This window comes from Schistocerca serialis, chromosome 1, assembly GCF_023864345.2.
Source record: "Schistocerca serialis cubense isolate TAMUIC-IGC-003099 chromosome 1, iqSchSeri2.2, whole genome shotgun sequence".
Lineage (NCBI taxonomy): Eukaryota > Metazoa > Arthropoda > Insecta > Orthoptera > Acrididae > Schistocerca > Schistocerca serialis.
Genome location: NC_064638.1, coordinates 838,048,963 through 838,337,320, shown reverse-complemented (window position 1 = coordinate 838,337,320; position 288,358 = coordinate 838,048,963). Strand labels below are relative to the sequence as shown.

At 42.7% G+C, this 288,358-nt stretch overlaps 1 protein-coding gene across 1 annotated transcript; it reads right to left on the bottom strand.

The window, feature by feature from the left end:
- Nucleotides 1-100,619: 100,619 nt before the first annotated feature.
- LOC126458358 (fibrillin-3-like) lies at nt 100,620-246,223 on the bottom strand. The gene is made up of 6 exons (XM_050095331.1): nt 246,091-246,223; nt 200,203-200,254; nt 181,044-181,201; nt 166,251-166,387; nt 109,570-111,613; nt 100,620-101,084 (listed from the first exon to the last, which is right to left on the bottom strand). The coding sequence occupies exons 1-5, from the start codon at nt 246,206-246,208 to the stop codon at nt 109,667-109,669; spliced, it is 2,412 nt and encodes an 803-aa protein (XP_049951288.1). The 5' UTR covers nt 246,209-246,223; the 3' UTR covers nt 100,620-101,084; nt 109,570-109,666.
- Nucleotides 246,224-288,358: the final 42,135 nt, after the last annotated feature.

Genomic DNA, 288,358 nt, shown 5'->3' with positions numbered 1-288,358 from the left:
TGTGCACCAAGCACATCACATTCCCTATCCATCTGCACCTCCTACTCGAGAACTAATAATGGACTTCATGCTACATTCTGTGTTTCATCCTACATCATTGATAATAGACTAGCAGCCGAACTAAGGAATTACCATCCCATGCATAGGCTGCCGTTAACACTATAGTACAAACATATGTAATACTTATAGTCCCCCTTAGCCGCACTGCTGCAGCGGTCGGAATCCTGCCTCGGGCATGTATGTGTGTGATGTCCTTAGGTTAGTTAGGTTTCAGTAGTTCTAAGTCTAGGGGACTGATGCCCGCAGAAGTTAAGTGCCATAGTGCTTAGAGCCACTTATAGTCCTGATCTCCTCTTCAGTACTGCCCTATGTATACTTAGTATTAGTGTGTTTGGTTGTAAAAGTCCTGTGTCGTATGTTGATATTGATGACATGCTCTACTCATAAGTAGTGACAAATGTTATGTGATGGCTTAAACGGTCATAGCCCTTATCCGTGAAGATGGTCCATGATTAAAAACGGTTGACATTTGGGTTTGAAATAAAAGCAGCCGATGGTCAAAGATGCATTTTATACAAACAGATGCGTTTGGAGTGGCGCTGTGAGGGAAGCACGGACTTTTCATGAGTCGCGTCGTCTTGTGTTCAGCGGTGAATCATGGCTCTGCACTACCCCGGATGAGCATCGGCAGCGGGTATAGTGGCGACTCTGGGACACTGGGGGAGTTTCCATTCTTGCAATGTTTCGGGGGGGGGGGGGGGGGAGAGGCACAATACCTTTACTACTGGCATCGTGGTGCGGAATGCCATCGGGAATGGCCGCAAAAAACAGCTGGTAGTGATTGAGGGAGCTCTAACAGCACAACGGTACATCACATTGCGACAGTATTGTGGTCCCACTTTTCAACAAGACACTGCTGCTCCACATGCGGCACTTTTCTCCATTACCTCTATGTCTGATGCAGAAGCACTCCTTGGGCCAACAAGATCCCAATACCTGTCCCCACTACAAGACGTGTTGAACCATTTCAGATGACAACTCCATCTTAGTGTCAATACCCGGAGTAAGAAGGACTAGTCACAACTATTGTGGGCCAGCTTGCCACAGGAAAGAATACTATGGCGTTATGGCACTCTTCTCAGCTGAATATGAGCAAGCATCCAGGCCAGAGAGGGTGTAACGTCAAACTTATAAGTGGGCTCATATTGCGAAGTTCTTTGTAAATATGCCTCTTTATGTAATCACTAAAATCATGTGCCCTGGCAAATCGTGAGGTTTCATTTCGTTTCTTCCTCTCCTTATGAGTGTTTAATTGTTTTCATCAGGCGTTGCATGTAATGTTTACTTCCCTTGCCACTTTCAAAATGGAATAAATATATCAGACATGGATGTGTGTGTGTCGTGCTTAGCGTGAATTAGTTTAAGTTAGATTAAGTAGCGTGTAAGCTTAGGGACCGGTAACCGTAGCAGTCTGGTCCCATAAGACCTTACCACAAATTTCCAATTTCCACTCTTCAACTGTCAATAACGTAATAATTTATATTAAGTTTTATAATTTAAATTATTCAGACTCTAGGGTATCTATATTTCTGTTTTGCGAAGAATTCATTCAATATATGTGTCGTATGGATACGTAAGCTAGAACGTCTAACTATTCCACTAAATAACAAAAATATTTTTTCTTGCATTAAAATACGACCTTTAGTATCATGATACTTAAGACTTTTAACACTTATATGGTATACCAAGATTGCATACACATCCCTGTAGCTCTAATGTATTCTGACATCCAATTCCAGAGGTGTAAACTGTAACTAGGACAACGTAAACAAACTTCTTTGGGCACCACCTCTGGTTTTTGTTCTACTACAAAAATGATTAAATGATTAATATAATCATTAGATACGTATCAGTTCATTTCTTTCGTAAACGTTATAGAAATATTCTCGCTAAATCTAGTATGAAGTTAATCGTATTATGTCAATGCCAACGTCTTATGAAATTATTTGAATGGTTTTGTGGCAGTGATGTTTTTCATGTCTGGTGCAAAGTGATATCAAAAGTGGGCGAGAGTTTTTCTCTGGTCATGTGTAGTTTTTTTATCTTTGCCGTAAGACTATAGAGTCTCCTAGTTTTTGTTACTTCTCTGTTGCTTTCTTAGTTTCTTCTCATTGTGAGTTTTTGCGAATAAATATTTTTTCGTTAACACATTATACCGGACGACTATGCAATTACTTGTTGTAGGCAAGTCGCCTACCTAATTGGTGACCTCCGATTAAGGAACTTTAAACCTTTCGTTAGCTACGTCGAACATTAACTGCAAAAGCAATGAACGACGACGGCAAAACGATACCGTTCGATAATGGAAGAAATTTATAGGCTCCAGAATGAGATAGAAACTTTACAGTTGCATATTTCGAAAGATATGAACTTCATGCATATACCGGACCAGAGGAATGATGTTGGTTCAAAAACCATGGCACACACCATCAAGGCAACATCATCGGAAACTGGGACTACTGCAGCACAACGACAGCAAGTAACAGCAATGGAACTACCCGCTGGTTTCAGCGCTTCACCAACTCAACGGTTGCAATTACGAGCGCCCCCATTCATGCCTTCTCAGCCACACACATGGTTCGCGGTAATGGAAAATATATTTCTACAACAAAGAATAGTCAGTGATCACGAGAAGTTCACCTTGCTGATAAGTAATTTGGACCATCAGACCTCGGCTTCGATATCTGACATTATAGTGAACCCGCCTACAGAAGGAGCATACTGTAGACTGAAAGAAGAATTAATTTCTCGGTGTGTGAAGTCAGTCGATATCAGAGTCAAACAAGTGCTGTACTAAGAGAAACGGGGAGATAGGACCCCGTCAGAATACTGGCGTCATTTACGCAGCCTGGTAGATAGTTCGACAGTCTCTGATAGACTGTTACTCCACGTGTGGCAACAACAGCTACCAACGCATGTAAGAACTACACTAGCTATGAACGACGAAAGATCAGTTGACAAACTGCTGCTCGCTGCAGACACAATCTACGAGACGCACGAGCCTACTGCAACAGTCGCAATGACGTCGACAGATGCCACGTACGATAACCACCATTACCAGCAAGACCGAACTGACTATATAACAGTAAACTGTGCCGCGGTCGCAACGCGACGAACAACAAATGGTTCAAATGGCTCTTAGCACTATGGGACTTAACATCTGTGATCATCAGTCCCCTAGAACGTAAAACTACTTAAACCTAACTAACCTAAGGACATCACACACATCCATGCCCGAGGCAGGATTCGAACCTGCTACCGTAGTGGTCAAGCGGTTCCAGACTGAAGCGCCTAGAACCGCACGGCCACAACGGCCGGCGACAAACAACAAAAAGTTCAAATGAAATTAGAGATTTAAAAACTGCAATAGAGGATTTTCAAACGCAGCTACACACCCTACAGCGACCACAAGTTATCTTTAAGCGCAAGAGAGACCGGGGTGGGCGTGAAACACGAAGTCAACAAGAGGACGAGCGTAAGGTGTGTTGGTACCATAAACGTTTTGGGAGAGATGCTACAAGATGTACATCACCGTGCGCCTACTCAGACAACCAAGGTATGTACAGAAACAGTGCAGTGTTTTCATGTCAGCGACAGCAATCGTCAATACATATGCCTCCTGTTTCGAAAAGATTGTATGTATCAGACGTACTTACGAGTACAAGGTTTTTGGTGGATACCGGGTCAGACATTAGTTCGCTTCCTGTCAGCCATGCGCCACACAACGAAAAAGACATACAGCCACGTTTGAAAGCAGTGAATAACTCCATGATTAACACGTACGGATGTAAAGTGTGCAAGATTGATGTGGGTTATTCCAAACAGTTTACCTGATCTTTTGTGGTAGCTGGTATAACAGAACCTATTTTGGGCGCTGATTTTCTGACACATTTCGAGTTGGCGAAAACGTTTGTTAAATCTGACAGACAACAGTGTAATATCAAGCACTAAAGGGCATACAACTTGTGAGAAGCTACAGGCGATTGGCAACTCTGTAGCCGAAGAGTTACATGACGAAGAGAAGAATCGGAGATGTTCTGACAGACAGACAAAAGAAGTTTAATATAGTACGGTTCACTATATTCGTACCACGCCAGGACAACCAGTTTCACGAAGAGCACGTAGAATCGCAAAAGAGAGATTGACAGAAACAAAGGCGATATTCGAGGAAGTGTTACAGTCGGGAATAATTCGCCGTTCAGAGAGTCCGTGGTCTTCACCCCTACACTTAGTACGTAAGAAAGATGGATCATGGAGACCATTTGGTGATTACCGAGCATTGAACTCAAGAACCATTACAGATAGATACCCAGTACCTAATATACAGGACTTCACATGTGCTTTGGCCGGCGCGAAAATTTTTAGCGTCCTCGATTGCAAGAAAGCGTACAACCAGATACCGCTGGCTCCAAGAGATGTTCAGAAGGCAGCAGCGATTTCACAATTTGGATTATTAGAGTTTTTATTTATGCCTTTCGGCCTTAAGAACGTAGCACAGACTTGGCAGCGTTTTATCGACGAAGTGATAAAGGGATTAACATTTTGCTTTGCTTATCTTAATGACTTGGTTTTCTCTCCGGATAGTCAAACACATGAACAGCATCTGTGTCAACTTCGCAAGCGTCTATCTGACTACAGAGTCGTTTTAAACGAAAATAAATGCATCATGCACAAGAACCAAGTCACTTTCCTCGGCCATACTGTGTCATCAGAAGGTATATTGCCTCAGTCAGAGAAGATAGCAGCGATACAGACCCTTCCGAAAGCGACTAACTACCAAGAGCTACGACGATACATGGGAGTAATAAATTTTTATAGACGTCATCTGCCAGCAACTACTACGGTGCAAGCACCACTCACTGATGCACTCAAGGGACGCGACGCCAAAGGTCGGCGAAAAATTAAGTGGACACAAGAAATGGACAAAGCATTTAATGATCTTCAAGCAAGCCTCAGCAAAGCAGTGTTGCTCGCTCACCCAGTTCACTAAGCACGTGTAGAAGGGCAATAGCAACCACTACGGGTTTTCTCTAAAAAGTTATAGACTGCACAACAGAAGTGGAGCGCGTATGGCAGCGATCTACGAAGCAATTCGATACTTCCGCCCACAAATAGAGGCTAGACAGTGGCTGTGTTTACAGACCACAAACCCATAACATCGCCTTTTAAAAACACCAGTGATTGTAAGGCGTACCCAGGAGCAGGTATAGACTCAGATTACAATATAGTAGTGATGAAGAGTAGGCTGAAGTTCAAGACATTAGCCAGGAAGAATCAATATGCATAGAAGTGGGATACGGAAGTACTAAGGAACGACGAGATACGTTTGAAGTTCTCTAACGCTATAGATACAGCAATAAAGAATAGTGCAGTAGGCAGTACAGTTGAAGAGGAATGGACATCTCTAAAAAGGGCCATCACAGAAGTTGGTAATGAAAACATAGGTACAAAGAAGGTAGCTGCGAAGAAACCAAGGGTAACAGAAGAAATACTTCAGTTGATTGATGAAAGGAGGAAGTACAAAGATGTTCCGGGAAAATCAGTAATACAGAAATACAAGTCGCTGAGGAATGAAATAAATAGGAAGTGCAGGGAAGCTAAGACGAAATGGCTGCAGGAAAAATGTGAAGACATCGAAAAAGATATGATTGTCGGAAGGACAGACTCAGCATACACGAAAGTCAAAACAACCTTTGGTGACATTAAAAGCAACGGTGGTAACATTAAGAGTGCATCGGGAATTCCACTGTTAAATGCTCAGGAGAGAGCAGATAGGTGGAAAGAATACATTGAAAGCCTATATGAGGGTGAAGATTTGTCTGATGTGATAGAAGAAGAAACAGGACTCGATTTAGAAGAGATAGGTGATCCAGTATTAGAATCGGAATTTAAAAGAGCTTTGCAGGACTTACGGTCAAATAAGGCAGAAGGGATAGATAACATTCCATCAGAATTTCTAAAATCATTGAGGGAAGTGGCAAGAAAACGACTATTCACGTTGGTGTGTAGAATATATGAGTCTGGCGATATACCATCTGCCTTTCGGAAATCATCATCCACACACTTCCGAAGACGGCAAGAGCTGACAAGTGCGAGAATTATCGCACAATCAGCTTAACAGCTCATGCATCGAAGCTGCTTACAAGAATAATATACAGAGGAATGAATAAGAAAATTGAGAATGCGCTAGGTGACGATTAGTTTGGCTTTAGGAAAAGTAAAGGGACGAGAGAGGCAATTCTGACGTTACGGCTAATAATGGAAGCAAGGCTAAAGAAAAATCAAGACACTTTCATAAGATCTGTCGACCTGGAAAAGGCGTTCGACAATACAAAATGGTGCAAGCTGTTCGAGATTCTGAAAAAAGTAGCGGTAAGCTATAGGGAGAGACGGGTCATATACGATATGTACAACAACCAAGAGGGAATAATAAGAGTGGACGATCAAGAACGAAGTACTAGTATTAAGAAGTGTGTAAGACAAGGCTGTAGCCTTTCGCCCCTACTCTTGAATCTGTACATCGAGTAAGCAATAATGGAAATAAAAGAAAGGTTCAGCAGTGGAATTAAAATAGAAGGTGAAAGGATATCAATGATACAATTCGCTGATGACATTGCTATCCTGAGTGAAACTGAAGAAGAATTAAATGATCTGCTGAACGGAATGAACAGTCTAATGAGTACACAGTAAGGTTTGAGAGTAAATCGGAGAAAGACGAAGGTAATGAGAAGAATTAGAAATGAGAACAGCGAGAAACTTAATATCAGGATTGATGGTCACGAGGTCAATGAAGTTAAGGCATTCTGCTACCTAGGCAGTAAAATAACCAATGACGGACGGAGCAAGGAGGACATGAAAAGCAGACTCACTATGGCAAAAAAGGCATTTCTGACCAAGTGAAGTCTACTAATATCAAATACCGGCCTTAATTTGAGGAAGAAATTTCTGAGGATGTACGTCTGGAGTACAGTATTGTATGGTAGTGAAACATGGACTGTGGGAAAACCGGAACAGATGAGAATCTAAGCATTTGAGATGTGCTGCTATAGACGAATGTTGAAAATTAGGTGGACTGATAAGGTGAGGAATGAGGAGGTTCTACGCAGAATCGGAGAGGAAAGGAATATGTGGAAAACACTGATAAGGAGAAGGGACAGGATGATAGGACATCTGCTAAGACGTGAGGGAATGACTTCCATGGTACTAGAGGGAGCTGTAGAGGACAAAAACTGTAGAGGAAGACAGAGATTGGAATACGTCAAGCAAATAATTGAGGACGTAGTTTGCAAGTGCTATTCTGAGATGAAGAGGTTAGCACAGGAAAGGAACTCGTGGCGGGCCACATCAAACCAGTCAGTAGACTGATGACAAAAAAAAAAGATAAGTGCTCACCAAGACAGTTCCGTTATATTGAGTTTATAAGTCAGTTCACGACAGATATACGCCATTTAAGAGGCGCAGAAAATTTAGTGGCTGACTATTTTTCCCGTATTTGCAGGATTTCAGAAATTATAGACTATGATAAACTTGCAGTGGAACAGACCAAGGATGCAGAGCTACGACAGCTGTTACACGACCCGTCTACAGGTCTGAAGTTCGAGCAAATTCTGGTGCCTAACTCCAAGCTGAAGCTGTGGTGCGACTTTTCTCAAAGCAGACCAAGACCATTCATTTCAGAAATATTGCGTAAGACAGCATTCGGCAATGTCCACACACTATCGCACCCAGGGGCCTACGCTACAATCAAACTGCTGACAGACCGCTATGTGTGGCCTTCTATGAAAAGAGACGCGCGCCTTTGGGTACGTTCCTGCATTACTTGTCAACAAAGTAAAGTAGGACGACATGTGCGTGCTGATATTGAAGATTTTCAAGGTACCTCTGCTAGATTCGCACACGTTCACGTGGACCTGGTTGGACCTCTCCCACAGTCAGAGGGTTACAGACATTTGTTTACGGCCATAGATTGGTGCACAATATGGGCAGAAGCAACTCCAATAGTCGATATTTCAGCCGAAACTACTGCGAAGACACTTCCTGGCAGATTAAAACTGTGTGCCGGACCGAGACTCGAACTCGGGACCTTTGCCTTTCGCGGTCAAGTGCTCTACCGACTGGGCTACCCAAGCACGACTCACGCCCCGTCCCCACAGCTTCAATTCCGCCAGTATCGCGTCTCCTACCTTCCAAACTTTACAGAAGTTCTCCTGCGAAACTTGCAGAACTAGCATTCCTGAAAGAAGGGATATTGCGGAGACATGGATTAGCCACAGCCTGGGGGTTGTTTCTAGAATGAAATTTTCACTCTACAGCGGAGTGTGCGCTGATATGAAACAACCTGGCAGATTAAAACTGTGTGCCGGACCAAGACTCGAACTCGGGATCTTTGCCTTTCTCGGGCAAGTGCTCTACCAAATGAGCTACCCAAGCACGACTCACGCCCCGTCCCCACAGCTTTAATTCCGCCACTACCGCGTCTCCTACTTTCCAAACTTTACAGATGTTCTCCTGCGAAACTTGCAGAACTAGCACTAATGAAAGAAAGGATATTGCGGAGACATGGCTTAGTCACAGGTAGAGCACTTGTCCGCGAAAGGCAAAGGTCACGAGTTCGAGTCTCGATCCGGCACACAGTTTTAATCTGCCAGGAAGTTTCATATCAGCGCACACTCCGCTGTAGAGTGAAAATTTCATTCTACTGCTAAGACGTTTCTGTGTAAGTGGGTTGCCCGTTTTGGATGGCCCCTTCATGTCACAACTGACCAAGGACGTCAGTTCTAATCTACGTCGTTCCTCGAGCAATCCAAAATGTGCGGTTTCCAATGCCACCACACGACTGCCTATCACCCTGCAGTAATGATATGGTCGAACGATAGCACAGAACACTCAAAGCAGCATTGATGTGTAATCAAGAGAGATGGACGGAAGCATTAGCATTAGTGTTGTTAGGTCTGCGGACAGCTCACAAACCCGATATTGATGCATCAGATGCCGAGATGGTTTACGGCGAGCCGCTAGGGATTCCTGCAGATTATTGAGTACCAATCTCACTACCTGGATGAGAGGGCCTCACACACTGGGTGCAGCAGCTAAAACGTCACTGTACAAATATACCATGCCCGCTACCTTCTCGCAATGGCAACCGTAAGGTGTTTGTACACAAAGACTTATACGGTTGCTCTCACGTAATGTTGCGAACAGACTCAGTCAAGTCGCCTTTACAACCACCATATACGGACCCATTTCAGATGCTGAGTAGAAATAAACGTACCGTGTACATAATGTACAATGGTGTTCCGACAAAGGTATCGATTGAACGTGTCAAGCCAGCATGGGTTTTACCCTCTCCGACCTCTGACACCACGCCTGTGCATCAACACATGATGGACGCAGAGCATACCGAAACACCGCTCAGTACATCGTCCGAGACAGGTGAACCACCACCACAAACAACAACGTCACCCTCCCCGAGACACCCGACGCACACCAGAGCTGGACGTCGAATAAAATTCAAGTATCAAGATATCCCTGGGGCTCCGCACTTTAAGGGGGGGGGGGGGGGGGCTGTGTGGCAGTGATATTTTTCATGTCTGGTGCAAAGTGGTATCAAAAGCGCGAGAGAGTTTTTTCTGGTCATGTTATTTTTTTGTCTTTGCCGTAATACTATAGAGTCTCCTAATTTTTGTGACTTCTCTGTTGTTTTTTTTACTTTCATCTCATTGTGAGTTTTTGCGAATAAATATTTTTTCGTTAACACATTATACCAGACGGCTATGCAATTATTTGTTGTAAGCAAGTCGCCTAAAGTTTAACCCATAAGGCGCTAGTCTTTGACAATGACTCTCTTTGCTTTAAATATTCTCAGTTGAACTGCCTAGATCTAATTGATGACACGAGCGTGATTGCGCTACTTGTCAGAACTATAACTTTTGCTTTGCCTAAATTCTTTTCTTTTCAAAATAAATTATTGGGAAATCATCACATAAATGACAACTCGGGGACTGAAATTTATTTTGAACTAATGAAAGTTTATTATCCTTTCCTTTTAAATGTAAGTGGTTAACAATTATCAAACGTCTGTTATGAATGAGTCTGCCAAAGAGCTAATATCCCTCATTAACAAGATGAAAAGTACAACAAAAAAAATTATAAACCTTAGGTGCCACCACCACTTTATATCTCAAATTGAAGTTCAGATTTTCAAAGTATGAACCTCTTTAGGTGTTATCATGTCGCGTACGTACTAGCAAATCCTACATATGAAGTCACTCATCACTTTTGCTACTGAAATAATGATAACAGTTTGAATTTGGTCTTTAAAATGTTTCAGTTAGGGCAGTATGGTATCAGTGGTCACGTCACTAACAATATGTACGGGCAAACTACTCCATCTATAATAAACCCCGTCCGATCTATGTTTCCCTGTGCTGGATTCGCCGACCAAGAAAACCTTCGAGAATTTGGTTAGATAAGCAATTAGTCCACAAACACAACAACGTTACTACCCAGTAGTAGGATTCTGTACTTCAAAAACTATACTCACGGCTGACACTCAACTACCTTAGAGTACGCCCTCATATATATCTCCTAATCAGTTGCAATTCCCAAATTCACTGGCGTGTGCGTTAATTGGTATCACAGGCAACATCTCACGGACCACTTCAGACAAAAATTAGTGAAGTCAAAACTTTAATATCGTATTTTAACGACTCACGAATTCTGCTATTAAATACTGACAAAGGGTACAAGCCACTCTTCACTCTGTCCGTACCTACTTAAAATCCCTAGCCCTTTCGTCAAATGTCACGCAAAATACGAGGAGCCCGACTCTGACATAACTCAGAAAATAATTACACCCATTATGCCCCAGAGCAGTTACTGATCTCTTCAAACCCTTTATTTTAAACAGAACAGTCCAAGAGCAGCTTCCTGGAGTCTTTGAATAAAATCGCGGAAAATTCCACATTTACTAAATAAGCGATACAGTTTTGGGCCAGTCAGGTATCGATCATGACACATGTAAACGTGTCATACCTCATACACGTCAAACACGTATGCCGTCTTACCGACCCAAGCTCGCAATCTCCTCAGTAGTGACTGACTCACACTCCCTTCAGTGCCATACTTGAACCATTAATTCGGGCAAATATAGTGTGCAACCGTTATTTTATAACAATTAAACTCTAGGATTTCGTGACAGTCGGTTGATCTCCTAGCAGCCAGCTTGAGCAGGATGATCTATGGCGAGCGCAAGCTGTGCTGTTGACCAACGGCGCACGGATGAACTTTCCTGTCTCAGTCGGAATACTTGCATGGCTGGATGCAGTACTGATTTTTCTAGGAAATATGCATCAACACAGACTTTACTTACAGTAAAGTGGTAAGTATCACATCCTTTTCCTTGACTTATTTTACTTCTTGGCTGCTATAACAATACAGTGAAATGATGAAATTAAATCGTGACAGCACCAAAACCGATAAAAATATTTTTCATTCGTCACAGTCTCCTTTATCACCCAGGAACACCATGTCGTAGTATTGAAGCACATACAAAACAAATTTGCACTTAAAACCCGATCTGATGTGAAAAGTTAGTGTTGCGTTATTTCAATTTCACATAAGTAAACTATCTAAATATTACTGACCAACATATTTCTTTTCAGATGTGTGGCATGTCCTGCTGCAGCAAGGAAAAGAAGGGAACCAGCGGAGAAATCTCCTATCGGAGCACAAATTATGCGAATATGTTCCTGAGTTTGTGACAGTGAGAAGACACGCCAGTAATTGGAAGGAAGGGATGAGATATTAGCAGTATGAGGGAGCAAGGTGGAGACAACAACAGTGAAAGGAGACAGTAGTAGTAGGGTAAAACAAAGGGGACTGAATAGTGGGGTACCAGTTGCCTCATTATACCTTAATAAGCAGCTTTAAAATATTTTCCACAAATTTTGGCATGCGAACATATTAGCACTCTTTTATGCTGAGAGAAAAGAAGAAAGTAGCTGTGCCAAAGATACGTAATAGTACTACATACTGGAAGATAGCAGACAATGGCCGTGTTATAGAAAAAGCGAAGGAGACAATGACAGTGTGTGTAATATTATTCGATTTCAGATACTTTGCTTATGAGATATTTGTCATAAAAGTAAAGGACAGCGAACGAGCTCTAGTTCGTAAAAATGCTAAGCATCACAGCGCGAAAGTAAAGAGACCAAATACTCATTTTTAAAGTGCGTCTATACCAAGACGCGCGTCCAGCGTCTAAAAACTCTAAATAAACACTATGACTCACTGGGAGCAGATATTTAAAATCATTGCCGCAGCACTTGATAGCAAGAAGCTGCGAAACGGAAGAAAGTACAATCTATCATTTGTTAGGAAATATTCTAGAGACTTCATCACCCTTGTACTTTTGGTCGCCGACATGTTAATACGTACTACATAGCATTGCTACAAGTTGTATTTTTAATTTGTGTAAAACTATGTGAAACGACGAACAAACATTTCGGAAACTCGAGTGAGGAAATAATGTACTTACGCACACACAAAGACATTTTATTTCAAGAAGGAACGGACTGACAAAGCAGCGATTATTGGATTGCGCCATGTGCAAAAGAAATATTAGATGTAAGTCACGTAAATATTGTGTATTGGTCAATGTCTAGAAGTTTAAAGCCAGTTTGTTCACAATATATTAATATCTTACGATACAGTAATTTTATTCTTATTCTTTTCTTTCACTAACCAAAAATTATGCTCAAATTGTATATGAGCTTTGTTACAGGTTCGCTCTTTATCGCGGCGTTTCGATTGTATCTGGGAGACCACTAATGTGTCTTCAACTTCCAATCTGTTAATCTTTCTCTTACGAAATTCAACTAATTTGCTTTCATTTCCATTTTTATATTGAAATAGGTCCCTTAGGTATTTGCATTGATGATTCTGATTGCTTGAAGGCAATCCCGGTCAAAAGATCAATTAATAAAACCCCTTCCCGTAATCAATCCCTACGTCTCCTGAACGCAATCGAGAATCGACGCATCAGTGATGAATTAATAATCTCTCACTCTTTTTAAGGCGTACTATAAAACGGCCACACAGGATAGCCGTAAGTACGCAATCAAGCGTTAGGTTGCATTTTGTCAGTAAATATTACCAGCAAACAGTGACAGCATCACTATTATTATTTGCTAATATTTCTTATACAGAATAAGCAAGTTCCTAACTGCAAATGTGAGAGAAAGATAGGGGGGGGGGGGGGGGGGCAGTGGCAGCGGAACGTAGTTGACATTGACAGAAAAGTGCAAGGAAGGAGTGAAGGAGACAGTGGCAGGGGCGGAGGAATAAAGAGAAAGAGGAAGTGAAAGTAGGTGAGTGAGTATATAACAATAACAATAAGGAAGAGAGAGATAGCAGCAGTGAGAACAGACACCAGTAATGGGAAGGAAGGGATGAGATATTAGCAGTATGAGGGAGCAAGTGGAGACAACGACAGTGAAAGAAGACAGTAGTAGTGGGACAAAACAAAAGGGGATTGTGGCCGTGATGCAGGACAAACGATAGAGAGACCCAAAGAGATAATGACAGTGAGTTGCGCTGAATGAGTTAGTGAGAAAGGGCAACTGGGAGTGGATGGTATGAGAGACAGCGATGAACTACAATTGGGGGAGTTTGTGGGAGTTGGAGGTGAGCTGTATGTTAAAAAAGTGCCAAAAATTTTTAGAAACTTTTAAATTTGCTGAGGAAGACACAATGAGGCAGCTGGTATTCTACCATTCAGAGTCTTTTAAATTAACAGAAACACATTCGAATATTTTGTGCTCCGATAGTAGCATTTTTCGATGGTAAGTGCGAGGGATCCCCAGAAAGTAACGCACCGGTTTTTTTCCTTCACCAATTCTTTATTGATCACAATGAGAATTACACACACTGCCGCGCGGGGCAGCCGCGCGGTCTTGGGCGTTTTGTCACGGTTTGCGTGGTTCCTCCTATCGGAGGCTCGAGTCCTTCCTCAGGCGTGTGTGTGTGTGTGTGTGTGTGTGTGTGTGTGTGTGTGTGTGTGTGTGTGTGTTGTCCTTAGCGTCAGTTAGTTTAAGTTAGATTAAGGAGTGCGTAGGCCTAGAGACCGATTACCTCAGCAGTTTGGTCCCATAGTCATTACCACAAATTTCTAAAATTACGCACAGGAAAGAATTCTGTTTTATCTACGCACGCTATTTTTTCACGTAATGTCCATCCCGTTCTATGGCCTTCATCGAGCGCGAAACAAGGGCGTGTATGCCCTGTCGGTACCAATCCTTGTTCTGGTGACGAAGCCACTAATTCACTGCGTGAATCACCCCCTCATCGTCCTCAAAATTTCTGCCACGAATGGCATCCTTTAATGGTCGACACAAGTGGAAGTCCGAGGGGGACTCGGTGAGGTGTGTAAGGTGTGTCAGCCGTTTATGGTCTCCCCGACCGTTGCAAATCGTGGAGCTCCGACGAACCGCCTTCTAATGACGTCACTCTCCGTGCCCAGCGACTAACTGTATTTCCCTCGCCAGCGGGTTCTCCATAGACTCTGCACAAGCGTTTGTGAATATCCCCCGCAGTGATAAATTCAATGTCAGCAAGTTGCTTTCACCGTACATCAGCTACAGACACCATTTTGAAACTGTCCTGCAGCTATCTGTCGGAAGTGACGGAAACTTGGCGCGCTCACTCAGGAACTTCAAATAATTCATACGTAACGTTTCGCATTCGTAGCAGTGTTTCCGGCTCAGAAAAAAATACTTTTTGGGCAACCTTCGTAGAATGGTGCTACAGACCCCTACTTGATGCTCTCGCTCTGCATGTAAGACTTTAACTGTTCCGAGATATTATCGAGAGTCAGTCGAAAGTGCACAAATTGCCTTCTCTTATATCGAAATTGTTTGATCTGATAGTTCACATCAGATTTATAGTACTGGCAAAGGTGGAGGGACTTTTGGAACTTTACGGTTTAGGTGAAATATTTTATGATTTTCGTTGAGTATTTCATCTAAGGACGAATTTCATGATTATTTCATATTTTTAGGAGCTATGTTTTTCGTGTTCTACTTCTTGGTTTATCATACAAAGTTCTCGCACTCCTACAGTGGTGATCCAACTTCATATGCTACCACTATAGGTGCAGGCGTAAGGTTATTGCCGTATTTAGTATCTTACTGCATACAAATATTGTTGTAAACGTACTGGTTTAGCTCTTACTGTCATTTAGGATATGTATCGACGTAGTACTGAACGTATATTAACATATATTAACATATATTAACCATTTGAGGAAGAGTGACAGCAAATCGCTGAAAACTCTGCACCACAAAAGATAGTAATTTTACGATAGGTTTACTGATGAAGAGAGTTGAGAACAATGCAATACAACCGGCTTTTGTAACGACCCAGATAAATGAATCTGACTTCCTCTGTCTGCTGTTTATGAGTTGCGACACAATCGATAAAGCACACTGCACAATAGAGTTGGATGATAATTCGTTTACTGCGTGCCCGAAACACATCCACAGCTGAAATATAGTGTTAAATTAGCGATGTTTCCAATGATAAAGCGTTGAGTGAATCACTGGCTCACAGAGGGATGTGAACGTCCGATTCAGTACGTCAGATTTATCATGATAAAGAGCAAAACGGATGATCGCCAAATGTTTGTAATTAAATGGCGATATGAAATGACGTGATGATTACACAAAATATACGTACGTTCCATCTCCGACAATTTCACGAACAGTTCTTGATGTAATCGTTATCGTCAAAGACGACATATCGTTTCCACAATGATGATATACAAAACTGGACGCTTGCTATAACAGTCACATCAACAAAGGTGAATATTACTCGCATGTCCCTCCAGATACTGCGGATATTGGGCTACATTCCTTTATTCCTTTGTAGGGGCGGAGTCTTAAGCTGGTCCTCTCACACCCACTTCTTAATTTACGAACAAAAATGATAAGCAACAGCAGCCAAATACTTCCATTATTCGGAATCAACCTGCCTTCGGCTTTGTCAAAAAGAGAGCAAACGAGCAAACAGAGTTTCGGAGAAGCCTGTTCCCCCTGATGTGGGAAGCTGCCCCTAAAAGATGGAAGAATCAACAATTATCAACAGCATGAGGATGCAGAAGAGCATGGAAACCACTATTTTAAAGCTACACATTGTGAAGTCAGAGGAAACATGATCTGTAAATGAAAAAGTGTCATGATGATATTTCCATTTGGAAAAGATTCCAAATTAGTGCCCCATTAGCATTTTCAGGAGGGGATTGCAATGGCAGAGATGACAATGATAAAAATATTGGATAACCAACGAAATGGTAACATCTGAAAATCGAAATGCAAATACTTGTTGTAGTTACAGTGGAGGTCAGTACAGTGAAATGAAAGTGAAAGGAACAGGTGGAAAAATGGGATTCGTAGTGGGAACGAGAGAGGTGAAAACCTCATTGAGTCGTGCAATAAAGTTCGGAAGGAATGATTCAGCATATATGAAAGTCAAAATAAATTTCGATGAAATTAAAATCAAGGGTTCCAACACTGAAGGACTAAGGGGAATTTCACTGTAATACTGAATACTTTGTCCAAACATCACTAGAGAAGGAGGTATTCTTGGAAATGTTCTGGAAAAAGAGAAGATGCTAGCTGCGTTGCATCAAGGTCTGACAGAGATTCAGAAATCAGATATTGGACTGCAAGGCATACAAAGGAGCAGATATAGACATAAATCATAATTTGATATGATGAACAACAGACTGAAGAATAATAGAACTCTCCGGACGGACCACTGTAGAACGTTGTGGGATAGTGAAATTCTGAGGAGTGATGAATAGCGTTTGAAATTCTCAAAGGCTGCACATACTGCGAAACTGAATATCACAGTAATCGCGCCAGCTGAAGAGGAATGATGCCCATATAAAGCAAACACAGAAGTTGAAGAAATACAGGTACAAGGAAAGTAAATGCGAAGGAATCTTAGCTAACAGAAGGAATACTTTAACTGATTGACGAAAGAAGTAAGTACACAAATAATCTGAGAATGACAAATAAGCCAATATTACTCATTTAAGATTGAAATAAATGGGATGTGTAAGGAAACCAAGGTGAAATGTGTGAAGAAAAAAACCTAAAGAAATAGAATAAACTTCGCTGAAATTACAAGCAAGGGTGCCAACACTGAAGCTTCAATGGGAATTTCACTGTTAAACGAAGAAGAACAAGCCGATAGATGGACGGAGTACATTGAAAGCCTTTACAGGAGATAGGACTTGTCTAATGACATGATAGAGGAAGAACTGGGAGTTTATATGCAACAAATATACATATGGAACCTATTATTGGAGTTTAACAATGATTGGAAGACTCATTACAGTCGGATAATGCAAACGGCATAAATAACATTCTTTGGTAATTTCTGAATAATTTAGGGGAAATGACAAGAAACGACTATTCAGGTTCGGGAGTAGAATCTGTGAAACTGGATGTCCGGTTTCACCTGGGACGTGTGAATGCTCCGTTCGGCTAACCATAGCTGGAAGGCGGCGACCTAGTCTGTGCAACGTTGTTGCCGCCATCACGCTTGCTGGAGTATATTCGTCAGATACTCGACTACTGGAGAAAGCGAGTCTGCATGAGAAACCGTTGTGTACCTCTATTGTGGACATTATGGTAAGCCCTTTTCTATAAAAGGCAGCAATTTTGTTCTTAACCGACACTGACCCACTGCATCCTGGGTCCTTTCAGATGTAGCTGGTAATTGTCGTCGTTCCGCCTAAATGCTGTTGCCAGCGAAGGTGATCGTTTGTATTTTTCTGCCAGGCTATGTTCAGCCGATTTTCTAGACATGTATTAGCGATTTGTAACATATATGGAATATAATTAGGATTTTATTTCTACTTACCATGTTACTAGGTAGCGTTGCTGGGTTTATTGTGTGTACAGGCCCACCCTTACTGCTAAGAAAATTTTTGTAAGCCACTTGTCTGGCACATTATGTATTCAGTGCTTGCCTAGCTTGTTTCATTTGTTGATGTTCTATATTTTATTAGAGTAGTGCTTAATTCTATTTATGCGTGTGTTTTACAGGAGAGATTAGCCGTTATTTACTAACCTGTTTGTCATATTCAAGAGCGAACCCTGAAAGCGACCTGACTGCATGCTTTAGTTGGTCTTGTGGCCTACATCAGATCACTTTTGGTAAAGAAAATTCCTCTTATATCGATGGAAAACGTATCTATGTTGGTGAGATAGGTGGTCAGCTGATTATAGTAAATCGGCATTACTTGCTAGTAGCTGTTTGCCGAAACAGCCAACTGTGTAGTTATTATATTCTGATTTGGCTAGTTTGCCAATCCCGTCCACCGGTCTTATCTAACATTTTCTATTTGTTTGACCTGGAGCGGTCATTATTCGCTTGCCTCGAACGCCCTGAGAACAAGTTTCTTCCTTCCTTTGGCGTCATGTATTTCTATTATATGTGACATCGACCAAACGGCATTCATCTTTAATTTCCCGTGTGTTTCGCTACAGCTGCTTCCTTCTAAAATTCGCTTAAGGAACTATCTTTACAAGCTTTATAGCCTGCCTGCCCGCAGAGGCTTATTTGGACATAGGCATAAGGTCTGTTAAAGTAATTACTAGGGGGCATCTTGTAGTCTTAACCAAATTGATGTAAATCCTAAGGCAGCTGCACGTATTGTAAAACTTGTTTGCTTTGAAGTTAGCTGTTAATTGTATTATTGTATAATTTATTTTTAGTTGTGACTTTATTTCACTTAAAATGGTCATGTTGCCGTAAGATGGTCTGTAGGTGCGAGGAATCTTGGTCCGTGAAGAACTTTGTCTGTAAAATTTAATGACATGAAAGGATTTCGCAGTGGTAGACATACATCATTTGCCTTAAGCCGTTTGTACGCAAGCTAAATGTAGTTATTTGTTTGAAGAAGTAAAGTTCTTGACCTGTAATTATCTATTAACAAGTAATTCCATATAGTATTTAATAATTGCGGCTGCTACAGGTTGCTACTTTAAACTATTCTGATAAGAAAAGAAAGATCATTTTATGTTAACTTTTTAAATCATCACCTTGTAGCCACGCTATTTTAGGATTCTATTTATTGATATTGTGAGCCTTGGGTTTAACTGCCTTATTTACTAGTCATCAGTGCTCCGACTGTTAAGTTGTTTATTTTAGTAACCGCAAAGTGTTCACCTGCTTTCTGATATTAAACTACTGTTCAAGTATATACAGTTTTGTTAACTCAGTACCTTATCAATCCCCAGTTAGCCCCCTACCGCTTAGAACTTGATGTTAGTAATTGTTTATTACATGTTTCTCATTGTGTTGCCTATATTGTGTAGAGATAACACGCCGTTAGCACATACGTTGCAAGCATGCAACCAGCTACCTTTTGTAGCAACGATTATTCTGTGGTAGTGGATTTCATTCCTTCTCCTTTGTATGTTGAGTGCTTGACTTGCTTTAGTGGATACAGCATAGGGAAATCCCAAGTGAACGTTTTAGCTCATTGATGTTTTGTATTTTCCGTAAAGACCTATCTTATAAAACAATCCCTCAAACAACTTTGTTGAACGTCAGGTGATCAGTAACGTTTAGAAAACAATAATGTTGCAGAGCTTCACCGTAGTCGTGCTGCTATCAGTGTTGAATTTTGTGAACGTTGATCTAAAGCGCTTGTTGTTCCAAGAAACATTAATGCTGCCCCGCCATCGGTTAAGTGGATCGGCAAGCGACTTGCCACGAGACACTGAGACAGTGGCACATCGAAAATTGCAGCACATGCGATATGCGTGAACGTTTTGCCGTTTCAAACACTTATTCTCGTTGGATTCCGCATACTTTGACAGAATCTCAAAGAGAGCGGACTCTCAGTCAGTTTCGTCTACATCTACATCTACATGATTACTCTGCAATTCACATTTAAGGGCTTGGCAGAGGGTTCATCGAACCACAATCATACCATCTCCCTAACATTCCACTCCCGAACAGCGCGCGGGAAATACGAACACTTAAACCTTTCTGTTAGAGCTCTGATTTCTCTTATTTTATTTTGATGATCATTCCTACCTGTGTAGGTTGGGCTCAACAAAATATTTTCGCATTCGGAAGAGAAAGTTGGTGTCTGAAATTTCGTAAATAGATCTCGCCGCGACGAAAAACGTCTTTGCTTTAATGACTTCCATCCCAACTCGCGTATCATATCTGCCACACTCTCTCCCCTATTACCTGATAATACAAAACGAGCTGCCCGTTTTTGCACCCTTTCGATGTCCTCCGTCAATCCCACCTGCTAAGGATCCCACACCGTGCAGCAGTATTCTAACAGAGGACGAACGAGTGTAGTGTAAGCTGTCTCTTTAGTGGACTTATTGCATCTTCTAAGTGTCCTGCCAATGAAGCGCAACCTTTGGCTCGCCTTCCCCACAATATTATCTTTTTGGTCTTTCCAACTGAAGTTGTTCGTAATTTTAACACCCAGGTACTTAATTGAATTGACAGCCTTGAGAATTGTACTATTTATCGAGTAATCGAATTCCAACGGATTTCTTATGGAACTCATGTGGATCACATCACACTTTTCGTTATTTAGCGTCAACTGCCACCTGCCACACCATACAGCAATCTTTTCTAAATCTCTTTGCAACTGATACTGGTCTTCGGATGACCTTACTAGACGGTAAATTACAGCATCATCTGCGAACAACCTAAGAGCTCAGATTGTCACCCAGGTCAAATAAATAGATCAGGAACAGCAGAGGTCCCAGGACGCTTCCCATGGGAACACCTGATATCACTTTAGTTTTACTCGATTATTTACCATCTATTACTACGAACTGCGACCTTCCTGACAGGAAATCACGAATCTAGTCGCACAACTGAGACGATACCCCATAGGCCCACAGCCTGATTAGAAGTCGCTTGTGAGGAACGGTGTCGAAAGCTTTCAGGAAATCTAGAAATACGGAATCAACTTGAGATTCCCTGTCGATAGCGGCCATTACTTCGTGCGAATAAAGAGCTAGCTGCGTTGCACAAGAACGATGTTTTCTGAAACCATGCTGATTTCGTATCAATAGATCGTTCCCTTCGAGGTGATTCATAATGTTTGAATACAGTATACGCTCCAAAACCCTACTGCAAACCGACGTCAATGATATAGGTCTGTAGTTCGATGGATTGCTCCTACTACCTTTCTTAAACACTGGTGCGACCTGCGAAATTTTCCAATCTGCAGGTACAGATCTATCGGTGAGCGAGCGGTTGTAAATGATTGCTAAGCAGGGAGCTATTGTATCAGCGTAATCTGAAAGGAACCTAATTGGTATACAATCTGAACCTGAAGACTTGCCCGTATCAAGCGATTTGAGTTGCTTCGCAACCCCTAAGGTATCTACTTCTAAGAAACTCATGCTAGCAGCTGTTCGTGTTTCAAATTCTGGAATATTCCATTCGTCTTCCCTGGTGAAGGAATTTCGGAAAACTGCGTTCAATAACTCCGCTTTAGTGGCACAGTCGTCGTTAACAGTACCATCGGCACTGCGCAGCGAAGGTATTGACTGCGTCTTGCCGCTTGTGTACTTTACATACGACCAGAATTTCTTCAGATTTTCTACCAAATTTCGAGACAATGTTTCGTTGTGGAACCTATTAAAGGCATCTCGCATTGAAGTCCGTGCCAAATTTCACGCGTCTGTAAATTTTAGGCAATCTTCGGGAATTATCGTTCTTCTCTTTAGGGACAAGCTCTAAATATTTAAACAAGGAACTGAAAAATCCATATACAACATCGGTTCAGGAGACAAAACTTGGATATACTGATTCGAGCCAGAAGCTAGAGACCCCAATACCAAGTTTATGGGAAACCAACAAAACCGTTTCTCTCAAAAACCACTTTGGAATAATGACCACTCGTTTGTTTAGTTGCACTGGAGATGTGGTGTCACGTATTGACACCACCCCACAGGTTTCATGACAACGGAATTGCAAGTTTGCGTCTGACACCGATAGCAGTCTCTTGGGATCTACTGGACTCAATGGCACGCAGCCGCTGGAGGCGTGACTCGACAGGCGTGTACCATTGGGTCCTCCAGATCCCGCACGATCGCTGCCGGCATCAGACGGGAACTGCCAATTCAGCTGCTATGACGCCTGCGGGGTTAAACTGATACGTGATATGACAGGAAATGTAAATTATTCCTCTAGAAGACCAAAGAACAATTGATATTGCAAGATGGAGAAGTAATGGTTTGCCATAGTCCATCGATGCATTCAGGACAAACAACCGAAGATGTTGCTTCTTTCTTCAGTATGGCAACATGAGATGTCATACAGCAAGGCAGGCAGTTTAATTGATGGAGAAGAAGGTCTTACAACTGACTCATTGCCGTATTCACCAGACTCATGGCCAATATCTCTTTGTTCCCTTATGTCAAATAAAATCTGTGTGAACAGTTATTATCAGAAAGTTGATGAATCACGATAAAAGTATTTTTCAAGTACCAATATGAGAGTGTAAAAAAATGTTTCCAATATGATCCAAACGCATGTAAAACTGCATCAACACATAAAAGTGAATGTCTCGAGAAAATATTAGATCAATTTGTATCAAAACAGTGTTTTCGTTCATCTGTTTTTGCAAAAGTGACGTGCCTCTTAATTAGAAACACTCCTGCCGTTGTTGCACTAGTTCCAAAAGCCGAGCATTAATTTTTCCAGGTGTATGTGGTACTACTAACCTCAATTTACGTTTGGTAAATTCTTCTTTATTGAAATTCGTGGGAGGTTAAAACTGCCTCTTACCCACAGCCTCGCCTTCCGTGGGCAGTGTTCTTGGCCCTCATCGCTTCAGTAATGTCAGGCCCTCTACCGTACTTCCTGAATGTCACATGCGCTCTCCTGTCTGCCTTGCTGGACTAGCACTACTGGAAGAAAGGACATTGCGGAAAAAAGGCTCGGTCTTACCCCAGGGGCGTTTAAATACGGTATTAAATTTACCAGTTCTGACAAAGGTCAAAACGAGACAGTCATGAGATCTCCCTCTATCCGTTTTCGACATTACCTGGCAGAATGCTGTGGTTTCGGATTCGAATCCCGGCCCAGGACACGGGTTTAACCACATAGGCAGTTAACTGTGAACACCCCGTAACTCAAACTAACTTACGCTCAGGACGACACACATACATATGCCCGAGGGAGGACTCGAACATCCGACGGGGGTAGCCGCGAGGACCGTGACAACACGCCCAAGACCGCGCGGCTACACCGAGCGGCTTCCGGTACGCCTCCCTGAATCCCGGAAGTGCAGTACAACGCTCGTAGCTATCCGGGCTGCTCAGCGCCTTGAGACATTAATGTGAGACCATGCTGGTCACAGCGTTTTAAAAACTGATTAACCGTATGTCCAAAGATTTGGTATTGTTATTTAATCTTAGATACTATTTTCCACTGCTGATCATTCCATTCCTCAAAAAATAAGTATAATAAAGAAAAAAAATTATTCCTTTTGTTCCTTGGATATTTTCCTCACGCCCTACATACAGAAGGGAACGAACCCAACAGTAGCGAAAATTTCCACACTCTCAGAAGTAGTTGAATCTCATAGATAGATGAGAATAAAGTATGAACTGTTTACCTACGGGAACATGAGACGAATACGTAATGAAATGTTGCGAAATACACGGAACGTAACAGATGCCGGAAAAAGAAGCGATACGACGGAAGTATGAAAACGTTGACGTAAACAACGTATAAAATACTTTAATGTTGTCGAGTGATGCTCCAACAAAAGTGTCCAGGATTTGCATTTAACTCTCGACAGCGACGGGGGCATGCGATCGTTTTTAAAATGATGAATTTTCTATTGAACTAACGTGACACGAAACTATTTTTGTAGTTTCGGGCCCGATTAAAATACTTAACTATGTTGTTTAATTTTACTATTAATGCTTAATATAACGCCACATTTCCTTTTAGAGGCGATTTTTCATGCATTTATTTTGTCAGGAATTCGTGTGTTCCCGTCAAGCCGCAGTAAGTAACAGTGGTGCAATGCGTTTCACTGCCGTCGTTTGATTACGTACGGTAAAGGAATGCAATTAACACTGTGAATGTTTTGTAGCGCATGATCTACAGCAAGGGGGCACACTGCACATTTCAAGTCCACATACTGATTCATGGAGAGCTTAACACTAACAGAAATAGGTCACCCAGAAAGAAAAGTACTATGAAATGCTGATAAGCTAAAGAAGAATTAATGGAGGAATGACGTTGCTAGACAGATACGACATTGAAAAATAGTTCCATCGTACAAGCTAATAAGATTGATGTTATTGATCACTGAGAATTACGAACAACGCTTCACGATAATTAAGGTAATTGGGTAGTGGAAGTAGAATGTAAGGCGAGAAGATGGAAACAATACTAACAAACATCAAGCTATACTATGAAAACTTGAGTATTCACCCCAAATCTATGAACTTTAAATAAGATTTGTTAGAATACTGAATGACCAAATATTGACAGAATACCAGTGAATGTCCCACGGGGAATGGGCCAATGGGTGAAGCAAGAACTGTAACAGCTTCTGAATAATGATTCTAAAACTAGAAACCTGGAAATATGTTACTGCAGAATTAAATTTGTTTAAGAAAAAGTAGGACGCTCCCGCAATTTCATCATTGTGACTAGTAAAGGATGGCAAATTAGGGGAACAATAAAAATTATGTTGCCTTATACCCAGGCGCTATAGAGCATTCTATAAAACGAAATAGCTAATGACATTTTAGGAAGAGATTCGTTAAAACTAATTTTGCAGCCTACCCCTGTGTTAGTGGCATGTGCGTAATAAGGAAAACAGAAGAACGGTTATAAGTCTTTGAAATACAATGTTACTCAAAACTAATGGAGACTGGTGGTGTTAATAAATGTATTGAATAAATCAGTGACAAAAAAAGTCTGTTAAAGTAAAAAATTATTTCACGAAAAAGAATGGGTAGACACATATTACGCCATGAGTCATTGCTGAAGATCATAGACGAAGGAATGGTGGAAGGAAAAATAATTTCAGGGGTAGTCGTAGACATAAGACAGATTACTGATGATGTGACAATGAAGAGAGATGGCACACCAGTACTGCATCGAACCAACGTGATGTTGATGACCGTAAAACAAAAAATAAACAAAAAAACAAAAAAAAAGCACACACTTGGGCTCAAATAAAGAGGACATGACGTTATATACGACGAACGCATAGTCTGTTGAACCTTAGGGACTGGCTGTTTCTCTGTCATAGCCCTGTCTTAAACCTGCCCTCTGTACATGGTGGCAGCCAGTCAAGGAATATTTTACGGAATTGGTTTATTGTTTTTTTTTTAATCGTCCAGTCAAATCTCTACAGGTTTACTACTAGAGCGACTTACGCTGCGCCTGCGTGACACAAGTTGCCTGTCTTTCAAACGGAGACAGCTCTGTCCAGTGAAAGCTGCTGACAAGAGACGCCCTGAGACCTCTCATGACACTGCTAGCGAATTCACGCCATTGGTTTTAGCCAATAGCGTGCGTGGGATACAGGTCACGTGTGTAGACGCTGGAGTGATCTGCAGTGCGGAACACAGTTGCCTCTCTCTCTAGTCATCCAGAGGTCGAGCAGGACAGACGGCTTTTCGGAGGGCAGAGCCTCTGGCTCTGTTTTTCACGACCGGCTACCAACATAAGTTAACATGAACCGCTTCCCCTTCCATTGCTTAATTCAATTAATTTTTCGACCTCCTAGACTAGCCTAAACCTGGTAACTTCCGACCCTAGAAGCGCCCCTTGTATGCCATACGCGCGACTGCTACGGTCGCAGGTTCGAATCCTGTCTCGGGCATGGATGTGTGTGATGTCCTTAGGTTAGTTAGGTTTAAGTAGTTCTAAGTTCTAGGGGACTGATGACCACAGCTGTTAAGTCCCGTAGTGCTCAGAGCCATTTGATTTTGTATGCCATACACTGAAATACATTCTCTTTATTGTACCTAATTTTCACTTCTTGCATTTAACGGCAGCCCTGGATGCCCACTCTTCGAATCCTGACCGCTCGACCTGCGAGCTGCTAAATTACCCCCATCCCCGTTTTTTCTTTTTACAAATCGTTTGTGGGATTTTATTTAAGCAAATCTGTAGGAAATGTCAGCAATCAATTGCAATTTTTGTTTTTACTTTTCGCATGTACCTAGGATTCGGCCACTGAGTGGCTAGTCTCAAAGCTTTTAATATGTGCTTACATCTAGTGGGCGAGTAGCATGGTCGAACAAAAGTGGCGGTCAGACTTTAATTGTCCAGGCGGAGACAGGTGTTTCATGGCTCAAAAACCAAAATGTCCGACTATCACTCAGAAAAGGATAGCAAAAATTTTGAATATTGGTTAAAAACAGTCTTGGTTACAATTTTAGTTTTTTATTTTTCAACGACGCGTGTCGCCTTATTTACGCATATTCAGTTATCTTTTCTAGATGGACGCGAGAGGCAGTAAGATCTGTATAACGCGTTTCCGTTCACAGGAGTTGTAACTCGCTCCTGTGAACGGGAACGCGTTATACAGCTCTTGGTGCCTCTCGCGTCCATCTAGAATAGATAACTGAAGATGTCTAAATAAAGCGACACGCGTCGTTGAAAAATGAAAAAAGACTAAAATTGCAACCATGACTGTTTTTAACCAATACTGTTAACCACTGGTTTGCTGTATGCCACATATGGATATGGATTGGAAGAATTTCTAAAAAATTTCAAAAATACGTCGAAATCCAACTTAGCAATGTCTTTATCCCTTGTAATTACTCGCAGCGCATTTACCCATTCGGAATACTTATAGCCATTGTAGGTGTTGGACATGTTTGACTGTAGTAATGTTCAACCATTTTCTTCCATAATGTGGGAAGAATAAAACACTCGGAAACTGCCATTGAAGGGGTTAGCAAAATTGCTTTAGGCTTAACATGTAAGCGCAGTATCGAACATTGTATTCGAAACCAAATTAGATTTCGTCTTCTGCAAAATTAGTTAAGAGTAAACGCACGGCGCCTAACATGTTGGCACCGCTCCACTCTTCAAAATACTGGCGTGTACGCCAGACTGCTTTGCCCTCTCTGTTCCTCCGGCGTAAATACGACTGTGCTGCCACAGTGGCGAGGAAGAAATTAGTCCTCCTCCCTCCCCTTGTTCAACAGGGGGGAGGGGGCGGCAGGTAGTCGAGGCGCCATGCCACAGTTCCCTCCGAGGTTTGGGTTCGAATCCCCTCTTGGGAATGAATGTTGAGTTTTTCCTGAAAAATGGGGGGGGGGGGGGGCGGAAAGTGCCGACCTGTGCGGCCGCACGTTTTTGCACGTGCCTTGTGCCGTTCCTGGTCACGAGGCATATGTAACAACCTTCTCCGCCCTTCGCTGACTATATAGGCTACAGTACATTGGTGGCAGAATCGCGATTCATTCCCACCATTCGATCCATAGGGTGGCTGTTTACTTTTGGTTTATGTTTGACGTTTGTAATGGTTCTTTATTTACGTGACCATTACGGCACTCGAACCCCAGTTCTCGATACCAGTAGTATCGTACTACTTTTCTGCGAAATAACAGACATATTTTTGTGACAATATTCACATTTGGTTTTATTAATGTATAGGTACTCCTATGTATCGATATATTACAGTGATGTGGTTCTTGTGTGTATACATTTCTGTGAGACTGTCATAATCTTTGACTTACTTGTAACCGTTTTGGTGCGAATACGTACAGAGCAGTCTTTGTTTCACTTTGCAGAAGTTAAGTTGTTATTTCGCTTTGTAAAAGAACAGTCAAGTCTTGTGTTTCATTAAAGTGTAAATTAAATATATGAAGATTGATACAAAACTTTTTTCTTGATGATGTGACAATTAAGAAGAAATATACGTGAATTTACAAGAAGTTTAATAAAAATGTGGATCGTGAACACCAAGTCAAAAATTATTTCTACCATACCATTGTTCTGATCTGGGATTGTTTGATCATTAAGAATTTCCTGAAAAACGCATTTGTTAGGTCTTCAAATATTGCTAAAATACAGATCTGGACCTTCTAGCAGTCAAAGTGGAATCACCCTAGAATCACCAAGATTAGCCATAACAACTTCGACGCAATGTACGTGGGAATCCATACAAGATAAGTGCCAAAATTAATGACTTTTACAGTGACATCATTATCTGCATTCTGACGATACCATCCACAGTCAATAACTTTGTTGTTGCCCGATAAATCGAACACATGCTGCGTGAGCAACATTATTAATCTGATTTCTAACCTACTTCGCAACTGGTGGCATTGTTAGACGTTGTATGGCCGGTCAGTATTCGCCACTGTCATTCCGCTGCGAGCCGAGCCTGGATGCTGCAGCGCATCGGCTACGGTGCCGCTCCGAATGCTGCGTCCGCACATACCAGCGCCCAGGGCTATAAGTTTATTGCCTGCCTGCCTCTCGCAGCGCGCCACACCAACACGTGCGCGTCAAGTACAGCGAGCAGCGCCTCACAGCCCACGTGCTTAGTTTGTGCGCTCCGGTCTCAGTTGACGGTACAACCGGCCCAGATTCTCTGTCACTGCCAGCTAACTCTGAGCTGGGTGCAGGAGCACGAAAGGAAAACGTGCGGTGCGTCCTTGCTAGTGCCGTGGCTCACTGAGCGCACGAGCGCACTGCTCACGGTCGATGCGGCTTCTCTGCCGCTGCCGCTGCCGCCGCCCATCTGCTGCCCCACGTAGGCCGCCGGTCAGCTCCCCGCCGCCATCTGCGTTTGGGTCCTGGCCTCAGCGCCCGGGGTGCGTACTTTCAGCGCCACGCAGCCAGCTAACACGCTGCCTACGCCGCTGCTACCTGGGTACCGCGTGCGTACGGCCATTAGCCGCCGCCCCATCGTCGCCGCCGCTTGTGCACGTCACGACGCAACTACTGTACTGTGAGTGTTGACATGTAGTGAGGCGCTTGCAACCATTTGTTCAGAGAAGAGATCGGTAAATTATAGTAAACAGCGAAATTTTGAATCTTATACAGCTATTGCCTGTTGTTAGGAGGCGTCTTTACCTAGGACGATTTCAACTTTGAATTTTTGTGAGTTTGATTATCATTAGGTATGTTGAATGTGTATTTATTCGTAGACAAGCACGTCACCTTGTTGGCGGTTGGATAGCTAAATTTTTTAAGATAGTTTTTTGAGAGCTTTCGATTAATCTCCAGGGATGTGCAGCCTGCAGAATGTGTTTGGCAACCAAAGAGTCTCCATGCCGTTCATGGCATTTTCTTTGGTGTCGTTTTCGTGTCATGATCAACTTTTTTCTTCCAGCTTTTCTATAAGCATCATTTCTCCGCCCTATGATGAAAGTAGGTTCCTCCTACTTGCTTCACAGAAGTGAGCGCTTTAACCCTAGGATGCATATACAGGGCCTCCGAGGCCCTTGTATGTCTTCATTTTTAAAAAAATTCTGTAATTTTTTGTTTGATTTCAAACTGCTTTCCAGTACTCTTTCAGTAACACTGTGACATTCCGCGTATCAAGTTTGAACGAGATACCTTTTTAAGTTTTTGTATAATTCAATACGTTTACCCATACACCGTGAATGCATAAGCAGGGCTTCAGAAGCCCTCACACGTTTATAAATGTTCTTTAGCCTATATTGTCTTCAACATTTGTTTGGGAGCGGTTATTAATTCAACAATAACTGTAGTGGTATTTACAGCAACAGGAGTGCCAACAGCAGCAGTAGCTGTAGTAGTAATAGTATAACGAAAAAATAATACACACTACTTCCACATATTGACGATGTCGGTGTATTATGGATCTTTTTCCTATTAAATGTTTTATTATTGCATAGTACTGTTATCCTGTGCTCCTCTTGTCAGCCTCATTGTTGCTGTAGTTTGTTTGTTGCTGCAAGGCCCATATTGTTACGAGTATGACTCGTTTAGGGCTGCACAAGCTTCTGTTTGAGAGACACGCCTTTTGATATGGCTTCGACACGCAAAGCAAGAGAGTCAGTACGTGCAAATGCAGCTAATTTTGAAAGTGTTGTGGCTCAGTTGTTTGATGAAGATGATTCTTGCGAGGAAGGAAACATTTTTGAAGATGCAAGTAGTGAAGAATCAGCCAATGAACCTGCAGATGTGAATATTGAGGCAGATGACAGTCCTTCCGATAATATTACTTCATCAGAGTCTGAAAATGAAGAATCACCACAAAAAGGTATAGAAGGTCACACATACATTAGTCAGAATGGAACGATTTGGAAATTAGATCCTCCTGAAACTTTTCGTACGCCTGTCCATAATATCGTAAAGAAGGCACCTGGTCCAACCCGTGGTTAGAAAACCTGTAAACCTAAGGATGCCTGGTACTATCTCATCTCCAAGGAAATACTAGAGGAAATCATCAACTACACAAATACTGAAGGCAGAAGTGTGGCAGCTTTATGTGGTAAAACGTGGAAAAACGTTTCGCTTGCTGAAATGAAGGGTTTTCTTGGTCTTTTACTACTTTCCGGTGTTGAGAAGGGTTGGGATGTCCCTTTTACAGGATTATTCTTGGATGAAAAGGCAATTCCTACATATAAGGCCACCATGTCAGTAAATAGATTCGAGGATATAAGGAGAATCATTAGATTTGATGACAGGCATACCCGTGAAGCTCGATCTGCAGATGACAAACTTGCAGCTGTTCCCTATGTATGGGAACTATTTCTTGACAAGTGTAGAAATAAAATGATTCCCAATGATTCACTCACAGTTGACGAACAGGTAGTCCCATTCCGTGGAAGATGCAGCTTCACCCAGTATATGCCCTCTAAAACAGCCAAGTATGGCATAATGGTTATGTGATGCTACATCTGCACATGCTTTAGACGGAATTTTTTACACAGGAGGGAAGGCACATGAACCTATTCAGATAAATCTTGTATTTGGATTGAATGTGGCGAAAGATCTTGCTAAAAGCATTGAAGGATCATCAAAAAATATTACTGTTGACAACTTCTTTACTAGTGTGCAACTGGCAGAAAAGATGCTTCAGAAGCAAATTACAGTGGTGGGAACAATCAAACAAAATAAACCAGATATTTCTAATGAGGTGAAACCATCTGCCTCAAGAGCGATTCATTCCTCTTTGTTTTCATTTAGAGGTGACATTACAATGGTGAGTTATTTTCCCAAAAAGAAAAAGTCTGTAGTTCTCATTAGCACAATGCATCACAGCAGATACATTGATGAATCTCATGCTAAAAAGAAACAAGATATAATGAAGTTCTATAACTCTACGAAGGGTGGAGTAGATCAAATTGACCAGAAAATTCGTTATTACACTTGCAAGAGACAAACAAGAAGATGGCCATTTGCATTATGGATGAATATGATGGACGTCGCAGCAATGAACAGTGAAATTTTATTTTCCGCCCAACATTTGATATACCATAGTGGAAGAAGTGATAAAAGGCGTTTGTTCCTAAGAGATTTAGCAGAGGAAATGGTAAGACCACTAATGGAACTTTTTATTCATATCCCTAATATTCCAAAGAAAATCGTTGATGCCATGCAAAGATGTGGTGCTCAAAAAGATGTCATATTGCCGAACCAATTACCTGTTTGAGGAAAAAGAAGAAGATGCAATTACTGCGCATGTAATAAACACAGGAAAAGTGCTATGACATGCATTAAGTGTACAACCAACATTTGTAAGGAACATAGTGGCGTTCTTTGTGCTTCTTTTTTGTCACATGTTGAAAACTAAGAAAAATGCAATTTTATGTGAACAATGAATAATAACTTTTTGTCAAAATATTACCTATATACATAATATTGTGAATAATGAGTGTGTTTTAATTGAAGAAATTGTAATAAATGTTATAAACTGCAATTTATAAGTGAATTAATAAAATTATTTGTATATGTTGTATGTAAATGGATGTAACTAATAAAAATTCACTCTTAGAGTTTTTTAAAAAAAATTAATAAAATGTTTATCAGGCTCACCAGATCCTGTTACTGTATCTTAGGAATCTTCCAATATGACAACAAATTTGACAGAAATAAATTTCACTCCAAAGAATGATTATATGAAAAGAGTAAAATTTTTATTAGGGCAGGACCTTGGAGGCCCTGCATATGCATTCATGTGTGTTTTCGGTACCACGCATCCTAGGGTTAAGGGCTCTGCAACGCCCTGTGCCGTCATACCGTGTCTGCTAGGTTGGCGCACTAAATCTTTTTACCTTGATGGGAGTTTGTTTTTATTGCGAGACCAGGCCAAATATCTCACGAGATAACCATCAAACGAAAAAACTACAAAGAACGAAACTCGTCTAGCTTGAAGGGGGGAATCAGATGGCGCTATGGTTGGCCCGCTAGATGGCGCTGCCATTGGTCAAATGGATATCAAAGGCGTTTTTTTAAATAGGAAGCGCCATTTTTATTGCATACTCGTGTAGTACGTAAAGAAATATGAATGTTTTAGTTGGACCACTTTTTTCACTTTGTGATAGATGGCACTGTAATAGTTACAACCGTATAACAGGGTGTATACGACCCGGGACATCCGGTAAAAACCCGGGAATTTTTTAGAATTCCGGGAATTAATCATTGTTTTAGTTACCAGTTAAATTTTTGTGATTTTGACTGGTAAGAACCAATACTCTAACTAAGGATATTACTGTATCCCGCTTTTGCAGAATAATACTGCAGCAACAAAACATGAACGAGAGAAAAATGTTCAAATGTGTGTGAAATCTTATGGGACTCAACTGCTGAGGTCATCAGTCCCTAAGCTTACACACTACTTAATCTAAATTATCCTAAGGACAAACACACACACACCCATACCCGAGGGAGGATTCGAACCTCCGCCGGGATCAGCCGCACAGTCCATGACTGCAGCGCCTTAGGCACCTCGGCTAATAACAAGAGAAAAAATAAAAACGAAAATAAGACTTAAGTCGCAAAGGAAATAAGCCATATACGACAGCAAAACACTGTGCTCATACGTCTGCCAAACAAAGTGTGTCAGAGGCTTTAGGAAGAATATGTAGTTCTTCCTAACAACAAATTGCCTCCGATGAGCGTGACGTAACAGCTGTTTACATTAGATTTATTTGTTCAGTTGCGGGCGGGCTCTTGCGCGTGCGCAGTTGAGTCGTGTGTGAGTAGTACTTACTCCCGCTTCTGGCTTCAGATGTGTGGCTTGGCGGCACTATCTAAATTGCTCCGGATCGGAAATCGTAGATCCGGGGCTGATGCACAGAGCAGTCTGAGTTGTAGTGGGGAGATGGGTAGTCTCCACGTGATCTGTGTTTACGTTTAGTGATTTTGCTGTTTGGTTCAAATGGCTCTGAGCACTATGGGAATCAACTTCTGAGGTCATTAGACCCCTAGAACTTAGAACTAGTTAAACCTAACTAACCTAAGGACATCACAAACATCCATGCCCGAGGCAGGATTCGAACCTGCGACCGTAGCAGTCTTGCGGTTCCAGACTGCAACCCCTTTAACCGCACGGCCACTTCGGCCGGCGATTTTGCTGTTTCCTCTTCGGTTATTGCTCTCACATTAAATGAAAACAAAAAGGATTTCTGTGGCGAAGAGCTACGAAATGAATTAAAATACGTTCGCATAAGTAAGGCTAAAATATGTTGTTATTTTCGGGTTATATTTCCACGTTTCTGACAGTCAAGCATTAATCACCTTGCAGAACAATGAAGTTATTTTTGTCTGTTTGCTACAGAGATTTGGCTTTTATTAATCTTTTGCGCTGAGGCAGTCAATTTATTTTATAACACTGTTGGCTAGTTTCAACTGTTCGCTGCATTTCAAGTGCACGTTTCCATCTTCTAGCTCGTATGGCATTATGCCATAATAATGAACCAAACATGGTATAATAGAGTACTTGTACTCAAGAAAATTTGCATCCGAATCTGGACATACGATTGTGCACTTCAAGCCGAATTATGCATTTTAGTATGGTTCACGAAATTCCGACGCTATTGAAGTATCCGTTGATGTCTTGTTTCTTTTATGACATAATGCAAGATCATTTAATATTTTACACGTACAAACATGCGGGCTTCCTGCGTCATCGTAGCTGCGCAGGTGCAGTGACGCCTGGTATCTGGCGCTCTCTGGCAACTGCTGAAACGAATCAATGTCTAACAGGTCACGGGAAAATATTGCGAATGATGGTTTGAAAAGTGTTACTTTCATAGTAAATTTCCTTTTACGCAAGATGAACTATGTGCGAGAATGTACCATGAATTTCTTAGATCACAGAGCGTTTGACTCTCATTCAAAAATCAACTCTTTGAGGACGACCATCTAGAAGAATTTATAGGACCAGAAGGTAATACATTTACGTCGTTATCAAATATTTTACTGGCACATTTGTGTGATGTATCTTAAAGTGTAGCACGTGATTCAAGATCAGCATTATATGTGGAAGCTTAGCTTCTCTTGCAGCTTATTAATCTTCGAGATGAATATTATTATTGAAAGCTTTGTTTTTCTTGTAGCAACACTATGTCTATAATTTCCACCATTAACTTTTCCTTTTTGTGTGTTCGCGCTACTTAAGAGTGATCTTGCTATTGGTTGACTACATCACGTGTCCTATGCTGTCATTAGCTGGCGAGATCACATGACATGAGCTACGACTGGCTTACAAAAGTGCGTCGCAATCTCGATTTCATTGCTGCGGAAAGTAACATGCAGTGTTTGGTGCAATTCGAATTTATACCTCCGTAACACGAAAGAATGGAGCGTACACGTTGCTGCACATCAAAGATCTTTCCAAAAAGTGTTTTTCCCCCCTGGGTTTCGTTTGCTAAAGTGCCCACAAATTCTACATCTGTTAGAAAACCATAAACATTCTAAGGATTGATAAGTTTTACATTGCCGAGGAAAAGTATACTGTCACCTAACACGGAAAAAGTGTGTTTTCAACCGGGAAATCCGGGAAAAATCCGATAATTTTTTTTCCTTGTCCATCTGTACACCCTGTATAAGTACATGATATCACGTAACATTCCGCCAGTGCCGACGGTATTTGCTTCGTGATACATTACCCATGTTAAATTCGACCGTTTACCAATTGCGGAAATGGTCGATATCGTGTTGATGTATGGCTATTGTGATCAAAATGCCCAACGGGCGTGTGCTATGTATGCTGCTTGGTATCCTGGACGACATCATCCTAGTGTCCCGACCGTTCGTCGGATAGTTACGTTATTTAAGGAAACAGGAAGTGTTGAGCCACACGTCAAACGTCAACCACGACCTCTAACAAATGATGATGCCCAAGTAGATGTTTTAGCTGCTGTCGCGGCTAATCCGGACATCAGTAGCAGACAAACTGCGCGAGAATCGGGAATCTCAAAAACGTCGGTGTTCAGAATGCTACATCAACATCGATTGCACCCGTACCATGTTTCTATGCACCAGGAATTGCATGGAGACGACTTTGAACGTCGTGTATAGTTCTGACACTGGGCGCAAGAGAAATTACGGGACGATGACAGATTTTTTGCACGCGCTCTATTTAGCTACGAAGCGTCATTTCCCAACAGCGGTAACGTAAACCGGCATAATATGCACTGTTGGGCAACGGAAAATCCACGATGGCTGCGACAAGTGGAACATCAGCGACCTTGGCGGGTTAATGTATGGTGCGGCATTATGGGAGGAAGGATAATTGGCCCCCATTTTATCGATGGCCATCTAAATGGTGCAATGTATGCTGATTCCCTACGTAATGCTCTACCGATGTTACTACAGGATGTTTCACTGCATGGCAGAATGGCGATGTACTTCCAACATGATGGATGTCCGGCACACAGCTCGCGGTATTGAATAGCATATTTCATGACAGGCGGATTGGTCGTCGAAGCACCATACCATGGCCCGCACGTTCACCGGATCTGACGTCCCCGGATGTCTTTCTGTGGGGAAAGTAGTAGGATATTTGCTATCGTGATCCACCGACAACGCCTGACAACATGCATCAGCGCATTGTCAATGCATGTGCGAACATTACGGAAGGCGAACTACTCGCTGTTGAGAGGAATGACGTTACACGTATTGCCAAAGGCATTGGGGTTGACGGACATTATTTTGAGCATTTTTTGCATTAATGTGGTACTTACAGGTAATCACGCTGTAACAGCATGCGTTCTCAGAAATGATAAGTTCACAAAGGTACGTGTATCACATTGGAACAACGAAAATAAAATGTTCACACATACCTACGTTCAGCATTTTAATTTAAAAAACCTACCTGTTATCAACTGTTCGACTAAAATATTGAGCCATACGTTTGTGACTATTACAGCGCCATCTATCACAAAGCGAATAAGTGGTCCAACTAAAATATTCATATTTCTTTACGTACATCTACATCTACATTTATACTCCGCAAGCCACCCAACGGTGTGTGGCGAAGGGCGTACTACACGAATATGTAATAAAAAATGGGGGTTCCTATTTAAAAAACGCAGTTGATATCCGTTTGAAACGGCAGCGCGATCCAGCGGGCCAACCATAGCGCCATCTGGCTTCCCCCTTCAAGCTAGACAAGTTTCGTTCTTTGTAGTATTTTCGTTTGATACTTATTTCGTGAGACATTTGGCCTGGTCACGATCAATGGACCAGCCTGTATGTACTCTCTTTGACATAAAACATGGCCGATAGCCAGCCGCCGCAGAGCTTAAGTCTGCGCTGGTCGATAGATGGGACATATAACGTGGTCACACTGATAAATATTCAAGTCTAACGACCTGCACGATCTGGCAACACTGTATGCTGCGGCGCTTACTGGAAGAAATCTTGTTTCCAACTCTAGGGAGTCTGATCCGGCTGTAGCCGTGGTGTAGCGGTGAAACACGTGCCATCGAGATGTCACGTCCCGTGATCGCCTACATTTTTATGTTGAAGTCATTAGTGCAGTTAATTTCAATTTTAATAATCAACAGCCTCAGTTGCACCGTTTACCTAGAATTTATCTAGGTTTCAGTCAGGATAACCCAACCTTCTTCAGAATAACAGTAATTACCGTTCGTCCATAGTGGACATCGTCAAGCTAAAACTACAAATCCATAAATAATCGGCAGACTGTAAAAACTTATCTGAAACTGCCTCGGCCCCACTTCGCGACCGCGATGCGGCAACGACGAGTGCTGTACTGGAACTCAAAAGAAGAAGGTTGGGTTATCCCGACTGAAACCTAGGTAAATTCTAGGTAAACAATGCAACTGAGGCTGTTTATTATTGAAATTAAAATTAATATTTAAACAGTTGCTGCCAGGGCCGCGAAATGTTGAAGATATTTACATTAGTGAAATGATAGCAGAGTTACAATTTATTCCACTTAATGACCAGCAATAACAGATTTACCTAGTAACAGTAACCAATTGACTGGTGGACTTCCTGCCTCTGAACGCCACAATTTCCGGGGGCCATTTACTAGGAGCGACTCAGAGTACTCCCTCGCCCCTTGTCGAAGGCGCCTGCTACCGCTAATCGCTTTATGTGAAATAATAGACTTTAATGATGTCGAATGAAGCTCCAACAAAAATGTGCTCGATTTGCATTTCCCCCTCGACAGCAACGGAGGCATGCGACCGTTTTTAAAATGATGTCTTTTCTATTATAGTAATATGGCATAAGACCATTTCTATAGTTTGTGATCCAATTAAAATAGCTAACTACGTTATTATTAATGCTTTATATATGACGTCTTTTCGCTTTAGAGGCGCTTCTTCATGCAGTTATTTCGTCAGGCATTCGGTGTCTCCGCCAAGCCACAATAAGTAATAGTGGTGCAAAGCGTTTCACTGCCTTCGTTTGATTCCATACAGTAAAGGTATGAGGTTAGCAGTGTGAATATTTTGCAGCTCATGATCTACAGCGGGAAGGCACTCTACACGTTTTGAGGATCACATACGAAGTCATAGAGAATTTAGCATTAATAGAAAGTGATTTTTGAGGTATTCAATTAACTTTAAACCAAGAAAAATGTCCATATTCGAATCTACGCTGAGGGGAAGGAAGTTGTTAATGCCGGTGTCAGCAAACGTCTACAGAGGGTGTCCAAGTGCTATTATAGAAATTTGACACAGAGGAAGTATATTAATCAATATGTTCACTTCGTAGCTATTCCCCTGACATGTGACGAGCGAATCTCAAATTCGTGTCGTTCACGGTCGATTCGAATCCCTTCAGGGACGTTCGTATAATGATGCAGCTTGATATTCGTCGGACATTTATGGTCTTTACAACAGCTTGCTGAGTGGGGAAGGCGAGGAGAATGTATAAAGGTTTCCTTCAGATTTCGTCACAGGACTTCTTCTAGCAAATTTCAGCTCCGTAAGGCGGAATGAAAAAGAATAAAAGAATTTTCAGTGCTTTGGTACCCATGGCGATTAGAACTCGCAACCCACACCGTCGTCACATCCTACCACACGTGCAAAACCACTTTTTTCCCTTAGGAATAGAAAAGGGACTCAAAAAAAGTAAGTAAAATTCCCAACGCCACTTTTGCCCTAAGTAAGGAAATCCTCCTCCGAGCACGACTGATCTAAAGCCATGAGGGAGCGAGAAAGGATAAAGGGAAGGAAACTACAGGGGAACCATGAAAATGAAAATATATATATATATCCTCGAGTAGTAGCTCCTGCGTCGGCCAACACGCCCAAGTTATATGCGTTTCGGGTAAGTTCAGATCAGTTTTCAGCTTCTCATGGCTTGAACGTTCCACCTGCGAGGCAGATCATTAAAGGTGCTCCCTAAGAAACTGGAGAAGTATTACTGATAGCATGGATTGCATGTCAGGCCCAGTGTCGTTCGTTGAGAAAATTCCAACGCCCTAGCAGTGACTTAAAAAGATGAAGGATCGTGAGGCCACAGATCCAATTCACAGAGGGCGTTTGGTGATGGGGTAAAAAGTGCCCTCCTGGGATAAAAGTGTGTGTATATCGATCTGAGCGGGTGTTTTGCATATAGGAAAAGCCAAAATACGGCGCTCAAGTGTCCAGACATCCGACGCTGGACGGCAGTGAAACTGATGGCCGTCTGTGTCGTCCACTCCACAGGGGATAGAGAGGGGCGACTCGGCTAGATGAATGCGAGTCAGTCGATGTCGGTTAACTTGCTTGCCATGCACCGTGATATATCATTCTGATTGGATATCGAATTCGAGAAATCCAACGTGGACCACTTTCCATATGTGCCATCACACATACTGGAGATACTCAGTTTCGATGGGGTTGGGCAGGCGAAACTGTTGTACCACTTTGTAAACTATTTTCGTCTGAAAGAAACGTGTTAGTGATAACTAAAGTCGAAGGAAAATCGTCGGATATGATAAAAGGAGGATGGATGGTCGATACCAAAGGCAAGGAGACCAGCTCAAAGTCTTGGGAGTCCAGTGAGGCTCTGTGACCAACAATTCCAGAACTTGATTCGCGACCTGATGTACAGCAAGGTGACTCTGGTCGGCACACGTATTATTCCCATCCAACCACGATCCCATGGGGCTGCAAGGGAGTCACATTACACTTCGAATAACATTCCTGAGCTGACGGAAAAAGCCCAATGCCATCAACAGACGTCGGGCCAAGAGAGTTCGGACCGGTAGCACGTGAGCCAAGTGTTGTATACAAGATGTATGATAGATGTTCACATATTAGACGCATCGGACAATGCGCCCATGACATGTTTACAACACCTCTGTGCTGCTCACTCTGCCCTATACTCGCCGTGTCGACTGCTGCTAATGACCGCGTCGCAGTGTTACTACAGTACCATGGCAAGTTTCACAAACAAGGAATACACCGACCACCTTACCTATGGGCTTGCAGATGGAAGAGCTCATACCCAGTGATCTGCAAGGCTTGCCCTGATGGTATGTAGCAAACGCCTACCGTTAATAATCACTGTGCGACAGAGATCGGCTGTGAATTCAGTGCCAAGACACTGAACGATGACGACGACGCTAAGGGGGGCAACGCTTCTCTCCAGTAGGCCCTCACCAGTGGGAAGGACGTTGGATTTCGACATGTTGATGGAGCTGCCGTAAATCATTTACGTCAGGGCTACTTGAACGTCATCCTCGCTGCCCAGATAAAGGACTATCTCGTCTACATCGGCCATGCAACAGAAACAGGGCCGTGCAGTGTCATACCTTCCACATGTGGGCGCAGTCTCTGGAGCAAAGATTCCAAAGCGAATGCATATAAAATCGTGGAATAGGGGCAGCCTTGCTGGAAAGAGCATGCTATGACCAGAGATGGTGTGAGGTGGCTGTTGTACATAATTTTGGAGGTCACGCTGCTCGAAAGGCGCAGAGCTACCATGACAAAACCACTGGGTTAAACCTGTATGTTGCAGAATTATCTACACGGTTGAAAGCCTCGCTAAAGTCCAGCTATGCCAAGGCACCAGGGAGACGGCAAATGCTAGCATGTCTCAGTAAATGCAAATGGCCATACGATAATTGTTATCACCTCTACGGAATTCTGGGAGGTCGCACGAGGAGATGTAACATGCGACCTTCTTGAGTCACGATGCCAATAGCCATGTAAATACTTTGATATCGCTGTTGAGCAACGTGATTGTTCGATAATCATGGACCCTCCACGACCTGTCCGACTTTTCAACACGTATAATGATGCGACTAAGAAAGGTATTAGGGACAACAGTCATTGGAATATCAGCTCTTCTGTGATGGTCATCAGTGAGGAAGCCAAAAAGAGTTAAATTCGATTGGTATACCAATGTATGTGATTAGGGGCACAATGTATATGATTAGGGGTCAGAGATCAGACTACTACTGTTCCTTCCAGGTCATGGCAGTTCATCAAGGAGATCTGTGCCTTCGTTAAGTGTACCACCATCTGTCCGACTGAAGAGAAAGGCATCGTCTCACAGTCATAAATGTAGTAACAGAAGTGCAAGGTATTAGTTTGGCAAGCCTTGACTTCCTTACCTTAGCTCATCAATGTTTTTTGGAGAGTTGGGTTTGCACAGGAGAGTCACCAAGATAAGGTGGAGTCATAATCGTCTCAAAGACACCAGCCTCGTGCCCACGCGACCTCGGCCATATTTTGACAGTCTGTGGAGTTCAGGAGAGCGACAGTGAATTTCCATAGACCACGACTATGACACAGGCGCGGTCGGGCGAGAGTGAAGTCGTAGATGTATGCTTCACGGTCTCGAAAGGCTATTGGCCAGACTTCTGCATGGCAGGTGCCTTCAGCAAGGAGGCGGGTGAGACAGATGTAGTTTATGAGGTTTCATGAACGAGTGGTGTAAAATGTGTTACCTCATTCGACTCTGTGAAGCTTCTTCCAGGTGGCAGAGAGTCGCACGTGAATGATGATCACTGATACAGCCACACAATATGAATTCCGTGCGAGTTGGTCAGTGGGTCCTTGTGTCGATCTGAAATTCCCACTGAGCACCAAATCGTCTTGGGGCCTGTGAAGAGCAATGTGACCTTTCGGTGAAGAATGTATATCGGTCATGATGGCGGCTAGAGCCAGATAGCGTAGACATTAGTTATACGCATGACAAATAGTTTGAGGGCCATACCCCATTTGGTGGGGAGGTACGTGATATGCTTTGCAGGAAGCCTGTCGTGTAGGAGGATGCCGATGCCACTACCAGTGTCAGATGCATGAGAAACAGTCAGTGACACTCTTATACCAGTGAAACATCAACATCCACAGAGTACATGGTGTCTCGGAAGATGGCCAGTTTGTGAGGGCTTGGATGGTGTCAAGATTCATTGTGTCGATACGATATTGCTGTGTACAATCCCTATCAGTCGATGTACAATGCGTGATGGAAGCATCCAGCGCTTGTAGACCCACCAAGTCTGCCACAGTGGCCACATTCACTGGCAGGGCTCCAGTTCACGCGGCTCTGTGGGTTGCTTCTGCTCAGACACATTGGTGATATGATCAACTCGTTCTTCTACATCATCGGCACAGGATGTTGACATACAAGACATGTGACAGTCCGGAGAATGGATGGCCCCACTGCGAGCACTGTGTGTCGTGGGTGGCGTTGATAAGCCTTCCGACGTATCCTGGAGTGTCGCGTATGCTACCGCCGCGTAGGTGACTGGTAGGGGCGTGAGCGTCGATGCTGGGGTCACTTCACCCAATCGTGTCTGTATCAAATGTCGGTATAAACATTCGGATCAGACAGGTACTTCTTGGTCACATCATGCGCACATTCATGGCTGGCCATCATACATGACGATGTCATACACACCGCCAATCATCAAGAATGATGACGTGTTTCGTCATCTCAGTTTGGATCTGCCAGACGCGGTTTAACACTGCGTAGTTTGTAAATGTTTGCCTCTTCTCCGCGAGGTGACCCAAGATGTTGCCATATGGTTGGAAAGCAGCAATGACCACTTTTTGAGGTACTTCGAAAGGTAGCTCAAACACCTACAACGTTCAGAGATCAAATCCTCATGGCCCACTGTCACTGCACCTACATGTCCATCAAAGTGTTTAAATTTTAGTCCGGTGGCATATCGTTGGACAATTTTAGCGCATGGCACTTCCGTCGACATCTTGATGCATACAACACTTCCTGTGGTTGAAAAATGTATTCCGACCACGCACACGGGGCTCAAACGCAGATCCTCTCGTACGAACCATTCATTTTCAAAGTCTCTTGGACGTGGATCTTCGGCCTGAAACGTTACTAAGATCGCCACGCGGGAGTAAGAGTGCGCCTTGAGGTACGTTATTAGTGTACTCTATAAACACAAATACCGCGACGCGGAAGTAAACAACGCCGGTAGTGGAGTGCTGGCCGGTGTTCGGAGCAGTGTCGCACGCTACCACGGCTTGCAGCTGACAAATCACAGAGCTATCTAAACATTGCTGGCAGCAGAATTCTTACGTTGTGGGGTTACTCGTTGAGCTTGATAACACAATGATAAACATAAGAACGGTTGTTACTTACGGAAAGTACGAAATACCTGGAGTCCGAAAATGAAATTATCCCTCTCAGTATCTCATCTTTCATGAAGATTTTACAGCAAAAGTTACTGAAGTGGAAGGTGAATGTGAAGCGAATAGAGGGTCTATTCAGCGTCATACGCATAAGTATATGAATTCTCACCCGTCCAAATAATTGCGGCGATGTTGCCGATTCTTAGCTGTGCTGGAAGCAGCTGTGTAGAAAAATGCTTGTTGTGCCCGTCTTATACGGGATATCAGATGAGAAGAGCGCTCGTGTTTGGATTTATGCTGCGCTATCTCCTTATACTTTTCAAACGTGAACTTTTGGGCTGTATGTATTTAAGTCAATAAATTACATTTAACCAGAATTCGTCATTTTATAACCTTTCAGGCCTGTTAATCGCGGAGTTATATAGTAACATAGTAGTGTTATGAAAGCTAGTGAGGCCGCGAAGTGTAGCCGCTTGGTCCTGGGCGTCTTGTCACGGTTCGCGTGGCTCCCGCCGTCGGAGGTTCGAGTCCTCCCTAGGGCATGGGTGTGCGTGTTGTCCTTAGCGTAAGTTCGTTTAAGTTAGATTACGTCCTGTGTAAGCATAGTAAGCGTAGGCACCGATGATCTCAGCAGTTTGGCCCCGTAAGACCATCCCACAAAAATTCAAAGCTAGTGATATTAACATCGCTCATGCAGGAAGCGGCATGCGAAATACTGAGATATGCAATTTTCCATCATGGATACAATTTTCCCAAATTACAAAGGATTAAAACACTTACACTGATAATTTACATCGAAAGCTTATTTCAATGGAATAAACGATATTAGAAATCCACATCGTCTCACACGTCACAGAAACAGGAACAAACCAAGCTCTTTACACTTATAAATCGGCTGCGTGTGCAGTCTTGTCTATGTTTGTATGGTGGAGGGATGGAAGCAAGAAGAAACGCAGTTAACTAATTACTCGATGCCATGCAGTAATCAATTCAGCCGGCCGCGGTGACCAAGCGGTTCTAGGCGCTTCAGTCCGGAATCGCGAGACTGCTACGGTCGCAGGTTCGAATCCTGTCTCGGGCATGGATGTGTGTGATGTCCTTAGGTTACTTAGGTTTCAGTAGTTCTAAATTCTAGGGGACTGATGAACTCAGATTTTAAGTCCCATAGTGCTCAGAGACATTTGAACTATTTAATCAATTCATTTGAGATTTAGAAGGGAAGAAACTGGCTAGTATGTTCATTAACACGGAAACTAATCTGTAAATATGGACATTGTGAAATTCTATGCCTTCATACTTATTTCCTCTTGGGAGTGAGCGTGTTCATTGCTTTTGGGAGCTATATATACAGGGTGAGCCATAAATAAGGAAAAATGTGTCAAGGACCGCATGCTGCTATGCGTAACATATGACGCATCGTTGTTAATTTCGTTCTTCTCAGTGTACTGTGTACGTAAAACAAAAACACCTGTTAACCATTGAACGAGATTCCGATGAGCCTCACGATCAGGACATATCATTCACCCATAGATACAACACATGACACATCAATGAACTGACGTGTATCTGCCACTGTTTGAAAGATACGATAAAGAACAAATCCCATCGTAGTGTATGTGAAATTGTATCAGAACTTGTGAATCACACGTTGCCGGCGGTATCGGAGTGTACAGTCCCATGTTTGGGAATGTGTGTCCTGTAAGCGAAAAGAGTGGTCAACGGCGAAAGTAAAACCGTGGCGCCCATGACATGTTTACAACACCTCTGTGCTGCTCACTCTGCCCTATACTCGCCGTGTCGACTGCTGCTAATGACCGCGTCGCAGTGTTACTACAGTACCATGGCAAGTTTCACAAACAAGGAATACACCGACCACCTTACCTATGGGCTTGCAGATGGAAGAGCTGACGTTGCAAGGCGACTGTATCACGGGAGATTTCCTATCCGCCGCCTTCCATCCGCAAAAACGTTTTACTTGAAGGAGTATGGTGCATGTGTAGCACCTCCAGGATACAGTGGTCGTGGCCGACCGTCGAGGTACAGTGCGGATGACGAAGAAAAAGTATTAAAAACTGTTGTGGAGGCCCGAACAATAAGCACCAGGTCTCTCACCACTGCGATGAGAATGTCACAATCTACTGTTATGCGAGCACTCCATAGAAACCATTACCGTCCCTTTCGCACGCAGAAGGTACAGGCATTATTGCCGGAAGACTACCAGAGGAGGCTGGACTTCCGCAACTGTAACCTACGGTGTCAGACACACGACTAGCATTTTTCACGAACAGTACTGTTCACCGACGAAGCCTATTTCACGAAGGAGGGTATAGTGAATTCGCATAATTGGCACGAGTGGGCGGAAGAAAACCCCCACAGCACAGTGACACGAGGGTACTAACAACGATGTGGTGTCAGTATCTGGTGTGGTATTACTGATCACCATCTCATAGGGCCACATGTGCTACCACAAAGGCTTACAGGAGAGCGGTATGTGCGTTTCCTGGATGCTACATTACCGGAATTGTTGGATGGTTCTAATAGCTCTGAGCACTATGCGACTTAACTTCTGAGGTCATCAGTCACCTAGAACTTAGGACTAATTAAACCTAACTAATCTAAGGACATCACACACATCCATGCCCGAGGCAGGATTCGAACCTGCGACCGTAGCGGTCACCCGAATCCAGACTGTAGCTCCTAGAACCGCACGGCCACTCCGGCCGGCGTAATTGTTGGAAGCCGTTAGTTTGGCCTCACGTATCAACCTGTGGTACATGCATGATGGGGCCCCCGCTCACTTCAGCGGCACAGTGCGACGCCACCTGGACAATGCCTTCCCTTCGAAATGGATCGGTAGTGGAGGCCATGTAGCATGGCCAGCAAGATCGCCAGACCTGAATCCACTGGATTTCTTTTTGTGGGGCCACCTGAAATCTCTGATTTATGAAGGAGAGGTTCTTGATGTCAATACTCTTCAAAGCAGAATACAACATACCTGTGATATTACGCAAAGAGATACAGACGTGTTAGATCGTGTCCAGCAATCCTTCCTGCGAAGAGTTTAACTTTGCCACACACATCGTGACCATCATTTCGAATAGTACTTATAAACCGCCACTGGAGCTACTGGTCATGTGTTTCTATGTTTGTTTCGATTCGTACAGCTGTTCAAAAAATGGTTCAAATGGCTCTGAGTACTATGGGACTCAACTGCTGAGGTCATTAGTCCCCTAGAACTTAGAACTAGTTAAACCTAACTAACCTAAGGACATCACAAACATCCATGCCCGAGGCAGGATTCGAACCTGCGACCGTAGCGGTCTTGCGGTTCCAGACTGCAGCGCCTTTAACCGCACGGCCACTTCGGCCGGCTCATACAGCTGTATTGTATTCGTTTGTATTAACTGCCACATACCTGTGTAGTTGTATTTTGTATTCTGCAGTCCACAGCTCGTGGTCGTGCGGTAGCGTTGTCGCTTCCCACGCCCGGTTTCCCGGGTTCGATTCCCGGCGGGGTCAGGGATTTTCTCTGCCTCGTGATGACTGGCTGTTGTGTGCTGTCCTTAGTTAGGTTTAAGTAGTTCTAAGTGCTAGGGGACTGATGACCATAGATGTTAAGTCCCATAGTGCTCAGAGCCATTTGAACCATTTTTGTATTCTGCATCTATGTACTCGTTTCTTAAAACCAAGTCAGGGACACAAAAACCAAATTATAAAACATGCATGTACAGTACTGCAGCCCCTCCTCACGTTCCTTTTCCTATGCGAACTAGCCAAGATACATAAAACCGGCAAGCGTAACCGGTACGGGATAGATGTGGACGCTGTCATTGCTCGCAGTGTCACGCAGCCCGTCGCTTGACGCCGCATGCATCGCCTTCTCGTGACCGGCTAGACTACCTACAACACTCGCATGTTGTGCCCTGTTGCCGATCTGTCCCCTTGGCCAATGTCGGCGCACAATAACACCCAAAAGTCAACTTCACATTTCCAGATTTTTACCATTCCATTGCTTGCCATTTATTGACATATGAACATGCGGAACAAGAATTTATGTTTGTAGCTCATTGTGTAACAATTTGCATGACTTATTTTTCCCCATTTATGACTCACTCTGTATATATCGTCTGCTCACCGCTTTTTTTATTTTAAATGTTACCTCTCTCTGCCCATCCTTGGTTGGTCTGAAAATGATGAGTCGAAATCCATACTACAGATGGTTTCTTCGAATCGTTCTAGGACGTTTTCTTCTGTGTTGCTGCTTGGTATTTGCATATCAGAACACTAAGCTTCTCCCACGGCATTGAATCAATATGAAGAGGAGACTTACAAAATGCATTCAGAATTTAATCTCTCAAGTGAAACAGTCACTTAATTACCCGAAATTTAAATAATACTTCACATAACAACATTAAGAAGAACGGGAAAAAGCTCTAATTTATACGCTGCCATAACTCATTCGAATAACAGCACAAGAAATTATCGCACACGACTTTCCATCAACACAAGAAGCGAAGCTAAGTGTGAGTGATGTGGTTGGCGACACTTCCAACATTCCATTCTTCCAGATTCACTGATCGAGTGAATTGGTGCAAAATAGCGATGCGAAATTTCTTGCGACTGAAGAACTGAAAATAATAATAGTAACAATAACTAACCAATAATGAACGAATTTTACTGTGTTAGAGAAGAAGATGTCGATTAAAACAAAAATAGGTTGATCGTTCAGTTGGCGCAATGCAAAGATTTCCTTCTCATTTTGTTACTGAATTCCATTCCTGATATTTCCACATAAAAAAGAAAATCTGAAGTGATATGCATAGGAAGTCCGGGATCTGAACTAGTTAGTACCCTCGCATTAGATTGTGAGAATGGTGGCACGGGGCTAACATGGTGCAAACAAATTTAATCTGCGTTTCTCGAATTCATATAGGCCCTATTCCGGAAAAAAAGTAAACTTTCCAGAAGTCACCAGACTTGAAACTCCTCACAGGTAAACGACTTTTAATAAAGCATATAAATCTTTTCTGCCCGATATGACATAAAACTTGCGTTTCTATGAAGCGAGCACATATTAATTTTAGGATTCAGCTGCATCTTGTAGATCCCAATGCCAGGACGTATTTTAAATATCAAAGAAAGCAATTGCATGCGTCTCCACCAAATAGTGTGTTTCCAGGACTGCATTGTTACCACGCAGAGTTTTATTCTAAGATTTCTTGTCATCAGGTCCTTCATCAGAAATGGTCCTTTATTTTTGAATCGCTATACAGAGCAACCAACAGCTAAAAATATTTCTTGCTCTACATCAATGAACAGCTTTCAGCATGCCTGCGTTTAGTTCTGACCGTCACATTCTAAAATGGTAGCTCCTTTCGAAATCAGTTCCCAATTTGCTGCCACTGCTGTATATTATTAATATCCATTTCGCTATAATGACAAAGAAAGGAGCCTGTGATAACTAGAGAGAGTGCCACAAGTTACTCGAAAGTGTGACACAACACACACATGTCATATTAAAACATGAAAATCCACCTGATGACGCTGGTTTAATCCTCTTTGCTGGTTATTTAAAAGAGCCACTAACTGCCACATTCAGAGACGAATATCAAGAAATCCTCCGTCTCATCTGAGTCCTAGACCTCGTAGGAGATGCCAGAGTCATCCGCTTTGCCAGTACAAAGTTACATCACTAACAAAACGTGTGAGAGTCTATGAAGAGAAGTTGTTGTCAGTGTCACAAATCTGTATTTTGTTCAGCATCTCGGTACTAAACAAGACAGGAAAGTTACGGAAGCACTGAGCAAGCTTGTTAGGATCCATTATCTATGAAGTACCAAGCGGTGAAAAACGTATGAGTGCACAACTGCACATTTCCGTATGTCTTCTCGTTTTTTTTTATGCTTCAAGAGTCATACATTCAAATTCATCTTGCGAATCTACAATCTGATTGATTGCTCCGTTGTATTGAAATATTAGACACATAGAGATGGAATCATCCTTTGCCAATTTACACGTACCACGTGACATTACACACAATGATTTATCTGTAAGTAAATTACCAGACGTATCAGTGCGGGTAGCAGCTTCTGACTGGATAATCATGAGTGTCCTATATGCAATTACATCACTAGGTGGAAAAGTTTTCAAACCACCATCACTGGAACGTGATGCAGAATCCACACACGAAATTCCGACAGTAAACCACGATTGTCCTGGACGAACATCAACACATTCAAGGCAAAGTCGAATCTCCCACCCCAAAAAAGGTCTGTCCCTGTAAAACATTAATGAGAGTGCCATTCCCTGTTACCATATTATAATATATCCACATTTTTGTGAAGTTTCTGACCTAGTTATACATTACACATTACCAGACGTAATACAGTCCATTTGAAATCAACACTCCAAAGTATCTTACTGTTTCTTGACATCTTGGACATAGTCATTTGACACTCAATTTTAGTTCTGTTAAAATAAGCTTTCGCAGCAAACCTAGCAGGATAAGTAGCCAATTCATTTATATTTTGTAACGGTGTAGTCTGTGATCAATCTGCGGCCTTTCCTTAGATCCGCTTCTGGTAGCGCAGCTCCACTGAGATCAGGATGGAGCAGGCTGTGGGTAGCACTCAGGATATTCTGAACTGTTCATGAAGTTCTTCACAGTGCTAATGCAGACATGACTTGGAAATAAATTTGACGATGTTTGGCACCTCTGTGGTCGTTCACTCACTTTCCTTATTGGCGCTATGTGTACTAAATTTTCTTAAGTTTCTTTTCAAACTGATGAAGTAATCTAATTAGTCACTACTGCAGCTAAATTTATAGTGAGGGAACAGCAGCAGTATTGATATCCAAAACAAGTCTCATATATACATTCTTTAGTCTCACTTGCGCAATCTTCCAAAATATGTAACTGAGACGAGAGAATAAATCCGATTTGTTTTAAAGCTCGTGTAGTCATATCGTTATATGGCGTTCAGATCGTAAATTTAATTCTTCGACTCCTGGAAGGTCAATCCAAGCTTAAGTTGCTACTGGTTCTTTATTTCATGTTGTGGATTGTCTACATTAACTATCACGAGAGCAATGACAGAGAGTGTAGTGAAGCAGTTCGTGTTTCCACCATGGCGCCAGCCTCGTTTCATAATCCCAGCAAGAGGATTTGCTGGTTCAAATCTCGTTGGATTACCGATGTGTAACTCTTCACTTCTTTCTTTTATGTCTGGAGATAGCCAGATCAGGATTGTGTAACGAAATGCGAGGAAAACATTTGTCTTGTTCTGGCTAACAATTAGCCAACTTTTATCTTTTATTTTTAATCTTCTGTAATGCAATATACTTCATTCACTATTAGTTCATTATTGCTACTGTCATTCCTTCGCCCGCAAAGACTTTCGTATCCCTATTTTGTACCTATGCTTATAATCAACAAATCTGGAAGAGTGGAATGTTGGATATTTCACCATCCAGAATACACACATTTACTCGTTATCTTGTGTTCATGTTAACAGGATTAGTCCAATAAGCAACGACGACAACGAATGACCGGTGATCCAAGCAGAACTCCGCAATATTCGCAGTATATTACTCAACAATGGAATATGCAGTATGATCTCTGTGTCTGCTAAAGATATCTGTGAATTTGTGACCACGACCATAGTTTGTCGTGCTATTCGAATGGGTTATGGCAGTGGATAAATTAAAGGTTCTTATTACTTTCTTTTACACATCTACTTAAAGTATTATTTCAATTCCAGGTAATCGTGTGCGTGTTTCATTTGTGACATTAGATTTCGAATGCAGTTCGAAAGTGTTCTGGTAATCTTGATCCAATACCTCGTTGAGTGCGGGCATGGTGTTCTGCTTTCCGAATATCAAGCAACAACATAGATAAATTTGAAAAACAACATTGGTCCGCTAGGCTGTGCTCCCTATTTTTTTTTTTTTTTATTTACACTACCAGCATCGTGTTCTGCCCGTTCTCAAGTGGATCTGCATTGACAAACATGGATTCATCGTTGATTCAAAAAGCGCGCGCAGTGCATATTTCTGCACAAATATGCATGGTACACGATTTTTCAAATAACGACAACGATGTCACCACGTTAGTGTCTATACATGCATTTGAGAATGGGCAATGTCCGAAACCAGTAGAGATAAAGAGAAATATTTACAACACAAAAACAAATGCCGCTAGAACGATTCTAAGGAACCATGAATGAGCTGAATTTTGCTTCTTTCCGTCATTTAGAGTCCAAACAGGGAGGGAATATTAAGAAAGCAATTACCAGACTATTTCTCAAGGTAAAAAATGTATGAAGATGCTGAAATGCATGTTGCACACATCTGCAGTCTTAATTCGTTATTAGTGAACATATTTCTCAGTTTCAACTTTTCTGAATCCTGAAATGAATTGATTACTGAGTGGCTTCGAATAATTAAGTAGCTGCCGTTCTTCTTGCTTCCATCCCCACCAACATACACAATCGATTTCGCGGTGCATGCAAAGCGTTTGATACCTTAGTGTTCCGTGACGTGAGGTTATTTCGATTTCCAGTTATTTTCTATTTCATTCAAATAGGCTTTCGTTGTAAGCTATCCATGTGTTTTACTCTTTTTTGTTTTGTGAAAATTGTAATTGTGATGGAAAAATATATACCTCAAAATTTCACACGCCATATCCTCTATGAGTGAAACTGCCACTAGCTTACATATACCCACTTTTATATTATATAACACCGGGATTAACAGTCTGCTTCCACGCTGGAATGCCTGAAATGTGAGAAATTCTGGATTAAATGTAATTGAGTGACATTAATACAGATAGCCTAAAAGGCGACATTAGATCGTATCATGAGATAACAATATAAGAGGGGCACTTCGAGCTTTTCGCCACGTAGCTTCTCTTAGAACAGCTAAGACATGGTAACAACGTCATAAATATTTGGTCATAATGTTAGAATGAATATACGTCGGCGTATGTCACTTAATAGACCCCAACTTCAGTTCTCATTCACGTTCCACCTCGATGGTTTATGCTATGTAATGTTCATGTAAGGTGAGACACTGAGAAATAAGATTTCGATTCTGGAATACAAGTATTCTCTGCTTTACGTAAGCCACAACTGTTCATATGTTTGACGATGTGTTATCAGCGCCAACGACCGTTCTTGCGATATGAGAGCGCTACTTCTAGCAGCCTCGTTAGCAACAGTCTGCTTTCAGCGGCCGTCGCGTGAGGACCCATACTATGAGCTGCGGTCCGTCTCGCTCGCCCACGATAAGTCTGAGCCCTTATTGCAGCTTTCTGCAGTAGTGTTCGTGTTTTCGAGAATTTAGAAGATGCAAGTATGAGTCAGTTTAATAGAATACTTCGTGTTCTGCCCTATGGCAGGTCTTGTCATGGGGGAGCCGCGTGAGAGAGGTCCACCGCATGAGCGTCTAGGGAAGTGATTCCAGTGGTGGTTTCCCGTTGCCTTCCACTGTTGATTATGAAATGATAATGAGGTCAACACAACACTCAGTCCCTAAGCGGAGAAAATCTCCGACCCAGCCGGGAATCGAACCCGGGCCTCTTGGCGTAACAGACCGCCGCGCTGACCACTCGGCTATCGGTGCGGACAGCTTAATAGAACAGACACCTTGAAGTTCACCATGGATCGGAACTTTGTTAGACGAAACCCTTATGAATTTGGATCTTTTCTAGAAGAATCTGTGAAGATAGGCTGTGATGATTAAGTTGGTACCTATTTCTCGATCGTGGGTACTGTCGGGTATGTAAAAATGACTAATGCCGATCTACGTGATGAAATTGTCGACTCTAGTGGAGGAACCTTTATATTCAAGCATTCTGTTGGCCATGTTAGTGAAGTTAGTGTATTGTATTGTATTGTATGTTAACCGGGGACCTAGAAACGACGGAGAGGTTCCGTCCCCGCCGCAGCCGCAGTGGTCCACAACCCCACGACGACAACCGCAGTCCACTTCACCCCTCCGCCGCCCCACACCGAATCCAGGGTTATTGTGCGGTTCGGCCCCCGCTGGACTCCCCAGGGAACGTCTCACACCAGACGAGTGTAACCCCTATGTTTGCGTGGTAGAGTAATGGTGGTGTAGGCGTACGTGGAGAACTTGTTTGCGCAGCAATCGCCGACAGTGTAACTGAGGCGGAATAAGGGGAACCAGCCCGCATTCGCCGAGGCAGATGGAAAACCGCCTAAAAACCATCCACAGACTGGCCGGTCCGACCACGACACAAATCCGCCGGGCGGATTCGTGCCGGGGACCAGGCGCTCCTTCCTGCCCGGAAAGCCGTGCATTAGACCGCACCGCCAACCGGGCGGGCGAAGTTAGTGTTACCCACGTAGATTTCGGTATAAGAACAGTAAGGATCTTTGAATTATCATTCGAAGTTCCGGGCGGGCAAATGAACTCAGTAGTCTCGGCTTATGGGAAGGTGCTCAGTAATACTCCAGAAAATTGGTCGAACTCACAAAAGTTTCTGCTGCTGGATGGAATCATACAACATAAAGTGGAACTACAGAAACATACCCCATTTCATATTAATGTTTGTGGCTACCGAACTACTGTCATGTATGAAGGGCAGACTAGAACGTGCGCAGGGTTCGACGGTTCACGTGAGAGCCCAGTGTGTACAACGACGGCTCGTGGTACAGCTGACGACCGTCAAAGCTGTTAGACCTACAGCCATGTCGTGCATGCCGATAACGTACGTGGCGCTTGTCACTGGATACCCACCTGATGCTCCCCTTCTGGTCACTCCTCAAAGTAGTAATGCTACTGCTACTGGTGCTCCAATGAATGTCACTGAATTAGCGGAGGGCATTCCGACTACACCACAACGACCGAATATTCCAATAAAACCTAAACGAGACAGTTTCGAACAGTGTTCCGAACTCGGACGCATCATCTGCTGACGGAAGGATCAAGGAACCTGACCAGGATGTTGCAGTTGTAAATTCTGCAAGCTCACCGAAAAGCCGTTCCCCCCCAGAAAGAAGTAAGAAACGAAGGATTGCACATCAAGCTGCTGAGAAAAATAGTGCTGAAAAGGTCCAACGAATAGTACGGAAATTAAATGAAAGTTCGGAGGAAGACTCTAATCGTACTCAGCCTGAACCTGTTCACATACCAGACGCCTGTAGTGCACCCCCCCCCTCCCCCTCCCCCGCCCCATCCCGGGAAGCAAAACAAGACACAAATGCAGCTTCCCACAAAGGTACCATAGAAATCCGCTGTGCAAACGCGAATGACTTGATCAGATTTCCTTTCGCGAAGAACTGGGCGGACGAGACCGCGGAAAATGGGGAAATGGGAAACTCCTTTAACTTCCAGAGAAGCACAGTTAGCCTCCGCTCACGAACGATTACCTCATCCAGACCAAGTAACGTTACGTGGATACGTATCCGATACTTATTGACAGCTTTTATACTGACTGTGTGTGATGAAAAAGTTGGATTTATAAAAATTACTACATTACGAACCCGTCTCAAGCCTACAAGATTGCAACATCAACAGCATAGCACGTGCCTAAAATCAAGTAGCTTAATACTTTCTGTACGCGGCAGAAATTGATATTATTTTACACCAAGAAGTAACGGACATTGCCCTAAACGGTATCTTTGGGTATAGCGCTATAATTAATGCTGGAAATGGAAATGAACTGGGGACCGCGATACTCTCAAAACACGATTGAAAAACTCATAGATAAAGGGATCGTTTGTATATTCACAAAACCCGGTTGATTAATACACTACTGCCCATTAAAATTCCTACACCGAGAAGAAATGCAGATGATAAACGGGTATTCATTGGACAAATATATTATACTAGAATTGAAATGTGATTACATTTTCACGAAATTTAGGTGAACAGATCCTGAGAAATCAGTACCCAGAACAACCACCTCTGGCCGTAATTACGGCCTTGATACGCCTGGGCATTGAGACAACAGTGCTTGGGTGGCGTGTACAGGTGCAGCTGCCTATGCAGCTTCAACAAGATACCACAGTTCATCAAGATTAGTGACTGGCGTATTGTGACGAGCCAGTCGCTCGACGACCATTGACCAGACGTTTTCAATTGGTGAGAGATCTAGAGAATGTGCTGGCCAGGGCAGCAGTCGAACATTTTCTGTATCCAGAAATGCCCGTACAGGACCTGCAACATGCGGTCGTGCATTATCCTGCTGAAATGTAGGGTTTCGCAGGGATCGAATGAAAGGTAGAGCCACGGGTCGTAACACATCTGAAATGTAACGTCCACTGTTCAAAGTGCCGTCATTGCGAACGAGAGATGACCAATACGTGTAACCATTCTCACCCCATACCATCACGCCGGGTGATACGCCAGTTGCGTTCACCGTAATGTCGCCAGACCCGGACGCGATCATCATGATGCTGTAAACAGAACCTGAATTCATCCGAAAAAAATGGCTTTTTGCCATTCGTTCACGCAGATTCGTCGTCGAGTACACCATCGCAGGCGCACCTGTCTGTGATGCAGCGTCAAGGGTAACCGCAGCCATGGTCTTCGAGCTGATAGTCCATGCTGCTGCAAACGTCGTCGAACTGTTCGTGCAGATGGTTGTTGTCTTGCAAACGTCCCCATGTGTTGACTCAGGGATCGAGACGTGGTTGTACGATCCGTTGCAGCCATGCGGATAAGATGCCTGTCATCTCGACTGCTAGTCGAGGCCATTGGAACCCAGCACGGCGTTCCGTATTACCCTCCTGAACCCACCGATTCCATATTCTGCTGACAGTCATTGGATCTCGACCAATGCGAGCAGCAATGACGTGATACGATTAACCGCAATTGCGATAGGCTACAATCCGACCTGTATCAAAGTCGGAAACGTGATGGTACTCATTTCTCCTTCTCACACGAGGCATCACAAGAACGTTTCACCAGGCAACGCCGGTCAACTGCTGTTTGTGTATGAGAAATCGGTTGGAAACTTTCCTCATGTCAGCACGTTGTAGGTGTCGCCACCGGCGCCAACCTTGTGTGAATGCTCTGAAAAGCTAATCATTTGCATATCAGAGCATCTTCTTCTTGTCGGCTAAATTTCGCGTCTATAGCACGTCGTCTTCCTGGTGTAGCAATTTTAATGGCCAGTAGTGTATATATGATCCTCCTGGTTGTAGCAAACGACGCACCCGAGCAGAGCTTTTTAATTCCAAAATGTCCCTCTCTTCGAAGTTCATTATGATGATATTTTACGGGAGATTTTTACATCTACATCTACATGTATACTCCGCAAGCCACCCAACGGTGTGTGGCGGAGGGCACTTTACGTGCCACTGTCATTACCTCCCTTTCCTGTTGCAGTCGCGTATGGTTCGCGGGAAGAACGACAGTCTGAAAGTCTCCGTGCGCGCTCTAATCTCTCTAATTTTACATTCGTGATCTCCTCGGGAGGTATAAGTAGGGGGAAGCAATATATTCGATACATCATCCAGAAACGCACTCTCTCGAAACCTGGCGAGCAAGCTACACCGCGATGCAGAGCACCTCTTTTGCAGAGTCTGCCATTTGAGTTTATTAAACATCTCCGTAACGCTATCACGGTTACCAAAGAACCCTGTGACGAAACGCGCCGCTCTTCTTTGGATTTTCTCTATCTCCTCCGTCAATCCGATCTGGTACGGATACCACACTGATGAGCAATACTCAAGTATAGGTCGAACGAGTGTTTTGTAAGCCACCTCCTTTGTTGATGGACTACATTTTCTAAGGACTCTCCCAATGAATCTCAACCTGGTACCCGCCTTACCAACAATTAATTTTATATGATCATTCCACTTCAAATCGTTCCGCAGGCATACTCCCAGATATTTTACAGAAGTAACTGCTACCAGTGTTTGTTCCGCTATCATATAATCATACAATAAGGGATCCTTCTTTCTATGCATTCGCAATACGTTACATTCGTCCATGTTAAGGGTCAGTTGCCACTCCCTGCACCAAGTGCCTATCCGCTGCAGATCTTCCTGCATTTCGCTACAATTTTCTAATGCTGCAACTTCTCTGTGTACTACAGCATCATCCGCGAAAAGTCGCATGTAACTTCCGACACTATCTACTAGGTCATTTATATATATTGTGAAAAGCAATGGTCCCATAACACTCCCTTGTGGCACGCCAGAGGTTACCTTAACGTCTGTAGACGTCTATCCATTGATAACAACATGCTGTGTTCTGCTTGCTAAAAACTCTTCAATCCAGCCACACAGCTGGTCTGATATTCCGTAGGCTCTTACTTTGTTTATCAGGCGACAGTGCGGAACTGTATCGTACGCCTTCCGGAAGTCAAAAAAAATAGCATCTACCTGGAAGCCTGTATCTAATATTTTCTGGGTCTCATGAACAAATAAAGCGAGTTGGGTCTCACAAGATCGCTGTTTCCGGAATCCATGTTGATTCCTACATAGTAGATTCTGGGTTTCCAAATACGAAATGATACTCGAGCAAAATCATGTTCTAAAATTCTACAACAGATCGACGTCAGAGATAGTCTATTGTTTTGCGCATCTGCTCGACGACCCTTCTTGAAGACTGGGACTATCTGTGCTCTTTTCCAATGATTTGAAACCCTCCGTTCCTCTAGAGATTTGCGGTACACGGCTGTTAGAAGGGGGTAAGTTCTTTCGCATACTCTGTGTAGAATCGAATTGGTATCCCGTCAGGTCCAGTGGACTTTCCTCTGTTGACTGATTCCAGTTGCTTTTCTATTCCTTGGACACTTATTTCGATGTCAGCCATTTTTTCGTTTGTTCGAGGATTTAGAGAAGGAACTGCAGTGCGGTCTTCCTCTGTGAAACAGCTTTGGAAAAAGGTGTTTAGTATTTCAGCTTTACGCGTATCATCCTCTGTTTCAATGCCAGCATCATCCCGGAGTGTCTGGATATGCTGTTTCGAGCCACTTACTGATTTATCGTAAGACCAGAACTTCCTAGGATTTCCTGTCAAGTCGGTATATAGAATTTTACTTTCGAATTCACTGAACGCTTCACGCATAGCCCTCATTACGCTAACTTTGACATCGTTTAGCTTCTGTTTGCCTGAGGGGTTTTGGCTGCGTTTAAACTTGGAGTGAAGGTCTCTTTGCTTTCGGAGTAGTTTCCTAACTTTGTTGTTGTACCACGGTGCGTTTTTTCCGTCCCTCACTGTTTTACTCGGCACGTACCTGTCTAAAACGCATTTTACTATTGCCTTGAACTTTTACCATAAACGCTCAACATTGTCAGTGTCGTAACAGAAAATTTCGTTTTGATCTGTTAGGTAGTCTGAAATCTGCCCTCTATTACTCTTGCTAAACAGATAAACCTTGCTCCCTTTTTTATATTCCTATTAACTTCCATATTCAGGGATGCTGCAACGGCCTTATGATCACTGATTCCCTGTTCTGCACATACAGAGTCGAAAAGTTCGGGTCTGTTTGTTATCAGTAGGTCCAAGATGTTATCTCCACGAGTCTGTTCTCTGTTTAATTGCTCGAGGTAATTTTCGGATAGTGCACTCAGTATAATGTCACTCGATGCTCTGTCCCTACTACCCGTCCTAAACATCTGAGTGTCCCATTCTATATCTGGTGAACTGACATCTCCACCTAAGACTATAACATGCTGAGAAAATTTTTACTGTCTCCTACGTCCCAAAAATTAAGTCCCTAATTTTAACTTGTCATCTGAATTATAATTCATATAGAGTTGAATTAAACTGACACGTCGGAGCACGAAAACGCTGACGTGCCTCGTTTTACGTTCATTACTAATAGCCTTACGAGACGCTTGGAAAGGATATACGTATCTACCAATTTACAGACTAATATCCTGCACACAGAAGTACTGCCCACCAGGTTTACTGACCACGCTGTATTTATAAGCACAATTAACATGGAAAAACTGAGCACCTACCGCGCTAGAAGTTATTGGAAGCTAAACGTTGCACAGTTGTTTGTTGCCGAATGTCGGGGGCGTTTCCACGAAACCTGACTGGATTGCGAAAGTTAGCTCACATTCTACAATTCTTCCCTGCTCTGTGGCTAAAATGCGCTAACCACGATCACGGATAGACTACTCGAGGGAAAAATGTTTTTGGTACAGGAAAACAACTGAGTTTTATTTCCAGTGCCTGTGGGATCTGTACAAACTGAGCACCTGTCATCGGAAGTTGCTGCGATCAACGAATCAAATCCAAAATTTTGGGCTCTGAGACGAAAACAGGATTCCAAATACGTGCGGGGACGCATGTTGCTGTCATCGGTGAAGAAACGTTCATATTTCATGTCACACGTGAACGGAAGTTGGGACATTAAAAAGTTACCACAGAACTTAAAAGAACCGACGGGACTGTTCTCAAAAACCAGAACGGCATTAAAAAGAAAATCTACGGCCATCTTGCTGACCTATTGTCGGGCACTGCTGTTAACTGCGTAGCACAAGAAGACTTGTTACAAAATCTTCAAGGCAGACTTAGCACTGCGGCGTCTCGGAGTCTTCTACAAGAGTTTGATGATGATCTGCTAACCGCAATCAGACAGAGTCCCGAAAACAAAGCGCTGGGGCCTCAAGCCCCTCCATCAGAGTTTTATCAGGTTTTCCAGGAGCAATTGAAATCTAAATATCCCTTAGTATCTAATGAATTCTGATACGGAATCTCAAAGGCATTAAAAAAGAACAATTACTCTCCTGAATAATAATTACAAAATTATGGCGCGCATTCTTGCCCGCAGACTAAAAATGACAGTGCATGAGGTAACCGACCCCTATCAAACTGGTGTGGGTAAAGACAGATAAATTATCCAAAATGCTTGCGAATATAGGGGCGTCACAACTACGGCAGATGTTCTCAGTCTTCCGTCCGCTATAATGCCCTTGATTTCGAGAAGGCTTTTCATAGGGTGAGGCACCCAGAACCTTCTCAAAACAATGGTCACTCTGGATTTTCCCCAATGTTTTGTCAACACCATTGGTAGAATGTTGAAGAACAGCACATCGAACATCATGAGTAATGCTCAGCTAATCAGGCAACTTGTGTCCAATAGTTTAGTGCGACAAGATTTTCCAGATCTAAAAGGGCTGCAGATACACGGCCAAAACAGCGTGTGTAAGGCATACGCAGATGGCGCGGATCTCGTGATCATCCATGAAAGTAACTTGGGAAAGGCACTGCAGGTCATCAGCAAATACGAATTTGCATCAGATGCGAAGTTAAGCAAAACTGAATCACACATCATGAATGCAGGGCATGGAATATCTTTGCAAATCACGAGAGTCCTCAAAGGCCAAATCTGGGTATCGACCACAGGTTTTATTTCTGGCGAGCTATCACACGAATGTTAGCCACGATAACACAAAAATTAGCCCTCTCCCCGCCCTCACTACCTTGCCTGCCAATTTTTGAATCCTAGTCATGTGTCATATCAATTTACAAAAAGAAATGCTGTAAACTGGCTAAAAAGCACAACAGTACATTACCTCCTGACTAAAGAAAATAAAACGAAAAATGATTTCTGCAATTGTCATTTACTTTAACATTATCACCTAATGAATAAGAAAAGCATCGCAAAATTTTTAGTAAAATTTGAAAATTTGTGATAAGGTATTATGGGGCCAAACTGCTGAGCTCATCGTTCCCTAAGCTTACCCACTACTTAATCGAACTTACACTAACTTACGGTAAGGGCTACATGCACACCCATGCCCGAGGGAGGACTCGACCTCCAACGGGGAGAGCCGCGCGGACCGCGATAAGACACCCCAGACCGCGCGGCTACCCCGCGCGGCAAAAATTTTTAGTAAATACACTTATGTGGAAGACAGTATGCAAGTAAATAGAACAAGACTTAAATTCAAGGACAAAATAACGAATTCCCATTGTCTTTTTTTCTCTTACGATATTTTTTCAACTTTTTTATTTACATGACTTTTTAAAAAAGGAAACTGAAATCTACTCTGAACTACATAGCTCAGAAGAATCTTATTTTGCGTTGAAGCAATGTCGGAGAAAAACTTCATTCTCACGGTAGTAAACGTCGTATTTTTTCGTTACGTTATTTTATTTCATCCCGTTTGTCAAAAATTCTTTAAGCCAGAAGTGACTGCGAAAAAAGAAAAATAAGAAAAACAAAAATAAAAAGAAAGAGGAAAAAAGTTAGCTCTGTGGCTGTGCACATATGTCACGAGGCAACGGTGTTGCGTGTTGTAAATTCAAACCATGTTGGGGACAAGGGTTCTGGAAGTTTTTTTAATTATTATTTTACTTCATGGAACTGAAAATTGCTAGAAGAAATTCCTTAACGAAATCAGATGAAAACCTTTGCACATTCAGTCTTCTCACACTCTCGACTCCGTTAGCTGTTTCAATGGCCATAGATACCCGTTTTGCGAATATCAAACTTAATCAGTATACAGACGTCTCTGAAGAGCTGGAAATCAACTGTCTACGATACTAATTTGACTTCTGTTGGTCAGCGTAGAACCCACATGTCAAGGGGTATAGTTATAAAGTGAATATAATGATTAACATAGTTCGTCTTTTTCGAATGGTTCAAATGGCTCTGAGCACTACGGGACTTAACATCTTAGGTCATCAGTCCCCTAGAACTTAGAACTACTTAAACCTAACCAACCTAAGGACATCACATACATCCATGCCCGAGGCAGGATTCGAACCTGCGACCGTAGCGGTCACGCGGTTCCAGACTGAAGCTCCTAGAACCGCTCGGCCACCACAGCCGGCAGTCCGTCTGTGATAAGTTTCTGTAGTAGCAGTTAGGCATCCCCTGAAAACGTTTGTTGACGCTGGCGTTTACAATTTCCTTCCATTCTCGATGGCTTTGAACGTTGGCAGACTTTTTGGTTTAAATCTAATTGAACACACTGAATATCACTTTCAATTGGCGTTAAGTTCTCCGTAACTCCATATGTGTTCCTCAAAACGCGTAGTGTGCCTGCATTGCTATAGTTCATGCACTGCACAGTTCTTGCATAGTTAATCACATACATTTAATGTAAGGAATCGAACGACAATAAATCGCCGTGCACCACCATTACTCACTGTCGTTCGACAGAAATAGACGAATTACAGACGAAATAATTGCATGTAGAATCGCATCTAAGGCGAAAAAGTGACATATAAAGCATTAATAACATCAGCGAGGTATTTCAACTGAATCACAAAGTACAAAAATAATTTTGTGCCATACTCATATCCTGCATATTAGTGCAACAGGAAAGTGGTCATATTATAAAGGGTCGTCTGCCTACGTTGGTATCTAGCACGAAATGTTAATCGTAGACTTTTCTGTGGAGCATCGCTCAGCTACAGTAAAGAATTTTCGAATTCCAAAGCGATGAGCGATAGCACGCGCTGCAGCGCCACCGCAGTGACTGCTCGCGGTGATTCTGCCTCGGCCAGGCACTTTATTGTGAATAGCAGAGTCATCACGTAGATGTATCCCGCACAGGGCGGGCGCATGTAGCATTCAAATGCAGTCAGTCCGCAAAGTTGTCAGATGCGAAACTGTTATTGGTCGAAACGGTTATTACCTGTGTGTCACAAAGTGAAATGCATAATACCTGCATTACGATTCCACTCAGACATCAGTATTCAGACGAAAAGCGCCATAAAATACTAAGCAACAAGTGGTCTCGATCTCGAGACCTCATAGTCAGGTACTACAGATTTTACCGCTTTTTTCCCTCATTTTGTTCGTTGTTGATAGTTGTGTTTGGTCGTTGCGGACGTCACATGACATCCGTTCAAGTTCGTTTGTTCATCCCTCCACTCACTTATTTTTTATTACAGAGGCCAGCCACCTCTCTGACCGAGCACGCTGAGCTACCGTGCCTGCTCCGTTAGACCACAGCCGCCACAGACTCGGTCGAATTGGTGGCTGTACCTCCTCCAGGATATGCGTAGCATACAGTGTTGCCAGGTCACACAGGTGACCGTACTAATTTACCAGTGTGGCCAGGTTATTTTTCCCAGCTCGCGATCGGCGCGGACTTACGCTCTGCGGTGGCCGGCCGCCATCCAGGTTTTATGTCAAAGAGTGTACGTAGCATACGCATTTGCAGCTTCACTGGCACAGTGATGCAGCGTAAAGGTTGCCATGTGGCTGAATTAAGTAATACACCTAACCAGATGCTTGATTTAACCCGAAGACTCACATGCGGTTTAGTGTGTAATTCTTTAGTATCTCATTCCTTAGCCGCTTAATTTGACCACCGAACGAGACACCAAGGATAACCTCTTATATAATTTTAAGTTGTAGCAACGCCCAGTGACGCGCGCGTTTCGTTACTTGTTTCGTCGCTTTAACTAACGTTGTCTAATTTGAAATGAATGGCTGTAGCTCCATCGTATGTTGCATTGAGATGTATGTTTCTTTATTTCTTGATTATGACTAGTTTCGGTCACCTGTGTCCGTTTTCAAATCATACTACAAAGAAAGTTACAGTTGATATGGCCATTTTATACAAACTAGGCACACATTTGCAATAAAATTGTAGTACACCAATATACTGTAAGGTACACATATTTGTAATGGCTATTTAGTTTTACGAGTACCCTTTCTGGTTACTTGCCGTATCGTAAGTATGACATATATAGGCAATAGTCTGTGTAGGGAAACTGCCCCTGCAGTAATGATCAAAGCGGCACTATGGCGGACTCAACGACAGTAAATACATCACACAGGATGGACATCACAGAACTGATCTCAAGAGTCTCCAGCGATTACCAGGTAAAACTCTAGAGGCCACTGACAGTGGAGCGCGACCGAGATGAGATGTTTCAAGTTTAAACAATACATTATTTTATCATTAAGTTCATATAGACATAAAAAACCTATAATACCAAAAATGCTTTTGCTAAGACCACTCATTGGTCTGTAGTGGGCCAATTACACCGAAGTTCTATGCTTTATATCATGACATGACGTCACCTGCGAAAGACGCTACAGTTGCATGAGCTATTCTCAGTGGTTATAATATGATGCACTACATATATTTATGTCCAGTTCACAAACAGTTAACGAGTCTGTACTACAACCCAAAACCAAGAAGTGCGGCAGCCCCCTCTTCAGAAATGAATTAACCTGCCAATCTTCTTGTATGCTGTGTGGCCTTTAAAATGCTTCACAGAGATGTGTATAAAAGTGCTAATTTTTATACGACCAACTATAAACACATTACAAAGTAACTGTAAAATATGTTTTTCATTTTTCATGTTTAACAATGTGCAAGGTAGAATTTAAATTTTCTTTCAATTGCTATTGACATGCGCTTTCTATGACGCTATCCGTATGCTCTATTGTAACTTTTCCTATAAAACATATATCTATTTTATTTACATCATTTTTTTGAAACATATTAAGTTTGATAATGCAACAAATAATCAGTGAATCAAATAATCAACAACCAATCACTTCATTGTACAGTTAGAAGCGTTTACGAAGCAGAAGTGCATCTTATTGACGTGAACTCAGTAAATATTCTGTGAACATTGACATAACAGGAGCTTGAAGAGAACAAATTGTCATTAGCGTAGATAAGCCTCATGAATGAAATGGAAGAGAATGAAATGAACTACACACAGAGCGCAATACGAAACTCCATCTGTTTTCCTGATTACGTCGTTAAAATTTTAGCTGTTTGCTTTCGAATGGACCGGTAAAGCACTGCAGTTATTAATTGTGACTGCTGTTGATACAGACCAATTCGGAAGAACACCACACAATGTACGGTGATTTACTAACTTGAGCCATCTAATGGACGAACTGAAATATATGAGGGCTCACATCACGGAGAAAATACAGTGAAGTATTCCTGTTAATATAAATTGCGTCTTAAATTAAATGAGCTATATGAAGGTCCCTAAAATTAGCGTTCTGAAGTACATAAGATAAAACTTAAAGTCCTTTCCTTCTTTATGCATAATTCTAAACTTATTTTTAATGCTACTGTACGTCTACTAGGATTCATTAATCTCTGCAGCCACAGTCGCTTCTTACGACTCAGAATCGCATCGTTGCACGCAATTACGCGTTTCATTTTTTCAAGACAAGAGAATATGGATTAGCTCCCTTCTCTTCTGTCTGTATACTACGAGCTTCCTCAGACTTAAGACGAAAGAGCAGTTAATCTGATAATTATTCCTCATAAATCACATTTTCAGCAGTACATAAATACACTGTGATCTCTATCACACTTAAAAATATCCGAACGACCTGACTGTCTTTTTGTCTGATTTGCCTTCAGGCCACATAACGTAACTTTCTAGCAGGTCCTCTGATTGCAGTAAAGTTGTTCGACCAAACGAAATGGATAGCACAAGAGATCACTAGAGGACGTTGTTCTGTAACGTAATCTTTTATGATGTAGATCAAAACCACGATGTTGCTACTACTAGGAAATACGTCATGAGAGATGAGAAGTCCTTGACGCTTGTAAACTCAATTTTATTTCAATAAGTAACGTCTGAAAATTACTATCACACTCAGAATTTGAGTTAACTATCGCCGTCACATAAGTAATTCCAGCAATCTTTAGGAAAAAATTCAGTACTTTTATGAGGAAGATATTTTGAGGCAGTATCTGGCTCCTGAAATTATCTGACAATTCGAAGAATTTTTACTCTTTAGAAGGTTTCAGCCTGGCAATGGCAAGAAAAGCGCTTCTGAAGAAGAGAAATTTGTTAACGTCGAGTTTAGATTTAAGTGTCAGGAAGTCGTTTCTGAAAGTGTTTGTGTGGAGTGTAGCCATGCATGGAAGTGAAACATGGACCACAAATAGTTTAGACAATAAGAGAATAGAAGCACTAGAAATGTGGGGCTATGGAAGGATACTCAAGATTAGATACGTAACTAATGAGGAAGTACTGAATAGAATTGGGGAGAAAAGATATTTGTGGTACAACGCAGCAACAGGGAAGCAACCGGTTTTGTGACATTTACGAGTTCCTAACAAGGAACAAATTTTATTAAATCATCTATGTGCATTAATTTCTTAGTTATGATTCTGCACGTAAATTTAATATGTAATAAACACAGTTCTCGCATTTGTGTTTGCGTCAGAAAGTAAACCGATTTTGTGACATATTAAAAGTTGCTAATCAGGGTCAAATTATTTAGTTTCACCTGAGTGCTTCGGTAGTTAGATATTATTAGACACAGTTCGTGCGTTTTCGTCGGGGTCTACAGTAGATTTGCGCATCACGTGCCGATAGTCCGTTTATCTTCATAGTTTAGTTTTCCCTGGCCTTTAGTATGGACAGGAACTGCGATTATTGTGTGCGGATGCGAGCCAAGTTGGTGACACTTTGCTCTCAGCTCCAAACTGTGATGGCTTCTGTTACACAGCTTGAGGATGCAGTGGATGGGCACCACTGTTGTGGACCGGTCGTAGGCATCCAACGAACGTCCAGCACATCAGAGTCCACTGATCGGTCCTCACCGGTGGCCAACCCAGTTACTGCTCATACTGAGGCTGACCTCTCACCTGTGGTCGAGTGGGAGGTCGCCCCAGAGCGAAGCAGGTGGCGAAAGACTTCCCAGGCGGCTGCACGTAAGACCTCCCTGGTTTGTTTGACAAACAAGTTCCATATGCTGTCTGTGGCTCACACTGTCGCTGAGCCAGATGCTGTCGCCTGACCTGTTTCAGAGGACACTTAGCCCACAATACCCGGGCAATCGCAGAGGGTGGGATTATTGGTAGTTGGGAGCTCTAACGTTAGGCACGTTATGGGGCCCCTTAGGGACTTGGCTGACAAGCAGGGTAGGAAAACCAGTGTGCACTCCATGTGTGTAGAGGGTGAAATCCTTCCAGATGTGGAAAGGGTCCTCCCGGATGCCATGAAGAGCACAGGGTGCAGCCAACTGCAGGTGGTTGAGCACGCCGGTAATAATGATGTGTGTCACTTTGGATCAGCAGAGATTTTCTCTGGTTTCAAGCGGCTAACAGAAGTGGTAAAGGCTGCCAGTCTTGCCTGCAAGATGAAAGCAGAGCTGACCATTTGCAGCATATTCGACAGGACCGATTGCGGACCTCTAGTACAGAGCCGAGTGGAGGATCCGAATCAGAAGCTCAGACGGTTCTACGACCGTGCAGGCTGCAGATTCCTCGACTTGCGCTAAAGGGTGGTTGGGTTTCAGTTTCTGCTGAATAGGTCAGGTGTCCACTATACGTAGGAGGCGGCTACATGGGTAGCAGGGGCTATGTGGCATGGACTGGGTGGTTTTTTAGGTTAGAGGGTTTCGGGAAACGCCAAGAAGGGCTTCAGTCATAAAAAGTGCAAGTTGAACACAGAATGAACGTAGATACAGGAACCATTGTTATAACAGTTGTAAAATCTTTATAGGCACTGAAGCTGGCTACAGCCCACTCGAATAGTAAACGGTTGTGAAAACACACTTGACCTCTTAGCAACAAATAATCCTGAGTTAATAACGAGCATCAAAACCGATTCATGGATTAGTGAACACAGGGTTGTCGTAGCGAGATTGAATATTGTAATCCCCAAATCTTCACAAATAAGCGAAAAATATACCTATTTAAAAAAGCAGATAAAAATTCACTTGACGCCTTCCCGAGAGACAATCTCCACTCATTCCAAATTAATAATATAAGTGTAGTCCAGATGTGGCTTAAATTCAAATAAATAGTATCGGCAGCAATTGAGAGATTTATACCAATCAAATTAGCAAACGACGGAACTGACCCTCCATGGTACACAAAACGGGTTACAACACTGTTGCAGAAACGACTAAACGAACATGCCAAATTTAAACAGACGCAAAATCCCCAAGATTGGCGATCTCTTACAGGCGCTCGAGATTTAGCTCGGACTTCAATGCGAGACGCCTATAACAGTTTCCACAACGAAACTTTGTCTCGAAACCTGGCAGAAAATCCAAACAGATTCGTACGTCTGCGCGATAGCAATGGAGACAGTATCAAAGACAGTGCTGCCAAAGCAGAGTTATTAAACACAGCCTTCCGAAATGCCTTCACTGAAGAAGACGAAGTAAATATTCCAGAATTCGAATCGAGAACAGCTGCCAAAATGAATAACGTTGAAGTAAATATCCCCGGAGTAGTGAAGCAACTCAAATCACTTAATAATAAAAAAAAAATTGTCTTCTGGTCGAAACTGTATACGAATTAGGTTCCTCTCGGAGAATGCTGATGCATCAGCTCCATATCTAACAATCATATACAACCGTTCGTTCGACGAAAGATCCGTACCCACAGACTGGAAAGTTGCACAGGTCACACCAATATTCAAGAAAGGTAGTAGGAGTAATCCATTAAATTACAGGCCCATATCGTTAACCTCGATATACAGCAGCATTTTGGAGCATATATTGTGTTCGAACATTGTGAATCACGTCGAAGGAAACGGTCTATTGACACACAGTCAACATGGGTTTAGAAAACATCGTTCTTGTGAAACACAACTAGCTCTTTATTCACATGAGGTGCAGAGTGCTATTGTCGAGGGATTTCAGATCGATTAAGTATTCTTGGATTTCCGGAAGGCTTTTGACACTGTACCACACAAGCGGCTCGTAGTGAATTACGTGCTTATGGAATATCGTCTCAGTTATGTGACTGGATTAGCGATTTCCTATCAGAGCAGTCACAGTTCGTAATAATAGTGAAGTGATTTCTGGCGTTCCCCAAGGTAGTGTTATAGGCCTTTTGCTGGTCCTTATCTATATAAATGATTTTGGGGACAATCTGAGGAGCTGTCTTCCGTTGTTTGCAGATGACGCTGTCGTTTATCGACTAATAAAGTCATCAGAAGATCAAAACAAACTGCAAAACGATTTAGATGAAATATCGGAATGTTACGAGAAGTGGCAGTTGATCCTAAATAATGAAAAGTGTGAGGTCATCCCCATGAGTGCTAAAAGGAACTCGTTAAACGACGGTTACACGATAAATCAGTCTAATCTAAAAGCCGTAAATTCAACTAAATAATTAGGTATTACAATTATGAACAACTTAAATTGGGAGCAACACACAGAAAATGTTGTGGGGAAGGCTACGCAAAGACTGCGTTTTATTAGCAGGACACACAGAAAATGCAACAGACCTACTAACGAGACTGCCTACACTACGCTTGTCTGTCCTCTTTTAGAATACTGCTGCGCGGTGTGGGATCTTTACCAGATACGACTGACGAAGTACATCGAAAAAGTTCAAAGAAAGGCAGCACGTTTTGTATTATCACGAAATATGGGAGAGAGTGTCACAGGAATGATAGGGGATTTGGGCTGGAAATCATTAAAAGAATGGCGTTTATCGTTTCGACGGAATCTTATCACGAAATTCCAATCACCAACTTTCTCCTCAGAATGCGAAAATATTTTGTTGACACCGACCTACATAGGGAGGAACTATCACCACGATAAAATAAGGGAAATCAGAGCTCGTACGGAAAGATATAGGTGTTCATTATTTCCCCGCGTTATACGAGATTGGGGATCACCAATTTAGTATTGGAGGGCAGCGTGGAGGGTAAAACTCGTAGGGGGAGACCAAGAGATGAATACACTAAGCAGATTCAGAAGGATGTAGGTTGCAGTAGGTACTGGGAGATGAAAAAGCTTGCACAGGATAGAGTAGCATGGAGAGCTGCATCAAACCAGTCTCAGGACTGAAGACCACAACAACAACAATACGAGATTGGAATAATAGAGAATTGTGAGGGTGGTTCTATGAACCCTGTGTCAGACACTTAAATGTGATTTGCAGAGTATCCATGTAGTTGTACACCAAAGCGAATAAACTGCGTACGAGTACATCTGACGATTTAAGTTGTATCCATTACATGGATGTAAACAAACTCTGAAGGCAAGTCATGCAACAAAGTCTGTCGTTTGGAGAGTTATGATTAATGTCCAATGGGGAAGTTGCCATATAGAAGTAAAATGTCCCTGTTGTGGCTACGGATGCTGGTGAGGGTTCTTTTTCTGGAGGTACGACTGACATATCTCACCCATTTTCATGAGACGCACTGTGATATGCTGTCATGCCTAGAGCGTCTAGTCCCAAAAAATGGTTCTGTCCCAAAGCTGGGGTTCAAGCAGCGATATACTGTACACTACAGAAACCTCCAACAGTGTCTCAGGATGAGGATGGAATTTATTAGGATCGCCCACACCATCTTCTTCAAGCAGCGTTATTTGTTGAAGCATGAACACTGAATAGAGGTTTCTCGCATCATGTGTCTTTGAGAATAATTTTTACAAACTAATAAACAATTCAGTTTTCGAAAAAACAGTGGAATTTGTTTGAAAATACGGAAAAATTTATTTAGTTTACCGGTGGCTGTGAGGTGTGGGACGGGAGAGAGTGCGTAGGTGTGTCGTTATGGAACAAGAGTTTATATATCTTCAAACCATATTTGAAGTGGGCCACCATCTTCAATGAAGGCATAATCACTGTTCATGAAGCCTGTATATGTCTATATATGTATTCTCAACCTCTCCAGACTCCATATGTATCGATCCCCCTATTAGTTTTCGAAGCCAAACTTCGCAAATACCAAGTTACTTTATATGAAGTTTCATTAGTAATTAGGTACAGTCACGAATAATGTGTGACATGTAGAAATGCAACCAATAACCCTTTGGAATAACACCACAGAATAAAAAGTTTAACAGTCTGATGAAAGATGAGGCGAATGGTTCGCACATTGTGGAGCTCATACGGTCCAGGAGATGTGGGTGCGACCCAGAGGCTTCATACAGCCTCAATGAAGGATTACAAGAGACACCTGCTCAAGAGTGATGACGCTGCTCTGCATGTGGTGCGCAAAGTGGTCCATGTATCAACAGGCCATTAGATTAATATTGAACTGTAACTCTGTAACTGAAACTATAGGTGTCATGTCATGACGAAAAATGGTTCATCTCTGAGGACAGCATTGAATTCCTCATATACTAAACCTATTCATTGGCTAGTCAATTTATTTGTAAATAGTGAATGTACCTGTGGAATAGTTGGGTTCACCGCTTGTGTGTGTGTGTGTGTGTGTGTGTGTGTGTGTGTGTGTGTCTGTGTTTGTATGTATGTGTTAGAGAGCAGAGACAGAGAGAGAGAGTACGAATGCCTGACTGCATGATATGTGTGTATATATATATTCTGCAACTATGTGTGCATGTCCATATAATATAGATTCGTGTGTATGTGTGCCTGTGTGTGTGTGTGCGTGTGTGTGTGTGTGTGTGTGTGTGTGTGTAGTTTTTGTTCACCTGCTGCTGCTGGTCCCCATTCCTACATATATTGCACATAGAAAAACATAATCAGAACATAGTAAATACTGTATGTTGAACTATCAGAAAGAAAGTATAAAATTGTACAAATGAGTAACACCTGTATACAGAAAGAAAAACGTAATTTTTAAGCTGTTCTTCCCTCTACTAGCTTTAGTGTAAATATGAGAATGAGACATCACCAGAAAAAATATATCTTTGCAATTTATTCAAAATAAACTGATTAATACACGGTCATAAAAATAATAATTTTTATTCACGGTATTTATAAATAAAACCACAAAAATTATTAATGAGCAACAAAAAAATGTTTTAAAATTTACTGCAAAAAATGAATTGCTAGTAATAAACTATAAGCTTTTATATTTTGTAGACCCTTTCACTATAGAATTATTGTTAATAATAATTTGTTTATAACATTCCTTAACCAGTCCCCATGATGCAAAGACATCAGAGGCCTACACAATTTAACTAGAGAGATGGGGGCCCGCACCGACGTGGTAACCAAACCAAAAATTCTACTGTCACCTCCGTCAACGTGTTAGTTGTCTAATCAGTGGATCACAGGATGCTGCGCTATGATGTTATCCGTGCGTCTGGGTAAGATTACGCATTAACACGGTCCATCAGGTGATACATTGTGAACGAAACGCGAATGGCGGTAGCAATTTGAAGAGCAGAGGGAAAAAAGTACCAAGGGGGAAGGGGAGTTTGATACTTACTGGTCCAAGGTGAAGGAGGAAAGTTTTCCTGGCATTTTAATGTGTTCCAATTGCTCAAGTGGTTTTCTGCCAATTTTACATCATATGTGACCTGTATCGAGTTATGCCACGGCTTAGTCCACTTTCCTAAGGTTTCTAGGTACGAAAGGCATTCCCCTTGGTGATCTTGATCAGTTTCTGGTGATTCCCTGGTGTGAGGGGTGGTTTTGACCTTGACTATAACTAGGACAAGAGTGTATCCTGACACAGGAAGTCCTGATCAGTGAACTCGAGATCAGATCCTCATCTTGGCTGGAACTCTTCTTTCTTGTCGACTACTTTTCACTTGCAGCATTAGCTTATCACGAGAAGTGCGGGTTGCCTATTCCACTTGCCCCTGGTTTGAAATGGTAGTGCTATCCCATTAAGGATCGCATGCTGTGCAGCCGTACTCTAGCAGAGGACAGACAAGAGTAGTGTCGGCAGTTTCTTTGGTAGACTTGTTGGATCTTCTAACGGTTCTGCCAGTGACATGCAGTCTTGGGTTCTGTGATCAGTTGAAGTTTTTTTTCTGTTAGTCAAGTTTCTCCCGCAGTTACCTTTCTTGTATATACATTTGTTTGTCCAACATCCGTAATTTCACTTTTTATTGAGTCCAGTTTCCTTCAGTTATTTCTTTTAAGGTGTTCATATCGCAGTATCTACAGGCGTACTTAACGTTGCGTGCATTACATAACTGTACACTACTTTAACATGCCACATCTTACCACGTTTATTCATCCGGCTGAATTTCTTTGACTACGATACTCATCACCATTACTAAATTTTGATATGAATGTATGAAATGAAATGATGGTATGGCATTCTCAGAAGATCCCGTCTGGGGTTGTTCCGTTTTCTGCTTCGAGTTTCTCTGTTTGATATGACTTCAACGATTTACACGTCGATGAAGATGATGCAATGAAATGATTAGGACACCACAGCTTCTCAATTCTAAACCTAAGAAAGTCTCTAACCCAGTCAGCAATCGATCCCAGAACCATTCGATCTAGAGGCAGCGACACTAAACACTAGGCTACGAGCTATGGACATGAGTCTGTATCTGCTCCTTACAGTTCAATATCGTCTGAGCATGACGCAACACGCAACACATCTGGAATTTTTACGTGTCCCCAGCCTTTTTTTTTTCTTTTTTTGAGTACATGCTTTCACAAAGTTTCAATCTGCCAGAAAGTTTAATGTCAATGTATACATTCTCTGTTTCTTGTGACGTCGGTGTGTATACCTGAAGCGTTGATGTTCGATTTGGTTTGCTGTTGGTTCTAATAGAAATAAGCCTGCAACAACTCAAATGCTGTCCTACCTTCTTAATCCTAAGGAAACTTATTAGTATCTTCCCGAATTATTGATTGCGCAATCGTTATTTGCTCATACGGAAATAAATCTGTAATGTTTACTTATTTGCAACATCAGTATATTCAGACTATCTCTGCTCGATGTGTCTTTGTTAAATTCATCAAATGTCAGGCACCAGGTACCATACCGGGATGCTTGGAGAATTTAAATGATTAAAAGAACATCATAAGAGTTTCTCGCAACGCTTGCTAGTGAGGATGTCCAAAACAGTAAGAAAATTCATACTATTCCTTCTCGTGGCTTTGTAAAGAACAATGAGACGAAACCTTCTTTCAAGTTTTTTGATAGAGTGAGACTAATTCTAGTATTTTTTTCGCAGTTAAATCCACAGATCTTTCAGTGTTTTGATATAACGGTTGAAAATGCGGTGGAGGCTGTACCACCACATTCTGTATACATTTATCAGGTGAAAACTGTGACAAAAATGTATGCTGCACTTCCCTCAATGAGGTGCGGCTAGGTGATGTGTATGCCGCACTATAAACAGTACGAATATCTTTATTCGTTTGATTTCTTAGCGATCACAATACAGACAAAAGTTTATTGGTACTTATGGAATTTGGCCTCTACACGGGATGTATATAACCTGTGTAGCTTCATCGTTTGTATCTGTACTCCAACAGACGCTGCAAACAGTTATCGAGGATGGAAGGATACATAGACGAACTCTTACGCGTTTTAAGAGTTCCATAATACAGCACCCCTTTCCTTCATTTCCTCTTTAGCCACATGAAGCCGTTCATTATGTATCACGCGTATACACGTGGCTAGATACCTTATCACACTTATGGCGATTGAAATGTTGTTGTTGTGGTCTTCAGTCCTGAGACTGGTTTGATGCAGCTCTCCATGCTACTCTATCATGTGCAAGCCTCTTCATCTCCCAGTACCTACCGCAACCTACATACTTCTGAACCTGCTTAGTGTATTCATCTCTTGGTCTCCCTCTACCATTTTTACCTTCCACGCTGCCCTCCAATACTAAATTGGTGATCCCTTGATGCCTCAGAACATGTCCTACCAACCGATCCCTTCTTCTAGTCACGTTGTGCCACAAACTTCTCTTCTCCCCAATCCTATTCAATACTTCCTCATTAGTTATGTGATCTACCCATCTAATCTTCAGCACTCTTCTGTAGCACCACATTTCAAAAGCTTCTATTCTCTTCTTGTCCAAACTATAAATCGTCAATGTTTCACTTCCATATATGGCTACATTCCATACAAATACTTTCATAAACAACTTCCTGACACTTAAATCTATACTCAATGTTAACAAATTTCTCTTCTTCAGAAACGCTTTCCTTGCCATTGCCAGTCTACATTTTGTATTCCAGCAATACTACTGTAATGAGCAGATACAGACTCTTGTCCATAGCTCGTAGCCTAGTGTTTAGTGTCGTTGCCTCTAGATCGAATGGTTCTGGGATTAATTGACCCAGCATCACACGACTTAATTCGACTACATTCCATTATCCTCGTTTTGCTTTTGTTGATGGTCATCTTATATCCTCCTTTCAAGACACTATCAATTCCGTTTAACTGCTCTTTCAAGTCCTGTCTCTGACAGAATTACAATGTCATCGGCGAACCTCAATGTTTTTATATCTTCTCCATGGATTGTAATACCTACTCCAAAATTTTCTATTGTTTCCTTCACTGCTTGCTCAATATACAGATTGAATAACATCGGGGATAGGCTACAGCCCTGTCTCACTCCCTTCCCAACCACTGCTTCCCTTTCAAGACCCTCGATTCTTATAACTGCCATCTGGTTTCTGTACAAATTGTAAATAGCCTTTCCCTCCCTGTATTTTACCCCTGCACCTTTAGAATTTGAAAGAGAGAATTCCAGTCAACATTGTCAAAAGCTTTCAAATGCTAGAAACGTAGGTTTGCCCTTCCTTAATGTAGCTTCTAAGATGAGCCGTAGGGTCAGTATTGCCTCACGTGTTCCAACATTCCTACGGAATCCAAACTGATCTTCCCTGAGGTCGGCTTCTACTAGTTTTTCCATTCTTCTGTAAAGAATTCGCGTTAGTATTTTGCAGTTGTGACTTATTAAACTGATAGTTCGGTAATTTTCACATCTGTCAACACCTGCCTTCTTTGGGATTGGAATTATTATATTCTTCTTGACGTCTGAGGGTATTTCGCCTGTCTCATACATCTTGCTCACCAGATGGTAGAGTTTTGTCAGGACTGGCTCTCCCAAGGCCGTCAGTAGTTCCAATGTAATGTTGTCTACTTCGGGGGCCTTATTTCGACTCAGGTCTTTCAGTGCTCAGTCAAACTCTTCACGCAGTACCGTATCTCCCATTTCATATTCATCTACATCCTCTTCCATTTCCATAATATTGTCCTCAAGTACATCGCCCTTGTATAGACCTTCTATATACTCCTTCCACCTTTCTGCTTTCCCTTCTTTGCTTAGAACTGGGTTTCCATCTGAGCTCTTGATGTTCATGCAAGTGGTTCTCTTATCTCCAAAGGTCTCTTTAATTTTCCTGTAGGCAGTATCTATCTTACCCCTAGTGAGATAAGCCTCTACATCCTTACATATGTCCTCTAGCCATCCCTGCTTAGCCATTTTGCACTTCCTGTCGATCTCATTTTTGAGACGTTTGTATTCCTTTTTGCCTGCTTCATTTATTGCATTTTTATATTTTCTCCTTTCATCAATTAAATTCAATATATCTTATGTTACCCAAGGATTTCTACTAGCCCTCGTCTTTTTACCTACTTGATAGTCTGCTGCCTTCACTACTTCATCCCTCAAAGCTACCCATTCTTCTTCTACTGTATTTCTTTCCCCCCTTCTAGTCAATTTTTACCTTATGCTCTCCCTGAAACTCTGTACAACCTCTGATTCTTTCAGTTTACCCAGTTCCCATCTCCTTAAATTCCCACCTTTTTGCAGTTTCTTCAGTTTTAATCTACAGGTCATAACCAATAGATTGTGGTCAGAGTCCACATCTGCCCCTGGAAATGTCTTACAGTTTAAAACCTGGTTCCTAAATCTCTGGCTTACCATTAGATAATCTATCTGAAACCTATCAGTATCTCCAGGCTTCTTCCATGTATACAGTCTTCTTTTATGATTCTTGAACCAAGTGTTAGCTATGATTAAGTTGTGCTCTGTGCAAAATTCTACCAGGCGGCTTCCTCTTTCATTTCTTAGCCCCAATCCATATCCACCTACGACGTTTCCTTCCCTCCCTTTTCCTACTACCGAATTACAGTCACCCATGACTATTAAATTTTCGTCACTCTTCACTATCTGAATAATTTCTTTTATTTCATCATACGATTGAAATAAATGCACTATTTATCGATCAGCAAATACCTCATTCGTTTCATCTATTGAAAACACGTGAGACTAGGCAAAGGATTTCAGTGTTCTACGTGATCCAGGCAAATGGTTGAAGTAATATTTGAGAAATGAGAGGTAAAACATCATTTCAGTTATATTTCGCCAGTAATATGTTAGATTGTTCTCCTCTTCTCATGTTTTGGACCGTCCAATTCTTCGCATATCGTTTTACGAGTTCACGCTTATGTAATGTGTGGAGACGGCATGGTGGGCTTCGGATAATTCACTTTGGAGATTCGTTCTTATGGTTATCATGAATCATTAATGAATGATAAATTAATACTTTTTCACCTTTCTTTAAGTACTCTACCTCGGTGTCACTTCTTTTGAAGCTGTTTTTAACTGTAGGGAATAGCAGCTTGGGACCGTGTGTACCATGACACTTCTCTTATATAAGAGACAGACTGATTTGTAATCTTGAAGAAGTTTAGATAGTTGCACACATCATAGTCGAGATGAGGACATTGGAGATGATGGCCGATTTGCTGCCAGTAATTGGATGGAAGATGACTGTTTAGTCCGGTCCATCACTCGTAATACGAGTGGTGTCCAGAAAGTAAGATCCGATCGTTTGCGAAATGGAAACCACAGTGAAGCTTTGTACAGATGTGTTGGATGGTGTCTCTAGTGCGACTGTCACTTCGTTCTCTTCGATTCTAATTCACATTTCAGGGTATTTCATTGTATCAGGGAGTTTTAATTCACCAACTCACCGTGAAGACCGTCTCACGGATTTCAGCTGAAATACTTGAAGAAGAAGTTGCTATCCCATATGCATTCGCGGAAGATGATTGAAAGTTAAATGTACAATGATTAGCCAAAACATTATATCTACCTGCTTAATAGCTTGGTGGACCATCTTTAACGTATAAACGATTCTACAGGTTGTTTATACATTTGTGAAATAAATGGCCACTGATTCGTGTACGGGATGATAGTGCCTGATTGCGACCCAGTTTGGTTCCACTGTATTAACATCAGACTAACTGGTGGCCACGATATGAAAGTAAGTTTACTATAATGTTTCTCAAACCACTGCTGCTCTGTTTTGACTCCAAGACATGGAAAACTTCGGGGAAGACATCAAGCATGAAGGGGTACAGGTGGTTCACAACTGTCAGCTGTAAACTACCACAGGTCATGAGAACGTGCCCTCTAGAGGCTGGAGAGCGTACAAACACGAAGAAGCAGTCTAAAGGCAACTAGATCAAATTTGTAGACAGTTATTGTCTTACCCTCGTAAACGACTGTAGTATTTTGCAGTAATTCGGTGATTTTTTCAACTATAAACAACTACATATACCACGTGATGTGACAGCAATGATGAAAGCTGAGATACAAATTAAATGTACAGTTTTTACACGTCTAATACACCGTGTATATTTTCCATCCACAGCGAGGTGAACATGCCTCCTCATCAGGGCTTCCTCTCCCTCCCCTCTATACATATCCTTATCCCCTTTATCCCCATCTGCCTTTCTTTCCGCTCCGTATTTCCCCCCGTATTCCGCCCCTTATTCTGCCCCACCATCCATATACCATCACATCCCTACCCTCCTCACCGGCAAACCAGCAACAGACTCCCTATCGCAGGGCAGGTCCTTCCGGTTTTTAGTAACAGGAAAGTGCTTCTTTTAAATATTAGTGTTTTGGCATCAGGTTGTAAATGTTTTTAAATGTGTGCTTATTGTGTTTAGTTTTACCTGTTATTATTACTGTTTCCTACTGCCAGTGCAAGTACCCATATTTCTCATAAATCTAAAACCATCTATTATATTTTTCACCTCTAAAAAGTTACTTCTTTTTCATCTCATCTGATTTTACTGCCAATTTTCTAAAGAGTCTCAATGACAACCTACCCCTCACCCATATTGTGCATGGAGAGTTAATATACTAATACAGAAGGCAGAAAAGCAAAGAGGGGTACACAGGGGTGGCTTCAGTACCAACAGACTTACTGTCTAGCACTAGTTCGTTTTTAGTTACTCACGTTATCGCATTCAATGGTAGAGGCCACTCCCCTATGCTTTTGGTCTGTATTTGTTCGTCTGTTTAGTCTGCTTGTGTGTGTGCGAGTATGTTCATCACCCTTCCATACCAGAATTTTATTGCCACTGCCTGTCTTTCTGCACAACCGCCGTCGCTGTCGTCGTCGCCGCTGCCTACCTTCGCCTGACCGACGCCACAGCCACCGCCACTGTGGTCTTTCCCCGTCTCCTCTCCGTCGCCGCCGCTGCCCGCCATCATCACAACCGTCACCACCGAAGTCTACTCGCCACCTCCATCTTCGTCGCCGCCGCTGTCCTCGTCTGCTGTCATCACCTTACCACACCGGACTTCACTGCCATCATCTCCAACCATCCGATCGACGATCCGCCACTGGTAATTATTGATTTTTTCGGTCCCCTCTTTCCTTGACCCACATTGGCCATTCCACACACCTCCACCATTTACACTGCCCCTTCTTCTGCCCCTGCTATCATTATGTGGATCACTTGCTCTAGTCCATTACCCTATGTCCACATTCCATGTCCCACAGCATCCCCATCTGCATTTACATCCTTTCCCTACACTATTCTCCCCATGACCTCTGCCCCACCTTCTACTTTTTCTTTTGCCTATCTCCCACTTCCAAATCATCCCACTCTGACAACTTTTCCTGAAATGTCTGCAAAAACAATCCCCAATCAGCGGTACCATCTCCATCCAATAAGAGTATGTGCTCAGCAACATTTCCCACCTTCCGCAATTCCCAAACCACCATCCCACCCCAAAATTCGTCATACGAGCGCTATAATGTAGGCCCACTACCAGTGCTATAATCAAAACACCACAAACAACCTCTGATCCTACCGAACACATGGACGCTGCTTCCTCCCCTGCATATTCTCCCCCAGCTGCTTACATGTTCACCCTCTCCCACGCTGACCAAAAATTCCTAAATGCCAAATCCCTGACTCTAAACATCAGAAAATACATCCCTGACATTACCATCACTCAAGTCATCCTCCAGAAAGATTCCATCCTCATCAAACCCACAAATCGCCAGTTTCAGACAGATTTCCTCCTCAAGATCCCACACATTACCCCTCACTCTCTTCGCCACTACCTCATTATTCAAACAACCCCAGCTTCCTCACCCATACCCCTCCCACATTCTGTCGTGATAACAAAAAGATTGGCCCTGAAGTCACGGCAAAGAAGGAGATCTGCTCTAGAAATCCGCACAGCCCGCCATGTCTATGAAAACTTGGATCCCACCTTTCTCTTGTTAGCCTCCAGAGAGTCTTTCCCCATAATCAGTAACCACCACACTCCTGGTTATTAAAATCTTTTTCTTCAAAGCCCCAACTGTCACCTTTGCTATTATCTACCTCCAACCTAATCATCCGCTCCCCTACGATTTCCTCACCCACATCTATCATACGTTTCCTACCTATATTATTGCCACTGACCTCAAAATCTACAATGGTGGTGTCAGCTTAGAGACTGTCTCCAAGGTAACACTGTACTGGTCCCATAGCACATCTTCCCTGAAAGCAGTACCACAGTAGACGGCATTCTAGCATCTGCCAAAGGCCTTGGACCCCTCGCTCCAAAGTCCTGAATGCAATTGGAAGCGACAACCTTCCTGTCCTACTCACAATCTCGTACACATTACCTCATTCTCATGCACCCCATAGAAATATCCTCCCACGTTCTTCCTCCAGCAGGCTATGTTGCACATTATATCTGTACTCACCCCTGCCATGGGCATGTTTCCTTCTCCGAGAATCCCATCGCTTGCCTCATGCCTTTCTAAGAACTCGTGACCAGGATACACTCCCATGCCACTGGGAAATACAGAGGCACATCATAAATTTACTCAATCATTACCTGGCAATCAGGGCAAAGCGGACCACTTTACGTCCTGTCTCTCTGCCATTCCTCCAATCCCTGATGACCCTCACTTTGGATACTCTCTCTTCCCCAACTTCCACAAACATCACTGTTTTTCCCCTGACTTCCAGCTTCCAGTACTTGGGCACCATAACACAAAAAGTAAACAATAAAATCATAGCACATGGCATAAAAATATATTTCAAAGAAAACACAAGACATCCTCTGCTGACGACTGCATCACCTATCGACACCTTAAAGGATGCCCCTTCTCCTTTCTAGACATATTTACTACCCTTTTTACCGCTATCCTCTCCGCATATTGATATCCAGAGCTGTGTAAAACCACCAAAATCCTACTTTTCTTCAAATAGCACAAAACCCCTAGTGATATCGGTCTGGTAGGAGGGTACCATCCTATGTGCCCCACCTCTGTAATCAGCAAGATATTTCAATCCAACCTCTCCCAACGTATCGATCAACACCTGAAACATCTTCTTCTCATCAACCAGCGTGGCTTCTGCCCACGTTCTCCTTTGATGACCAGCTCCTACACCTCAGTCATCTCTCATTCCATCAGCTGAATATCTATAAATACCTCCTGAAGATCAATCTTTCCAAAACACAGGCAGTAATTATAGAATGTACCACTCACATTTTCCACCTCCATGACTTCTACGTTAGTAATTATGACCATCTTATCCAGTTAACAAAGACACTAAAATATCATGAACTAACACTTAACTAATACACTAAAACATCTTGAACTAACCATCGCTGTGCAGCTAACGTGGAAACCTCATATACTAACCATCCAACAGAAAGCCCAAAACATGCTTAAACTACTAAAACTGATCTTGGGGTTTTGCACCTGTCCAATGTCGTCAACACCTACAGAATCTTGAACAGACCCATTCTCTACTATGCAAAGAATAGTATAGATACCCACCTCTCACCCCCCCCCCCCCCAACACCATAAGTTCGTAAGTTCGTTAAATCCCTCCAGATGCTTGAATGCCATCCACTCCACCTCGCCTTTGCATCCGACTACTTCTTCCACATCGATTTTTTAACATCAAGTTCCTGCCTCCGCTCCCAACTTTGAACAAGCTACATTATCTGTAAACAAGACTCTACTCCCCAATCCTAATATACTGCTGCACCTCTACTAGCACATCCCACCAACCCTGCAAGTACATACATTCCACAAACTCTCCCAAAGCAGCTTCACCCCCCCCCCCCCGATGATGAACTCCATTCCTGCATATACCCTTCCCATCAAATTTAACCCCACCCCACTCGCTATACCTCGTTGGGCTCCCTTTCCCTCCCTTCTCCATATTTTCCCCACCTCCCTTTTCCCATTCCACCCTTCTTCCAATAGCTCATTATTTTACATCAAATTTTAACCTCACCAATAGCCCCTCTACTCCAACCCCCACTGTACCATAGTGGACACTCCTACCCCATCGATAAATCTGCACCAGTCTCCTCCGTCCATATATCATATCTGTTCTATTCTCCACAGCGACTCAAATTTTCCTCTACAACTTCTTAACATAACTGTTGTCATCAAAGTTTTTCAAATATTTTTAAATATTTTAAATTAATCTTATTGCATTTATGTGTTTTATCTTTTATTATCACTTTTTAAAATAAAGTGAAAAAATGACGCCTCTTACCTCATGGTTTATTATTCTTTCCTCTCATTTGGATTTTCTTGTCAATTGGCTGAAGAACTGGATGAGTGTATCGGTGAAAGACCCAGTCCATATAGGGCGAGAATGGATGAAATAGCAACAAAGGAAAAAGTATGTGAATGAATGGGCTTCATTCAAGATGAGCTGAGTTGAAAGTACCTGGTAGCTATCGAGATTTAGATTCCATTGGTTTCCCTAATGGCTTAAGATAAATATTGAGACAGTATGCATACAAATAAAGCATTTAATTTTCCGCTCTGTCCATGCCTTTCGGAACTATTGCACCGTCTCTAATGACCTGACATACTGTAGAAGTTCTGTTAAACACTATTCTTCTTTCCTTCTTCCACTAAGCGTCATATTGTGTTCCATTACTAAAAGAGATTTTTTACTTACTAGACGAGATAGATAGAGCATCTCATCAAATAAGAATATGATCCCGCCATACGATCAATAAATAAATAACAATATGATCCAATAACAAGGCTTCATCTACAGGTGTGTCCGTAAGAGAGTGCAAAGATTTAACAGGGCATAGAGGACGCTCCACTGAACAATTGAACAATTTGAGGAAGGGAACATGAGGTCGAAGAAGCTAGCTGAAGGAGCTAATAGGAATAAAATCACATTATCGTGTATTTTTTATTTACATTAGTTAAGTGCAAATACCACCATTGACATAATTAACGTACCATTTGTACAGTATCTTACAAAATGAGCTGAAACTGACTGCCATCAACCTCAATTCAAGCATGACATCGGCGGAGGAGATTCTGAATCATCGTCACAATTATCCCTGTTGTGTTTCGAATCACATCACAGGTAGCTACAACTCTGGCAACTAATTCCATCTTATACACAAATAAATTTAAATATTCCCATAGGAAATAATCAAGGGAATTCAGGTTAGATGACCTCACAGGCCATGGAGTAGGACCTTCCCTTCCAATCCAGCGACCAGGAAATACTGTACTGGTACTGCTCCATCGTATTGTACTGTACGTCTCTGAATAGCACTGAGCAATGAACTGGTCTATCGTTGATTTGTAGCAAATTTTGTCATGGAGCAATGTAAATAAAGTAGAACAGAGCCACCATATGGACAAATAAAGTAAACAAACCTGTATCAAGACTGCCTGGCAATCAGGCTCGTCCACCTTGTTTACTGCAGGAAATAAGGAATGTACATGTGAATAAACAGCACAATACTTATAAACGTGTAAGCATGTTACTTGTAAATAAGCTGGAAAACAGTGATGCTAGCCAAATAGGTAAACAAGTTCACTTCCATATCTTCTTCAACTGGCTTCTCCGATCCCAGGTTCCCTATTGCAAATTGTTCTGTTAAAGTTTTGCACGCCCATACGGAAATATCCCGTATACTTTGTAACTATACATTGTATCTGTCTGCAGATTTCAGTGTATCTTATGTACTGAAGGTGCGATACGGCGGTACCTCTTCAAGCGTTTTACAAACTCTCACGTGGAGTCAAATGACCATGCCATACTGACGTATCACGTTAAAGGCTCGGTTTGACTACAGAAGGAGAAAAATATTTAAAGACGAAGTTAGTCTCTTTTCGTCGCAATTCAGTTATTGACATTTTCTATGAATAACTTCTACAGACGGGTCAAAAGCGGCAGATATGCAGTTAGATAGCTGGGCATAAGAAGCAGTTCCAAGCGGATGGTTAAATGAAGCATGAAAGTCATTCAGTCTCCTACAGACGGCAGTCGGAAAGTGATGCTTACGACTTGCCATTCTTTTGTGCATAGAGGTCATGAAATAAGTCTTTCCACAATAGTTACTTTGGTTAGTAGTATTGTTTTGTAATGTCTACGATTTTAGAATTGGATGTGCTATTTGATGTATAGACAAGGAGGCCGTATATTTAGCCGTGAGACGAATACACCCTGAAATTATCCAACATTGCGTAGTGTTTCATGAAGCTTAATTGTTTCATGAAAGCTTAATTGTTTCTATTACAAGTTTGGTTGATAGTTTTAATCTACCAGGAAGTTACAATGCTGTTTCTTGTAAAACGGAGAAGAACATGACATGACAAAGACGTGATGCAGTGTTCAAACTGTTGATGGTATAAAAAAAACAAAATTATTTTACTTCGCAGCAAAGCAGACACCATTCCATCCAAAAGGGACGTTAGGAGTAGTGGAAAAGCAACATTTGATAACAGAGCCTAAACATAAAAGAAGTTTGATACCATAACAGAGTCGTTGACGTTCATTATTTTTATCTCTTTTGAGAGAGTTAACCTGTCTCTATGAAAGAAATAGTGAATTCTGAATGCTTTCCTTCCTTTATTTTGTACAGGGTAACAGTGGAGAAGCTAATGGAGTAGGCTTACCTTTAATCTTTACATAGAGGAGATCCATTCTTCGATTATTCTTGGCAGCAAAGCTATCATGTTATCTTCAAATTTCTGATCACTTGTAAATTGTTTAACCAGGTTATTTTCCGTAGCAATAGTGCAGTGAGAACTGAAGCTATCATTTTTCACCGAATTGTAACGACAATTTTTAATTATCTTAATACCTTGATACCTCTTTCAGGAGAAGCTGTAGAAACTGGGAACGTAAGCAATAATTTGATAAGCTTTGTTACTTCGTAACAAATATTTTGAAGATCGTTGCCCATTGCAAATTTAAGAAAGTCTGCAGGTGGTATATATTCATGTTTATTAATATAAACGTTTCCCACGACATTTTCCATTCGTTCTTTGTTGAAGAGTGTGTAATTTGTGAGAAGGCTGTTTAGTTTCATTGTTGGAAAATTTGGTTTATGGCTTTCAAACTGATTCTTATCAAGAAACTCTATAAACTGAATATTCTGAAGATCTCTAAAATGCATTCTGATTTGTACTATCATGTTATCTAAGATATCGTAAAATCTTAAGAGACTGGAAGTCACGCTCAAGTACAATTATTTCACTGTGGAATTTCTTGTTATATCTTTCACTACCTGAGACCACACTTTTTTATGATCTCAGCTCCTGTAACAAACTGATAGTCTTCTTGATTTCAGCAGTGCACGTACTTATAGCACATGCAGTTTTGTGCTAAAATAATGCATAGAGGTGGCCAACCCATACAGACATTTCTTTGTAAAGGCAAATCAGGAAAAGCAATTGAGTTTTATTAAGAATACTAAGCAGCCAGTAGCACTGTTGAACGACTCTGCGTCATCTTCATCACGTGTGGTGATATTTTGGAAAACGTCTTTCAACTCATGGCGTTTAAGGTATATTGTCTAAACAGCTCGCGAACTGAAATTCCAGCACGCAGTATATGTTTCAGGAAATCTAAATCCTTTATTCTCGAAGAGTGCTTTACTCTTTGACGACTTGCTAAAAACAGAATGTAATGCTAAAACGTAGTAAATGAAAATCTTAACTGATCTGATATTTTGAGACCAATGTAACACTTTTATTAGCATAATAATACAAATATATAGCTCGTGGGCATTTTTGCTTAACGAATTTTGGATACATCCATATTTACCTGCCATTACTGAGGCTGTATGATGTGTCTGACTCACTATTTTGTCAATAACTCTTCAAATATCAAGTGCTTTGAGTACAATTTCTGATAAACCCTGACCAAGCTCGTTACTAGAAACAGTGTGAAAACCAATAAATCTTTCTAAGGAAGTCATGTGAACAAAATAAGCCTCTCTTGTGACTTACAAGAAACTTCCAGGATTTCATCTGCTTGAACTCTAACACATTAAAATGACTGTAAATTTCCCTCAATGTGATCGTTAATGACTATGGTAGCTGATTCAGTTAATTCGTTTTGAATTATCATTTATGTTCCTTTGAACGCAGAAGTGCTCTGTAAGTGATCACGAATAAGCTCCTCCTGTGAAGACAAAGGTTCCAATACTTCGAAGTAACTCTTATATATTCCACCGAGGCCGTTAGATAAAATAAGGCAGATTTAAAGGCATGGAAGTGAGTGTTTTCCATCGTCCCATTTTTAACTTGAACGGGAAAGGGAATGAACAGCTTGTATTACAAGGTAGCATCCATCATTATTCAGTGTTATAGGAACGTGTATGTAGCTGCAGAGATCTTTGTGATTGTGCGGTCAGTTTATAGGATGGCAACGTCGGCATAATTTCGTGACTCTACAAATTATAATATGTTTCTTATATTCTGTTACACACTATAGAATATTATATTATGAAATGAGTAGGTATAATATTGAACACATTTCTAATGAATGTTCTAGAAGTAAGAAGGTACCAAGACACCGTCTAAAAGCCATACTTACATCTTTGTCTAGTAAGGGAAATAAAAATAAGTGTAATAACTACACAGATATAAGCCTCCTGGATTCAGCCAAATCCTGAGACCAAAACTAAAAAAGGATAATGGAAAACTAATATCGGAAGACCAATCAGGACTTAGAAATGGGTGATCAACAACTTGCAATGTTTTTACAGTACACAAAATTATAGAAAACAGAAGAAATAAACAGAGCTTGGGATAACAACGTATTAAAGTCTAAAATTTTTATCCAACTCACCGATATACTTCTACTTCGAGTGTAATCTTTTCTCGAGTTCACTTACCGTATCATCACAATGTGGTTACAGCCTACGCTAATTTTTCCACCAAGCGTTACCATGGTTCAAACCATCATCTTCAAGAGAGGAACTGAGTAGATATGTTGCCGGTGCTTATCTGTATTTATCAACTGTCACACTTCTCGTGATTTCGTCCATTATGGTCGAAATATTCAATGCGTTACGACGAACTGCTGAAACGATTATTTGTTGTTTGTCTGTATTGAACATTTTACTTACCTTAAAGCTGCTTACTGATAATACACACATCAAAAAAGTTTTGCATCACCTCGGTTTCGAGAGTTCCGGAACCTGTACAGGAAATTGGAATAGAGATCAACATAAACATCATTTCCGCCCCTTTTATTGCTCATGAAAACCACACATTATAGGTTGCAGATTGCTGTACACATCGGTGCATCTGATACTCAGTAGCACGTCCTTTTGCATTGATGTTGCCTGTACTCGTCGTAGCATACTATCCACAAGTTCATCACGGCACTGTTTGTCCAGATTGTCCCACTCCTCAACCGAATTTCGGTGTATATCCCTCAGAGTGGTTGGTGGGTCACGTCGTCCATAACCAGCCGTTTCCAATCTATCCCAGGCATGTTCGATAGGGTTCATGTCTGGAGAATATGCTGGCCACTCTAGTCGAGCGATGTCGTTATCCTGAAGGACGTCATTCACAAGATGTGCACGATGGGGGCGCGAATTGTCGTCCATGAAGACGAAAGCCTCTCGAATATGCTACCGATTGTTGCAGTATCGGTCGGAGGATGGCATTCACGTATCGTACAGCCATTACGGTGCTTTCCGTGACCACCAGCGGTGCACGTCGGTCCCACACAATGCCACCCCAAAACAGCAGGGAACCTCCACCTTCCTGCACTCGCTAGACACTGTGTCTAAGGCGTTCAACCTGACCGGGTTGCTTCCAAACACGTCTCCGGGCATTGTCTGGTTGAAGGCATATGCGACACTCATCGGTTAAAAGAACGTGATGCCAATCCTTAGCCGCCCATTCGGAATGGTGTTGGGACCATCTGTACAGCGCTGCATAGTGTCGTGGTTGCAAAGTTTCATCTCCCTATGGACGTCGGGAGTGGAGTTGCGCATCATGTAGCCTACTGCGCACGGTTTCAGTCGTAACATGACCTCCTGTGGGTGCACGTAAAGCCCTATTCAATATGGTGGCGTTGCTGTCTGGTTTCCTCCGAGTCGTAATCCTTAGGTAGCGGTCATCCGCTGCCGCAGTAGACCGTTGGGCGGCCTGAGCGAGGCATGTCATCGACAGCTCCTGTATCTCTGTATCTCCTCCATGTCCGAACAACATCGCTCTGGTTCACACCGAGACGCCTGGACAGTTCCTTTGTTGAGAGCCCTTCCTGGCACAAAGTAACAATGCGTACGCGATAGAACCGCGGTATTGACCGTCTACGCATGGTTCAACTACAGACAACACGAGCCGTGTACCTCCTTCCTGGTGGAATGACTGGAACTGATCGGCTGTCGGACCCACGCCGTCTAATAGGCGCTGCTAATGCATGGTTATTTACATCTTTGGTTGGGTTTAGTGACATCTCTGAAGAATCAAAGGGATTGTGTGTGTGATACAATACCCACAGTCAATGTCTATCTTCAGGAGTTCTGGGAACCGGGGTGATGCACAACTTTTTTTGATGTGTGTACATCGGGCGTTACAAAAGGAGAGACATGAATCTTAATAGGGTATGTGACCATCGCGGACACTAACACAAGCTCTGCAACGTGGTCTCATGTTACCCACGACGCTGAAGAGCAGTTCTTCTGGTAGGGCGTTCATTTCTCTGCTAGTGCGATTGACAACTGCTAGACGGCCGTTGGTGTATGTGGACGTGTTGCAGTATGTATCACCAACGTATCCCACACTAGCCGGTTCGGATTTACGTCGATGAAACGAGCATTCACTGAATATTCTCTTGTTCCAACGGCTCCTCTATCTACGCAGATCGATGCGCTCACTCACTGTCATCCATAAAAATGCAATCAGTTCTGAATGCAGTGCTGAGAAGACACACGTGGGCGAGGAGTACAACGTTGAACAGTGAGTGTACTGTGTTTATGTATTTGTACACCGGTACGTCCGTGCAACAACAATGTGCGTCCTCACACCGTAAGCCTTCGACCACTAAAATGGCAACGTTCGATATTGCTGGACGGATCCTTACATGATAATATTGTCGAACTTGATGACTTTGGTGAGCCTGTTGTTACATGGGTAAGTATAGTTTTCTTGGGCATATTGATCTCCAGATCTTTAAATACGGTACACTCACGGATCACCATTATTGTGACACTGTACTTCTTCAAAATGGACTTCCTTTCATGGATGAATCCAGCACTGACCTCATCATACTAGAGCATAGTTGAGTCAGATCAAGAACAAATGCCCACATGGTGGTCCAAAAATGTTCAAATGTGTGTGTAATCTTATGCGACTTAACTGCTAAGGTCATCAGTCCCTAAGCTTACACACTACTTAACCTAAATTATCCGAAGGACAAACACACACACCCATGCCTGAGGGAGGACTCGAACCTCCGCCGGGACCAGCCGCACGGTCCGTGACTGCAGTGCCTAAGACCGCTCGGCTAATCCCGCGCGGCTATGGTGGTCCTAAGGTGCCTGATGAACGTAGTTCTAGTTGCCCTCCCCCAAATCCGCCATAACAGGGGGAAGTTGATTCGTACGTTCCAGGTACGTGTCTTCGGTCAGAAATTTTATCACCAGTCTGTTACGGGGCTCTTTCGTTTGGCGCCGTCTTAAATGGAAGCCATGGCACAGTTGTGAGGAGAGCCTGGTGAGGGAGCTGGTGGACAGGCGGTGTTCACAATCCACCCACAAAGGCTGGTGCTGGCCACCGGCGGTACGGCTGCTTGTGTGAAGCAGCAGGGAGCCTTCGCAGAGCGCCTCGGCTGCAGTGGCGACTTTGGAGCGGCCCCTCGCTGCCGGAACGCTACGGTACACAGAAGTAGAAAATCCTGTTGTGCAACTGGATTCGTCCGAGTAATGTGTGAAGTCTCACGGAAACGCTTGGGGTGAGTTGCCCTTCTGTCTACCATCCTCATTGGTGCGCCGCTTCGAACTTTACTGGGTTGGAACTGTTTTTCGGTTTTCGCCATTAGTGGTTGCTGTTAAAGCTCGCCTGCCCGCAGTATACTATGTTTTCTACTCCACGCCAACATATCTGTTATTCCATTTGACTTGGTTGTGCCCGCGTCCTTACGCCCCTCCAGCGAATCACATTCTACGGAACTTCTCTCTTGATAATTAATAGTTGGACATTGTAATTAGAGAACATCTACCCGTGAACTGAAGACAACCTGAAAGATTGTGTGTTCACAGTTTGAGGATACCGCAGTATAACCTATTTTCAATTTTGTTTAAAGTTTGAACAGATTTTAACTTCTCTTTAGAGTTAGTTTAGGGTAATTTTACCTAGTATGAAATTCGGATCACATTTTTGAACAGATTTTAACCCATCTTTAAAGGTGGCTTAATTGAATTGTTCTCCTTTGCAAGCAATGGTATAAACTAAACTTTAATCTTTTCTTTCATGCTCTTGTTAGTCGTTGTGTTAAGATTAAACATAATTCTTGATCAACTGATTCACACTAGCTTGTTAATTACCTGAACAAAGAGTGTGATGTATTAATTTATGTTCGGTTAACTTAGATGAAATCAAACTGTAATATTGGTGAAGTTACACGACGCGTAAGCCGTTGTCTAGGCCAGTTAAGAGGATATCGGAATCTTGTTTTGCAACAGGATGAATCACATAATTTTGGTTCAAATGGCTCTAAGCACTATGGGACTTAACATCTGACGTCATCAGTCCCCTAGACGTAGAATTTCTTAAACCGAACTAACCTAAGAACATCAAACACATCCATGCCCGAGGCAGGATTCGAACCTGCGACAGTAGCAGCAGCGCGGTTCCGGACTCAATCGCCTAGAACCGCTCGGCCACAACGGTCGGCACGTAAATTTGGTACTGTTTGTACTGCACACGACCATGTATAACTGAAGGTTCAGTAAAATTATGGATCCTGTGTTCATGTATATTCTCTAGTTTTTTGTACTTTCCCAGGTTTGTTACAATGAAGAATTTTTGGTAGTAAGTCAAGTGATATTTTTCTTTAATTAAAGTCTCTCTAACCATTTCTTCTGTTTCTGTTTTACCGACTCAGACTACTGAGCTTGTACCACAAAATTTCTGGAGCACGGCCGGATGTTTACAACTTCCTGCCTCAATATTTCGGCGCAGGTTCTTCTGGTCATCTTCAGGTGATTCTGGCGAAAACGCACTTAATTCTGGTATTTAAGGCCCCGTCGCCACATGCGTGCTGGATTCACTTGGCGTTGGGCGTGCGTTACTTGAGCGCGTTCGATTCTGCTGCGCCGCGCATGCTCTATGGTGAAATCTCGCCACCCGATATCAGTTCGATTGTCTTCCCGCGTTTCCATCGCAGGACTACGCCGGCTACGGAGGACACGGAGTTCTTCAACGATTGGACTCCGTGCCGAATTCAACTGAAAACCGCCGTCTCTACAATGCAATCTTGCACAGTTCGCGTCGTTTGCCCTATACAGATTTGCCGCATTCGCACGGAATCCTGTAAACACCTGCCCTGCACAACTCTTGGTCATCTTTGACAGATCCCAACAGTGGCGAAATTTTTGCAGGAGGGCGAAAGCTTGCTTTATATGTTCCTAATATTCTGCCTATTTGCGCTGAAATATTACCAATACTCGTATATGGTAAATAGGCAGTCGTTTCGGCCACTTCCTCTTCTTTGCTCTGTCGTTTATAGGTCTGCAGCGCTCTCTCAACTTACTGGGACGAATACCCATTCTTCAGAAATACAGGCTACAGTTGCTCCTGTTCTGTTTGCAAACTATCGGTGTCAGAGATGACGTGGGCTATGTGAATCAAATTCTTCAAAACACGCATCGTTTATGTCGGATGGTGGTAGCTAGCGCCTTGCAGATAAAGGTCTGTGTGAGTGGTCTTTCTGTTTACTGAATGACCAAGTGCGCTACCGCTCTTACGTCACACCAAGACGTCTAGAAACGTCAGGCAACCCTCCAACTCCATAGTACATTTTATGTTGTCGTGTATGGAGTCCAGATGTTGTAGGAACTCTCGCAGACGGTCCAAACCATGAGGCCAAACTATAAAACTATCCAACATATCGCTAAAATACTGTAGGTTTAAAAGTGGCTGAGGCGAGTGTTCGATCCTCAAAATCTTCTATAAAAACATTGGCCACCAGGAGAGACAAAGAATCGCAACAGCTACACCATCTGATTGCTCATAAAACTACATCTCATTGGCAACAGCTTTGGAGCTGACATTACAGCGCTGTTTGAGCACACCCTCTCCTCTACATATTCTTTATTTTACAACAAGTTTTATGAGCAATCAGACGCCGTCGACATGGGGAGCCGTTTGTCTTCCCCGAGGCCAATCTTTTTATGGAAGATTGTGAGGAGAGAGCACTCGCCTCAGCCACTTTTAAACTTACAGTATTTTGGCAATATGTTGATGATACGTCTATAGATTGGCCTGATGGTTTGGATAGCCAGCGGCCTTGCCGGAATAGTGACCACGGTTCCCGTCGGATCACCGAAGTTAAGCGCTGTCGGGCTGGGTCAGCTTTTGGATTTGTGACCATCCGGTCTGTCGAGCGCTGTTGACAAGCGGGGTACACTTAGCCCTTGTGAGGCAAACGGAGGAGCTATTTCATTGAGAGCTAGCGGCTCTGGTCTCGGAAACTGGCATACGGCAGGGGGAGTGGTATGCTGACCACATGCCCCTCCATGTACACATCCAGTGACGCCTATGGTCTGAGGATAACGCGGCGTCCGGTCGGTACCGTAGGGCCGTCTTGGGCTGTCCGCGAGGATATTAGTTTTAGTTTTTCATGGTTTGGATCGTCTGCGAGAGTTTCAACAACATCTGAACTCCACACACAAAAACATAAAATTTACAGTGGAGTTGGAAAAGGAGGGTTACCTGCCGTTTCTAGACGTCTTGGTGTGACGTAAGATCGGTAGCACAATTGGTCATTCAGTTTATAAAAGCTCACTCACACAGACTTTTACTTGCAAGCCGCTAGTTGCCACCATCCGGCATAAACGATGGGTGTTTTGAAGACCTTGATTCACCGAGCTCACGTCATCTCTGACATCGATAGTTTGCAAACGGAACTGGAGCACCTGCAGACTGTTATTCTGAAGAATAACAGCAAGTTGAGAGAGCGCTGCAGACCTATAAACGACAGAGCAAAGAAGAGGGAGAGGTCAAAACGACTTCCTATTTACCATATATTGGTAATATTTCAGCGCAGATAGGCAGAATAGTAGGAAAATATAAAGTGAAAGCAATCTTTCGCCCTCTTGCAAAAATTTCGTCGCTGCTGGAATCTATCAAAGATGACCTATAACTGCGAAGGACAGGCGTTTACAGGATTCCGTGCGAATGTGGCAAATCTTGTATAGGGCAAACTACGCGAACTGTGAAAGATTGCATAGTAGAACATCAGCGGCGTACTCGCCTCTTTCAGCCTGGTAAGCCTGCCATCGCCGTACACTGTATTTCCACTGGTCATGTAATGAATTACAGTGAGACAAAAATTGTGGCCCATCAGCTAACATATGGAGTTCTATTATTAATGAATCCGTGGAAATACGATTGTCTGACAGTGAGTCTCTTATTAATCGAGACGGTGGTTTTCAATTGAATTCGGCATGGAATCCTATAGTAGAAAACCTCCGTGTCCTCCATAGCCGGCGTAGTCCTGTGACGGAACCGCGGGAAGACAATCGAACTGATATCGATGAGGCGAATTTTAACCACGGAGGGCGCGCGTCGCAGCAAAAGCGCACGCGGTCAAGTAGCGCACGCGCAATGCCAAGTGAATTCACCACGCATGCTCCGACGGGTCCTTAAATACCAGAGCTAAGTGCATTTTTGCCAGTATCACCTGAAGATGGCCAGCAGACTCTGCGCCGAAATACTGTGGCTCTAAGTTACAAACATCCGGCAATTCTCCCGAAATTTTGTGGAACAATATGTACGCCCGGAATGTTTTAAATCTCACTGTTCACTGAGCTTGGCTGTAAAATCATGTTTTGCTTAATTGTTCCGATTATACTACCAGTGTATACTTCCCGAAGTAAGCTGGAAAATTAAAAGGATATATACATTTTTCGCGCATCCTCGTCTTGGGTTCAGTCCTTCCATCAGCATCCCGGCTCCTGCTTCCTTACCATATCAGTGGTAGCAAGTAGCCTAGTATTGGGATTTAACGGGGACGAGGATGCACACTGGTAGCAGCATAGACTAAAATGAATGTATTACTGTTTTGTTTTGAACTGCAGTTGTTGTTCCTTGGTTTCGCGTTTCAGCAGATGACACCATGGGAACGAGAAATTTGACAGTTGTAACCAGCCTCAGGAAATCATATTTAGAGTATGAACTCTGCATACGCAAACAGGTCGAGGAAGGGAGCGTTGCCAATTTCTGCCAGGGCTTGCGGTCTGCCTTGACCTTGTCCGTAAATATTTCAGCTGAGCAGTGCGGGAGTGAAAACATTTCTGAGTAAGGCTCTGCTGGGATATCTCCAGGAAGATGTGTCCGTTACTGAAGTTACCTCCACATCCCGAAGGCAAATTTGCCTATTACAGAGCCTTTTGGACCCTTTAGCTACTCGAGTACGTGTATTTGTGCTTTTAGTAAAATCCGGTAGTGTTACTGGAGTTTCTGAAGCTGCACCAGAAAGTTTTGGTCCTGCAAACGGATGGTACTTTTGAATTGGGGAGGACGAAAAACCCAATAGGGATTTTAATATCAATCAGGAAAGATATTGTGGGGATTTAATAGTCCTTTCAGAAAGTTATAAAACACTTTCATTGCCATTTTTCGGGGGTTAGGTGCTTATCCGTGGATAGTACTGATCAAGTATTTCAGTTATTGTGCTTATTGGTGAAGCTGCGTGAGCAAGCTAACGTACTGCAAGTAGATGATAATGCTGAACTTCAGCTTATTTATACGTTGGCAATAAGCTGTTTGACTGGAATAGCTGCAGAAGTGTTTTGAAATTAGGAAACCCTATGATATTTTCGAAAGACCATGTTTGTGTAAGTGCATTGGTACATGGAAGAAGAAAGTATTAGTGGATAAACATGTGTATCGGGTACACGGCAGCAATGAGCCGTCGGCTGATTAATGTAATGCATCTTGCTATTTTAGCTTTTTGTGTTGAAATTTCAGAAAGTTTTGCTGTAGCTAGCGTTTTCGAAGGTAGGCGAGAGGAAGATTAATTTAGCATCTAATTTTGCGCGAAACTAGTACGTTGTACCCTCCTTGATAAATTACTTGTTTCTGTCGAGAATTCCATCATGGCGACGGAAAACGGTGAGAGTCAAACATAAGCTGTTGTGAGAGTAGTGTGAGTAGTATTACACGTTGTAAACTGGACTATTCTCGCACTGTCAAAGAGGGGACATATTTTTGCTGTGGCAAACTTTGCAGTTTTGTGAGATAATGTCGGGTGCCTAAAAGCAGTCGATTTAACAGCTAAAGCCAGAAGAGGGGGATGCGTTCGGTATAGAATAGCAAGGTATCTTCGGACCGTATGCCGATAAAGGCGAGCGACTGCCTTATGTTTGTACCCTATTTGTGTCTGAACCTGTATGCGTCCTGGTTGATTTTGGAAGTAATACGCCCTTGCTCGATTATGAATATTATAAGACGTGCAGTCGGGTAGTCAAGTTACTTAAGCATAAGTCTGTTAGTCAGTTTTGTTGTTCAGTCGATGGAAAACCTCTTAACGTAGTGGGTCAGGCACAATTTAAGTTGAATATCTAAGGATTTATTCTGCCCCTCGACTTCTTAGATGCCAAGGGATTTCTGATGAGTTTCTGTTAGGATGAGATTTCTTGCTGGTATCAAGATGTGTAGTACATTATGACAGTAATTGTTTCGACTTTAAGTTTCACTCGGACGTTGGTTTTGAATTTTGTTTTCATGATTTAGGAACGAAGCTATACAGTGTTAGCAGTCACATTTCGGGGGCTGACGTTCGACATTTGCTTGAATCGCAAGCGTATTGGTTAGCAAATGTCTTAGATAAGCTTCCCGAAGTTCTTACTGTTAGTTTTGGAGTCCTCAACGAAATTAAATGTCATATTAACCTCATGGATCACAAACCAGTGCGTCACACACCTTACCGGTTATCTCCGCTGAAAATGGAGCAACTACGTAAGATTATTGATCAGTTGCTCACCGATGAGGTATTCGCCCTTCAATGTCACTCTAAGTGGCCTCAGTATTTTTGGTTCCCAAACCTGATGATGGAGGATTCACGCGTTCTCAACTACCTTGCCCTATACCAGACTACCACTTTGGACTCCGTCCCACTTCCTCAGAAAAGTAATTGCTTTACTTGGTTCGCGGGTTCCAAGGTGTCCATGGTGTTAGATTTGGATCAGGCGTACTGTCATATTCCCCTCATGGAAGACTGCAATCATATTAGGGCGTTCTGTATGGTCTATAACATCGTCAAGTGTAACGTAGTCCTCTTTCGGCTGTCTACAGTGCAGAGGTTGCTGACGCCTTGGGTAGCACATTTCAAGAACCTGGAGCGAACCAGGACCCAAAATCAAGAGGGAAAGGGTTCAGTGCTATGGCGATTTTAATTGAGATACTGTTTACTTTTTTTAACCTTAAGGCCCAAAAACAGCATGATCTGAAGTTTGAAAGTCTCTGTGATAAGCTGGATAAGGATGAGGGAGCCCCAGGGTATTCCTTATGAAATGGGATGTTATGTTTTCAAACCTATGGGATGGAAGACCTAAGTTTTGTGTTCCTAGAAGTTTAACTCGTGGTGTGTTTCAGTACTTTCATCTGTCACTGTACAGGGGAGGGGGCGGAGTTGCATTTACACGAGAACAAGATTAGGGACCAGCTTACATGAAAAGTGATGTATCAGGATATTCGTAGGTTAGTAGCTGAATGCGACCAGTGCAAAGTCGTCAAGCCTGATACGGGGCAAAATGGAGATTACTTTAAGCCATTGTTGAGTATCAGTCTATGGATAAATTGCACGTGGATTGTGTGGCGCCGGAACCCCATACTCAAAGAAGGAATCGTTTTATATTTTTCGTTGTTGCGTTAAAAAGGTACGTGTGACTGATTACGGGTGGAGGCATGATATCGGCTGTAAGCACCTAACACATAGAACTGAGCGCCGCTAGTTTCGTCTCTCCAAAGACGTTAGTAAGCGACAACGTTCCTGCCTTACATCTCAAGAATTTAAGAGGTTTTGACCGCAGTATAACTAATATAACTACCACGCCTTATTAACATCAACTATAATTTGTCCAGAGAATTAATCGCAAACTTAAACCAGCCCTCATGGTACACCTTTCCGGCTCTCAGAGGCGTTGCGATTTGTCCTTAAATTAGTGGTCATCAACCTTTATTAGTGACAGCCATTACACTCAGATGACTACTAGTGTTCCTTCCCACTGAATTCGCTCTTGACCAAACTTCGGTCGCTTAATGGCCTTCTGCCTGAGCGATTCGATCAAGAGGAAATTAAAAAAGTGAGAGGCAGCGAAAAACAACATTAAACGTGCATATCGTCAGGAGAGGACTAGTTACAATAAGGGAAGACACTTTGTATCCGTCACAGTGAGTGATCAGGTCTTTCTAAAAAGTTGTTAGGGGCAGAGTCAAGTAAGCCATGGAATAACGCAGGTTTGGTGGGTTATATGTCGTCCTCAAGAGGCTTTCACTCGTCAGTTTCATGCTGTCGCATTAAAAGTCTGGAAAAAGAACTAGGAAGCATGTGAGCCACATCAAGAGCAAATGCTAAGGTGTCAGATAATATAGTTCCGGTTATCCTCCCCTTGTTCTGCCATAGGGTGGGGGGAGGTTGAAATATGCGTTCCACGTAAGTAGCACCCATTCCGTTTGCCAGAAATTTTACCACGCAGTCTGTCAGGGGACTCTTTGGTTAAGCAGTTGGCAGCGTCTTAAATGGGTGCCATCGCACAATCGTGCGGAGAGCTTGGAGAGGGAGCAGGTGGACAGGCTGTGTTCACGACCGACACAGAGAGTAGCGCTGGCCGTGTGTGGTATTGATGCTTGTGTGAAGTAGCAATGAGGCTCGGCAGGGCTCCGTGTACTAGAAGTGCGCCTGGGCTGCCGTGATGACTTCGGAGCGGCCACTTGCTTCCGAAACGCTACGGTGCGCAGAAGCAGCGGGTCGTATGGCGGAACTGTGTTTCGTCAGGGCAGTGTCGAGTCCGTGTGAGCTGCTCTACGGGCTATTACCCTTATAGGTGAGCCATTTTAGATGAACGTTACTGATTTGGAAGTGTTTCTTCACTTCTCACCGTTAGTGGTTGCTGTTACAGCTCACCTGGCCTACGGTATATTGTGTTTACCTAAATTGCGCCAGCATGTCTGTTATTTGATTTGGCTTGGCTGTGTCCGCGTACTTAGTTCTCACCAGTGTGTCGCATTCTACGGAATTTCTTCCTTGCTAATTAATAGTTGGAAATTATAATTCGGTTACTTCTACCCCTGAACTGAAAGCACTGTGAAAGAGTGTGTGTTCACTGTTTGAGGGTAGCTCAGTGTAACCTTATTACTGCGAACTTTGTTTAAAACTAGGAAAGCTTTTAACGTCCCTTTAGAGGCGGTACAGCGTAGTCTGCTTACTGTCAAATTGTGAACGTTTGTTTAAAGTCTGAAGCTTCAAGGAGCCACTGAAAGAAGGGTCGAGTGTAGCTTTACCATTGTGAAAATTTCCTTATCTTCCGACAAGTTTTTTTAATTTGTCTTTCAAGGTGCCTCAGGATAAATTTTTCTCTATTTCAATCCACTCATTAAACATGGCCTAGAGTAATTTTTTATCTCGTATCAACATTCGATCAAAGTTTTGAAAAAGTTTCAATTCACCATTTAAAGGTGGCTCAGTTGAACTGCTCGTCTTCATAACCGTTGGCTTAAACTAAACTTAACGGTTTTTTTTTATTTTCTCTTGTTAGTCGTTGTGTTAAGACTAAGGATAAGTTGTGATCACTTGGTTCAGACTTGCTTGTTGATTAGCATAAGTAAGAATGTGGTGCAGTAGTTAATATTTTGTGTGTATAGTTGAACTCGTGCTGTTTGTGTATTCCATGCGGTGCCTAGGCCAATTATGAAGACCGACACGTGATCATCATGCCATGCACTATTTTTCTGTGTGAAAATTTCGTTCCCTCTAATCATTGAGCAAATAGTTGATGGATATCGGAATCTTGTTCTTTGCTAACTTGAGTTGCATATATATATTCCCAGGCTTGTGTTAAATGCTTCAATTCCAGCAGCCCTTGTCTCCTGCTAACTAAGCATATCACTTCACTTTTATGGAAGACAATCGAACAGTGGAGGCGCTCATGGAATGGGAGGATATTTGAAGAATGGAGTATTCTGCCCCCTCCCGCGACATAAATGCCATCCACCACGTGTAGGATGCGTTGGTGGGACGTATCTCAGCAGGTCCACTTGCACCAATGAGAATGCAGTAGTCGTCATCCGCGCTGGCAGGGGACTGGAACGCCCCACCTCGCGAACTCCTTACCTACTTTGTGGCCGACATGAGAACTCGTGGCAGTGCTTTTATTGCTGTCCGTAGTAATCATATGATCCATTAATAACAGTGCCTCGCGTTTTATAATGGCCAGGGGACATTAACAAGTCGCTGTTGTCTCAGCACAATTATTCAGACGGTTTAAATGGCTCTAAGCACTATGGGACTTAACATCTGAGGTCATCAGTCGCCTAGTCTTAGAACTACTTAAACCCAACTAACCTAAGGACATCACACACATCCATGCCTGAGGCAGGATTCGAAACTGTGACCGTAGCAGCAGCGCGGTTCCGGAGTGAAGCGCCTAGAACCACTCGGCCACAGCGGCCGGCTGCACAATTATTGTTTTTAAATATAAATTGAAAAGTTTTCCAGTTACTGTATTCTTTTCAAAGGTAAGTCACCTCGAGAAGTAACATGAAATCGTAAGAAGGGCTATGTTATCCACTGCATAACATGTATGAGACACTTTTCAGATGAGAGTTTCAGTACTGCCGAATCATTACCTCTAGAAATTATTACCATCAACATGTTATATTTACATCGCTTCAATACAAGACTCGCCGGTGCGTTTCCGTGATAATTTTCTTACGAGACAAATTTTCCATCAGGCACTGAAATAAATAGTAGGTAGCAGCAAACATCCGCGTAATTAGTACATAGAGTAACTCCTGATTACACACACACACACACACACACACACACACACACACAAGTACTGAAACAAACCTGTGACGAATGGAGATTGCTTCTTACCAATAACGTCTTCCTCTGTAACTCGTTTCACTGCCGCTAGGAAAGATTGAATTGGTTTCTACGGAAAATTGTCATGAGATGCGTGGGGTTTAGTTGTTTCGATATATTTCAGAAACCTTTGGGTGGGTGATGTACACAGATTAAATATTTCATTAGTGGTTATTTTGACAGCCACAGTGAATTAACCACAGAATGATACATTGGTGAAAGGAGGAAAGTATAATTTTGAAACCACAAAGGTATGGAGACACACATGACCGAGCCGATCTCTGGACGTCGGCAGAAAGTGGAGCACAGAGCACCACGGCCGCTTCCCACGATCAATGTCCTGCCACCATGGCCACCGAAGTGAGACAAGCGGCCTCTAAACAAACACTCTGAGATGAGCGATGCCAGAAGTCGTCTCTGCAGTCAACGCTCGGTGTAATTAAACAAAGCCGACGTCGCTGTAGTCCTGAAGTGCGAACGTCAGATTAGCTGTGAGACTGTACAGGAGGAGAAGGTGTTCACGCATCAATTCCTCTCTTTCCTTTCGATATCTCACGAGTAGTCCACCTGGAACATATAAACAGTTACAGATTGTACAATATATTTCTTCTCTTGGAAGAGACATAGTGCCCAACTAACTATTACGCGAAATGTATTAACCCACCACTGAAAAAACGAAGCAAAGTTAGCTAATCTATAGATGTGCTAATCCCTTACCTGTCTCTTGAATTTTTTTTCTTTGACTTAAACTTATCGACTAAGATTTTACTATTTTCTGGCATAAAATACATTACTTTTGTTTTCAGTCAATCAATCCTTTCGTACGACTTCTTTTTAAGATCCCATCTGCTTTTAGAGCGTCCATCTTCGTTATACCTTGTGAATTCATCGACGACTCCTCCTAATATATCTAATTGTCAGCAACGTTTCACTAAGTCTTTTTGTAACATACGGCTGTTACTTTTGTTCTAAAATCCGTAAAGATTCGATCGATTGCTTCCTGAAAATGACTTTTTTAAATAAAATTTGCTCCATTATCTCACAAACTATTAGATATAATGCAGCGAACACATAGTGCGTTGTGGGGCGATCACTCTGTTTCAGAAATAATTCAAAAGCAAAGATCGCTTAAATACTGTTTACTGGATAACCGGTTTCAACACACTAAAGGTGCTATCATCGGATCGGAATGTAAAAAAAATGGTTCAAATGGCTCTGAGCACTATGGGACTTAACATCTATGGTCATCAGTCCCCTAGAACTTAGAACTACTTAAACCTAACTAATCTAAGGACAGCACCCAACACCCAGCCATCACGAGGCAGAGAAAATCCCTGACCCCGCCGGGAATCGAACCCGGGAACCCGGGCGTGGGAAGCGAGAACGCTACCGCACGACCACGAGATGCGGGCAATCAGAATGTAACTTAACATTTATAAACCATTTGGATATACCGATACATGAGGTAGACCAGCTGATATAAAATCATTGTCACAAAAAATAAAAAAGAACTGCTCTCGTGGCCATTCTATTCCATCAGCTATGTAAAACCGAATTCACAAGATGGAACTATTTGGTACATGACCGCTGCTCGACTGCCTACCTTACCTCACAGTATACTGATGCTGCTGAACATTCAAAACATTTCTGCCTATAATGGTTTTTTACTCACAGAAGCAAAAGTGCATTTTAAAAAATTAACATAATTTTTAAAAAATCATAATTAACTAATTAACTGTCTGTATATTGTGATTCTGGTTCAGTAATCAGAAAAGCAGTGAAATTATACTTCGCGAAAATTTCAGATCTCTGTCAAATGTTCTGAGGTAATTGGTTACCAATATTGCAAATTTAACACTGTAGGTATAGGATGTACGTACTCCCCTTAAGAACTCTGCAGTCGTCAGTATTACAGAGCAATCGCAAACATTTGCAATGTGCTTGTTTACCTAATCCCCTACGTTATAAACTCCACTCACAAAACTAGGATATCACGCTGAGTTCTAGTGACAAATGACCGAAGATGACATCAAAACTGAAGTACTAGGCGAAATTTATTTCATCTTGTCTGACAACTAGTGCACATTAGGATCCACTTGCCATTTGCCGCAAATACCGCGAGAGCAACGGTCACTCATCGCTTACACCTACAGCTATCTTCTACAATACATAGTAGGGTGCGTAGCAGGGGTACCTTTCGCACTCCTCAGTCAGAACAGATCTCGAAAGACCCAGTGGTACAGGCCGACCGCTGTGGAATTACGCTCATGAATGGCAGCACAACAGGTCGAATTACTAGACTGACGTACAAATTTGCACTCACGATGGGTGGGATAACTAGAAGAGTGCTCCTGTCGTCGTACAAAATCGCACTCCCAACCATAACTCCAAGTTTAAGTCCAGTTTGTCTAGCACGCAAACAGGTTGGTTGCAGATCCTCAACCGGCCTCTTTCTAGACACACGTCCATCACTGACACTGAGGCAGAACCAGCTTTCATCATCAAACTAATCAGCCCTTCATCCTGCCCTCGGATGGGCTTTCGCTTGACACCACTGAAATCGCTAATGGCTGTGATTTGGGGTTCAGTGGAATGCACACTACAAGGTGTGTGGCTCGGATATGTCCTTAGCGTAACCATTTGTAACCGTATGCCGTGTCACTGTGGTGTCAACCGCTGCAGAAATTGCTGCTGCAGATGCAATACAATGCGCCAGAGCCATACGCCGAATTCGACTGTCTCCCTGTCGGTAGTGTCACGTGGCCGTCCGGAACCTGGTCTTCTTGCGACTGCGCGTTCCCGTGAGCACCGCTGCCAGCAACCACGCACAGTGGCTACATTCTGCAGTATCGCAGAAGGAACATCCGGCTTCCTGTAGCCGTGTTACACGACGTCGTTCAGCCGCAGTGTGGTGCTGATGTGGCATCTTTGTCGTCTAAAGGCATTCCTGACTAACATCAGTTCACCACGTCCACTCTCTAAGTTAACTAACGCTCACGCCGTTATAGCTTGTAGTTAAAGCAAGCCAGAGTATCCTCCTCATGGTGATGCTATTAGCGTCACTCTGGCGTGAAATTTTAATAAACATCTTCTTCCAGATGTAGAAACATGCCTACTAACTTTCGTTTGTGTCGCACAATTCCTTCTTGGTGCTGCGACTTTTTTGTGTCAATGTGCAAACGTCCGCAGTCACCAATGATTAGTTAGGATGAAACGAAGCTATTTATACCTTAATATCTCTGACCTGGTTCTTCTTTTTCTTCTGCCGTACACTGTTTTGCCCTAACGACATGTTCCGACCTCAGTTTCTTCTCTTATGTGTCCGTCCTGTGTCTCACTTTCTTTTGAGTTTGTATTATAATGTTATCTTTGGAATTCTTATTGCTTCCATTCGTTCTACATGTTACATCAAGTTTGTTTACGTCCATCTGTTTCATCATTTACAGCAAAAAATTCAGCCTTTGTTAATGAATTCATTAGGAATCCTGTCTAACATAATCCAACGTTTGACTCCATTAAACATTTCATTTCAGCCACATGAACATGGCTTCATACCCGTGTTTCATTAGCATACAGTAAAACAGTTACATCCATCATCTTGTAAAATTTAAATTTTGTGTCTCTTCGTGTAGTTTTTAATGTTCTGATAATAGCGCTACATATACTCTGATATTTCTGTAATTTAATGTTTACATCTTTATCTTCTCTGAAAATAACAATGCTCCCTAGATCTAGGTAATCGAAATGTCCAACTTGTTCCAGAATCAGATCTTAAACTACAATTTTATTCCATATCCATTATTCATCATGGAACGCCATGCCTTAGCTTTTTTTCTGCCATCTTAAAAATATATTATTGTCTAATTCAGTTTAAAAGCTGCATTCCTCTCCCAAATTTTCCAATACTACAATGTCGTCAATATGTAATACACTCCTGGAAATGGAAAAAAGAACACATTGACACCGGTGTGTCAGACCCACCATACTTGCTCCGGACACTGCGAGAGGGCTGTACAAGCAATGATCACACGCACGGCACAGCGGACACACCAGGAACCGCGGTGTTGGCCGTCGAATGGCGCTAGCTGCGCAGCATTTGTGCACCGCCGCCGTCAGTGTCAGCCAGTTTGCCGTGGCATACGGAGCTCCATCGCAGTCTTTAACACTGGTAGCATGCCGCGACAGCGTGGACGTCAACCGTATGTGCAGTTGACGGACTTGGAGCGAGGGCGTATAGTGGGCATGCGGGAGGCCGGGTGGACGTACCGCCGAATTGCTCAACACGTGGGGCGTGAGGTCTCCACAGCACATCGATGTTGCCGCCAGTGGTCGGCGGAAGGTGCACGTGCCCGTCGACCTGGGACCGGACCGCAGCGACGCACGGATGCACGCCAAGACCGTAGGATCCTATGCAGTGCCGTAGGGGACCGCACCACCACTTCCCAGCAAATTAGGGACACTGTTGCTCCTGGGGTATCGGCGAGGACCATTCTCCATGAAACTGGGCTACGGTCCCGCACACCGTTAGGCCGTCTTCCGCTCACGCCCCAACATCGTGCAGCCCGCCTCCAGTGGTGTCGCGACAGGCGTGAATGGAGGGACGAATGGAGACGTGTCGTCTTCAGCGATGAGAGTCGCTTCTGCCTTGGTGCCAATGATGGTCGTATGCGTGTTTTCGCCGTGCAGGTGAGCGCCACAATCAGGACTGCATACGACCGAGGCACACAGGGCCAACACCCGGCATCATGGTGTGGGGAGCGATCTCCTACACTGGCCGTACACCACTGGTGATCGTCGAGGGGACACTGAATAGTGCACGGTACATCCAAACCGTCATCGAACCCATCGTTCTACCATTCCTAGACCGGCAAGGGAACTTGCTGTTCCAACAGCACAATGCACGTCCGCATGTATCCCGTGCCACCCAACGTGCTCTAGAAGGTGTAAGTCAACTACCCTGGCCAGCAAGATCTCCGGATCTGTCCCCCATTGAGCATGTTTGGGACTGGATGAAGCGTCGTCTCACACGGTCTGCACGTCCAGCACGAACGCTGGTCCAACTGAGGCGCCAGGTGGAAATGGCATGGCAAGCCGTTCCACAGGACTACATCCAGCATCTCTACGATCGTCTCCATGGGAGAATAGCAGCCTGCATTGCTGCGAAAGGTGGATATACACTGTACTAGTGCCGACATTGTGCATGCTCTGTTGCCTGTGTCTATGTGCCTGTGGTTCTGTCAGTGTGATCATGTGATGTATCTGACCCCAGGAATGTGTCAATAAAGTTTCCCCTTCCTGGGACAATGAATTCACGGTGTTCTTATTTCAATCTCCAGGAGTGTATTTACGTTGTAAATGCTGACGAAATAAATAAATAACATCTGTGAAGTAGACTTAGGTTGCCCACTACTACGCACACCCAAATACGTTCACCTACCCGACAAACTTCCGGTCGTTGTTGTTTTATTTTACATACGTGGTGTCGGTTCTTTCGGACATGTATTCAAATACAGAGATATGTAGCAAGCAGAATACGGCACTGCGGTTGGCAAAGCCTATATAAGACGAGTGTCTGGTAGAGTTATTGGACTTGTTACTGCTGCTACAATGGCAGGTTACCAAGATTTAAGTGAGTTTGAACGTGGTGTTACAGCAGTCGCAAGAGTGATGGGACGCAGCATCTCCGAAGTAGCGATGAAGTGGGGGCGTTTCCGTACATTTAGCCTTGGTGAATAGCAGGAATTCAGTAAAACAAAATCTCCGACATCGCTGCGACCGACAAAAAATATCCTGCAAGTACGGTACCAACGACGACTGAAGACAATCGTTCAACGTGACGGAAGTGCAACCCTTCCGCAGATTTCAGTGCTGGGCCATCAGCAAGTGTCAGCGTGCGAACCATTCAACGAAACGTCATCGGCATGCACTTTCGGAGCCCGAGGCCCACTCGTGTACCTTGATGACTGCACGACACATACCTTTACGCCTCATCTGGGTCCTTCAACAAAGGCATTGGACTCTTGATGACTGGAAACATATTGCTTGATCGGACGAGTCTCGTTTCAGATTGCACCGAGTGGTTGGACATGTACGGATGTGGAAAGAACCTCAAGAATCCATGGATCCTGCATGTCAGCAGGGGAGTGTTCAAGCTGGTGGACAGTCTGTAGTGGTGTGGGGCGTGCGCAGTTGGAGTGATACGGGGTCCCCGATAGGTCTAGATATGACTCTGACAAGTGACACGTACGTAAGCGTCCTGTCTGTTCACCTGCATCCATTCGTGTCCATTTTTCATTCCGACGGACTTTGACAATTCCAGCAAGGCAATGCGATACCCTACACGTCCAGAGTTGCTACAGAGTGGCTCCAGGAACACTCTTCCGAGTTTAAACACTTCCACTGGCCACCAAACTCCCCGCACATGAACATTATTGAGCGTATCTGGAATGCCTTGCATCGTGCTGTTCGGAAGAGATCCCCACCCCCTCGTATTCTTACGGATTTGTGGACAGCCCTGCAGGATTCATGGCGTCAGTTGTCTGCAGCAGTATTTCAGACATTAGTGAAGTCAATGCCACGTTGTGTTGCGGCACGTCTGCCTGTTGTCGGGGGTCCTAGATCATATTAGGCAGGTGTACCAGTTTCTTTGACTCTTAAGTGTATTCACATCAATGGGCAAAGCTGAAAATTTGTGCATGGTTGCGATTTGTGCCCCAGTGTGCTGCTTATTAGTTGGATGCTCTGACCGCTTTTTTCTTTTTTGCTCTCATTTTGTTTGTTGCATTTAGTCGGGGTGGACATCACATGACAGAGGGTAGGCAATCCTCTGACCTAACATGGCAACCACTAAGCTATCCGAACACAGTGGTCTTCACAACTGCACAGACTACCCTAGCACATATCCCGTCAGACCCAAATTCTAAACTTACTGACGCACTACTGATGTAGTGCACCTGCCCGTTATCGGCGTTTCGCCGATTCCCATAAGAGTTCGAGCGTGGTGAGTATCTAAACTCAAGAGATCCTTGGCCAGCCTCTCCTTAATTTTTCTCAAGAGTATTATTAAGGTACAAACGGATAGTGTCATTTAAGTGGGTGTCGCAAGGAATAAACTGAACGGCGTGGCCTGTGCTCTATCCCGGATAGTCAATGACTAATTTTAATCTTAGTACTGTTAATAACAAAACGTCCCTTGGGGTGTAGTAAGAAATGGTAGTAGTGATCCTGTCGCTGATGGGTTGGAGTCCGAAAGATCAGACACGACTTAATCAAGGCGAGGTTGGCCAGTGTGATCCCTTCAGTGCAGACGCACGCCACTCTCGAACTCTTACGGTAATCATCAAAACGCCGGGAGTAATGAAGATAATGGTGAGAGAGCTACTTCAGTGGTGTGTGAATAAGTTGAAAAGTAGGGTCTGACATGAGGCATATGGGCTGGTCCATGCAGTTGCGATAACCACTGTGTCCAAATGGCTTAGTGGTTGTAATTATGACTGGAAAGCTGTATGGCGGAACATCAACTATGCCGCGCTATCTACAGACGCTATTTCCGCATGGTACAAAACTTCACAATGTCATCAGCACCAACGAGAGACTATATGGGATCGGTTTAAACCAGACACACCTTTTTGGAAAATGCAATCTGGTGGATACACTCATTCACAGATTCACCTGTGGTGGAAATGTGCATAACTGGAATTGGATCAGGCAACAAATTGCCTTCCTCACCAGATCCTTGACCGAATATATAACGCCATCGCTCCTCCTGACACCAGACATGACATACTTTCCGAAATTAAAAACCAACGCCATTAGCTGGTTACTGGGAAAATATGTTAGTTATGTCATCCACAAACTTGGGTCGGACAACGAGATAGAATTCCGCGTTTACATGAAGTGAGAATATGCAAAAATCAGCACGTATCGCAACCACAAGAAGCAGTACGGCAACATGCTGAAGATCATTTTTGAAAGAATGGGTTTTGGTTAAATATGTGGAACCACTACAACACCTTGAACGAGAACGAACAGAAGAAAATTAAAAGTCACTTTGTTTCTTATTATTATTTACTATTACCTTGCTTCCGGAACTTCTATGTTACACGAAGTTTTTTTTTTTTTTTTTTCAAAACATTTTGTTCAGAAATACTCGTGTTCGACTTCCAAAGTATTTGTGTGATTCAAGAAGAATTGTTAAGTTTTATCATTGTTCAGTTTCTCCTCACAGAAGAGGTTTCTTTGTCTTTCTTACATCGGAGAATGGGAGTTTTGTGTTAAGATTTCTGCACACTTAGTGCTATGACTCAACAGGGGACATGAAAATAGGAGTGGGAGTGGTTCGGGCCTCGACGCACTGGCAGTGCCGTGAAGACACCCCACTGCAAGTGCGGCGTGTACTACGCCCTGACCATCCTGAAAATAAAAAAGAAATAAAAATAGAAAATAAAAAATAAAAGTGGTTAAAAAAATTGGATTGCTGGGAAAAAAAGGATGGATAGAGCGTCTGCAAAAAAAAAAGTGGTCAGCGCGACAGACTGTCAATCCTAAGGGCCCGGGTTCGATTCCCGGCTGGGTCAGAATTTTTTTTTTTTTTAAAAGGGGGTCATTCCTTCAAGTCTTCCCTCGAGTGAAAATTTTACTTTCTTTATTTTCGAAAAAAAAGTGGTCTTGCGGTAGCATTCTCACTTCCCTCGCACAGGGTCCCGGGTTCGATTCCAGGCGGGGTCAGGGATTTTCTCTGTAAAAATAAAAAAAAAGTGGTCAGAGCATCTGCCTAGTAAGCAAGAGACCCGTGATCGAATCCCAGTCCGGTATAAATTCTTAACTTTCGTCATTGAATTCAATCAATGCCCATTAGCAGCTAAACATAATTGATTCCTCTTGTTTTGTTTTGGTAAGCCATAAATGGACCCTTTCCATCCTAAGGTTATTTGGAAACTGTTTCTCGATTCCTCATCCTACTTTGACCTATCTTGAGACTACTTTTCTCCACTCTGTATTGATAAATGGAATAAAACTAATATTTCCAGCCTACGTGCTGAGAACGACTTACCTCACTCCCGCTTGATAAGCAGCACGAGGAGCCCCTATGATAACCCGTGGTCCTGCTCCTCCGCTCCCGCGTGTCCTTGGTGAGTAGCACGAAGCCATCAAGACAAGTCGGCGCCCTCTTCGCGTGCGGTCACGCTGTGTTCCTTGTCCTCCACACACAGACCGGGGACGTGAGCGTGGAGCACGAAGCCTTCTGGACATGCGCACGTGTAGCTGCCCGGCAGATTGATGCATTGGTGCGAGCACTGGGCATGCGTGTGGCCGTGCGGGTCCGCGGCACACTCGTCGCGGTCGTCGCACGACTTCCCGTCCTTCATGAGGAAGTAGCCGGGTCTGCACAGGCACCGGTAGCCGCCCACAGTGTTCTCGCACTGGTGAGCGCACCCCGATGTGTTGCGTCGGCACTCGTCGATGTCTCGGCACGTCTTCTGATCTTCCGCCAGGTAGTAACCTGGTCGGCACATGCATCTGAAACTTCCCTGTGTGTTTTCGCACTCGTGTTCGCAGCCAGATCTATTTAGTCGACATTCGTTGAAGTCTTCACACGTCTTCATATCGTTCACAATGTAGAAACCGTGGCTACATGAACACTTAAAGCTCCCTTCCGTATTATCACAGAGTTGACTACAGCCAGATGTGTTGTCCCGACACTCGTCGATGTCTTCGCACGACTTCTGGTCCTCTCCGAGGCTGTAACCAGGCCTGCATGTGCATCTGTAGCTCCCTTCGGTGTTTTGACACTTGTGCTCACATCTCGATATGTAGCGGTAGCGGCACTCGTTGTCATCTTCGCACGACTTGCCGTCTCTCATAATCGAAAATCCGTCCCGGCACCGACAGTTGAATCCACCGTAGATGTTGTTACAGATGTGGGCACATCCAGATATATTCCGCCGACATTCGTCGATATCTGTGCACGTCATGTTGTTAGCATCTAGCGTAAACCCTTTAGGGCATTTCCCATCTTTAGCAGGAATTGTTGGCTTAGAATAAAACGTTCCCTCTTGGGTGATGGTAATGTTTTCTTTCCGGTTTATGCAGTTCATGATATCTGGCCGGCTGACTTCGAACCCTTCAGGACAGGTGCACATGAATCCGTTCGGCAGGTTCGTGCACCTGTACGCGCAGGGTGCTTGGGGGCGGCCGTTCTCGCCGATGGCACATTCGTCCCGATCATCGCACCTCTTCTGGTCCTCCATGAGGAAAAATCCAGGCCGACACTTGCATCTGGAACCCCCGTTGGTGTTCTCGCATTCGTGATCACATCCACCGTTGTTTACTTGGCACTCGTCAATATCCACGCACACCATGACATCAGTGTCGAGGTCGTACCCCTGCGGACACTCCATTCCAGCCCCAGGATCCAGCGGCATACAGTGTCTCACAACTCCTGTGGCGTCGTCTTCATCTTCGCCTGCCTTCGAGCCGTCAGCGCAGCTACAGACGGTACGACCTGCCACGGTTGAGCAATTTTTCTTGCACGCAGCCGTCTTCTGGCCAATGTCACTCACCGCTCCCTCAAGCAGATCGTACCTGCATTTGATTCCTTTGACAATTTTGGGTAGATTCTTCGTAGTATTGCTCTTTGATACTTTGTCGCGAGACTCGTCAAAATCTAAACATGAGGCATCATTTTTGTTAGGAGGACAGCACTGCGGGCCATTTCTTCTTCTTCCATTGGAAACGTACATCCGAATTATATCCGTGAAAGACATAAAATTCCTACTTGTACTCCAGGAGAAACTTTTTTTGCCATCACTACTTTCATGGCTGTGGATAAAGTCTGTACTCGTCATCGTTGGAACACACTGTATTTTGACCTGGAGAATTCCAGCGAAGCCCGTACCATGTGTCTTCAATGATGCAGTAAGGATCACGATAGAGCCTGGACTACAGAACGGTTTACTGATTTCATTCAAGTCAATATTGCCTTCATAAAGCAAGCGTGAAGATTCGCCTTGATTATCAACGTATTGGATAGGGATTCTCGTCTTCTGATGTAAAGAACAGTTTCTCAGTAATTCCTTCAAACAGGCGCATTCTCCCTGCGAAAAAAGAAGGTCATAGAAACTCTGTACTCTGAATTGAACGTGCATTTTGATACAGTCACCATTATTCATTGTATATTTCTAGGACAAACAGAAAACATTACGATTTATATGAGCAAGCTAGACACATTCCACTACGCAGTGCAATGTAATAAACACTACCAATAAGAAAAGCCTTACCCACACAAGCACCCGAACGCCAACATTTATAAATTACAGGATACGAAATAAGAAATAACATTTTCAGTTGGACCACTATAATGAAGACAAGTGAAAATTTAGAGATAATCGGAAACGAAGTAGATACATTTCACATAGCAACCTGGAAAATAAGAGACCTTACTAAGAAAGAAGAACAGTCATACAACAATATCACTCGCATGTATCTTAGAATCAAAGAAGAAGCTAAGGAGGAACTTCTAAGTCCGAAGATATAATTTCATTTCACAGTGAAGCATCTCAAAATAATGATGCTTCTTTTGCGGTACCATCAGTTTTAGGCTGTAGGTAGACAGGTTGTCTTTTAGTTTTTGTTAATTCTCTTCATAGACATCATTTTCAAAAATAATATTACTTTCCATTATTTCCATCTGTTGTCCCAAAAACGGTTCCTTGTATATAGGAGAACACTTGGGAATAATTAAGGAGCCGAAAAATCGTGAATACTAAAAACGTAGTTTTAAATATGAGCAGTTTTGCATTGTGGTCAAAATGAGATCTAAACAAAACCAAAATTATACAGTGACAGCTGAAATGCTTTTAAACATAATGATGTACATTTGAAAGAAATATGACAATATATAATAACAAAAGACGGGGTAACCCCCCAAAATTACTTGTATAGACATAAGAACTGACCGCACTGTTGCCACTTCCTAACAGAATTGACATATTTGCTAGAAGACAGAAAGAATATATTCTACACTCTCGTTCACGGGGCCCCGGGTTCCATTTCCGGCCCACTCGCTGATTTTCTCCACGCAGGACTCGATGTGTGTGTTGTCCTCATCACCACATCGTCATCATCACTGGCGCGCAAATCGCTGACATGGCGTTAAACAAAAACACTTGCTCCAGGTGGTCTACTTTACCAGACAGGGAAAAGGGGAAAGGAGATCGAGAAACTAAAAGAGAATCTGCCCGCCATACACTGAAATAAATGACAGTGTTTATAGTAATGAGACAATGTGTGAGCTTGAGAAATTTTACGAGAGAGACACGATTAACTAAGCAGTTACTACCTATTTCAAAGTTATTGTGCCCTAGGAGTAAACACAACTAAGAAATATCTTAGCCCGAGGCAAATGGTGTTACATGTTCCAAAACGCTCACTACCATAACTAATTTAAGAAAAGTACAAAGAAATACTCAGTGGAAGATAAGTTTTTGCTTTTAAAGACAATTTTGTAGTTATAATGATTGTAATATGTTACAATGTGACAGAAGAAAGAGGTATTTTTCATTGTAAACAGAACCACGCATCTACTTAGGTGTTCCAAATTTCTGCTGATTTCAGTCAATTTCTAAGGACTCTAAATAGTGAAAAATACCTCTTTCTTCTGCCACATTGTGACATTACTTATTCAAGTAATGTAACAATGTGGCAGAAGAAAGAGGTATTTTTCACAGTGTGGCATTACTTATTCAAGTAATGTAAGAATGTGGCAAAAGAAAAAGGTATTTTTCATTATTTGGAGTCCTTAGAAATTGAGTGAAATCAGCAGAAATTTGGAACAACTGAGTATATGCGTGGTTCTGTTTACACAATTCTCAAATGAATACCTTCTAGTAAACATTCTAGACATGTGCCAGTTTCTTGAAACAGAAGTTTATAACGTGAAAACAGTTTTGAAAACAGACTGTGGACTCTGAAAGGCGATATTGCACAGAACGTCGTACGCAGAAATACAGCTAGGCTGCAAAATTGTTTCATTATAAGTGCTGACACAGATGGACTTCTCTGAAACGTGTAGTGTAACGAAAAGAAAATTAATGGGTACAAATGTTTGTGTAATATAGTTGACAATCGTAACAGACTTGCTGAGGGAAAATCTAAATTTTTCACGTGATATTCCAGAGATCAGTAATGGGCGAACAGTAGAAGAGATGAACTGTATGAAATCTCGAGTTCGAGGAGTGCAATATATTAAATAATTGTCAATGGTCGGATAAATAGAGCTGTACAACGTAACAGAACTTATGTAAGTACACTCCTGGAAATTGAAATAAGAACACCGTGAATTCATTGTCCCAGGAAGGGGAAACTTTATTGACACATTCCTGGGGTCAGATACATCACATGATCACACTGACAGAACCACAGTTACATAGACACAGGCAACAGAGCATGCACAATGTCGGCACTAGTACAGTGTATATCCACCTTTCGCAGCAATGCAGGCTGCTATTCTCCCATGGAGACGATCGTAGAGATGCTGGATGTAGTTCTGTGGAACGGCTTGCCATGCCATTTCCACCTGGCGCCTCAGTTGGACCAGCGTTCGTGCTGGACGTGCAGACCGCGTGAGACGACGCTTCATCCAGTCCCAAACATGCTCAATGGGGGACAGATCCGGAGATCTTGCTGGCCAGGGTAGTTGACGTACACCTTCTAGAGCACGTTGGGTGGCACGGGATACATGCGGACGTGCATTGTCCTGTTGGAACAGCAAGTTCCCTTGCCGGTCTAGGAATGGTAGAACGATGGGTTCGATGACGGTTTGGATGTACTGTGCACTATTCAGTGTCCCCTCGACGATCACCAGTGGTGTACGGCCAGTGTAGGAGATCGCTCCCCACACCATGATGCCGGGTGTTGGCCCTGTGTGCCTCGGTCGTATGCAGTCCTGATTGTGGCGCTCACCTGCACGGCGCCAAACACGCATACGACCATCATTGGCACCAAGGCAGAAGCGACTCTCATCGCTGAAGACGACACGTCTCCATTCGTCCCTCCATTCACGCCTGTCGCGACACCACTGGAGGCGGGCTGCACGATGTTGGGGCGTGAGCGGAAGACGGCCTAACGGTGTGCGGGACCGTAGCCCAGCTTCATGGAGACGGTTGCGAATGGTCCTCGCCGATACCCCAGGAGCAACAGTGTCCCTAATTAGCTGGGAAGTGGCGGTGCGGTCCCCTACGGCACTGCGTAGGATCCTACGGTCTTGGCGTGCATCCATGCGTCGCTGCGGTCCGGTCCCAGGTCGACGGGCACGTGCACCTTCCACCGACCACTGGCGACAACATCGATGTACTGTGGAGACCTCACGCCCCACGTGTTGAGCAATTCGGCGGTACGTCCACCCGGCCTCCCGCATGCCCACTATACGCCCTCGCTCAAAGTCCGTCAACTGCACATATGGTTCACGTCCACGCTGTCGCGGCATGCTACCAGTGTTAAAGACTGCGATGGAGCTCCGTATGCCACGGCAAACTGGCTGACACTGACGGCGGCGGTGCACAAATGTTGCGCAGCTAGCGCCATTCGACGGCCAACACCGCGGTTCCTGGTGTGTCCGCTGTGCCGTGCGTGTGATCATTGCTTGTACAGCCCTCTCGCAGTGTCCGGAGCAAGTATGGTGGGTCTGACACACCGGTGTCAATGTGTTCTTTTTTCCATTTCCAGGAGTGTATTTTTTACCTCAGTCTATTGTCGCTTTTGTTTTTGTAATAGTTACCGGTTTGGTTCAAATTTAGAATAGCTCCTAATCTGTTTTAGTCGCAGAACAAACTCGATAATTTCCTTGTTTCAGTGACTTACGGAGACTGAGCACGTCACATATAGCTGATGGGTAACTTTGCAACTGCAATAGATCTGATGAGGTTCTAAAAATGAACGAAACCGGTAATTATTACAAACACAATTGCAACACTTGACTGCAGCTAATAATATTAGTCGTAGCTGTTGCGGATACCCTCTCCACTTGACAACATGTGTAGCTTTCACAGACTATTTATTCACACTTTCAGTCTAGGCTGTACTGAAATTTATTGCGGATGGTCATTATCTTGCTGAAATGTAAGTTCAGAATGGCTTGCCATCAAGGGCAGCAAATCGAGGTGTAGATTATCATTGACGTGCTCTTGTGCTGTACAGGTACCACGGATCACAACCAAACGGGTCCATCTATGAAAAGAGATGTTATCCCTGACCATCACTACTGGTTGTTGGGGTGTACGACGGGCGACAGTCTGGTTGGTGAGAATTGTCTTCTGTGGTAAGTCCTGCTTCGAACTGAGCCCATCATGACCAGAGAAAACGTGTCTGGAGACATCCCAGACAGCGGTGGGGTACCAAACTCACTTATAACCTCTGAACCATGAGTAATGGTCGGGGCTACCTGGAACGAGTTCATGATCAACAGTTAACATGACATCATCATCTTAGAGAGGGTATAACCGTATTTCATGTCTGATGCTGAACATTAACGGTGAACATTGTCTGTGTAGTCCAAAGTGAAGAGTCTTATAAAATTGTCTGTATCCAGTGTTACTTTAATATTGAGATACAGTTATGAATATTCGGGATATTCTTGTGGAAACTGATTATAAACAGCAAAGTAAATTTTCCTATCTATCTCGTAATAAACTGAACTAATATTGTACGTGTTCTAGTTTCCTCTCGTTCTGATCTTGGAGCAAATAAACAACCTACAGTTGTACCGTCGATTGTACTTCCGTCACGCACAAACAATCCACTAACACTGATCTTTCACCGTATACTGTGAGACTCTGTGAGATGTTGTTCCAGCTGTGAAAGACTGTTGTACGCGTTACATTGCCACAAAATTCACAGGTAATGAAGGAGAAAAATAATAAACTGCAAAATTGAGGTGATAAAGTATCAAGAGGTGAAGGAAAGTTACTCTAGGTGAGTGTGGGCACTGACCTATTGAGCGATGTGGTGTCTGTTATATAGCCTTCGGAACACAATGACAAATTGTATACTTCACCTTATTTTGTGCTTAGGAGCATGGCACGTGTTCAAGAAGTAGATAATGATAGCATGGTTTTGTCGAATTCATGCACCTCCACCTCTGACAATGTAGATCTTCCAGATGGACTGACAGTTTGGAGACTGACTTGAGGATGATTTGCATATGTCGAGCGGAGACCTGTGTTGCAAATAGACCATCAATTCATTATGAGGAGGGATGAAGCATTTCAAAGGGAAGGGTAAGTCAGTCATGGAAACTTCGTTAATACAATTCACAGATTCTCAATCTTAGTCGACCATTACTAGCAACACCTCTAACTCAGCATAGAACTCTGATGGTAATAACCCCTCAATCTACAGAAATCTGTCCACAATACCTATTAACCTGCAACCTATAATGGAAGAATCCTTCAATCAGTGGTTGGCTGAGAACGTTATTGCGGAAAGAGATAGTCAATAGGAAACTGTTGTCGTCATTGTTCTAAAGAACTCATCAGATGGAACAAAAAAATACAGGTTTTGTATCAGGTACCAATACTTAAATCAAGAAGAATCACAGTATCCTATACTGGACATGACGCAGACTTTGGACAACGTAGGTCAATGTAAGTATTTCTGTATGATGAATTTGAAGATTGGATATCAATGTCACCGACTAGAACTGGTTCTAGAAGACTGCCCAAAGACCATGTTTTCCTTTCCATGGATCACTATCAGTATCAGTGGATGCCATTTTGTCATTATAGTGCTCCAGCCCCATTCCAAAAGTTATTGAATGACGTGTTTAAGAGATTAAAATTATAACGCTGTCTATTTATATGATATTATTTTATATTTTATAAAGATCTAAACGTGAATGTGCAACAACTGGAGGAAGTGTTTCATACGCTGCATTTGGCATGTTTAATGCTATGTACTGTAAAGCATATTAGAACAACCAGAGCTAAACTATCTAGCTAATGTGACCAGCGAAGATGGTGTAAAGGCTGACCTAAAACGAGCTGAGTACATGTTGTTGGTGATTCCTTACCACCACAACAGAACAAGTGCAATAATTTTTAGGCCTGTGTAATTATCATCGAAAATTCGTAAAGGTATGACCATTGAATCAGTTGCTGAAAAAAGATCAGAATTCTAGTGATAAATTGACTGTAAGGCCATGTTTTAGAAACTGAATGTGGCATTAACGACCATCCCGTTATTAACATTTACAAATTGTGAGAATAAATGTATCCTAACCTGTGATGCAAGCAATTAGGTGATCGAATGTATTCTCTCAGAATGGAGATGGCGAGGAACAGTCGGTACCACGTATGTTGAAACACTGAATTCAACCAGATTTTCTCAGCTATGGAGAAAGAAGTGTTGAGTGTCATTTATGGTATTACTTATTTCCTTTGTTACCTGTATCGTTCTAGGGGTAGTGTCTTCGACTGGCAAACAAAAGTCCTGTGTTCCAGATTTGAACCTTGTCACTGCTTAAATTTTGAACAAAATATCATGAGCAGCAATGGTGCCCCAAGACTCCCAGCACGCTGTGCTAACGGTCTCGTGTAAGTGAGAAAAGAAAAGGGCAGAGTTTCAGAGCATTCTCTTGCCCTCGGTGTGGGCAACTGCCACTGAAAGGTGATCGACGGTACGAGGATGCAGAGAGTAACGGAAACAGCTGCACTAAAACAAGTAAGTGCATCCCTGGAACATGTGAGTTGTAATAGATAAAGTGTTACACTGATCTCTCCATTGGTTAAAGATTCCAGATTAGCTCACAATTCAGATCTCTGGAAGGAGATTGTCAAATGGAAAGTGACAATGAGAATAAGATCAAATAATCGATGGCAGGATAACATTCTATGAGATGTAGCTTGAAATATGAGAACCTTCAGTGCTGCAGGAAAGCTGGAAAATCTGAAAAGGAAAATGTAAGTGTTTGAAAGTAAGCTTCTGTTTTAAAGAGTTGCTTCTTGTCGACTGAAGAGAGGGAAGATGCTGTCACCAATTGATTGGTCATCCAGGATCTGATATCGAGGATTTTAAAAATGACCAATCACTTTGTGAAAGCGTCTTCCCTCTCTTCAGTAGGCAAGAAGCAACTCTTTAAATCAGAAGCTTACTCCGCCAGATCCTATGGGCTACCTATATTCAGCGCAATAGGGTCTCCCACCCATGAATTAGATGGACACTTTGCCTCGCTGCTGAAACCTCATGTTGGTGGAACTGACAGTCATGTTAAAAATTCATATCACTTCATCGATACTATTAAGGAAATTAGTGTGGGTCCTAATAATATCCTGGTCATTTTTGATGTGGTGTCGTTGTTTACCATGATTTCGGTGAATGAAGCGATCACATGTGTAGCAGATATTGTTCCTAGTGATATTTTGGCATTATTCAGACACTGCCTTACTGCAACTTATTTTCAATAATGTTTTTTTATGAACATATTGACGGGGTGGCTATGGGAAGTGCTGTGGCTAACTTGTTCATGGAGAACTCTGAACGACGGGCGCTGCAAACAGCTAGAAAAAGACCAGCCAGATGGTATCGTTATGTAGACGATATATTTGTTATATGGAACCATGGGGAAGAGGAACTGGATTCCTTCCAGTTACATTTGAATAATATTAATCCAAGAATTCAATTCACTATGGAAAAGGAAATCGATGGTCACCTGAACTTCTTAGATGTGACTGTAATGAAACGAGAGGACGGATCATTGGGCCGTAAGGTTATCAGAAAAGACACACACACTGGTAGTTATTTTCAGAAAGATTCTAACCACCACCCAAGACATAAAAGAGAAGTGTTTAAAACATTAATAGATAGGGTTCACAACATCGTGAACAAGCTTACTTAAACGATGAGGTTGAACACCTTAGAGCGACCTTCAAGAAGAATGGGTATTCGAACAGAGAGATAGATCTTGCACTACGTCCAAGACTGACAACCAGGACGGGCGAGGATCGACACCAACCCAAGGGGAAAGTGTTCTTACCATTCATCAGTCCGGTCATTGATCGCATTGGAAAAATTTTAAGCAAGTACGATGTGGAAACTGTTTTCAGAGCCACCACGAAAATAAAAGAATGTTTAAGATCCGCAAAAGATAAACGACATCCTCTAGCCACACCAGATGTGTATAAAATTCCGTGCAGTTGTGGAAAGGTCTAAATAGGCACAACAAAAAGAAGCGTCAACACCCGTCTGCGTGAACATAAAAGGAACTGCCGCCTCGGACGTATTGATAAATCGGCTGTAGTGGAACGTGTGTTTCAGGAAGGTGATCATGAAATAAAGTTTAGTGAGGCGACCGTCATAGCAAAGGCGTCGCATTATTATGCGCGAATGTACAGAGAGGCCATTGAGATTGCCAAACACTGCAAGAATTTTTATAGAAAAGATGAAGGCATGAAGCTGGGTAGGATATGGATGTCAACATTGCAGCAACAGCGTGACAATCGATTAATTTCAGTTGAGAAAGTTGGCAATATCAGAGATCATAGTACAGCCGACGCCAAGTGATTGACAGTGGCGCCCTCTGTGTGGCTTATATATACGGCGCTCACTCGGGCTCTCGTTGCAGTTTGCTGATTGTCCTCGGAGGATGCCTTCCGCAGTCGAAGGCGAAACGTCAAGGGAGAGTCTTATGTTTGGACCACGGCATCTCAGCACGGAAGTGTTAAGTGATGAGGGATCAAATGATTGGGACATCATAGCCACATTTAATTATAAAGTACACAGCAGCACTGGACATTCAACATTCGAGATAGTATATGGCAGAAAGTTGCCATCGTATTTTGAAGTGAGTATGTCTAAAATTTGGAAAAATGGGGAATTAATGAGGAAGTTCGTGAAAGACGTTATGAGATGTTTGGAAACTGGTGACAAAAGCAAAAACGAAAGTTTTCAAACGTCAAGAGCAAGTTGGATGAAGTGCTGGTAAATTCCCTGAGCACAGAATTTGTCAGTGGTCATGCTGCTGAATCCCTACACATCAAAGGGTACTTACTTGTTACCAAAGACCATGCGAAGACATAGATTATCCATGAAGCTGAAGTTACCAACAAGATCTTCTATTACTCATGTAGGGTGCGTCAAGCCATTTAAGAGAAGTACTGATGCTTTATCACAAGTGCCAATGTCATTATCAGCGAAGGGTGTTGAGGGTAAGAAGAGAAAAGTGTCCCCACGGAATTACACAGATGCAGAGCCTCAGTTTTAAATATTGTCCCTGCACCAATATAAGTCTCAGGTGATGTATAAGGTGGCTTGAGTCTGTCGCTGGATATTATGATAGAAGTGTATTGCAGCCATTTGTGAACCACAAGATGCTTTCACCCTCACAATCAGATTGAAAGCGAAGGGATATTTGAGGACATCCAACTCAGGAACACGAGTAGCTTTGTGCGGGTGTAAAGATGATGGTGGACAACAAGCTGAGATTTTTCAGATCTGTTGTGAGACACAGCAAAAAATTGCTCAGATGTCAGGCTAACGAGAAAGATATCGTGGTAATAAGGAAGTGGGACTCTGGGCGGGATTTTAGTCTACTTTTAAAGCTTAGTCATGTCTTCACATGAACATTTGGAAGAGCACAGATACTCGTTTATCACTTGAGTCCTAAGATAGACGTAACATACTGAAAGGTGGCTACACTGAGCCACTGCGCCAGAGATTGCGCCAAAGAGTATTATTAAGCCGCCTCCACAGTGCTTGGGGAGAGCTCGTAGTAGTCAGTGCCTGTCGAGGACTCGGGGTAGTCTGTGCTGAGATATCGTAGTGAGGAGTGTTTGTTGAGATGTGCTAGCAGGCAGTGCTTGCTGAGATGTGATACTGAAGAGTCTTGTTGAGATGTGGTAGTAGAGAGTCGGTGTGGAGATATATTGTAAGGATTAGAGTGATTTTCATCAATATAAATGAGGTAACAAACTCCGTTTCTTTTTTTCTCATTATTTCAATGCCCTGAATCATGCGTCATTACAGGTTCAGTCAACAAAGCATCTGGCTTGTGTTCTTGTATTAGAGTGTAATTCTGGTTTTCTTACGCAATTATAGTATTTCTATTTTTTAATTACTTCAGTATAAATGATATTTAAAATTTCTTGTCTTGTTGAAGAAGAACCGTGCCAGATGTGTACGTTGAGTCACACTCCCACACACAGAACAATTACACTTGTGCTTTGGGTTCGTAGGTTTTATAGTTGCTGGGGACTTAATTAATTATTTGTGTTAACGAAAATTTTCTTTCATTCTTTGTTGTTATTCTATGCAGTCAGATTGCGTACAAATACTAGTCAGGGCCAACCGTTTACGAAACTGCGTAATCGGACAGACAGCTACTAAAAATCTAAAAATTATTTTCATTTTATATTTAATTAAGCCCCCATGCACGTGGCGACCGCTGCTTCGGATCGTCCCTTGGAATTCTTCTGATTGTAAAAATAGTAGACCGTAGTATTGTTGTAGTAATTTGAGTTTAGTAATTGTAGTCTGTATTGCATGTGTAGATTTGGTAATTGTCATTCTTCTAATGGTATTTTTAAAAATGTAATTTTTATTGCCTTGTATACACGTTTGACGATTTAGTGCAATTATTTCAATTGTTCGTTAATCGTGTTTGAGGGAAACATTTCGAGTGAATGGTATTGTTGGAGATAAGGAGTCATTGTGTGTAATTTTCGTACAGTGACGAGTTTTGTATGTTTTGTAAATGATTACGCGATCAATGAAAAAGGCAAAAATGATGAATAGTGAGAATAACGAAATTGTTGACATGGCGAACTCGCCAACACAGGACAACAGTATGATGAATAATGGGGTTGAAAACAATTTAATAAGTCGGGAAGACAGTCCGGAACCATTTCAAATTTTTCTCAATTAGAAAATTTACAGAATACGAGATTAACGATAGAAGATTCTGAAATAGTATCGAACACAGATAGCTTTACAGCTATGACGAAGGAAACTGGTTTTGCGGGATATGTTCGGGGTGAAAAGAATTTTGAACCATTTAATATGGAGCAGTTGATGGGTGCAATATTAGATTTGGGATCTGAATTAAAAACAGTGGCAACACATTTAGAAACAGAGATGGGAACTTTACGATCTGAAATTAAAACGGAAATGAAAGCTATGACAACACGGTTATGCTCAAAAATAGGATCAATTAAAACCGAGATGAAAGCAGTGGGATCACAGTTACGATCTGAATTAGAAACTGATATGGGAACAATGGAAACACAGTTAGGCTCACGAACAGGGACATGTTTCAAATACATGAAAGACGAATCAAATAAAGAAATTAGAGAAGAAGTACAACCGATTTTGAAGGCTCACAATAATAGCTTAATTTCAAAAATCAGACAAGAGGAACAGGGCAGGGAACAGGAAGAAAAAGATCGCGTGATAGTACAGAAATTTTCAGAGTTAAATTTACAATGTGCACACGATAAGGAAGAAATACTTGAGAGAATCGAGGAGTCCGTATCAGATGACAGATTAAATAACATAACACAACAATATGAACAGTTAATTACCAAATGTGTCAATACTGAAACCCGAGTCGCGACACTTACGGAAAACGTAAATAAACAGAAAGGACAATTAAGTGACTCATCGGAAAGAGTTGAGGAGATCTCAGATAAATTGACAAGTCTTAGTTTAGCAGAGGGGTTTGAAGAAAGTAATTTATTTCATTTACGGGATGCAATAAGAGAGCGCCAAATTTGCCACTAAGTCACAAACTTGAAATTATGTGCGGCTATTAAAGTCCTCAGGGGATTCACTACACTAAGTGAATATGTGCCGTAGCGTGCATAGGGCCCCGAGCTGTAGTGGTGCTATTTCTCTTTTAGTTTTCTGTACCGCTGCTTACTCTTTTACTATTCTTTGCATCTGTCAATACAACTCTTCGACTATCAATCTATCTAGAGAATAAGTAAACAATAACCAGATATGAAGATTTTACCCAAAAGAGATTTCGGAAATTACTGTTTGGACTTACTGTACCTTCAGCAGCATTCATTCATAGCTTAAACGAAATTTGACCTGTTTATCTTCGTAACAATATTACTTTATATGTTGCCGATATTCTTATTGCGAAACGTTCTTGGAGTGGGCACAACAAAATTTTGGATTCATTATTACGTATTTTTGCAAGAGTTGGCATTACAGTGAACTTAGAAAAATCTGAATTTGGTCATTCTCAGGTGAAATTTCTCGGTCACATTATTTCTACAGAAGGTATTCTTCCTGATCCAGAAAAATTAGACGCTATTCGTAATTATGCTGTTCCTGCCACAAAACGCGAGGTTCGTAGTTTCCAAAATTTTTGTGGAATGATATACTTTTAAAAAATTTTTTTGTGGAATGACATACTTTTGAGAAACTAACAGCTAGATGTAAACATGCAGAGAATACAAGGATACCGCGCTGTGTTTTGGCGGCGGCACATACTCAAAGCAACAGTCAAGTCTGCGCGCCGCACAAGGCAGTCGTTGACCGCAAACAATTGCTTCCTACGTCACGCGCCTACAGCTGATCGAGCGCTCAGTGCGAATGCACTGACAGCCGTAAACAAATACACAGTCTAATTTCTCCGACTAAATTCAGTATAAAGCTACAGTGACTTGATGAATTATGTTATTAACGTTCAGTATTTTTCAGGATACGGTTCTATAAAATATTTAAAAACTTTAGGTAAATTCTGTGTGTCTCCGACGTTAAGAGGACTTGCTATCGAGAAAATTTCAGAAAGAATGTAATTTCCAAGAAGAAACTAATAAACTAAAAAGGTAACTATTAATTGAGTTCATTTTTCAGGTAACATATTTCCACTTAGGTACGTACTTTAGACGTAATTTGCTGCTCGCAATTACGTGATTCCGACTTTGTGCTAATTTCATGTTCTATGAAATTACTTTTGAAGCGACGTGCTTGCGTACGTTAACTGATTTTGACAATGATTATTAATGAACTGGGTTGTTATTTGTATATTATGCATCGCTTGGCTGCACTGCCTTTTCACTGATGTCATATTTTTTTTTATTACGTGCCTGCTGTGCTTATTTATTTAAATTATAATTGTCACCTGATTAGTTGTGCTGATATGTATGTAAGTTATACTTTGTGATTTATCTGCTTGCGCCTTCATGTTTACTTATTAAGATGACATATGAACATTTATTTGCTTATGCTGATATGATACTAATGACCTGTTTATTACGTAAGATATATGTTTACTACTATGCGTATGGATTGCATATTTATACATTTCTGTTTGTTGTCATAACTACTCTTTAATTTGGTATATAGAAATGCTGATATACTGTGTACAAACATAGAGTTTAGGTCACACTATTGTATTAATTATAGATTGTTTGCTTGGGAGAGCCTCGTTGTAAGAACTGTGCTGCATCCACTTGTTGACATTCTGTTTTCTACTGGTATATTTACTCGCTATTGCTTGTTTTGCTTACGCTCAGTGCCTTATATTTTTAAGATAAGAAAATGAGGTGCTATAATTCGACAAACGACATTAGTACAAGAAACTTCATAGAAGTCACATGAGCTGGAGGTTTTATGGAAGCTGTATAAATGTATGCTAATAGGAAGGAAGCTAACGACATGACATACCAATACTAGGTTTAGACCATTAACAATTATTACACTGCATTTTTCGTGAGCAATTGAAATAGGAAGTGACACTTGACACAAGAAATACTCCACATGTTTGCTTCTGTTTGCCATAATTCTTGAAGTGGTGTACACACTGTGAAATATTATGATCATTCACACTCCGTAATCGTACTTAATTACTGAGAGTTATTCGAACTAAGTCTGTTAGAGGTCACGTATGCATTTCTTTTATTTAATGATGGACAGAAGATTTGGGTCAGATGGATTACACAGAGGTTGTGTGTTGACCGTGTGTCTTCGGATTGTATGGAATGATGAGGTTTGCATTAGGATGTTATCTGTACTTGTTCGAGGAGACTGACTAGAGTATAGAGTTGTTATGGAAGTGAAATGATATTGGTAATAAGGTTTATATGTATCGACGTATTGAAGAGGTATTATTGAGGTATTATTGAGATTATGTGATGTTGATGATTATTGGAGTTTTGGTGGACAAGAGGTAAGGTAAATGCTATTAATGATAAAATTTATATGTATCGACGTAAGAGGTATTATTGAAGTATTGAGATTATGTGATGCTGATGATTATTGGAGTTTTGGTGTATAAGAGGTAAAGTAAGTGAGGTGCATATTTTTTTTGTTGGCCTATATAGAAAAAGGAGGATGAAGATAGCAGACTAGAACACTAAAGTAGAAGGAAGATTGTCTACACCCACTTGTTAAATCAATAAGCAGTACATACTTTTTTTTGAAGAGAGGAAGTAGTTGCATATCTTGGCTCACTGACAGTTGTTCAGCAACCGCACATTTTGATCTGGTTTGGCAAACATTGGTCTTGACATGATGACTATGACGTTGACTTAACTATTATTGGCTGTTATACATTGCTGCCACTACTACTTGATACACAATATGAACATCAAATTTTGACAGAATTGCATTTACACAGTTAACACTATTCAATTACACAGTAGTGCTTAATGTGGATGAAAGATGAATGAGTGTGTTTTGTGTGTTTTCCTTTCCTAGTCCTACCCACCTATCTCCTAAATATTATTTTATTTGTTTGTAGTTGCTTGCACTGACACCCATAAATATTATAGGTTTACTGATATTTGAGTATTTGTAATAGTTAATATGACAATTATCTGACATCATTTGTGTGTTTGTTATGATTTGTATGTTTAGTGTAAAAGCATTTGTCTGTGGATTCAAACTATTGTTCATGCCTGAACTGTCTGATTAGTGATAGTGAATATTATGAACTGTTACCTGCACTTTTCAACATAATGGGTTCCACTTAGGAATGATTAATTCCTGCTGATGAACTGTGTGATTAGGATAGTGAATAATATGGACTGTTACTTGTACTTTTTCTACGTGATTGGTGCCACTAGGACATGTTTAATTTCTGCTAATAAATTCTGATGAACAGTGTGATCAGTGATAGTGAATATTATGGACTGCTCTCTGGACCTGCTCATCATTGCTAGGTGCAACTGATGGACTGTTTCTGCTGAAATGATGTCACTTGTTGGTGTCTGCACCTGCTCAACATTACTGGGTGCACTGATGAACTGCTTCTACTGAAATGAAGTCACTTGTTGGTGCCTGCACCTGTTCAACATTGCTGGGTGCAACTGATGGAACTACTTTTATTGAAATGAAGTCACTTGTTGGTGCCTGCACCTGATCAACATTACTGGGTGCCACTGATGAACTGCTTCTACTGAAATAGTGTCACTTGTTGCTGTGTGTACCTGCTCTACATTACTGGGTGCCACTGATGGCCTGTTTTTTTACTGAAATAATGTGACTTGTTGCTATGTGTACCTGCTCAACACTACTGGGTGCCACAGATGGAACTGCTTTTACTAAACTGATGTCACTTGTTGGTGTTTGAACCTGTTGACCATTGCTGGGCTGGAATTATCAAATATTTGTTTTTTTTTAATAATTAAAAGTATTTTATGTGAACATTTGTATAAACTGATTTTTTGTGTATTGTGTAAACTATTATGTAAAGCCACATGTATGAAAGAATTTGTATTGCCTACTGTATTTTATATATTAGGTTATTGAAAGGTCAGTGCAAAACCAAAATTTTAACTAATTATGTGATATTTAGGTATTAATATTATCTTTTATTTTTGTCTGTATTTTTGTGGACGAATTTGGTGGTATTTTCACCGCCAATGCTGGCAAAAATACCATCAAATTCTGGCCTGTGGAGGAGGGGCATATGAAAGGTGGCTACACTGAGCCACTGCGCCAGAGATTGCGCCAAAGAGTATTATTAAGCTGCCTCCACAGTGCTTGGGGAGAGCTCGTAGTAGTCAGTGCCTGTCGAGGACTTGGGGTAGTCTGTGCTGAGATATCGTAGTGAGGAGTGTTTGTTGAGATGTGCTAGCAGGCAGTGCTTGCTGAGATGTGATACTGAAGAGTCTTGTTGAGATGTGGTAGTAGAGAGTCGGTGTGGAGATATATTGTAAGGATTAGAGTGATTTTCATCAATATAAATGAGGTAACAAACTCCGTTTCTTTTTTTCTCATTATTTCAATGTCCTGAATCATGCGTCATTACAGGTTCAGTCAACAAAGCATCTGGCTTGTGTTCTTGTATTAGAGTGTAATTCTGGTTTTCTTACGCAATTATAGTATTTCTATTTTTTAATTACTTCAGTGTAAATGATATTTAAAATTTCTTGTCTTGTTGAAGAAGAACCGTGCCAGATGTGTACGTTGAGTCACACTCCCACACACAGAACAATTACACTTGTGCTTTGGGTTCGTAGGTTTTATAGTTGCTGGGGACTTAATTAATTATTTGTGTTAACGAAAATTTTCTTTCATTCTTTGTTGTTATTCTATGCAGTCAGATTGCGTACAAATACTAGTCAGGGCCAACCGTTTACGAGACACAGCGTAATCGGACATACAGCTACGAAAAATAAAAAGTATTTTCATTAATAATAATTAAGCCCCCATGCAATACATGTAAAACACAGACACGACTATGAACCTCACGCTATTATTAGCTGCTTCAGCCAGCTACTACAACAAATGGTCACACCAGCGTATCTCTCTGATAGGAGTAGGGTATAAACTAACGACTAACGATGGAATTTCAGACTATGAAGGAAAATAAGTCAGCTATTGGTGCTTTGAACGATCCCTTAGGTTCTGTTAAGCCTCACAATGGAAGTGACAGACAGATACATACACATATATGGCAAACATACAAAGGAAGTCACTATCCACAGTCCAGAGGCACATACGGGCAAGTATTATAAGTTATTTTTAGTGTTCAATCTTAACTGGGTATACCTTCCACTTACATGGTTCCTGCTGTCGATTGGTGATCATACGAGCCGCTGGTGGGGTAGACATGCAGGTCAAACTCTGCTGCTGGCAGGAATTCTGCCCTACTTGACGTTTGGTGACTTATATATATTGCGTTTGGGGCTGTTTGCTAACAGATGTCCAATTCGCAGTCAGGGACCGTGAAATACTGTTCTGCAGAAAGCGACTGACACTCTATAACTCCATCTAAGTTACCAGAAATTACTGGTAATATCTAGATGGTATTTATTTTTCTGGCAATCTTTCATGACTCCGTCACTGGGTGCCCCAGAAATTTGTAACTAACTGTGGACACTTTACCACAAGAGCCAATCTCGTTACCAGGTTAGGACATTAAGACTAAGAAGGGAAATGTGGTGCCATGAAATCAACTGTAAGTAGCACTTCGGTGTTAGCTTCTGTCTCTGGATCAGTTTGTCTCATCTGGTATGAAGGCTTGGTTGAGTCCGTCGAATGATTCTGTGAAGAGAAAGCCACTGATATCAGTCTCGAATATTTTGACCTGGAGGACCAGAATTGTATGGTGGTTGGTGCGTTTTCCGGATGTAATCGTGTCTGACGAAAACCTGTTTGTTGTACTGTAAGTCACAGAAAATCTGGGTGCTAGTAGCATGTTCTTTTGAAACGGCGGAACGAAGCCTGTGGATCTACATGCGAAGATGTTGCAGACAGTTTGAGGCTTTAATAATACTGTTTGGTATGTTTCTTCAACCCTCGTGCGGGCGCGTCTGTGTATAAAGTGCGCCAACCACAAATAACATTGCCGTGCACATTTCCATTGCTATTTTACAATAGCAAGCCCCTACCTACTCCAGCATTATTGTTTCAGCTAGCACAGTGAGAAGTTGTGTTGACATAGGTTCACGTGAGCTACAGTAATTTAAAGTAAACTGTGAGCGTGTCATCTTAATGTACAAAGTACACCATGCGCCCAGTCATGCAAGTAATTTTTCCTTCATTTTTATTTCGTCCCTTTTTAATCGAATCAAAAGATAACACGTGACAAGAGGGTATGTCACTGTGCAGGGTGGGATCAAAGCTGATAGACAACAAGCTTCGTAGGTTACTCAACGAGGATACAGCGCCATACAAGACTACGAAAACGATGACGACTCTAAAGAAGAAGAGGAATTTATCACACGAAGTGACCAGGATTCAGATTCTGATCAAGTTCACGATTCAGATTATGAGTGTGAAGAGCCACTCTCCACTGGTGGTATTTTTATTGAGAGGGTGTAAATGGAATAAACTATGTCCTAATGTGACTTCGAAAACAAAAGGAAATAATATCGACAAAATATTCCCTGGGCTTAAACGTGTTGCCAGAGGGGTCACAACTGAAACAGAGGCTTTATGGAAAATACTTAGCCTGGAAATGATGGTTGAAATTGTAAAGTACACGAACAGATCTAGTACCTTCCGCCGCGGAAGTCGAACACGCGCCAGAACAAATGGACGTGGTCAGCCCATAGAGGGCTCCGCCTCCGCGGCGGCTATTCCGCGCAGCGGCTCTCGCGCAGCGAGGGCGCCACCGCTACGCCACGTGCAGACAGCGGCCAATAGCCGCTCCCGCCGGTTTTGTATATAGGGACCCGCTCTGCCCTTGTCCAGTGGATCAGAGGGTTGGATCCCCTCATTCGAAGGCGTCAGATTGCAAAGCCTGGGCTACTCTCAGGTTGGAATCACCGTCTTCGAAGATTGTTTCCGTCGTCTGTCTGTCTGTCTGCGCGCCGCTTCCTGCTGTAGCTGTTCGTCCGTCCGTCGCTGTCCGTCACCGCTGCTGCCTGCCGTCCGTCCGTCTGTTCGCCGCCGCCTGGTCGCCGCCAGCCGGTGCTCGCCGCCGCCGCCGCCGCCGCCGCCGCCGCCGCCGTCGCCGTCCGTCCCTGGTACCGCCGCCGTCGCCGTCGGTCCCTGGTCTTTGGCCGTCTTCGTCTTCCTCCGTCCTCGTCCTCCTCCGTCTTTGTCTTCGTCTGTCCCCTGCTTGTGTCCTTTCCTTTTCGTTCTGTGCGTTATTGTTTCTCCCTGACGTCATGTCCACCCCCACCACCACCACCACCGCTACCACCACCGCCATAGTTTACACTTCCCCTTCCGCCGCCTCCACCACTATAACGTGGTGTGCCCAGTCCCACCCCCCTCCTTCCATCCCACCTCTTCTCACTCTCCCTTCGCCCTCGCTCTTTGTCGCCCCCTCTCCAGCTTCTTCCTCCCGCTCCTCTCGCTCTAATCCTTTCCCCCCACTCCCCCAGCCTGTCACTGCAGCTCCAGCTAGGGTGGTGGCCCGTCGGGCCACTGTCCATGCCCAGCTCTCGCCGTCGTCGTCACCGTCACCGTCTCTGTCTCCGTCACCGTCTCCGGCGCCGACTGCTGCGTCCACGCTGGGACCTGTCCCTTCCCACCACCTCCCTATAGCTCCCGTCCCTCTTGTCACCACCAGCCCTTCTGCCGACGTTAAGCGCCCTAGTGGCACCACCACCTCCTCCGCCCCCAAAAAGGCCCCGCCCCGTCCTCCTTCCCCCCCCCCCAGGGTGCCATGGATGTCTCCCCACCTGGCCCTGCTCCCCCCACCTGTTCCTCCTCCTCCTCCTCCCCCCCTCTTACTACAAATACCTCCTCTCCCATCCCGATCCTTCCCTTCTTGAGGCCCGGAATCTCTCCCTCCTCCTCTGCCAACACTTCCCTGGTGCACCTATCTCTCTCCTCACTCCCAGATGGGATTCCATTCTCATCTCCTCCCCCAGCCCCACCCTCCATACTGACATCCTCTCCCGCCTCCCCATCACCCGGTTTGGCCCCAACGCCTCCCTCACCCCTGCTCCTTCCCCATCTCCTACCCACCAACCCCAACCCTCGCATCGCCCGCCCACCCTCACCACCGTGATCACTTGGCTCAGTCCGTCACTCACGGAGGAGGAGGTGTTGGCGGAGCTCAAGGCGCATCCCCATGCTGGAGGTGCGGGCGGTCCGTCGCATTTTCAACTTGGCCGGCCCCACCCGCCTTATGCGGGTCTTCTCTGAGGACACCGCCTCCATTGACCGTCTCCTGAAGGAGGATGCCCTCCTCTTCAACCAGCGTTACAGGGTCGACCCCTCCCGTTCCCCTCCTCAATCCCTGCGCTGCCAGAGGTGTCTGCGCTATAACGCGCACCCCACTGCTGAGTGCCGCGAGGCCCCCACCTGCCCGCATTGTAGGCAAGCGCAATTCCTCAGGCAGTGCCCTAACCTTCTGTCCCCTCCTTCCTGTAATACCTGCCATCTTCCCCATCGCACCTACTCCGGAAAGTGTAATGCTCGACCCCCTTCGACCACTCCTGAACTCACCGTTCCTGTCCGTCCTCTGGACGCCCCCACCCCTCCTGGAAATTCCCTTCGTCCCCCCCCCCACCGCTGAGGACATCATCCGGTTCCTCACCATCGTCCTCCAGAATGTCCATCCCTTTCAGCACCCCCACACCCTCCAGCAGATCTCCCTCGCCGCCCGTTCCATCTCCCAACTCAAGATGTACACCACCTACTCCAACAACCAGGCCCATTTCACCTTCTCCCGCCTTGACACCCTCGTCTAAATCCCTGTCATGGCGCGACAGCAACGTCTCCTTTTCAACAACATCCGCTCCCTTCCCGCCAACAAGAACCTCTTCCTGCACACCCTTGCCACCCACCGCATGGATGCCTTCCTCCTTAATGAAACCTTCCTCCAACCCCACCACACCATCCACACTTCGCCCAATCTCCTCCACCGCTCCGATAATCCCCTCCCAATTGCGCGTGGCAGAGTTGCCATTGGTCACCCCTGCCAGATCCCCGTTCAGCTCCAACCTCTCCTTCCCGACCCCACCGAACACCTGATCCTTAGTCTCTTCTTCCCCGGCCTTACCGTTACCTGCGCCACCATCTATGTCCGCCCCAACACTCCTCTTCCCTTCGACTTCCTCTCCCACGTCGACCGTACCTTCTCCTCCTACGTGATCGCCGCTGACCTCAACATCCATAGTCGTTCCGCTGCCCAGTTACGGCGGTGGCATCGTTTCCTCTCCACCCTTCAAGGCGACCTCGTCCCCATCCCCCAGCACACCTGTCCCGAATCCAACTCCACTCCTGATGTTATTCTCTCCTCCCCCCAACCTCCTTGGTCGCATAACGGTGGATGTCCTGGAGCCTATTGGTAGTAACCATCTCCCTGTCCTCATCATCGTTTCAGATGGACGTCGCCCCGACCCGACCCTCGTAATGACCCACCCCCTAAGTACGTCCATGACTATTCCTGTGCCAACTGGAATGCCTAACGGGATACCCTCTCCACCCAGGTCGATAGCCACCCTTTCACCTACCACCACCCCGATGATGTCACCCATGCTGCCTCCATTCTCTGAGGCCGTGGAGGCCCATGTCCCTACTGTCGCCATCCACCCCCACCGTCCTACCTTACCCCCACAGGCCATCCTCCTCCCCCGTGAATCCTGCCGTCTCTACCGTGCCTTCCTCCACACGTGTGACCCGGACACACTACGACGCCACCGGCAACTCCAACGACACATTCGTAATTTGCTCGCGGCTAAGAAACACCGGGACTGGCGACAGACATGCACCTGTTTAAATGCTACCCTACCAATCAACTCGTCCAAGTTCTGGTCAGCCTTCCGTCGCCTTACCGGAACTAAACCCTCCCCCTACTCTCCTCTTCTCCATGATGATCACCGCTTCCCTTACACCCTTAGTAAGGCCAACCACTTTGCCTCCTACCTCTCCGATGTATTTTCCATCCCCAATGATCCCCAGTTCGATTACTCCCTCTTCCCGGATGTCCGCGATTGAACTGACACCTCTGTCCCTCCCCTCGCTCCTTGTTTCCAGTACTTGGACAACATTACACACACAGAACTCAATGCCCCTATCACTACACAGGATCTCATTGATACACTCCGCACAAAACGCAACACTGCTCCTGGTCACGATCGTGTCACCTACCGTCACCTTCGTGAAGCTCCTGTCTCTTTCCTCTCCACTCTGACCAGGCTCTACAATGTAGTCCTGTCCACCGGTTACTATCCCGAACTGTGGAAAACCTCCCATATCCTCATGTTCCTTAAACCTGGCAAACCGCCGTCCACCGCCTCATCCTACCGTCCCATCAGCCTTACCTCGGTCTTCAGCAAGGTCCTGGAATCTACCCTCACCCGACGCATCCACCAGCGTCTCCGCCTGCACCGCCTCCTTCCCGTTACCCAGTGTGGCTTTTGGCCATCCTTCTCTTCCGACGACCTTCTCATTCACCTCACTCATCTCCTTTCCGAACAGCTTAATTCCCGTCGCTCCGCAATCTTCCTCTCCCTGGACCTCAAACATGCCTATGTCCGCGTATGGCATTCCGGTCTCCTCTTCAAGCTCCAGACCTTCGCCCTTCCCATTAACTACGTCCGTCTGATCGGCTCCTTTCTCTCCCACCGTCCTTCCTATGTCACCGTCCATAACACGGATTCCTACACCTTTTTCCCCTCTGTCAGTGTGCCCCAAGGCTCCGTCCTCTCCCCCCTTCTGTACCTTTTGTACACGGCGGACATGCCGCCGCCGTCAGCCCCCGTCCACCTTCTCCAGTTTGCCGATGACACCGCCTTCCTTGCCCTTGCCCCCACCCTACAGCGCTCCCAACACCTTCTCCAATCCCATCTTGACCGGTTCACCACTTGGTGCAACCAGTGGTTGCTCAAGGTCAATCCCTCCAAAACCCAGGCGATCATTGTAGGCAAAACCACCCTTTCCTTTCGCCTCCTTGATTTCTGTCTCACCATCTATGGCCATCCTATCACCCTCACTCCCACCCTTAAGTACCTTGGCGTCACCCTCGACCGTCGCCTCACCTGGACTCCCCACCTCCAGACAATCCAAGCCAAGACACGCTACCGACTCAGTCTCCTCAAGCTCCTCTCCGGCCGTACGTGGGGTCTGGACCCCTCCACCATCCTCCACACCTATAAGTCCCTCATCCGCCCTATCCTTTGTTATGCCCATCCGGCTTGGGTCTCTGCCCCCCCCCTACCTTTTATAAATCCCTCCAAACCCTTGAACGTCATGCTCTCCGCCTCGCCTATCGCATCCGTCTCCCTTCCCCCACGCGGATCCTGTACAATCTCATCCCCTTCCACCATCTCCTCCTTTTCCTTGAAAGGATACGGATCCTGTACACCTCCCGCAAACTCGATCCTCCTCACCTGCTCGTGTCCCCGATCCTCTCCCACCCCCACCTGCTGCCGCGCCTGTATTCCCACGTCCCACCCGGTCTCCATCTCTCCACCCTCCTTACCCTCTCCCAAGGTGGCTTCCGCCAGCTCCCCCTCCCTGATGATGCCCTCCACCCCTCCATCTACCCCTCCTACCAACTTTGATCCTCCAGCCCTCCTCCTGTGTTTGCTCCTCTGGGCACCCTCCCTCCCTTCTCTCCCTTTTCCCTCCCTCCTCCTTTTCTCCCCCCTCCTCCCCCGGGCCTCCCCTCCCCTGTCCTTCTCCTCCTGCCCCCGTCTCCTCAGCCATTGGCATCCTTTTTCTCCCCTCTCCCCCACCTCACCCCTGTTCCCCTCTTGGCAGGTCCCCGGACTCGCACACACTACATGGACATTCGCGCGCCGGAGATCACCGCCATCAGTGTTTCGTGTGTGCCGTCGTGTTTAGTGTTCAGTGTTCACCGTCACACTCCCTCGTTCACCAGTGCCATCGTCATCTTCAGTGTTCGTGCGTCGTCTCATCAGTTAGCAGTGTGGATTATCGACGAGTGTGAGCGGCTCCGTGTTTGTCTCTATGTGTCTCCTGTTTTATTGCCCACCGTTCTGTAACTTGTGTCTTCTCACTGTTTTTGCTGCTTGTGTCTTCTATGGCTGAAGAGCAGCGTAGTGTGCTGCTGACAGCCTGCCTGTTTGTACAGGCTTTAAAATAACAATAAAGTAAAAAAAAAAGAAAAGAAAAAACCTAGTCCAGTCAGTCTGGTACGCGCTCTGGATTTCGTTTCTATCTCGGCGGTACTGCGTTCTGGTCGCTGGTTGTTGACATATGCCTGGCTCTGGTTCCGAGTGGATTTACTTTTAGTGTTTGGTGTTGTGGCTCCCACAAGCCTCCGTTGTTTATCTCTTCCTTGTTGTGTCGGTCGTGGTCGGTTGTTGTCAGTTGTCGTTGGTCTGTCGTCCGACTCGTCCTTGTGTTTACCCGGTGGTGCGTGCTCCACCGCCGGCGGCTTTCCCGCCCGGCGGCTCCGATCCACAGCCCAAGACGTTCCCGCAGTTGGTTTTGGTTACTACATATATACATTCAATCTAAGAAAGAATCTGTGCAACGTTCGAGAGAAAGATATGTTCAGGAAACAACAACGTGTGAAATAATGGCATTCTTGGGATTGCTGTATATGATTGGGACTAAGAAAGCTAACCACATTATTGTCATCATTGAACTGTGGACAGCAGATGGTACTGGTTTGGAGATTACGAGAGCTGTGATGAGCTACAGAAAATTTCTGTTCGTTTTACGATGTATTAATTTTGACGACAAGTGTACAAGGCAAGAAAAAAGAGTAACTGATAAACTTGCTGCAATAAGGCAAATACTGGATGCCTTTATGGTGAACTGGAAAAATGCTTATAGTGTAGGACAATTTGTGACAGAAGACGAAAAGGTAGAACGGCTAGTTAGTCACGCTGAAGGCTCAGGAAGAAACGTTATAATGAATAATTTGATACACTTAGGCAACTCGCTTTTCGAAAAGCGACTAACATGCATCAGCACGTTGAGGAAAAACAAACGCGAGATTCCGCAAGAATTTTTACCTGGGAGATGTAGGGCTAATCAGTCCTTTTTATTTGGTTTTTAGAATGATATGAAACTAGTTTCGTATGTTCCGAAACAAAACAAGGCAGTTATATTACTTTCAACTATGCACAATTTTTGAACCATCGACGAAGTTACACTTAAACCAGTGATAGTTTTGGATTACAATATAAGAAAGGGAGGAGTCGACACAGTTGATCAACTGGGAGGTGTGTATTCCGTCGCATGGATGACAAGAAGATGGCCATTGGTTTTATTCTATGCTCTAATGGATGTAGCAGGAATCAATGCTCCGATCATTTTTTATGCAAATGAGGCAAATCCAAAAAATAAGAGAAGAATAAAGATTTAGCACTGTCTCTTATGAAGCCTCACCTGGAGGAAAGAGCTAATATTCCTTAACTTCCTGCTGACATTGAAACTTTCCTCGTGAAATACAAAGATAAACGTCTTGAAAGAACTGAGGAGCCTACCACCAAGAAAAGAGGTCGGTGTGTGACATGTGGACGAGCAAGAAACATACCTACTACCATCAGGTGTAACTCATGCCATAGCTTTGTTTACAAAGGACATATAGAAACAGTGAATACATGTGAGAACTTCTCGCTTCCCGCGCCCGGGTTCCCGGGTTCGATTCCCGGCGGGGTCAGGGATTTTCTCTGCCTCGTGATGACTGGGTGTTGTGTGATGTCCTTACGTTAGTTAGGTTTAAGTAGTTCCAAGTTCTAGGGGACTGATGACCATAGATGTTAAGTCCCATAGTGCTCAGAGCCATTTGAACCATTTTTGTAGAGCATTTCCCGAAACTGCGAAAACAATTAACTGTGTAGATGGAAGGAGCTTTGTGATAACTGATACTTCTTCAACATATAAAGCCTTTGTCCTTTTATATTGCAATGAAAGAGTGTTTTTGCTCAGTATGTGCTTGAAAAGTATTGGAATAGATTGATATGTCAGCTATGGCAATAGAATGATATGAAAGTTTCTTATTTATTCGATCAAATAGTAAATTAGTGATGTACTATAGGTTTCTTGTCTTGCTGTTTAAGTAAACTAAAATTAAACTGTGATTTAGCGGATACATGTTTCCCTTGGTAGTATAATGACTGTGTAACATTTCTTAATCCGATATACCTCTTTGTAACATCCCCTCTGTGGAATGACAGACCCTAACTTATAACCTACTGGACCCCTTGGACTGACTGGTACGGGAAGAGGTAGATTTACAGATGTGCGTGGCGGATCCTCTTTGTGACATACCTATCCCCTCTGTGGAATGACAGACCCTAACTTACAACCTACTGGACCCCTTGGACTGACTGGTACGGGAAGAGGTAGATTTACAGAGGTGCGTGGCGGATCCTCTTTGTGACATACCTACGTCGTGGCAGCGTAGTCAGCCTCCACACTTTCTCGACCTGTAATCTTACCTGCCTTTACCTGTAGTTCACCCAATCGTAAGTTATTCGGTACCCTGTGGATTCTGGACTTGGTACATACGTAGAACCAAGGTTTTGGAGAGGAATTCCGGTGCTACTAAATAACGCAACGCAGCTCTGATAAACGCAATTATATTCTAGAGACCCGTTGGCCTAAAAATCATTTGATACAATTTATTACAAACAAGTTGCAAAATCGTAGTTTACACTACAGAATCCAGACAGACAGCGGTCAGACGGATTGACTTTGGTTGTTGTCTCAATCAGTCTAATCCCAGTTGTGATCGTTTTAGTACCATTCACTCAGCTGCCATGCAAGTCCTTCAGTGCACAAGGCCAGGATCTTGTATTATATGCCACGGAACTCAGTCTTTACTTACATTTGATACCCCACATAAAAATAAGCAAGATCATAACCAATTGGTGATAATGATCATTGACAGAAAATAAAAAAAGAATTGCAACAGCAGGAGCGAGCACAGCACCTGACATACCGTGTTCAATGACTGTCTTGTTGTTGCATGCACTAAACTTCGTCCGATTAACTATTTGTGTCTGTACCTCAGTAATTGTCACATATTAAGATAAACATTCATTCACAGTCAAAATATACGGTCTGGCACGGCGCGACCGCTACTGTCGCAGGTTCGAATCCTGCCTCGGGCATGGATGTGTGTGATGTTCTTAGGTTAGTTAGTTTTAAGTAGTTCTAAGTTCTAGGGGACTGATGACCACAGAAGTTAAGTCCCATAGTGCTCAGAGCCGTTTGAACCATTTTTGAACAGTCAAAATAACCTCGCCACCTACGCGAACGTTACTTTGTCAGGGTCTTACGCAGATTTAGCCATAAATCAAAACTTAGTTGGTACTATTGCGGGATCGCAATTTCTGGCCATCCGTAATGCTCCTTGGTCTAACCGCTAGTCCTTCTTCTCCCCCAATAAACCGCTTGTGACGTCAGCCGCCATCTGTGCCCTTAAAACACAGACATTTTACCTTATACTTTTCCTATGGCTTTCTGGGCAAATACGCTTTCGATTTACACTCTTCTGCAAATTTTACTCTGGGCCACTACTCTAAGTTAAAGTTTTTCAAACGAACTACTTTTTTACTCATAGGCAGCCTCTGGTCGGACCAGTCCACCTTCTCCAAGGGGTGTCCGCCTGTGGATGCTGCATCGTATTTCTAAGCTACCCATAGCTTTTCTGTGTCCTTCCGCCTTCTCGTTCTTCTAAGTCACCGTCCTGGCCTACCGCGGCCGACTCGGCTCTTATCGTAACCCTTCGGCACGCTACCTCCTCTCTGGCCGGCCGGCCGGCCGTCTGTGTACAATCCCGCTGCATTTTAATCGGCGCTCTATTAATTAAAAAGGCTAAAACATTAGTTTTTTTGGCCGTACATCCACCGGGTTTCGTTCTGGGGACACCTCATATTCTTAGGTATCACATGAAGTTCTTAAAACTATTGTTTATCCGAAGCGCGGTCATTCGTGCACAGCACATTGCCACGTTTCAACAGCTTTTGACTACATGTGTACAAAGTGCGCCGCGCGCCCGCACATGTTACGAGAATCGGTGCGCCTGCTCGAGGGTTAAGTGTCTGGAGGCGTAGTAGGAACACAGGGAGGCTGTCTTTCCAACGTTCTGTGGCATGGAATCTAAAGGGAGACCTTTATTTGTCGGTGGAGCCGTTCCAAGAGACGATTATACGTGGGGTAGTAGGCGCTGGTTCGAACGCAGCGCCTGCAAAACAGTGCTGACAGTGCTTTAAAAACGTAAGTTTCGAATTGCTTTGCTCCGTTAGTGACACAGGGAACACCAATGCGTCCTATCCACTAAGGAAAACAGGTTATTGCTGGAACTGCTATTCTTTCATAGACGATTGCAAACCAGTAAGAGAAACGGACACTCTGTGGCAGCCAGTATTGCTGTCCTGCGGTCCAGTGATATAGATGTGGTCACGCTCAGATCGTTGACTCAGTGAGATAAAAGTACTGAGCGGAGCTGTAATGTCCGAGTTATTTTGTTTCTCTAACAAGCACTGCACTGGCAGTCAAATACCTAGCATTTTTCCATGATTTTGGGCGAAATGAATCCCTTCTTAACAAGATGAACAGCAGTCCTTATTCCTGGATGAGAGAGGATGTGAAGAGAGGAAACTGTTTGTTTGCGAAAATCTTTCAAAATGACTTATGACACTGAATTGTCACAGCATAGCACTATGTTAGGAGCGCGGTGGAGAACACTAGGTTCAGGACATTCTATCTCTTGGGGGTGGGAAACTTCCAATAAAGGCGGAAGAGTCAGTAATGATAAACGGCATGAGGACACAAAAGGCAACGGCAACCACTGAATTAAAGACACATAATCGGTATCCACAAGTCCCGTGGCTTGTAATTGGAAAAGTGTCATAATGATCTCTCCATTGGCAAAAGATTCTCAAATATTAGAGGAAGGAGCAGAAGAAAGGATTACAGGACAATATGGTCTTGATACTACGGATGAGAGAGGAGAAACAATAATTTAGTTCTGTAATAAATTTCAGCTATTAACAGCAAATACTCTCTGTTCAAGAATCACAAGAGGGGTGAGGGACACTTGGAAAAGGCAGGAAGATGCGGAAAGACTTTACTTAGATTACATCGTGGTCAGACAGAGATCCCGAAATCAGATACTGGATTTTAAGGAGAAACCAGCAGCAGATATAGACCAAAATCACAGTGCAATACTGATGAAGTTTAAGAGATTATTCAACAAGAATCAATACACAGGGAAGTGGGGTACGGAATTAGGAAGGTATGATGAGATATGCTTGAAGGTTTCTAAGGTTATAGATACTGCAGTAAGGAATAGCTCAGCAGGTAGTACAGTTGTAGAGGAACGGACAGCTCTAAAAAAGGCAATCACAGAACTTGGAAAGAAAATCATAGCCACAAAGAAGATAACTGCGAAGAAACCAGTGGCAACAGAAGAAATACCTCAGTTGATCGATGAAAGAAAGGAGTACAAAAATGTTCAGGGAAATTAAGGAACTCAGTAATACACGTAACTGAGGAATGAAATAAATAGGAAGTGCAGAGAAGCTAAGACGAAACGGCTGCATGAAAAAATGTGAAGAAATCGAAAAAGAAATAATTGTTGGAAGGACTGAACCAGCATATAGGAAAGTCAAAACATTATTCGGTGAAATCAAAAGCAAGGGTGATAACATTAAGAGTACAAGGGGAATTCCCCTGTTAAATGCATTGGAGAGAGCGGATAGATGGATAGAGTACACTGAAGGCTTCTACTTAAAGAACGTTTTGCCTGAGGTGGTAGAAGAAGAAACAAGAGTCGATTAAGAAGAGATAGTAGGTCCAGTTTAGAATCATAATTCAAAAGAGCTTTGGAAGATTTAAGATCAAATAAGACAGAAAGGATACATATCATTTCACCATAATTTCTAAAATCATTGGGGGAAATGGAAAGGAAACGACGATTAACACTGGTGTGTAGAATGTGAGGGGCTGGCCATATAGCAGCTCGCTTTCCGAAAAATGTCATCCATACAATTCCAAAGACTGCAAAAGTTGACAAGTGCGAGAATTACCACACAATCAGCTTAACAGCTCATGCATCGAAGTTGCTGAGAAGAATAATTTACAAAATAATGGAAAAGAAATCTGAGGATGTGTTAGATGACGAACAATTTGGCTTTAGATCAGGTAAAGGCACGAGAGAGACAATTCTGACGTTGCGGTTGGTAATGGAAGCAAGACAAAAGAAAAATCAAGATACGTTTATAGGATCTGTCGACCTGGAAAAAGCGTTCGACAGTGTAAAACTGTACAAGATGTTCGAACTTAGGAAGAAATTAGAGGTAAACTATAGGGGGAGAATGGTAATGTATAACATGTACAAGGGCCAATGGGGAGTAATAAGAATTGAAGAACGAAGTACTTGGATTAAAAACGTTTAAGAGAGAGATGTAGTCTTTCACCCCTACTGATTAATCTATACATCGAAGAAGTAATGAAGGAACCAAAATAAAGGTTGTGGAGTGGAATCAAAATTCGAGGTGAAAGGATATCAGTGATACGATTCGCTGGCGGTATTGTATCCGCAGTAAAAGTGACGAAAAATTACATGATCTGCTCAATGAAATCAACTTTCTAATGAGTACACAATACGGGTTGAGAATAAATCTAAGGAAGACGAAAGTAATGAGAAGTGGCAGAAATGAAAATACTTAACATGAGGATAGATGATCACGAAGTATGTGAAGTTACGGAATTCTGTAACTTAGGCAGCAAAATAACCAGTGACGGACAGAGGAAGGAGAACATCAAAAGCAGACTTGGACTGGAAAAAAGGGTATCCCTCACCAAGAGAAGTTTATAAGTATCAAACGTAGGTCGTAATTTGAGGAATAAGTTTCTGAGAATGTGCATTTGGGGCACAGGATTTTTGGTAGTGAAACATGGACCGTGGGAAAACCACAGCAGAGTGGAATTGAAGCACTTGAGATGTGTTGCTACAGATGAATGCTGAAGATCAGGTGTATTCATATGGCAAGGAAGGAAGTTCTGCGCAGAATAGGAGAGGAAAGGAAGATGTGGAAAACACTGACAATATGAAGGGACAGGACATCTGTTATGAAATCAGGGAACGACTTACATGGTACTGGAGGGAGCTGAGAGGGTAAAAACTGTACAGGAAGACAGAGAGTAGAATACATTAGGAAAATAAATGAGAACGTAGTTTGAAGGTGCTATTATGTGATAAAGAGATTGACACTGGAGAGGAACTCAAAGATAAAGGGCACTATGTGGCAGCTCGGTATTTAGATGCGTCGGAGTTGTAAGCCTAAAGATGGTTCAAGGCATGCTTTCTATGCGTTGTCTTTTTTCTGGGCGTTGGGAAATGCTGTGATCTCTTGCGATGACGTCAATGAGAGATATTGCGTCTGCTGGTCCATTCTTCTCACCATGACGTGTTGAATATCCTCAGTAAATTCGGCAATGAAGTTCAAATGCATCAGTTAGCGTGGTAATACCTTGCCTAGCTTCTGACAGAAAGTGAACGCTAATAGCTTATAGGCTGTGAGAAGCGTAAAATGTCTACCTTCAAGCATATGCATAAATGTTTTCATTGAGACACATGCTACAAAAGCACTTGGTCACACGATGACTAATTTACTGATTTAACCTAAAAGATAGCGGCCAAGATGGATAAGTTGTTATAACACAGTTACAGTTGCGGTTGATAATATATCCAACGTGCAACAGGTGCGGCAGGAGGAGGATGAGCTAACAACATAGCCTCTTCAATAGCAGCTGCCACTCTGGCCGTGAATGCTTTCTTTTCATCAGTAGGCTGTAGAATGTCTTCCGTTTTAGGCGAATCTTACGGCATTTAGTCGTGAGGTGCTGCCAACAATGCATGAGTGCACAAGAAACGACGATAAATGTTCGTCAACCCCAAGAAACCACGCAAATAACGTATTATAATGAGCTGAGCTAAATGCGAAATACCTTCCACCCTATCTTAACGTAGCAGAATTTCTTGAGCACTTGTAAGATAAGCTAAAAATTTTAGTTCCGTCACTCTGAAGGGAGATTTCTGTGGGTTAATCAATAAACCACGTTCTCGTTGTCTGGAGAACAGTTGCTGTAGGTTTGCTAGATGATCTATCTTGAAGGACGGCATTACAAGGGGGTCATTCTGTCTTAGAGGATGGCATTACAAGGAGGTCATCGATGTAGACATAAAGAACTCTAAGTCTGTAGTTATTTTATCCATGAAGTGCTGGAAAATCTTGGCTGAACTGCACAGTGTAAGTGGCATTCGCACAAATTCCTAAAGTGCAAAGTGCAAAGATCTGTTTTGAGTTTATCTTCTGGTACGATTGGGGTATCATAAAAGGTACGGATGAGGTCGATCGTGGAGAAAATCTTATTACCATGAATGTACATTGCAAATTATCCAGTATGTGGTACGGTACAGCAATCAGAAGTCGCTCTAGCGTTAAGGTGATGATAGTCGCCGCAAGGGCGCCACCTGTTACTCTTCTTCGAGACAATATAGATTCGAGCAGCCCAGCGACTATTTGAAGGGTGACAGATTCCTTGTGCTGACGACAACTCTTGCTTTGTATCTTTAGTTGTTCTGGATACAGACGTTGGCGCCATGCATGAACTGGCGGTCTCGGCATGGTGACAAAGTGGTATATTGTTGATTGTCATATCGGTGCTGGAGTAGGCGATTGTCAGATGCCTTCAGGAAACTGACGAAGCAGATTATTGTATCGTGAATCAAATGCAATCACTTTGATGCTAGCATGGTTAACCCGGCATAGGTATTGTAGAGTCAAGCAAGCGTCAACTCTGAATATCTGGATGGAGGCTGTAAGACGCCATTTTCTTAAGGCAAACATCTGTTCGTTTAGGAACACAATCAGTCAAGCCCTCTGCTGCCACCTGTTCATATCTGTAGAGCGGTAAGCTATTTAGATTTCCCTACGTTTTACTGTTAGTATATATTTTTTAAATATCGTACATGTTTTTCTGTTTAAGTGGTTTAATCTTGTGTTTTTAACAGTAACTGTAAATTCAGACACTCAGTAGCAGAGTTTTTATTTCTTATGAACCCCCAGGTACACAACTCATTTAGAAATAAGTGTCTATTAATGACACATCTGCAGGGTAGCAAGCTGCATATCGAGGTTACGTATGCTTTTATACTTTACTGCTATTATAATTTACTTCCTCGATAAGTCTTGCTAGCATGGGTAGGATGCATGCTTTTTCTGAGCGGATGCGGGAGGAGCTGGTGGAAGTACGCGAAGAGCTGAGTGCACTTTTGGCTATGGTCAGACACCTTCAGGCTGCTGCCTCAGAATACAGTGGTAGCGGAGAACCTGGTGCATCACATGGGACACCCCCATTCCACCCCCGGACACCCCCATTCCACCCCCCCCCCCTACGTGTCACGTGGTTTACCCACAGTCTCTGCTGCCGTGGCGGGTGGTAGCGCGATTGCATCGCTCGAAGCGGAGGGTGGCCATCTGACCTCGCCTATTCGCTCTGTGAACAGGTGGCCTTTGTTTGAGCAAAGTCCGAGCAGGCACTGAAGGCCAACGGTTCGCTAGTTATTGGGAACTCCAGCGTTAGGCACTTTAGGATCCCCTAAGGAAGATAGCCTTCAGGATGGAAATAAAGCCAATGTTCACTCGATATGTCATTTGGGGGGCATCGTTCGAGATGTAGAGGCGGCCTTGCTTGTGGCTACCGAACCTGTCGGGTGCAGTCACGTTGTGGCCTATGTCTGCAATAATGAGGCCTCTCGCATACGTTCTGAGGCCATTTTCATTTCATACAGGCTGTTGGCGGAGGTAGCGAAGGCTGCTCGTCTTGAGTGTATGGTGGAAGCAGAGCTCGCAATTCGTAGCGTTGTTGCCAGAGGTGATCGGTAGCCTTTGTTTGGCAGCTGAGTTGAGAGTCTCAACCAAATGCTTCGTCGACTCTGTGAGAGTCGTGGCTGCAGATTTCAAAACCTGTGTTATCGAGTGGAACATCTATAGGATTATCCTTGATAGGTCAAGGGTGCATTACAGAAGGGAAGCAGCTACTCGGACGGCAGAGTACTAGTGGACTACACATGGGTTTTTCTTAGGCTAGGCAATAGGTCGAGGTAATATGATGAACCAGAATGAGATTTTCACTCTGCAGCGGAGTGTGCGTTGATATGAAATTTCCTGGCAGATTAAAACTGTGTGCCGGACCGAGACTCGAACTCGGGACCTTTGCCTTTCGCGGGCAAGTGCTCTACCAACCGAGCTACCCAAGCACGACTCACGCCCCGTCCTCACAGCTTTACTTCTGCCAGTACCTCGTCTCCTACCTTCCAAACTTTACAGAAGCTCTCTTGTGAACCTTGCAGATCTAGCACTCCTGAAAGAAAGGATATAGCGGAGACATGGCTTAGCCACAGCCTGGGGGATGTTTCCAGAATGAGATTTTCACTCTGCAGCGGAGTGTGCGCTGATATGAAACTTCCTGGCAGATTAAATATTCTGCAAGGTTCGCAGGAGAGCTTCTGTAAAGTTTGGAAGGTAGGAGACGAGATACTGGCAGAAGTAATGCTGTGAGTACCGGGCGTGAGTCGTGCTTCGGTAGCTCAGATCGTAGAGCACTTTCCCGCGAAAAGCAGAGGTTCCGAGTTCGAGTCTCGGTCGGGCACACAGTTTTAATCTGCCAGGAAGTTTCAATATGACGAACACTCGCCAGTTGATACACAGAAATAATGTCAGACCACGCTCAGTGAAAAGACACTGAGATTGTCAAAATTTTGTAAGTAAATTGTCGAATTATTCGTTACACAGTTGGCAAATTTACTGTCCTCCAGGAACTTTTCCGTGCTCAAATTATTTTTGAGACCGAGAGCTGGCTGAAATCCAAAGTACAAATCTCTGTGACTTTCAGCGACTTTTGGAACGTGTATCGGAAAGAAAGTTTAGACGCCATAGGAGGGGAAGTGTTCATTGCAGCTGTCAAAAAGATTCTCTCTATTGAGGTCGAAGTGGAGTGTTACAGTGAAGTTATCTACCCACATATAATAGGTCGAGATCAAACCAAGTTAGTTTCTGGATATTTTTAACGGTCACTAGATTCCGCTCTGATAGATGTAGAGTCATTTTAAGAAAATCTGCGGTCAGTAGTGCGCGAATAACCAGATAATGCAACACTACTTGGAGGCGACTTTAATCTACAGAGTGTAGACTGGGACATCTATGGATTCATTGCAGTAGGTACAGACAGACAGTCTTGCTAAATACGTTTTAGGAAAACTGTATTGAGCATCTAGTTTGGTAGCCCACACGCATTGTAAGTATCTTTGACCTCGTTGCTACAAACAGGCCGTACCTTGTCGATGGCGTCAGTATACAGAAGTGGATTAGTGATCTTGATGTCATCATAGCGACTGTGATTACGAAAGTTAATCAATCAGGAAAGAAGGCTAAGAAAGTGTTTCTACTAGAAAGTACAGATAAGCAGTTGATAGCACCAAACTTTGGCGGTGAATTGACATCATTTAGTTCCAACGAGATAGACTAAATTTAAACAGAATGTAAATCGTCGTCTAGGCACCTATGTGCCACGTAAGTGGATTAAGGATGGAAAATACCCATCATGGTTTAACTACGAAGTTCGGAAAATGCAGAGGAAGCAAAGGCATTTGAACTCTACGTTCAAAAGAGAACTCGCAAATGACGACATTCAATGGTCAGTTGAGATACGTGCGTCTGTGTAAAGATTTATGCGCGAAGCGTACAACTGTTCCCACTGTCAATCCTAGGCAACAGATATGGCAGAGCAAATTCTTGTTCCATGTAAAATCACTAAGTGGTCCTAAGGCTTCCATCCAGTCACTCGTTGGCCAGTCATATCTACATCTACATGACTGCTCTGCAATTCACATTTAAGTGCTTGGCAGATGGTTCATCGAACCACAATCATACTATCTCTCTACCATTCCACTCCCGAACAGCGCGCGGGAAAAACGAACACCTAAACCTTTCTGTTCGAGCTCTGATTTCTCTTATTTTATTTTGATGATCATTCCTACCTATGTAGGTTGGGCTCAACAAAATATTTTCGCATTCGGAAGAGAAAGTTGGTGACTGAAATTACGTAAATAGATCTCGCCGCGACGAAAAACGTCTTTGCTGTAATGACTTCCATCCCAATTCGCGTATCATATCTCCCACACTCTATCCCCTATTACGTGATAATACAAAACGAGCTGCCTTTTTTGTACCCTTTCGATGTCCTCCGTCAATCCCACCTGGTATTCTAGCAGAGGACGAACGAGTGTAGTGTAAACTGTCTCTTTAGTGGACTTGTTGCATCTTCTAAGTGTCCTGCCAATGAAGCGGAACTTTTGGCTCGCCTTCCCCACAATATTATCTATTTGGTCTTTCCAACTGAAGTTGTTCGTAATTTTAACACCCAGGTACTTAGCTGAATTGACAGCCTTGAGAATTGTACTATTTATCGAGTAATCGAATTCGAACGGATTTATTTTGGAACTCATGTGGGTCACCTCACACTTTTCGTTATTTAGCGTCAACTGCCACCTGCCACACCATACAAAAATCTTTTCTAAATCGCTTTGCAACTGATACTGGTCTTCGGATTACCTTACTAGACGGTAAATTACAGCATCATCTGCGAACAACCTAAGAGAAGTGCCCAGATTGTCACCCAGGTCATTTATATAGATGAGGAACAGCAGAGGTCCCAGGACACTTCCCTGGGGAACACCTGATCTCTCTTCAGTTTTACTCGATAATTTGCCGTCTATTACTACGAACTGCGGCCTTCCTGACAGGAAATCACGAATCTAGTCGCACAACTGAGACGATACCCCATAGGCCCGCAGCTTGATTAGAAGTCGTTTGTGAGGAACGGTGTCAAAAGCTTTCCGGAAATCTAGAAATACGGAATCAACCTGAGATCCCCTGTCGATAGCGGCCGTTACATCGTGCGAATAAAGAGCTAGCTGCGTTGCACAAGAGCGATATTTTCTGAAACCATGCTGATTACGTATCAATAGATCGTTCCCTTCGAGGTGATTCATAATGTTTGACTACAGTATATGCTCCAAAACCCTACTGCAAACCGACGTCAATGATATAGGTCTGTAGTTAGACGGATTACTCCTACTACCCTTCTTAAACACTGGTGCGATATGCGCAATTTTCCAATCTGTAGATACAGATCTATCGATGAGTGAGCGGTTGTATATGATTACTAAGCACGGAGCTATTGTATCAGCGTAATCTGAAAGGAACCTAATCGGTATACAATCTGAACCTGAAGACTTGCCCGTATCAAGCGATTTGAGTTGCTTCGCAACCCCTAAGGAATCTACTTCTAAGAAACTCATGCTAGCAGCTGTTCGTGTTTCAAATTCTGGAATATTCCAATCGTCTTCCCTGGTGTAGGAATTTCGGAAAACTGCGTTCAATAACTCCGCTTTAGCGGCACACTCGTCGGTAACAGTACCATCGGCACTGCGCAGCGAAGGTATTGACTGCGTCTTGCCGCTTGTGTACTTTACATACGACCAGAATTTCTTCGGATTTTCTACCAAATTTCGAGACAATGTTTCGTTGTGGAACCTATTAAAGGCATCTCGCATTGAAGTCCGTGCCAAATTTCGCGCGTCTGTAAATTTTAGCCAATCTTCGGGATTTCACGTTCTTCTGAACTTCGCATGCTTTTTCCGTTGCCTCTGCAACAGTGTTCGGACCTGTTTTGTGTACCACGGGGGATCAGTTCCATCTCTTACCAATTTATGAGTTATGAATCTCTCAATTGCTGTTGCTACTATATCTTTGAATTTGAGCCACATCTCGTCTACATTTGCATAGTCAGTTCGGAAGGAATGAAGATTGTCTCTTAGGAAATGGCAGTTGGAGATAGAAAAACGAAAGCCAAAACTTCAAGAAAACATTCATGCAGAAAAATCGTACATACATGCCGTCGTTTGACATCCAGCACTCTATTATGTACGACGTAGAAATAAGCATCCATGGAGTAGAGAAACAACTGAAAGTGTTGACAATAATAGCCGCCAGGTCAGGATGGAATCCCTATTCGCTGCTACAAAGAGTACTCTATGGCATTGGCCGCCTACTTAGCTTGCATTTATCGCGAATCTCTCCCCCAGCGCGAAGCCCGAAGTGACTAGGAAAAAGCGAAGGGGACTACTGTCAGTAGTGTGTTTACATTTTGCGGCGTGCAGTTGCAGCTGTAGTAGTTACAAAGCTGAGTACTGACAAAGCTATTTGTGCACTGTTATACAGTTATTATATTTTATGGTTTTCAGCGGTGTTTTCGTGCTGTTTGCTGCGAAATAACGGTTTAATACACTTCTGGGAACGTTCACTCGCTGTGTGTTTAGTATTTTCTGTACGCTGCAGTCGTTTAGTAAATTTCGTGCTTTAGTTGTCAGCTGACGTCTCCTATTGTTTCTAGTGAAATTTTTGGGTAAAATTACCATTCAGTGTTTTAACTTCATTGAGTGTTCCATTGGCCGGTTGAATTTGTGGTTTTAGTTACTAATTTTGTGAAGTTTTGTTGGTGTTGTTATTAGCTATGGTGTACTAGTATTAATACAAGCACTTACTTTCTTAGTAGACAGAGAATTTCGAGACCGCTATTGATAGTTCTATAACAAGTTCTACTGGTCTCACTGAAGTTAGGTAACGTAGACATACAGTTTTTTCTTTTTTTTTTAAGTAACTGTAAAATTTTGCCATGAGTGAGGAGTGTGGGCTCTGTCGTATGTTTGTGAGTGGTGGGTTACGGTGCGGGATTTGTTCAAAATATTTTCATTGGGGGAGGGGGAGGATGCAGTGGGGAAGCCAGTGGGGCATTCTAGTGAGATCCTCTCCTGGGAATGCAGAATCTGTAGTAGAAATAAGTTGACAGAGGAGCATGAGAAGATCTCTGCCTTTCAGGTGCAGTTACCACGCGCAAAGGAGGAACTAGATAGGCTGAGGAGGGTGAAGAGTGGTGGGGAACGGGAACTGGCAGTCGGCAAGATGACAGCCAGGAAGAGGAAGTATTTAGACAGTTATACTTTACGTATATGCAATAGATTTGACCAACTGTCAGAGATGAGTGGAGAGGGGAGGCTTGTATCTGTAGATGCAGAGATCATGCAGAAATCCTGAGCAGTTAGGAGGCCAAGGTCAGCTGCAAAGTCTAACAGAAATAAGAAGGTTCAGCTGCTAGGATGTTCGCTCGGTAGATGTGTGGGCCAGCAGTTGCAGGAAGTGTTGGGGAGTACCAGGTCACCAGCACTGTGTAGCCTAGCGCAGGGTTGGCTCAGGTGACTGACAGTGTGGGGGAGTTACTTAGGAATAAGGTAGTGACAGTGGGTGGAGCGGGCAATAGTCTTGATAGGGACGGGGAATATGATGTAGCTGGTGACCTGGTAAAGATAGCTACTCAAACTGATGGCACTAATGTGCATTTCTTGCAATTATTTCAACGTCATGATCGACCTCATCTTAATGCGGTTGTTAGGTGCGTTAACATGGGGCTGGGGAGGGCGCTGATGGCAGATGGCATGGGTCGCATTTCAGTGGGGCAGCTGGGTCTATCAGCAGATCGGGTATCACTAAGCATGGCCTGCACCTAAATAGGTATGGGAAGGACAGGCTGGCAAAGCTTATAGGTGACAGCATAGTGGGTGGTGGTGGGATCACTCATGGAAAAATTCCTGTACTAGATGGTGTTAGGGCTGCACCTGCTTAAAGGAAGTCCCTCTAACGAAGGGCTCACCTTCAGGGGACGTAATGTTTCCAAGTAGAGAAAGAATTAGCACATTTAATCAAAGTATAAGAGGTGTTAGAGATGAAGCTAGTGAACTGCTTGTAGATGTTGATTCTGAAATTACTGGTATATCAGAGCACCACATAAATAATTTTACAATTGAGAGGCTTCCTTTACAAGAATGGAGATAAGCTGGCTGTTTTTCAAGGAGTTCCTTGCGTGGTGGGGAAGTGGCTACGTATGTAAAAAGCAGTATGCCATTTGAGTCCACAGACGTATCGCGGCACTTCACTGAGGAGATATTTGAATATTGTGCAGGGGCAGTTGAATTTAGTGAAACTCAAATTCTAATTGTTGTTGTTTATAGATCCCCTAACTCAGGCTTCAGAGCTTTTCTACTCAATCTAGAGAGGGTTCTTGATTCACTTTTTAGGAAGTACCAGAAATTAGTTACAAATGGTGACTTCAATATAAATTTTGAACATAATGGGTGCAAGAAAAAGGATGTTGGTAGATCTCCTGAATTCATATGATCTGATGCAGATGGCGTTTCTTCCAACTAGGGTGCAGAGGAACAGCAGCACAGTCATATACAATATTTTTTTATGCATTCTTCATTACTAGATGGGCATTCTGTTAGTAAAAGTGTGAATGGCCTTTCAGACCATGATACACAAATTTTAACACTAAAAGGCTTTTGTACTCAAACAAATGTCACATATAGTTTCAAACTATGTAGGAAAGTTAATGCAACAGCAATGGAGAGTTTTTTAAATCTTGTCAAGGAACAAGAGCGGTAGGAAGTTTATTGTGCCAATAACATAGATGATAAATATAATGCTTTCCTTAACACATTTCTCATGCTCTTTGAGAATTGCTTCCCATTAGAACGTTCTAAACGGGGTACTAGCAGTAATAGGCAACCCTGGTGGCTGGCTGGTGGGATAAGGATATCATGCAGAACGAAGTGGGAATTATATTAAAATGTTAGAAGTAGTCACAATCAAGTTACAGTAGCCCATTACAAACAGTATTGTAAGGTGCTTGAAATATTATTAGGTAGGCAAAGAGTAAGTGGTATGCAAATAGAGTAGCTAATTCACATGATAAAATGAAAACCATATGGACAGTTGTGAAAGAAGTGTCTGTTCAGCAGCACAAGGTCGACGCTATAAAGTCAGTTCGTAGTAAAAATATTTCTGTTACTGATAAATCAGATATGTGTACAGTATTTAACAATCATTTTCTGAGCATTGATGGTGAATTCAACAAAAATTTAGTTTCTTCAGGGAATCATATAACTTTCTTGGCAAATGGCTTCCCGAGATTGATGTCTGAAATACTCCTCTGTGATACAGACAAGAGGGAGATTTAGTCAATAATTAAATCACTGAAGACTAAGGACCCTCATCGATATGATGGGGTGCCTAGTAGAATATTAAAGTACTGTACTGCACGCGTTAGGCCTCTATTTAGCCATATTTGTAATCTTTACTTTAGGAATAGTCAGTTCCCTGAACGATTTAAGTAATCAGTAGTAATGCTGCTTTATAAAAAAGGGAGAAAGGGATAATGTACGCAGTTTTAGACATATTTCTATGCCATCAGTGTTTGCTAAAGTTATTGAAAAGGCTGTAAATGTAAGGATGATTGATCATTTTATATCGCAAGATTTGCTATCAAATGTACAGTTCGGCTTTACAAGTCGTTTAACAACTGAAAATGATTTATTCTCTTTTCTCTGTGGGGTACTGGATGTATTAAACAAAAGGTTTCGAACCCCAGGCATATTTTTTTGGATTTCATTAAGGGCTCTGATTGTGTTAAATCAAAAAATATTGCTCCAGTAATTGGACCATTACGGAATACGTGGATTACCTGACAGTTCGTTCACCTCTTACTTTAGCAACAGACAGCAAAAGGTCATTATTCACAATGTTGAGAATGGCTGTGATGTGGGGTCTGAGTGTGGTACAGTCATGTGGGGGTGCCCCAAGGATCTGTGCTGTGGCCTCTCCTGTCCCGTATTTATATAAATGATACGCTCTCTAGTATTATGGGTAACTCAAAAAAATATTTTTGTTTGCTGATGCCACTAGCTTGATAGTAAAGGATGTTGTGTGCAACACTGGCTCAGTTTCAAACAGTGCAGTTCATGATCTAAGTTCATGGCTTTTAGAAAATAAACTAATACTAAATCACAGTAAGACTCAGTTTCTACAGTAAAACAATTACAATATATAATGACACCGAAATGTCATATCTCCAGGTAACAAAATAAGAAAAAAATTTATAGTACAATGGATGGAAATAGGAGGATATGCATTTCTGGCATTACAACTCTTCCCATTCTAAAAGGATATTTTTGGCTCAGAAACGGGTGGTTCAGGCAATAAGTGGTACAAGTCCACGAACTTCTTATCGACCCCTGTTCATGAGTCTTGGTATTTTGACATTGGCCTCTCAATATGTATATATTCCTTACTTTCATTTCTTGTTAACAATATTAGCTTATTCCCAAGAATAAGCAGCTTTTACTCAGTTCAACCCGGCAGAAATCAAACATGCATTTGGATCGGATTTCCTTAACTCTTTTGCAGAAAGGTGTGCAGTATACTGCCGTATTCATTTTCAATAAGCTACCACTCGAATTCAAAAATCTCAGCAGTAATACACGAGCTTTCAAATCGAAACTCAAGAGTTTCCTCATGGGTCACGCCTTGTATTTTGTCGAGGACTTCCTTGAAAAATTAAAAAATTAAGCTGATTCTTATTGTATTGTTGATTGCGTTTACTTAAACTTATGGATTGACTTTTTCGGGTTCATAAACATTTTATTTTTATCTGTTATTACTTTTATGTTGTAATCTCATGTACTGACACGTTACATGATCTTGGAGATTTGCTCGCCAGTTTGGTCCTATGGAACTGGTCATGTAAATAAATAAAATGAACAAATAAAGTCTCTGAGTCTTTGTCTGCTTTGTGCGAATTTGAAGTGGTTTAGGGGCGGAGGGGGTACGACTGCGTCTGAGGACGGTGCATTGGTCATCTGGAGAATACCTGCGATGTGCCCTGAAAGGTGGCTGACGGTCTGACAGACTCTACAAAGACTCTGACAATTGGGAGACAAGTTTCTAAGCAGATCCGTTCGTAGTCCTTTAACGGGGATCTCCACAAGAATCATGTCGCGAATAAAGGAAGCTGTATATGACTGCTTACACTTAGGACTGCTACACTGGAAACCACAATCGCATGGTAAAAAAGTGACCTTCTTGTCAAACTGATGGAAATGTGGTGGCGCAGTTCAGAAGCCCTTGACCATGCCTTCGATCTGGTAGAGGCGGTTGGACGGCTCTGCAGACCACGTGGAGATGCCCGCCAGCTCCTTGTTCAAGAGTTCTTTGGTTGTCTGCGTCTGCTTTAGCAGCAACAAAATAACAACACCTAGGCAGAGACATTCGCCGGTATCGTCGTAATGGAAGCAATGTGTCAGTAAGTGTACTCGGAAAAGGAAGACCACATGCCAAAACTTTGTCTACCTGGATCGGAGACTATCGTTCTATGTCTGGTCATTTTTCCTGTGCGAATAATTAAGAGTACACTAATAATATCTGAGAGCTGAAGGCATGAAAATGTCACAGTAACTTGAAAGCTCCAAAATCCAATGTCCATTCGCTATATGTGCTACAAAGTGCGGAAGGGATGTGCAAAATTAAAGTATCGAGAGGATAAGCAAACACTAAAGTTCCAAAGGGAGGCTAGGAAGTTTAAGCCAAGCGCATTGGCTACGTAAAGAGACAAGTGCTGGTCTTGCGATCGGGGGGGTGGGGGTGGGGGTATTGCGGCATACCTTACATGTCATCTGATGAGCTGTTCCCTGCAAGTTCCATACCAGCAGAACCCGAGTGCCTTGTTGGTTGCCGGCTGAGTAAGTGCAAGGTGTCGACACATCAAATACTGTAGGGGTAAATCCAACAACTCACAGCCAAGTTCAACTGCATAGCCGGTCGGCTGCCTTTAAAAGTGTTACATGCAGGAGACAGATGTGAACTTTGTATCTGTCTGTGGAATGCTTGTCCATTACCCATCTCAAATACACATGACTTCCACAGTTTGCAAGTTAAGGCAATGGAGCTTTGGTTGTGTCTGTGGTCATAACACAATCAGGCAATTGCACGTACAAATCCAAGCGGTCTGACAGATACAGTTACCCTCAATTGTTCCCATACTGTAGATGAAACCACACGAGATCGCTCAGCCATAGGCTCGGTTTCGATCCTTACTACCTTCCAGTGGCTGGTTTTGGAATCTCTCTCTTTTTCGGTTTTAGGAAACCAAATGAAGAAACATCTCTGAAGGACAGCTTGAATTTTCATGCGCAGTGGTCTAATTGGTTAACTTCAATGCTAATTAACTTGGAAATGTTACAACATACCGGCCTGGAATAGAGATGTGTTTGCCTTCTGCCGTGGGGGCACTTTCGTCTTCTGACGGCGTCTGGGTTATGAAACTTATCTGCTTGTTCCTTGTTTGCTGTGATAGCGGTCTGCTGTACTTCTCAATTTACCTTGAATTTTGGGCAATTGTATATTCATTGAAGGTGATTGTCAGTGTTTCTGCTGGTGTTTACCAGTTAGGGTCCCATTTAAATTGCACGTTCTCCCAACTTATCTCGTGTTTTGTGTAATTGCATTTTAATAAAGGTCACTCTCGTGTTTTGAGTAATTGCATTTTAATAAAGGTCACTGTCAATGTTTCTCTTGGTGCGTACTGGTTGGGAACCACATTTAAATTATATTCCTTCCCATCTTTATCTTTATTTTGGGGGATAGTGTATTTTCTTGTTCCATGAAGCAACAAATGGCGAAGTATGTTTTCATTACAGCAAACCCAATCCTAATTGCTAGCGTGCGCAGAGCGTGGTTACGTTCTGTTTGGCAGGGAAGGCTAAAGTCGTCTACCCTTTGACATAATATTTTGTTTGTTGTGATTATTGTAGATGTATTTGTCCTTTTCAAGATATTGTACTCACAGATTGGAATTGTTTTTAGTGGACCGTTACTTATCATGGATTCCAAGGGGTGTCCAAGAATCTCGCATCTGTAAAAGGAATTCCTACAGTACGATTTGAAAACCAGTCAACGTCCAACCGAAGGTTGTGTCACGGAATTGGCGACTAGGTTGCGTGCGTCGTTGGACGGGGCTGTGAGTGTTTCGGCGGACATGATCAGGGAATTAGGTACCTCTCTCTATATCATTTCAGCTGCGATGGATGATGTACAACGAAATCTTTCCTTTCTGGAGGATGGCCAATCCATAGGCAGGCAGGTCGGTAGGTTCCAAGAGCATCTAGTACATTTAGGGAATCTGGACTTGAGACGTGTTGAGCTTAACGATGACGTGAGACTGAAGGCTAGGCAGCTGAGTGATCGGGCAAGGAGCTTGCAGGTTAGGTCAACATCCCTGGCTTTAGAATGCGAGGATGTGGGCTCGGAACGGGAAATTTCAAGTCGTAATCAACTCAGTAAGCGCTCCGAAGCCTGAAGTCTAGGTAGTTTGCCCTCAGATTACTCTGCTAAGTTGCCCAATCACGTGTATCCTCACCGGTATTTCAGAATTGTTTGTGGATAGTTTAAATCAGGTGCAGAAAATCTTGTAGCTACTTGTGCGATTTGAGTCTCATGTAGATATCTTACTCATACCACATCACGTGATCCCGTCCTTGCTTTACCATTAAGCAAAAGGGACATTGGGTACGTTGGTGTTGGAAACCTTAAGACGTGAGGGGTTTACAGTGCAACTCAGGGTTCTTATTATAGGCAGGAAGTTATCAGAATGTATGCCCAATGAGCTCGAGTGGAAGTATTATTGGCAGGTTCAAGCATCGTCATGGACATTGAGCCAACACGTGGAGCGAAAACACATGGCCATGCTAGCCCTCAATATGTCCATTACCGAGCCTGATAGTGTCTCTAACATCTTAGAGGGCATGCAGTCCGAGAATTCATCACGTTTGGTCTTTGCTCGCGGTCCCACCAGCTTTGATGAATTGCAAGAACTAGTGGACTCTATTAACGACTTCAATTTAGCTGATGAGCAACGTAGCGTAGTTGGCGGGTTCGGCACCGGTGTCTTCATTTTCCAGGGGCGACAAACTGTCTCTCAGATTTTATTCACTCGAATATAGATGTTGCTTTCTTTGAGGCGCGCACGACCATCTTGTACCTTAGTGTCTTGTTGTGCGGGCCCTGAGTCCTTACAGCTAACACTGTGTGTGTGTGTGTGTGTGTGTGTGTGTGTGTGTGTGGGTGGGTGGGTGGGTGGGGAGGGGGGGGCAGGGGTTGTCCATGTTGGAGAAAGTCAACCACTGGTGTGTACTTATTCATCCTGTGACAAGCTCGTCCTTCCCTTCTGTTTTTGTCTCGTTACTTGACGATAGTGCCGCGCGGGATAACCGAGCGGTCTTGGGCGCCTAGTCATCGTTCGCACGGCTCCTCCCACAGGAGGTTCGAGTCTTTTCTCGGGCTTGCACGTGTATGTTGTCCTCAGCGTAAGTTAGTTTAACTAAGATTAAGTTGTGAGAAAGTCTAGGGACCGATATCCTCAGCAGTTAGATCCCATACTACCTTATCACAAATTTCCAAAAACTTGACTTTTTTTGTCATCAGGCTTCCGACTGATTTAATGAGGCCAGCCATGAATTCCTCTCCTGTGCTAACCTCTTCATCTCGGACATGGCTGAATGTATTCCAATATCTGTCTTCCTCTACAATTTTTGCCCCCTACAGGTCCCTCTAGTACCATGGAAGTCATTCCCTCATGTCCTAATATATGTCCTATCATCCTGTCCCTTCTCCTTATCACTGTTTTCCACATATTCCTTTCCTCTATAATTCTGCGCAGAACGTTCTCATTCCTTACCTTATCAGTCCACCTAATTTTCAACATTCGTCTGTAGTACCATATCTCTAATGCTTCGATCCTCTTCTGTTCCGGTTTTGCCACAGTCCATGTTTCACTACCATACAATGCTGTACTCCAGACGTACATTCTCAGAAATTACTTCCTCAAATTAAAGCCGATATTTGATATTAGTAGACTTCTCTTGGCCAGGAATGCCCTTTTTGCCATTGCTAGTCTGCTTTTGATGTACTCCTTGCTGAGTCGGCCATCCGTTATTTTACTGCCTAGGTAGCAGAATTCCTAAAATTCATGTATTTCGTGACCTTTAACCCTGATGTTAATTTGTCGCTGTTCTCATTTCTACTACTTCTCCATACCTTCATCTTTCCTGATTTACTCTCAGTCCATACTCTGTACTCATAAGACTGTTCCTTCCGTTCAGCATATCATGTAATTCTTCTTCATTTTCACTCAGGATAGCAATATCGTCAGCAAATCGTATCACTGATATTCTTTCACCTTGAATTTTAGTTCCACTCCTGAACCTTTTTCTTATTGGATCTTATCTTGGGGGATTTGATGTTTGTCTCTGTATTTAAATGTCTGGATGACATGGTCATTTGTAGTGGATCACTTGGGGAACATCTTTCCCATCTTAGACAGGTGTTGCCGAAGCTTCGCGACGTTTGATTAGCCATCAAGCCATCTAAGATTATTCTTGCCAGGCGTCAGGATTCATTTTTGGGTCATCTGGTTACCAGGGATGGCACTAGTATCAACCAAGAGTCAACGAAGAATTGAAGATGTTCCCCAAATCTAGGACTGGGAAAGAGCTTCCTAGGTTTATTGGAATATCCTACTATTTCCGCAGGTTCGTTCCCAGTTTTGCTCAGCTTGCTACCCCTCTTAATAATCTGTGCAGGAAGGGGGATAATTTTGTATGGGACGATAGTCTACAGTGTTCCTTTGAAGCTATTAAAACGGCCATTACGGACCCTCAAAGTGTTGGATGTGCCATTTTTCGACAAGAGATTTGCTTCACAGAGCGACCCCTCCAATATAGGGATTGCTTCAGTTCTCCTGAAGGAGATTCAGGGTCAAAGACGCTGACGCCCTTCAGATTTTTTGACGAGAAGGCTGTCCGGCTCTGAGTTGAATTATTCGTTCTATGTATGTGAAGCACTGGCTGTCCTGTTCGCCCTAAAATATTTCAGTTCTGTCTGGAACATAGGGAGTTCTATTTGAATACCAGGCGTTAAAGTATGTCCTGACCAGATGTGCGGTCTGGATTTCAGCGTTTCATTTTAAGATACCCCACGTTAAAGTCGTTGAAAATCCGGAAGCCAATGCGCTCAGTTGCATGTTAGAGCAGAAAGATACCACTGAGGGAGCTCGAGCCCATCATCTTGCTTGTACTGTTCTAAAAGAAGAGCAACGATTATTTGATGATCTTAAAATTGTGCAGGACCAAGACCCGTTATGGGGATGCTTAGTAGGCAATTTTTATTTGGAAAGGACGAGCTGAGGTATTCTTTGAAGATTGATAAATTGTGCAAGCAAATGGGCAAACTCAAGTAATTCAAGATTTTCTTGCCTGTTAAGATAGTTCCCTCCATCTTTCATTACTTTCACAGTTAGTTGGCGGGTAGGTATCTAGGCCTGCATTGGACCTTGGAAAAGAAGCGAGCTCATCTCACCTGGCCGTCATTGTACAGGGATATCCAGCGTTTGGTTGGTGTGTGACTCTTCTAGAGCCGGCCGAGATAGCCGAGCGGTTCTAGGCGATACAGTCTGGAAACGCGCTACCGCTAAGGTCGCAGGTTCGAATCCTGCCTCGGGCATGAATGTGTGTGATGTCCTTAGGTTAGTTAAGTTTAAGTAGATATAAGTTCCAGGGGACTGATGACCTCAGAAGTTAAATCCCATTGTGCTCAGAGCCATTTGAGCCAACTCTTGTAGAAGGGGAAACACAAACACAAACGCTGAGCGGCTTATTACAATCTGAGCGTGAACAGTACCCCGTGGATAGAATCTTTATTGATGTTGTTGTACCCCTTCCCCTTACTAAGAAAGGAATCCGTTATATCCTTGTGGTCATTGAGGCGTTATCGCGATTTGTTTCGCTCGTTCCTAGCCGAGGGGTTACTGCCGTTATTAGTACCGGACAGCTGACCAACATCTTCTCCCGGTCTGGCCCTCCTAAGGCTCTGTTGTGCGTTAAGAATACGGCGTTTGTTTCTAAGCAGTTTAAACAGTTCTGTTCTTGCAATGCCATTAAGCAACCTCAGCGTTGCTTTGCTGGAAGAGTGAACCGTAATCTATAGTCGACGTTGATTATATATCAAATAACTCCCCGAGTAAATAGGATATTACCCTCCGCTGGCTCAACCTTGTGTTTAATTCTCCTCAACACGAAACGTCAAAAGCTGCTCCTGGTGCTCTGATCTCTGTATCTATTTATCCAGGTACCCTTAAGGAAAATTCGCACTGAGCCAGGAACAATATCGAACAAACTCATCGTCGACAGACAAAGTGCTATTACCATGGTAGACGTCCTTTTCAGGGCAAGGTACGAGATAAGATATTTGTTGGAAACTACGCCAGACGAGCCTATGGTGGCATTGCACTTGGCAAGTTCATCCCCCCACTTTGTCGACTCTTGTCCCATTGTTGAGTTTCTGGGGCAAGTTAATTTGCTGTTCAATGATCCCGCAAGAGCCCCCGAGTCTACCTTAGTCAAGTTAAAACGCTTAGTTGACCTCCCTACTTTTCTGAGTGGTGGTTGGGTGGAGGGAATGGTTTAAGGATGGAGGTACAGCCGTGGCAGCTTTTACCTTTGAAGTGTGACACTCTGCTGGCACCACCAGTGTTACCGATATCGATCTGATCGTATGTCGCGAGCCAGGGTATTTTGCTAGAGGTGTTTGTGATTGGTTTGCGAGGGTCTGGGGAATTAGTTGGCTGGAGGACACTTGGCTGGCAAGTTGTTGTTTTGGGAGATTCCAGCTGCCCAGCAAGGGCCCCGGAAGGCCGCGAATGGTCAAATCGGTCGGGGCCAAGCCCTGCTCGCTCCCTTAAGGATTGGTGGTACCGAGTCGCGGGGTGAGTAGCGGTCTTCGCGCGGAACCTAGTTGGCAAGTTCCCTGCCTACTCCACTAGCTTAAATTTTAAGGCACCTCGAAGACAGCCTGTACGGACTGGAGGCAATAAACCACTGCTGGAATCCTGAAAGAAACGGCGCCTTCGCACCTGAGAGGACTTAAGTGCTATTTTCTTACTATTGTGTACTTGAGATTGTAAGGCCCTGCCTGTGTTATGTGGAATTGGACCTGTTAGAGCCTACGAGTATGTATTGTCATTTGGCAGTGTAACTGATTACAGTTTGTTTTCCTGGTAATTTTTCGTGCACGTATACGAGTATTCTCTACCATAAATTCGATGGACGGAAGTAAATTTGTAACATTAGCAGTGTAGGGGCAAAGCATCCTTTATAGATAAGTATGCCTGAATCATTGCATCAGAAGGGAGTGATATTTCCCCTTCTAAATAACAAGTAATTTTAACGAGCGTTAAGCTTGTAACTTATACATGTAGTAGCTTGTGCGATTAGTTGAGATTACCTACATCTTAGGCATTCTCGTGTGTAGCATTATTTGTGCAGATTACTGTTCCCTTGTGATGTGTGTTGGCAGGATAGCTTTGCCAGAGAAGAGAGATGTTTGCCTTGTGTAGTGGCGGCGCTTCCCTTTTCACACAGCGTCTGGTCTAGCCCACAATCTAGTACCTCTAGCAGCCGCATCGTGTTGGTTCAAGTTAAGTAAAATTGATCATTTGATGAGTTCCTTGGTGGAGAGTCGCCAATTAGTCGGGAACCAGTTGTCTGCCATATTTGGTGAATTTAGTAAGCTCATTAACTTTAAATTATGTTGGCAATCCCAAAGTTCCTCCTTCATTCTCTTTAACTACTCGTTTAAACCTATCACCCTTATTTCTACGCCTGAGCGTTAAGTTTAAGCCCCTGTACTTATCAATACAAACTATTCCACCTTTCCTTTGAACCACTCATCGTGAGTCTTTCCTGCTTGTTCCTTGTTACCTGTGATACCCGTCTGCTGTACTTGTCAGCATACCTTGAAGTTTGGGCAATTGTATATTCATTAACTATCGTTGTCAACATTTCTGGGATTCACATTTAAACCTGCATGTCCTCCCCTAGTATTGTGTGTTTTGAGCAATTATATTTTAATTGTCACCATCAACGTTTCTGCTGGTGTGTATGAGTTGGGAGCCACATTTAAATTGTATGCCATCCCAGCTTTCCCTGTATTTTTGGGACTGTTGAAAGGTCTGTGTTGGATTCCTTTCATGTTAATTTCTTAAATCTGTTGTTATTTACGCCATAAATTCCTCTTCTAAATTTACTGTGGTGTTTCTGACTATCTGGGAAGAGACTGAGCAGTGAAACGTGTTACTTTTACACATAAACAAGAACGATCTGTCACACTACTACACTTTATAACACAGTTTATATGAAATTCATGTCACACAGTCTCATACGGAACCCATCCGCTTTCTTTTATATACTGTATACGATAAGATACTGTCATCCCCCTTTCCTTCTGTGTGAGAGGATGAATGAGCAAATGTATTTCTAGTTGCATGCAGACAAGCCTGTCTGCTAGAGAGCAGTAGGAACAACGTCGGAACAGGTAACTACGCTTTCTAAAAGCAGAGAGGTTTCTATTCTTAGTATGGTCCTGTCCGTCCCTTGTCATGTTGGTACAGGAAGCTGCCTCTCTGGTCACTTCCGTTTGTATCTGTTTAAGCACGCTCGGTAAGGGCCCAGGTCAGTCAGTAAACGGTGAGCGTCTGAAGTGGTAAGATCTCCGGCTAAGCGTGTGTCTGCTAAGTCCGTAGGACAATGGGTTTCTTAAGTTCAGCCTGACTGAAAATTTAATCACCTTTATTTCAGGTTTAGATCTAAAATATCTTATGTTGTCTTAAATTGCAATGCAGTGAAATTCGAGTGTGAAGTTTAGAATATCTTCCAGTAGTTGCTTTGTCACTACTTTGTGAGTAAAGTGGAACCACATGTTGAGGATTCGTAACTCTAACTAAGATCATCTATCTTAAATGCGAATGTGAGTGAGATTATAACGTCTTGTCTTGACAAAATTTTCCAATATAGCAACTTTTCTTTATGTTCAACCCATGTGGGGTGTACTTTGTGAGACCAGTACCACGTGCTTATACAATTGTTTGACCCATCAGGTTAATAGTAAGACGATAATACCCAGTTCGAGGTTTTTCTTTTGTAAACTGGGTTTTGATGTAATTTATTTTAATTATCAAAATTATTGTGGAGTTACACTCTTTGTGTAAACCAAGTTGACCTCGTGAAGCATGTGGTGTAAGCATCAAAGTAGCCCTCAGCTATTCTTTTCAGGAAGATTTCACAGAGAGTTAGTATGAATTTAGTATACCAGTGTGTGGTAATTTCATGACGGACAGGATTGCGCTAAGAACGTAACTTCTTTGGGTGAAAATTGAATTGGTTGGTTGTGGTTAATTTCCTCTTGCATATGTTTCAACTTTCTTTGTGTGTTATTTTATGAATGCATTGTTGTATGTAGTCTCCCAATCTTGGCTCCCTATTTGATGTGTTCCATAAGATTACAAACTCACATTTACGCAATCCTAAATAAGGCACCAGTTTAGTTATGAATCAAGTTTGATATGCTGAAATTTTAACGGAACAATGATCAATGTTAAAATAAATATCCAAATATAAACCAATTTATTTCTTTTTATTTAAATTGTCTATATATATATATATATATATATAGAAACTATATGTGACATTTGTTTGAGTACAAAAGCCTTTTAGTGTTAAAATTTGTGTATCACTGGCTATCGTAAGATGAGTACTAAAAGATTATAATTAATGTTAGTCTGGTTGGGAATTTGGTAAGCAAGACTGGATACCTGGTGAAACAGTTGCGCAATAATGCAGTGTTAACTTCCACAGATAGCTCACAGCTTTTAACCCACATTTATGGTCTTGAAAATCAGCACCGCTTTCAGAACAAATTAAAGCAACAACATTACACTGTGTATTTTATTGTTTACAGGATTTTATTAATACTTGTACATCGTTAAGTGCTCGCCAACAGCCACAATCAGTGGTGTGACTTGTTATCCCTTCTGTATTTTGGATGCGTGTTACCCATCTGCGTAACGGTTACCCAAGCTTGGAAATTGTTAGTACATTCAGTGACTGTCATTGTAATTCATTTGAAGATAAAATTGTTGGTTGAACCTGCTTGCAGCCACGCCTAGTTTGTGCGACTTCTTTCTTGTGTTTGGGAACTCTATACTTCCTGTTTCATGCCCTGTTTTTAATGGTATGAATTTTTAAAATTCGTTCTTATGAATTGAGTCTGTTCAAGTTACTTTAAGATTGCGAGCGTTATGATCACTTTAACAAGGTTTTGTTAATGATAATACTGTTGTTAAGCAACAAAGTGTATTCCATGAAACAGGAAATGAAGTATGTGAGTTCACCTTCCATGAGGTTCCCTTAAAGCTATCCGAACCCTAGTTGTGTTAACCTCTACATTGTCAGTACGATGTTGTGGAATCTGTAGGTCGTCTGTCGTCTTCGGTGCTAATAAAATTTGCTTAGTAAATTAATATTTTTCGTTCAGATTTCCTCCGATCAGCCATGGCTGGCGACACATGCAAGTGGCGTGCTGAAATTCCAGAGAGATTATGCCACCGCTCATTGGCAGAGCATCCTTAGTCTCATTCCAGAAGATTACGATGACCAACAGTGACCCCTCAGGGTGTACTGCTCTGTCGGAAGTTGTGTAATCGGCTGATCCTGACCCCACCAGACAGGTAAGCCCTGACACCTGGAAGTGCCTACAACCATAATCAAGACCAGAGGCATCCGATGATGTCAGTGCAGCAAGTTGTTCTGGTGTTAGAAGGTCCTAAGTCTCCACACCAGCGATGTGGTAGGTGGCAATTGTGAAGTCCCCCATGCAGCAGGTCGTTGTTACTTGGATGATGGGATCTCAGGAACAGAAAACAGCATGTTCATGAGAAGTGCCTGAACGTCAAACCCTTGGTTGTCACTACACCACAAGAATAATAATTGAAGCGAATGCTTCGGTACAAACGTCAATCCTAACGGCCAGTTGAATTCAGAGCTGGAGAACTATGGTACTGATGGAGGCGGGAGGGAGACAATGATGTGAGGGTCTGTCCCTAATGAACAAATGTGGCCCACTTCTTTACCAGTGCTCAGTGATTCACATTCCACTGTGTTTGCTTAACTATTCGTTACAGGCCACTGAAGGATGTTATTGGGCCCAAAATGTAGCTTGCTGCTCCACGTAATAAGAGCTAACAGACATATCTCTGTCTCTGTCTTCCTCTCTCTCTCTCTCTCTCTCTCTCTCTCTCTCTCTCTCTCTCTCTCTCTGTCTCTCTCAGCTGACTTTCATCTGAATGTGTAACTGCAGCTTGGCGATTGGTACCGATGTAGCAACGTGTGCTCACGTCCACGACTGACTTACAACGTTGTTTCTTTCTGCTGCGTAGCTATATCACCACCTCTGCCTAGTGTCGCTTATGTCTGTGCTTCAGAAAATTTTAATTTCTTCCCCTTTTCTGCTCTATGGCTTAGCAATACAATTGAAGTATAATTTCTAAGTAGACATGATTTACCATTGTACGCTAATAGTATCTCCTCGAAATTGTGGAATGTGTAACTGCGATCATTTATGGAACCTACCAAAAAGAGCTTCTCTCTGTATCAGTCTGAAAGTTTGGACAATATGTTTACAAGAATCGTTGTTAACAAGAGTCATTTCCCTCTGTTTAGTAGAAATTCAATGGGCTGAAATTAAATGATCGCATGGTATTGACGGCTGGCAGTCCACACGTGGAGTAGTTCGACCACTGACGTGCTACACTGACGCAACACTGGGCAGCTGACGTGATGCTGAAATTATGATGAAGACAACACAACACCCACTCACAGAGCGGAGAAAATCACCGACCTGGATCAGGAATCAAACATGGCACTTACCACTCAGGTAAGGGGGCAGACAATTTAGCAGACATATCAATGCATTCTCGTGCTTAGACCGAACTAACATGGCTGCAAGTCACCGTAGTAGGTGAGGGGAGTAGCGCCCTAGGCTCACTCACCTTAGGACCGGACGTGTCGTCGTCGCTGGTGTCGCGGCGCCTCAAGTTGTGGGCGGAGCGCATGTAGTGTTTCAGCCACGCGGAGCTCCCGCCTGCCGACTCAGTTCCCTGGCGCTCGTGGGGCGGCTGGTCTTCACCTTAGAAATATACGCATCAGGCAGGTTATTAAGTTGTACCTTAAGGGAAAAACCGTAGCTGCAACATTTTAGAATACAAGAATTATCGGGCATTGTTTTCTAGTACAAGGCTACTGTAAATGATTCATTCGTTTTCGTAGTTCTATACTTTCCAAACCACAACTTGTACAAATACAATTTATGCATGAATGGAACCGTTAACTCGCAGACTTTGCAATGTGCCCACTAGCTGGCGTTGTGATAAAACGGCCACAACAGAAGAAAAGAGTTTTCGCATGTTGGAATATGTGAGATATTTATCTATCACGAAACTGCAACGTACATTCAGAATAAACTATGGAAACAGAGCATTGTGCGTTGCTCCTGGCAAATTAAAGCTTCTGGTTGTCTTTGTAAACAGAAAAATATCGGTCGAACAAGTGTGGCACAAGCAATCGTGGAGAGAGTGAATCGAAGTTCAGTATGCTGTCCAAAAATAAAAATAATAATAATAATAATAATAATATATTAGATGTAGAAGAGAAATTTCAGCTGACATATAGAATACAAAGACACAAATACAGACATTAGACCAATCTTGCAGAGACCACCAAATAACCCACAAGTCGAAACAACAATAACAACTATCAACACAATCATACACAACAAAATAAATGAAAATACAACTATGGAAGAGTTACAACTACTGGTTTATGTAGGAGCACTCACTACACTAAATATACACACTAGGCAGAGATCAGAACCAACCAACACACAGAAGAAGCCCACAAAACCAGCATGGCAACACAGGCTACAGATCAGAATAGAAAAACTGAGAAAAGACATCGGATAGCTAACACAATTTATAAGAAATGAAATATCAGACAAAAAACGAAATGGTTAGGTAAAATCTCACAACAAGAAGCAATAGAGCAATTAGATGAAAAGAAGCAGAAATTACAAGCATTGGCCAAACGACATAGAAGATACAAAAAAAGTGAAAATAGAAGGAAACAAAACCAAACATTCATTACAAACCAAAAGAGATTTGACCAAACAATAGATAACACACACATTAAAATAGACAATCCACCAAACATAACAGATATGGAACACTTCTGGAGCAACATATGGTCAAACCCGGTACAACATAACAGGCATGCACGGTGGATACAAGCAGAAACAGACACATACAAGATGATACCACAAATGCCTGAAGTGATAATTTTGCAACATGAAGTCTTACGAGCAATTAATTCTACGCACAGTTGGAAAGCCCCTGGAAATGATAAAATAGCAAATTTCTGGCTAAAGAAGTTCACCTCAACACATTCACATCTAACTAAATTATTTAACAGTTACATTGCAGACCCATACACATTCCCTGATACACTTACACATGGAATAACTTATCTGAAACCTAAAGATCAAGCAAACACAGTAAACCCAGCGAAATATCGCCCCATAACATGCCTACCAACAATCTACAAAACATTAACTTCAGTCATTACACAGAAATTAATGATACATACAACACAGAACAAAATTATAAATGAAGAACAAAAAGGCTGCTGCAAAGGAGCACGAGGATGTAAAGAGCAACTGATAATAGAGGCAGAGGTGACATATCAAGCTAAAACCAAACAAAGGTCGCTACACTACGCATACATTGGTTACCAAAAAGCTTTTGATAGTGTACCCCTCTCGTGGTGACTACACATATTGGAAATATACAAAGTAGATCCTAAATTGATACAGTTCCTTAACACAGTAATGAAAAACTGGTAAAGCACACTTAATATCCAAACAAATTCAGATAATATCACATCACAGCCAATACAGATTAAGTGTGGAATATACCAAGAAGACTCATTAAGTCCTTTCTGGTTCTGCCTTGCTCTGAACCCACTATCCAACATGCTAAATAATACAAATTATGGATATAAAATTACTGGAACATACCCACACAAAATCACACATTTGCTATACATGGATGATCTGAGACTACTGGCAGCAACCAATCAACAACTCAACCAATCACTAAAGATAACAGAAGTATTCAGCAATGATATAAATATGGCTTTGGAAGAGACAAATGTAAGAAAAATAGCATAGTCAAGGGAATACACACTAAACAAGAAGATTACATATTGGATAACCACAGCGACTGCATAGAAGCGATGGAAAAAACAGATGCCTATAAATATCTAGGATACAGACAACAAATAGGAATAGATAATACAAATATAAAGAAGAACTAAAAGAAAAATACAGACAAAGACTAACAAAAATACTGAAAACAGAATTGACAGCAAGAAACAAGACAAATGCTATAAATACTTATGCTATACCAATATTGACCTACTCATTTGGAGTAGTGGAATGAAGTAACACAGACCTGGAAGCACTCAATACACTTACACGATCACAATGCCACAAATATAGAATACATCACATACATTCAGCAACTGAAAGATTCACATTAAGCAGAAAGGAAGGAGGAAGGGGATTTATCGACATAAAAAACCTACATTATGGACAGGTAGACAATTTAAGAAAATTCTTTCTAGAACGAGCAGAAACTAGCAAAATACGCAAAGCAGTCACTCATATAAATTCATCAGCCACACCACTGCAATTTCGTAACCACTTCTACAACCCTTTAGATCACATAACATCAACAGATACGAAGAAAGTAAATTGGAAAAAGAAAACACTACACGGCAAGCACCCGTATCATCTAACACAGCCACACATCGATCAAGATGCATCCAACACATGGCTAAGAAAAGGCAATATATACAGTGAGACACAAGGATTCACGATTGCAATACAGGATCAAACAATAAACACCAGATATTACAGCAAGCATATTATTAAAGATCCCAATACCACAACAGATAAATGCAGACTTTGCAAACAACAAATAGAAACAGTAGATCACATCACAAGCGGATGTACAATACTAGCAAATACAAAATACACCAGAAGACATGACAATGTAGCAAACATAACACATCAACAATTTGCCATACAACATAAACTAATAAACCAACACGGTCCCACATACAAGTATGCACCACAAAATGTACTGGAGAACGATGAATACAAATTATACTGGAACAGAACCATTATAACAGATAAAACAACACCATGTAACAAACCTGACATCATACTCACCAATAAAAAGAAGAAATTAACACAACTAATCGAAATATCCATACCCAATACAACAAATATACAAAAGAAAACAGGAGAAAAAATTTAAAAATACATCCAACTGGCTGAGGAAGTCAAGGACATGTGGCATCAGGATAAAGTTGACATTATACCAATTATACTATCAACTACAGGAGTCATACCACACAATATCCACCAGTACAGCAATGCAATACAGCTACATCCAAACTTATATATACAACTACAGAAATCTGTAATTATTGACACTTGTTCAATTACCCGAAAGTTCCTAAATGCAACGTAACATATACCATCAAGTTAAAAGGAAGTCACGCATGATCAAGGTCCTCGTCACATTCCATCTTTAACCAGACATAACGTCTGAGACAAGAAAGAAATAATAATAATAGCAAATACAGAATACCCCAGAAGACATGACAAAGTAGCAAAAGTAATACATCAACAACTTGCCATACAACATAAACTAATAAAACAACAAATTACCACATACAAGTATGCACCACAAAATGTACTGGAGAATGATGAATGCAAATTATACTTGAACAGAACCATTATAACAGATAAAACAACACCATGTAACAAACCTGACATCATACTCACCAATAAACAGAAGAAATTAACACAACTAATCGAAATATCCATACCCAATACAACAAATATACAAAAGAAAACAGGAGAAAAAATTTAAAAATACATCCAACTGGTTGAGGAAGTTAAGGACATGTGGCATCAGGATAAAGTTGACATTATACCAATTATAATATCAACTACAGGAGTCATACCACACAATATCTACCAGTATATAAACGCAATACAGCTACATCCAAACGTATATATACAACTACAGAAATCTGTAATTATTGATACACGTTCAATTACCCGAAAGTTCCTAAATGCAATATAACATATAACGTACAGTTAAAAGGAAGTCACACTTGATCAAGGTCCGCGTCACTTTCCATTTTTAACCAGACATAACGTCTGAGAAAGGAATGAATAATAATAATCATAATCATACAGCAGCAAACTGTCTGAAAATTTTTGCGGCGGAAGCTATATTGCAGACCGTGCCATCTGCCGCTCCTGCAGTTAGAACCAGACGGTAATGACCGGCGCCTTCAACCTTCCATCACAAACTAAGAAGCACTTGAGAATGAACATTTGACCTCCAATCTGATATTCAGCTACGAAGCAACATTCCACTTACCTGGGAACGCTAATGGCAACAATTTGAGAGTGTGGGGCACCGAAAATACTAATGAAAGTTTTATGAGTGACCGAGATTAGCCGAAGGCTACTGGTTTCTGTGCAATGTCATAGACGAAGTTGTATGAGCCGTTTTTCTTCTGTAAAGACTGTGATGGGTACCTCTTACCTCGATTTGTTGCAGTTGCTGTTGTACAACTGACTTCCGATTCCGAGAACTTCATCATCCAACAAGACAAGACACCCCTCACTGGATCATCGACATCGGTCGCTAATTAAACGAAGAACTTCGCATCGCTGGATTGGTCATAGTGGTGAACACGTTGTGGCGCTGTTCCTTTGGCCCCATGTTGCTTTACGTAGTGCCTTGCGACTTTTTCCTTTGGGGGCATATTCACGACCGTGCTGACGTACCCCCACCGCCAATAACACTGGAATAGCCCATAGTATGCATCAATGTTGCTATGTTAACCGTTGACTGGATGTAGCTACATACGTTATGGTAGGATCTTGACGACTTCTTGGATGTGTGATGAAATTTGTAGTGTGCAAAATCCAATCTTGACGAGTTCACGGTTTTATTCATGCATCATTCATATCTCTAAATACAATAGTTTGGAAAATATAGACCTTTACTTTGTTTCTGTTTATGAATCCATGTACATCAGTCAATAATTACGAAATGTATAAGTAAACCACGAAATCTCATTCCAACTGATTCGTAAAAGTGAAAGTAGCTGTAGAAGAAATGTAAATGTTCATTGTGTCCTCATGTGACTGGATAACGCATTTACGAATGAGAATTCTCGACCTGCAATCTCTACATTCAGCTGGCGTCCATTGGTCTTCTCGAAAGCGTAGATAGTAAACATATATATTTGTAATGATAGAGATACAGTTTGAACGCTATGTTGAAATTTTTTGTGCACAGCATAGCAGCTCTTTAAAACGTGAAGCTAACGAAATGTAAAGTACACATAGAACCCTTTCTACGACGTATATATTTCATATGTCGTGCGCTGGTCTGTTAATTTGGAAATTTTGAATAATGAGTAATTAACGGAACTTAATTCATTATGAATTATAATGTGAGTCTGCAAGATATAAAGATTCCAGTTCCATTCAAGAGCGCAACACTTCCTAGTAGGTTATCATTGGAAGAAAGGCGACGTTGTTTTCACGTGGTCATTAGGGAACTGATATTGCATGAAAACTTTGGCGGAGGTCTGGTGCCTCCATTGCATTTCTCCCGTAGATGTCATAAGAGTAATATACTACGAAGCACACACAGGCAAACAGACATTTTCTTTTCTTCGATCGATAAATGCAGATCACTGACAGAAGAAATTACGCATAGTTAAAACAGAGCTTCTCTTATTCTTTATGCTAAAATCAAAACATTACGTAGAATACTGCCTTCGTAAAAGTGTGATCGTGGTCTATTTGCTTGTTAACACGTTAGCCTTGCTTCATTTACTTTTTAATACAGTTTTTATTAGGTCTGGCCGTTCCATACAACTATTGCAATTGATTTTAAACTAACTTCCAGATGAGCTAGATACATTAATCTTCCTACATAGTTCAAAACTGGATGACAGTACAGTATTAACTTGCTTTTTGTCTGGTGTGTAATGGAGGGTACTTTGTGAACTACTGCTGTTTTTCCCCTTTCCCTGCTCTACTTTCACTGTTTCGCGGTAAGAACGGTTGCTGATATATCGCCCCGTGTGCTCCATTCTCTCTCATTTTTGCCTTCAAGCTGTTTTCATGGGATAATCGTACGAGGTAGCGATGTATTGGTTGACTTAGGTGAAGAGAAACTATCATAATCCTGCAGTGTACTACAAGTCCTTGCTATAATGTCATCAAAATGTCTGAAGTTTTTGAAAAACTTCACTACATTGCAGAAAATAATTATTTAAATATGTGTAAAAAGCTTTTAAATGTAACTTTTTTTAATGGTGTTAAACCTATAGAATTATTTCTGCTAGCCAATACAGATTCTTAATCCCAAACAAATAGTCCGGAAAACTTGTACTTTTGAATTTTTGATACCTATGTAAATATTTGTATAATTTAAATCAGAAACCATGGGCGCATGCATTCGCCCCTCGTTTTCAGTTTTAAATTCTACAAGTATTTTCATGCCTATTAATAAAATTTCCAAGCACAAATTTTCAGGATCATCCGTATGGAGTTAGGAATCTTTATGGGGTAACAGAAATTTTTTCATACATTTTTGACCATTTTAAAAACGTTTTATATTAAAAAAATATTTAAATAATGATTTGTTCCTCTTTAAGCAGTCGTAGTGGACAATGCTTTCGGTTGATGATAATACAGTTAAACAGTCTCCCATAATTTTTTTTTTTTGCTCCGAAGATGTCCATCCCACAAGTGTTAATTACTTAAGCTGAAATCTTTACTAACTTTTACTCTAATATTTTTGATGACTGCAGAAAAAGGTGACAACACCAGTAAGCGCACTGTGTTTCGGCAAAAGCCAGAAACATAGAAGAAGGCGCGCTTTTGCTGGGTAATGTAAAGTTACATAATTAAATCAGTTCAACAGGAAGTGTTCGAATCTACAGTTTGATAATTTGTTGCAGTGATTCATATGGTCATGTGGGTCGAGCTAGAAGGAATAGATTATTCCTTGACTTCCGGAAAGCGTTTGACTTGGTGCCCCACTGTAATCTCCTAACTAAGGTACGAGCATATGGGATTGGTTCCCAAGTATGTGAGTGGCTCTAAGACTTCTTAAGTAATAGAACCCAGTACGTTGTCCTAGATGGTGAGTGTTCATCGGAGGTGAGGGTATCATCTGTAGTGCCCCAGGGAAGTGTGGCAGGTCCGTTGTTGTTTTCTATCTACATAAATGATCTTTTGGATAGGGCGGATAACAATGTGCGGCTGTTTGCTGATGATGCTGTGGTGTACGGGAAGGTGTCGTCGTTGAGTAACTTCAAGAGGATACAAGATGACTTGGACAGGATTTGTGATTCGTGTAAAGAATGGCAGCTAGCTCTAAATACAGATAAATGGAAATTAATGCAGATGAATAGGAAAAAGAACCCTGTAATGTTTGAGTACTCCATTAGTAGTGTAGCGCTTGACACAGTCACGTCGATTAAATATTTGGGCGTAACATTGCAGAGCGATATGAAGTGGGACAAGCATGTAATGGCAGTTGTGGGGAAGGCGGATAGTCGTCTTCAGTTCATTGGTAGAATTTTGGGAAGATGTGTTTCATCTGTAAAGGAGACCGCTTATAAAACACTAATACGACCTATTTTTGAGTACTGCTCGAGAGTTTGGGATCCCTATGAGGTCAGATTGCAGGAGGACATAGAAGCAACCCAGAGGCTTCAGGAACTCGGGTGGGAGACTCTAGAGGAAAGGAGGCGTTCTTTTCGTGAATCGCTACTGAGGAAATTTAGAGAACCAGCATTTGAGGCTGACTGCAGTACAATTTTACTGCCGCCAACTTACATTTCGCGGAAAGACCACAAAGATAAGAGAGATTAGGGCTCGTACAGAGGCATATAGGCAGTCATTTTTCCCTCGTTCTGTTTGGATGTGGAACAGGGAGAGAAGATGCTACTTGTGGTACGAGGTACCCTCCGCAACGCACCGTATGGTGGATTGCGGAGTATGTTTGTAGATGTAGATGTAGATGTAGACGAATCCCAAAGACTGATCCCATCAACGTCAGAGTCACTATTACGGTTATAGTTTGTTTCACCGAGTACCACTCTGGAGTTTGTACGCGCTTGTCCGCTGTTTGGGCACAAAGTGCACTACGTTAATTGGTATGCAATCAGACAACCACAGAACAAGTTGCAGTACACTAGAAGCAGAACGGGCTAAGACAGCGTCAGCGGACAAACTTGATGGTGGAAGAAAGGTATTAGAAAGTCCGTAACCCCTCTCTAGTCGTTATCAGCTCAGTAGTTAGTAGTTGGTATAGCAGTCAGTAGTCCAGTTGAGTACCAGGCAATAGGATCTAATAGTGTGTCTCGGAGATGATGTGTACAGTTTTCACTCGGCTATGAGACTATGGAGCTCCATTCCGTCGCGTTTAAAGTCACTTTGATAGTGTTGGCATCTCCTGTACCGGAAACCGTACCGTTGGCCAAGCGAATTCGAGACAGCAGTAGTGTGAAATACAATCAAAAGACAGCAAGTGCTGATCAAGCTTGATGTTTGCTACAGAAATTTTGCGAGCCAGTAAACCACTTCATCAGACCACCCTGCCAAACATGTTTTTACACTTGTAATCGTTATAGAATCATCAGTTACTGGATTATTGAAGACATATTGAAGCTTTTAGTGTTCTCTGACTGCATTCTTGTTATTTAAGTGTCTCAGTGACGTTCTATCCTGGAATATGCTGAATGACGTTCTACTCAAAGAACAGATACTGGCCACACACTTTGTGAACTAGCACAGACCACCGGAATGTCACAAGGCGCAGTATGAACTTGCTTTCAAACCACCGGCAGTATATGAAAAATATCGTCCATATCAAGTAACAACTGAACACAGCCAGCTCGAATGCAACTCTGCTACGATCGCAGAAGGACGAAAAATGAAACACAAATTGTCCGTAGTCATCCTTCTTCGAAGCAACGCAACAGTTTGTGTCTTATTAACAGTAAAATTCTATGGTACTAAGAAATATCGAGAATGGAATCGCAGTAAATGAATCCTTATCTTGTTGTATGAGTAACATAAGTATCGAGCACAGAGTATATAGATCACCAACCCATTTAACTTGTATCTGCCTACAACAAAATTCCTTACCAATCACACATTTAGGTTTCTAACCGAATTAATTGTTTCTTCATCATGAAAAGTCTAAGTACAATTATCACACAGTTGATATCAATATATTATTAATCAAAGATACTATGTAAGAAAAGAGAAATGCGGCTATTTGGAAATGGAAATCACCGCCCGGAAGTAACCACGCCGAATGCATTCGAAACATTTACATGATAGTAACTGCATTTTTTATTACTTTATTATGATGCAAATCAAAACATTGTTTTTCACACGAAAATATAATAAAATTTAGTAACCTAATTCAACATCAATTTAAATATTCCTTCTAAATTACTTTCGCAGCAATTAAAATAGCTTTTTCGTCACCCGGATCTTCGTTAAAAGAGGCTGTGTAGAATATCAAGGACATCATACCAGTCACATTTTTTCCATTAAAACAATTGTTCAAAAACTTTAACTTCCAGTTCCCCTCATTATAACGGTTACTAGACAATAAGCGATTACAAATTACAATGATTATTCATGAAAAGCGATAAAAATCTTGACAAGATTGTGACACTGCATTTTCATGACTGACGTCTGAACTTAAGACGTGATCGTAGGTTCAGGTTTGTATCCCCATTATCATCCACGTTTTAAGAGTTTCTACTGCCAAAATGAAATCTCGTAAGGCAGATGCCTCCACTTTACACATTTTCTCCAGTGTATTATAAGATGATGCTAAAAGGTGTCTGTATCTTTCATAATCAGAAATTATACGATGTCAGGGATTGCTGTTTCCTTTATCGCTGCAGGACATGTATTCATATGTATGCCTAACGATCTCCAGAACTATCATCGTGAAGCATGTTGAATCCGAGTTTGGAAAAAAGGAGGGTTAATAACCTCAAATGCTTCAATAGAAATTCCTTTAGACGCTAACTTGATGTGGCATCAGAGGATTTTTACCCTGATGCAGGCTTGAATAAAAGATGTTCCGTTTCAGGGGTTGTGATGGAGATTTTTCTCTATTACAAGCTTGTGTAATATCGTTTATCCATGATTTATGATTCACGAGGTTAGTACTATCAGTCAGAGATTGGCCATACTTGCTGGTGCCTTGTGGTCTGCTCTCTATGGTTGCGGACGTGTTTAGCTGTCTTCTGTGGGAAAATAGCAGTCAACCGTCGGTGTACGTACCCACGAGAGAAGGCGGGTACTCACTCGTTTGAGAAGAGCCTCACAGCCAGCAGTGAATGCGGTTTGTTTATGGAGCCTACCGCAAAAACTGACTGGTCGCGCGGCTGCTGTATTGTGGGCTCTGGAGGCTATGCGGCCTGAATCTAAGCAGTGACTATAGGGTGTTTAGCCAAGTGGGGCGTACGGAGTGAATTCCGGCAGTAATGCGTGTAGATTTGTGAGAAAACAGATACTATGATTTGGTGTAACTATATTGCTATTTTCTTGTTACCACTCACAGACTGCACGTCCGTAGTCTATTTACTATGGTGAGAAAAACACGCCTTTTCTTGTAGTTGTGACGACGGAACGAGAATACCTTCAGGAATATTTAAACTGTGTTCATTAATTTGACCATACATTTTCTCCGTGTAACTGTACGTAGAGATTGTCATAGTGAACGTTGTTAATACGCAGTTGTCTGGTTATGCTGTTTCTATAAACTAATTGGTCACCGCATTTTAATGTTTTTCTATATTGACAGGCTTTGTATGAATGCTCGTTCTGGTGGACAGCCTGCTTGTTGGACTTCTATATAGAACTTCTATAGTGTTTGGCTGCGCTGAGATGCCATGACTTTCTGTTTATAACACTGATTTATTTGAGGTAGTCAATGACATTTCCTTACATTTGTATGTGCTGGAGTGGTCTGACGCTCATACTCTAAAGTACATGTTATGACGGAATGAGGGCTATGCAAGGAAAGACCCCGTTGTCCTCATGGTTCTATGTTAATTTCAGTTTTGGTGCCGACCACTTTACAATTTGTTAAAATGAGCACGGCATTTCCTGAAATACAGTTAAATTGAAATTATATTGGATTTTGAAGCAAAGTTATGTTTGTCATTTTAAAGAATTGGATTACTGTGTTTTTGTAAACATTTCATTTTCAACTGAGTGAAAATTGGAAGTAACTGTTCCACAAATAGTAAAGCTTATGCTTAATGTATTGTGAACGAAATGCTGTAGAATTTTTTTGAGTCGGAGTGCTCAAAATGTTTTGCTGTTCTCAATTTGATTTCAGTTATTAGAACAGTTTTACTGTTTAAGTACAATTACACATTTGTATTGGTCTTTACTCAAGCTATTAATAAATCAAAAAGTGTACAAATGTCAACCTGGATTGAGTCAATCGCTTCCACCCTTTTATCCTGCCTACCCAAGCCCGCACGCAAGTGAATTGCAGCATAAATATTATATGTAAATGTATTTTTGTTGTATTTAATGAAAATTCTCTGTAATATCAATGCATCAGAACGTGAAATGGCTAGATGGGTTAAAAATTATTGCTGTAATTTTATGGAGGAATGAGAGCAGTTGACGACGGTAGTCCATAATAGAAAGATGCACAAAGAGGACATGGCAAACTTGTTAAGAGAGAAATCAGTGTACTTTTGTGGAAGGAAATTTATATTTTATGGTAAATAGGTCGACGGCAAAGAGTCTGGAAGAGACGACAACTTAAAGCAGGAACTGGGAGTGAAAAGTGCGTTTTGTTGGAGTCGTGTTAGCAGGAGCTTACTTGTTTGGTAATTACGGAAAGAATGAGGTTATTTGAAGCCCAATTCGGACAGTGACGAGTGTTTTGGAGCTTCAAAGAGGCACTATTCAAAGAAACAGTACGACTGAAACAATGCTCTGAAAATCATCATGTGAGTACTAAAGAATATGTTGGAGACTCACCATAGTGTTATTGGTGAACATGTTATTGCAATTTCAGTACGAAATATTCCACCCACAAACTATTCAGACCCTGAAGGAGTAGAACAAGAACTGAAGATCAGAACAAGGTGACAGAGGGAGAAAAATGTACTAACATTTATCGACTCAAAAGGCCATTAGGAACAAAGGTGTCAAGACAATGCAAGGACAAGAATCGTGGGAATTTTCGTCAAAGAAGGTAGGGTGTACGGAACAAGGGAAGGGACAATGAGTGAAGAAAGTAGATGCCATTAATTCTGACTTGCTGAGAAAAGGTCCAGTAACTATAGCGACAATAGTCAGTACCAGCAGGAAATGACTGTTAGCGATTTCTTTTGCTGTGGAAAACAGACTTCGAATGGTGCACTGATTGACGAAGTTACTTATTCTGAGAGCCAAGCATGAGTAGTTTGATAACAGAAATAATTAATAAACAGGAGTGAATTATTTGCTGGATGTATTCCAATCGCTGTCTTCCTCTACACTTTTTGCCCTCTACAGCTCCCTCTAGTACCATGGCAGTCATTCCCTGACATCTTAACAGATCCTGTCTTACACCCTTTCTAATCGGAGCACGTAGTTCTTAGTAGTCCACTCTTATCATTCCCTCTTGGGTCTTGTAGATGATGCATATTACCCGGCTCTCCCTATAGCTTACCCCTATTTTTCTCAGAATTTTGAACATTTTGCACCATTTTGTCGAATGCCTTTTCCAGGTCGCCAAATCCGATGAACATGTCTTGATTTTTCTTTAGTCTCGCTTCCGTTATCAACCGCAAGCTCAGAATTGCCTCACTGGTGCCTTTACCTTTCCTAAAGCAGAACTAATTGTCGCGTTACGCAGACATATCGCAGCCCGTCCACATGCACCAACAACGCTCCTATAATTGTCAACAGCGTAGATGCAGGAGTGGAAGCACATACAAGAACTCTTAACCAACATTGTTGCCAGCATGGGAGGACGCTGCAGAGTATGCACTGTCATGCATGGTGATAACACACTCCGTTCATAGCCATATCCCACTACTTGTCATTTCCAGGCATCATTAATCGCAGTGACTTCAGAGTAATAATTGTCTTTCAATAAAAGTCTCATTTCTGTTCGTCTCATTTGGCATTTTTTAGTTAACTTTTGTAGTATATTGTAGTACTTGTTTCTATGTATGGACCAAGTTTCATCGAGCTGTGTTACTTGGCTGACGAAAATTACTTTCTTTCTTAAGTTTTCCACACCAGTGTATTTTATTATTTGATATATTACAAACCTCCTCAGGCTTCTCTTTATCGATGCTGATTATTTATGCAACATTCGTGATCGATTTCGTAACTCACATACCATCATTACATGTTTACCAAGGAAAATCGTAATACAGCCTCAAATTTAGAGAAATTTTATTTTATTTTGATAACCAGTTTCGGCATTTCAGTATCCCATCTTCAACCCCCATGTGCCCTTCATGTATAGACATTCTTATGTACCGATATTGGCAGAATCCAGTATGACAATATCGATACATCTAAATGTCTGTACATGAAGTGCATGTGGGATCTGAAGATGGCATACTGAAATGCTGAACCTGGTTCTCAAAATAAAATAACTTCTCGAAAGGTACGTCTGTGTGAAGATTTTCTTTTATAGATGTTTGACCAGCAGCTGTCTCGCGTCCATGATAGGTCAACAAAGATCACTAGATCTATTTGGGAAACTAATCACATCCTTTTCTGATGAGTATAATGATGGAATGTATATTCCAAAATCCATCATATATGTTGTATGAATAATCAATATCAATACAGTGCAGCCTGAGGAAAATCTGTAATCTTTGACATCATAAAATACCAGTCAAAAACGATTAATATTTCCTTCCGGGCCATCGATAGTATACAAGCAGAAGATACGTGACAAATTTTGCGCAAGGTATTACCGAATTTGTACACAATGAAAACAATCACAAAACACGTACTACAAGCTTTTTTTCAGTATAATCGTAATGCACAAAGATTTGAAGAAAGTATGGTTATTTACTGTTTGTAAATACAGAATGAATACGCTGTTATTGCCTGTAATAGTGAATAAGTATATATGCTATAAATTGGGCTGATTTCAATGTCGGCTTTGTTTACGATATGGGTAGGCAGTGCTGGACAGTATCAGTCTATATAATGCTCTTTTGCAGAAGTGTTGTTCATTAAAATTTCATGTGGACAGTCACTATCCAAAAGAAAGAATGTTTACGATAAGTTGAGCTCATTATAGAAAGGGAAGGAGTCCCTATTAAAGGAAAAGGAAGGAACTCGGTCGTGCCTTTTTCTAAGATACTGTCCAACTCTTCGCTTTATCTTATTTAGCAAAACCACGAGAAAGGGTGTGATTCATGTTCCTTTTGAGTACGGTTGGTAAATAATCGCACGCATGGTTTAGGCGAGAGTTAAGTGACTTGTTCTGTCACAGAACAAACATTTAAAATAGATCAGAGAAGTGTCTGCGCAATGAAGGAGATCACAGCAGGCTACGGCTAATTGCTAACGTTGTACACCCTTTAATAAAGCGTCCGTGAAGTACCTGCAGTGCGGCTCTTGCTGTTGTCCACGTGCAGCTTGTCAGCTGTCCCTTCATCGCCTTCATTTCCCTCACGGTTGCCAGCAGGTGTCTCTTTGTCAGTAGAAGGGTTTTGGTGGTGGTTGTCAGTTCCGTCAACATCATGCTCAGCTTCTTCTCGCCTGTAACAGCAATTATTACTACAGCCCCTCTTACAAATTCGCCATTTGAAAAGTCGTGAATAAGTTTAAGCAGTTTTTATACTACCAGTCTTAACAAACTGAGAAGCACATTGCTGGAATATAAATAGAGGTGACAAACGTAGTGGGACACCGATATGCTCACATGCAGATAGTAGCGTCGCGTTCAGAAGTTTTCAAAAATGCAGTGCATTGGCTGAGCTGTCATTTGTAATCAGCTGATACACGAGGAAAAGTTTTCGACGTGATTATGGCCGCACGGCGGGAGTTAACAGACTTTGAACGCGGATTAGTAGTTGGAGCTGGACGCATGGGATATTCCGCTTCGGAAATCATTAGGAAATTCAATGTTCCGTGATCAACAGTGTCCGAGAGAGGGCTGAGAATATCAAATTTCAGGCACTAACTCTCACCACGAACAACGCAGTGGCCGACGGCCTTCACTTAACGACCTAGAACAGCGGCGTTCCCGTAGAATTGTCAATGCTAACAGACAAGCAGCGATGCGTAGAATACCTAGCAGAGATCAATGTAGAACATAAGACGTACGTATCCGTTAAGACAGTGCTGCGAAATTTGGCATTAATGGGCTATGGCAGCAGGAGACCGATGTGAAGGTCTTTGTTAACAGCACGTCATCCCCAGCCTCTCTCCTGGGCTCGTGACCATATTGGTTGGAGAAAACTGTGGCGTGGTCAGATGACTCACGATTTCAGTTGGTAAGAGCTGATGATAGGATTCTAGAGTGGCGCGAACCCTAAGAGGCGTATCATGTCATATCTGGAAACCCGGAGTCTACTCTGTAGGAATCAACATGGATTCCGGAAACAGCGATCGTATGAGACCCAACTCGCTTTATTCGTTCATGAGACCCAGAAAATATTAGATACAGGCTCCCAGGTAGATGCCATTTTCCTTGACTTCCGGAAGGCATTCGATACAGTTCCGCACTGTCGCCTGATAAACAAAGTAAGAGCCTACGGAATATCAGACTAGCTGTGTAGCTGGATTGAAGAGTTTTTAGCAAACAGAACACAGCATGTTGTTCTCAATGGAGAGACGTCTACAGACGTTAAAGTAATCTCTGGCGTGCCAGAGGGGAGTGTTATGGGACCATTGCTTTTCATAATATATATAAATGACCCAGTAGATAGTGTCGGAAGTTCCATGCGGCTTTTCGCGGATGATGCTGTAGTATACAGAGAAGTTGCAGCGAAATGCAGGAAGGTCTGCAGCGGATAGGCACTTAGTGCAGGGAATGGCAACTGACCTTAACATAGACAAATGTAATGTATTGCGAATACATAGAAGGAAGGAACCTTTACTGTATGATTATATGACAGCGGAACAAACACTGGTAGCAGTTACTTCTGTAAAATATCTGGTAGTATGCATGCGGAACGATTTGAAGTGGAACGATCATATAAAATTAATGGTTGTTAGGGCGTGTGCCACGTTGAGATTCGTTCGTAGAGTCCTTAGAAAATGTAGTCCATCAACAAAGGAGGTGGCTTACAAAACACTCGTTCGGCATACTTGAGTATTGCTCATCAGTGTGGCATCCGTACCAAGTAGGGTTGACAGAGGAGATAGAGAAGATCCAAAGAAGAGCGGCGCGTTTCGTCACAAGGTTATGTGGTATGCGTGATTGCGTTCCCGAGATGTTTAGCAAACTCAAGTGGCAGACTCTGCAAGAGAGGCGCTGTGCATCGCGGTGTAGCTTGCTGTCCAGGTTTAGAGAGGGTGCGTTTCTGGATGAGGTATCGAATATATTGCTTCCCCCTACTTACACCTCCCGAGGAGATCACGAATGTAAAATTAGACAGATTCGAGCGCACACGGAGGCTTTCCGGCAGTCGTCCTTCCCGCGAACCATACGCGACTGGAACAGGAAAGGGAGGTAGTGACAGTGGCACGTAAAGTGCCCTCCCCCACACACCGTTGGGTAGCTTGCGGAGTATAAATGTAGATGAAGATTTAGATATAGGTCGTGGACCCAAGTTGTCAAGAAGGCACTGTCCAAACTGGTCCTGGTTCCGCATTGTTATGGGCTGTGCTTACATGGAATACTGATTGGAAATATTCATGTCTGGCTACTTGGAGACCATTTGGTGCCATTCTTGGACTTCATGTTCCCAAAGAAAGATCGAATTTTTATGGATGAAAATGTGCTATGTCACCGGGTCACAGTTTTCCGCAGTAGGTTTGAAGCACATTTTCTAGACTGTTCGAGCGAATGATTTTGGCACGCAGATCGCCCGACATGAATCCCGTCGAACATTCATGGGACATATTAGAGAGGTCAGTCACTGCACAAAATCCTACACCGGCAAAGCTTTCGCAATTATGGACGCCTGTAGAGTCAGCATGGCTATATATTTCTGTAGGGAACTTCCAAAGACTTGTTGAGTCCACGCAACGTCGAGTTGCTGCGCTACGCCGGGCAAACGGAGGTCCTCACAATATTAGAACGTATCCCACGACTTTTGTCATATCAGTATATGCAGTCAGGTGCAATGGAATTACAAATAACTGCTGTGTTACTGCTGCAACGGTGAATGAAAGAGTTCACTTTGTTTACAGAAGTAGCGCCCGTAGACCGTGATAGTTGTGCGACATCAGACCGTCTGGTGCCAGCTAGATCGAGTAGGCCCAGCCAGCACAGTGGAGTCCAAAATTAACGATTTAATTTAAGCACTGCCGTCACTAACACGGCTAACATAAACACATTTTAAAGGTTATGAAAGATGCAACATCAACACTTCGATTCGGGAAAACCGGCACTGCCAGTATCAAATGTTCTGGGTGATAGTTTTGATGGCAAGTGTTGCCGTCGACTATCGTCGATTGTAGCTCGCAACTTCAGTACAACTGCAGATTGGGATATACACCAATCATAAGCATCTGGCCACTATCGTACACCAAAGCCACACCTATAATATGCATTCCTAATCGCCCGTATAACCGAGTACGTTGACGCACCACTTCTGGGACTCGGATAGGCGAGCGTGACATTGAGGATGGCTGGCGAGCTGGACAACGTGAAAGTGATTTTCAGTCCGCTTTTCACAGCCAGCTAGCTAAATACCGGGCTGGAGGGCTTGCCCTGCAGGAGATACACGTTACGCAAACATTTAGGAAACGGTTCCCATTTGCACATAGGACCAACTCTAGACGCAGACAGATGAGTTACACATTCAAACCCTTGACTGCAGCAGCTGAGTGATTCCCATCACTGTCCATCACATGTCACTACACTGCTGAAAATAGAACATCGTAGCAAGGACTGACCACTATGGGTACACTCTGGTGCACACCGATGGTGGAGTATCAGTATGATGAAACCAACTTAGGCTTGTGAGCTAACCCGGTGATGGAGGTACTCTCAAGTGAAGGAATATTAAAGTAGATTAAACCGAACGTCTACCACAACAGCCCTCGTCTCTCGCATGTGAACGATATGGGAACCTGCTAACCGAATATGTATATCCCTTTTTCCCCTAGAGAATCGTTGTGGCCAAAGTGAATATATCTAGCTAAATTACATCTCACCGTTTCCGAATAATGTCAGAATAGTTTAAGGGCACTGCACGGCCATCTGTGCACCTTCCTCCCGAGGCCCCGATCTTCTCCTGCACTCTTGTTACCTAACAGTAATTCCGCTGAGAATATCTGAGAAGCAGTAGAGTAAAATGTGGGCACCGTAGACCCAGACTGGACCATTCCACCTCAACTGTAGACTGAGGTTGAGCGAGCGTGCGCAAGACGGTTCCCCAACGCTTTCGGTGTCGCGTGGAGTCATGCTACGGGGCAAAACCAACGTGTCATCACAGTGGGAGAATCTGTTACACGCTAATAGGCATGTGGGGCAAAACCAAAGTATCATCAGACTGGGAGGGGTTGTTACACTTTAGCAGATATGTGGCTTCAACACGATTACTCAAGAGTGTAAACAGTGCTTCTGTGATTGTAATTAATAAGACGATTCGTACAGTGTAAGTTGTGGCCTTCAACGTTTCGCGTCTCTTACATTCTGCAAAACAACATAACGGCCTAAATCATGTTATGAGATCAGATCTTCAATGGTGGCAGAAGTCATTTCCGCATAAGTTCATTTACGGGAGTGAGACGTGCTGCGGCTCGCGTTGGTGCTGTTTGTAGATTTTTGCCCTCTCTTGGAGGACGGAAGGTATCGTTTAGTTGGCATGGTTGCAGTTGTTTGTCTTCTTCTCGTGTTTACTGGCGCCACTCGGTTTCGCAAGCGTGTCCTGTCCGCTAGTGGCAGCAGCGGCGGCTATCGGTATGTAGTAACAGTTGCCTTATCTTTGGGACGACGTCGTTGTTTTCCTGGATCGTGTGAGTGTACCAGTTCGGTTGGTGACTCAGGAGGAACGAGGTCCACGAAGTGCGGCAACACGCCGAGACCGCTTGCTGCACGCGTGGACCGCCGGATGGAAGGGCTGTGGTCACGAGGGTGCACGACCTCGTCGTGAACCGGATCCACCAAGCTTTAAGATGAGTGCAGTTCAATCCAAGTAGAGAAACCTCCTCCATTGTGATATCTCGCGATTCTCCAGTGGCTTGGGTTCGTGTTGCTGCTCATAGTGTCGCCGAGGCGAAGAGTAGCAAGTGGAGTGCTTGGGGAAGGCGGATTTGGTTAAATTTCCTCGACTTCTTCTTACTATTTATTGCGTTCAACTTGTTACAAGTTTTTAAGTTCAACCAGCGGTAATTTTTCTTGCCTGGTGGCCGCCGATTGGTGATCCTTATACTCTAGTAGTAGTTCAAATGGTTCATATCGCTCTGAGCACTATGCAACTTAACTTCTGAGGTCATCAGTCGCCTAGAACTTAGAACTAATTAAACCTAACTAACCTAAGGACAACACACACATCCAAGCCCGAGGCAGGATAAGAACCTGCGACCGTAATGGTCCCTCGGTTCCAGACTGTAGCGCCTAGAACCGCACGGCCACTACGGCTGGCTCTGGTAGTAGTGATTCCTTTCTTGTTCCAGTCAGTCTAAGGAAAATATTCTGGGGTTGTAGTGCAGACCGCCAGTTCTGACTTTGGCGAATTGTTCCATCGTTGCATTTGGTTTATCGGACGTCAAGTAGTTTCAGCAAGATTGTCATTAGTCATTCGTTAGATTGCCACTAGTCTGAGTTACCATCCTGTGAACTGAATTCAACTCTTGGCCGCCTATCTCATCGCTCGCAAAAGTTTTTGTTGCCAGACCTTCTCAGATTTCGATTGTTGGAGCACCGTCGGTGGCACCTTGGTTCTTGTAAGACATGTGTGTTCTAAAAGAAAGTCTGATGGTCATTAGTTCAGTGTAACGCTCCTTCAGTCCACGCCTTCTGCGGGTATAATCTGCCATAGTACCCTTTAAGGAACTTATGTTCAAAATGGTTCAAATGGCTCTGAGCACTATGGGACTTAACATCTATGGTCATCAGTCCCCTAGAACTTAGAACTACTTAAACCTAACTAACCTAAGGACAGCACACAACACCCAGCCATCACGAGGCAGAGAAAATCCCTGACCCCGCCGGGAATCGAACCCGGGAACCCGGGCGTGGGAAGCGAGAACGCTACCGCACGACCACGAGATGCGGGCTAAGGAACTTATGTACTGGTCCTTGTGTTTTACTATTGTATTATTTATTACACTACCTTGTAATGCGTGCATTAAAGGTTATATGTGTCTAGTTAACAGTTCTGATCTTCTGGAATAAATCTAGCAGTGTAGTGCTCAGTGGATGTTAAGGGTTGCGTTACAAAGGTTACCATCATCTTATTTCACCCATTTGGTGATCAGTTGCTTGTTTTTTTTAATTAGCATTTGCTATTGTATTTGCTGGTTTACAGCAGGTTTCTAAATGTTTTATGTTATTGCCGATCCTGGTGTGAAAGGCCTTCAGCAGTAGCTGTGGTCATTTGCTTTAAAATTTTAATTTGGTATTTGTATTTTAGAAGTAAGCCTTAAAACCTTATTTACTGCCATTTCTGGCGTCTGATACCTTCTGCTGTGTTTGTGACGACTTGCCTTTAACATTTCAATACCTAAATTGTAAGTTGCAGCGAGTTTTAAACAATTCTTAGTTTATTGCCATTCCTGGCGTGTAAGGCCTTCTGCCCAGATCACAGTTGTTTGCTTTTAAAACATTATATGCTGTATCTGTATTTAATGCCTGTTTGCTAAATTGCAACTATCTGAAAACACTATTACTTACACAGTTGTTTATTCCTTCATTAATGACGTGTGGTATTTTTATTTATTGTTGAGTGTGGAATTACTGGTTTAAAGTAAATTGAGTGTAACTGTGAAAGGCAACCAATAGTAACTGATTACGGCACCGACCACATTCGTACTCGAATCCTGCCTTCTCTTGACTACCAGGTGTCAACTTACGCTCCGGGCTCCTGGCCCCTAACGAGCACCATTTGACACGCCTCTCCGTTAAGGACCCAATGCCTGCCTCCGCTGCTGCCGATCGCAAGGTATTCTCGCCTCGCTGTCACCCACTCCCGAGTACTTCGCTCCTCTGGATCTGCGTTTGGACTGTCCATAATCCCCCGTCTTGCAGGACGATGTCACTGCTTATCCTCCCTGCCACTCGCCACTTCGACGCTCATGGACGTAGCACAATCTAGGCATCGCTAAGGATCGACATACCAGTTGTCAACGGCCCCAGAAGAAGTACTTAGTTTAGTTTTTGTTAATAAAGAAACAGCTTATATTGGACAATGTTCATTTCAGTACTGTCTGTTACACCTCTCAGGTAAGGACACAAAAAAAAAGAAACAGAAGAAAAATCGAGTTGAAACCTGGTAGTCTTGGGAAGGCAGGATTCGGAGCCGTAATCAGTTACTATTGTTTGCCTTTCACAATTACACACAATTTACTTTAGACCAGCAATTCCATACTGATCAATAAACGGGTGAAATAAGATGATGGTAACCTTTGTAACGCAACCCTTAACATCCACTGAGCACTATACTGCTAGATTCATTCCAGAAGGTGACCAGAACTGTTAACTAGACACATATAACCTTTAATGCAGGCATTACAAGGTATTGTAATAAATAATACAATAGTAAAACATAAGGACCAGTACATAAGTTTCTGAAAGGGTACTGAGGCAGAGTATACCCGCAGAAGGCGTGGACTGAAAGAGCATTACACTGAACTACTGGCCATCAGACCTTCTTTTAGAACACACATGTCTTACAAGAACCAAGGGGCCACCGAAGGTGCTCCAGGAATCGACCTCTGAGGAGGTCGGGCAACAAACACTTTCCCGAGCGATGAGATAGGCAGCCAAGAGCTGCATTCACTTCACAAGATGTAATTCAGACTAGTGACAGTCTAACGAATGACTAATGATAATCTTGCTGAAGCTACCTGACGTCCGATAAACCAAATACAACGATGGAACAATTCGCCAAAGTCAGAACTGGCGGTCTGCGCTACGTCCCCAGAATACTGTGCTTAGACCGCCTGGAACAAGAAAGGAATCACTACCACCAGAGTAGAAGGATCACCAATCGGTGGCCACCAGGCAAGAAAAATTACCGCTGGTTGAACTTAAAAAATTGTAACAAGTTGAACGCAATAAATAGTAATAAGAAGTCGAGGAAATCTAACCAAATCCGCCTTCCCCAAGCACTCCACTTGCTACTCATCGCCTCGGCGACACTATGAGCAGCGACACGAACCCAAGCTACTGGAGAATCGCGAGATATCACAATGCTGGAGGTTTCTCTACTTGGATTGAAATGCTCTCATCTTAAAGCCTGCAGGATCCGGTTCACGACGAGGTCGTGCACTCTCGTGACCACAGCCCTTCCATCCGGCAGTCCAAGAGTGCAGCCAGCGATTCCGGCGTGTTTCCGCACTTCGCGGACTTGGCTCCTCCTGAATCACCATCCGAACTGGTACACTCACACGACCCAGGAAAACAACGACGTCGCCCCAAAGATAGGGCTAGTGTTACTACATACCGATAACCGCCGCTGCGGCCACTAGCGGACAGGACACGCTTGCGAAACCAAGTGGCGCCAGTAAACTCGAGAAGAGAACAAACAACCGCAACCATGCCAACCAAACGATACCGTCTGTCCTCCAAGAGACGGCGTAAATCTACAAACAGCACCAACGCGAGCCGCAGCACGACTCAGGGAGGTAGACATAATGCTGAAATTATCTCCGTGAAAAAATAAAGTTACACAACTATTCCTTTGGTTTTCAACAGGTACTCGTCTGCTGTCCTGGCATACTTTGAAATCGCTGCGACACTGTTCCCTAGCACTCCGTCTCAACAGCTAAAACAAAATGGGGCATCCCATCTTTCCTACTTTATAAATATTACGCACCGCTTTGACTGTTCAAGCTGCATGCTGAGTAATAGCGTCACGTCGTTAGAATGTATGATACGTCTCCAGACGTGTGGCTGCAGACAAACAAGCAAATAAAAAATTGCGTATTTTTAATTTTTCAAGGCGATAGTTAAAATTTACGACTACCGCTCGTAGACATGGATCATGACACAATGAAGATGAATCCTCAGTGGTTGTCACTGAAAGACTCCATATCTGTGATGGTCACAAATGCCTTACTAAAGTCAACGGTCAGGCTGGAGCGACTGACTACACTTTTACGAAAGAAGATAAAGTTTTAAAGGAGCCACCTAGTAAATCGAATCCAATAAATAACATACTTTATAAAGACAGGAAATATTTTATGAAAGTAGTTACATATAAGGAGAGTACAGAAACAACAACAAAATTGGATTGTGATGAGAATCACAATAACTGTTTCCATCAGCATATCATACACTGAAGACCCAATGAAACTGGTACACCTGCGTAATAACGTGTAAGGCCCCCACGAACACGCAAAAGTACAACACGTCGTGGCCTGGACTCGACTAATGTCTGAAGTAGTGTTGGAGGGAATTGACACCATTAATCCTGCAGGGCTATTCATAAATTCGTAAGAGTACGAGGTGGTGGAGATCTTTTCTGAACGGCGCGTTGCAGGGCATCCCAGATATGCTTAATAATGTTCATTTCTGGGGAGTTTAGTGGCTAGCGGAAGTGTTTAAACTCAGAAGAGTGTTCCTGGAGCCACTCTGTAGAAATTCTGGACGTGTGGGATATCTCATTGTCCTACTGGAATTTCCCAAGACCGTCAGAATCACAGTGGACATGAATGGATGCAGATGATTATAAAGAATGCGTACGTACGTGTCACCTGTCAGAGTCGTACTTAGACGTATCAGAGGCCCCATGTCTCTCCAACTGCACACGCCCTGCAATCACGGAAGCATCATATTGTGTAACAGGCCCTCACACTCTGATGACACGATGGTTTTGGCCCTTCATGGCTACACGCGACACGGAAAGCGTAGGGGAACCGTCTTGACACACTCTCGCTCAATCGGAGCCTAGAAAGCCACCACTAGCTGGACCACTCCCCTGCTGACATGCAGGGTCCGTGGATTTATGAGCTTGCCTACGTACCCGTACACGTCCATTCGCTCGATACAATCTGAAACGAAACTGATCCGACCAGGCAACATGTTTCCAGTCATCAACAATCCAATGTCAGCGTTGACGTGCCCAGGCGAGGCGTAAAGCTTTGTGTCGTGCAGGCTTTGTCGTGCTGCTATCAAGGGTACACGAGTAGGCCATCGGCTCCGAAAGCCCATATCGATTACGTTTCGTTGAATGATTCGCACGCTGACACTTGTTGATGGCCCAGCATTGAAATCTGCGGCAATTTGCGGAAGGGTTGCGCTACTGTCCCTTGAACGATTCTCTTCAGTAGCCATTGGTCCCGTTCTTGCAGTATCTTCTCCCAGCCGCAGCAATATATGTTTTGCCGGGTTCCTGATATTCATGGCACACTCGCGAAACAGTCGTACGAGAAAATTCCCACTTAAGCGCTACCTCGGAGATGCTATGTCCCATCGATCGAGCAGCGACTATTACACCGCGTTCAATCTCACTTAAATCTTGGTAACCTACCATTAAAGCGGCAGTAACCGATCTAACAACTGCGCCAGTCAGTTGTTGTCTTATATAGGCGTTGTCGACCTCAGCCCCGTATTCTGCCTGTTTGCATGTTCATGTGTTTGAATACGCATGCCTATACGAATTTCTTTGGCGCTTCAGTGTATATATGGACCGTTAAGCTTATTTTCTGCAGCATATAACAACTTCTTCTTTCTCTTGACTAACGACCTCATTTAAGAAAAAATAGTTAAGAATTTAGTGTAATCATTTGTGCAAAATTGCGATTTATGAACTTCTTTTAGTCTTACAGCCAGGTAACTTTCAGTTCACGATTCCAGCATGTCCACAACGGACTCCAGCGTTTGAACATAGAGACAGCACCGACCAGCGCTATGAATTCACCATACAGAACACAGCTCGCAGTAAAGACCGCTTGGGTCCAGCAGACCGCGTCATTAAGTGATCAAAGGCTGCAGCTGACAGTTCACAACAACACAGCTATTGCAGGCTGCATGTAATATGCCACCATCGCTGATTTCTAGCTGACCCATGGTGTACCAAGTGGAGTCTGTTCTTTCATCGGGCTCTTGCTGCGTCTTTAGTGGACCTTTGAAAAATCCTACATCTGGTCGACGCTGGGTTACCGATGTTGCTCGCCCCCTAGTTCTTCACAAATTCAGCAAGTCACTGACGGGTTTGTCCATATGTGGCCCTTACGCAAGCGGTTACATCGCTTGACATTGGTTGACAGAGTTGTTGGATGTCGTCGTCCAATTGGCGCGATAAACTGTCGAAACTCGGAGCTGGTTAGAGGGCTCTGCCCATAATGTTCCTAATGTTCTTAGCTGGGGAGAGGTCCGGGGACCTTGCTGGCCATGGCACGGTTTCACAAGCACAGAGGCAAGCAGTTCGAACTCTCGCCATGTGCAGACGGGCAATATCTTGCTGAAATGTAATTCTAGGCTGATTGCCGTGAATAGTAACAACGCAGGACGTAGAATAACGTCGACATGTAAGGGTACAGTGGATGATGACCAAGGGGATCCTGCTGCGAAATGAAACGTCACCCCAGAGCATCACTTTAGTTGTCGGGACGTATTGCGGACGCCGGGCAGGTTGATATCTCACAGCTGTCCGACACGTGTCTGGAAGATGGACAGAGAGGACATGGCAATTTGTTAGGAGAGAAATTAGTGTATTTTTGTGGAAGAAAAGTTCTATTTTGCGCTAAATAGGTCGACGACAATGTATGTGGAGAGAAACGACACCTGAAATTTGGAACTGGTAATCGACGCTCACTTCGAAACGGACTCATTACTGCAGACAATTCTCCTCCGGTCAATCAAATTCCTGGCTGAAAATGTGCCCGGAGACTCACCGGCCAGTGATGGGATAGCAACCTGACTCTCGCTCGTCTTAGTCCTGTCAACCATGAGTGATGATCTGGAATGATGCCATTTCATTTCATAGCAGAACGCGGTTAGCTGACATCCGTCGCACCGTTACAACAAGGTTGTACGTCGACGATATGTATGCCCCGTTTTGTTGCCCTTCATACAAGCTTTCCGTTGGTTGCATTTCAGGAAAATAATGCCCGCCCCCACAGGGCGAGAATTTCTACTGTTTGTCTTCGTGGTTGTCAGACCATACATTGACGAAGAAAGGTCGCCGGATTCTTCCAGACTGAGAGCGTTTGTAGCTTTAAGGGCAGAGCTCTCCAGCAAACTCGGGATTTTGACGATCTAGTCCACCAGCCGGACAGAACTTGGCACGATATCGCTCTGGAGGATATCCAACCACTCTGTCAATCAATTCCAAGTGCCAGAGGTGAACCAATACGTTGTTCATTTGCTCAGTTTGTGAAGTCCTTTCTTTTGAATAAATTATTCAATTTTTAGGAAATTTTAATAATTTTCTTGCCGGTACATCACACCTACAGATTTCCGTCCCATTCGAATAGTTATTTGGTGGTGCGTCGTATTTTTTCCTTTTGTCTTAGAGCACATAGATTTTCATCAGAAAATATGTAATTTATGACTGATCGTAACTGTTTGATACATAGTATTGTTTCTTCAACCATTTGTACGTTTGTAGGTTAGATCAATTACCTTCCAAATATCGATTCCACACAAATGGAGAGCTTTACACAGAAATGCACATGAAAAATGAATTGTAAGGGAGACACATACACATATTATAAAATATATTTGATTCGGTTCATCCGTTCAAGCTGGAGTAATCCTCTTGTTAGTCACGTCCCCTTAGATGCGGCCTGATTGTATGCCAACACCGCAAACCGGTCCCACCGTTCCTTTTGGACAGTGTAATGGAATCTAAAACTTAAGTTACCATCATCATCCACGAGGAAATAACACTAACTAATTTATTTTTAGTTTGTTTGGGTGGCACTGAAAGTACACTGAGAAATTCCTAACAGCTCTGTATAGGCTGACAGACGCAAAATTGCGACTTGGAATATCCGATCCGAACCACAGTAATCCAGAAGGTATTTTGATCTAAGGAATCCCAGGACGTATAGTTGTAAACACGAGAAAACATAGAGGCGTATGGTCGAACGAATTGGTTACTGTAGCGCGACATTCAGATTAATTGGAAGAACGAGATGGTTGTATTTACGTTACCATGCAGAAAGAAAGTGAACTGCGGCTGAAACCACAACAGCTAAAAAAGTTATTTCTTCTTCGTTTTCAGGTGCTTTTAATACCAAATGAAACGATTCACTGTGTATATGTTTTAATAGTGAACTACACGTCCACCGTATAGATGAAGCATCTGTGTTGACATCCTCAAGAAAGAAGTCCTATTCAAGACTCCTGAAGGCTGTGATTCGGTAGTAGCTAACGAACCTGCCGCCGTTGGATAAGCAGCTGAGCAGCAAGTCGTATACTCCTAGCTCACTCATTTGTTACATAGTTTAATTCTTAATTTCTTTGCGTGTTTTTGGTTCTTGCATTGTTTAATTCATAAATTTCGGGCGTATTATAGTATTTGAGAGTTGTAGCATCGCGTTTTAGTACCTGAATAGTGTAAATTCGCGTAGTCGTTTGTCTACTGTTTTGTTTTGAACGGCCAGTGTCGGTGGGTCGCAGTCAGTGTGCTCCCTGCCGCCGTTGGATAAGCAGCTGAGCAGCAAGTCGTATACTCCTAGCTCACTCATTTGTTGCATAGTTTAATTCTTAATTTCTTTGCGTGTATTTGGTTCTTGCATTGTTTAATTCATAAATTTCGGGCGTATTATAGTATTTGAGAGTTGTAGCATCGCGTTTTAGTACCTGAATAGTGTAAATTCGCGTAGACGTTTGTCTTTTGTTTTGTTTTGAACGGCCAGTGTCGGTTGGTCGCAGTCAGTGTGCTCCCTGCCGCCGTTGGATAAGCAGCTGAGCAGCAAGTCGTATACTCCTAGCTCACTCATTTGTTACATAGTTTAATTCTTAATTTCTTTGCGTGTTTTTGGTTCTTTCATTGTTTAATTCATAAATTTCGGGCGTATTATAGTATTTGAGAGTGTAGCATCGTGTTTTAGTACCTGAATAGTGTAATTTCGCTTAGTCTCCTTCCGCCGCCGAGCAGTGTCAGCAGTGCGCAAGTAGCAGCATTACTGCATTTACTAGGCAATCTTCTATTTTAATAACCGTTTAAATTTTGTCGATTTGTTTGCGCTCTCTGTAGATTAGTTCAGACGTTCTTAGCAAAACAGTTTTTAGCATGGATAGGGACTGCAAATGCTGTGTTCGGATGCAGGCTGAGTTGGCATCCCTTCGCTCCCAGCTCCAGGCAGTGTTGGCTTCGGTCACACAGCTTGAGGCTGTTGCCAATGGGCATCACTGTGGGGGTCGGGATGGGGGTTTGTCGGGGACGGCCAGCTCGTCCCACGCATCCCCTGATCGGACTACGACTGTGGTTGCCCGGGATACTGCCCGCATTGAGGCTGATCCCTCACCTGTGGTAGAGTGGGAGGTCGTTTCAAGGTGTGGCAGGGGGCGAAAGACATTCCGGAGGGCTGAACGGAAAGCCTCTCCAGTTTGTCTGACGAACCGGTTTCAGGCTCTGTCTCAGGCTGATACTGATCTTCGGCCTGACATGGCTGCTTGTCCTGTTCCAGAGGTTGCCCCTCAGTCTGCAAGATCCGGGCAGTCGCAGAGGGTGGGCTTACTGGTAGTTGGGAGCTCCAACGTCAGGCGCGTAATGGGGCCCCTTAGGGAAATGGCAGCAAGAGAGGGGAAGAAAACCAATGTGCACTCCATGTGCATACCGGGGGGAGTCATTCCAGATGTGGAAAGGGTCCTTCCGGATGCCATGAAGGGTACAGGGTGCACCCATCTGCAGGTGGTCGCTCATGTCGGCACCAATGATGTGTGGCGCTATGGATCGGAGGAAATCCTCTCTAGCTTCCGGCGGCTATCTGATTTGGTGAAGACTGCCAGTCTCGCTAGCGGGATGAAAGCAGAGCTCACCATCTGCAGCATCGTCGACAGGACTGACTGCGGACCTTTGGTACAGAGCCGAGTGGAGGGTCTGAATCAGAGGCTGAGACGGTTCTGCGACCGTGTGGGCTGCAGATTCCTCGACTTGCGCCATAGGGTGGTGGGGTTTCGGGTTCCGCTGGATAGGTCAGGAGTCCACTACACGCAACAAGCGGCTACACGGGTAGCAGGGGTTGTGTGGCGTGGGCTGGGCGGTTTTTTAGGTTAGATGGCCTTGGGCAAGTACAGAAAGGGCAACAGCCTCAACGGGTGCGGGGCAAAGTCAGGACATGCGGGGAACAAGCAGCAATCGGTATTCTAATTGTCAACTGTCGAAGCTGCGTTGGTAAAGTACCGGAACTTCAAGCGCTGATAGAAAGCACCGAAGCTGAAATCGTTATAGGCACAGAAAGCTGGCTTAAGCCAGAGATAAATTCTGCCGAAATTTTTACAAAGGTACAGACGGTGTTTAGAAAGGATAGATTGCATGCAACCGGTGGTGGAGTGTTCATCGCTGTTAGTAGTAGTAGATCCTGTAGTGAAGTAGAAGTGGATAGTTCCTGTGAATTATTATGGGTGGAGGTTACACTAAACAACCGAACTAGGTTAATAATTGGCTCCTTTTACCGACCTCCCGACTCACCAGCATTAGTGGCAGAACAACTGAGAGAAAATTTGGAATACATTTCACATAAATTTTCTCAGCATGTTATAGTCTTAGGTGGAGATTTCAATTTACCAGATATAGACTGGGACACTCAGATGTTTAGGACGGGTGGTAGGGACAGAGCATCGAGTGACATTATACTGAGTGCACTATCCGAAAATTACCTCGAGCAATTAAACAGAGAACCGACTCGTGGAGATAACATCTTGGACCTACTGATAACAAACAGACCCGAACTTTTCGAATCTGTATGTACAGAACAGGGAATCAGTGATCATAAGGCCGTTGCAGCATCCCTGAATATGGAAGTTAATAGGAATATAAAAAAAGGGAGGAAGGTTTATCTGTTTAGCAAGAGTAATAGAAGGCAGATTTCAGACTACCTAACAGATCAAAACGAAAATTTCTGTTCCTACACTGACAATGTTGAGTGTTTATGGAAAAAGTTCAAGGCAATCGTAAAAGGCGTTTTAGACAGGTACGTGCCGAGTAAAACTGTGAGGGACGGGAAAAACCCACCGTGGTACAACAACAAAGTTAGGAAACTACTGCGAAAGCAAAGAGAGCTCCACTCCAAGTTTAAACGCAGCCAAAACCTCTCAGACAAACAGAAGCTAAACGATGTCAAAGTTAGCGTAAGGAGGGCTTTGCATGAAGCGTTCATTGAATTCGAAAGTAAAATTCTTTGTACCGACTTGACAGAAAATCCTAGGAAGTTCTGGTCTTACGTTAAATCAGTAAGTGGCTCGAAACAGCATATCCAGACACTACGGGATGATGATGGCATTGAAACAGAGGATGACACGCGTAAAGCTGAAATACTAAACACCTTTTTCCAAAGCTGTTTCACAGAGGAAGACCGCACTGCAGTTCCTTCTCTAAATCCTCGCACAAACGAAAAAATGGCTGACATCGAAATAAGTGTCCAAGGAATAGAAAAGCAACTGGAATCACTCAATAGAGGAAAGTCCACTGGACCTGACGGGATACCAATTCGATTCTACACAGAGTACGCGAAAGAACTTGCCCCCCTTCTAACAGCCGTGTACCGCAAGTCTCTAGAGGAACGGAGGGTTCCAAATGATTGGAAAAGAGCACAGATAGTCCCAGTCTTCAAGAAGGGTCGTCGAGCAGATGCGCAAAACTATAGACCTATATCTCTTACGTCGATCTCTTGTAGAATTTTAGAACATGTTTTTTGCTCGCGTATCATGTCATTTCTGGAAACCCAGAATCTACTATGTAGGAATCAACATGGATTCCGGAAACAGCGATCGTGTGAGACCCAACTCGCCTTATTTGTTCATGAGACCCAGAAAATATTAGATACAGGCTCCCAGGTAGATGCTATTTTTCTTGACTTCCGGAAGGCGTTCGATACAGTTCCGCACTGTCGCCTGATAAACAAAGTAAGAGCCTACGGAATATCAGACCAGCTGTGTGGCTGGATTGAAGAGTTTTTAGCAAACAGAACACAGCATGTTGTTATCAATGGAGAGACGTCTACAGACGTTAAAGTAACCTCTGGCGTGCCACAGGGGAGTGTTATGGGACCATTGCTTTTCACAATATATATAAATGACTTAGTAGGTAGTGTCGGAAGTTCCATGCGGCTTTTCGCGGATGATTCTGTAGTATACAGAGAAGTTGCTGCATTAGAAAATTGTAGCGAAATACAGGAAGATCTGCAGCGGATAGGCACTTGGTGCAGGGAGTGGCAACTGACCCTTAACATAGACAAATGTAATGTATTGCGAATACATAGAAAGAAGGATCCTTTATTGTATGATTATATGATAGCGGAACAAACACTGGTAGCAGTTACTTCTGTAAAATATCTGGGAGTATGCGTACGGAACGATTTGAAGTGGAATGATCATATAAAACTAATTGTTGGTAAGGCGGGTACCAGGTTGAGATTCATTGGGAGAGTGCTTAGAAAATGTAGTCCATCAACAAAGGAGGTGGCTTACAAAACACTCGTTCGACCTATACTTGAGTATTGCTCATCAGTGTGGGATCCGTACCAGGTCGGGTTGACGGAGGAGATAGAGAAGATCCAAAGAAGAGCGGCGCGTTTCGTCACTGGGTTATTTGGTAACCGTGATAGCGTTACGGAGATGTTTAATAAACTCAAGTGGCAGACTCTGCAAGAGAGGCGCTCTGCATCGCGGTGTAGCTTGCTCGCCAGGTTTCGAGAGGGTGCGTTTCTGGATGAGGTATCGAATATATTGCTTCCCCATACTTATACTTCCCGAGGAGATCACGAATGTAAAATTAGAGAGATTAGAGCGCGCACGGAGGCTTTCAGACAGTCGTTCTTCCCGCGAACCATACGCGACTGGAACAGGAAAGGGAGGTAATGACAGTGGCACGTAAAGTGCCCTCCGCCACACACCGTTGGGTGGCTTGCGGAGTATCAATGTAGATGTAGATGTAGATGAACCTAGCACGAACCATGCTGAAGAGAAGGTACTGAGAAAATCTCACAGAGAATGATTAAATAATTTCTAAATTTGAACCCGCTATAGATGTGCAGTTTGTCTCGTGGTGGTTTATTCCCCAGAAGTCTGCTGCATGAAGTCAGTCGCATGGCTTAAATTGAAATATTACTTTCTGCTCTTAAGAACTAACGACAGAGCAAAAGAAGAGACTGTGGACTATTATATTTTGGGATTAACGTAGCGTTACTGCGAGTATAACTAGCGTTACTTCGAGCATAACGTGCGAGCTTTTGTGACAGAAGGCCATAATATGCAGCTTTTACTGTAGCTGAATTATACCTTGATTTAGATTCTCAGTGGGAGACGCGTGAAATCATTGTAAACATGTTGCTAAGTTTAGTGACTATCTGTTGTAGAAAGTCATCGGTTCGATCCTTTTTGTCAAACAGAAGAGCACATAAAATATTTCGTTGAAGTAATTCGATCGTGAGGAACAATAATATAGATTAGAATAAATTGAACCTATTTATTTTTTGTGTCCAGGTTTAGGTGATTATGTAAAAGTCAGCATGATAAACCTAGACCACATTGTTGAAGGATAGTTAAAGGATAGTTGATGTTCTTTAGAGGTGCTGTTGAGATTGGTCATTGAGAGACATAACGTTTGAAGTAACTAATTCCCACCATGATACTGGAAGAGCAAAGTCACTGAAGACGCACTTTGAGGCTAAAGGAATATCGACTGCAAGCAAGACGCACAGGTGAAAACTGTGCACTTAAACTCTGCTATCCGCACGGAAATGGACGCTGAACTCAGATTTTCGCACAATGTTATCTGCAATGCTCATTGAGTTGGGTAGCAGTGCACCTTCGGGAAAAGAGTATCGCTGCGTGACTTAGGAATTTGCGTTGCTAAAATTATTAAATAACTTGCAGTCAAGCACTGTAGGGACAGAGAATGTTATGTGATAACCATCATGGTAACAGTGTGAATAATTGTGTTGCACGTAGACATATGTAGCTGATATGTATGGTTATAGCATAACGGTAGCAACATTAATGTTTAGTTTTAACCATACGGTTGTTATTATCTAACGTAAAGTGAACGTAGAAACAAAATTGAAGGCATAGAATAAGGTTTTATGTAGCAGGATATTATAGAATTGAACAAATAAGTAAATAAAATTTTATGTCCTTAAATAGTACACGACTCAAAAGATAAAAATTGCTAAACACAGTGAAGGACACTGCTACCTATTAAAATACGTTCTCGTATATTTTAGCCATTAACAACACTCAGAAAACGATGTCTGTTTTATGATTATAAATAGGAAACCATAGCGAAAAAGAGTTGCACTGTACTTACTTCAAACGTAGCCAGGTTTTCGGAGCCGTGCCGTCCTTCACCCGCTGTCGTCCTGAAAAAGATATCAGCTGTCAGCAAAGGGGAAAAGTACTGTGCAGAAACAATATTCAATTTCATCCTTCCGAAAACTATTATTTGCCGATAGCTGTCGATTCGCTGATGAGTTATTGAATACATCCCTCACACAAGCGAAATACATCAATGTCGAATAAACGCAAAAATGATTGCTATGTTGCGCGAGTTGCGGGAATCGGTTTACGCGCTCTGTTTCTCTTTATTCTTCTTTTGTCTCTATGTTTCATGTCTTTTTTCACGATTGCACGCGGTATCCATGTGAAATTATTTTTAACGTCCCTTGGACGCCGTTAATATTATAAACGTACTGCCATTTTTCACGTTCGAGATAGCGCAGACTGATTGCCATGTAAATCCGATTAACGAATGTCTGTAGTGTAGCCATATGTTCACAGAGTGAATGCCTAATGAAAAACCAGGGAGCATATCGGTAAGAGACTTCGAAAAGATTAATTAAAACGAAAAGAGGAAAAGATTATCGAGAAATTGATATCAGTAGCAGAGGAGAGTACGCTAATGACACACCCGTCATGCGTCGTGCACAAAACCAATATGTTTCAAAAAGCCGCGAGGGAAAATGCGAGTTTTCAGGGGTCACATCTCGGCTTATACTGATCACAGACATGAGCGGTCAAGTGTCTTGGTTTGCTTTTGGCCTGTTGACCATTTTCATACCTATTGGGAAGACGGGCACACTGTAGCTATCCATCAGTACAAGGTCAAAATTTAAACATTACGCACTTCCAATGAAAGGAACACTCTTTGCCGCTTACAGGCGTTGACATACGTCAACGGGGACAGATGGAAATGTGTGCCCCGTCTGGGACTCAAACCCGGGATCTCCTGCTTATATGGCAGACGCTCTGTCCATCTGAGCCACCGAGGACACAGAGGATAGCGCGACTGCAGGGATTTATCTCTTGGCACGCCCCCCGCGAACCCCACATTCTCAACGTATTGTCCCGCACTACATTCGTAGTATATATATTACACACTTCCTTCAACCAGTACAAATAGAGAAAATCGGTTGGTTCTTTTGTATTAGGTGGGGTGTACGGTGGACCTTAGTTGGCTTATAAAAGAACGAGTTGGGCATGAGGTCATGGGCGGCTCACGAGAAAATCCCGATAAACATTATTTTTGTGTTCAGAAAGTACCAACTGGGGGACGGCCACTTCTATAATTTCATTTCATGGCATATAGTCGAAATTTTTACCATTTGTTCTCAAAATGATTTTCTCGGATAACTTCGAAACTTAGTTCGATATCGTCATCCGTTAATGAGATCTAGAGTTTCAAAGACACCGTACTTATGCAGAAACCGCAAAAACCTGTTTCTAGCCGTTTTTGTTCAGTAGGCCGCAATTATCTAAATAACTAACCGTAGCGAGTCGCTCAAACTTCAACTGTAGATTCCATAAACTTTCACTTAGATAACCATTTTCTGAGTTTCGAAAATCTGTATCTGTTATCAAGACATGCACAAAAAACCATGGTTCTTGAGTATCAAAAGTACCAATTGTGGAGATGACCACTTCTATAGTTGCCACTCATGGAAAATCGTCGGAATTTTTACCTAATATTCTTAAGATGATGTTCCTGGGGGTCCTCGGAACTTTTTTCGATATTATTACCCATTACCGACAGTTCCGGTCTGCGGTATTTCCGAAATGTGGCAAAAACCTGATAGTGGCGTCGCCCCTCCCCCCCTTCCCCTCGAGCGTTTGAGATAGAACGTCAAAAATTAAAAAAAATAATTAAAAAACTATTTCAATTTAGTATACATCTTTCTAAAGAGATTGATATACAAAACATGTGTGTTCGAGGAAATGTAAGACATGTTATTTGGTCGTAAGTGTGCCGAACTGCAGTGCCACGCCTCTTCACACAGCATTCGTCTATCACACGTCACTGTATTTCGCTTTGTGCAAGTCAAACGTATATATTTTGTAATGGAAGTCATCAAACCCACATTCAGGACAGTGGAAATTAAAGTGTCCTGTGGTGGCGCTACTGTTTCTTGGCTGCCGGTTTTATATCCCACCCCCCTTTAAGAAAAACTCACAGTTAATACCAGGTGGCATTATTTGTGACCGGGAGAATAAGAACTCTTCAGAAAATTTGCGTTCTTTATCGTATATTAGCTAATAACTTTCTCTTTCGAGAGACATAAAATTGAATATAAGGAACACAAAACCAGTAAAGATAAGAGACAAACAGTACATATTTCTTCAATCCTTAGATCCAGAATTTCTTTTCTCTGTCATCTTGCTGCAGCTTTCCACAGTGTACTTTCCTTTCTGCGAAAGAATCTGTTACCTCGTCAAAGTTCGTCTAACGTTTTGCTACACAAAAAATCATAATGTCATTGGTTCAAATGGCTCTGAGCCCTATGAGACTTAACATCTGAGGTCTTCAGTACCCTTGAACTTAGAATTACTTAAACCTAACTAACCTGAGGACGTCACACACATCCATGGCCGAGGCAGGATTCGAACCTGCGACCGTAGCGGTCGCGCGGTTCCAGACTGAAGCGCCTAGAACCGCTCGGCCACTGCGGCTGGCCCATAATGTCATTGTCTAATACTGAAAAAGCAGTTAATACGAATGGTATCCAAGTGGTTTTTCGATTTTATTACGTCTGTTTTGTCACTTTCTGCTAGATAAAACGAAATAGGTCTTTCTAATATTGCAGCAGTTGTAACACACGCAAAATAAGAGTGATTGATTTGGCACAAATGGTCATTTTTGTGTACCTCAGTTACTTAATTACCGTGACAGAATATAATTCACGACGTACCAATATCAAATGCCTGTTATGCCTACTACAAGCAAAAAGTTTTATGTTAGGAAAATAATTTCACATTTCTTTCATATACTCCAGTTTCTGAAGCATGATATCGATAAGTAGTCGTAGTACGAAAATTTTATATGAATTTGGAATCGCCATATTCTTCCATATAATTCTCCTTTTTCCTCTTTATAACAAACAATCTTGTCATCACCAGTTCTGTAACCGTTCCTGCCATTGTCAAAACTTATACCCCGGTTAACATCGTTAACCCTGCCAGAATCACCGATTCAGTTATCCCGCGGTTGTTCCCCAGTTAGGCATTATTACATGTTCGTACTACGCGTCTAAGCGCTATTCCGAGCATAGAACTTAGGCGGCTGCTAAGCGGAAACTGTAGTCTGGCGATATGGCAAAAATTTTCTTTCAAAACTTCATTTTCCACGATACACCTAGAAGATAATCTTTCTTACTTGTTATTGCTGTTAGTCGTTTATGTACACTCTGGTTGTCTGAATCTATGGTTTTCGCTAGTAATAATAATAACCATTATCGTTTGCACACCCAGTCAACCACATAAACAAACAGCGATTTGCACTCACCAGTTAGGGTTTATTCGGCTCAGGTCGTACAGCCCCATTTCCTTTTTGTCTGCGGAAAAGTTATTTATTTCTAGATGCGACGGGAATTCCCCTGGCGGAGACAACACGTAAACTACGCACGCGTTCGAAAATAAACTTACGATTAGTTCAGAAATCAACTTAGAATACGTTCAAAAATATTGAAAAACTAACAGGAATGCGTTTCAACATCATATGAATAATCGATAGACAAACGTGCGCTGGATGCTGGGCGCCTTGTGAAACAAGGTTTTTTCTTCAAAGAACATGAACTTGGCGCCCCCGCGAGCAAGCCACGGCTCGGACGCCTCTGCTTCATTCGTAACTTCCCAGAAGTACTTTGTGCTGCGCGACGTTTCATTCAGTACTTGGCTGGTGCATTGTTTTCAGTTCGGCAGAATCGTCGTGTCAGCCCTGTCCATCACTCGCTGTTTGTTCATGGTATGGAGGATGTGTGATGGTTCACTGGACGTTTGCACAAAAAGAAACAGTCTAGCGACGTAACGTCACAAGCGTTTAAAAAGGAATGGGAATGACAGAAGAGAAGGATGAAAATTCTATTATGAAGTCCGCATAAGCGAGGACTACTGCAAAAGTGCTGTGAAACGGTATTACAATACAATGGAGAAAGAATTTAAAGATTTAGTTTAAAACGACAGAGCGAAAACTTACAACAATCTACGTTGTTCAGTACATCAAAAGCACTTTGTTCTGCATTTTCAGGCATGCAGCTACTGAAGAAACTGCCGATATGAATAGTAGAATTTATAAAGTCGCATGCTTAGTTCCAGTAACTTGCAATATTTTTCGAAGCAGTTGAACGAAGAGAAAAGAGACTTTCTGAATTACGCAAAGTACGTTGGTTAAGTCAAGGGGTGTGCTCGGGAAGATTTCTTGATGTAAAACTTACTATTGTTGAATTTGCGAAGGAAAAATGAGTGCAGAAACGACAATTTAAACATCTGGAATGGACTATAGAATTCTCACTCTAAGTGCACTTAACTGAACATTTTCCCAAATAAGACACTGCAAGGTGAGAAATAGCTTCTTTCTGATTTCTTGGGAATGCATTTAAAAAGAAAATCTCGTTGTAGAAGAAAGCCGGCCGCTGTGGCCGAGCAGTTCTAGGCGCTTCAGTCCGGAACCGCACTGCTGCTATGGCCCCAGCTTCGAATCCTGCAGCGGGCATGGATGTGTGTGGTGTCCTTAGGTTAGTTAGGTTTCAGTAGTTCTAAGTTCTAGGGGACCGATGACCTCAGATGTTAAGTCCCATAGTGCTTAGAGCCATTTGAACCATTTTTAGAAGAGACACATTCTGACGAACTCAGCCCAGTTCCCTACTCTCAACGCCGTTAAAGGTAACGAAAGGTTTGAAGAATTAATTGTGACTTTGAAAGAATTACAAGGATAGTTTTCTAAAAGTTTTGAAGGCACTGTCAGTCTTACTTTTTCGAGCTGTTTACGAAAACATTTGCCGTTTCAGTTAAAAGCACCACTGTGTATGTGCAGATGTAACTTACTGACGTGCAAAGTACTTCCCATTTTAATTACAAATCCTTTCACGTTGAAACTGTCCAGGACGTCTACACTGCTTTCCTCAGGTAGAGTTTACACATTTCTGTAATGAGGTTGCAAATATGCTACAGTACTTCAATTGACATATTTCTATGAAAGACCTTTCTTCAGTTACAAAACTAAAAAAGTCACCATTACATGAGAACTTGAGTGCAAAAATGTGTGAAATTGCCTGTATGTGTCCATATGCGGAATATGTCGAAAATAATCAGTGTTGAAAATTTGTTTTGCTTGTTCCCTGTGTTGTTGAGAAATGTGAAATTTAGAACCAAGTCCTGTGCACTGCGACTGCGCTGCAATTTAAATGCAGTGCGTTCACAGTTTTCCTCTATTTCCCTTCGTCACTCTCAGACAGCACACAGTGGTGGTGGGGGAAGTGTGTAGCGAGGCTGAGCGCTGTGGCACTCGTATCAGGGCATAGCATTTGAGCCAAAATCTTGGCTGCCACTGCTCTACAACAAGTGAGTATCTGTTGTCCATGGTGTGGTGTCAGCAGTAAATGCTGCATGTAAACTCGAGATATCAACCTAACTTCCAGCAGTCAATGGTTACTAGTAACACTCTATCTGTATCCTGTTCCCAGATTCCTACTTCTGTTGTCCGTCTATTAACCATAGCCACTCAAACAATCCTAAGATCCTGTTCTCAAATAGTTCTTCAGGAAGGACCTAAGCTTAATCTACTTGTAACATTGTCTCACCTCGTTAGCACTCCTTCTTCACTCATTGTGCTACAGCAAACTGTTTTCTTGCGATCCTGCGATCTGTTGTTATGATACGTCCACGTCCTCTGTGCTGATAATTCCACCACTATCAATCACACTGTGGTGGTGAGCTGTAAGTGAATGTCCTCTGGGTATGCTGAGACCTCCTCCTGAATAGTTCTAGTAACTGTAGATACACACACACACACACACACACACACACACACACACACACACACACACACACACACACACACACACGCATTCACACCATTATTCACCTTATTTTGCCCAATATAGAGTAGCAACTCGATGCGGCATGAACTTAACAAGTCGTCGAGCCATGCTGCCTCTATAACCATCCGTATCCGCGAATGTGTTGCCAGTGCAGTATGTTGCACACAGACTTACCTCTTGATTATGTCCAATAAATGTTCGATGGAATTCATCTCGGGCGACATGGGTGGCCAAACCATTCCCTAGAATTGCCCAGAATTTTCTTCAAACGTATAACGAACAACTCTGGCCAGGTAACATGGCGCATTGTCATCCATAAAAGTTCCATCGTTGGTTGCTAAAAATGGTATCCAAGTACCTGAAGATAACCATTTTTGGTCAACGATCGATTCAATTGGACGAGAAGACTGAGTCCTTTCCATGTAAACACAGCCCACACCATTGTGGAGCCACCACCAACTGTCATAGCAACAACTTCGGTCGATGGCTTCATGGTGTCTGTCACACACAAGTCCTACCAGCAGCTCTTAGCCGTTGCAGTCTGGACTCTTTTGACCAGGCCATGGTTTTCCAGTCGTCTAGAGTCCAACCAATATGGCCACGAGGCCAGGAGAAGTGCTGCAGGCGATGTCGTGTTGTCAGCAATAGTCTCACATCTGCCATCTGCTGCCGCAGTCCATTAACGACAAATCTGCCCCACTGTCCTGATGGATACGTTCGTTGTAGGTCGCACATAGGTTTCTGCAGTTGTATCACACAGTGTTGCTTGTCTGTTGGTACTGACTACTCTGTGCAAACGCCATTGCTCTCGGACGTTAAATTGAGAGGTTGCATGCTCTCTTTTGCACGGCGCCTCTCATTTTCATCAGTTTTATTAATGTTTTATGCCATTGCACGGTGGTAATAGGCCGAATAAGGTTATTTTAGTGAGAGTATTTGTACTGAGAACTCAAAATACTTTTCACTTGATTCCTATGCATGTTACTTCCCTGGGTGGCACGTGCGAGGCGAGCGCCAGAAAACGCGGCACACTACGTTTCCCATTGGCGACTGCACTTCTGCGAAATCTGAGAGGGTTGTACATCAATGGGCTTAAGCGCCTGGCGGAACGACTGACGTCGGTCGAGTTTCGCCTATTGTATGCATGACGAAACGACCTGCGAGACGGCTGAGTGTCGCCACAGTTTATGTGTTTACCGTTCCGTCGCGTCTGGAACGAAGACTGCTGGCACCAATTGGTCGCATTGTCCTCAAGATTCTGAGAACACTTGTGGACCGTGCCTTGCTGGGCGTGACTGCCTGGCGCCGGATGGCCGGTTGTCTAGGCGTGTTGTTTTCGTAGCTGGTCAAACTGTAAGTTCAGTTCCCTCAGCTGAATTACAGAGGCATGATTGGTCAACTTAAACTGAGGCTAGTTGACGTCATAAAGCCCTGCTCGAAATTGGAGGAAACGATCGCTACTGCCACGAATGATGTTCTGAGACAGTTTGAGGGAATTTTGAAATCAGCACTGAATGCTGATTGGCGGTGTTCGAGGATGGTAGGGGGTTGAGCAATGTTGGCTTCACTTCTTGCGATGCGCAGGTGCTGGAATTTGGGATCTGATCTTCGTCTGAATCGGACGGTCTTGGGACTTAGTCGCACTTTTCCGGCAGAACTTAGAATTCTGGGACAGCTTTCGAGGCCAGGGGTTAAAACATAGTTGCTGCACAGCAGAAGTCGGCGCCTACATCATCAGAACGCTGCCTAACGACGACGTGCCGCAGAATTCAGGACTGGTACAGTATTTTGCGGCTCCGGCATTGTAGAACCTTATCAATTTTATACTGAATCCATCAGCAGCACTCGTGCTCCCTTTGCTACAAGCCCACATTGCTTGTTTCTCCATGTGATCCCATTTGAGCTCTCGCTACTAATCGTGATGCTGGAATATAGTCGGGAGAGTAATATTTGATTCATTAGGACCTCCAGCCATTATCGTCGACCTATTTCATCACAGAGAATAGGAGACCCTTGTTCTCTAACCAACTCTTATTCTCATAATAGTTCAGTATACCCTATCCTTTAACCTACTGTCGACAATTATGTGCCTTTATATTATGATGTATAATAAATATTTAATCCGCATATGGCTTCGTAGATATATGCAGAAGCCCATTTCCTCTTGTTTGTTACGATAAAGTTCTCTTTTTTTTCTCTGAGTAGATTGCGATTTTTATCAAATTATAGTGAGTGTGCCCTCCTTATTTTACCAACTAGCAGGGCCCACCATCATTTCCTTTCGTTACCGTTGTGTGCATAATTAATTAGGTGGTAGGTAAGGAGGGCGTCAAGTGCATGTCTCCTCCTCATGCAAAATTCGTCAGAATTAAAGACGTACAAACTCTTCTCCACCCTGGGACCTCGCAAAATGAAGACCTTCGGCCACTGCGTTGTCCTTGGTGAAACGTAATGCCCGAAATTTGGTATTCTCGGCACACTCTTGACAATGTGGATCTCGGAATATTATTTTCCTTCACGATTACTGAAAAGGAATTTTAGTTCAGCTCCAACAAGCATTCCGCGTTGAAAGTCTGTTAATTCCCGTTGTTCGGACACAACTTTTTCACATGAATCGCCCGACTACAAACGACAGCGCCACCGATACACTGCCCTTTTATACCTCGTGTACGCGGAACTACCGCCATCTGTCGATCCGCATACCGCTATGACACGACTTTAGTCACCTCCACGTATTCTCGCAGGACAGCAATTTCAGTCACAGCCTGGAAGTATGGTACTGGAATAACGATTCGGTCGAGGAGTCTGGTGTAACACTCTCATTTTCCTACATTGTGCATAATTTGATTCCTCCAATAAAGTGACCGTACCACAGAGACGAGGAGGGTAAAGAAGAGGCGCTAAATTTAGTTTGCAGCATTAATCTTTCAGCGTTGTTACCTCCACACCCATCCTGTACACAGCGGATATACTGCCTATGTCCGGAAGGTAAATTAGTAAACTAGTCACATCACCAGTATTAAAAGATAATCATGAAGGCGAACAGTTCCAGTATTTGTTGCTTGCGTACCACTGTAAACAGAAAATGAGAGACGGAAGATAGAGCGAGAAGTGAGGAAATTAGTACCAGAGCTTTAATGTGCTAGAAAGATCCTCTAGATTCAGATTAAGAGTAAAAAAAACTTTATATTACTTTGTGTACTCTTCAGAGGTATGTGCAACGATATATATGGTTCTGTCGTTTGAAATTAGTTCTGGCAGTTAGCCGACGGAGTTGGTAAGACTGCGGCTCCTCCCCTGGGCACGGCCTAATGACAAAATACGGCGCCTCAGGGCGGGCTATTTGCGCGCGCGGCCGGTGTGACAATTAGTGCAGTCCCAGCCAGGCTAATGGAATACGCCCCTGCTCTGCGACATACGCTAACAGTCCGTGTTCTCTCGCGCTGGAAATCGTGTGTCGCAATGCAGAAATACTTCATCCTCCCTAGCACGGGTGGTTTCCCTCTACCACGTTGACTGTCCGTGTGCATGAGTTTTGTTTTAGTGTCATATTATTTGAGGTATTTTTCGATGGGAATATGGAACGCATAAAATCTGACTCCTCGTACAGGGTCAATGTCTTTTGCCCTTACGTTTCCGTATAAAAATTGGCTCTACTGGCAACATTTGTTATTAATTTGCGAGAATAACTGATTATGAAAGCTAGTCTCCCTGAAACACGTGCGGTGAAGAAATTAATTCGGCGGCGGAGCTTTCCTATCACTACTTACTTTTTATTTTGTTTGCGCGCAATTGAGGCGTGAAGTGAGAACACAGTTTTCATGTGGGTAGTGCTTCAGAAATGAGGAATGAAATACAACCTCTTTAAGGAAGTAGTTTAAAGTGTGCAGACTCGAAACCCAATGTTTCATTAGAAACAGAAAAATATGGTGTTTACATCTTCCAGCGAGCGGTATTTTAGAAACAATGTTCCACTGCTAATATTCAATGGATTTTAGTCGTCTGTATTATCACTCTGGTCGACATAATCGACTTCAGGGATTCAGCAACTACATAGCTATTTAAGATAACTCTCATTTATTGTTCCGGTTCATCTGCATATTTTTAATTAGATTACATTTTTCGAGTTTTGATCAGTTTGGATAAGTTTCAGATGTAAGTAGACTGATAGGTGGTTCTGAGTATACAAGACGGGGTGCTGACGCAATTAACTAGATCCAAAGATGATCTAAGTGATCAAAACATGTGATCCAATTAAAAATGTGCAACTAAGACGGAACAATAATTACGTTAAGGATTAATATTACACGAAAAGGGGTGTTCCACTACTCTAACATACGAGTCTTTTAATTGAATCGAGGGCCGGATGAAGATTACGGTTTAAAGTTCAATCGATGACTACGTGATCTGAGATGGAGAATGAAGTAAGCCAGGTCCTTTTCGAAGGAAGTATTCTGGTATTTGCCTTGAGTGATTTAGAGAAAAAGGTAAATGTGATTGGTTGGGCGATGACTTGAGCTGTCGTTCTCCAGAATCAGATTCCAGTGCCCCATTTTCCTCAGTTATAAAGAGGAAACCAACTGGACATCCTCGTACACTAAGGACTAAAAAATAGTGTCGTTGATGGCTTCGTCTTATCCTACGACGGTCGTTCAATAAGTAATGCAACACATACTTTTCTCGCCCAGTTTCGGATGAGAAAATGCGAGGTGGGACGTAGTGGAATATTCCTTCTTCATCCGCTATAGTTTTGTGAAGTTCTGACAGGTGGCGGCACTGTACATAGCCTTCAAAATCGCGTCTGTAACGGAGCTGACTTCCACAGGGAGAGATGTCACTGAGTTTCAAAAAAATGGCTCTGAGCACTATGAGACTGAACTTGTCATCAGTCCCCTAGAACTTAGAACTACTTAAACCAAACTAACCTAAGGACATCACACACATCCATGCCCGTGGCAGGATTCGAAACTGCGGCCGTAGCGGTCGCGCGGTTCCAGACTGTAACGCCTAGAACCGCTCGGCCACCCCGGCCGGCTGTCACTGAGTTTCCTTGGGTGGAAAGCGAGAGCACCGTAGGTATTCATAGGCGCTTTCAGTATGTCTACTGATATCTGGCGTGAGAAAAAGCACGGTGTGTCGTTGGTAGAGGTAGCTATCATCTTCGCGACAAGGGAAGCAGTAAACCTGCCCGAAGATGCCTGCAATGTCGCAAGGTGCGAACACTCTCTTTCGAGGTGGTCTATAGATGACAGTGAAATTCCTCACTCCGCATCTGGACGTCTCTGTTGGCAGTGCTGACACACTCGTCCGCCCGTTGCAGTGCTCGAAGGTGTGTTCCCGCTGGGTTCATCGCCGCCTAACAGTAGACCGTAAACAGCAACGAAGGACCAGCTGTGCGGATTCACGTGGTGGAGCACCGATGCTCGGTCGTCAATCGATAGAGTGGTAGAGTGGTATCATGTGGACGTACAGATTCTAACAGTAAGGTAGCGCAAGACCGTCGCGTTGATCGGAGATTATGTCAAAAAATATGGTTTTGTAGCCAAAAGTTTGGGGAGTAATATGGTGTATTGACAGTAATGTGTAATTGACAGGAGTGGGGGAAAGAAATACAGTAGAAGAAGAATGGGTAGCTTTGAGAGATGAAGTAGTGAAAGCAGCAGAGGATCAAGTAGGTAAAAAGACGAGGGCTAGTAGAAATCCTTGGGTAACAGAAGAAATATTGAATTTAATAGATTAAAGGAGAAAATATAAAAATGCAGTAAACGAAGCAGGCAAAAAGGAATACAAACGGCTCAAAAATGAGATCGACAGGAAGTGCAAAATGGCTAAGCAGGGATGGCTAGAGGACAAATGTAAGGATGTAGACGCTTATCTCACTAGGGGTAAGATAGATGCTGCCTACAGGAAAATTAAAGAGACCTTTGGAGAAAAGAGAACCACTTGTATGAATATCAAGAGCTCAGATGGAAACCCAGTTCTAAGCAAAAAAGACAAACCAGAAAGGTGGAAGGAGTATATAGAGTGTCTATACAAGGGCGATGTACTTCAGGACAAAATTATGGAAAAGGAAGAGGATGTAGATGAAGATGAAATGGGAGATACGATACTGCATGAAGAGTTTGATAGAGCACTGAAAGATCTAAGTTGAAACAAGGCCCCGGGAGTAGACAATATTCCATTGATGGCCTTGGGAGAGCCAGTCCTGACAAAACTCTACCATCTGGTGAGCAAGATGTATGAGACCGGCGAAATACCCTCAGACTTCCAGAAGAATATAATAATTGCAGTCCCAAAGAAAGCAGGTGCTAACAGATGTGAAAATTACCGAACAATCAGTTTAGTAAGCCATGGATGCAAAATACTAACGCGAATACTTTACAGACGAATGGAAAGACTGGTAGAAGCCGAACTCGGGGAAGATCAGTTTGGATTCCGTAGAAATATTGAAACACGTGAGGCAATACTGATCCTAAGACGTATCTTAGAAGCTAGATTAAGGAATCAGAGAAAGCTTTTGACAATGTTGACTGGAATACTCTCTTTCAAATTCTGAAGATGGAAGGGGTAAAATACAGGGAGCGAAAGGCTATTTACAATTTGTATAGAAACCAGATGGCAGTTATAATAGTCGATGGACATGAAAGGGAAGCAGTGGTTGGGAAGGGAGTGAGACAGGGTTGTAGCCTCTCCCCCTTCAATCTGTATATTGAGCAAGCAGTGAAGGAAACAAAACAAAAATTCGGAGTAGGTACTAAAATCCATGGAGAAGAAATAAAAACTTTGAGGTTCGTCGATGACATTGTAATTCTGTCAGACACAGCAAAGGACTTGGAAGAGCAGCTGAACGGAATGGACAGTGTCTTGAAACAAGGGTACAAAATGAACATCAACAAAAGCAAAACGAGGATAATGGAATGTAGTCGAATTAAGTCGGGTGATACTGAGGGAATGAGATTAGGAAATGAGACACTTAAAATAGTAAAGGAGTTTTGCTATTTGGGGAGCAAAATAACTGATGATGGTCGAAGTAGAGATGATATAAAATGTAGACTGGCAATGGCACAGAAATCGTTTCTGAAGAAGAGAAATTTGTTAACATCGAGTATAGATTTAAGTATCAGGAAGTCGTTTCTGAAAGTATTTGTATGGAGTGTAGCCATGTATGGAAGTGAAACATGGACGATAACTAGTTTGGACAAGAAGAGAATAGAAGCTTTCGAAATGTGGTGCTACAGAAGAATGATTAAGATTAGATGGGTAGATCATATAACTAGTGAGGAAGTATTGAATAGGCTTGGGCAGAAGAGATGTTTGTGGCACAAATTGACTAGAAGAAGGGATCGGTTGGCAGGACATGTTCTGAGGTATCAAGGGATCACAAATTTAGTACTGGAGGGCAGCGTGGAGGGTAAAAATCGTAGAGGGAGACCAAGAGATGAATACACTAAGCAGATTCAGAAAGATGTAGGTTGCAGTAGGTACTGGGAGATGAAGAAGCTTGCACAGGATAAAGTAGCATGGAGAGCTGCATCAAACCAGTCTCAGGACTGAAGCCCACAACAACAACAACGACATGGTGTATTTGAATCCTGAATAAAACCAACTTCAGAAAAGCGGTGTGCTACATTACTAATTGAGCGCCGCTTGTATATTACTAGCTGAAGTTATGACCTTTCAACAGCTGTGTGAAAGACATTTTTCCAGCGTAAGTACTTTTTTGACCAAATGCTTCAGACTACTGCATCCGTTAATGCTGTGGTGAGAATGAGCATTGTGACACATTTACATTTTGGATCGTTATGTGTATACGCGAACTTTGGCTGCGAAGGCTCCTTATGAATTGCCATAGTTTCAGTAAAGAATGGGATTACAGTACCTGTGAGTAATAAGCATTATATGCGAACTCAACGCAAATTGTTGGATGGCCAGCTTCAAAAACTAGTGTTTTCCACCATTATGGCGCATGGCCCACACTTAAATGATTTTGGAGCAAGCGATTCATCACGTGTTGCCACTAGTGATTCTCGCTTTTGAAATGTTCCCTTGTCTCGTCACTCTCTAGACCTGTGGTTCAAGTCGAAATGATCACATTTTCAATCTTCACGTGCTAGCTGAGGCGCTCTGTTCACGAAAACATTACAGCAGTTCTCTAAGAAATACCAGTAACTATAGTTCGCAATCAGTTGTGGGCTCAGCTGTATGAAACCTTTCTTCACAATATCCTTCTCATCTTAAAACTGCATTAATCAAACATTAATTTGGAGTAAACTAATTTAGCACTGAAAATCGTTACAGTTACAAACTGATGTTTGAGGATGTTACTTACATTTTGCCACTACTTTCGTTATACATTTGCAGAATAGATTTGAACACAATAACATTCTATTACAGACGAAACCTGCTTGTTTCACATAGTAAACGGTTAGTCTCAAACGTGGAAACGTGCCCTGAAGCGGTGAAAGTCTTACAGTACCACGATGCATATCATTCATGAAGTGTATAAGAACACGAAGTCCTGTAGTTTCTCGTGTGACAGTTCCACATCTTGTTAATATCTTCAGCTCAGTTACATTTTATTTCACAACAGAAACAAACGTACATACCTGACAGAGGGGGCAGCACTGTTTATTTTTGGACCTTGGAAGGAACTGACGGAGCAATTCGTGCATAGCGAAACAAATAGCAGCTTAAGAAGCAATGATATTCACAGTTTCTGTTAATTTCCTATCTGCAACAGCAATACTTTAATAGACAAAGTCATCGTGAACTACATTATTGTTATCCCACACAAAAACTGCTTTCCTGAGTAAAGCGTTTCTTTCCGTACACTTTTGCTGTTGCCCTTCAGGTATACGCAGGAGAATCACACTCATCTGTGGACATCACTATATATCACATGCATGAATTGCTGAGTTCTGAAAGTCGCAACTACGAACGCATAATAGCCACGTCTTTACGGGTCAGTAGTGTGACAAAATGGTTCAAATGGCTCCGAGCACTATGGGACTTAACTGCTGCGGTCATCAGTCCCCTAGAACTTAGAAATACTTAAACCTAATTAACCTAAGGACGTCACACACATCCATGCCCGAAGTAGGATTTGAAGCTGCGACCGTAGCGGTCGCGCGGTTCCAGATTGTAGCGCCTAGAACCGCTCGTCCACGCCGGTGGCAGTAAGGTGACAGATAAATCTTTAAGTGGATGATGTTACACGTCGCTGAAACTGTAAATACATCCTCGCCAGGTGGAAAATCAGTTTTTGTAGTGAAATTATTATAAGTTACGTAGCACCAGCATTTAAATTCGACATTAAAAAGCAGAATCAGGTTTTTATCTGGAGGAGTTTCTTATTTATTTCATTATGTGTTTGGGATCCATTCTCATAAAGTCGATATATATACACTTCTGGCCATTTAAATTGCTACACAAAGAAGAAATTCATGTGATAAACGGGTATTCATTAGACAAATATATTATACTAGAACTGACATTTGATTACATTGTCACACTATTTGGGTGCATAGATCCGGAGAAATCAGTACCCAGAACAACCACCTGTGGCCCTATTAACGGCCTTGATACGCTTGGACATTGAGTCAAACAGAGCTTGGATGGTTAATGATGTGTCATGACAGACAACAACACAATGCTAAGTGTCCACTGGAAAATTTTCAGTCTGTCTAATACAAAATCACACATATTACACGCAACTGTGAGCTGACTGAGAAGATGTCAGCACCACAGAACCCAATACTCTCAGAGAATCCATGTGGTGTCCAGCTCAGTGTAAAATGTTAATGTTTACAAAGCCTCCCCAGTAAAGTGATGATATTAGTCAAAGCTTAGCTGTGCATTTGGCTGAGCGACATTGTGTTTATGAAGGGGATGTAGCAGTTAACTAGTGATTTCCTGAAAGAGGCATATACTTTGCCAGGTCAGACTTCCTGCACTTTTGAAAGATTAGACACACTCTATTTCTTACCAAGCGGATGTCCCGAATGCATTTGGAACAAGTGTACCATCACAAATGCAGAAAGAGGTGAAGTGACTATGGTGATTCAGTGATTGCTCAAGAGTTTGGATACGAACCCTGTAACGTCCACCTCAGCCTATCGGAATTGAGGGGGTCCAGGAATAACTTTCCGATTCGATGTCAAATTCTTGCGGTAAGTGAAATGAGACTGGTACTATCTGTGGATAAGTAAAAGTCCAACCACTGACGGCTGGTGCAGAACCTCAGAGTCTGGCTAGAGATAAGGCAATGTAGATATTGTCAGAGTGCGTTAGGGTGGAGCCAGTTTCTGTACCGCAGACACAGAAGCGAGACCACTGAACAATGATAGCAGTACCAACCTACAGACAAAAAGTACAGTGTTCTGCCTGCCATCTTCTCGCTGCCGTGCGTACAGTACGGCACCCGGGTAGTTGCTGTGCCTCTCACGTTTTGACAGGTGTTGGTGCAAAAGTGATGAGATCGTGTTATTATGGTGCTCAGCTATGACTGCAATAGAACAGATAGTCGCCACTTGAGTAATCGCCGGAGTGAAGTTACTGCCTGCTAGTCGTTCACCGTTTGTTCTGTTCTGGCAGGGGCTATTTAGTTTGTTTTCCTCTTTATTGCTGAGTGCTGGTACAGCAATATGATGCATACATGAACTGTCTGTCGTTCGTCGGTGTTCGACTGACTTTGTTTTGCATTCATTGTCATTGATTAGCTTTTGAGTGACGTTGTTTGACAGTGTGATTGATCAGTCCCGTACGAGCGATGTTGCTTAAACTTGTCATTGTGGTTTATTGTGGCGTTGTTCTTTTAGGTATGCCTTTTCCTACATGTTTGTGTCATGCATTGCATCGTTTTTGTGCTGGATACTAGCATGGGCTAGGCTCTTGTTACACTTTATATGTTAGTGTATTTTCTCTAATATAAGTGAGGCTTTGTTTTGGGTGCCTAGAATTTTCCTCGTTCGTCCCTTGTGTAAATTTACTATTAATTCTGGTTTTTATTAATTACATAATTTGTACCTATGTTTCTTTTAAGTAACGTAAAAGAGTCTTATTTTCTATTGCAAGTTTAATGTATGAAGAGTGCTGCCATTTGCTTGCTTTAAATATTTACTGCAGTGGTAGCATGACAGACCTTGAAATATATGTGAAAATTACTGCGTCGCGGTTTAACGCACTAGTGGATCCAAGACTACATGAAGAGTTTAATGTAAGTGAAGTCAACTGACATATGATTTTAGAATTGTGTGTAGAAGAATGTCTTGGAATGAAATCTAAATCTGAATTGCAAAATTTTTTAGGATTTTTCTTTATTTATTTAGTTATTTTATTGCAAATGTGATGAAATGCACCTGGATATTAAACTGTGTTACAGTCAACGGCTGTGTGACTGCTTTTATCGTCATGTGTAATACGTTGATTGTCTGTTTGCCAATATTACGTAAAATTTATGCCCAGTTAAACGACCAGCACCCTCAACTCCCCACGTCCGCCCTCTTGCCGTTTGCAGAATGTGCCGTGTCGATTCAGATTCAGTCAGTTTTACTGCGATGACGCCATGGGGATATTGTGCTGTGACGAGTGAGTTAACTTTTCAGCAATGGCGTTACGACATAATTCTTGCGGTCGCATCAAGCGAGGAAAAAATTCAAGACTTCCTGGAACACCTAAACTCAATCCATCGTACTGTGAAGGCCAACGATACAAACAGAAAGTTTACAGCCTTCATCCCTGTATCACATCACAATCCAGCTGTTCGACTATGCGATACTGTGGTCCTAGTCAATATAAACAGCACGCATTCAGGTAACCAAACTCTCAGCCAAGAAGTATACCTTCGAACAATTTCACACCATAGGAGATACTGGTATCGACAAATCTAGTGGACTCAGCTTACATGAACAATGCCTTTGCAAAAGATTTTGATCGAGAAAAGTACAGTGGGTTAGGTTAGGTTAGTGTTGTTTTAACGTCCCGTCGACAACGAGGTCATTAGAGACGGAGCGCAAGCTCGGGTTAGAGAAGGATGGGGAAGGAAATCGGCCGTGCCCTTTCAAAGGAACCATCCCGGCATTTGCCTGAAACGATTTAGGGAAATCACGGAAAACCTAAATCAGGATGGCTGGAGACAGGATTAAACCGTCGTCCTCCCGAATGCGAGTCCAGTGTGCTAACCACTGCGCCACCTCGCTCGGTAAAGTACTTCACACGTCTGCTGTATGCAAGCCCGATCACTGGAAGGGTCGACTGCCCATTACAGCAGCATGGCATACAGTGTGTTACATTCCCATCCATACAGATGAGATATATACTATAGAAATTTAATTAGTGCCTCTTAATACCAGATGCTCATGCCATTGTGGAACATGAAAGACCATTAAGAGCAATGGTGAAGACTAGATCATTCTTTTAAACATTGTGCAGGCCAACTGCATCGTAAAGATGCAGGGCGCCGAGAAATTTATCTCGAAATATCTTCGGCTGTGGTCCAAATGCCAACGAACTTAAATGAAACGATAAAGACTCACTGTTATTTGATATTAAAATTTGAGCAAGCGGCAGACTTTTACGAAATAGCATTTCCATTGCAAGTGGTAAATGAGAAATTTGCCTTTTGAACTATCGAAATCTGAACACAGAATGACAGATCGAGACGCATAGTTACTCTATGTAGTAAGCTGTTCCGAGTTTCGGTACACTGCTTTATCAGTATACTGAACCCCTCTGTATGTATCACGTCCTACAGTTAACGACGAGATGAAACTTGGCGTTCACGCTTACCCTCAAGTTAATACCAGTGACGCTGATGTCAGAAGACAACCATGTAAGCTGGTATCCTTACACACACTTTCAACAATTAGGCAGTGGGAGAGTATGTAATACATCATTGATGTGAGAACTCTCGCTACAAACATCAAAACTAGCGTCTGTCTTTGGGCTATTTACATTCGCTAGATATCAAACGTAAAGTTTCAGAAGTGGATGTAACATTCAGAATGAGAGGATGTCAGTAATAAGATCCACTAGTGACATTTCTATCCTCAGCGAGAGTGAGGAAGAATTACTAGACCTGCGTAATGGAATGAATAGCCTAATGAGCATATTACATGACTAAGAGAAACTCAGGAAATATGGAAGGCCTTCTGGAATTTGAATAATAAACAGCGAAAGTTTTCGTTACCAAACACCATGCACTGAACGCAGCCAACCTAATGCACTGTAGACGGCTTCTTCCTTTGGAAAGAATCAAAGACTGCCTGCGAAATTGTCAATAGAAGTTTACGGCACCTCCATGGCTTACAGCCGAAGCGAAGCTGCCGAAATATTTTAACTGCTGTCCCAAAAAAATCCCAGCTCTTCATACACTGATTGGGCGAGAAGAAAAGACCTTTTCATATCGATATGTGAACGTGAATTATAAAGAGCTACACATGTTGCGAACTCATTGCATCTTGTAACTATCTTTCAGCGAAGTGAATCGTGAACTGTGGGAAAACCAGGAAAGAGAATTTAAGTGACTGGTATGTGGTAATACAGAAGGATGTTGGAAATTGAATGTACTGATGGGAATCGAGGTTTTCTTCAGAATCATCGAGGAGTGGAATTTGTGGAAAACACTGACGACAAGAAGGGACAAGACGATAGGGCATGTGTGAGAAAATGTTCCGTCGTACTAGAGGGTGCTGTAGAGAGTCCACCTACTTTCAGGTCGCCTCCGAAGATGACCTGGGGACTTTGGGATGAATAACTCAGCGACATGATGGGGCATTTGCATGATATGGGCCACCCATTCCTGCAGTGCTCAAACAGAGCTGTCTGGCTGAACAGGGTCTAGTTAGCTCTGCTGACCATCCATGTAGCTGGCTTCTTTCCATGTAGTTCTCATTCCACTAGGTGAGTGGGAAGTGATTACTGGAATGGAGGTCAAATGGCTCTGAGCACTATGGGACTTAACTTCTAAGGTCATCAGTCCCCTAGAACTTATAACTACTTAAACCTAACTAACCTAAGGACATCACACACATCCATTCCCGAGGCAGGATTCGAACCTGCGACCGTAGCGGTCGTGCGGTTCCAGACTATAGCGCCTAGAACCGCTCGGCCACTCCGTCCGGCGAATGGAGGTCATCATTGATCTCTTACTGAACAGAGTCTGCAAGGGCTCAAGAACAGAAAGAGTGGTCGATGGCTGAGATGCTAGTAGCAGTACAGAAATGAGTGTGAGAACCTGTGTTTAGAATACATAGCTCGTGAGAGGTCATGAGGGTCTCCAAAACCAGACCCCAAGGGCAAGTAGAGGTAAGCCACACAAAACATGAGGATGGATTGGGTGGGGGTAGAAACTGTCGAGGGATGCGAAGGCTTTCCTACAGTAAAGAGGTGGAAGTGGATGTAGGTTGCAGTACCTACGGTGAGAAGTAGAGCCTTCCTCAGGATAAAATAGCGTTGAGTGCGGCAATACTTGTTAAACTATTTCTTCAACAGGAATATAAGAATTCCAATTCCAAAGAAAGTAGGTGCTGACAGGTGTGAAAATTACCGAACTATCAGTTTAATAAGTCACAGTTGCAAAATATTAACACGAATTATTTACAAACGAATGGAAAAACGTAGAAGCCATCCTCGGGGAAGATCAGTTGGGATTCCGTACAAATGGAGGAACACGCGAGGCAATAGCGGCCCTACAACTTATGTTAGAAGACAGTTTAAGGAAAGGCAAACCTACGTTTAAGAAAACAAAAGAAATCTTCGGAGTAGGAATTAAAATCCAGGCTGAAGATGTAAAAACCTTCAGGTTTTCCGATGACATTGTCATTCTGTCAGAGACAGCAAAAGACTTGGAAGAACAGTTGAACGGAGTGGACAGTGTCTTTATATTAGGATACAAGATGAACAACAACAAAAGCAAAACGAGGATATTGGAATTTAGTCGAATTAAATCAAATGATGCTGAGGGAATTAAGTTAGGAAATGAGACACTTAAAGTAGTAGATGAGTTTTTCTATTTCAGCTGCAAAATAACTGAAGATAGTCCAAGGAGAGAGGATGTAAAATGTAGTCTGTCGAAAGCAAGGAAATAGTTTCTGAAGAAGATAAATTTGCTGACATCGAACATAGATTTAAGTGTTAGGAAGTCTTTTCTAAAAGTTTTTGTAGGGAATGTACCCATGTATGGAAGTTAAATATGGACGACGAACAGTTTAGACAAAAAGAGAATAGCAGCCTTTGAATCGTGGTGCTACATCTACATCTCCATCTACATCCATACTCCGCAAGCCACCTGATGGTTTGAGGCGGAGGGTACTTTGTGTACTTCTATCGGTTCTCCCTTCTATTCCAGTCTCGTATTGTTCGTGGAAAGAAAGATTGTCGGTATGCCTCTGTGTTGGTTGTAATCTCTCTGACTTTATCCTCATGGTCTCTTCGCGAGATATACGTAGGAGAGAGCAATATACTGCTTGACTCCTCGGTGAAGGTATGTTCTCTAAACTTCAACAAAAGCCCGTACCGAGCTACTGAGCGTCTCTCCTTCAAAGTCTTCCACTGGAGTTTATCTATCACCTCCGTAACGCTTTCACGATTACTAAATGATCCAGTAACGAAGCGCGCTGCTCTCCGTTGGATCTTCTCTATCTCTTATCAACCTTATCTGGTACGGATCCCACACTGCTGAACAATATTCAAGCAGTGGGCGAACACGTGTACTGTAACCTACTTCCTTTGTTTTCGGATTGCATTTCCTTATGATTCTTCCAATGAATCTGTCTGGCATCTGCTTTACCGACGATCAACTTCATATAATCATTTCCATTTTAAATCACTCCTAATGCCTACACCGAGATAATTTATGGAATTAACTGCTTCCAGTTGCTGACCTACTATATTGTAACTAAATGATAAAGGAAGAATGTTGAATATTAGATGGGTAGGTGACGTTACTGAAGAGAACTGAATTGGGAAGAAAATGAATTTGTGGTACAACTTGAGTAGAAGAAGGAATCGGTTGGTAGAACACGTTCTGAGGCAATTTGCTATTGGAAGGAAGCGTGGAGGGTAAAAATTGTAGAGGGGGGGCCAAGAGATGAATACACTAAGCAGGTTGAGAAGGACGTAGGTTACAGTAGTTACTCGAGGGATGAAAAGGCTTGCACAGGATAGGGTAGCATAGGACCTGTATCAAATCAGTCTTTGGACTGAAGAGCACAACACATGACATAAGCACGGTTGGGCATTCATTTAATGAGGTTGTTAGTGTCTGTGTTTTATGTCTCAGCTAAATACGTCCAACAAAAATAATATCCCCCTGGCGATAAATGGTAGGGTTATTTCTTGCATAATGACATGATCATTGTCAAAGACTATTTTTCCTTTAACCGTTTCTCCATCGACTGGACGCTCGTCGGACGCGAGTTGCTGCTCTTCTGAGAAATTTTCTTTGACATTGTTAGCTAATGGACCGTGTCGTTGTGCAAGAAACCTTTCTGCCATTACAAGCAATCGGAGCCGAAGGGAACTGTGTAGTGAGAGCGGCCGTCTTTGAGCGTTGCGACAGCAGGGATGTGGTCGTCATCCAAGAGTAGGGCGGCGGCGCGCCGTCAGACGGCAGCAGTGGCGGCCCCTGTAATAACCTCGCTTCGATGGGCGGCCACTCTCCCCATCTCCAGCTCCACACAGAAGGCACCTGTCTGCCCGCTACCTCCGAAAGTACAGCCTTACAAACCGGACCCGCAGCAGCTCGGAAGAACAGTCTGTTATTTGCAGTCTGTTATATCTGGCATACTTAAAAAAAGCTCCGTCCTTTGTTGTGAGTGAACAAGCAACCCGTCTCTCGAAACCTCTGCTTTGAATCTATTCCAGAACGAGAAGAGGCATGCCAACACAACAGCCTCCAGGCCCAGTCGTTGTTCCCACTCCGGAGTGACGAATCTGGAAAATTTTCTTAAGGAAAGTTACTAAAATGTCCTGAAGTATGTGCTCATATGTCCTGACAAAAACAAAAAATCCGAATACTAACATTAAAATTACATGGGAAATTGTCAGACGGGAGACAGGATGGCCAATCAGTGTAAAAGATTCCTTAAAAATTAAGATACGTAACTATGATGCGTTTGATAATTCACAAGTTGCAAGTACTTTTAATAACTACTTTCTGAGTAGCAGCATATATAGGATTAAATGGTTCAGTTGAAGGAACAAGAGAATATAGTAAATATGCTAGTCCACAAAACTCAAAGCAACTAGAAGTACTACCAACATCCGTCACTGAAATGAAAACAATCAAAAAATTCTAAAAAGTAAAAGCTATTGTGGGGCTGATGGAATTTCAAACAGAATTCTGAAAAGTTTTTCCAACTTAATAAGTAATGTCCTTCGTGATGGATGTCATGCATCACTTGCACATGGAATTTTCCCAGACAAGTTAAATTATGCAATTATTAAACTACTTCGTAAGAAAGGTGGCGAAACAGAATTAAATAATTATCCACCAATTTTCTTCGTGGCTCCTTTTTCCAGATTAATCGAAAAAGTAAAGTACTCAAGAGTAGTCACACACTGAGGTGTAAACAATTTATTTAGCATATCACAACGTGGATTTCAAGAAAATTGCTCGACTGAAAATGCTACAAATAGTACAAGCCTTAAAGAATAATGTATCGACAGCTGATATTTTATGTGATCTCTCCAAGGCTTTCTATTGTGTACATCATGACACTCTCATAGAAAAACTCAAGGTTTATGGAAATAGTGGTTTAGTGGTTTAGTATGGTGGTTTCGACAATACTAATGCAAAAGGTTGTGCTGAATAATTCAGCCAATGTCGGAAAGTTAGAAAATTGTAGTGACTGGGGTAAAACCACAAAGACAGTCAAACAGGACTCAATTTTGTGTCCAATCTATCCCCTTCTATGCGTGAACGACCAAATACGTTCTTTTTGCAGAAGATACTGGTGTTATAACAAATTCCGTTAGAGAAAAAGCAACAGAAGAGTTAATAAATGATATTTTCCGAAGAATTATTTAGTCGTTCTCAGAAAAAGGACGCCCCCAATTCTGAAAAAAGAAACACACTACATTCAGTTCCGCACAAGAAACAGAATCGTAATAACAAATGATGTAGCACATGAGTAGCAGTCAGTAAGAAAGCTAAAATGCATCATTTTTGGGGGGGTGTACGTATTGACGAAAACTTGAACTGCAAGAAGCATATTATTGAGCTTCTCAAATAACTAAGTCCAGCTACTTTTGCTCTTCGTAAATGCTGACGTAGGAAACAAAATTATCAGCCTCTTGACATGTTTTGCATATTTTAGCCAGTAACGTCGTTCATATTAATTTTCTGGGGTAACTCAACACTTGGAAAGAAAGTACTAATTGCTCAAAATCGAGCAGTAAGAATAATATGTGCTATTTACCCACAGACGACATGTAGGTACCTTCTGAAGGGTCTAGGCATTTTACCTCTATCGTTAGGATACGCATTTTCCCTATTGAAGTTTGTCATAAATAATCACTCACAATGTGAGAAGAATAATGATGTACATACCTAGACCTTTGTTAACCATTGTTAACGCTGTCACTGACTCAGAGAGGAGTTCAATATGTAGCAATAAAAACTTTTTGATCATTTTCTAACATGAAATGTCTGACAGGTAGAGAAGCAAGTTGTACATCTAATTCAAAACCATTTCTTCTGGGCAATCCTTTCTATTCCATTGAAGAATTTCTACTTCAAACTTGCTAGCCAGTTAAAAAGTTGCATGGGTAGGAATAAAATGATAATATGTTCATTAATGTTAGCACTAATCATGTGTATATATCCTGTAAACGGACTCGTACCACATCTTCTCGATATATGAATAGTTTAAGTGATCTATGAAGCAAGTAACTAACTCTTCACTTACCTGGATTTGAGTAAAAATGACCCAAGAGCTCCATAACGATACACCTCACCCACAAGAGTAGAGAATGAAAGAGGTAAATAACGTTTTAAAAAATGTTACTTCTCTCTACATCTACGTCTACATACGTACCCCGCAAGCCAACGTACCGTGCATGGCGGAGGATACAACGTACCACTGTCGGTCCTTTCCTATTCCATTCGCAAACAAGACCAGGGAAAAATTGTCTACAAGCCTCCTTAAGAGCTGTAACTTCTCTCATTTTATCTCCGTGGTCCTTACGTGAAATGCATGTTGTTAGCGGCAGAATCGATCTGCAGTCAGCTTCAAATGTCGGTTCTCTAAATATCCGCAACAGTTCCTCGTCAAAAGCACGTCGTCTTCCCTCCAGGTGCAAAATCTCCACAAAACGACATAGTACAGTGCTTAGGAAATTAGAATTGAATTTGGGAGGATCATACTGGTTTAGATTTTCTACCGTTTCCCTGAAACACGTGAAGCCAACGACAGGCTTGCACCTTCAAGAAGTTTGCGACTGATTTTCTTCTCCATCGCACACGACTCGAATATTGTGCTTTGTGTCTAACGGTCCTTACGTTACCGTCACGCTAAACCGTCGTACTCCTACTATACAAATGCCTGTCAATCGCCTAGTAACTACCGAAGCGTTTCTTTTTCTCTAAGGGACACTGTAAAGGGATATTCATATTACTCGTTTTAGAATATAGATTTTCACGTTTTTTAATTTTTTAATTTTCTCTTACTGTATCAGTTTCGAAAAGAGACGGTCTAACGTAAAGCAACAGATGCAGGGCGCATAATCAATGTCGATGCATTGTTGTGTTCAGCAGCCGCTAGGAAAAGGATTGTGATTTCTTTACAGGGCTGCTTTCGGACAAATACTGTGCTATACAGACAATGGTAATGAAGTAACTATAGCGTTGTAGCGGTTGTACCGCATAACGACGAAAGTATTACGCAATGCGCACACAGGTAAAGACTGACGTTCTCGAAACTCCTTAATTGTCTCCTGTTCCTGCCCATAAGTTTCAAATTTGACTCAAAAGTGCCTTCAACATTCCTGTATAACAGTGAGAAAGAGTCGCATCCTGTGACGTCATCCTCGGGATCGACACTTCAGACACCATGGTTTCGACTCATGCAAAAGAAGAACAGAGCTCAGAAGTTCATATGAAGTCCAACGTTGGTTGATGATGTCGTATTGGCGCCAAAGTTCACTACAGCTCTGCCCAATGCCGTCGTGGATGTTGTACCATTACCTCCTTTCTGCCTAATTGTTGTGTTGTAGTATTACTTTAGTTATTTCGTATGTCAGTGTAGATCGCTACGTGTGGTTTGAAATACGTGCGCAGGCGACGGTCGCAACCTGAAATGATGGTAATGCACAGTAGCAGTTGAAACTCTGAATATTGTTTTTGGAACGCCATGTATGTTTTGAGAGTGAGTAAATGCTGCCGGCAGGTGTGGCCGTGCGGTTCTAGGCGCTTCAGTCTGGAACCGCGTGACCGCTACGGTCGCAGGTTCGACTCCTGCCAAGGGCATGGATGTGTGTGATGTCCTTAGGTTAGTTAGGATTAAGTAGTTCTAAGTTCTGGGGACTGATGACCACAGATGTTAAGTCCCATAGTGCTCAGAGCCATTTAGTAAATGCGTCTTAAATATACGTAGCGTCACGTAATTTCAATACGCAGGTAAAAAGCCGTTTTTTGTTAATGGAAATGTTACGGTCTCTTTCAATGAATGAGAACGTAACGTAACCTGTAACTAACCCATTAAGAAGTTATCTGACTGCTGACTCACGTAGCATCTGCTGTAGGCTCGTCCAACCGAGGAAGTTTTCCTTGGAACTCTCGAACTCTGGAACTTTGTTGAACTCTAACTCTCTATCTGTACCTTGCTTGGCGTTTCGGGGCATCAAAATACGGCGTTTGATGATGTTTGCCAAGAGATGGAACGTGACTGCGTCGCTTTTTACCTCCAACCTGGACTCACTGTGCGTGAAGTCAGCTGTTTCTCAATGCTTATGACCTGTTAATGGACTTACGAAAGCAAGTTGTACTGTGGTCCTCTACGAAAGTTACGAGATTTACAGCTAATATTCATGATCGGATTAGTTTTCTATTTTTTCTGGCACCCTTCGATGGTTCAGTGATTACACCTCCCTAATTGACAGAAGGTTCACAGTCGAATCCTAAACATTAATTTTATTCCTCGTTCTTTTGCATGTTACATTGGTGTGTACATATACATACATAAATACATGGGTTTCTCTTTTATTTTTACATACAAATATACATACGTTGTCATTGACATTTTCTTGGCACACAAATAAGTAATAACATCTTGTCAATTCTGCATCTGCAGTCTTGTGTATCCGGTTACGAAGCTCTGGGGTTAGGAATAATTTCACTCAGCGGTAGTGAGATTTTTCCATCAGCTATGTCACCCTGACATGCATATGGTTCGTAACACTTCTTTTCTCTTTCAGTACACGATGTTGCGAATGATATATCTAAATGTTCGTTTTAGGTTTCTCGCTGATGTCTCCCTCCTCCGACCTTTCTTTGTGCCTGCTACCGTTGTCAGGTTTGAGGCGAATAGAGGCAAAGTGACCGGATGTCGTCCCTGAGAACTGATCATTACGCCTCCCACATCTGCACGTTTTGACTTCCTATCCCTCTGTAATACATTTTAAGGTAGAATATTTCGGAACAAATCAACTCAAATTTATCGCAACCTCACATATCGAAAGTTATGAACCGCTTAAGCTGTTCGCTTGTACTGTTATGAAATTATTATTCGTTAATTGGAGTACTACATTTGGTCCACGAGTCCCTTACAACACGCAACGGTCCTCTCCATAGCCTTGTTTACTTCTTTGACTGCTCTCTTCTCACATTTTCACACGCAATAATATTTGTCTTCTTCCTAGAGTTCCGTGGGCTTTAGAGTATGATCATAATATTCCTTGTTCTTTTCTTTACATTACGTACTAAAATTCCTTGCCATTTGATTTACCTGCCTCATCCCTTCCTTCAGTTACGTTACGTAGTCATCGTAGTTGTATTATACACTACTGGACATTAAAATTGCTACACCACGAAGATGACGTGCTACAGACGCGAAATTTAACCGACTGGAAGAAGATGTTGTGATATGCAAATGATTAGCTTTTCAGAGCATTCACACAATGTTGGCGCCGGTGGCGACACCTACAACGTGCTGACATGGGGAAAGTTTCCAACCGATTTCTCATACACAAACAGCAGTTGACCGGCGTTCCGTAGTGAAACGTTGTTGTGATGCCTTGTGTAAGGAGGAGAAATGCGTACCATCACGATTCCGACTTTGATAAAGGTCGGATTGTAGCCTGTCGCAATTGCGGTTTATTGTATCGCGACATTGCTGCTCGCGTTGGTCGAGATCCAATGACTGTTAGTAGAATATGGAATCGGTGGGTTCAGGAGGGTAATAGGGACCGCTGTGCTGGATCCCAACGGCCTCGTATCACTGTCAGTCGAGATGACAGGCACATTATCCGCATGGCTGTAACGGATCGTTCAGCTACTTCACGATTCCTGTGTCAACAGACACAGTGGACGTTACATTTCAGATGTGTTACGACCCGTGGCTCTACCATTCATTCGAGCCCTGCGAAATCCTACATTTCAGCAGGATAATGCACGACCGCATGTTGCAGGTCCTGTACGGGCCTTTCTGGATACAGAAAATGTTCGACTGCTGCCCTGGCCAGCACATTCTCTAGATCTCTCACCAACTGAAAACGTCTGGTCAATGGTGGCCTAGCAACTGGCTCGTCACAATACGCCAGTCATGACTCTTGATGAACTGTGGTATCGTGTTGAAGCTGCATGGGTAGCTGTACCTGTACACGCTATCCAAGCTCTGTTTGCCTCAATGCCCAGGCGTATCACGGCCGTTATTACGGCCAGAGGTGGTTGTTCTGGGTACTGATTTCTCAGGATCTATGCACCCAAATTGGGTGAAAATGTAATCACATGTCAGTTCTAGTACAATATATTTGTCCAATGAATTGGTGCAGCGATTTTAATGGCCGGATGTCATTGTAGGATCCCAGGTTTGTTGCAAATTCTCCCCTAAAACAACTCCAATGGAGTCAACCCAGTTCATGAATGCGTTGTGGTTTTATATACGAAAGTGGCAAAATGTACCCATTCATCCCAGTTTTCCTACTTCGTTCCCACATGACGACATAGATATTCTGTTTGTGTTCAGTGCTCCGTTCATTAAAGGATGGCGTGCACAAGCTTAAATCGCTTCGATCTTCAGTAAGCGACAAACCCTCTTTGAGACGTCAATTAGGAAGTTTATTCCTTAGTCACTCAATACGGACGCTATTCCGTAATTTCAAATTACTCTCTGTACAAGACTCGCTAATGAGTCCGCATCCTATTGTGAGATAGGCTTTGCTACCACAATTTTCGTGAGGTCATCCCGAAACCTTAGGATTTATCTTTTCTCTTTTTCTGTTATCTGAAGCAAACGAACTACATCGATAATATAAAGAGCGAATACCCTGTAAGTATTTCGGTCAGCACTATGGACATCTTCACCTTATTCTGTGTGATCTTGTTCTTCTGATAACTCTCAGGACATCGAATGTACTCTTCTATGTCTTTCTTCATAATTATCCACGATCTATAACTTTTAATACGGTCGTACATGTGAATGATTCCTTTGTGTCTACCTATCGGCAAATCGTGAAACTGCTTCGGAATAGCTCACTTTTCGTCTTCGCCAATCACTGGTTTCTGGCCGTCTTCTTCTTCATTGTCGATCTCTTCCTAGTGGATGCAGATGCGTCTCCTAGTACCCATTACAATCCACATGCTATTATTTTTTGCGTTCCCTTTTTGTATATTATCTCAAGATCGTATTACGCCAGTTTAATCCCGAATTTCATTAATTTTGATGATGGATCACTTATATGCACCGACCATTTCAAGGGTTTGGAATGAGTACATACAATAAATCTTCTGTACAATGAATTTTCTTCCGTACGCTCAAGATCGGTAGTGCTTTCAGATTCGAGTGATGACTCGCTGTCTGATCGTTTTGAGCAGGAGAACGGTGTCCCTCAGAGCAGTGTTTTATCTGTTACCCTCTTCGCCGTAGCTATAAACAGTATAACTTCTACAGTGAGGCGTCCGGTACACTGCTCCGTATTTGTGGACGATTTTGCAGTTTTCTGTTCCTTCTTCAGTGTTACAAACAGCAAACCGTCAGTTGCAACTTACAGCGCGGAGGAGTGGGCTGCAAAGACGGGTTTTCAATTTTCTGCAGGTAAATGTCTGTGTGTTCAATTTACTCGTTCTCGTCGTATTTTTAATATTGGTTCCTAGCGTATGAGGGATCTCATTTGACATTTTAGAGACCAGTGCGGTTTCTGGTTCTCATGTTTGACTCGAAACTGTCGTGGCTACCACACCTGAGAGACGTGAAAGGCGTATCCCTTAAGGCACTGAATCTCTTAAAGAGCCTTAGCCACAAGTCTTGGGAGCGGACAGGGCGCGCCTTCTCCAGTTTTATAGGGCTTCCGTGCGTTTGTGGCTGGACTATGGGTGCACTATGTATGGATAAGCAGTCTTTCCTATGCAACCATCACTATATCGTGCGGCGGGGCGGGTTTAGTAGGGTGGAGTACTTGTTTGATCACTGTCTCTCGTCGTACGTTGCACTACCAAAGTTCCACCTTCCTCAGTACGGCGTCTGATCACCAGCCTGTTTCTCTCCATACGTAGATACTGTCCAGATGATGTTAAAAACAGCGTTGAAAAAAAAAACATCTCAATACTTACGTCTGCAAAGTCGGTGTAAACTCCGGTAGCAAGCTATCCTGTAATACCTTATAACAAATTTCGGGTGGATGGTGATTGCTTCATCTCTTTAGAAAATTGTCAAAATTCGGTAAACGAGTTCTTTTATTTTTCCGTTTCAGAATAAACACTTGCCATCAGCCCATATTTAATTAACGAGTAATATCATTGTCCTCAGTTCACTGTTCAGACAACTCAGTACACACGCAAGGCAGCCAGAGATGCGCTTAAGTCCGAATCGAATTATTACGCAATTTACAGTCATTAATCTGCTACAATAAACGAGTTTCACATTCGGTCCTTTACAGTGGATTTCTAATGAAGAAACTGGTCGACAACCATTCCATAAACGGGTATGAAACATGCCACGCGGAATTCTAAAAAAGGCCGAAAGTTCCCACGCGTTTTTCTATCAAACAGATCACTTCACAATACTCAGATTTTCACAATCTTTCCGTAAATGCAACTGCTTTCACGGCAATACAATCTGGGTGAGAGAAACCAGTAACATCTTCTTTTTACTCATAATGTAGACGGACACGTCCAACACGACCTGTACGTCCGATTATTAGCCAGCGACCCCTGTTCGGTCTGCTTCTATCCCAGTATAACTACTTGGCAGTGCGCGGGAACTGCTTAACTCTGATTAGTTGGTCAAAACGACCAGCCAATTAGAACAATCCTTCGAGATTATTCTCGCGCCATAACTGTCCCACGGCAGTCCCTATTCCCAGCTACATTTACGTCATTTAAACATGCAAGTATTAATATAATGTTTAACAAAACCAAACAAAACGAAAACTAATCTTGAAATAACTTTAGAAAACCATTACTCTACAAACAACTTTTCTGGCTGCCTTCTTACAAAAGCAAGTACCTTTGGACATACGTCATCAGCAAGGTGGGCATACCACGGCTTTCCCATGACACAGTTACGTAACGTTGTACACAATATAATATTGAATATTTATGTATGTTCCACAAACACACTCTCACTCATTCTCATTGACTCACACAAAACCAAATTAACTAAATAATAATCTTTTCTGAATTTTATCTTACGAAAAATGAAAAGTAGTTAACGTTTTTTAACTATGAAAATCTAAATAAATTGTTCTGCCATTTTGTGAACTTCAGTAATGATTCCAAATGATATTAAAAGACAAACTGTTATGAATCCTAACTGACTTTAATCTTACAAGAGTCGGTTTGAGGTGTTTTAGGTGATTTTCACTAACTCTGAAAGTATGCCAGCTAGAAAGCTGAGATTCATACACAATTTTCTTTTTAATAACAAATGTCAGTACATTGACTTTTAACTGAACTGAATAATATTCAGTATAGTTTTATTTAGATTCTTCGGGGCTTGAATACTCCGTCACTCGATCCCAAGGCTAGGCTAACGACAGGTGCGAATGAGTCACGCTAAGATACAAGCGGCTGCTTCTATCATCGCCAACGGCTCCTAAGCTACGAGCCGTACTGCAAAGTAGTGCAATAAATGCTATTGCGTATTGACTCGCGACGTTACAATCGGTATTTTCTTCGAAATCAGTAAGGCATATGACATTACTTGGAGACACTGCCTTCTTACTCGAGGGGATTTGGTGGTCACGGGTGCTTACAAGACCACTCCCTTACTCAACCTCTGTGCTGAGGCCACCATTAGGTGGCAGCTCCTCACAGTGCATCAGGCATGTATGATCCTCGCAACTTCCACTTAATCTTCACACCATGCTGTTAGCTGCTCTTCACGCCTCTGAAACGCCTCTTCTTCAACCACCCACGAGCCACAATGCCGTTTGGGATCCGCGTGCAGCGTGTGCTGGAGTCACTCGCTGTTGAGCAAGTACAAACCCAAATCCAGGGTTTTAACCGTCTGCCGCCCTGGCTACTGCAGAGGCCCAGCGTCATTTTAGATTTAGTGCAGTACAGGAGAGATAGCACTCCGTCTTCTGTTTCTGATTCGATATTTTCACATGTTTTATATGAGCAGCTGTATCTGTCTTGGCGGGTGGGTTTGAGCAGGAGGACTCCGTTGGTTACTCTGTCGTTTTCCCGTATCGTGTCCTGAAGATCCGACTGCCTCAAGAATTTAATAACTTAGGCGCAGAATCGAATGCGATCTTCTAGCCACTGGAGCAGAGGAGACACTTCTTTATACACTGAGGAGCCAAAGGAACTGGTACACCTGCCTAATATCGTGTAGCCTCCTCCCCCCCCCCCCCACCCCCTACGAGCACGCAGAAGTGCCGCAACACGACATGAGATGTCACGATTAATATCTGAAGTAGTGCTGGAGGGAATTCGCATTATGAATCCCGCAGGGCTGTCCATAAATAAGGGGGTGGAGATCTCTTCTAACAGCACGTTGGAAGGCATCCCAGATATGTTCAATAATGTTCATGTCTGGCGAGTTATATGGCCAGAAGAAGTGTTTAAACTCAGAAGAATGTTCCTAGAGCCACTCTGTAGCAGTTCTGCTCGTGTGGGATGTCGCATTGTCCTAATGGAATTTCCCAAGTCTGTCGGATGCAGGTGATCAGACAGGGTACAGAGCTTCCACCAGCATGAACAGTCCCCTGCAGGGTCCATGGATTCATAAGGTTGTCTCCACACCCGTACACGTCCATCCGCTTGATACAATTTGAAACGAGATATGTCCGACACATCAACAGTCCAATGTCAGTGTTGAATTGCCAAGGCGAGGCGTAAAGCTCTTGTGTCGTGCAGTCATCAAGGGTACACGGGTGGGACTTCGATGATGTATCGATGAATGGTTCGCACGCTCACACTTGTTAATGACCCAGCATCGAAATCTGCAACAATTTGCGGAAGAGTTGCATTTCTGTCACGTTGAACGATTCTCTTCAGTCGTCGTTGGGCCCGTTCTTGCAGGATTTTTTTCCAGCCGACGCGATGTCGGAAATTGATGTTTTACCAGATTTCTGATATTCACAATACAGTCCTGTAATGGTCGTATGAGAAACTCCCCACTTCACCGCAACCTCGGAGATGGTGTGTCCCATCGCTTGTGTGCCGCCTATAACACCACGTTCAAACTCGCTTAAATCTTGATAACCTGCTATTGTAGGAGCAGTAACCGATCTTGCAAGTCCACCAGACACTTGTTATCTTATTTAGGCGTTGCGAACCGCAGTGACGTATTCTGCCTTTTTACAGATCTCTGTATTTGAATATGCATGCCTACATCAGTTTCTTTGGCGCTTCAATGTAAAAACGCAAAATTATAGATCAGTATAGTTAACATTGGTCTGCTAAAAAGGCTTGAGCATATTCTCCGTTCTAATATAATAAATGCTCTTGGGACCGAAAAGTTACTGTCCATAAACCAGCACACATTTAGAGAGCACCAGTCATGAGAGGCTCAATTTTCCCTTATAACACATGATATCCTGCGAGCCATGGAAGGAATATTCCATGTTTCTCTATGTCTTGAAAGCGTTTGACACAGTTGCTCAGTTCAGACTGTTAACGAAGGTCCAAGCATATGCAATAGGTGCCCAGACATGTGAGTGGCTCGAAGACTTCTCAAGTAAAGCAACCCAGTACGTTTTCCTGGACGACGAATGTTCATCAGAAACAAGGATATTGTCAGGATCGTGGTCTACTGGCTAGCTTGCTACCTCTGGATCACGAGGTCCCGGGTTCGATTCCCGTCCGGAGTGGGGATTTTCTCTGCCCAGGGACTGGGTGTTTGTGTTGTCCTCATCATACCATCGTCACTCACGAAAGTAGCTAGATTGAACTGTGTGCAGATTGGGAATGTGCACGGGTGCTGATGACCACGCAGTTGAGCGCCCCACAAATCGAACATCATCATCATCGTCAGGAGTGCTCCTGGGAAGTGTGGTAGAACCATACTTGTTTTACATATAAATAAATAACCCGACGAACAGGATAAGCAACAACGTTCGAGCGACTGTTTGCTGATGACGTTGTACTATACGGAAAAGCGATTTCGATGAATGACAGAGTCATAATATCTATAAAAAATAAAAAAGCAAAAGAAAATAAAAAAAGAAACAAGAAACTGATTCGAATTGCTTGGACATTAATTCCTTTGATGTGCCAACCTCTTGAAGAGGAATGCAGTCTTTGTTTGCGCCAGTCTGCTTTTTGTCTCCTGCTTGCTTCGTCTGTCATGGGTTATTTTGTCACCAAGGTAGCAGAAGTCCTTAAATTCGTGATAACCACCTTTGATGTTAAGTTCCACGGCATTGTCATTCCTGCTACTTTTCATTACGTTTGTCTTCTACCGCTTTACTCTCACTCCATATACTATACCCTCTCCGTTCAGTTGATCCTGTAACTCTTCTTTACCATCACTGAGGGTAGCAATGTCTTCAACGAATCTTATCATCGATATCATTTCACCCTGAATTTTATTCCCAATCTTGAACTTTTATTTTATTTCAGTAACTGCTTTTTCGAAGTATAGATTCCAGGGGTGGAAGACTATATCCGTGTCTTAGACCCTTTTTAATACGAGTGCTTCGTTCTTGGTCTTCCACTATTATTGTTCCCTCTTAGTTCTTGTACTTATTGTACACTACACCACACTTTTCACTATAACTTGTTTCTCTTTTTCTCACAATTTCGAACATTTTGCATCATTTTACATGGTCGAATATCTTTTCCAGATCGACGTATCCAATGAACAGCTCTTGATTTTTCTTATGTCTTTCTTCCATTATCAAGCACGACGTCAAGACTACCTCAATGGTGCTTTACCTTCTCTAGAGCCAAACTGATCCTCGTCTAACACATCCTCAATTTTCTTTTCCATTCATCTCTTTATTATTCTTGAATGCAGGAACTGTTCACCTAACTGTGCAATAGTTCTCTAAGTTATGTGTTTTGATATCTTCAGAATTCAGAGCATGATATCTTTTCGAAAGTCTGATGGTATGTCTCCAGTTTCATAGCATCTAACCATCGACTTCCACAGTCTTGCGGTTGGCACTTCCCCCAATTGTTTTAGAAAGTCATAAGAAGTACTTTATGTCCCTTCTGTCTTAATAGGTCATGACGCTTCAAAAATTCTGTTGAACTTCGACTTTTATAATGGATCCAATATATCTTCCATATCGACCTCCATTTCTTCTTCTATCACTTTAGGAGACAATTCCTTTCTGTCGTAGAATCATTAAATTTATGCGCCCTGAGTTTAACTTTGGAATTGCAGTTACACTCTTTATGTTACCGCCCCTGCTTTTAATTTCTTGGAGCCATTTCTTCTTGGATTCTCTGTATTTCCTATTTCTTCCATTCCTAAGTGACTTATACGGGTATATTCCTGAATTTCCTTGAAAACACACTGAAGAGTCAAAGAAACTGATACTATTGCCTAATATTATATAGGACCCACGCGAGCACGCAGAAGTGCCGCAACAGGTCGTGGTATGGACTCAGCTAATGTCCGAAATAGCGCTGGAGGGAATTCATGAATCCTGCCGAGCTGTCCATAAATCTATAAGAGTGCGACGGGGTGGAGATCTCTTCTGAACAACACGTTGCAAGGCATCCCAGATATGCTCAATGATGTCCATGTCTGGGTAGTCTGGTGACCAGCGGAACTGTTTAAACTCAGAAGAGTGTTTCTGGAGCCACTATGTACCAATTCTGGACGTGTGGGATGTCGCATTGTCCCGCTAGAATTGACCAAGTCCGTCAGAATGCACAATGGTCAACAATGGATGCAGGTGATCAGACAGGATGCTTACGTGTCACCTACCAGAGTCGTATCTAGACGTATCAGGGGTCCCACATCACTCCAACTGCACGCGCCGCACACCATTACAGAGCCTCCACTAGCTTCAACATTCCCCTGCCCAAATGCATGGTCCATGGATTCATGAGGTTGTCTCCATACCTGTACACGTCCATCCACTCGATACGATTTGAAACGAGGCTTGTCCGACCAGGCAATATGTTTCCAGTCAACAATAGTCCAACGTCGGTGTTGACGGGCCGAGGCGAGGAGTAAAGCTTTGTGTCGTGCAGTCATCAAGGGTACATGAGCGGGCCATCGGCTCCGATAGCCCATATCGATGATGTTTCGTTGAATGGTTCGGACATTGACACTTGTTGATGGCCCAGAATTGAAATCTGCTGCATTTTGCGGAAGGATTGCACTTTTGTCACGCTGAACGATTCGCTTCATTCGTTGTTGGTCCCGTTCTTGCAGGAACCTTTCACGGCTGCAACGATGTCGCGGATTTGATGTTTCACCGGAATTCTGATATTCACGGTACACTGGTAAAATGGTCGTACAGGAAAATCCCCACTTCTTCACTACTTCAGTAATGTTGTGTCCCATCGCTCGTGCGCCGACTATAAAATAACCCTTCTTTGTAGCAGCAGCAACCGATCTAACAACTGCGCCAGACACTTGTTGTCTTATATAGGCGTATTCTGCCTGTCTACGTATCTCTGTATATGAATACGCTTGCCAATACGAGTTTCTTTGCCGCTTCCGTGTATTCGTAAGTCCTTCTTTTGTGAGCAATGCAGATGTGTCGTCTACTACCCAAGTTTTCCTTCTACCTATGATTATATGTCCAACAGCTGGGATTTCTCTCTTCAGAAATGTCCTCTTCTACATTTGAGTTGCCTACTGTGGTACTCCTTGTAGCAGTACCATCATTTTTAGCGAACTGTAAAGGCGTCTCATCAGTCCTCCTTATTTCTTTATCCCACTTCTTTCCCAACTGATTCTTCCAGATGATTCTCTTAAACTTTATTCTGTTCTTCATCACTGATAATTGGCTGTGACCCGAGTGCGCCTTACAAACCACACCCGGTTTCAGAGTCTCTCTTTGAGCAGAATGAAACCCAACTGATATCTTGTCGCGTCTTCGGAACTTTTCCAAGTATATCACACCGTAGCTTGAACAGAGTAATTGCTATTACTAGCTTAAGTTTATGGCAGAACGCAATTAGTCTTTCTCCTCGGTCATTCTCACTGCTAAGCTTATATTCTCGCGTAACTTTTATTCTGCTCCTTCCTCTAGAACTGCATCCCAACCTCTCGTGGTTATTGCATTTCTCCCTCACTTTACATACTGAATTACCCACTTAACATACTCATATACTTTCTCTGTCTCAAAATTTTCTGTTTCCTGCGTCGGCATGTGTACCTGAACTATTATTGTGAGCTTTGTCTTGCTGTCGAATCTAATGGCTACAACACTATAATTGAACTGAATCTTCAGGTTTTCGCGGCGCCAAGACTGCTCCATTGAGTTTCGGGAATGCAGCCGCATAAATTCTGCTTCTTCTTCTAATATTTCGGCTGTGTATCTTTCAGCCATCTTCAGAGAGAGTCGTACGGCTCTCTCTGAAGATGGCTGAAAGATATACAGCCGAAATATTAGAAGAAGAAGCAGAATTTATGCGGCTGCATTCCCGAAACTTAATGGAGCTATAATTGAACTGTTCACATTAGCTCACTTTCTGCCAGACATTGGTATTGATAACGAATCGTACTCTCAAATGGTTCAAATGGCTCTGAGCACTATGGAACTTAACTCCTGAGGTCATCAGTCCCCTAGAACTTAGAACTATTTAAACCTAACTAACCTAAGGACATCACACACATCCATGCCCGAGGCAGGATTCGAACCTGCGACCGTAGCAGTCACGCGGTTCCAGACTGTAGCTCCTAGAACCGCTCGGCCACACCGTCCGGCCGTATTCTCATTATACCATTTTCTGCTGCAATTGCTGCTAGATTCGTCTGACCAAAAATATTTATCTTCTTTACATTTAATTTCACCGACCAACACTTTATCTGGTCTGAGCTTTTGAATTTCCCTTTTCAGATTTTCTAGCTCTCCTTCCGCGTCCAAACTTCCGACAATCCACGCTCCGACTCGTAGAATGTTGCCATTTAGTTGATTATTCCATTTTTTTTTTTCATAGTCACCTCCCCCTTGGCAATCCCCTCCCAGAGATCTAAACGGGGGATTAATAAGAAATCGTTTGCCAATGGAGAGATCGTCATGATACTTCTTTTCAATTGCAGGCCACAAGTCCTGTAGATCTACCTTATGTGTCTTTAATGCAGTGGTTTCCATTGCCGTCTGTATCCTCCTGAGATTGTCATTGCTACCTCTTTCTCTTTTTAGGGCAGGCTTACATCCCAAATGCAAGAAACCTCCCTGTACCTCTACATGCTGCCCCGTCCTCTTTGACAAGTCCATTGTTAGAATGAGGATGACTTTGTATGTGGAAGTTTTCGGTCACCATTGCTAATAATTTATATTCAAAATTTAAGCAGTGACAAGGTTCGAACCCAGAGCCGAAGACGTTCTGATTATTAGTCTAAGACGCTACGTCTGACCATGGACCAATCGTCGATTGTCTCTAGGCATAACGTTTTAAAGTGATATGAAATGGAAAGAAGAAGTAAGAACACTGAATGGTGAGCTAATGAATATTGGGAAAATTTTTTGTAAAAGGTATGTCATTTACATAGGAGAGCATTCAGAAAACTTTTGTCATCCATTCATGGGTAGCGTTAGAGTGTCTGGGACTACGAACATGTCTGAATAAGGAAAGACATTAAAGGAATTTAATGCAATTCAGAGGATGACTGTCACATTTGTGACTGTAGGTTTGATCAATACGCGAATATTACGGAAATTCTTCGGGAACTCAAATGAGAATCTCTGAAGGAAGATGGTGTTCTTTCCGCAAAACATTACTGCGAAAATTTAAAGAACCAACATTTCCGGCTGATTATAGAACGATTCCACTGCTGACGAGGTACATTTCGCTTAAGGACCACGAAGATGAGAGGAATTATGGCTCATGCGAAGCCACATAATCAGTCGCTTCGCTCTCGCCCCATTGCGAGTGTAATAGGAATGGAAATTACGTAGTGCTACAATTTTTCCCCTGCCATTCGCTCTATGATGGCTGACGGAATATATAGGTGGATGTAGATGAACGGAGATTCGAAACTGGTCCGTACTTCCACAGTTTCTGAGTCACATCGATCTTGTTCGCGGTTGAGTAATCAGACTGGGAATGGACAAGCATTTCCAAAAGATAATTAGTGCAAGCGGCTCTCTTAGCAACATGCTACGCGGACAATTACTCGTTTGGAGTACCTCAATTACGCAGCAAACTAAACGATCTACTGATCATTAGAGTAATGTATCCTGCATAGATCAAGCGTGATCTAGTAATGGTTTCGCTGAATAATACTGAAGTAGGCAATATTCTGTGCTCTAATTAACGAAAATACCCGTGTTTTGAACCGTGAGAAAGGAGTGTTTCGTTGTCATGCCTTTAGTAAGTTACGTTATTTCGTTTGAGTCGTGTGGAGTTATATACATTACAGAATGACAAATCTGTTCACACTGTGGGAGCTAAATGTATTTATCTTCTATCTGCTGCGAGTCTACATATCTGATAGCGAGATGGTAATGAGTAAGGGGGTTTTCCTTTCTTCAAAGAACCAAAATACCTAATGCTGCATGAAACATCGATGTATGGCCGCAGACACAAGTAATGCAGGGAGCTTGGCCTGTACACCTCATCCGACGTTCATTGTCATCCACTGATTCATTACGAAGCATCAGCGAACTACTACTCTCGAATTGCGGCGAGACTGCACAGAGTTGTGCCTTCGGATAACGTGTTGCCTACACTTAAGGCGTGCATCTAGTGCCAGTAACTGATACCTGAAGAGAATTTAGGCTCTCAGTATGAATTTTTCAAAGTGTTTCAGTTTCGAAAAGATTTACATCCCCTGCTAAGGAAAACGATGCAGGGAGGTAATCTCATTTACGTTTATATATCTTATCGATATTTCAAAAACAATTAAATGGAGTACATTTAATAAACTATTCTCGTCAGATTCATCTGGCGGTCGTCCGGTATAGAACGACTACAACGGTTTACCCCAGGAAAGCATTCTCGACGATAGACTACATGTTGAAAAAAATAGATCATGCTCAAGAGAATAGTAGCTTAGTCCCACCAATAGAAAGGCATTTTCCGTAAGGCACATTAGCAAGGGAGAAGGGGTGTTAACATTATGCCCACCCAAAAACACTAAAAAAGATCTTTAATTGTTGTTGGATTATATTAACAATACAGTTTTTAAAGAGGTACTAACGTGAAAGTAGGGTCCATCACCTGAAGATGCCTTTTGCCACACTCTTAGAAATATCAACGTCCTTTCTGTAATGTCTACTGTCGTTGTTGTAGACTTTTACTCTCAACATACTTTAAAAGAGATGTTGTTGTGTAAGTAAGGGCCTGAACCTCGAAATATTCAATACGGCAGCCATGGGGAAAGTGACACCTCCTACTGAGACTTAAATTTTCGGGTAAGTTTAATTGAAACATTTAAAACATTTCTGGAATCTGCTAGAAGAACTCATTAAAAACAAAAACAAAATTTTTCAAAATTCTAAAATTTAAAGTGATCGACTAGATTATAATTTTTTTCAAAAGGTGAGCACAAAGTGCTCCCTCCCCTTTGTATTGCGAGGATTAATGCGCCCCTCGCTGAAAGAGTCCAAAGCGGGTGCCGCATGCTCTCGTAGCCAACATGTAGAGTTGGCTTCATGTGCGTCCAAGTAAAGCTTACTTTCAAATATTACTAATGAAACAGTGGATGGAAAGCATTACGTTTTCTGTGCCAATTTTATTGACGGTTTTGAATTTTTAATCCATTGAAAAGAATCAAAAAATATTTAAATGTGTGTGAATTCCTAAGGGACGAAACTGCTTAGGTCATCGGTCCCTACACATACACTCTATTTAAACTAACTTATGCTAAGAAAAACACACACACGCAAGCCCGAAGGAGGACTCGAACCTGCGGCGGGAGGGCCCACGCAGTCCGTGACGTGACGCCTCAAACCGCGAGGCCACTCCGCGCGGCGAAAAGAATCATTTGCACACAACGTTTTGAAGCCAACGCGCAGGAGAACTACAATTTGAAACGAACCAGACAACTGTTTTCTAAGATGCTTTCAGAACGTAGTGTTATGCAATCATTGAAATAAAACTTTATGAAGGGAATGCCACTCAACCGGTATATTACTCGAGTCAGAATTAGCGTATCCTGACGGATTTGATCTCCTATTTCTGCCGGCGGTTCTGAAACCAAATGAGAACTATAGATGGACAAAATCGTTCATGCTCTGGAACTGCTTCAGTGGTCATCGTTCCATTTGGGAACCGTTCATGTTTACTAGTTCAGCTTTCGTTTCTTATATAATTATTCATGCCACATGCATTTTAGATAAATTTCCAGGAAAAATATCAAATAAGTACAGCTATCACTTTTCTTTCTAGGGGCCTTTGCCCAGCTCGAATGCGGGGTCGGCTTTGTTATTACGGATTTGGCAGTGTTAATTGCAGAGGGTCGCCGGATACCCTTCCTGACGCCACGCTGAACCCCCGGGACGGAATCAGTGTACCCCAGCTGTCTGAGTCTAGTGTAAGTCATGAGATAGTGCGAACATTTTCCAAATGTCTGTGAGTCGTGTAACTGAGGCGGAACTTGGGAACCAATCCGGTATTCACCTAGTGGGATGTGGAAAACCGCCTAAAAACCATATCAAGGCTGGCCGCCATACTGGCCCTCGACGTTAATACGCCGGGCGGATTCGATCCGGGACCGGCGCGCCTACCCGAGTCCAGGAAGCAGCGCATTAGCGCACTCGGCTACCGTGGCGAGTTAAGTACAGCTATCACTTCTGGTTGTTAAATTCATTGACATATAGCTGATACTTGAAGCAAGTACAATAAATTCGTTTTTTATTCGTTCACAGAAAATAATATATACTCATTTCTACTTAACTGGCATGAAGTAATTGAAAATGAACTGCCATCTGTCAATCCAACATTAACAGTTTTCTTTTACATATCGCTGATGTGTAAATTAACCACATAACAAAGTGCGACAATATCTGTGTACGGAGTGTAAATTTATTTGGAAGAAATCGTGAGTTCCGATACAGGAGCAGAGAAACTGTTTAATAAAATTATTAGCTTTATGTCAGCAACGGGGGCAACTACATAATTATGCTTGGAGATCGCCGAAACTTTCTAAGTGAAAAGAAACAAGACCCTCTCTTTTTATACCGTCAAGGCATAGCACAACATTTCTTTGAGATATTTACAGCAGAAAAATAAAACAAGCTTTTGATCAGTCACCAGCTGAAAGGGGCGCTAAGTTTCATGCATCGACTCAGTCATCAGTCACTTGAGAAAGATAACTTCTCAGCGAGCGCAGGCAACCATTAACAAACGGAGGTGAAATGAACACGAAACTCAACAATTCATTAAATACGTATAAATGTATTTAACAATAAATTTTACATATTAAAGTATTTGAAAATAAAAGAAAATCAAAGGTCACTACTAGTTCAAAGCTGACAATTGTAAGCATATGTCGGCTATAACTTCCTATACAAAAGAACAGGAAAAAGTTGTCCACGAAACTTGCGCTGAATGGCTTCTTAGTTGAATTATCAGTTTTTTCGCGTGAGATATGATCACTTTTTGAGGTGCGTGTGTTTTTATTAAAATATTTTTGAAAAAGGTCTCCTGTATTTACCTTGTAAGGTATAAGAGATATGAGATGATTACATCGATGATTTTTAGTTAACTGCAACTTCTCTTCGAAATTAACCATCCCATGGACTATCTTACCGTGCTCCAAGGGGATTCGCCCTGCGAGGTGGATGGTGCAAGCCACATATCTGTTGCAGAAGTTTTTGTCCGTGATGAAGTTCAATTACGGCCACAATAAACGACTGAACTTTGCTCTAGTCGTATTTTGCTTGTCAGTGTGTAAGTCGAAGTATGATCTTGTGCCGCTTCAGAAGCCAAGGCACCGTATTTCGATTTTAGAATTCTTTCAAAACTTTGTATACATATATCAAATTGTCGATAGTGATAACCCGCTTGTGGCTTTACAAAAACTGCAAAATCGTTTATTGTTCCTGCCTGAATCAAAATTAAAACAGTCACTACATTAAATCGTTAAGCAGAACCAACAGAGGAAATTACGTAAGGATTCAAGCTGTAATTAATTAAATCTCAAAAATTATGACTAATGTGACTGAAAAATTACTTTCTAATAATTTAGAGTATTTTTTAAAAAATTATCTTAGATTAATAATGCTGAAAATAAAATGAGATTTTCTCGTTACATTTACTCCACGCAATTAGTAAAAAGTATGTTAATTGGTTGTATTGTTAATGTTAATGCAGTAATACGCTATTAATAATTAAACTGAAAGCAGTCCGTTGTGTAGCTGAGTAGTCAATGCGAGAGAATATAATCAGGGGGGCCCGAGTTTGATTTCCGGCCGCGTCGGAGATTTTCTCCGCTCTGAGACTGCGTGTTGCGTTGTGCTCATCATCTTTTCAACCTCATTGACACGCAAGCCGCCGACGTGGCGTCAACTAAAAAGACTTGCTCTATGCGATCAGTCTGATCGACGGGAGACCCTAGCCAAACGCATATTTCATTGTCAGGTTGAAGGGAAAGGAAAATATTTCGTTAAAAAGCAACTGCAGAACGACAGATTTTGATATTAAAAGTAAGTAATATTTTACGCCGTTGTCATATTTTTCAAATGGAGAGGCGTCGCTTTCCCTTATCCCATTGAGCTACAATCATGCACAACTACTTTCTTGTGCAAAGAAATCAAACCTGAATAATAAGAACCTCACTAACTGTGAGGTTTTAGTTTATTTTAATGCGAAAAATCTCAAGTTTTATGTAAATTTTCTGACGCTACAATTAAAAAAAATATTAAAAGTTATCTTAAAAGCTAGTCGTTAAATAAGGCAGATGAAACTTAGTCTGTAAATAAGAAATGGAATGGCTGCCCCATTAATTCGTCAAACAATAAAAAATAACTTTACTTGTATTAATGAATGACAAAGCGATAACTGTATTTTTTTTGTTGCCTGAAAAATATATATGTATGACATAGAACTTAATTTTCATAAAATTTAACATAAGTTGAAATGGAACTAGAGACTGTATAAAAAAGAACGCAACCAGCCGAGCTAGATCGAGGAACGGAAGAACTAGACTAGCCGAAGTGAACTGTGAACGACCATTCCTGGAAAGAGGTCTGCTACGACCACAGTGCACTGTAAACGACCGTCCTCAGGAACGAGACTGACCGCGACCGATGTGAATGATGAATAAGTGTTTCTTAGAAGTCGTTCCTAGATCCTTTCGTTCACTTCAGCGAAATGTTCCTTTGAACATGTTCGCTTGTGAACGACCCAGCTCTATTGAGAAATACTGTTGGAAGACAGAGTAAAGTATATTATTTATCGTAGCCTCCTGAACTATGTGAGTTTATTATCGTAATGTATCTGACAGAATATCAAACTAAATTTGAACAAATTGGGATTTTAACTTGTCTAATAATAATCTCAAAGTCTTCCCATTATGTCTCTTGTCTCAACATGAGGCACAGCGTTTACGTTGATTACATTTTCATGAATTTTATGTTATTGTACAGTTATCAATTAATAACATTCTTCCACACATATATCGTTCTAAAAAAAAAGGCTGGTAACTCATGCAAAGTCTACTGGAGCACAAACTGGGGCCATCTATTCTTCATTACATGCTTGTCTTACTAGGATATGCTAGCTAAGGTCATCAAGAGAGCAAACTAATAAATGTAGACTCAAGGTAACTGACAAACTGAATATCAGAAGCGAATAAATTTATTTATGTAAGCGTACCAAAGCATCACATGTCAATAATAAATACTGAATACAGTATACAGGCATCGAATTTTTGCTGCCGAAATTATATGTGTTATAAGGTAGCTGTTCCAGGTGCAACTTAGACAAACTCCGGTTACTTTCTGCGAACCAATCGTTGCCATTATTCACGTTTGCTACTTATATTTTACATAAAGCGTACTAACAAATCAGTAATAGATACTGTGTGTTTGACCTAAGGAGTAGCAAGGTTTTCTGTTTTCTTGTTTTACTTTACAGCTTTCTAAACATAATACGTAAAATGTTAAACATGCGTTACGCTAGAATTATGAAGCAGTCAAGTTCTCACCTACTCCTGCGCTGACAGCTGATTGGGTAGCTAGTGTGAGCATCAGCAGCAGCAGCATCAGCAGCATCAGGATCCGCCGCAAAGCCCTGGCTTTCGCGTATGGAGCTGGGTGGCCCATGTCTGCTGTCACGGGATGCCTAGCAAGCAATGCGGCCCACGAGCGCGCGTCAGCTTGCTCTTACCGCCCTCCCCCCAGAAGGGGGGCGCGCATGCGCAAAGTGCCCGCTGGCACCCAGCAGACAGCCTGACACCGCCCACGCGCCGCGGCGGTGGCAAAGGGGGGGGGGGGGGGGGGGGGCGAGGGCACGCTTCCGCCAGCGTGACACGTGTCTCTGTGGATGAGTACCGCTGCAAGGAGGATATTCCTCAGCGACGGTGATGCTGCTCTGTGAATAATTTAGCGTCTATGACTTTTTGCAGATAACTTGTGGCTGATGTTCCTTTCAAACGGACATGTTGGAGAGCGTTTGTCGTAAAATAGACTGTTCACAATTGTTCATTGTGGAATGGAATCCACAGCTGCCGAAGCTTTATAAGAACTGTTCCTCCTGTTTATCAGTGGTTTGGACAACGCTTTTCTTTTTTATTAAAACAGAGCTAGAAAGACGGTTCTTACTTTCAGATCAGATAAACGCTGCCGGGCTTGGCTAGCACATTGATGGGTCTTCGTCTGTGTCTCCTGAGTACTGTTGACCACTGTTGACATTTGGGGTGCACTCAGCCTTTGTGAGGCCAATTGAGGAATTACTTAACTGAGGAACAGCGGCTCTGGTCAGGAAAGCTGACAACAGCAGGGAGAGCTGTGTGCTGAGCAGACACACCTTCACATCTGCATTAAGTTGCTCCTGACACGGTGGTTGGTGGTAATGTTGGGCATTCCGTGGCCTGTTAGGGCGGAATGTTTTGAACATGGTCCCTGGGGAGAATTCTCGAAACTGTGACCATAGGTGTCAATACAGAGAACGTGTGCAGTGTAATATTAGCACAATCAGCACGTTCTGGACCATATTCACCAGAATCCAACTAAGTCTGTGTATCGATTTGTTACTGCGAATTAGATACAATTTCTCCACTACACCTATCAACGCAGCCTGAGGAAACGTGTTGATCTGCAGGAAACAATACTAAACCGGGAATGAGATGTTCACTCTGCAGCGGAATGTGCGCTGATATGAAACTTCCTGGCAGATTAAAACTGTGTGCCAGATCGAGACTCGAACTCGGGAAGGTAGGAGACGAGATACTGGCAGAAGTAAAGCTGTGAGGACGGGGCGTGAGTCGTGCTTGGGTAGCTCAGTTGGTAGAGCACTTGCCCGCGAAAAGGTCCCGAGTTCGAGTCTCGGTCCGGCACACAGTTTTAATCTGTCAGGAAGTTTAATATTAAACCTCTTCATCTGGTGGGGCAGTCTGGCCATCATGTTCTTGGACGAGAATTTGGTTATCTGTCTTTACTTCGAAAAGAGCAGAGTTGTAACTGGTAACCACTGCGTGACAGGTGTGGATTGCGTAGAGAAAAGAAATTGTTACTTCGAGATCTGCCATTCGTTCGTACAGCTGCTTTGACTATAGAAAATGACGGTTTTGAAATATGAACTTGTTACATTACTCTGACTTCTAATTATTCCTACAATTAATGAAGCTTGTAGTTGCAAAATGTTTTCATTCCATCAAAGAGGTTCGGTGGCTATAGCTGGCGACATTACAAGCTAGAGTTGTTTACCAAGAGTGTTACCTACTGGATGGAAAAAGAGGTGAACAAATTTCGTACGACAAAAAGAGGAGACAGAAAAAGAATAAAACACCATGAGTTGAGAGAGTATTTGATGTTATTTCAATGATTACAATACAGAGTCAACTTTACAAGGAACTAGCAGTATAAGCCGATTATTAGTATGACGTTACACCACCTCTGGCTTGGATGCACACAGTCATTCGGTTTTGAAGCGTGCCAAAACACTCTGTATCCCGCCTGTGGTAAGTCGTCCCCAACTTTTGCAACAGGTCTTTTGTATCCAACTGCGACGGCGTTAACAACCGAGATAGCCTCAAATACGTTCTATTCTGGCGGATCTGGGGATCTAGCTGCCCACAGAAGTACCTCAATATCACATAGACAGTTCATAGAGAAACGTGCCATGTGAGACCGAACACTGTCCTGTTGAAAAGCTGCACCACAATACTATAGCATGAGAGGTAACATGAGCACGCACGATGTCCGTGTTGTAGTGTTGTAACGTCATATTTCACCCAGTCACTATCAGCCGTGACCGGAAATCACATCTGATGGGTACCAACACCATGACGTCACAACTAACAACGCCATGCATCTTCAAGACATTGGAAGAATGAGACTTCTCCCCACTTGGTCGCCACACTAGCCGACCACCATTCGTCGCTGAAAATCCCGGTCACGGCACCAGTCCAAAGGTAGCCGTTTAATTTGCGTGTCAACGTCAGCCTACTCACTGGACGGTAATTCTATAATCCAGTTGTTGCTAGTATCCAACCAATGGTGTGGGATGACACACAATGTTCCAATTACCCATTCTCGGATGGCACCCGCAGATGTGAAGGGGTTACGGCGAGCTTGGTGTACAATACGGCGATCCTATGATGGTTAAACGTGTTCGGCCTGAACATTGGCCTCGAGTGTCTCGGCCTACATGTTCCCCTACCGTGCAACAACAGACCACTGTCACTTCCGAATGACCCACAAGCTTCATATTGCACGACTCGCCCACCCAGCCAAATGGAGACCCACAGGGAGGCTCCACTAAAACTCACTGTCCCACACGAGAACATGGCGCCTCCGTGTCCTTCGCAGTAGTCACTCAACATCTGACGCTGTTCGCGTTCCTTATAGACTCCGCAAGCATGTCCAAAGGAACGCTGAATCGTAATTCGGAGTAACACACGCACTGCAATATTGTACTTATCCGCCAACACCAGGCGAACAACTATCAAGTAAAATGTCTCCCCTGTACGGGAATATATATAATGGATGTACAAGTACAGGTTGCATAGACATGGTTGACGACATATGGAAGTTTTGGTCTGGCGGTGAGCCGTGTTCGCACAGCCAAGTGGTAATGCGACCGCTCACGATAAGCGAGATATGCCGGTTCAGGTCCCGGTCCAACACACATTTTCACTGTCGTCGTTCCATTATGCAGTTGCTGGTTGTCAATATTCACCACTGCGAATTCATTTCATGCATCTAACACACTCTGGCAGCCCCGCTTCATCTGTCATAGACAATTGTAACCCGAATGACTTACAAATCCGCCGATGCTGCGTGCGTATGAAGTTACTCTGACGTCCGACAGTGTATGTGTTTCACCTTCTTAGCAGGCAGCGTACATTCAGAACCGTATATGCGTTTTGTACCTTAACGTCACGATTTTATTGATTGGTCGAAAATGTTTCTTCATGACCTCTTTCGTATACGATTCACAGATGAAATAACTTCCCTAGTACTATAATGCCATTCACAACAACTTACAGAGAGAGAACCATGGAAGACTATTGAAGGAAGACTTACGGACACTCACTCCAGCGATCTGTTCGTGAAACGCATTATAAAGGTTTCTTAATCTTAAGGAGAAAATGAAAAGAAAAAAGAGAAACTATCTCAACCCCTGTAGCATAATATGATGTTGCAAGTGTTTACGCTATGAAGACCCCGTCTATGGCAAATCACCCCTTTCTTCTTTCTTCTTTTACATCTTTCGCTACTCCAATGTTCTTCCTCCCCCCCCCCCCCCCCCCATCACCCCTTCGCTCTCTGACATCCACTGCAGCGTGCTGCTATTATTACTAACATTCTGTACAAAATTTTGAAACCAGTATAATAAATAACTAAATTGTTACATTTGAGTAACTGTAGCAAGTCACACATGCCTCAAAAATGATCATCCAAGCGAGCTTGCAAGTAACCAGAAATGTCAGACATTCTTGAAGGAGCTGTTATGCATAAAAAATCTCCTTGTAGTCCAGTGACAATACCCCGTGGTGTTAGTTTCTTCGAATGCACCACATACATGAGGAACAGGTTCAGAGCACTGCCAAGTTGCAGGGAGTTAACAAAAATATGGCAGCACATTACCGACCCTAATTCGGTGCATAAACACCGATGTAAACTTCCAGTAGTCTCAGAATGAATAAATACATACCTTGTATGGGCTTCAGGGGAATATTACATCACTCCTGCAAAATAGCGGCAAGTTCAGGTAAAGACGATGGAGATTGACACCCATCAAGCGTGCTTACTAGCCAGGGGAGTGGCGACATTACATCCTCGTGCCTACAGAACCAGTCCACCAGCCATGGACGATGCGAGCTGTGCGAACAGCGGCCTGCCTTCTGAGAACGCAGCATCACCACTGAGGAACAATCTTTGTACCGTTGGATTAACCGAATCAGACGGAATGGTCACACATTCCTTGGTAGAGTAATCATGGGACCAATGGAATACCACGATATGGCTCCCTAAATCATCATCGAACACCCTCCATCTTTTACTCGTGGGACGTAAAATCGGCTAAAGTTGGAAACAGTGTGAAACAAGACTCATGCCGCCAAATGACTTTCTTCCGTTGATCCACAGTTAAAGTTTTATGGCTTCGGTACCACGATTCCCTGTTTTTGCATTACTCATGAGTGGTTTTTGAATTCCAGCTAGACCTTCAATTCTCTTATTAAGGAACTCCAGTCATGTTGTGTTGGTGCTGGCAGGATTCGCGGGGGCAACATTCATTCTTGCCGTGATCTTTACTGCTGTCGTCCTATTATTTTTTGTCACAAGCCTCTAGAAAGCCCAGTCACTCAAAACACAGTTTCGTTGGCGTTGTGACATAGCGGATGATGTTATTCCTCTTGAAACACCAAACATTTCCGCTAACTCGATTAATGAAACACCCATCATACGAACACCGACCATTTTGGTTCAAATGGTTCAAATGGCTCTGAGCACTATGGGACTCAACATCTGTGGTCATAAGTCCCCGAGAACTTAGAACTACTTAAACCTAACTAACCTAAGGACATCACAAACATCCATGCCCGAGGCAGGACTCGAACCTGCGACCGTAGCAGTCGCGCGGTTCCTGACTGAGCGCCTAGAACCGCTAGACCACCGCGGCCGGCACCGACAATTTTCTCACGTTCCAATGCACTTAGCTCCAACATAATGCACTCGCAAAAACACAGAGCACTGTTATGACCACGACTGACACTTGCAACCTTTTGAGGATGCTGTTCAGGCTTGGCTGCATTTGCCTTTATGCTGAAGCATGCATTGCCCGCGGTGTTTCCATATTTTTGTCCAACCGCTGTAGCTAACCAGGAGATGTAATGTCTGTCTCCTTTGTGGCAACGCAATTGTGGTGTGATAGTGCGCTTGTTTGTTGGCAACATATTGTGGTGTTTTCCTCATGACACAATTTGGCAGGTGGATGTATTCAAGATTGTTGGGTGCTAAGCAGCGTTGTCATAAGGACTCGAAAGGTAGTCACTGTAAATAACCAATTCATCGACATAAAATATATACAAATCCAGCTAGAATAAATGTTCCATTTGACAACATTTCTGTAGCAAGTCATATCGAGAATAGTTTTCTCCCATAAGGCTGATGCTGGCAATTACGATAACACGTATGAAAAAGTAACTTGACGTCGCATCAGTAAATTCTGTGCAACTGGAAGCGAAATAATAACGCAGATAAGGGGAGCAACACGAGGATGCAGATAAAAGAGGCACTATCACTGCGACGAAGCCGGCAGATGATGTTGTACTGCGAAATGGAATGTATGGATGTGTAAATGGAGGGTGAAGCAGGAGGCTGCGAGAAATATGGGAGCCCTGGCGTAGCCAGATGTGTGGTCAACACTATACCTGCTGGATAGGTGGAGGTCAGCACCGATTTCTGGTTCAGGAAGATGAAACCTTTTAAAGCTGCCATGGGATTGGCTATAGCGATGTGAAGACGAGGGAAGGTGGAACGTGTTAGTACAGGCGCGCCTGCAGCTCAGCATTGGGGAGTAAATGGGGCTTTTATCTTCGAGCTTAGGCGATGCATAGGATTTGCGAATATATTTGAGGAGGGAGGGTAGGAGGAATTTTACCAACTGGTAAGGATGTATGTATGAGTTGGAAGGCAGACAAGGTTAGCGAAGCGGAGTGCATGGTTTTCCAAAACTTGTAAAATTTTTGAATCGCGGAGATTGCGAGCTTTCAAAAAAATTTGACCCTCAACTACATACCCTCAGACTCAGAGCTGAAATATTAAATGTTTTGGCTGGTTTCGTGGACTGGGATACGTAGCTTCCGCATTACAAGCCAAATAATGCTGAGTCTACAGTACACAACATGACTATACACATGAATCGAATGGTCGAAGGTTCCTATCACTCAGCAATTGCGAGTTTTGAATGTAACATAGAAATTTATAAATGAAAGACTGCAATTAAATAAAATCTGCAGGTACTATTTTAACAACTTTAAATGCTGAGTACAATAGCAGAAGTACCTCTAAGAATGCCGTTTATTACTGCAAAACACTTATTGGTGTCGATGGTCCAGCAATTAGATAAAATATAAGTTGAATAACAGGGAAACAATAGATTCCTACTTTACGTAATTAGCTATGAGCAACAACATTGCTCGCGAGATATTCGCTCCTAAACACATACTACGTCTTCACTGTAGAAGCCATGGAAATCTCACAAGTGTACAAGTCGGCACTAATAAATATTTTTATCTCCCACGACCACGCGTAAACTGCTCAACACTCTCCAAGTATTTCCTGCGACCGTCCGTCACCCCTTCTCATCCAGCACCTCACCGTGTCCTTCGATACCCGATGCTCTTCCCACACTTCCATACAGTTTCCTCATTTACTTAGGTAGTCGCCTACCGTAGTAACGATTTACTTAGGTAGTCGCCTACCGTAGTAACGACCGCGAAAACGTTGGAATTATAAGGAAAAGTATATTCTGTTTCAAGAGAATTCTGGTCAAGTGCGTACGTGTACCACGTGGACAGAGATGTTCGTTTAGTCAGAATGGAAGTTCAGAAGCATATTCTTTCTTACTTTTACATTGAAGGTTACCAAGCTTTTGTGCCGTACAGTCGCGAAGGCCTGCGCAGTTACCTAGGGAATCCTTGTTCTCCAACGTTGATAGGCACCGATACTCAGTGAGACAGTGGCTGGTACTGTGTCTAAATCCCAAGACACACCAGAGATACTTGTTGTGGAAGTTTCTGTCCCCGCGGAGAAGCCGCCACCGCCGCCGCCACCGCCTCCGCCGCCATGGACCCCGGCTCAGATAAGCAGTGATCTTAAACAAAAGGTACCGGGCACACTCGCGACGTGAAGTCTGCCTCACTAGAGCCATTCCCTTAAGCGAACTTTTCTCGGGAAAGCGAAAGCACGGTGCATAGTCAGCTAATGAATTCCCCATTCAAAATAAGCCACGGACAGTCACTGCAGACAACGGGAGTTTTCGCAAAGTACCAGCCATACAACCGCTGGCTACAGTTACTCGTAGTGGCTCAGAAAGTAACTTGTCCCAGGAATCGTTTCCACAATGTCCCGCATCAGACAGGCAACGTGGAAAGATAAACTTCTCGACTAAAGAAGATCTGCCCCCACCCCCTGCAACAACAGATGCGTCGCTTGAAAAAGGGGACTGAGGAGCTGTCACCGTCATTTGTTGCCAAAGAAAAAGTGCAGATGTTCACGGAACGGACGAGGAAATCACACAGACAGGTAAACCAACAAAGAAAACTACGGAATATGGCGCCTGATAACTGTTTCTTTAATACATTGAAACGCCAAATAAACTGGTATACGGATGGGTATTTAAATACAGAGATACGTAAACAGGCAGAATATGGTGCTGCGATCGCCAACGTCTATATAAGATAAGTGTCTTTGCAATTGTTAGATCGGTTACTGCTGCTACAACGGAAGTTTATCAAGATTTAAGTGAGTTTGAACGTGGTATTGTAGTAGGTGCACGAGCGATGGGGCACAGTATCTCCAGGGTAACGATGAAATGTGGATTTTCGTGTACGACCATTTCACGAGTGTACCCTGAATATCAGCAATCCGGCAAAACATCAAATCTCCGACATCGCTACGTCCGGAGAAAGATCCTGCAAGAACGGGACCAACGACGACTGAAGAGAATCGTTCAACGTGACAGAAGTGCTACCTTTCCGTCAATTGCTGCAGATTTCAATGCTCGGTCATCAAGTGTCAGCGAGAGAACCATTCAAGGAAACATCCTCTATATGGCCTTTCGGGGTCGAAGGGCCATTCGTGTACCCCGGATGACTGCACGACACTAAACCGTACGCCTCGCCTGAGCACATCAACAGCGACATTGGACTTTTGACGACTGGAAATATGTTGCCTGGTCGGACGAGTCTCCTTCCAATTTGTATCGAGCGGATGGACATGTACGGGCATGGAGACAACCTCATGAATCCGTGGGGGCTGCAGGGGATTGTTCAAGCTGGTGGAGGCTCTGTAATTACGTGGAGAGTGTGCAGTTGCAGTGATATGGACCTCCAGTACATCTAGATTCGACTCTGACAGGTGACGTGTTCCTAAGCATCCTGTCTGATCACCTGCAACCATTCATGTCCTTTGTGCACTACAATCGCCTTGGGCAATTCCATCATGACAATGCGACACCGCACAGATCTAGAATTGCTACAGGGTGGCTCCAGGAACACTCTTCTGAGTTTATACAGTTCCGCTGGCCACCAAACTCCCCATACATGAATATTATTGAGCATATCTGGGATACCTTGCTGTTCAGAAGAGAGCTCCACCCCCTTGGACTCTTACGAATTTATGGACAATCGTGCAGGATTCATGGGGTCAAATCCCTCCAGCACTACTTCAGACATTAGTCGTGTCCATGCCACGTCGTGTTGAGGCACTTCTGCGAGCTCGCGGGAGCCCGGCACGATATTAGGCAGGTGTACCAGTTTCTTTTGCTCTTCAGTGTGTTTGTGCTATAAATGTTAACAAAATGCGCAGTGGCAATAGTACATTGGCACTGAATAATTTCTTACTGGATAATCTCACAGCGCATTCCTACCAGAAATGATCCATGAAGCCCTTGATTTTATCACTGATTTTACTGTTATCGGGAATGTAGGCCCAGGAATGGAGACAGTCATTACTATTTTAAATCGGCCAGATACTGATGTCAGAGACGGGGCGTTCTTTGCCGAATGGTCACGCGATTACTTGCACAATAAACAACATTGCCTTTGCCAACGTTTACGCCTCTTCTAGCGAAAAAGCGGCAGGATGGCACTTTTATAGTCAGGAACTCCGTCACCATTGACATTGGTGGTGGTTTTAATGCAGTGCTCAGTGATATAGACCACATGCCACGGCCAAACAGATCTCCAGAACTTCGTGTTCTAGTCGACAGTTTCCAGCTTAAAGACATTTGGTTTGTCCTGAATCCAGACAAAATACACTACACCTATTTTTATAACACAGGCCGTAGTCGCGTAGGTAGGATATATGTGTCGCCTACACTTACGGTACACATAAACAGCACGGACGTCCTACCCGTCATCTTTCCAGATCATTGCAGTTACTTCTGCCAAATAACTTGCCCTCATGATCGACCCGCCACCTCGCGAAAACACTTGAACGTTCAACTGCAGTCTTTCGGAAGATGCCCTTTAAGCTGAAGATTTAAAAACTTACAGCAAAAATTACACCAGGAGCAACATACTGCGAGGAATAGGCTTGAATGGTGGGTAACTACAGCGAAGCTGTTTCTGATCAGCTACAGTCGACAGAAAGGTTACTATCGCACGACAACGACGCAGTTTCATCGGAGCTGTTTAAAGATCTATCTCAGCTGGTTACGGGACAACCGGACCTGCTTCCGATCTTTAAGAGATATAAAGCTCAACTTTTAAAGTATTTGAGATCCAGAAGTGAGGGTACTGTGACAAGGAGCCAACCAGTCTTTAATGTACAGGGAACGCAGGCATCGCGCAAAATTGCACATAAAACACTGGAGGAGACAGGACGGTCGGAAAACCCGTGACATGACGGAGATACGGCGAGAAATTTGCAGGTACTTTGAACTTTTTTTTTGTGTCACCGACGTAGCTTCCGAAGGCTGGTAAATGTTCTCTGTAGAGAAGGGAGTCCCAGGGGAAGTCCCCAGGACTTGACGGGATTCCTGTTGAATTTTATGCTAAATATTTTAACATCCTCACATATTTATCCGTATTGCCAATGTAATCCAAAACGCACTTCACAGAAGATAATGATCATAATGGTATTTGGGACAAATTAATGACTGTCATTCAGAACATCCTTGGAAACGCCACTTCGTGGGTCATCATCAATGGTTTTCTGAGTGATAATATCCCGATCACAAGGTCAGTACCGCAAGGACGCCCACTGTCGGTGGCTTTGTACGCTATAGCATTCGGACCGCTCCTCCGACATATATCCAAGGGATGCCGGGGGATCACACTAGGCAACAAACTGCTGATTTGCAGGGCTTATGCCGATGACCTCGGAGTTTTCGTGGGACAGCCATCAGACGTGGATACACTATACACTGTACTCCGCCAGCTTGGGAAGGCAACAGGGCCGAATGGCAGTCCTACAAAGACAGTGTTACTTCCCTCACATGTCCCGGGTGGTACATATACCGAAGTTGGTTCTTTATCCGCACACAGCAAGGTCCTCGGAGTCCCCATGACAAATAACCTGTAGAGAATGCAGGCGCTCAACTGGCGTACCATACTACATAAAAAGGGAGCGGTAGCTAGAATATACTAAGTCAGGGCCTTGGACCTTCATGAAAGGGTGGAGATCATTAACACCCACATCTTAAGGAAAGACTGACACCTGGCTCAAGTTCTGTCAGTGCCCAAACAAATAATGCCTGCAATTAAACAGACCATATATTGAATGTTGTGGAGGGGCACATCTTCTAGGTCCCTGTGCATACTTGCACCCTGAGTGTTGAAGATGGCGGTCTGGGGTTACTACTTCCACGCCAAATGTGCTCCGCTTTTCATCAAACTCACCAATGTTGTGATTAACAAATGTTCTTGCAGTCCAACAGAAACATCATTTCGTAAACTCCGGCCACAATCACTGGAAGACTCCACCCAAATCAGCAGCATCTCCTATGCACTGGACTTCGTGCGTCGGTCTTACCTCGACACTAGTTACCTTCTACATAGTGACCTGAGAGGGAATAGAGGCGTGGATATCCAGTATGGAATAATTGGGAACTGCAAGTGCCACAACAGAAGTGGGACATTGTGTGGCAAAACCTGCACACTGAGTGGCATAACCTAGCCTCCAAGGTTCTATCTGGCATTGTGGTACAAGGTAGTCAATCGCGCTTTTCCAACAAGCTCCAAAGTTTATTCAATTCACCTACTCCGATCCGGTGACTGTGACATGTGCGTGGAAGGGGACGCAATCGAACATCGCTTCATGTGCCGCAAATTTCATATCATCTGGGATACGGCAAGAGAAATGCTGCGACTGACAGGTAAACAGAGTCGCTATTATTCACATCACGGTGTAAGATGCCATCACAGCACAATCGAACCCCTATCCCAAAACAAAGAAATATGCTACGACCTGGATTACGGGACTCACAAGTTAGGCAATATTCTCCTTATAAAGTCTGATAAATTGGACTTCCTGGAATATTTGTGGAACGACCAAGGTAAAGGACAAACACGGAAGAAATATACTGACACCTTTGCAAATTTTCTGAAGATAACATTGCAGAAATCGCACGGTGATAGGGAACTGCAACTTATTTCTTCTTCCTCTTCTTTTGTGTTATCTTTTTTCTTCATTTGGCGTAACGTTTTGATTTACTGTGCTGTTCAAAGTCCTTATTTACTTTTCTATGCTGCTTGTGCTGAGATTTTTCGTAATGTAGCACTCTGTTGGAAGAGCACTAAAAGAAAAACGGACGTAGACTACCTTGTCTCAAGGGTGTTTGGACTTGCTAAGTGTGGTGCACGCTCCAATACATGTCTCCTGTGTGTCGGGGGTAGGCGGCTTCTGTACCAAATGACACTGCCTATGACTGGACCTGTAGAAAGCTGGAAGAAACTTTTACTTCCTTTACTTAAGGTACATTTTATTTTATTTTATTTTATTTTAAAACAGTATGTAACCTCTGGAGGCTACATTTACTTCGCCTGTTAGCAAGGATGTCTGCTGCCAGGCTATGCTAATTTGTTTTCAGTATTTTTTCAGCTGTTTTTCGATTTAGAAAACGATTATCTTGTTAGCGACGAAGTATTTCGAGAACGATTGTTATTTTTGTACAGCATCTACTGAATGCTTCATTTTTGCGTCTGCCCTTTCGTGTTTCTAAAATTTGACGCATGAAGAAATGCAGTTTCTGTTTTGCTGTATATCACGAACTTCAGCTCAACCCCAAGGAAGTTTCGTCCCGGCACATGGACTTTGAGGAACATTTGTAATTTCATTTCGTACTACTTATTTCTCAATTTTTTCGTTGTTATTGGTGTAAAGGTGAGTATTTTTTGAATCACCCTTTGTCAAAACATCACATTTCCGTTTCATTTGACTAAAGCATTAAGGTTCGCCGATGAAGGCACCTTTGGAAAGAGTAAGCAAGGGCTGTGAGGGGAGGAGGGAGGACCTTTAAAAAAAGAAAGAAGCCGTGGTTATAGTATAAACGTGGCGTGTAGAAGGTTGACGTGTAGAAGGTCATCGCTTCGAATCTCGTAAAATGAATTTGTTGTTAATGTTAATTGATTTAAATGCATGTTTTTTTTTATTTCCGATGTTTTGCCACGTCATTTTCATTGTACTGACTTCTTTATTTGCTGTTATTTTTCTTCCAACCATTCTTTTTTCGTTTGGAATCTGCCTGTGTCACCCATAACCTGCACCCAAGTGCCAACCAGAGCTGCTTATCGGTTGGTAATGCGGCAGCTCGTATAAACCAGTGTAAGGATAGTTTCAGGTAACCAACGATAGGCCGGCCGAAGTGGCCGTGCGGTTAAAGGCACTGCAGTCTGGAACCGCAAGACCGCTACGGTCGCAGGTTCGAATCCTGCCTCGGGCATGGATGTTTGTGATGTCCTTAGGTTAGTTAGGTTTAACTAGTTCTAAGTTCTAGGGGACTAATGACCTGAGCAGTTGAGTCCCATAGTGCTCAGAGCCATTTGAACCATTTAATCAACGATGCGGAGAAATTACAGTTTGCTTTTAAAGCTGAAAATGATTTTTTTTCTGTCTTGCGTTTGCTTCTAGAGGTTAGCTTTAACCATCTTGAACAAAGCAATCCTAACCGCTGTTTTTGCTCGGATATATTGCTCGTCACGAGGCTGTGGTTAGGTTAGCACATGAGTTTAATTTCCGGGTTACATAGCGAGGGTCCGCCGCAGTTCTGTCATTGGTCATTTAAAATCAAATGTCGACACAGCAATTTGCAATTCCGTCATACCTCACGGCGGCCGCTTCCAGCAACGCCTCATGTTACACATTAACAGTTTTTGTGAAGTGAGCCGCCGTGTGTGTGAGTCACCTACAACTGCGCGGTAAAAGCAGCCGATGTAGCAACATTGTAGTGGCATATGACAGATGTCAACTGTCAACTAATTTTAATCGGACTATAGACACTGTGTTGTGTTTTCTGGAGTATGTTGTTTTAATATTTTGTGCTGTAATTGGTATCGCTCTAGTGTCTGGGGTGGACGTCTTTAAAGGGCATGGTAGTTTGAGTGGTGAAGCTGTTGCAGCTAATGTTCTGTTTGTTTCAGATAGACTCCACAGCCAGTTGCCCGTAAATATACATCATTCCGCACCATCTGTTGACACAAACAGTTGCTCTTAGCTTCAAAATACGCATCATACAATTTTCGAAACGCAACATGAAGGATCTTAACAGTGTTGGAACTTGTCCTGTCAAATATCAGGAATTATTTTGAGTTTACTCTACCCTTGGAACTTCTTGCGGCTCTATCGTTAGTCCAAAGTTCACCGAAGAACAGAAGTAGTGACACAAAACGTTATTTGGGCAAGCGAATGCCAGAAAAGGGTACATGGTGGCGTAAAGGAAGAACCTTTGAACCTAGATAGGGCTAGTATCTGTCAGCTCTAGTCCAGTCCAGTAGATAAATCACCAGTCTTTACCCAATACGAACCGCAACCAGGAAATCATTATGATTCTGATATTTCGCATCTATAGTGGCTCGATAAGCTGCGCAAGGCATGTCCGCTGGGACTCTAAATGGTACCCAGTGCTAGATTTGACCGCAATACTGGAAGTCAAACCATTATTATGAGCCCAAACTGTTAATTTCAATGTGTAAGCAAATACTGGTGTGGCCATCTAGATTTTTCACAGTAAAAACGTGGAAAGGAATTAAATCTCTTTCCATCAATGCTCTGCTGTCTTTGTTTGTGGATCTCTACAAATGAGGTACATGTCGCCGAGAATTAATGGGACCCCAGCAACGGGGGGATGAGGATAGCCGGCCTCGGTGGCCGAGCGGTTCTAGGCGCTTCAATCCGGAACCGCGCGAGTGCTACGGTCGCAGGTTCGAATCCTGCCTCGAGCATGGATGTGTGAGATGTCCTTAGGTTAGTTAGGTTTAAGTAGTTCTACGTTCTAGGGGACTGATGATCTAAGATGTTAAGTCCCATAGTTCTCAGAGCCATTTGAACCATTTGAGGAGGATAGATCCTCCTAGGATTGATGAAAAGGGAGGAGTGTGCATTATGCACCCTTGCATGGTAAGAGGTGGAAACACGTAATGCACCTTGGAACATTCTCAAAAATGATCGTTCTGGTGATCCAGATGTTATGGTGTAAGGTGGCATAATTTTGCAGAGGCGTGCTGACCTCCAAATACTGGAACACTCTGATACTGTAATCACTCCCTATGTGCATCTTTTCGGGGATGCATTCGGCCCTGACTTCATTTATATGGAAGAGCTATTGAAACTAGAGGATATGCCGTGAATGGACCGGCCAGTCATTCCCCCTACCAAAATGCCATAGAGGACTTGTGGAATACAATGGGGAGACCTACTGTAGTACACCCACGTGCACCAACGATCATCTGGCAGTTGTCTACCGGGGTGGTAGAAAAACGGATCGCCCTACCACAAGAACGCCTTATAAATCTGAGATCACGGCGCAAAGCGTGCATTGTTCTCCTTGGTGATCTCACAACCTATTAAGAACCATGTCCCTCCTTTTATGATGTCCACGGGACCATGATGAATCGCGGCGACTTCAGTATCTGCGAGGCACATTGCGCATTTCTTTCACTTAACTTGTGTACTGAAAGAAATAGTTACCTTCCGTACTTCCCCCATTAACCATGACCTTGCCGTCGGTGGGGTGGTTTGCGTGACTCAGCATTACAGATAGCCGTACCGTAGGTGCAACAACAACAACGGATGGTTATCTGTTGAGCGGTCAGACAAAATTGTGGCTCTCGGAGAGGGGCAGCAGCCATTTCAGTATTTACGCGGGCGACAGTAGAGATGATTCATTGATCTGGGCTTGAAACATCAACCAAAACGGTCTTGCTGCGCTCCTACTGCGAAAGGTTGAGAGCAAGGGGGAATTAAAGCCCTAATTTTTCCGGAAGGAATGCATCTCTACTGTATTCGGAAATGAAGAGTCTTGCACAGGATAGAGGAGCAGGGAAAGCCGCATCAAACCAGACTGAAGACCACATCAACAACAACAGCAGCAGCAACAACAACAACAACAACAACAACCATCTTCTGTACTACGCTGTAGCAGTTCTTTCAATGTTCGGTACTAGTTTCATCGAGCTCCGTTAGTTGGCAGTGGCATATCTTTTTAAAATTACTCTCGCCCGTAAGTTTTGCAGACTAGTGTACATCCTTCAACCATTCCAGCTATGCAAAGGCTTCCTAAACATACAGCATCATCGTCGTCCTGACAGATGACGTGACCATAATTTTCGCTGTTAATCGTTGGAGAAAGAAATGGAGCAATTACAGATTAACCTCTGTACCACGCCGCAGAGGAGTAATACTATACATGCTACAAGACTGGGTCGTCAAGAAAATAATCACTTAGTGAGGAGAGCAGTAACAGAAATCGATGTTGTAAACGGACATACAGAGTTGCGCTGTGGCACGTTCACATCTACCTCTAAAATACACAGAAACATACACACTCACGGGCGCACACACGTACGTACACACACGCAGGGGTACTGGAAGAAACAGAAAGAGAGAGAGAGAGAAAGAGACAGACACAGAGAAACAGAGAAATGAAACCAACTGACAGTCGCCAGGTACAAAGCAAACAACCGGAAAACGAAAATCATTTGTAAACACACTGTGAAACAAAATCGAAACGACCTTACGTCAGGTACTCTCCTCTCATACAATAGATGAAATCTTTTTCTCCCGGCTACGTAAAAGCCAAAATATCACAGAAGGTGAAATTCGGTCAATAAAAATTGACGGCGCTATAGAATCAAAACATGATAGAACGAAAAAGAATGCAACACTGTGTGTTTTACAAAAACAGTTGGAATCTGTTTCCATGCTTTCTTTTCTTTGCGAAGGCAGAGTTTAAAGAAAACCGACATCTGACATCCCCCTTTTCTGTGATATGCAGTGTAGTCGTTACCAATCACAGTTGACGGAAAAAAACGGTGTAAGTTCATTTAAGCAGAAAATGAGTTTATGGCACATTCTGATGGCCAGCTGTCAGTACTACAAGGCAATAAAAATGACTTTCAGATAACATGGAAAAGTACCAAGATGTAAAGAGTTTTACTTTTAGTGGTAACAGAAAGAACGTTCGAAGTCGATCTTCTCATGGAAAGAGTGGGAAAGTTCAAGGTTTTCTTCAAATGCTTGCTAGACATCTTTTACTCTGGTTTCGGCTGCAAACATTACCGGTTGAGTTCTTCACTCCTACTTGTTTCCTTATTGAAATACCGATTAGTTTCAAGCGTATGATCCTCCTAGGATCTTTAAAATGCGTTGGTTATCAGAAGGTGGAGGTGACAAGCCGTGTATTAATCAACCAGCTAAAAAGAGAAAAAGTTATGACAGAATGGGTTATGTCTGTAGGGACCTTAGGGCAAATTCTCACTCATGAGACGTTGTTTGAGTGTTTCAAACATATAAAACCCCACGAAAGAGAACAACTTATCAAGAACTTTAATTTATTAGGGGACTGGAATGACAACTCTTCCTATTTAGCAAGCTTAACTTTTCTGACATTAATTGCTCGTAGAAGGCCTAGGTAGGACGATCCCACTACCAGAGATTGCTCTTTACGACATATTCTAAGAATGAAACGAAATGACAACATGAGTGAAATTCTGGGATATTCTCCTTTTACTCTGAAAATTAAGTGAACAGCAGAGGTAAAGGAAAATGTCACAAATGCTTCAATGTTTCCAACACAACATTAAAAAAATTGCGAAAACAAGCGACTTAAGATTTTCTAAAAGCGAACAAATAACAATAATAATAATATTTTGATAATAATTAAGTTCGTCACCTTCCAAGATTCAGCTGATGATTATATAAGGTCACCTGTGCAGCCTACACAAACTGCAGTACGAAGTCAGAGGTTTTCTTAAGAAGACGTTACTGCGTTTCATTCTGGTCGTTTCCAGCTGCATTAGAGACGGGAAAATACTCTACGGTAAAAGTTGTATTCGCGTCAGCAAAGAAATGCGATTTCACAGAGTTAGTGAACCATCCATGTGTAGAACATTCTCTCACTTCTGCAGTGGCAGCTAAGGCGGCAAGATTAGCATACTGTTCACAAAGCGAAAAATAAGAAAAATTCTAGCCATTCACGAGCTAAATAACTTTCTTACAGTCACAAAATTAAATTTCTCGTTGTCACTAAGTATGAAAAGTTTCTTCAAAATTACAAGAAAATGTCCAACGGATCTGGAAAGATAATTCAGCTCTATTTCCAAAAGTAAGTCGACGATCACGCTGTTGCCAAATAACGGTGTTGCCAAATATATCTTGTGAAATTTCCAAGTCTCAGCTTTTGAAACAGCAGGAACCTATTTTTTGGATGCCGGTCAAAATCTCAAGCTTGTGCTGCTACCCAAATCTTGCTAGATGTCTGAGCTACCACACATCACATTGAGCGCTTCCATTCAGCCCACGCACAGAATTCGTCACTCAGTTCACATCGAATCTACTTGATAATTACAGTTATACCATGGAAATATTATAGATCTAAATAAAGCATCCTTTGATTTATGTCACTGTATTATTATACGTTTATATGTGTAACTGTGTAATTAAGATATAGTTGCCTCATGGTAGTTGTCAGATATGAAAGCTCTTATATAAAATTTTTGGAATGAACCACACTAATGCTGAGTGTCGCTTAGCCACTTTTCCCGGATTGGAAAGCATCGTAATCGGCAAGCATCTTGGCTTTTGGCAGTTTTGCTAAGAAACACAAATGGACCACAGAAAGAAAAGAACCGTACTAATTGCACCACAGTATTGGAAAAGTTCACAAAGTATGAACAAACAGTAAAAATTAAACACCAACATGTCAGTTACTGTAAACACATTGGTATTCAAGAATTACTGGGGATACATTTCCTCTGTCATCTTACTGCAGCAGCTAAAAATTACTCATTTTAGAAGAAACGGATGCACATGCAATCTATCAACTGTCAACATTGTTTCGTTTTTTGAAACAGTAGTCATCAGATGTAACTTACCTAATTTTGTAAAAAACTACTAGAACTCTAAGTCATCAAGTGGCTTAGTTGCGAAAATTATTTTTGACATCTGTGTGTCGTATCTTCAGTCACTGGTTTGTGACGCCACAACCCCAAGTAAAAATTGACATAAATCAAAGTGCAACATTTGTTCATTGAAACTACTAGGTAGTAAATGTCAGAGCAGTGAAAACTAGCTGCCCATTCGAGTAAATACTGGTCAGTAAAATACAGAACAGCGTAAAAATTGCAGTAAACTGATTATTAAACTTATCGTAACACTTAGAAACCTCCACCCATGAACCATGGACCTTGCCGTTGGTGAGGAGACTTGCGTACATCAGCAATACAGGTGTCCGCACAGTAGGTGCAACCACAATCGAGGAGTCTCTGTTGAGAGGCCAGACAAACATGTGGTTCCTGAAGAGGGGCAACAGCTTTTTCAGTAGTTGCAGGGGCAACAGTCTGCATGAATGACTGATCTGGCCTTGTAACATCAACCAAAACGGCCTTGCTGTGCTGGCACTGCGAACGGCTGAAAACAAGGGGAAACTGCAGTCGTAATTTTTCCAGAGGGCATGCAGCTTTACTGTATGGTTAAATGATGATGGCGTCCTCTTGGGTGAAATATTCCGGAGGTAAAATAGTCCCCCATTTGGATCTCCGTGAGGTGACTACCCAACAGATCGTCGTATCCAGGAGAGACTAAACTGTCACCCTACGGACCGGAGCGTGGAATGTCAGAGCCTTTAATCGGGCAGGTAGTTTAGAAAATTTCAAAATGGAAATGAATAGGTTAAAATTAGAAAGAGTGCAATTTAGTGAAGTTCGAAGGCAGAAGGAACAAGACCTCTGGTCAGGTGAATACGGGTATAAAAACAAAACCAATTAACGGTAATGCAGTAGTAGGTTTAATAATGAATAAAAAAATAGGAACGCGGATAAGCTACTACGAACAGCATAGTGAACGCATTATTGTAGCCACGATAGACATGAATCCCACGCCAAAGGTAGTAGTACAAGTTTATAAGCCAACTAGCTCCGGAGATGATGAAGAAGTTGAAGAAATTTATGATGCGATAAAAGAAATTATTCAGATGGCTAAAGAAGACGAAAATTTAACAGCCATTGGGGACTGGAATACGATTGTAGGAAAAGGAAGAGGAGGAAAAGTAGTAGGTGAATATGGACTGGGGTAAGGAATTTTGCACAGAGTATAACTTAATTAAGGCTAACACTTGGTATAAGAATCATGAAAGAAATTCAAATAGGTGGAAAAGGCCTGGAGGGAATGGAACGTTCCAGATGGATTATATGATGGTAAGACAGAGATTTAGGAAGCAGGTTCTAAATTGTAAGACATTTACAGAGTAGATGCGGATTCTGATCACAGATTATTGGTTATGGAATGAGAATAAAACTGAAGAAACTGGAAAAGGTAGGAATTCAACGAGATATGACCTGGATAAACTGAAACAACCGGAGGTTGTAGAGAGTTTCAGAGAGAGCATTAGGGAACGATTGACAAGAACAGGGGAAAGAAACACAATAGAAGAAACTGAGTAACTGTGAGAAATAAAATAGTGAAGACAGCAGAGGATCAAGTAGGTAAAAAGATGAGGGCTTATAGAAATCTTTGGGTAACAGAACAGATATTGAATGTAACTGATGAAAGAAGAAAATATAAAAATGCAGTAGATGAAGCAGGTGAAAAGAAGTACAGACGTTTCAAAAATGAGATCGACAGGAAGTGAGAAATGGCTAAGCAGGGATGGCTAGAGGACAAAAGTAAGGATGTTGAAGCATGTATCACTAGGAATAAGATAGATACTGCCCATAGCGAAATTATTGAGACCTTTGGAGAAAAGAGGACCACTTTTATGAATATCGAGAGCGCAGATAATCAAAGAAGGGAAAGCAAAAAGGTGTAAGGAGTACATAGAGGGTCTTTTTTTAGCGATGTACTTGAGAGCAATATTATGAAAATGGAATAGGAGGTAGATTAAGTTGAAATGGGAGATATGATAAAACTAGAAGAATTTGACAGAGGACTGAAAGACCTAAGTTGAAAAAAAGGTCAAGGGACAAGAAAACATTCCATTAGTACTACTGATAGCCTTGGGGGAGCCATCCATGACAAAACTCTTCCATCTGGCGATCAAGATGTATAAGGCAGGAGAAATACCTCCAGACTTCAAGAAGAACATAGTAACTCAAATCTCAAATAAATCAGGTTTCGACAGGTGTGACAATTTCCGAACTACCAGTTTAATAAGTTATGGTTGCAAAATACTAACAGGAATTCTTTACAAACAAATGGAAGAACTGGTAGAAGCCGACCTCGGGAAAGATCAGTTTGGATTCTGTACACGTGTTGGAACACGCGAGGCAACACTGACCCAACGATTCATCTTAGAAGGTAGGTTAAGGAAAGGCAAAACTACGTTTCTAACGTTTGTAGACTTAAAACAAGTTTTTGACAGTGCTTACTGGAATACACTCTTTCAAATTCTAAGGGTGACAGATATAACATAAAGAGAGCGTAGGACTATTTACAATTTGTACAAATAACAGATGGCAGTTATAACAGTCGAGGGGGAAGAAGGAGAAGCGGTGATTGACAAAGGAGAGAGACAGGGTTGTAGCCTGTCTCCAGTGTTATTCAATCTGTATATTGAGCAAGCAGTAACAGCAACAAAAGAAAAATTTGGAGTAGGAATTAAAATACATGGAGAAGAAATAAAAACTTTGATGTAACTCTTCAGGCTTTCCCGGCGATCTAATGACATCTTGGGTTGTCGGGTGTTCTGCCGGATATCAGCGTCGTACTTGCACGATATTTCGGTCACGTAGCTCGTGACCTTCATCAGTGCGACCTGAGACTGCTCCTCGGGTGGACCTGGTCCAGTCGTGGTGAGCGGGCGCGGACCGCAGGGGGAACCCTTGGTATCCCAGACCGTAGATGAAACCCCCAGGAGCGGGTTTGGTGGGCGCGGACCGCAGAGGGAACACCTAGAACCGCAGAGGACGGAAAACGGAGCGGCAACGCTCCAGAAGGTCGCAGGGAATGGGCGCGGACCACAGAGGAAGCGCCTGCAGCCGTTGGTGGAGGGGGAAGGCCATAGGCATAAATACTGGACCAGGTCCACTCGAGGAGAAGTCTCGCACCTGATGAAGGTCACGAGCTACGTGGCCGAAATATCGTGCAAGTACGACGCTGATATCCGGCAGAACACCCGACAACCCAAGATGTCAATAAAAACTTTGATTTTGACGAGGACATTTTAATTCTGAGAGAGACAGCAAAGGACCTGGAAGAGCAGCTGAACGGAATGGACAGTGTATTGAAAGAAGGATATAGGATGAACGTCAGCAATAGCAAAACAAGGATAATGGAGTGTAGTCGAATTAAATCAGGTGATGCTGATTAGGAAATGAGACACTTAAAGTAGTAAATGAGTTTTGCTATTTGGGGAGAAAAATAACTGAAGACAGTCGAAGTAGAGAAGATATAAAATATAGACAGGCTGTGGCAAGGAAGGCGTTTCATAGGAATTTGTTAACATCGCCTATAGAGTTAAGTGTCAGGAAGTCTTTTATGAAAGTATTTGTATGGAGTGTAGCCACGTCTGGAAGTGAAACATGGACGATAAACAATGTAGACAAGTAGGGAATAGAAACTTTCGAAATGTAGTGCTACAGAAGAACGCTGAAGATTAGATGGGTAGATCACGTAACTTTGAGAAGGTACTGAATAAAGTTGACGAGAAGAGGAATTTGTGGCACAACTTGAGTAGGAGGAGGGATCGGTTGGTAGGGCACGATCTGAGGCAATAAAGGATTACCAATTTAGTATTGAAGGGAAGCATGGAGGTTATAAATCATAGAAGTAGACCAAGAGATGAATACACTAACTAGATTCAGAAGGATGTAGTTATTCGGAGATAAAGCGGATTGCACAGGATAGAGTAGAATGGAGAGCTGCATCAAACCAGTCTCTGAATTGAAGACCACCACAACAACAACAACAATCTGAGCAGTGACTCTTATTTCAGTTGATAGATTACGAAACGATTTGTTTGGGAAATATCTACAAATCTGACATATTAAAATTACCTGACATTATCAGTTTTATAGGAGGCAATCTTTAAACAGAGTTGTAGTCGTCTTTATTCGAATTTTTTACTTGCTGAGATACATCGATTGTTAGATTCGGCAAATTAAATCGCTGTCTTCAGATCACATAATAAAATCAATGTCTACTTCGAATATATAAGCAAGACGCTTGGTCGCAATCGTTTTTACAATCTCAAAGTCAAAAATTGTTGACAAATCGTTGTATTTTAGTAGTCTATTGAGATGCTGCTTCCTATTATTACTGGTTAAAACTGGATGTGGAAGTATATTTCCTTGCGATCTTTGCAGATAAATCGTTATCTTCAAAAAGACAACACTAAATTTGACATACTTACCACAATAATGAATTCTGTTGTAATTTTAATCGTATTTACAGCACAAGAATTGAGATTCGCGTTCACTTTGTCAGGTTATTCAATTTGATGCTCTCTTGCAGAGACGTCATTGGAAATTCACCTTTTGTGGTATTCTGCAAACAGCGACAAAAGACTTAATTTCAGTGCGAGCAATACTTGTCATTCATCATACAAAATTATTGTTTGTGACATAAAGTGCGTATAAATCCTTATTTATATGAAAAACCGTACTCGTGTGGTAGAGTTGGTCTCCACTCAGTGTTGAAGAATGTACTATGCAGTACAGTGCTTACTTCAAACTGAACAGCAACAGCAGGAGTGTTTAAAGTAAAAATGTTTCAGCAGTTTTGTAGCGATAATAGGCAGCACCTGGATAGTCTACTGATACTGCAGCAGCGGGTGCACATTTCACACCACGACTTTCTTCAACACTACCGGCAGCTGTGGCCGAGAGGTTCCAGGCGCTTCAGTCCGGAACTGCGCTGCTGCTGCGGTCACAGGTTCGAATCCTGCCTCGGGAATGGATTTGTATGATGTCCATAGGTTAGTTACGTTTAAGTACCAAGACTAGGGGGCTGGTGACCTCAGATGTTAAGTCCTATAGTGCTTAGAGCCATTTGAACCATTTTTCAACACGACTGACCGCGACCCCAAGCTTCCAAAATATGTCTCCAAGAGCGATCAAGTGCCTGGGGGGATATTAGTTGGTCCGTCTATTTCTCGTTCTCGTTTTGCCTACTTCTGGCACCCCAACTTTTCAATTAAAATTAATCTGAGCAATAATATCTGTAGACATTTGACTGATTTTGGACACGTGCAACACTTCAGGGGTTGAAAACGAAAGTTTTCTTTATCAATCAGTGACAAGCCTTCTTTACGACATCTTTTCTCCCAAGCTAAAACGGGGTAGCACTGTAGAGTCAAAGAAACTGGTACACCTGCCTAGTATCGTATATGGTCCCCGAGATCACGTAGAAGTGCCGCAGCACGACGTGGCGTGGACTGGACTAATGTCTGAAGTAGTGCTGGAGGGAAGTGACACCATGAATCTCGCAGGGCTGTCCTTAAATCCGTAAGAGTGCGAAGCGGTGGAGATCTCTTCAGAACTGCAGGTCGCTAGGAATCCCAGATATGCTCAATGATGTTCATGTCTGGAGAATTTGGTGGACAGCGGGAGTGTTTAAAGTTGTAAGGGTGTTCCTGGAGCCGCTCTGTAACAATTATGGACGTGTGGAGGTATGGCATTGTCCTACTGGAATTGCCGAACTCCGACAGGATGCACAATGGACATGTATGCAGGTTATCAGGATGCATACAAATGTGTCACCTGCCAGAGTCGTGTTAGACGTATCATGGGTCCCGTATCACTCCAACTGCACATGCCCCCCACGCCATTACAGATCCACCACCAGCTTGAACAATCCCGTGTTGACGTGCTGGGTCCATGCATTCGTGCGGTTGTCTCCACACCCGAACATGTCCATCCCCTCGATACAATTTGAAACGAGACTCGTCCGACCAGGCAACGTGTTTCCAGTAATCAACGGTCCAATGTCGGTGTTGACGGTTCCAAGCGAGGCGTAAACCTTTGTCTCGTGCAATCATTAAGGGTACAGAAGTAGGCTTTCGGCTCCAAAAGTACCTATCGATGATGTTTTGTTGAATAGTTCGCACACTGACACTTGTTGGTGGCCGAGCATTGGAATTTGCAGCAACTTGCGGAAGGGTTGCACTCTGTCACGCTGAACGCTTCTCTTCAGTTGTCGTTGGTCCCCTTCTTGCAGGACCTTTCTCCGACCGCAGCAATGTCGGAGATTTGATGTTTTACCGGATTTCTTATGTTCACGGTACACTTGTGAAGTGGGAAATCCGCACATCATCGCTTCCTCGGAGAAGCTGTCCCCCATCGCTCTTGCACCGACTATAACTCCAAACTCAAATAAGTCTTTAGGACCTGCCATTGTAGCAGCAGTAACCGATCAAACAACTGCACCTTACTGTCTTATATAGGATGTTGTCGACAGCAGCGCCGTATTCTGCCTGTTTACATATCTCTGTAATTGAATAAGCATTCTTAAAACAGTTTCTTTGGCGCTTCACTGTATATGCACATAACGGATATTACTTTGCATTGTGAATCATAATTTATGAGAAATCCACAGTCGAATTGTGGAGGGGAGTAGGGAGGGCTCTCAGTAATGTGATAAACGGATACTCGTATCACCCTCAACGCAGTGGAAATCTGCTTTGAAAGATAATTGAACTGTCTATAGGAATTTTATCAAAAGTGAAGAAATTCCTCCAGCTGTATGTAAGGTGTCGATTTTATTTTGGCAACTAGTTTCAACGTTGTAACAATGTCATCTTCAGGCCGATACACTTGTTGACGTCAACTGCATATGGCTGATACTAGAAGTCTGTGGTGAAATACGGACGTGCTACGTGTGGAATGTGGGTAGTAACTGGTCACTACCCACCTTCCACACGGAGCACGTCCATATTTCACCACTGACTTCTAGTATCAGTCGCACGCAGTTGACGTCAAGAAGTGTATGGGCCTGAAGATGACGTTGTTACAGCGTTGAAGCTAGTTGGCAAAATAAAATCGACACCTTACATACAGCTGGAGGAATTTTGTTCACTTTTGATATAAATTAATACCAACTTACGTCCCACTGTCCTCCATATCAACTATGGATATACGAAGATGTCTATAGGAAGGTGTACCCACATGGCATACTGCTGTGATTAAAGAGTATCGATTGCGACATATTCGTGCCGGTATGTAATACTCATAATTAGCTTCCCACCATATTATTAGATCGCTAACAACGATAATTCCTTTTCAAATATTTATTTGTTTATGCGCTTCGGGCAATGTTAGCCATAACTACGTCATATGAAAGGACTTAATATATAGTGATGTACCACATTATTTGGGACTGAATATTGGGTCTCAATTAAGATTGGAATTACTTGAGCCGAACCTATGGTTTGTGATTAAAACCGACTAGACCGTTTAATACGAGGGACATCCAATAAATAACGAAACATACTGATGTAGTAAAAAAACTATGCATTTTTACAAAACTAAACTTTTCCTGCTTCTCAGTGTAATCACTACAAAAATTAATACACTTCTCCTAACAATCAATTAGATTTTCACAACTGATTCAAAGAATTCTTTTTTCTTGCTGCTTGAGCCACTTTCCCACGAATATTGTTCCATGCTTTCTTTTGGACTATGGCTCAAAATGGGTAAATGAAGGTTCATTACACGCTTAGATTTTGTTTAGAGGAGTGTCACATTCCCTTCCACAGGGTTCCTTTAAGTTTGTGCACTTTGTGTATTGATTCCTTGTGTTGTTGAATTAATTCTTTCGTAGTGCGTCTTGGGGGTTCTTTCTAAATGGAGTACACACCGGCCTAAACGTACTTCTCCTTGCTGTGGTAGAAAAGAAGTCGATAGTTACCGCTTCCCCGTGTTTAGTCGACAGTGATATTTGCGTGGTTCGAATCCCAGCCATCGCTGTATTTTTCGTCACGTCATTTCAAGTTCAAACATACACAAGGTATGTTCATGTCGAAAGAAACCTATATTTAATGTTCATTCGTGGTTACAAAACAACGGCATTAGAAAACGGGTTCTAATGCGAGGTAGGCAGTCATTATTAATTTTCTTGCTGCTGCAGTTCCAAACATCTCGCCAAAGCTGAGAAAATTCGATATCTGGTCATTGTCTGTGCTTACATAACAATGGTATTTGGTGCTGCTTTCGAATCGCCATCCAACACATACATTACGTCATTTCAAATTTGTTACTTGGGAAGGAAACCATATTTAACATCTTTCGTGGTTAGTTAAGAGGTACAAGAGCTTCTGGATTGTTGTCCCGATACAGTAAAAAGTTTTGTTCGTGTAATTTAAAGACCAGTTTCTCTAACTGATACCGACTAAAAATATGTTGTATCACATCTCTTCATGGTTAGTCATCAACGGCGGTTAGTGTGGTGGTCGAGTCTCAGAGCACATGAATGTCAAACTTCTTTAATGTCACATTGTGTTAGATAACAAGTACGATAGGTGATTTTCGAACTGCACATTGGTCAACGTGCCATCTGAAGACAGTGAAATTACTAGGAATACTTTGTTGATGGTGAGGTTTCGATAGAGCGCTTGATTTTTCTAATTGGTTAGTTCATTACTTAGTTTATGCAAAAGCACTCGCCAAGTGAACGACGTTCAATAGGTGGCTGGAGATTCCTTTAGAGAACCAGATTTCAAGAATGAGTGATGTCTTAACAATTACGGTCTCTATTTATGTTAGGTACAAATGAGTCTTAACACTTTATATATCACTTCTAGTCATAAATTTATTTACCAGCGGTAGGGACTGTCTCAGGTGTTCTCTGATATCTGCGGTATCCTAGTGTTAATTTATATCTGGCGCTGTCGCCAAACAGAGTAGTACTTTCTGGAGGTCACTTGTGATAACAACTTTTTATTGTCAAGTGACTGTACCAAAACGACGTTAGAGGACCTACAAGCCAGTTACGCTATGTGCGCCGCATGCTAATCAAGCGAAACGCAGTTTAGATGGTTCGGATACTTTTCAGCGTGATAGTTCGTCATATCCATTGATTTACATCCCATTCGGATAATTACTTTAATTCCTTTGCCGCGAGTTTTTTTTTTCCTTTTGTCTCGGAGTGTACATGCTGATAGTCTGAGGGGTTCTTTTTTTCCGTCCAGTATACACCCCTCTCCTTCGCTCTGTTCTAGCCGCCGGGACTGCTAGCTGAGAAATAGATTCGCGGTATATGCCCTAGGAAAGATATTTATTACTTGCCGCATTCAGTGAAGAATGTAACTGTAATTTTGTCAGGTTTTTAGGTGTTCTTAATTGGCCAGAGGATCTATACAAGTGCGGTGTACTTAAGGACAATATTATGGAAATGGAAGAGGATGTAGATGAAGATGAAATGGGAGATATGACACTGCGTGAAGAGTTTGACAGAGCACTGAAAGACCTAAGTCGAAACAAGGTCCCGGGAGTAGACAACATTCCATTAGAACTACTGACAGGCTTTGGAGAGCCAGTTCTGACAAAACTCTACCATCTGGTGAGCAAGATGTATGAAACAGGCGAAATACCCTCAGACTTCAAGAAGATTGTAATAATTCCAATCCCAAAGAAAGCAGGTGTTGACAGATGTGAAAATTATCAAACTAGCAGTTTAATAAGTCACAGCTGCAAAATAATAACGCGAATTCTTTACAGACGAAGGGAAAAACTAGTAGTAGCCGATCTTGGGGAAGATAAGTTTGGATTCTGTAGAAATGTTGGAACACGTGAGACAATACTGACCCTACGACTTATCTTAGAAGCTAGATTAAGGAAGGGCAACCCTACGTTTCTAGCATTTGTAGACGTAGAGAAAGCTTTTGACAATGTTGACTGGAATACTCTCTTTCAATTTCTGAAGGGGCAGGGGTAAAATACAGGGAGCGAAAGGCTATTTATAGTTTGTACAGAAACCAGTTATAAGAGTCGAGGGGCATGAAAGGGAAGCAGTGGTTGGGAAGGAAGTGAGACAGAGTTGTAGCCTCTCCCCGATGCTATACAATTTGTATATTGAGCAAGCAGTAAAGAAAACAAAAGAAAAATTCGGAGTAGGTATTAAAATCGATGGAGAAGAAATAAAATATTTTATGTTCGCCGACGACACTGTAATTCTGTCAGAGACAGCAAAGGACTTGGAAGATCAGTTGAACGGAATGGACAGTGTCTTGTAAGGAGGATATAGCATGAAAGTCAACAAAAGCAAAACAAGGATAATGGAGTGTAGTCGATTTAAATCAGGTGATGCTGAATGAATTTGAATAGGAAATGAGACACTTAAAGTAGTAAATGAGTTTTGCTACTTGGGGAGAAAAATAACTGAAGACAGTCGAATTAGAGGAGATATAAAATGTAGACTGACAATGGCAAGGAAAGCGTTTCTGAAGAAGAGAAATTTGTTAACATCGAATATAGATTTAAGTGTCACGAAGTCGTTTCTGAAAGTATTTGTATGGAGTGTAGCCATGTATGGAAGTGAAACGTGGACGATAAATAGTTTGGATAGGAAGAGAATAGAAGCTTTCGAAATGTGGTGCTACAGAAGAATGCTGAAGATTAGGTGGATAGATCACGTAACTAATGAGGAAGTACTGAATAGAATTGGGGAGGAGTTTGTGGCACAGCTTGAGTAGAAGAAGGGATCGGTTGGTAGGACATGTTCTGAGGCAATTTAGTATTGGAGGGTAGCGTGGAGGGTAAAAACCGTAGAGGCAGACCAAGAGATGAATACACTAAGCAAATTCAGAATGATGTAGGTTGCAGTAGGTACTAGGAGATGAAGCTTGCACAGGATAGAGCAGCATGGAGAGCTGCATCAAATCAGTCTCAGGACTGAAGACCGCAACAACAACAATTGGCTTTCAATGTCGAATGCTAATATACACATTCCAGTCACATTAATGTGACCACAGCCTTTATTCGACGTCAACCTGCAATAACGACTCACACACAGCAGTTGGCGTCACTAATCGTGAAGGAGATATAAAGTGTGTCCGGGAGAGGTGGTAAACAGTGCAGCCATAGTCGTAATGCGAAAACAGAGCGACTTCTCTGACGTCCGAATAGGCCTGATCATTGGCTTCCGGACAAAGGGTGGAAGCCTTTCCGAAATGGCTAAGTTTGTAAACTGTTCATGTGCCACCTCGGTTAAAATATTTCAAGCACGGCAAAATGGCGATATCACAAACCTTGTGCCGAGTCAAATGTGGTGCACAACGGGCCATAGATTAAAGGGTTCAACGACTGCTGCAGAGATGTACACGGTCGTGTAGACATGCCACTGTTGAGCAGCTGATCGCCAAGAACAACCAAGGTGGTTGCCAGCAGTGTCCTCAACGAACGTTGCTGCTTATAGGCCTGCGTACCAGGCACCTGTTTCATGCACTCGTGCTTACTGCTGTACATTGGATATGAAGGTTGGAATTTGCAAGCAAATAACGCAACGGGTGGTCCACTGAGTGGCAACAGGTGTCCTTTTCACATGAATCACGTTTTATGCTCCATCGGACAGATGACCGTTAGCGTGTACGGCGTGGAGCGGCTGAAACCAAACACATTACAACAATTATATAGCCGTAGAATGTTCTCATGGCATTGCGTGGTCGGTTTCCTTATTCTGGAAGTCGCAAAGTATCAACATAAATATACTCTTGGGGGCCATGTCCACCCCTAATATACTTCGTTTCTCCGCGGCACGATGACATCTAGGATCAGGAAAATGCAACGTGTCACGCATCTGACTTCGAACGTGCGTGATTTGAAGAGCACCAAAATAAGTTTACCGTAATCCACTCGCCACAAACTTCTTGATTTATGCTAGTGTTTGTGGAGCCACCTCGATAGGGCTGCCCGCGCCATGCTTTCTCGACTGAAAAACTTAGATCAGCTGGCAGTGGAGCTAGAGTCGGCATGGCTCTAGACTCCTGCCACCACATTTCAGAACCTCAGTGACTCTCTTCGTGGACGTCGCAGCGGTCCGCTCTGTAAAAGGTCGTTATTCTGGCTTTTGACAGGCGGTCACGTTAATTTTACTCAACAGAATAGATATGTGGCAACTGTGGGTCTGTGCGGGAGTGCAACTTTGTTACGTTAGAATCCTCGAGGGTTGAATACATTTTTAAATGCGGAATTTAATATCTCTACTTTCCCTCTGCTGACAGTCTCAGCACTAGGTGCATCCACGAGAGACTGAGTGCAATTCTTTCTCTTTCTGCTGACATACGAACTTCTTAGACAAGTATATGACTCATCTACATCTACATCTATACTCCGCGAGCCACCTTACGGTGTGTGGCGGAGGGTACTTATTGTACCACTATCTGATCCCCCCTTCCCTGTTCCATTCACGAATTGTGCGTGGGAAGAACGACTGCTTGTAAGTCTCCGTATTTGCTCTAATTTCTCGGATCTTTTCGTTGTGATCATTACGCGAGATATATGTGGGCGGTAGTAATATGTTGCCCATCTCTTCCCGGAATGTGCTCTCTCGTAATTTCGATAATAAACCTCTCCGTATTGCGTAACGCCTTTCTTGAAGTGTCCGCCACTGGAGCTTGTTCAGCATCTCCGTAACGCTCTCGCGCTGACTAAATGTCCCCATGACGAATCGCGCTGCTTTTCGCTGGATCATGTCTATCTCTTCTATTAATCCAACCTGGTAAGGGTCCCATACTGATGAGCAATACTCAAGAATCGGACGAACAAGCGTTTTGTAAGCTACTTCTTTCGTCGATGAGTCACATTTTCTTAGAATTCTTCCTATGAATCTCAACCTGGCGCCTGCTTTTCCCACTATTTGTTTTATGTGATCATTCCACTTCAGATCGCTCCGGATAGTAACTCCTAAGTATTTTACGGTCGTTACCGTTTCCAATGATTTACCACCTATGGCATAATCGTACTGGAATGGATTTCTGCCCCTATGTATGCGCATTATATTACATTTATCTACGTTTAGGGAAAGCTGCCAGCTGTCGCACCATGCATTAATCCTCTGCAGGTCCTCCTGGAGTACGTACGAGTCTTCTGATGTTGCTACTTTCTTGTAGACAACCGTGTCATCTGCAAATAGCCTCACGGAGCTACCGATGTTGTCAACTAAGTCATTTATGTATATTGTAAGCAATAAAGGTCCTATCACGCTTCCCTGCGGTACTCCCGAAATTACCTCTACATCTGCAGATTTTGAACCGTTAAGAATGACATGTTGTGTTCTTTCTTCTAGGAAATCCTGAATCCAATCACAAACCTGGTCCGATATTCCGTAAGCTCGTATTTTTTTCACTAAACGTAAGTGCGGAACCGTATCAAATGCCTTCCTGAAGTCCAGGAATACGGCATCAATCTGCTCGCCAGTGTCTACGGCACTGTGAATTTCTTGGGCAAATAGGGCGAGCTGAGTTTCACATGATCTCTGTTTGCGGAATCCATGTTGGTTATGATGAAGGAGATTTGTATTATCTAAGAACGTCATAATACGAGAACACAAAACATGTTCCATTATTCTACAACAGATTGACGTAAGCGAAATAGGCCTATAATTATTCGCATCTGATTTATGACCCTTCTTGAAAATGGGAACGACCTGCGCTTTCTTCCAGTCGCTAGGTACTTTACGTTCTTCCAGCGATCTACGATAAATTGCTGATAGAAAGGGGGCAAGTTCTTTAGCATAATCACTGTAGAATCTTAAGGGTATCTCGTCTGGTCCGGATGCTTTTCCGCTACTAAGTGATAGCAGTTGTTTTTCAATTCCGATATCGTTTATTTCAATATTTTCCATTTTGGCGTCCGTGCGACGGCTGAAGTCAGTGACCGTGTTACGATTTTCCGCAGTGAAACAGTTTCGGAACACTGAATTCAGTATTTCTGCCTTTCTTCGGTCGTCCTCTGTTTCGGTGCCATCGTGGTCAACGAGTGACTGAATAGGGGATTTAGATCCGCTTACCGATTTTACATATGACCAAAACTTTTTAGGGTTCTTGTTTAGATTGTTTGCCAATGTTTTATGTTCGAATTCGTTGAATGCTTCTCTCATTGCTCTCTTTACGCTCTTTTTCGCTTCGTTCAGCTTTTCCTTATCAGCTATGATTCGACTACTCTTAAACCTATGATGAAGCTTTCTTTGTTTCCGTAGTACCTTTCGTACATGATTGTTATACCACGGTGGATCTTTCCCCTCGCTTTGGACCTTAGTCGGTACGAACTTATCTAAGGCGTACTGGACGATGTTTCTGAATTTTTTCCATTTTTGTTCCACATCCTCTTCCTCAGAAATGAACGTTTGATGGTGGTCACTCAGATATTCTGAGATTTGTGCCCTATCACTCTTGTTAAGCAAATATATTTTCCTTCCTTTCTTGGCATTTCTTATTACACTTGTAGTCATTGATGCAACCACTGACTTATGATCACTGATACCCTCTTCTACATTCACGGAGTCGAAAAGTTCCGGTCTATTTGTTGCTATGAGGTCTAAAACGTTAGCTTCACGAGTTGGTTCTCTAACTATCTGCTCGAAGTAATTCTCGGACAAGGCAGTCAGGATAATGTCACAAGAGTCTCTGTCCCTGGCTCCAGTTCTGATTGTGTGACTATCCCATTCTATACCTGGTAGATTGAAGTCTCCCCCTATTACAATAGTATGATCACGAAACTTCTTCACGAAGTTCTGCAGGTTCTCTCTGAGGCGCTCAACTACTACGGTTGCTGATGCAGGTGGTCTATAGAAGCATCCGACTATCATATCTGACCCACCTTTGATACTTAACTTAACCCAGATTATTTCACATTCGCATTCGCTACTAACTTCACTGGATATTATTGAATTCTTTACTGCTATAAATACTCCTCCACCATTGGCGTTTATCCTATCCTTGCGGTATATATTCCATTCTGTGTCTAGGATTTCGTTACTGTTCACTTCCGGTTTTAACCAACTTTCCGTTCCTAATACTATATGCGCACTATTTCCTTCAATAAGAGATACTAATTCAGGAACCTTGCCCTGGATACTCCTGCAGTTTACCAATATTACGTTAACTTTTCCTGTTTTTGGTCTCTGAGGACGGACGTTCTTTATCAACGATGATAATGTCCTCTCTGGTAAGCCGTCAGGTATTTTATCGTTTCGCCCAAGGGGGGGGTCCCTCTAACCTAAAAAAAACCCGTGTGCACGCCACACGTACTCTGCTACCCTAGTAGCTGCTTCCGGTGTGTAGTGCACGCCTGACCTGTCTAGGGGGGCCCTACAGTTCTCCACCCAATAACGGAGGTCGATGAATTTGCAACCATTATAGTCGCAGAGTCGTCTGAGCCTCTGGTTTAGACCCTCCACACGGCTCCAAACCAGAGGACCGCGATCGACTCTGGGCACTATGCTGCAGATATTAAGCTCAGCTTGCACTCCACGTGCGATGCTGGTTGTCTTCACCAAATCAGCCAGCCGCCGGAAGGAACCAAGGATGGCCTCAGAACCCAAGCGGCAGGCGTCTTTCGTTCCGACATGTGCTACTATCTGCAGCCGGTCACACCCAGTGCGTTCAATAGCTGCCGGAAGGGCCTCCTCCACATTACGGACGAGACCCCCGGCAAGCACACCGAGTGCACACTGGCATTCTTCCCCGACCTACCCGCTATTTTCCTGAGGGGCTCCATAACCCGCCTAACGTTGGAGCTCCCTATAACTAATAGGACCGCCCTCTGTGACTGTCGGGACCTTGCCGGAGAATCGGCCACTGGCCCAACAGGCGAGGCATCCTGTGGTGGCTCGGAAACTATGTCATCACCACTAAGAAGCACCCCGTACCTGTTGGAAAGGGGTAAGGCAGCTGCCACGCGGCCAGATCCCACCTTCGCCTTTCGGCCAGGCACGCGCGAGCCCACCACTGTCCGCCATTCACCCTGGAGTGATGGCTGACCGGTAAGATGCTCACTGCCGGAAGACGCAGCGACATCAGGGGTTCCATGTGATTCCAAGGCCACCGAAGTAGGCATAGGTCTCACCACAGTTGCCCCAACGCCACTACGAGCCGACGCCTGCACCTCGAGCTCGATGAGCCTAACAGACAAAGCCTCCACCTGCCCCCGAAGAGTGGCCAATTCTCCTTGCGTCCGCTCACAACAACCACAGTCCCTACACATGACTATGTTTACCCTACTCTATACGGTGACAAATTCCCAAGATAATCTTCTGATGAGCTACTCTGATAATCAAGAAACACTCACTGAAATACGAGACGCGAAAACTACGCTAGGTTTTCCCAGAGAAACTATTTAAAAGCTAAGCGCAGCAAATAAGTACAAAAACGCTTTATACAAACAGTACTCGCTGCTGCTGGTGCTCTCGCTCTGGCTGTCACAAGACAACTGCTGATTCAAGTGACTAGTGGCTAACGGCCGCGAAACAAACAGAAGACGGTTTTAGGGCGCTTTCTGTTCCAAACGATCAAGAAAACACTAAGAAATCTAACACGAAAACTACGTAAAGTTTTATCAAGAACTGTTAGTTACTATGCAGAGCAGATAAACACAAATAGAATCCCTTCCTTAGTGGAAGGTCGTAAACAAATTGCAAAATAAACGCTTTATACAAACAGTACTCGCTGCTGCTGGTGCTCTCGCTCTGGCTGTCACAAGACAACTGCTGATTCAAGTGACTAGTGGCTAACGGCCGCGAAACAAAAGACGGTTTTAGGGCGCTTTCTGTTTTAAACGATCAAGAAAACACTAAGAAATCTAACACTTAAACTACGTAAAGTTTTATCAAGAACTGTTAGTTACTATGCAGAGCAGATAAACACAAATAGAATCCCTTCCTTAGTGGAAGGTCGTAAACAAATTGCAAAATAAACGCTTTATACAAACAGTACTCGCTGCTGCTGGTGCTCTCGCTCTGGCTGTCACAAGACAACTGCTGATTCAAGTGACTAGTGGCTAACGGCCGCGAAACAAAAGACGGTTTTAGGGCGCTTTCTGTTTTAAACGATCAAGAAAACACTAAGAAATCTAACACGAAAACTACGTAAAGTTTTTTCAAGAACTGTTAGTTACTATGCAGAGCAGATAAACACAAATAGAATCCCTTTCTTAGTGGAAGGTCGTAAACAAATTGCAAAATAAACGCTTTATACAAACAGTACTCGCTGCTGCTGGTGCTCTCGCTCTGGCTGTCACAAGACAACTGCTGATTCAAGTGACTAGTGGCTAACGGCCGCGAAACAAACAAAAGACGGTTTTAGGGCGCATTCTGTTCTAAACGATCAAGAAAACACTAAGAAATCTAACACGAAAACTACGTAAAGTTTTATCAAGAACTGTTAGTTACTATGCAGAGCAGATAAACACAAATAGAATCCCTTCCTTAGTGGAAGGTCGTAAACAAAATGCAAAATAAACGCTTTATACAAACAGTACTCGCTGCTGCTGGTGCTCTCGCTCTGGCTGTCACAAGACTCATGTGTCAGAAATCATTGTTAACCAACAAGGAAATATGTGCAATTGTCTGTCCTTCAGGTCCGTCTTTTACGAATGGACAGGATAGCAGCTCGTATGATCTGTTTCCCAATTACTGCTAACTGGTAGCTACCACTCTCGAAAGCTTTGGGTGGTACTCTTAGTAAGTCATTGGTGTTACCCACTTAAATTCACTCTTCCAAAAGTAAGGAGCCACATCTTTGTTTGAATCTTGATTGCTTAGTGAATTTTCACGACGCAACTCTATTGTCAGTTGTTTAGGTTTTGTTGACGTACGCAGTCGATGTTTCGTATCAGTTCACTCTCCATCCATCCAACATCAGCTGTTCAGGAATCATATGGTTCAAATGGCTCTGAGCACTATGGGACTTAACATCTGAGGTCATCAGTCCCCTAGAAATTAGAACTACTTAAACTTAACTAACCTAAGGACACCACACACATCCGTGACCGAGGCAGGATTCGAACCTGCGACCGTAGCGGTCGCGCGATTTCAGACTGAAGCGCCTAGAACATCTCGGCCACACAGGCCGGCATTCAGGAATCATTTACAGTAACAACAATTTTAAGTTCATGTCACTTGGAAGAAATGGACATCGTTATGTCTAACTTCGGGTATTCGCCTTACTAAAGAAGGGCAGACTTACCACTGCAGAAGTAAGAAATTTAAAAAAAAATATCTTTAATTTCAAGAAAGCCTATATATGCGACTGATGATAAGCATTACAGCAGTGGTTGGTTATTTCGCGGACGTATTTGAAGGCATCGCCAATATAATCAGGCACAAATGGCTGGCATTCAGCCAGTCTCCAATTCTGATTTCGTGTTACAGACGCAAGGGTGCGTACGAAGTTCCTCAGCTCATTTCGCAGCAACTTGGATGTTCTCCAACGCCATTAAGGTTAAGATTAGGTTGGCAGAATGACTGGAGGCAGTGGAAACTTTAGATGGTCGTCTCCAGTTTAACACCCTGGGCTCATGCAATTCAGTTCCGTTGAAGCTGCCAAGTGGGCCAGATACACTAAAGCGTTGACTAACGCGCGGTAAGGGAAAAGCGTTCTGGATACTCTACAATAACCATCTATATGTAGTGCGTCCCTTGTTTAGGAGATTATTGCTGAAATATGTTCTAATAAGAGTAGTTTCCTTTCTTTTATGTGATCATGTACTGTTCTGACGAAGCACAAAGTATTGGACCACTGTAATAAATTTACTACGAGGGTTGCCCAGAAAGTAATGCACCACATTTTTTTCCCACCCGAAAACAATGCTACAAATGCGAAACGTTACGAACGTATAATTGAAGTCTCCTGAGTGAGCGCTCCAAGTTTCCTTCACTTCCGTTAGATAGTGTAGCTGCAGGACAGTTTCAAAATGACGTCTGTAGGTGATGTACGTTACAAGCAACATCATTGAATTTCTCACTGCAGAGAAAGAAACTCAGCGGAATATTCACAAATGCTTGTGAAAAGTCTATGGAGCATCTGATATCGACAAATGTACATCTAGTTGTTGGGTACGGATGATGAGGTCATCAGGCGGTCCGGCGGAGCTCCACGATCTGCAGTGGTCGGGCAGACCATCCACGGCTGTCACACCTGTAAACACACCTGACCTAGCCCCTTTGACTTCCACTTGCCTGGGCCATTAAAGGATGCCATTCGTGGAAGATTTCTGAGGTTGATGAGGAGGTGACTCGCACAGTGAAGCACTAAACAAGGATTGGTACCGACAAGGCATACACGCTCTTGTTTCACACTGGAAGAAGGCCATAGAACGGGACGGAGATTACGTGGAAAAATACGGTATGTAGATTAAATATCATTGTTTCGTGTGTGTAAGTTTCATTATGTTCAATAAAGAATTGGGGACCCTCGTATATCCTGGTGCAATGTCATCTTCATGTGACTGTCAGTGGTTTATCACCCTTCTCGTATTCCAACCATTCTGCAGTTAGCTCTGAATTTTTACCTTCCATCATTCATATTTGATATTGATCAGTAGAGATAGTTTTGATAAAATCCTGGGAACATTCTGTTACTGACTCTTATATTTTAAAAGCTATAAGGAGTTACAGTTGGTCTACTTCGTGATGCAGATGATTTGACCTTTCAGTCACCTGTTCAGAATCTCAGTTCTCTCCGCATTTCACTTTACTAATTTCCCCTAGCATCCAAATGCCAACGCCAACTTAGAAATATAATTGGATAGGCGTTGTGTTACAGGTTTTAAAACCTTGCAGAGAACATTCTCTTCCAAAATGAAAAACGCGAAACGGATACCTCAAAAATACCGATTAGACTAGAAAGCATATTCAGGATCGAGAAAATAATCACAAGAGAGGAGTGTAAGAACAAATGGTAACTTTAACAGTTAACAAGTACTGAGAAGATGGAGAAGTTTTACCAGACAATGATAATATAGCTACCCAGACCGGTTATTGGCTGTCAAGCAGCGAAATAAGAAAAAGGGAAATATGTAAGACTATTATGTGTACATGAAATGTAACGCCGGAAATGCCGCGGATAACACAAGAAATATTGTAATTTATGGACAAGTGAAGGAAACACAGGAACTGAAAGCTGACATAGGCATTAAAGTAATTGCTTACAAGTGAATTCGAGAGGTAAAAACTGAGTAACAGATACATATCAGGAACATGAGCAAAATACGAACGAAGGAGAAGCTGACGGTGCATGCGATACGATTAACTGAAATTTAACATAATAAGCGATGGCTGGGAAAGCATACATTCTTATATCAGTACGTGTTAATGGCAGACAAGAATTGCTATTGAACCACAAGATATCACCTGATTATCCTATTTGCCTATAGTCTGACATATCCAATATATGAACTTGTGACTTAGTAATACTACATGAAAGAAATATAATTTTTTTTAGAATTTTGATGGTTTCAGGAAAGCAACACAGAATATATTCTCAAAAGTAAATAGGGGAACGAATGTAAGGATATATCATTGGATTTTTTGGATTTGGAAAAAGCTTTTGAGAATGTAAGTTGTAATAATATGGTGAATATTATAGGGAGATTTGAAACATAATAAACACCCACATGACTAATCTATAAAAACCAGGTAAGAACAGAAAGTGGGTAAGAAACAGAAAGAATATTATTGTAAGGAAGATATAACGCAGTTCTGTAGTTTATTGATAATGATGTTTATATTTTGGCAAAAGGATCAATGAATAAATATAATGAACGTTTCAGAATACATATAAGAATTCAAATGAAATGTATCTTAATATCACCTTAGTAAATCATACAATTTTCCTTAATTAAGGTGTGTCTTGGCTTGCATGATGAGTAGAGGTTGCTTAGCAAGTTAAGTTTCTGAAAATATAGAAGACAAAAATGATTAAAAACAATACATAAAGTATATCTAATTGATAAATAATAAAATTGGCGAAAAACTGGATAACGGTAACCTATCGATAGCTGGAAATTAAATTTACACATTAGAAGACAGTCATAGGAAATAAGTGTTTTCAACAAAAGGGCTAAACTGATATTAAATATTAATCTAGAATCGAGGAGAAATGTTTGATACACTGAACGTCTCGAAAACAGTACTGTATTGAAGTGAAAAGTGTAACGAGGAAAAGCAAGAGAAGAGAAAACTTAAAGAATTTAGAATGTGTTGCAATATAGACTTTTCGAAATAAAGTACCACAGGAAATACAAAATCAGGAGGTACTGCATGTAACTAGTGAAGAAGGAATTACGTGGAATTTTCATGTTGGTAGAAGTAACAGATTACAGTGAGGTGTGTTAATGTACATAGGTACTGGAAACTTGGTATTAGAATTAGTAGAATAAGCAATTCAATGAGAAAATTATAGGGACAGACAAACATTAAAGTACCCAAATCATGTAATGAAGTTCATATATTGGCTATTATGGTGTATCGATTTGCTGCTACCCACATCTTTCTCCTTTTGTACAGCTTACTCTCTTATGGCACTATGGGTTGTCTCATGCTGGTGGCGTTTAACTACATTATGTAAAGGTGAAGGTTTTGGAGTTCATAAATGCCAATGATAATACATTACAGTTGCATGCACTGAATGATTGTGAATTCTTCTGTAGAGTTTATGGTATTTACAACTTCTCATTCGTACATCAGCCTTAAACGAACAGCATAAGAAATAGCAAGCTATCCAGTTTTAGCAGGCAAATTATTATTTTTTTAGTTATACAATTTAGCTGTTCATATGTCTCACAATGTTATGTTAGAGAAATTAAAAGTGTCTCCAGGCAACTGATATGTGATTAATTTTATCAGAAGTTCAACGTTAAATTAACATGTTTCAGTAGCAGAGGATGTTCTTTGTATGGTGATTGTTCTCTTTGACAGCAAATCATGTTGATAAAATAATGTTTTAATAGAGAATTTTAAGATGTTGGTGTGGTTGACAGAATAAAACTTAATAGCAGTATGTACTAAAATTTCAAACTGCCTAAAATACTGTTGATACATGGATGAAAATTGGTAGCCGCAACACGAATCTTTATCTAGAAACGCTACTTAGTAAGTAATCAAAGTTTTGAGTTGATATTTTAATTATTTCACATTAATTAAAAATTGACTTTTTGAGTGAAGCTAGTGCTCCCAGTTGAGGTTCTCATTTCCACTGTGTTCTTCGACTGAGGTAGCAAAATCAAAGTATCGTTTACAAAAATATTTCCCATAGTACTTTTGTGTTTCACTTTTAGTATGACTAGCTTATAGAATCCGCCTGCAGAATATATCTGACTGAACAAAACTGGCTTCTCGAAATACATAACTGGAACAAAAGGCATGTTATCAAGAAAGGACACGAAAAGGTGAATCTGGCCTATTATTTTGAAATACAACAGAGTAAAAGTGTATGAAGTGAAAGTTACATCATAACCAACTAATATTAGGTGAAGAGCTTTGCTGGAAGACCATAGAGCTAGTTTGCAGGAATCGCTCTGTTACCAACCTAGAGCCGACAATCAATCTTTATGGGCAGAAGCGAATTACACGTAGAAGGCGATGGATCTATGAAATTATATTGCACAACGAAGTTATTAACAGAAGATAGCAAGAGCTGCAGGATATTTAAAGCAGTGCAGTGCTGGAAGACCACTGAGCTAGTTTGCAGGAATCGCTGTGTTACCAACCTAGAACCGAGATTCGATCTTTATGTGTATAAGCAAATGACACATAAAAGGCGATGGATCTATGAAATTATATTGCACAACTCAGTTATTAACAGAAGATAGCAAGAGTTGGAGAACATTTAAAGCAATGTAATGGACCAGGATTCAGAAAAAGACGGAAAGCAAGTATGAAAGATGTCGTAACACCCAATATGATATTACAGTCTTCTCAGGGGCTATGGATTTTTACACTTGCTATGCCGCTAGGAAATTCATAGGCACTGCTTCTCTCAACACTTCTATTATTCAGACACAAAATCTTTAAAAATCGTCCAGCCCCTGCAAATAGTGTTTAGAATAAGGTACTCTTTTGAATGAAATGCAGTATGCCAGTTATGACACAAAAGCAGGTAGCAAAACGTCTGCATTCGCGAGGTTTCAAAAGTAAGAGGTTCACAACAGCAGAACCGTCTCCACATCCATCACAGAAAAGTACACGCTTTCCCACATACAGTGTGTAATGGGTCTAAGTGCAGGTATTCCCACTGGTGACTGAGGTCGCTGTACTGAACAGCATTTCATCAGCATTTACGTAACTAATAATTATAGCTGTTAGTAGTATTATGTTTATATCTTGGTTAGTACCTCCAAGTACATGTGGCAACAGCAGCCACGAATGTTTATTTTCGGTGGGCACCAGGTCAGGTGCTGCAGTGTGGACACGTGGACGCAAAACAGTCTACACTTGCGTGTG

Excerpts from the sequence above, each read along its gene's own strand:
- LOC126458358 (XM_050095331.1), bottom strand. The coding sequence starts at position 246,208 with ATGGGCCACCCAGCTCCATACGCGAAAGCCAGGGCTTTGCGGCGGATC. Across the intron at positions 200,255-246,090 it reads AGCTGTCAGCGCAGGAGTAG|GACGACAGCGGGTGAAGGAC; the intron begins GTGAGAACTTGA and ends TATCTTTTTCAG. Across the intron at positions 181,202-200,202 it reads AAAACCTGGCTACGTTTGAA|GCGAGAAGAAGCTGAGCATG; the intron begins GTAAGTACAGTG and ends TTGCTGTTACAG.